This window comes from Cydia amplana, chromosome 6, assembly GCF_948474715.1.
Source record: "Cydia amplana chromosome 6, ilCydAmpl1.1, whole genome shotgun sequence".
In the NCBI taxonomy this organism is placed as follows: domain Eukaryota; kingdom Metazoa; phylum Arthropoda; class Insecta; order Lepidoptera; family Tortricidae; genus Cydia; species Cydia amplana.
The window spans coordinates 6,984,226-7,272,583 of NC_086074.1; the positions used below are offsets into that span (position 1 = coordinate 6,984,226).

At 37.1% G+C, this 288,358-nt stretch overlaps 7 protein-coding genes, 1 long non-coding RNA gene and 1 other non-coding gene across 11 annotated transcripts; 2 read left to right on the forward strand and 7 right to left on the reverse strand.

The window, feature by feature from the left end:
- Positions 1-12,333: 12,333 nt before the first annotated feature.
- On the reverse strand, positions 12,334-13,247 carry LOC134648777 (uncharacterized). Its single transcript, XR_010096925.1, has 2 exons — positions 13,191-13,247; positions 12,334-13,159 (listed from the first exon to the last, which is right to left on the reverse strand). It is a non-coding gene; the product is annotated as an uncharacterized LOC134648777 (long non-coding RNA).
- Positions 13,248-24,882: 11,635 nt separating this feature from the next.
- Positions 24,883-60,739, reverse strand: LOC134648735 (uncharacterized). The gene is made up of 3 exons (XM_063503243.1): positions 60,605-60,739; positions 56,392-56,574; positions 24,883-25,304 (listed from the first exon to the last, which is right to left on the reverse strand). The coding sequence occupies exons 1-3, from the start codon at positions 60,698-60,700 to the stop codon at positions 24,912-24,914; spliced, it is 672 nt and encodes a 223-aa protein (XP_063359313.1). The 5' UTR covers positions 60,701-60,739; the 3' UTR covers positions 24,883-24,911.
- A 16,986-nt stretch (positions 60,740-77,725) lies between these two features.
- On the reverse strand, positions 77,726-93,158 carry LOC134648737 (multiple inositol polyphosphate phosphatase 1-like). The gene is made up of 9 exons (XM_063503246.1): positions 92,902-93,158; positions 92,671-92,805; positions 92,302-92,477; positions 80,493-80,615; positions 79,667-79,817; positions 79,448-79,548; positions 78,742-78,851; positions 78,427-78,612; positions 77,726-77,971 (listed from the first exon to the last, which is right to left on the reverse strand). The coding sequence occupies exons 1-9, from the start codon at positions 93,056-93,058 to the stop codon at positions 77,797-77,799; spliced, it is 1,314 nt and encodes a 437-aa protein (XP_063359316.1). The 5' UTR covers positions 93,059-93,158; the 3' UTR covers positions 77,726-77,796.
- A 20,437-nt stretch (positions 93,159-113,595) lies between these two features.
- On the reverse strand, positions 113,596-115,204 carry LOC134648736 (heat shock 70 kDa protein 14). Its single transcript, XM_063503245.1, has one exon. It carries the CDS (start codon positions 115,034-115,036, stop codon positions 113,615-113,617), a length of 1,422 nt encoding a protein of 473 aa, XP_063359315.1. The 5' UTR covers positions 115,037-115,204; the 3' UTR covers positions 113,596-113,614.
- A 444-nt stretch (positions 115,205-115,648) lies between these two features.
- On the forward strand, positions 115,649-123,007 carry LOC134649222 (lamin-A-like). The gene is made up of 6 exons (XM_063503941.1): positions 115,649-115,810; positions 115,946-116,185; positions 117,625-117,727; positions 117,951-118,057; positions 121,368-121,493; positions 122,608-123,007. Exons 1-6 carry the CDS (start codon positions 115,730-115,732, stop codon positions 122,929-122,931), a joined length of 981 nt encoding a protein of 326 aa, XP_063360011.1. The 5' UTR covers positions 115,649-115,729; the 3' UTR covers positions 122,932-123,007.
- A 2,103-nt stretch (positions 123,008-125,110) lies between these two features.
- On the reverse strand, positions 125,111-132,703 carry LOC134649132 (uncharacterized). Its single transcript, XM_063503847.1, has 3 exons — positions 132,107-132,703; positions 131,517-131,715; positions 125,111-125,330 (listed from the first exon to the last, which is right to left on the reverse strand). The coding sequence occupies exons 1-3, from the start codon at positions 132,468-132,470 to the stop codon at positions 125,111-125,113; spliced, it is 783 nt and encodes a 260-aa protein (XP_063359917.1). The 5' UTR covers positions 132,471-132,703.
- A 4,196-nt stretch (positions 132,704-136,899) lies between these two features.
- Positions 136,900-149,267, forward strand: LOC134648738 (telomere-associated protein RIF1). 2 transcript variants are annotated; one of them, XM_063503247.1, is made up of 13 exons: positions 136,900-137,045; positions 137,302-137,533; positions 137,889-138,116; positions 138,706-138,968; positions 139,310-140,081; positions 140,234-140,406; positions 140,914-141,160; positions 141,823-142,012; positions 143,171-143,224; positions 143,548-143,765; positions 143,852-146,905; positions 147,419-148,576; positions 148,940-149,267. In XM_063503247.1, exons 2-13 carry the CDS (start codon positions 137,309-137,311, stop codon positions 149,252-149,254), a joined length of 6,897 nt encoding a protein of 2,298 aa, XP_063359317.1. In that variant the 5' UTR covers positions 136,900-137,045; positions 137,302-137,308; the 3' UTR covers positions 149,255-149,267. The 2 variants fall into 2 exon arrangements, with proteins under 2 accessions (XP_063359317.1, XP_063359318.1); XM_063503248.1 differs by lacking the exon at positions 143,171-143,224.
- A 1,618-nt stretch (positions 149,268-150,885) lies between these two features.
- Positions 150,886-221,844, reverse strand: LOC134648757 (patched domain-containing protein 3). 2 transcript variants are annotated; one of them, XM_063503285.1, is made up of 11 exons: positions 221,552-221,844; positions 169,973-170,249; positions 168,348-168,565; positions 158,141-158,319; positions 156,752-157,095; positions 155,821-156,021; positions 155,506-155,643; positions 154,862-155,175; positions 154,392-154,604; positions 153,889-154,098; positions 150,886-152,945 (listed from the first exon to the last, which is right to left on the reverse strand). In XM_063503285.1, exons 2-11 carry the CDS (start codon positions 170,247-170,249, stop codon positions 151,860-151,862), a joined length of 3,180 nt encoding a protein of 1,059 aa, XP_063359355.1. In that variant the 5' UTR covers positions 221,552-221,844; the 3' UTR covers positions 150,886-151,859. The 2 variants fall into 2 exon arrangements, with proteins under 2 accessions (XP_063359355.1, XP_063359354.1); XM_063503284.1 differs by lacking the exons at positions 168,348-168,565; positions 169,973-170,249; positions 221,552-221,844 and adding an exon at positions 167,890-168,097.
- Positions 221,845-270,056: 48,212 nt separating this feature from the next.
- Trnar-ccu (transfer RNA arginine (anticodon CCU)) lies at positions 270,057-270,129 on the reverse strand. The gene has a single exon. It is a non-coding gene; the product is annotated as a tRNA-Arg (tRNA).
- Positions 270,130-288,358: the final 18,229 nt, after the last annotated feature.

Here is a 288,358-nt window from a genome sequence, read left to right on the forward strand (position 1 = left end):
ACCTAATGGCGCTGCAAAAGAGAACTATACTCTGATAGTTCTCTTTTGCAGCGCAATTCGGGCAACCAATGTTACTTTTACGTTAGATAGAGATAGATATCTAATAGATGTGAATTAGATCTCTAAGCCATATCTTGTGGAAATCGTTCAAGAGTATCTCCAGAATCACGCAAATGTCAAATTTGACAGGTTAGATCTTAAACATATCGTTATCGTATCTTGGTGATGATAAAAGATAAAGATAAAAGATAGTTTATTCAAGTAGGCATAATTACAATGCGCTTATGAACGTCAAATAAAGCTAGGTAGACCGGCTCCAACCCTACACCTCTGCCCCGAGGAGATTTAAATCCCCCCTCAATTAGAGGAGGGTATCCCATTATGGGACCGGCAACAAACTCGGCGGGACACATCTTTTCAAAAATAATTACATCTTATAATTAACATGCATTACGAGAAAATAAGGAAAAAGAAAATACAATTTAAATCACTATAGAATTCATGCAATTATACACATAAGGTGTAATAGAAATTTGATTTAGAAAATATACATATGTACATGGAATCATTACGAATTCGTAGCTCTTTCAGAAAACATCAAATTCTTACAAAAGGAAAAGAAAAGAAAGTTATTAAAAGAAATGGGAAAACATATTATATAAATCTGATTGATTATTATGAAATACCAACATATAATATTTGATGTGTTTTCCTGCTTACCTGAGCTGTGTCACCTATAACTCTATACATAATACAATGCTACTACTTTTTATTAGTTTCTGGTTTGGAGCATGCATGTTTGATGACTAAAAGATATCTTATACATGTCTATTTCAAAATCCGAATCGGGCCCTTGACATGCGAGTTTTCATTGTGTAATACCCACACACTAAACATATCTACACAATCTACCCTCTTATTAATTTGCATTTGAAGTTAAGTTTAATGTCACGCGTGCGTTCTGTGGCGGAGGCATATACCTACTGTCATCCACATTCTTACTGAAAATGAACTGCAGTAGATTTGCGGCGCGATTCGGGAAATGAATTAGTGATTCACTAGATATGAAACAGTAAAGATATGTGACGTTCCACGGCAAAAGGTACCATTGCCCCGGCTGAATATTAGAGCGGCGTTAATAACAGCGTAAACCCCAGCCGCCATAAGGTACCTTTTGCCGTGGAACGTCAAATATCTTTACTGTTTCATATCTAGTGAATCACTAATTCATTTCCCGAATCGCGGCGTTGTTTTAAAATTTATAAGTCATGTGTGAATTGCGCAATAAGCTTGATCATAAAACTCCTGCAGCATAGTAAAAATAGACTGAAATCATAAATATTTGTGTAGGTACAGTCGCCATCATATATAGGTATCGAAGTAGCCAAGGTGCTCACAAATAACTAAACACGCTTACGGTCAAGGCGTAAGAAAGCCTGTTCAGATAGCTTTGTTATATCTGATAGTGACTACAAAGTTTATAAGTAAAAAGAAAATTAAAAACAAGTAGCATGACATAAATAATGGAATCCTTGTAAAGAAACCAGCTGTTGTCATTCCGCTTTGTCCCATTATTTATAAGCGTCCACAAATCTGACCTAGAACTTTCAATTAATGGTAATCCTTAATCCGATTAAAGGATTGAATGCGCGGTCCAATGTTATGTTTGCCAGTGTACTTTTAGTTTATAATATATATATTGAGCTATTTTATTATTAATCACTACACCTTTTAAAACAAAGTCCTCCCAGCATACATAGGTACAGGTACCTACTCGTACATACAGACAGACGAGGCGGGGGACTTTGTTTAATAAGGTTTATTGATCAGTGCAGGTGGAATATAAAATTAAAACTTACCTTACTTACCTCAGTCGATTCAACGCGATACGATACGATGGAACAAACTCAAACCCTTCCTTTTATCTTCCACGTAGACTGGTAATAAAATAATACTTACCCCTTTCATGTGATCACTTGATCAGTAATCTACGCAAGTCCGCACCGTCAGAGCATCGTTATAGAAATCCGTAATAGCATAAACACTACGGTAAGTTCTCTTGGTTACGATCACGTTTCCACAAGGAACGTTCTTCTAATAAAATTTATAATTTATTGGGTGCACGTATCATGCTTTTTCAGTTTTAGAGCTGCACTAAACCGTCATAATATACGCGACAGTATATGACAGCGCGCTTTCCAGCCAGACTGCACTGTATAATTTTACGTAGCCTTATGAAGGTTTAATAATACTGAAAATAAATATATCTAATAGAGTTAACCGAGAAAAGTCTGCAGCAATTTTGATAGCACACGCAGTGGTGTTATTTGAAATGTCAAACTTCTATGAAATTATGACGTATAAATAACACTTGCACTGTGTATGTATGCTATAAAACTTGTTGCAGCCTTTTCTTGGTCTAACTCTATGTCCATTTTAAGAAGGAGTCGGTTCGGAAAGAGAAGAGTCGTGGAATGTATTGGACCCCACACATTCCACGACTCTTCTCTTTCCGCACAGACTCTATCTAGTTGGTTAGGTATTCCAAAAAATGTCACAAAGGTGGCAAATGACCATATATATTATAGTAAACGGCTAGGTACAAATAATATGGGGATTAACTGCGAAAATATAAAAAAGGTTGCAGTAAAAGCCAGGTCAAATTTTTAATAATAATAGAAGCGTGAAAGGACTTGGCATCCAACCTAATTCTGTATTGTATTCATATTTCCAACACAAGTTTAGTACAGGCTTATTCTGCATTCATGTATTTGCTAAATATCCTGTCTTGGCAAGCTGCACAAAGGATTGTACATTCAAATTAAATCCAAGTAGGTAGATATGTAACTTATTAGGCACCAAATGGATACAGTTTTATTAATAAATATACATATACCTAAAATTCACTAGCAGGTTTCACAAAATGATACAAACTTAATTTTTAAGTCGTTATGTATATTAATTTCTTACTTTTTTGCAAGTAAAGAAATTTCTATATTATTAATTGTTATACGTAACTATACCTAATCAGTTTACTGGTTGCGCTTCCAATTAGGTAAACTTAGCTCTTAGAAACCTCCACAAGAAACCAATATCCGATACAATAGAATGAGTAATGTGTACCCATGTGTGTGTGTATGTGTTATAAATTAATGATTGATGATGTGAGTTCGGAGAGCTCTTGGGTACCTGAATTAACTGCTGCTGCAAGAAAAACAAAATAATAATATGTATATCTGTGAGTAGGTACAGTCGGAAGCAAAATTGGCTAAGGTTAAGAGGTTCCAATGATTTGAGCACAATTGTTAAGATAATGAGAGTGTAAATATATCATTTTAGATACCTGCCCTTCTGCTCACTGTTTTAAAGCTTTTTTATAACCCAAAATTAACTAAAAAGTTAGATAACTAACAATTCTATGTACTCGTTATCTGAAATCCAGAAATGTGGAATTACCTACTTAGTTTCCTCACTATGAAAATGGATCATATCACGTATAATGAATGTATCATGTATACCTCCCGACGTTTCGAACCATTTACAGCGTTCATGGTCAACGGGTGACTGACCGAAGACAAATCCGTACCTGAGAGGCATAACACTGTAAGTCCATTTTTTGTGATTTTCGGATTTTTACAGTATCGTACATTTTTAATTAGTTTACTGAGGACAAAAAAATAGAACATAAATTCTAATACATACAGTTCTTTGTCCATTCCCACGCCCCTTTTAATGTAATCTAAACACACCGAAGGTTGAAAGGGAATTCGCCTAAAGCCGACCTCACATGTTAAAATCAAGTCTAATATCTGAGTTCAAAATATCAATCCCTGGTCCCGGGCGGGATAAAGTATTCAATAGTGAAAGGATTTGCTTCCAGTTGAGTGCTTCCCAGCGCTGCCCGGAATCGAAACTACTAACGTGGAGAAAATGAATATATTTTTCAATAATATTAAGTTTTTATTGTCATAAATCGCAACATTTCGTAAAAATTCAATGGGTCATTCCATAAAAGCGAAGCGAGTCACGATTTAATTTCATTTTTATTTCATAATAATTAAAAATGTTCAAATTTAAGGTTCGATATATCTTGAGATATATAATAAGTTAATAACATATATCCAGATATTATTAAATTAACACACAATGACTTATACAAAGGCAGTAACTCTATACGGCATTGCGATCTTATTCAATCTATATTTAGCATTGTCCTAGTTCAAGCAACAACGTGACAATACTATAGCAACAATATCAAAGATAACTATCACTTATTAGTTCATACCAAGAAACGTAATCGTAAATAGATATCCAAGTAGGATAGGTCCGTCACTTGACAAAAATGTATGTCGGTACAGAGCTTCTGTTACGAAGGACAAAGCCCAAGAAATAAGCATTGCTATCAGTTAATTAACATTAATTAAAATATTCAGGAAGTGATAACATTAAATAAATAACAATAAGGAGATCGATTCGTGCATACTTTAAAACGACCTTTTTGGTAATATATTCAGTCCTCACATAAAGCGTATGAAACAAAGTCGTTTTATTTCATTGTCACGCATGGGAGGAGTTTCATTAGGACCCATCACTGCCGCACTAAGCAAGCGTCGTAACTACATTTGAAAAGTCATTCAATTGTTTACCTTTTATACTTGTAATAGAGTACACAATTGAATGGATTTTCTGATGCAGTTACGAGTACCTATGCTCAGTGAGGAATATTGCGGGCTGCGACCGAAACAATAAGCTTTGTGTCGACGTCCCTGCGAGCCCGCGCAGCCAACGACGCGTTCAGAACTTCAGATAAGCAAAAGAGTGATACGCCAAAAATTTACATTTATCGATCTTTTTGTTGGTAATACTTTCTGTTTTCAGTATTATTTAATTTGTTTCATTACGAGTATCTGACCTATCCTTATAGATATTGCTACCAAATTATGGTAGCAAAATGTTGGGTGTGACTGCACATGCCTATTATATACAATTGTGTCAGCAAAAACAGCAACATCCACAGTAAAGAAATGGATATTGCTGACTTTGCTTTTACTTAGGTATATGACTGAATTATAAATTGATAATAAAATATTTGTATGAATCTACGTACCTAAATTGCCCCTAATAGAATATAATCCAGCTAACTATATATACCTACTTACCTACTTATCCAAACCAAAAAATTTTTTATAAGCACGTTATTTTATCAGTGATCGTATAATGTGTATCGTATGTCCTTGTTTATAAAGCACTCTCGTTTTATCAAAAATGCAGTCAATAACGGCTCTTACTTCGATAACTTTTATTTGCAATCCAGTGGACATAAAGTTAATAAACTGCCTATAATAAATAAAGTGCCACTTTCCGCGCTTATAGAGATCCTTTTTTCGAATAAATACTTGAAGAATCATTGAAAATTTCTCAGATATCTCTTAGATAATGTATTTATAACAGTATTGTAGTACGGACAGGTTTCCACAATACGACAACTTATAGCGCTTATTTTGTGTGATATTTATCAGTTATTTATTTTTATTACTAGCAAAAATGGATGTCTGATACATAAAAATCTTGGAAAAACTATAGATTTTTGGCCACACATAGAGCGGTCAAGTTTGTTGCATTTTAGCTCCTCAATCACCTCCTACCAGGAATACTTCTAGTACGAGTAGGTACTCGTGTACGGTACGGTAGGTACGTTATACAGGTGTATAACGTGTACATTACTAGTCGTATGTTAAGAAAGTCTTTGCTAGTTTTATGAACGGACGAGAGGTTTCATACACAACCAAAAAATGTTTCATCGTAACAGGATACGTATAAGAGAAAATAGTTTTTGGACGCAACCAGTTTCGTACAAGACCGAAAAAGTTTTCCATCGCAACTGGTTACGAAGCTCCAGCTGCGTAGGCAGCCGAAGGGGAGAGAACCCGCTCTCGGCAGTCATCGAGCTTGACAACCTTCATTAGGTTGCTCTGAGATCTGGCTGAGTTGAGAAATAATGAATACAAATCTATTTTACGTCTCTTATTTTGTTTGTGGATATAGAGTCAGACCAAGAAAAGTCTGCAGCGGATTTGATAGCCCACGCAGTGCAAGTGTTATTTTAAACGTAAAACTTCTATGAAATTATGACGTATAAATAACACTTGCACTGCGTGGGCTATCAAATCCGCTGCAGACTTTTATTGGTCCGACTCTAATTACATTTTTATTAAAAATAAACTAAGTACTAAAACAAATAATAAAAAGCCTTAAAATAAAAATTACAAACTAAAATTAAAAACTAGAATTAAAAACTAAGCTTAAAAATAAACTATAGATAAAAAATTTGGCCCAAATCGCCGTCCATTGGCAGCGTGCCCAGAAGGCTGGCAGCATTGCCACGTTGTATGGCAATGCTGATCCGCTGTGCTAGATATGACCCAGCCCTCTGGTCACGCGTCAATCCCACCAACCTGTGGCTACATTCTTTAAAGACCCAGTGAGCGCTTTCCCCCCAAGGCCTCATGGTCTCAACCCCAAACGGCTCAAATATGCAACCACTGTTTATGGTTGCATATTTGCGCCGCTTGAGGACCTCGGCCGAATTGGCAGCCGTCTCTTATTGAATCCGCCCGCTGTAGCAAATTACAGGGCGCGTCGCCTGATTGTATTTGAAGTGAAAACCGCATTTTCATTGCTAACTATAACAATATCGGATCAGATGAAACAAATTTATTGGGAAAGCAACCCTTCAGATTTGAGAATAAGGTTCAGATTTCCAATTTTTTGTTATGCGAAGGATGAGATCGGGAAGGCTGCTGCTGCAGCGGATCCTGGTAATGATGCGTCACTTACGAAGGTAAATTAATTCGCTTTATATTAACCAAACATATATCCAATTTTGCAATTAGATATACAGGTACGGTACAGATTTTGGAATAATCTGGGTAAATGTGTTAAATAAGGGTCGGCTGATTATTCAAGTTAGAATCTCTAATTATTTAGTTTGATAATTTACTCTTATTTTTAGGTTTTATGTAAATATAGTTTCATTTGTACTTTCATGTATTGTGCAATAAATATTTACTCTGATACGAATAACTTCCATTCCACAATAACCTAACGGATTGTAGTGCATTATTGATGTACTACAAATTAACAAAATCAGCGAATCTGTATAGATTTTACAAAGCATCTATAAAAGTTGTGCAATTTAGATGAATCACATGGATATCAGTTATTTTACCTACTTAAACATACCTACTTATATTTGATATCAGTGTTCACAATTTTGTAGTGTTTTAGGTACCTATGTATGACGGATAACATTTAAGTAAAAAACGTAGGTATTTATAAACTGCATGACTTAGGTAATTAGAGTGACACAATATAGTCATAAATATTTATATTTATAATCAACCAGTAAGTATATTATATAATCTTAAAAATGTAAGATTAGTACTAAGTAATTGTAATGTTATTCTATAGAAAAATAAACAGTTTATTTTTTTTTTATTTATCCTGTAGCATCCCAGTCCTAGTTCTAGTAGGTACTAATGATTTAGATCATTTTAAATTGGAACAGAACTGCATTTCTGATTCATTCGATTTTGAAACTAATTAAAATCAACTGTCGTGTAATATTTTTGATTGAAATCAGAATGACGAATTAATTAATTTTTCTTAAATGGAGGGCCGCAGGAGGTTAAACTTCATAGTGAAAGAGGCCGACCAACCTACAGTTAGTAAATACCCATAGACTAGGAATCCTCTAGACGGAGTTTAGAGCAATTATTTCATGAAACCGATGCTGCCAAAAATACTGGGGTGCGGGGGACGAGGTGAGTGAGTCCCGTGTCGTGATTGGTCCGTTCAAAGACACGGACGTCACACAAAGACACTTTGACTCGAAAATGGAGTACCGTACCGTATATTTGTGGCAGAGGGGGTAGCGCTACTATGCCTTTCCAAAGTTTCGGATACAGGTACTAAGCCACATTCCTTTGTATGATTCAGAATAGAAAAACACATATAGAGCTCATAACTCAACATTAAACCTATTATTGGTTTTCAGAAGCAAACTACACACTAACAAAGCATTTGAATCTTAATTAAAAACTTAACATTTCACAAGCTTGTTTTTCCAATAAAAAAGTTGTGTTTTTTAATTTCTGTTTCACAAAATGATAGATGGCATTTTTATAGTGCAGGTGGGTTCTCAAAAAGCGTTTTCAATTAGTTATTCTGTTAGTTCAGCTCAAAGCAACTAAAGAACTATCTAGGTACTACCTATAGGTACTTAGCGCGTCTCTTGACAAACGCCGAGGGGCGATTGAAAATAGAAAACAGGCACCTACAAAGTGCTTTAACCATTGACGTATACGAATATCTAAGGACGGGCTAATGAGGCACTAAACATCGTACTAGTTCCAGCCAAGCCAAGCCAGCTAATCGTGCAGTCTAACGCGACTAGTTGCGACCAATAGCGCGCGTAATGCGAACTCGTCAACCAATCGCGCGCGTGATGCGAACTCATCAACCAATCGCGTTGTAGCGATTTCACACCGCTGTACTGGCCCCTGTCATGCCTCATTATTATTGCCCGTAAAGCCAGTCCCTAGATATATCAACCATCAAATTCAATATTGCAACATTATGGTGAACACTTCTGTTCCATGGGCTTAACATTACCTAACTTTACCTGTAACATTACCTAATTGTCAGACACCTCGGCCCGGACCCGGACCGTTCTAGCGTAAGTCATAAGAAGCTCACGATGATACAGCGTTGCCGATGAGGGAGATACCAGTAGGTAAGAAAGTAGGAAATAAATTATCTTTTAAAGAATACCTGAATTAAAATACAATAGATAATAAGGATTTTATTATATCATGACTTTGGAAGCATTTTTATTTAATTCCATTGTAATTTGAAGAAGCTTTATTACGAATTCGCAGAAAAGATCATCATCTTAAGATGATCGTTTAAACGTTAGAGCTGCCGCCACGAGGCCGCCACCGCATTCTAAATTTATCGAATAAATTAAAACAAAATTTCAAACGACAGAGAAGTGGTTAACCACTTTTTTAAGTCGAAAGAAAAACAAAGTGGGAGAGTCAAATTTGGTTGTTTCACCTTATCACCGAGGCACAGCGTCGAAGTCGAAGTATAAAAAACATAAGTTATATTTTATCGCTGACTATTGGCGCACCTGTCAAAGCAATACTGGGTAAATGTTAAAAATATACCTAATGAATGCAAAATATTTTTTCTACTCGTCGACTGCAATGCTTGAATTAAGACTTCGTATACCAAAGTGAAATCGCATAATTTTTTCACTATGGGACCCCAACTCAACTATATTATTTATTTCGATACAGTTTAGTCAACTATAATATTCATTTCGATACCGTTTAGTCAACTATAATATTCATTTCGATACAGTTTAGTCAACTAAAATGAAATTGACCAATCGAAAGCGCAGAGCAAGTAAGTACCAGGGCCTCATGAGTTACGAGATGGTGTCGTTGATCAACCGGCCGGGGGCGCGGAGCGCGGGGCCGGGTCGCGTACGAGTATGAAGGTATCGCGGCTGCTCGCGCATCTTAGCTGTATACTTTTGATTTTTTTACTTTTTCTAATTTTAAGTATTTTTTTTTGTTGACTCTTAGAAAAAGTATTGTATACAATAGTGATATAATCAATCTTTGCAATCTCGTACCTTTACTTAGGCAATTCAGCAAGCTTCGTTGCCTAAACACGGTACTTGACTGAAAAGCTCTCCATTATATCACGATTGTATAAAATACTAGTTATTCTAAGCACAATCTGCTTTCGCAGCGGTTGTTGCCAATATCAAGGGCTGAGACGTGTATGGGACAAAGTGCCGTTGGAATTCAAATAAGAAACAAGGCGTTGACGTTTGGGTGTTTTGCGTCTCGGATTGTTGAAGGACATTCCTAAAGACGTATATTTTTTACATAAAGTCGATTTGATACTAAACATTGTGCGTCCCTTTCCCACCACCATTTGATTGAAGGAAAGGGCAAAAAAAACAATATCAAAACTGTATAATATTATTAGCCAATTCAAAAATAAAAGGGTTATAAATAAAAATTTATCAGAGGGTTCCTATACAAATTATTACTTTTTTGTGAAAAATATATTATATTTAACTTACTCGTACTTGGTCCGATTGAATTGGTCCCATTTTTGCGAAAAAAAAGTCTTGATACTCGTATTCTCAATAAGTGGGAAAATGAAACCGATCAATAAGTGATCACGGAGATCACAAAATGATCAATGGAACTCTGCAAGGAAACGATATTATTTATAATCCTAGCCGGCCTAGCCAAGGTGACAATCACTGTCGCTACGACAACGAAACGTTTTGTGTCTCTCTATCACACTAGTTTCCATATTAGTGCGACAGTGACAGTTGCGTTTCGATCGCTACGGGCGTAAGCGATTGGCATGTTGGCTACGCGGCCAGGCCAGTTGATTATTGTTTGAAGAAACATCACTTTTGACACTGACATATCCGATTCATATCGTATCTTTAGCAAATCTTAAAGTTCGAATCAGGCCGAAAGTCGCAGTAGTTGCTAGTGTAGGTATATCAACGGATGAAAGCATGAGAAAATGGTATTAAACAAACATTGTATATGATAAAGGTATATTACGAGACAACGCTTATTATATATACGATCCTGAATAATTTTCTACTCTAATATCACATCTTACCCAACATATGTCGCCTAACTTTGTAGCTAGTATAAGTTCTTGAGTCCCAGTGAGGATCCTTTGTAACGCTCCGTCTACACTGAAATAACATAAATTCAGTAAATTATAATCATTTATTTACAAACAAGATATATACAGTGTATGACTAAAAGAAATTAAAAACTAGCTTAAATCTAAAATAGGCCCTTGAGGCATTGTACCAAGGATGCTGGCGACATTTCCTCGCTGTATCGCAATGCTGATACGTTGTGCGAGGTAGCCGCCAGCTCTTCGGTCACCAGTTACGTCAACCAGACGCTTCGCGATTTCTGCGAATAACTTATGCGCGCAGGGACCCCATGGACCTAAATTCAGTTGAACTGCAATGTTTACAATTATTGCCATTTTTGTTTCTATATATGTAGCTACCTACCTATTCTACTTACGCATTACGTAATCACCGGTCACCTGTCATAGAAAATGAAGTATCGGTTGCCTCGGCCCGGACCCGGGCGGTTCTAGTGTAAGTCATCCTCTAGGCTGTAAAATAGAAAGTATACCTTACACAGGTATTACCTGATTTAAATACAACATTCAACATATATTTCATCGATTAAGCGTAATTAACTCGACGGAAAAATAACAATCTCATTTGATAATTATAATAATTTGATACACATGGATATATGTATATGTCCCAGGCATTTTGTAAGAATCCGCCGTTTACAAATGGCGTCGTCATTTTACAAACGTTTCGCTGTTTGCAAATTGCCTTCAGCATTTTATAAAATGTCGGCAATATGTATAATACCTTATGGCATTAACGGCGCCGTTTGTAAATTGCCGCAGCATTTTGGTCGAATTAGTCCTTAAATTTACCAAGCGTGGCGCTGCTCATCAAAACTATGAAAAACGCTATGGTGTTTATCAAATCTAGAGTTCTTGGATGATCGCACCGCACTGTTTCTTTTCAAAAAACATTTCCTTCACAACTTAACCTATTTCTGGGCGCTTTGCTCTTCGGGCACCTGAACCTACCTAACGAACCTAACCTACCTACCCATTGATTTAGTGTGACGACCGTGAAAACATTACAATTTGAGGAAAAAAGCGTAGGTAGGGAGGTTAGGTTCGTTAGGTAGCTTCAGATGCCCTAAGGGCAAACACTTCGCGGGGCTCCTATTTCTGGGTGGACGAACCAATAAATTAGGTTCAAGGTACAATTTATCTACTTATTTCCATTCCCGATGCTTTCATCGTTAATTACTCGTACGATACGGCTGACATGAACGCCACGGAATACACAGAATATATTATGCTGGGCGGCATACTATTTGGTGTAAGTTTCTTTTCTCAAACATGCAATGAAATATTGATGTTATGTTCTTATAATAGGCTGCGAAGTATGACGTTTCAGGTGCGACTAGGACAAGAGGTCGTTAATGGAATTTCATACAAATCTTGCAGGCCTAGGCCGGCAAAGTCCTCTTTTTTAATTTCCATTTCACAGGTATCTGTGACACAGCATCGTTGCATTCATCCATTTAAAAAAACTAGAGGCAGTATTTGCTCTATGGTTCGTAATGACACTGCCACTACGCCTATAAAAAAAAAACACAAAAAACAATGTTTGCTATAATTTGCAGTTTTATTTGTATAAAATCAACATGAACATAATAAATAAACCAAATTCTATAATTTTAAATTACAAATTTAACTACACAAATAAAAACATTTAAAATATTTCATCTAAACGTTAGCGGTAAAAAGGTCTACTCAAACACGCGTAGTTATTTTTTTTAATTGTTATGGAGGCAAAGTTGGAAAATTTTCATTCTGTATTTCTGTTTTATTGGATTTATGGTGCGGTCTTGACTTTTTTACTTTAATATGAATTCCGACAAAATAATGAAATTAATATGTAATCGTAGAAGTTGGAATTGGCAGCGTAAGCAGAATTGATTTTAAATAACTTGCTGCCTCTGCCGCCAAGTCAAAGACGAAGTATGTATATGGTTGCTTATGGCAATTTTATTATTTGAGAAACTAAGAAATATTTGTGGCATATTTTAAAGAAATGAAAGTAACTACAAAATCGTCAATACTGTGGAAATTATACTTATTTACTCCATGCATAAAGCAACGATGTATGTGAAACATGATATCAACATGAAAGACTATATAAACTTATGTGACGAAAACGACAGTCAGACGGATACAAGGCGAAAAAAATCAAAGATACATGAAAATATACGGGTAGTAAAAATACACGACTCGTGTAAAACATACGCGTGATAAAGATATAAGTACGTGTTAGTTATATTTTGGGTGTAGTTTACTTTTAGTTTTTCTATAAATAAAACTTGGGTTTCGTGGATTTTTTATTTTATTTATTTCATTGCATGTTTGAGAAGAGCACTATACATACCTCGGCGGGAAATATGGGGTTGCCCGCCTCAGACCTATCCGTCTTCGCCGTCTATAACTCTATATGTCTTCGGCCGGCAACCCCTTTTGTCCCGGCCTCTGTAGTAATGTACTATTTCGTTACTGGCCGCTAAGGTTTATTCATTGACATTAAAAAAAAGTATAATTCGAACCGAGATGGTCTTTTGTTTTTCTGCAATTGCTGAACAAACATGAACATCATGTGCGAATTGACAATGTTAACTAAATTAGAACATCGATGCGTGATAAAATTCTTGACAAAACAGGGTAAAAATCAAAAAACCATAAAAGAGGAAATGGATTGTGTTTACCGTGAGTCTGCTCCTTCTTTATCTACCATTCAAAAGTGGTCAAGCGAGTTTAAACGCGGAAGGGAGAGTATTGAAGATGACCCTAGACCTGGCCGGCCTGTAGTAGCTACTTCACAAGAAAATATTGATAAAGTGGAAAAACTTATATTGGAAGATGGTCGAGTGAAGGTAAAATCTATAGCACAAGTAACCAATCTCTCTATTGGTACCGTACATGATATTATACATGACCATCTTAATATGTCAAAAGTAAGTGCAAGATGGGTTCCGCGAATGCTGACTCGGCTTCAAAAAGACATGCGTGTAGCTTGTTGTTCCGATTTTATTGACCTGTGCGGTGAAAATCCTGATGAGGTGCTGCAAAGAATAGTTACTGGAGATGAAACCTGGGTTCATCATTATGACCCAGAGAGTAAACAAGAGTCCATGCAGTGGCACATTAAGGGTTCAGCTCATCCCAAGAAGTTCAAGGTCATCCCTTCAGCTGGCAAGGTCATGGCCACGATATTTTGGGATTGTGAAGGAGTATTACTAATCGATTATAAAGAAAAAGGTGTAAATATCACAGGACAGTACTACGCTAACATTCTACGTCAATTAAAGGATGTAATTAAAGAAAAGAGGCGAGGAAAGTTAAACAAAGGTATTCTGCTTCTGCATGACAACGCCCCCGTCCATACTGCTCTTATTGCCAAGGCAGCTATTGTTGAATGTGGGTTTAAAACTGTTACTCACCCACCGTATAGTCCGGACTTAGCCCTCAGCGACTTCTTTTTGCTCCCCAATCTTAAAAAGGATCTGCGTGGAAATAAATTTTCTGACGATGAAGCATTGAAGGCGGCAGTGGAGGAGCATTTTTACACGAAAGATAAAAAATATTTTTACGAGGGATTAAAAAAAATAATTGATCGATCTTTTAAGTGTATGAACATAGGGGGGGAGTATATTGAAAAATAAAAATATCAAACTTTTCGTACTTGTTTGTTTTCATTCTCATACCGAGAATATTTTGAACACCCCTCGTAAGTGATCTCGTCTTCCAAATATACACCTACGTAATAGGAGAGCGCTGCATTTATTTAAACCGAGTTAAGTAGACCTCGTCGAGTGTACAAGTGTTCATAGAATCTCCTCGATTATACGAATACTTCAAGCTTTAAGAAACGTCACGCTTTATAAATATTAACCAAAGCTGTGATAATGTGTACGATACGGGTTATTTCACGTAATCTTATACCTTTAAACGACCAATTCTTGTATATTTATTTATTTATTTATATGTATATATATATATATTGAGGATCTCGGAAACGGCTCTAACGATTTGGACGAAATTTGCTATATGGGGGTTTTCGGGGGCGAAAAATCGATCTAGCTATCTTATATCTGGGAAAACGCGCATTTTTGAGTTTTCATATGTTTTCCGAGCAAAGCTCAGTCTGCCAGATTCATACGTAATACGAAACTTTAATTTCTCAAGCTTTTGAAGTGTTTTCTAGCCATGCCGCCTGGGAACAGCTAAGATTGATTACTTGACGGAGGGCCTTTGTGAAAATAAAGCAGTCGTTATTTCAAATGCTTGACAGGAATTAACAAAAATAAAAAAGCGGCCAAGTGCGACTCGGACTCGCCCATGAAGGGTTCCGTATTTAGGCGATTTATGACGAATTAAAAAAAAACTACTTACTAGATCTCGTTCAAACCAATTTTCGGTGGAAGTTTACACGGTAATGTACATCATATATTTTTTTAGTTTTATCATTCTGTTATTTTAGAAGTTACAGGGGGGGGGGGGACACACATTTTACCACTTTGGAAGTGTCTCTCGCGCAAACTATTCAGTTTAGAAAAAAATGATATTAGAAACCTCAATATCATTTTTGAAGACCTATCCATAGATACCCCACACGTATAGGTTTGATGAAAAAAAAATTGAGTTTCAGTACTAAGTAGGGAACCCCAAAAATTTATTGTTTTTTTTTCTATTCTTGTGTGAAAATCTTAATGCGGTTCACAGAATACATCTACTTACCAAGTTTCAACAGTATAGTTCTTATAGTTTCGGAGAAAAGTGACTGTGACATACACGGACAGACGGACAGACAGACAGACAGACAGACAGACAGACAGACATGACGAATCTATAAGGGTTCCGTTTTTTGCCATTTGGCTACGGAACCCTAAAAAGTCTTATATCTAAGAAGACGGTGACAGGCGACTAAGGTCCTTATAAAATCTTGTGAACTTATGTCGTAGATCTGATACATCATCATATATGGGTGGCCTATTTCTACATTATATGGATAATTATATTATAATAAACAAATAAATAAATTATTTACATGGGCTATTTGGTAGGAAAAGAGTACCTATTTAGTTAGTGGGTGGTATGAAATCAAACAATTAGGACCCCTCCACACACATGTACCTACATTTTAAAACGTGAATACAGTACGAAATATGCGTTGCGTACCTTCGAGTACATACTTATTTCCTCAATGCTATTTGCTCAGATAATTTACTTTTACCCATAGTGATCCCAAGGATTAAGGTAGGTACCTTATTTACCCGGTTTATATAATCTCAAATCGTCGGTATAGTAAAATTTGGGTTTTGATGTGTTTATATAATTAATGGTTTTTTCATTCATATTCAAATACATATTACTGAAATAAAATCATGAAACGGAACGTTAAATGTAATAAAATCGAAAGAATGTACGCGATAACAGATTTCACATCAAATTGCAAGAATTTTTCGACGAAAATGTATTATTTCGTTTGTTGATTTCTAGAAACTAATTTAAAAAATAACATTGTTTATTCATCTTGAATATTTTATTAAGTAAGTACTACTTTAAATATTGTACATATTAGCCATACAGGTCACTATCCAATAGGTATAACGCCAATAGCCACTTTTTTTTAAAAGGTTTAAGTAATTTCGGAGATGGCCATTATTGCTTATTTTCTTAAATGACTAAAAAAATCTAAAAAAAGACATGCTGATATAGATTTAGGTTTAAAATATAATATTTTTTTACACGTTCGTCTTTGGTTCATCGGTCCAGTCGGTACTTTAGGAGCAAATCAGTTGTGACCGACTGTTCTGTTTTTTTTTTCTTTTTCAGGTACGGAACCCTAAAAATTAACTAAACGCTAATTTGGGTTGTATATATGTCGCAGTCAAAAGTGTGAACTGGTCAAAAGAACTTTTAACCGACAAAAACAGGCAAAACTGCTTTTGACTGAGCATGTTGGTCAAAAGTAGTTTTACCTGAAAATCATTGGTTAATAGTAATTGTGACTGTTACTATCACTTGTAAAAGTACTCGCACTTGACAACTTTTACATAGAAATTTGTTTTTATGTAATTTCGGGCTAGTTTTTAGGATTTGTATGGTAATATTTGGTACATTGGGGTAAAATTCTCTGCTCCCAGAAATAGGTAGGTTAGGGTTATTTTTTTTTGCTACGCCCTAAAAACGAAACTGTTCCCAGAGATAAGTAGGTTAGGGTTATTATTTTTTTTGCTACGCCCTAAAAACGAAACTGCTGCCAGAAATAGGTATGATTTTCAGGCAAAACTACTTTCGACCAATATGCTCAGTCAAAAGCAGTTTTGCCTGTTTTTGTCGGTTAAAAGTTCTTTTGACCAGTTTACATTTTTGACTGCAACATATACACAGACAAAGGTAATAAGTACGCATCATAAAACTGAACATAACCAATGATTATGTAAACAGGTAAAGGATGAGAAGAAAGATCCATATCTTTCTTCTTATCCTTTACTTTACATCAATGCGCGTGTCATATCCTGATGTCACGAACAATAATATTTTGGGACCAGAGCTGTCAAAAGCTCGCGAAATAACCTACTGTGTGTAGTAAAATTAAATAAAAGATGCTCGCTTTAAAGGAAAATTCAGTGTGTCGAAAATGAATATACATTTTCACCAGTGGCATGAGCTTTATCGAGCGGGTGGGCAGAAACAGTAAGTGCAGGCTTTTGAACTGACTGTAGTGTAGGTATTCTCATTAATTTTGCGAGCACGTTCAACTCAACTTCTGGAGCAAACCAGTTTCAAGTGACCTAAGGCTTTCAAATTTTTCTAAAGTTCCCTAATGATGTCATTGAACCTGTCCCTTTATACGGATAAGGGGTAGTAGGTATAGTACGGCTCTTCTCAGGTGAACTTTTCGCTTCGAACCTTAATCTTTCAAACAAAGGCCATTGTCTCTATTATCGCAAAGCCGCTAGCTCCCGACTTAGCACGTGCCAGTACAACATTCATATTGAAAAACAACCGGTATCGTCATAGTATTAAGGTTCAAATTTAATGTCACTGATATTCTAGATATTACGTTTTGGTAGTGTAGGACGATAGACCGCCCCTAAGCGATACGGCACTCATATTATTTTGATACTTAGTGTGGTGTTAAAAATAAAACGTGGTTATTTATTATATTGTTTTATTTAAATTATTAGCTCGCGGTGGTAAATGTAATAATTTACAGAGATGCAGCTGCAAGCATTGTTATTTTTTCTTATCTTTAAAATACTGTGAAATTAGCACCTCTGATGTGATGCCGACGCATAGTGACAATAAAAACACTGATAAGGATTTGCGACCTGACCACTATTGTTTTACATACCTAAATACAATAGGTTTATGAGAAGAGCGGTGTGCAAGATCCGTGTGCATGAGAAGTGGGGCACATTATTTTATCATTTAGCGACCCTAAATCAGGCTTTAGTCGGTTTTTAATATCGTAACGATGTGCTTCGTGTTATTTATATAAGTACTCTGCCCGATATTGTTAAAAACTTGACGACCTGCTTACGTGACCCTGGATTTAGATTGCATACTGTTTGGATTTTTGTGCGACAGAGAGAGTTGAATAACGACTAATTTAGCTGTCTTTTTCTTGCTATCCCAACTTTATTTGCAACAAAAATCATTTTCACTTGTAATATATTATTTTTGATTGTTGAAGGTTTATAATTATAAGAAAGAAATTGATTATATCTGATTTTTTATGACACGATTTTATCTAGTAGTACGTATAACTGTTTATATACCTACACGGAAAAATGTTGATTATACCTATGTTAAACTTATTAATCTTAAATTTACATTGTTACCTTCGATTTTGTTATATAACAAATATACAACGCTTTATCATAAATAACCGTGTTTCAACACCGTTTTTAACACCACACTAAATATCAAAATAATATGAGTGCCGTATCGCTTCGGGGCGGTCTATCGTCCTACACTACCAAAACGTAATATCTAGAATATCAGTGACATTAAATTTGAACCTTAATACTATGACGATACCGGTTGTTTTTCAATATGAATGTTGTACTGGCACGTGCTAAGTCGGGAGCTAGCGGCTTTGCGATAATAGAGACAATGGCAATTTGTTTGAAAGATTAAGGTTTGAAGCGAAAAGTTCACCTGAGAAAAGCCGTACTATACTCCTTCTGTATTTAACCTTCTTCTTCATTCATTGCATTTCAATGTCGTAGTATGGTAATATATATTTTTTATAAATGAAAAAAAAACAAGACCATAAACTACTTTGATAGAGACCTCGCTAAATCGGTAGGTACCTAGGTAAACTTTTGGAATAAGTAACCTGAACAAGCACGTGTAATACATTATCCTACTCTACAATATGGGCGATATTGCTGAAATACTCAAAGCAGAAATCTCTTACCTACTTTATGTATAGGTACTTGTAGTTTTTAGTTATACTTTTGTATGTAATTTTAGTTTTAAATTTATCACGAATAATATTATATTTGCTTCTGATTCAGAAATTACAAATGATGCAGTTGGAGCATTATTTTGAGATATTTTGACGAATAATTAAAAAAAAACAAGTAGGCGATTATATTTAATGTAGCTATAGAAAAATTTAAACAGATCGAATGATATTATGTTTGTTTGATGTTTCCAATATCGATATTTCATCACCATAACACTATCCGATTGACGCTGACGCTGGGTGTGTTGAACGTGTACCTAAGCATCATCACTACATACTTAGTATAAAACAAAGTCGCTTCCCGCTGTCTGTCTGTCCCTATATATGCTTAGATCATAGGTTCCCAAACTTTTTTGGGCCACCGCCCACTTAGGTGTCAAAAAAAATTTCAGCGCCCACCATCACGGAATAAAGGCGGAATTAGCGTATTTTTAATCCACGGAATAACCATAATTATGAATGTCTACCGATACTTATTTATTACGGTTTGATGCCAGGGGCACGTTCGAATTGGCCTGAAAGACTTACAACGAAGACATAATTTAATAACTTTTTCAACTTGTAAAGACTGATATTTAGGCCAATTAAATTAGAATTTTAGATAATACGAATAGATGTATTCCTAAGCATTCGGTTTATTTGTGTTTGGTACCAAAAAAGCATTTCGAGGAATTAATTCCCAGCAAGCTGGATCCCATTTTAAAACATTAATTTGGTCCTAAATGCATGTAATCCATGTTTGCTCAATCCCAGGAGGTGTGCATACAATTCTAGCTCATTTTCAGTTTTTTCCTTGTAGCTCGAAAAGAGTGGTGCTACTATTTTCCGTAAATCGTTTTTTCTTAGTTGCGATTTCTGCCATTCGCAAATTTTATCACTTTTTAATTTCTCAATAGGTTCCTTTCCCGATAGCATTTCTAACCAATTCGCATATTTTCCTATAAATTTATTTTTCAATAGATTATTTCCCTAACAGGATTTCTAACCATTCGCATAATTTCCCGCTATATTTCTTGTTTTTTAAATCACTAAAGAGTGTCATTTGACAGAGCCTAGTTAGGTACGACGATGAGCGAAGCGAGGAGGAGTGTGTTAGGTGAACTGCGACTAAAACAGAACCAACATATTTTATTGAACAATATTGATTTACATTACAGATAATAAGAAAAGTTATCCAAACTATTCGAATGGTTTGAAAACGTATCAGGAAAATAAGCTATTGAAATATCTAGCTATAGACGAAGCTAGTCTTAAGTTGTTATTGTTTTTAGGGTTCCGTAGCCAAATGGCAAAAAACGGAACCCTTATAGATTCGTCATGTCTGTCTGTCTGTCTGTCTGTCCGTCTGTCCGTCTGTCCGTCTGTCCGTCTGTCTGTCCGTCCGTATGTCACAGCCACTTTTCTCCGAAACTATAAGAACTATACTGTTGAAACTTGGTAAGTAGATGTACATATTCTGTGAACCGCATTAAGATTTTCACACAAAAATAGAAAAAAAACAATAAATTTTTGGGGTTCCCCATACTTCGAACTGAAACTCAAAATTTTTTTTTTCATCAAACCCATACGTGTGGGGTATCTATGGATAGGTCTTCAAAAATGATATTGAGGTTTCTAATATCATTTTTTTCTAAACTGAATAGTTTGCGCGAGAGACACTTCCAAAGTGGTAAAATGTGTGTCCCCCCCCCCCCTGTAACTTCTAAAATAAGAGAATGATAAAACTAAAAAAAATATATGATGTACATTACCATGTAAACTTCCACCAAAAATTGGTTTGAACGAGATCTAGTAAGTAGTTTTTTTTTATACGTCATAAATCGCCTAAATACGGAACCCTTCATGGGCGAGTCCGACTCGCACTTGGCCGCTTTTTTGTATTTGTATTTTGACTTTTATTGAATAAACATATTGACCATAGAAAAATATGCGAATTGGTTAAAAATGCTTCGGGGAAAGGAAGCTAGAAAGAATAAAATGGTAAATTTTGCGAATGGAAATATTGCTTCCAGTAAACTTCGATTTACGGGAAATAATCGCTACTCTCCCTTAAATATGAAATCGTAGTCAGTTTGTAAAATAGGCTGCCACTTTGAATTTTTTTTTTGTAGGATTGTGTTAAAATCCGAAATTCTTTTTCGCCAGTATCTGATCCACAAAATATTGCTGGTAGTGATATTGTAATTGATGATTCCTTCTGCATCGAGCGGTTTGGAAATCCAAGGAAAAATTTAACTTCCAAGGCTCACAAAATTTATGCACACCTCCTGGAATTGAGCAAACTCTGATTACCTACATGCATTTATTTTAGGACCAAATGAAGGTACATATTACCTAAAACGATTTCCAGCTTGCTGAGAATTAATTCCTCAAAATGCTGTTTTAGGTAGGAAACACAAATAAACCGTATACTCAGGTATAAATCTATTTGTATTATCTAATATCTTAGTTTTTTTTTCACTTGCGGAAGCGCCCCTCTGGGCAGCATGAACGCCCCCCAATCGCTTCCGCGGTCCTCACCGCCCCCCTGAAACTCTTCAGCGCCCACTGGGGGGCGGTATTGACCACTTTTAGTTGAAGGTTCAAAACCTATTACAACTAATGGGCGTTTGAAACTTCAAGGAGCCGTATACGTCATAGCATTACAAGTTCCTAATGTTCAAAGGGTTCATGTGATTATTCTCTATCGACCACATTAACCTAGTTAAGATTCCCTTCAAATTCGGACACAAACATCATTGATTCCTTTTAAGTGAAGTGTAAACGAATACGGGAAATGTAGTTACAAATTAAGTGTGGTTAGGTTTGAATGATAGGAAATATACATTTTTAAACCTTAATTTGGCAAAAATCACAGAAGGTCGTGAATTCAAACCTCGGCGCTCAAAAGTATTAATGATACTGGTAAAGAAAAAAATACAAAAAGAGGGTATAAGATTGTGTTCAGTATTTTGGACACTGCCAAATTAAGGGACTTCGACGGTGACAAACTGGCGAACGGCTCGCTTATATTACCGTGTTAAGCTTACAGCGATGCCTATGGATGCTCGTAACTCCAATTCTAGCAATCTTTTCAATACCAACCAACTTACCAGAAATATAACACTATATATCCTCAAAATAAGTAACTAGCTAGAAGAGTTATTAATGCTACCGAAAATTCTATGACTATATTAGCAGGTACACTATTACCCCCTTTTCAGTTTGTTAGTTATATAGCGAGTACACAAGTAATTAAGCGTCAGTGTAAAATGCAAATTTCTGGCAACAACAAGCCGCCGCAGTCGTCTTTGTACAGGAATACACAGAGGAATTAACTTACAGAGAAACTGTTGCATACAAGCTGGAGCAGGTACTTACTCCTACACCTGTTAAGCTCTAATGTGCAGTGCAAGTAAAGTTGTAAAAGACAGCATCAGATGCTGTCTCTTACAACTACTTTCTTACAACTTTCTTCTTTCGCACAGTCATAGTACAGTAGAGTTCATATACATATATGTATCCTTAAAAGACAAGGTTCCAAAAATAATATTTACCTACTCGACCTGTCAGTGTCTTAGAGCATGTAGGTACAGCCTCAGATATATCGGAACGGCCAAGGTGTTCACAATATCTCAACACGCACTCTAACGCCCTGACAATAGAGGCGTGTTCAGATATTTGTGTGAGCCTTAGGCGCTCCGATATAATATATCTGATGGCGACAGTACACATATTTTTGAAAATATGTTTGTGAACTCAACGTGTACCAAGGAGGTTTTAAATCACGACCTTCCCTTCTTTGTGTCAATTTAAGTGTATGGTAATGTGTAAAATAAATATGAGTGTCACGAGAGCATTCTACTCATTATTGTACAGAAGCTTTTTACTCTTATCATCAAACTCCTTCCAGTTGGTGTAAATCGTAAATTGTTTAGATACGCACGGCGTCTGTATGGCGTGCCTCTGCGCCGTGCTTTGCATTATAAAATGTAATAGTGGAATTCCAGAGCACAGTTACTTTAAGCTAAATCTCTGTGAGTTATTTCTCTGTGACACTGATGAAATATGGAACTACTAAAACTACACAAGATGGATGTCTCGAGACAAATAACGTATGTGATGTATCGTATATGGTAGCACCTGTGTTATTTCTTAAAAAGAACTTCGGATATTACTACCAATGATCTTTGTATATTCTATTTATTTGGGCTAAAATTATTCATATATAGTTACTTATACGAACTACATTAAGGCAATATCTGGTAAATAATATCTGGTAAATAAGGCTTAGACGTACCTACCTATAGGAGGGTAAATTGTGACTAGTTTTATATCGTTGGTTTCGTATCAATTGAGCAATTATTAGCTAATTTAAGTATGAACAGAGACGACCCATTTGTTTTGAAATATCGGAAATAAACGTACCTATGTGGCCACCAACACATACCGTAGCATCCTTTTTTTGGATTGGCCGCAGTTTCGAAAAAAGTCCTATACTTAGTGCACTATTTTACTGAACACAAGACCTCTCCGTCCAGTGTCCACCCATTGTAATTTAGTAGAGCAGACGTCCTCTCAACTCATTTCGCGCCGACTACAGTTGCCAGTTAGCAACAATCAAACAGTGCGCAAACGAGCACTTTGTGGCCGCGTCACGTGGATTTTCTGATGTTTTTGCACCAAGATTACATTATAATATATCGAGTTTTACAACAAAAAAATAGTCAAATTTAGGCAAATATGTATTACTTACAATAACTTTGACCATATCAGTCATACAAAAAACTGCCAGTGCTAAAAACCGACCACTTATGTTGTGCAGTAAGTTCTATTCGTATTCATTACAGTATGCATCACTATTATTATTAATGAATAGATTCACTTTCAGAGACCGGAAAAGGTAATAATAATTGTAATTTGATAGTGTACCCCTTATATTTAATGAAAGTGTCAAAATGGCTCTACGTGTTGGCTTCAGCTCCGCGCACGCCTCCCAAAGGTCCGGAACACCATTGTTTCGCGATGGGAAAGACATTGTAATTTTATGTCGTTTGTAATTTTATTTATTTTTTATACATAAGTCTGTCACATAAGTGGGTGGCACTGGTAGGATAGTATTTTTAGAATCTTATGCTTAAGTTTTGACTGCACTATATTAAACTTACGGACAAACAAGCTAATATTAGAAATTGTCCGCAAATACCTAAATTGTAAATTCAAAGTAAATTTTGCCCTTCGATTTTATTCAATTATATCCACTTTGCCCTTTTATCCTTGAAGTCATAATCTAATCCCTATCAGACTTTAAAATGCTAACTTATTATTTTACTTTGGCAAATTGGTAACTCCATCAATTCAATTCGTAATTGATAAAATCTTGCCTTTAAAATTTGTGATTTTTCGTTTATTATAGACTAGCGTCTGCCCTCTACTTCGTCCGTATAGTAGTTGTTAAAAACATGCAACTCAATACCCAACCTTTAAAAACTGTCATCTGACCTTCCAACCCGGAGGGGAAACTAGGCCTTATTGGGATTGGTCCGGTAACTTAACTTCCAGTTAACTTTCGGAGTATAAAAATTGTACCGAAAAGCGTCAATCGTAATCAAAGAATTTATCATACAATGTCACTAATTTAATCAAATAATATATCAATATCAGACAACGTCACTAATTTAATTGGCACATGTCACGCTATCGAGTAAGATCTTTTAAACGTAATACGCTTACTTCTACAGAACTTTCGCTTAAATTTCTTTCTACACGTAATCGATTTATACTTTTCACTTTGTGAAATCACGTCCACAAGTTGCGTCCACTTATCATCAGAATCATCCGGGGGTCTGTCATTGACTAAGATGATAGGTTTGATGAAACGATGACTTTCATCCGCTACGTTGCTCTTTTGGCTCACTTTGGAAGGTACCCTGGATAAATCCTTATGCACTGAGCCGTTAGGGGACTGTGGTCGAGGAGTGCTCTTCCCACTAGAGTGTTCCTCCCTCGTAGCCTGTTCAGCAGCTAAAGCTTCTTGTTTTTCTCTCAAATGGTTTGCGGTGATTGCTGCTTCCAAATCAAGGCGCTGGAACAGAAAAAATCGTAAATTATGTTGATGTCTAACATTTTTCTAAGATAGTCCTAAAAAGTCAAAAAAGGTCTAAAGCATATCTAAACCTGAATGTGAATCAATCAGGCCATGTTCTAAAGTACTTGGTCACTCTACAGCGGAGCTTAGAAAAGGAATATCCAAACAAAGTTACCAGAGTACTAGTTTATATAATGGCTACTAAGATTCTGTCTTATTAATTTTAGAGTACCTAGCTCTAAATCTATAAGTATTACTCTTTTCAGATTTATAATAAAGTTTACCTATAGGTAATTGGATAATTCTACGAGTAGAACCTCAGATTTCACGATTCTGCAGAATCGTTATAGCGTAGGTAAGCAGGTACGTAGAGTTTGCTGATCATTAATAGAAATGACGGTTCGTTAACAGAATGGCAATAGAATTAACATTTTTGATTACCATAATATAATTTGGTGAAAATATATTGGTACCTATGATTCCTATGAATAATGAAATTAAGTATTAAATTTGTAAGGCAACTTGGGAGCATTTGTAGCTTTATAGATAACAAGATCAATTCAGTAAGATTTATCAAGATATTTTTGCTTGAATCTCGTAAAAACAAATAAACTATCTTAAAAATTTACTGGCTACTAAATAAGCCTACTTAGTTTTCACTTGTTTAACTAATTTCTATTACGCCTATTTAGAACTCTTTAATCACATTAATAATAATTTTACCCCCAATGATCGTCTAGATAACCTAGTCCATACATGTTAAGCAGGTATTTGTATGCTAAATTTCATTCCATATATCCCTTTTTTTTCACGATAACTTAAATAAAAAAACTTCAAGTTCAAACTACCTAACCACAAACTTTGAAGTTTATTAGATTAACTTCAAATCTCACACAACATCAAGGCAAGGTAATTTCATTTTACGGATTTCCAGAGAGCCAAACGTTAATTTCGGATAAGTAATTCAATTACGTTTAGAATGTAGGTACTTAGTGCCCGACCCAACTTTCGGTTTCAGTTTTGGCCAAGCTTCAGTGTATATTTAAGTTTTTATGTTAGTTGGTAATTATAATAATTTCTGGTGCATTTATATTAAACTATAAACACTATTAACTATAATAAAGTATACCATTATTGATAGTGCAAATAGTATAAATAAAACCTCGACAATAATTTACAAATGTTTTTCAAAGGAAAAAAGAAATTTCTATTTTGGTTTCAGCCAAAATTAGGTATCTATTTAGGTTTAATAACTATTTTCAGTCGGTCTTTGTACTACATTATTACTCATAAACTATTCACAACGTATTTATAAAAGAAGATATTTCTTAGAAAAACTCATGTACGTAGTAAGTACCTACGACATAACATATTCTAAGAAAGCATTGCGATACAATGCCTCAAGGGTCTATTTTAGATTTAAGCTAGTTTTTAATTTCTTTTAGTAATACACTCTATATATCTGGTTTGTAAATAATAAATCATATCTTAGAAAGGTTTATTTTCTTTACAATTATTTAGTTTTAGTATACGTAGGACCTCCTACGTATACTAAAACTAAATAAATGTAAAGAAAATAAACCTTTCTAAGATATGATTTGAAGAAACCTTCTTCTTCTTTCTTCTTTTGATTTTGAAGGAACCTTCCTTTCACACACTAGTATCATCTACTGAGACAACAGGAATAGACGATAGTTAATACAAAATACTAGCAAGAATTTATGTGCAATCAACGTCTTTCGACGACAATAGTACCGTGAACAACAAAAACAAACAACCATGGAGTTAATACGCTTTAAAACCTGTTTCCGAAGGCAGTTAAATTGGAATCGTTGAACAAAGCCACTATTGATGGCCCGATTGGCGCCGCTACTGCTTTGAGGCCACAGAATAGCCCAGTTGACGAAGATTATGTACGGAAAATTTTCATTGTTTGGGTCACTTTGGGTGGAAACTGTTGTCTAATCAAAGCTTTTTTATTGATTGCAGAGGTCATAAAACAGTGCGCCGGAGTTTCTTTCTCTCTACATAGTTATATTTATCTCATTTATCTGCTAATATATGTATGTACGTACTTTGTAATTCAATTGCCCGAAAGCAAGATCTGGCCCCGTCTAGGGCCCCGTAGCTAGGGCATGCAGTACCGGTTCCGGTACCGAGAATTTCATTTCCCGGTTCTGGGCACGGCCGGTACCGGGATTCCCGGTTCTTCCCGGTTCTTAGGATATTTATATAATAATTTTTAAGAACTTCGTTTTTTAAGTCTATTACAATCCTTCTGAATGAATAAATTCTATATAAATAATTACAATTTCATAAGTATTATTGAATGCCATAAATGAAATCACTATAATACGAATTTAACCCATGACTACATTTTGAGACTGACCATTCCTACCCATATTTATGAACATCATCCGCCGCGACTCTAGAAATTACCCACATTCAATACAAATATTGACCAAATTTTAAGAGACACTTCAACAAAATCCAGAACGTTACATTCACATCCTCCAGTTGGACCCAAGCTACCGTCCCGATTAATTATGCCGGTCTTAGTATCCATGTGATTGGTGCGGTCTAGCTCTCCCAACTTTTTTGTCGGCTACTAAGCAAGCTTACTCTCATTGGCGGTATAACACCTACGGTTCGGACACGACATTCAGCGACGGGCGACGGCGGCAGCAGCGACAACCATAGGTGGGAACGAAAGGTCCAATCGCCGTATCTCACCCCAACCTATGGTTATCGCTGCCGCCGTCGCAAGTTGCTCAATATTGTGGCCGAGCCGCTATTACTTCAGCAACCGCTTATGTCGCTGCTAAAGTAAACGCCAAAATTTAAAGAATTTGACGTTTAAAATAACACTTGCACAGTCTGTGCTATCAAAATCGCTACCAACTTAGCTTGGTCTGACTATACGAAATATTATTCGGACTTCGCCGACACAGCTATTTTTTACAATTGACCGTCATCCGCGTCGGGTTATTTGTGTCCTCCGTTTCAAACCAACATATTTAAATGCTACTTAATGCACCTAGCTAAAATACTATCGGCGTTATTCATAAACGTCTGCTAAGTTAATCAGCTGATGATCGTCGTTTGTCCCTCTCTATGGCATAACGACGATCATCAACTGATTAAGTTAGTAGCCGTTTATGAATAACGCCATATATATTATGACTACTTACTACAAAATAGCAATATAAAGGTAATTTAAACACGGGTCCGGGAGAACCAGGAAGTACCGGTTCCGGGTCTTCAGTACCGGTTCTTTTGACACTACAAAATTCCCGGGAATTCCCGGGAAATTAAGAACCGGGAATACCCGGGATCATGCCCTACCCGTAGCCAACATGCCAATCGCTAACGCTCCGTAGCGAACAAAACGCAACTGTCACTGTCACACTAATATGGAAGAGTGATAGAGAGACACAAAGCGATGGCGAAGCGATAGCGATCATCACCTTGGCTAGGCCGCCTTGATCTTGCTTAGACCTCGGGTAGTTAATAAATTTCACCGTCACATTGAATTTAATTTAACCATTTATCCCTAACGTACAGGGGGCGTCAAAATGTTTCGCTACATACTCGTCAAGTTCAATAACGCGCTCTACTTAATTAGTTGACTTAGATGAGCGAGCGCAAATATTACTAGCGTCACTTTACCGAGTGTCGACTTAATGTAAATTTACGGTCTCTAATTATGCTCACTGTACCTATATGAAGGTCCGACCTCACCGGAATTTGCCGCTGTGTACACTAAAGCCGACCACTGACTAACAAGCCAAGATATCGGCCTGTCAGTTAGAACAAAAATTTGACAGTTCCGAATAACTGACCGGCCCATATTGTCCGGCGGACTGTTATTAGTCAGTGGTCGGCTTAAGAATTAGTGGTCTCCTCCGCCTCTCATTATACTATGCTTTTTTTAGGTACACGCTCTTAGTTAGCTTCACTCTTTTGAGGGTTTTTTTAATCAAAGTCTTGGAAGTTAACTTTTTAACATTTCCCGGCGATGTAGCCATGATGCAGTCGGTAAATATTTTACTATTTCAACTTTCATTTACATTATATTAAACTGTCAATAAGATACCATTTTTATAGCACTGGGCAAAACTGGGCACTTTTTCTTAGTTTTATAGCATTTCAGTTCATATAATTTAACATCGTTCTAACCCAAAGTGTTTCGTTTGATTTGTTTTATGTTTAATGGCGGTAGGCTCATAACTGTCTTCTTTTAATTACTGTTTTATCTATTTTATTTATTGTTTTCCACTATGTGTTAATTTTTGTCTTTATTCCTTAATCTTAAGTTAATTATAAGTTAGGTCACCACTGAAAATCAGCGCTGCGGCTTACCGTAGCATAATGGTAACATTCCATTTCTGACCGCAGCTGCACTACTGGTACTGAACGCGTCGCTGTTACTGTCAATTTCCATAGTAAAATGATCAGTAAGTAGTGCAGCTGCGGTTGGAAATGGACTGTCACCTTTACGCTGAGTGGGTGTCCTTTTTAACGTCTTTCTCTCCTATGTATTTTATGTAATTAACTGGTTTGGTTTGACGTGAATAAATGTATTTTCTTTCTTTCTTTCTTTTTATTTGCCGAAATATCAGGAATACTAAGAGACAATTATATAAAATTAAAAATAAAATAGCTGCATCTGCAGGTATCTAATAGAAATAGACATATTAAAAAGCGGCCAAGTGCGAGTCGGACTCGCCCATGAAGGGTTCCGTATTTAGGCGATTTATGACGCATAAAAAAAAACTACTTACTAGATCTCGTTCAAACCAATTTTTGGTGGAAGTTTACATGGTAATGTACATCATATATTTTTTTTAATTTTATCATTCTCTTATTTTAGAAGTTACAGGGGGGGGGACACACATTTTACCACTTTGGAAGTGTCTCTCGCGCAAACTATTCAGTTTAGAAAAAAATTATATTAGAAACCTCAATATCATTTTTGAAGACCTATCCATAGATACCCCACACGTATGGGTTTGATGAAAAAAAAATTTTTGAGTTTCAGTTCGAAGTATGGGGAACCCCAAAAATTTATTGTTTTTTTTTTCTATTTTTGTGTGAAAATCTTAATGCGGTTCACAGAATACATCTACTTACCAAGTTTCAACAGTATAGTTCTTATAGTTTCGGAGAAAAGTGGCTGTGACATACGGACGGACAGACAGACGGACAGACGGACAGACGGACAGACAGACAGACAGACATGACGAATCTATAAGGGTTCCGTTTTTTGCCATTTGGCTACGGAACCCTAAAAAGTACCTACCTACACCCTACCGCGTGTAGTAATATTTATAAAAAAAACTATGCTTTCTAGAGATTACGGCACCAAGTTCTTTAACTTATCAATAAATTTAGAAGCTGATTAAAAAGATAGAGAAGCTGTTAAACCAACAGTATTATATTTCTTTATTAGGTGTGTTCTGTTTTACGATTTTGAAACTGGGATCCCTTGGATTGTAGTTATTATATTATTGCATAATTTACAGCTTTTACATAATTTACAGGGTTTAGCTTACATACTTACCCCCTCTTCTGTCGGGTTTAGTGCTAGAGAATTCATAACTTAACATGAAGTAGCGTTAAGAGTCTTTCGAAGTTTTTTGCATTTTTGGTATCGTGTGCCCTTTATGGTCCAATACGCACTTATCCTGGGTTTAATTCAAGATATAAGAAAAGCAATGAACTGGATAATAAATTCCGCTCTTTACCTGTCTTCACCCAGATTTCGCAGTAAATGTTAATGAAATTTACCGTCTGAGCAATGTTATCGTTTTGGCGTTCCTTCGTAGGAAGCCTTTATTACGGCGCTCCATGCTGGGTGCCTAATGAATTAGCTTTAATGGAGGCTTTTTCATGAAATTGTCTGACTTACTCCATTCAAAGAGGCTTAATAACGTTGTCGTGTCGTTTGCTGCACAGATAAAATAATACGAATAAAAGTAGTGCAAAATATTAAAGCTCTAGTTTGACAGAGAATTAATTAGGTGATTATAGATTAGGTAATCAACCTTCATATGTACCACCAAATGTCTGTCGCTCTTCAGTTCTTTCTACTTCAGCTTTCGACGCTTTAATTGCAACTTCTTTATATGTCTTGATATTCCTTTGTCTATGGTTAATTTAACGCTTACTAACTAAGATGCATAATGTATAAGTGTGTATTTCTATGTAAATCATCCGTTACAATTTTATATTGAAACATACTTTAGATAAAAATGTAAAGACGCCACTACAAATTTTGACCCATTTTTCTGTTTCCGATTCTTGTTCTAAGAATTCTATTTGCAAATAAATATAATACAAGTCATCGTGATTGTCAAAAATAAAGATACTCAGCATGTACTATATAATTTGCTGATTTACTGACGCATCGGAAGATATACCCACACAATAGCTTTAAAAGGAAAATATATAATATATCTCCGTCTGTGTTCAGCTCGCTAAGTGCATCAATAATTTTTTTTATGTACTATCAGTGTTGCGAGTTCTCTCATTAAAATATTTTAGATCAATGCACAATTGCACATGCATGTAACGAAGCGAAGATGCTCAATCGACAAGCGAAGTAACAATGAAATAAAATAAACATGTTAACTCATTCAGTGTGGACATTACAAAAAAAGTGTGTATTACTATATTGTACTACCTATACCTATAGTAATTATAACGAAGATCCATTGTTGTATTACATTTGTATTGGCGTAATTCATACACGCACTAGCTATTAATCGTTTGTCTTAACCTGCCATTTTGACTTGTGTATTTGTAAGAATTTAGATGCTGAGCCATTACCCAAGCCAGTACCTATAAAGTTCGAAATGATTTGAAATACCCATCGCCGCGCGGCGCGGCTTTCCATCTGGCGTCACTTTTCAAAAGTGAGACGATATTTTCCCAAACTCGGAGCCGTATTTTAACCAACGCCTTTTAGGATTTCACGCTCGATACAAGTTATGACAGATGGTATCACTCAACCGACAGGCGAGTTAGACTTCAAATACTTATTTAAGGCGAGGTATGCCCGGGGAAAATTTTCAGATTCTGTCAAATTACCCCATTTCACACACAAGCACACTTCACGCACACTACCTCACTTTACTGGGACAGGTCAGTGACCCAAGCTGTTTTTTTTAAGATGCAGATGAGAGCATTTTGAGTTTAGTGTTAACCATTGGCCTTTTTAGAGGAACAGGAACTGTAAAAGCGTTCCATTGAAAGAAGAAAGAGAAACAATACATTTTATCTTGCTTTCCTTGTCTGTTAATGTCAAACGTGACGTACTTAAATGTAAATAATCTAATTCATTTGATTGTTGTTGAGATGCGCATTGCGCATACTAAATACTAAACCGAATAAATACAGAAGTCTTCAGATGTAGGTAATACGTTATTTAGGTACCAACTGTATTCTGTCCGGCTTTCGATAAGGCGCAAAATCAATTCAATGACAATTTCAATGAACTCATATGTGTATTCCGATGATGTTATTAGTATATAACTTACCTTAGCATCAAATTGTATATAATTATTATTTAGTTATTAATACAGTCACCTGCAATAATATGTTACACAACGAAAGGCCTCAATAATATCTGACACGACCTTATTTGTAGAGCCATAAGAGCGTGTCACATATTCTTGCGGCCTTCAAAGAGATAGATATCTATATATATATACTTTTGGGTTCAATTGGCGCAAAGGACAGTTTGACGAAAATAAGTTATGTATACATTTTTTTTTCAGAATTCTAAGCGTTCTGCATAGTTAAAATTTCGATACCTCGAGAAAAGTTGCTTTTACGACCCAATTTGTACACTATGAGCTTGCAAAAACAGCTTAGCTCAAGGGGCGTAAATTACCAGTTAGTTATAAATTATAAGTTCAAAGATAGTATCGTAAAGGTTATTCAAGTCGGCTAGTCGGCCAAATTCATAATCGTTACTTCCCGATAAAGATTATATATGTATGGCAACTGTAGTAGATTTATTTATTCAAGTTCGGATGCATTATAAAAACATTTTTTTTTGTCCTTGCGTCGTCGCGCTTTCAATATCAACTGAAAGATGTTCTGTGCTACTGCGACGATACACCTACATAATTACCTATACATGAATTTAATATGAACACAAGCTCATTTTGTAACCTAAATACGTATTTGAGTAAAATGGGCATGTAACATTTGATTCATATTGGCTTTTTATTTTATTTATGTCGTGCTTTCTATAATTAATAATAGACCGACTAATCGGCCTTTTTCGCCGACTAGTCGCCGACTAATCGCCGACTACAAATGTGGCCGGATAGTCGGCTTTCCCGACTAGTCGGTACATCCCTAGTTATTACCACTAAATAATAATACTGTTGTAAAGGACTTACAAGTCTTTTGTCGTCCTTTAAGCCCGTCATTTGTCATGATAATAAAATTCTCCATGTCGTATCGTCAAGATGGTCGTAAAGGACATATTTTCCTATTGATATTATTTTACTTGCCCTTTACGACCCGCCCTAAAAATGATTTAACCATAAGTATACGAGGTGAACCAGGTTGTAAAGGAATTTTCTAATATTTCTGTCGTTTACTACCACAAATCAGTTTCTTAACTCTATATTTAAAACAAATAACATGGGCGTAGCGGTGTATAATACCAAATAAGTCGTTTTCTGTGACCTTTATTACTATAATGTAATCTTTGCCCTTAAATTTGAAAGCATTTACGCTAAGAGTTTTTTCCGCAGTTATCTTTGATTATAATGATTATGGACGTAAAGGTCTATAATGCCAAATTAATAAATAGTTTTATGAGTCTTTTGTTACCAAAATATAATGTTTGCCATTCAAAAGTTTTTCCCCCAACTATTATTGTTTTACTCGCTAATAAATAGTTTTATGAGTCTTTTGTTACCAAAATATAATGTTTGCCATTCAAAAGTTTTTCCCCCAACTATTATTGTTTTACTCGCAGTGTAATCTCTTATAGTCTTGCGACAGCATACTAGCCTGTGCATAATACACTCTGAACCTTTCCGGCTCGCATTTCTTGTTGGTTAGGAGAACGAAACATGTGTATCACCGACTGCCCATTGCGTCGCTTTCCTGATTCTCATCGGATACGCAGCTTGTCTGGCGTAGGGTTATGTTATGACTGTTTATTATCCGTCTCTGAGCGGTGGAAGTTGTTGTTGTTTGTGCGTAATTTAATTATTTGTGTCATTGGTTGAGCTTGGCTACAATAACTAGTTGAAATAAAGAACAATGCTTCGTTTCAAACACACTCACAAAGTTTGGAACGTATCAGGATGAACTGGTAATTAATACTTAATGACTAAAGACCGAATCGGTTTTAATTAATTCGTTTACTTAATTGTTTCACAATGAGTCCTGTTACATTTAAGGACCATAATACTGTACGAAGACATTGCTGTAGGACTGATGGGCGAGATAGAAAATTGTGAATACTTATTTCACGTTTTCTCCATAGAGTCTGGCTACTGAAATATTACCTAAGGTACCTAAGAATATAAGTTAAATATACGTTGACGTGCACTCAAAGTCAGGTCACATAATTTCTACACATATGTTAACACTTTCTCACCATATACCATTGTAACAAGTCGAAAAATTAAATGTAGTGTAAATAAGACCTAGCTCGATGATACCGTATTATTATTCCATCACCAAAAAATACATAAGTACTATGCCAAATTTGCTTAAATGCTAAGTATCAAAATATTTATAGAGCACCAACCTCCTAATTTGTTTACATTTGCTTACGACTTGTAAACATTGCAGTTTTTCATCATACAACGCTACACGTCGACTTCGCACATTGTCGTAATTATTTACGAGCTTAAATAATAGTTTGCGGACCTCACTCAGTATATACATTATTAATATTATTTAAAATAAACCCATTATAAACCCCAAACAATTTGAATGAATGACATAAATTGACAACTGACTTTTAGTTTTTTTTTCTATCATAGGCAATTGGTGATACAACAATGAAATATCTCTCAACAAAGCTATCTCTCTTTTGACTAGCCAGACTCTAGTAAATGTATGGAAAAAGTGTTTATTAATAATAATGTTCAGCGGTGCGGTGGTTGTAGCTGGTTCGTAGAGGTAGAAGAACAGAAACTCCGTCTTGTAGCCACAAATATATTTTATATAAAAGTAGAAAATTAACACGTACTATTCGTATAGGTGTAAAAATGTGAAGGAAATGTTACTATGGTTTCTATGGTAACGAAAGTAAAAAGTTTTGTTGGACTTGCCAACATGCTGGGGCGGGGCCGAAACCTTCGCCTTAAAAGATTATAAATGTTACATCTTATTAAACATTTTTGTTATTCAAATCCTACAGAAAAAACAAGAGAAGATCAATACTATTGAGATCATCTTAAGGAATATCTTAAGGAATATTATTAAATAACAAGAAATACAACGCATATGTTGATGAACACAATGGAGTAAACTAAGTAATCACTCTTTAGCTTCTGAGTGGTATTAACAATATAGTAGTTAAACTAACAAACTTACAGTTATAATCAAATAGGTAAATAATAATAGCCTTTTCATCAACCATAAACTTAACATTTTTTAGGAATATTTATGGTCCAAACATATAGTTGTAATAAACACAATGCATAACAGATTTCTATACACAAGCAAATTATAATAATAATAAATTCATTTATTTCAGATAAGTGATCCATAATTACACAATAATCAAATTAATTAACAAAATTAGAATAAAAACAATATAAGTAGGTACATTAAAATTAAAATCAATAACAATAAGTAAAAAATATAATATTAAAATTAAACTAATAATACATAAAAACAGTCAGATATACGCCCTGTGCAGCTTATCCCAGTGAAGCTGGAAAGGGCCATCTAGGCGCTCTGCCACCGTCTGAAGGAGGCTATTCGGGCTGCCGCGCAGGCGCCTCACCAAGGACGCAACGCGCTTGCGCATTATGGCATGGAAGCCATCCGTACGTCTCTCGCAAAACATTCCCGATGCACTGCAATGGCGCGGCAGCCCCAGCAGCATCCTAAAGCTATTATTATATTGGACGCGTAGGGCGCTGAGAGCCCGTTTAGTGTAGTTGATCCATAGGCTGCAGTTAATTTGTGGCTTAGTAGTTTTTAGTACATTACCGTAACTTGACCCCCTAGGAAACTATTGATACTGGATAGGAATGGAATCGATTGGCATCCAAAAATAGCATGTGAAAAATAAAAGTTTTCATTGTCATACAAATTGTCTGGTAAAAGTTTTCCTCGCTTTTTGGGATTTTTCTAGCCGGATTTTTTCTCTGATTGCATACAAGCTTTTGATTCTCAATAGGAATGGGATCGATTGGCATAAAAAAAAGGTTTGTCAAAAATTTCCTTTTTCTCGCACCCTGTATGTTTTTTCCAAAATCTGTAAAGCCAATCTTCATTCATTTGAAATCGAAGTCTTCTAAGACCGTTTTCTCGTAGCAGCACGGGATCTGGTAGCTGCCCTCACTGACCTAAAAAGAAAATCCACCCTGTATAAGGCGGCTAGCATTAAGCACTGGGATATTTAGTTTACCGTCTTCATTAACATGACTACCGTGACTGGTAACTAATACACCCCGAATTTAGAATAAAATAGTCTGAGAATGTCACTTACGACCCCCTACTAAACAAGATACACTAAATTACCAAAAAATGTATGGGTGTAAAAGACATTCATAGTGTTTTTGACCAATTGTAAAGGACATTGAGTAACTTCTTTCGTATTTAATTCATACAATGACTGCTAATTCAGGGTAAAGTTACTAAAATTTTGAGTACTTTTCTAATACACATCAAAAATGTAGCTTCATAAACAACAAAAATATTATATAAATATCAACATAAAAAAAAATGCTGTTTTTCGCGTCTTATGAAAACTAAAATTTTGCCCTTTACGCCAACTGAACCCAAAGCTATCGATACTATTCCAGGTGACTGTACCTAGCTAATAAGAAAAAATTGCATGCTTCTACAAGTGAACTGTACGCATCCAGAATTACTGTCCACCTATCCATCACTACATTTTTGCAAATAAACATTTCTTTATCTTTATCAATAAGTAAAGTCCTGGCAGGGTGAAAATTGGTGGGTGGAAAATAGGTACTATTATCAAAATTTTAATGTAGGTAAATTGTATTTTATACATGTAGAAATGTAACCTACCTACTTACTTACTGTATATATTAGGATTGCACATAAATTTGATATACATAGAATGTTGCACTATGCGGGGACTGATTTAGCTACGGTGTAAGCAGTACGGTACCGCTTTTTACACGACTGCCGAAACAAAAAGAGTGTATTGTTTTCAGCGTTCATGTTTGTATGTATTTATTACTAAAGTAAAAAGTAAACTAATCTGAAAAAAAATCTTAAAATTACGCAAACATTGTATATGCATTTACATATATAGATTATCTTATACCTTTTAATTATATTTGGGTGCTTTAGGATAATTATTCCATTTTGTTTTCAAATACTTAAGGTATATGGACAGGGGGTATGTCCTTGAACTACGTCCAAAAGAGAGGTATGGGTACTGTGAATATCATCATCTGCGTGGTAGGGCACAGCACAGCGGATGTCATTCCAGATCTAGAGCAGAGCTCAACCTTACAGTAAACCGCAGCTCAATAACACTAGACCCTACCCCACTCATAGTGTTATGTTCCTGCCGGTGAGTAAGGTGGCCAGTTATCAACGAGGGTACGGAGTGATAGGCTCGGCAACGCGCATGTAACAACTCTGGGAGTTGCAGGCGTCCATAGGCTGCGGAGACTGCTTACTATCAGACGTATGCTTGTTTGTCATCGACGTGGTATAAAAATTAAATATGCTCAGGATGTCATTGAACTTGAACTTTGTTTATTTGGTACCTAGTAAATTTGTATAATACTGTTTATATGTATCCAAACAACCACAAACACAAACCAGCCTGTAAGCCTCGTAGGTAAGTATATCTCTGTCTCAAAAGCCGCAAAAACTCGCTAGGACTGAGGCTAGACCATAGCCGCTTATTTTTTCTTGATTTCATGAAGGTTTGCAGAACAGCATGTAACTGCAACAAAATAGGCCGCAAAAATGTCGTCATATAAAGCTGTAGTACCACGTTCCCGACTATCGGGTCGTCCGGCCTGGGAACGAAATCATAAAATACCCGATAGTCGGGTTATCGGCACTGAATGTTAATAGGTAATATTTGAAGAACAAAAGTTCTCTAACATAAATACAAAATCACAAAATTGTCATCTGTCATCACAGTTCATTGACGTACAGAAGTCACGTAGGAACGTTTTTAAAATGACGCTATATGAATACCAGCATAATGAAAATTAATTCCAATCAGTAAAAATGAGTCTTCAAACTTTTTTCATTTTAAGCGGGATTTCAAGGAGCAAATTACTTAAATGATATTGTAATCGTATTGTTTTAAGATAGTTTACTGCGTTTTTCAACCATTATGCCCCGTAAATAACAGCAAATCAAATTTAAAATGAAACTCGAGCTCTACGTGATGATAATTATTTACCCTATTTCTTTTAATACAAACTGTCTACTGGTATACTTTTTCGTATACGTACATGATTTATTTGTCAAGAGTAAGCTGTCATGGAGCTCCAAAGCGCGATGCGTCCGCCTTCGTCCGAGGCCAGCGGCCATCTGAATCAAAGAAGTTGCGTGCACGGGACCGCTGATATCATGTCTTTGAATATATTTATTTAATGTTCAATTTAAAAAAAAAGGAATCACTGAGTTCCATCAAGAATAAGATTGCGCGTTATTAGAAGCAAATTTCATATCTTTATCTTTTGTGCCAAAATTGTTACGAATATTTCAAGTCCGTTTTAGACCTATGTTCGTGATTGTTTTCTATCGAGCGAAAGTCAAAAACTTAGGATTCGAATCGTTGAGTTCCGTAGAAAAAGGCCTCAAGATTGCTTATACCATTCATGGCAGCCGTACGGTGATCCAAAAAAGCGCTACGAATATTTTAAAACTCCGTTTTCTGAACTCACTTCACCTTAAGAAGAATAAGTAGGTACCTTTTTTTATGGAATTTGTTTTTGCTCCTAAATCTCATAATAAGCAAATAGTCAATAACGTTCCGAAGAGGCATAACCATTGCCATGGTTATTAACCATGGCAATTAATTGTGATATTTTCCATATTGTCAATATTTAAGGAGGAAAATGGAGACCACATTTGTTTGAAAAAGCGGTGCTCTACTATTATCTTAATGGTATAAATTTATTTTCAATGAAGTAGGTACCTATCTCAGCATCGCCACTTCAGCCGTTTGTCTTCAAACATAAAACCATTCCACGTCAAATTCATTGTCCATAGCAGCTTTAACGATTTCTCGGTCGTAATTATTTCTATGAACTCGGTAATATACTGATATATGCAGCAGTGCTCGTAACTGGTATCCTAAGGCGGTCCTCACACTGGATACTGATCCGCACGCAGTTCAGGTGTGCGAGTGGGACATCACTATACGTGCATAGCGCTGTCTCGCTCACACACCGGAGCGGGGTGATCTGCATGTGTGATAACCGCGTAAATTGAAACTGGGCGGTGATTGGTCGCGGTCACTGCGGCCGCGGCCGCTCGTTAGACACACGCTGGCTATTAAGAGGACATACGCTCACAGAGAATAGATAATAAAAGAAGGATGTCCATTTCTCTATTGGGTTTTTTTTTTACTTGGGGCATCAATAGCAATACAAAAAGTACATGATACATAGCACTATGAACAAAAAACAAAGCCAATAACAGATGTCCACAAAAATATAGCTAACATGCAATAACTGAATGGAAACAATATAAAAACCTATGAATATAGGTACCTACGCAATAAAAGTGTATATTATACACGACAGTGGAATCTATATAGTGGAATCTATATAATATATCACTTCCTGCTAATCTAATATTCCCAGCCTGCTATAACTTGGATCTTTTCAAATCGAGAGTGAACTAAGACATCTCTTAGGTAAGCAGGCTCCACTAGACCACATCGGCACACCATCAGGTGAGATTGTGGTTAAATGCTTTCCATTATTCAATATACATTTCCAATACAGTTATAACGAAGGTAGTGTCTCTTGTTCCACTCTATACATATAATGAGTTATGGCATAGGATTAAGACAAAGACAGTTTAAAAACAAAAATAATTTAAAACCTCAAATTTAACGTCTAAAACTGCGAACTGCCAGTAAAAACATCAGAGACATATTAAATTAACTTTTAAAAGAGAAAATGGGCCACGTAATGCCTTTCTTTACTTTTTTCTGTGGATTAAAATCAATTAATGTTCTAAAATCCAGTGTCCTCTTAAGTATTCAGGCTGCCAGCGCCATCGCCAGCGCCTCGCGCCTGGAGCTACGCCAACTATTAGCCAGTATTTAGCGAGGATCACCAAGTTGCAATAGCTGTATAAGAACCTAGTTCGTAATATTGTACGTATTTTAGATTTCATCAACTTTCTAATAGGTATTTGGCCGCTTATTATATACAAGCTTTGTTATTTAACTTGCATTGTATGTAGTGCATGTACCTATGTATCTATGTACCTATGTAGTAACTATGTTTGTTTTTACGGGTAATATCTTGCAAGTTAAATTCGACCTACCTCCCGGTTTCCGATGAAGCTAAAAATTTGGTAAGTAATATTATGGTACCATAGAGCTGATCTGATCATGGAGACAGGAGGCGGGCATAGGAATTCTTATAAAACAACGCAACGGAATTGTGTTTGGAGTTTTAAGAATTGTCTGTGGAAAGAAAAGTACAGTCAGCGATAAAAGCTTGTACCAAAAATAAAATTTATGCCAAAAGTTATTTTTTCTACAATTCAAAAGTGGACCATGGAAGGTATCATTGCGAATCCTCGGAGTTACATAATATATATGACGGAAAATATTGTATCCATCTAGCCAATGGCCAGGTTAATCACCGCAAGATTATGTGATATGAATACAAAATAGATCGAATTCAGTTTCATCCAAAACGTGATTGAAACACAAATTACAAAACAAAACGCAATTAGAAGTATGTTACTCGTGTTTATATTTATTACCTACCTGGTATAAAAAAAACCGGCCAAGTGCGAATCGGACTCGCGCACGGAGGGTTCCGCACCATCAACAAAAAATAGAGCAAAACAAGCAAAAAAACGGTCACCCATCCAAGTACTGACCCCGCCCGACGTTGCTTAACTTTGGTCAAAAATCACGTTTGTTGTATGGGAGCCCCACTTAAATCTTTATTTTATTCTGTTTTTAGTATTTGTTGTTATAGCGGCAACAGAAATATCATCATCATCTGTGAAAATTTCAACTGTCTAGCTATTACGGTTCGTGAGATACAGCCTGGTGACAGACGGACGGACGGACGGACGGACGGACAGCGGAGTCTTAGTAATAGGGTCTCGTTTTTACCCTCTGGGTACGGAACCCTAAAAATAACAGTTTATGTTCCTATTTCAGATTTAAGCATTTATAAAGTTATTATAACTATAACCCTTTTATTTAAGACAGCCCGACACTGAAAATTCGCGGTTAAATTGGCTTAAATGCATAATTGTTTTAGGTTGACGTTAATAAATTTGCAATCTTATTACTGGTTTCCATCAACATTTACTTTCAAAATAACCAACTAGAGATAAGTTCTGTTTTAATAATGTAGATAACTTTATAATGAAAATCTATAATTCTATAAGTATTATAGGTTACATCCTTTACCTGTCTTGTTTGTTTTTAGTCTATTTTGGTATTTTGTCAATTGACAGAAAGCTTTTATATTTCAAAGTTCATTTAAATTTCAGAATATCAGTAGGTATTCAATATATTTTTTGTGTTAAGCCCGTTTGGTGACACAAAAGGTTTATTAAGGACCTCTTATTTTTTGGCGGTGAAAGATCTCAAAATGTTTTCGCGCCACTTACCACCTTACTACACCCCCCTTAAGATTCATGCACCACAGAGCAAAAGATAAATGTTTTCATTATTTGTATCATGAGAGAAATACAATTTTTTAGTTGCTAGTTTTAGTGGAAAATTAATTTAATATAAAACTAAATTAATAACTAAATATGTATTTTTTTAATTATCTTTATATATTTGCTGACAATCAATTTAGTAGGTAAAATTATCATGTTTTACCTACGTTTCTACCAATACTACTTACTTCCGCTACAACCTAAAAAAAACTTTAGCCGTAAAACCTTTTCCAACTAAAGGCATTTCTCTAGGTTTTCCACGTGTTTGTCTTAAGCAGGAAAAAGATAAGGTTTGACATCATTATTCTTTATTTTTCTTTTTTTCAATTAGAAAAGAAAAAGAAAATTGTTTAGCGTTAAACGTGTTTTGTAGACAAGTGAACTCAGCCTGCATTTATTTCAGTATTCAATAACAATAACTAAGAAAAAGTTATCATTTAAGCACGTCAAATATATGTATACATATTTCACCTTATAACAATGGAATAAGGTTTAAACTTGTATATATTTTTGAACATATAATAGTGTACAGTGTATACCTACTGGGACCACTCCTTTGATCGCTCCATTATACAGGATGATTCCATCTGGTGTTTGAGCTATTTCAGTTATTACCTCTGAATATTAATTACTTATACCGCCTGTAGGTAGGTAGTGCAACTTAATTGAATTCCGTTTCAATTTACTGTTCAAACACAATGGGTCGGACAATTAACCACAATCGTAACCAATATATGAACATTATAATAACTACTATTAACTTAAAAATTATACGTATTAATGGCGTAGGTATATAGGTTTATCAAGTGCGGGCAATAGACTTTCTAACATAAATCGTATCGTGAGCTAAATATGTAATTTTCGTGTTTTAGTAAGGGTCCTACAGATGAGTAACATTATAAGTTTTATATTATTTTAAAATTTGGTTAATAATTTAGATGTGCACCCTTTGCACTTTGAATGTGCACCCGTGTAGCGTTAAAAATAGAAATCTGATTTTTGCTTGTTAATAATGCATGACGTTTGTACCTAAAACTTAGTATTTAAGAGATTTTGCAATGCCCTGACAGGGTATCATGTACCATCTACTTTACAAATAACACCTGTGTATTGTAATGTACCTGGTTATGCAAATATATGAAATATGAAAATATATTTTTGACTTTAACCTTTTTAGGGTTCCGTAGCCAAATGGCAAAAAACGGAACCCTTATAGATTCGTCATGTCTGTCTGTCTGTCCGTCTGTCCGTCTGTCCGTCCGTATGTCACAGCCACTTTTCTCCGAAACTATAAGAACTATACTGTTGAAACTTGGTAAGTAGATGTATTCTGTGAACCGCATTAAGATTTTCACACAAAAATAGAAAAAAAAAAAAAATTTTTGGGGTTCCCCATACTTCGAACTGAAACACAAAAATTTTTTTTTCATCAAACCCATACGTGTGGGGTATCTATGGATAGGTCTTCAAAAATGATATTGAGGTTTCTAATATAATTTTTTTCTAAACTGAATAGTTTGCGCGAGAGACACTTCCAAAGTGGTAAAATGTGTGTCCCCCCCCCTGTAACTTCTAAAATAAGAGAATGATAAAACTAAAAAAAATATATGATGTACATTACCATGCAAACTTCCACCGAAAATTGGTTTGAACGAGATCTAGTAAGTAGTTTTTTTTTATACGTCATAAATCGCCTAAATACGGAACCCTTCATGGGCGAGTCCGACTCGCACTTGGCCGCTTTTTTGTGTTCGAGAAGCCATAGTTTTGCATGGCACGTTAATATATGTTACGTAGCATATTTATGTCCATACAAACTTCCTTTCTGAGGAAATAATTCTGCGACCCTAGTGAAAAAGAGTATAAGTCTCGCGCAGCTTAGGTATGAAAGGGCATAAGTGTTACGTGGAACTTACGCCCTTTTACAACTGCGCTGCCCGAGACTTGTACCCTTATTCACTAGGGACACAGAATAATTACTACGGCTACATATAAAAGGCGTGAAAAGAGAGTGGTAGCAATTAGACGCTAACACAAACACATTTTCCAAAAATAATCGTATGAGGACATTTATATGGATCGGCATTTCACCGCGTTTTTGGTGATATTATTACATAGTACCTAAATAAGGTCTTAGTCATGTAAAATGAATATTTTGAATATTTAAGCACACACAGAGCTGCAAAAGTGCATGGCCATTTCATGAATTAATGCCATGCATAATGTGTCCGTGAAATTTTTCAGCTCGCTGTACATTAGATCAAAGAAAATCGTTTTCATATTTAAAATTTAGGAACTGAATGTTGGAGATTATGGGCAGGTGCCATGCCTAACATGGGGTAGATACTTTGGACGCTTCGTCTGTTACCTTGTTTTTGATGTGGATGGTACGTAATTGCATTGTAATCTTATTACTTGTTACGTATAAAGTCCTTATGTTTTGATAATAGTATTGAATAATAAGAAAATTAAATACATATAGGCACATAAAGCCTGAGACAGTAATCGGGGTGTTTGCCTCAAGCTACTATCATACCAATACCACCCGCGGCTGTAAAGTAATGGGAACATTTGCCTACTATATTAACTTGTCATATTTAAATTACTAGCTAAACTAGCTTCTATAGGTTACGTGAACTTGTAACTAAAATTAAAATTATTTAACTTAAATATGAGAAAAACAATTAGCAAGTAGTTATATTATAATTAGTATTAACTTATCCGTGGCAAATTATAGCATTTTATCGATCATTATATAAAAAAACACCGTTCTTCCGACAGCTACGATTTAGGCCGTAGCAAGTGGCAAAATGCCGTAGCAATGACCAATCATAGAGAAACTTTGGCGTAGCGCTTTAACACGATATACAGGCCAATTTGAGTTTTAGTTATTAGATCAGTATCATGTTGGAAACAGATCTGATAACTAAAACTCGAATTGGCCTGATAAGCGTCTCGCATAAGAAGAGTCAGAAGAGTGACATTGATCGATTACCAATAAACCATACTTAATTACGTATTTCCGCTATTGAACATAGATCGAGTCTTGCATAAATGTTTAAAACAGTTGGATCCTAAGGATAAAAGCGGATAGTGCCGAACAATTCGAGCCAGATAGTTTGATACAACTGGCACTTGATAGTAAATAGCCAGTAGCAAATTGCTGTGTTGTTTTCATATTGACTATGATATATGTATTACAAAAAAAATATTAATTTCCTCACGCGTCCTCATACCACAGTAAAAAAATATTAATTTCCTCACGCCACGCAATAAGCTAGCTTAGACAACCCATCTAATAAACAGAAGGTGTCTAATCAACTCATATCACATATTTACGTTACGCTATTCAAATTCGCTCGCAGATTTTCAATCCAGAAATAAAAATATGTAAACACTATTGATCACCGCCTCACCTGTCATAAATTTATAAACCAGCCTGAAAAACTAAAACAAACGGTACTTTTAATGGCGCACTTGACTTTGTATATATAACCTTGGCGCAAAGTATGAACAGCGAAGAGTCTATAGTTACTTCCTCAAACATGAACCGTGAACTTCAAAGACTGGGTTTCAATAACAGACAGAGGGACAATAACGGACAGAAGGGGTTACAGACAAATAATTATAACGTAAGACGTGTCCTTAAAACTCGTTTAAACGTTAGCTGATTTAGATCTTTTTTATTGACTGCAAAAGTACGTGTTGTTGGAATGGAATTTTAATCCAGTCTGTCACATCAATATCTAAAATAGGTCCTTTATGCTTAGAAATTACTGGCGAAAAGTGTATGATCCGTATGATTAACTTATAACCTAAAACCTTAACTTGTAAGCGAATTTAACTAATTAAATATCATTAAATACCACCTATTTACATGTTTATGACGATTCGTTGTGTAGACATAAGATCTGTACGGATATGATGGTCGTTCTTGTCTACGTGACAGCGTGATAAAACGGTGTCCGTCACTTTCTTTCCCACGGTGTTAAACAGTGACAGTTTTTTTATCACGTGGATAAAGATGGATAAAGCTATCCATAATAGGCTGGCTGGGCTTCTTAAGTTATGAACACTGCGAACCTCCAGTATCTTTAGGGACCAAAAAGACAGTAATACAACATTACATTTCTGTGAAAGACGTGAGAATTATGATAATAACATGAACTAGGGTATGTTGAACCTAATTCGTATGCGGTTGTGGTTGTATATCTACGCATTAGTGGCCATACGGCTAGGATTATACTCAGCGACACGTGCAAACTGTGGCAAGCTTATTTGGGTCTAGGCTAGCATTTACCTACAACTAATCAATTAGAATTAAACGAACAACGTTCTCTATTCGAGAGACTTTGACATTGTATTGATTCTTAATTTCTTACACAGTTGATTAAAATAGCCTTGGCGTTAGTGCTTTTAAGATTATAAACTCACTTGTTAAAAAATACTCTAAACCTGCGTTTTAAGATCCTAAAGATTTTTTTAAGACACAATTGCGTAAGTTTGAAGGGTTAGACAAAAAAGACAGTAGACAACCAAAATGTACAAAAATGTACAGAGTTTTATTACTGAAATTAATTAAATGACAAATATCAGCATACATTGTGTTAAATTTGTGTAGTAAGGCAGGCAGTGCGTTTAATTACCTAGAAGGTCAAGATTTCGCCGGATGCTCGGGTTGTTTATTGTTTATATTGACTTTATACAGTAAACTAAATAAATACGGAGCTCACCTAACATTTATCAAGCTATATTGCGAACTGGCGAGAGACCGGCAGGATGTTATGAAGGATGCTATCTATGCTATTATTGGAATAAGTTTAAGTTAGAAACTTTGCTGCACTATGCTACTGCTGCGGTCACTTATATTATAAACGTACGTGTATTCGATACACGTGTCCAATATCTATTTATGATAACACTAATCACATATTCCTGATTATAAGTATATTACGGATTTGAAAATTTGTTATAAGTATACCATCATTCACGTATCAAAGTGACGTTTCTGGTTGAATATCTGGCTGATAATTTTGAAAAATAAGCATTAATACTCCGTGAAGTTCGTGTTTTTCCCTATTACTTAATATTAAAACTTTTTTATACCACAATTAGGCTACTCAATGTTTCGGTGGATTATTCGTGCCCTCCACGTATTGTGAACAATATACCTACTAAGAACTTATACGAAGTATTAACGTATACCTGAAGCTTTATAAAATGCGACCAACGAGAAAATCGTAGACGTACATATGATTCGCAATCTAACGCAACAATTAAACATTTAAATACTTATATTTGTTGATTCTGGTAGATATTCGATAGATAAATAATTTTAGATAATATATATCCTTTCGTATAACCATGGGCATAAAATTCAAACTCTATTTTACACCTAAAAGCGTTGAGCTAATTGAATAATTTTAGGTGAATATAAGTATAGGTAAGCCTATCTCAATTTGGTACGCGTACGCCCTAAATTTTTATGAAGGCTCGGAAAATGTTGCTAGGTCATTACCGTTCTCTCGAATAATATTTACAAACAGATCCCCTGGCTGCTTTATCATTGGGAACTTAATTAGCAGCGACGCAATAAAGGAAAGGAACCAATGAGCGTTTAAAAGCTTTAACCTTCGTAACCAAATAAACGGGATGCCAATAAAAGTTAAAATAACGAGGCAAACATGCAATTAGCGACGCCTCAGGTGACCTGGATACTGGAACCGTTTTGTGTCGACATGATTCAGGAATATGTGCGTCACAATAACTCTGACATTGGGCACAGGGCTGTTGCTTCCGATGCCACTGTGGAAACGACGCCATACTAGTGGTTGGACGTGGGAATTTTCTGTTTTTTGACGATTTTTTTTTTATTGTCCTAACAAAAATGTATCTTCTTTCTCTCGGTCTTGGGAATCTTTTCAAGACTATCCCTCCCAAATTTTACGATTCTTTGTCAACATTCTAATCCATTAAAACCTTCCAACCAAGGACTGGCAGAATACGTTAATTTAGGTATTAAAAAAAAATAACTTACAAAAATTTGTACACGTAATTATACTTCCAGTCAATAAGTCACAACTATTTGAGAATGGATCCTTTTGGCTAAACTAAGTACCTACCTATCGTTTAACAATACAACACTATTTAATTTAGATTAGAACTAACTGGTCTCGCTTGCAAAGTAGAGTTTGAATTGTTGTATGAGGAACTCGGAATTGCAATTAGTCAGTAATTTTCTAGATCCTCGGCTGGTTTAATAAGTTTTAAAATGGCTATTATCTTGAGATGCAGCTCGAGGTAGTACCTATTTCTCGTTCTAGTTATTTATTAGTTCTAGTTCTAGTTAATCTTATTATATTTTAATGGGTAAATCTTTGACTGAGTTAAATTTTTAATGACATACTTAGGTATGTTACAGCAAAAATATTTAACCCTCTTTTGTATATTCTGTGGAATGTGGTTTGTTCAAAGTTTGACTCCTCCCACGGATGTAGGGCACAATCTTACAACTATTGGGATAATCCCACGAGAACGGTATCTGACAGTATTATTTACAACTCGAGTGTCCTGAAGAACTTGTGAAAGGAAAAACTTGTGTCAATAAATCTCTCGACGACCCCATTTTCACTATATGCTCAACAATGAGCTTATCCACAGACTTAAATATACCATAGACGACGCAAATGCATCTACTTTGCGTGTCCGAACCCCGACCAAGCGTCGAGGTTGGCCGTCGCTATTGACATTCCACGCGCGCCAGTTGTTGCAGCCGGTAGTCCGTAAAAAATTAAAAAATGCCTCGTTGCGTGATAATTAAGTGCAACAGCCCAAAAATTGCAAGCACCCAAGGGCAAGGACATATTTCCTATCACAGGTAAGTAATTTTAAAATGATATTATGAGTAAATTCATTTTAAAACAATTTTTTAAGTATTCCAAATTTGATTCCAATAATATATCTAAGTAACTACAGATTAACGTTACAAAACTATATTTACATTACATTGCGCGTTTGCTTTGAGCGTTTGATCTGACGTTGTGAGTTAAGAGACGATGAATATCGGAACTAGCGATACTGTCGCGCATCGCTTCGACTTCGTGGTACAGGCCGTTTATCATTCGTCTGTCAAATTTAGCGACTAGTGTTGTTCGTACTACCGATCGCTTCTAATAATCGATTTTAATCGATATCGGACAAATGAATGATATTAACTATTTAAAAAAAACTATTAGTAGTTATTGATTTCAAAAAATCATGTCCTAATTTTACACGACACCTTTAAAAAGAAGGGTAATTTAACCACATACGATTATATGTCTGCCTATACGTTTAGTAGGGTTATAAATTTCTATTGTGTTAAAAAAACTTTCATTATTTTTGTTTTCCACATGATCCAGTCATAGATTTTGAAAATAGCAGTTTCATTGAAATTTCTATTGTGTTATTTAAAAAAACTTTCATTATTTTTGTTTTCCACATGATCCAGTCATAGATTTTGAAAATACCAGTTTCATTGAAGGGAAAAGTTGGGAAGAAGATCATTCGTCTGTTTTTATCATTCGTCTGTCAGAAAATCGATGTCATTCATGACAATCGATTTGTGATTTTTGGCGTGGTTCGCGGGGGAACGGGGAGTGAGCGAGCGAGACCGCAGATATATAATCTATGAGCAAGACAGTTGAATCGTAGCGGGGCAGAGGGGCATCGGTGTCTTTGAATCGGTTAGGATTTCCCGTCACTAAATTGCGGCTGTGACGTCACAGTAGGTGGTAAAAAGTCGGCACGCTTGGTTTCAATACAAATCGTGATATTTGCTTCATCTATGGTATATTTAAGTCTGTGAGCTTATCTGTACTGTCAATATAGTAAAAATACGTGACGCCCTGTCCAATAACTAACCATCTGTGTTTCTGGCTATTTGCCTATTATTTACGCTAATTATGATTTGGTTTTCACATTCTTGGTTTTCAATTAAAGTTTAAACAAACAAGATGGGTAAACAGTTATTAGGTTTAAGGTCTTTTAATACCGAAAGTTTTCTTTCTATGTTTTCTGTTGAATAAAAAAAAATATCATTTATTTCAGGCTAAAAAAATATAAATTAGCATGATATCTGGCTACTTACTCGAAATAATAATCCTATAGCACCACAACCGTCTAAACAATTTGGCCAACAACAACAAGAACAAGTGTGAGATAAATTCAAGCACAGGGGGTTCTGTTTACGTAACACAATTTTTCTTTATATATATTTTTTTCTCGAGATCTACTAATGTTTGAATTTTTTTAATATTATTTGGTCGGATTCTAATGTCGTGAGTAATGATCTAGCGGCGGATTCCTATTGGACAATTTTCTAACTTATCCTACAACTTTTATTTTAATCTCAGATAGGACCCAGAATTTTCAAAGTATACTCGTAGTTGGATACTTTGAAAATTCCGTGAAGTGGCGCAGAATATATTACTGAGCCAGTGAAGTAAGTAAGTATCCTGCAACTTCGGTTACAAATGAATATCCAATCCGTAATAACGCCAACTGTCTAAATCCATCATCGCTAATAAAGCTAGTCTGATGGCAATTTCCGCGTACGAGAACTGTTCTCCACAGCGCTCGCACATTATAATCCAGTTTCATAAACAAACTGTCAAACGATCAGTCGATCGCGCGCCAACGCGGCATGTTTACGTTTCGGCAGACGGTGTGTGAATCAGCCGGAATGTTTGTGGATCGCCTAACCGCCAACGTACTACCACCGCTACATCATTACCATAACTTACTGGGCGCGTGGGGCGTGTTCAGATCTATAAAATATAATACTAATTTGATTTCAATCTTATAGCATGTTGGTACACATACTCGTACCTACAGGAGAGCGAAAATCGATACCTGTTCTATTCATTCTGTTGCAAATTCATTCTAAAATTTAATGTGACATCAGAAAACGTAATAGATAACTGTTCATAACGAAAATTGCGCTAATATTTCGGTTTTTAAAATAAGTAGCAAGTACACTGTACATTGTTTTTAACATAAGTAATAAGTAGCAAGTTATGTAGAGCAGTCTAACAGCTGATCATAAGTTTCCACCTTTCAATAGACTGCTTTCAGGGGGTTAACGTGGCTCAGAGCTCAAACTTTCATGGTACCTATGTCATAATTAGGTGCTACTGCCGTAAGTAAACACAGACGGTCATGGTCAGTGTGACCAATCCGTAGCTATTATTATTATCATGCATAGTATTCAGAAACAGCGGTTCACAAGAGGCGACCGGCGACTACTCGCCAGCGCTCGGCAAGTCATCGGAATAACATTCCACCTACTTTGATGTTGCGTCGGTTTAATTAATAATTTGATTGGGCTAAACAATGCCGCGGGTTTACAATATTACTATAGAATTTACATAGTTCGATTACGGATGCTGGATAGCGTATGTCATAATCGCAAACAACGGGAATCCGATCAAATTACGGTTGGGCAAATACAATTTGCTTAAAGTAAGAGTAAATCACTAAACCGAAAGAATATGGATATTATTCCAGAACATGTCCAGAATATTAAAATAAAACACGAAATTATTACAATAGAAAAATAAGTTTATCTTAGATATATGGACAGATACCGGGACAGCTGAAATAAATAGAAGGTAACCTTGTAAAATCTACGTAAACTATTGATCTAAGAGTTGACCTGACTTATGCTGAAAGAAATTGACGAAAGGCAGAATTGCTTAGACCTTTTTGTTATTTACTTTTTATTATTTAGAGTACTGGGTATGAGAATGTTGAAAAACGAAATTATAATAGAGACAAACCAAAGAAAGTCTGCAGCGTAATAATTTGACATCGAATTAAAAAACTACATATGGCAATGTTTTTTAAGCAGTCAGTAAACGTCATGCACTATGGTATGTGTTTGTCAAAATCGTTTAAATATTCATTGTGTTTTGTGATGAACGGAATAAACATGGTGAAACCTTACAAAACCGGCGTGCGGGATTTACTTTTCCGCATGACGAATAATTTTACACTTGTAAAAAGTCAGCACGAGGCGATTCAAGCTGAAAAACGACAATGTTTACAAAATTTGGAGTTGATGACGGGTAAGTGGAATGAAACATCTTAATACTTCACCATATGTACCTACTTAGATAATATAATATTGGTTTAGACTAAGGTTTCACAGCAAATTGAACACACCTAATAGGTATAGGCATACTTATGAACTTCCTCTAACATTTCGAGAAACTCATTGGTACTAGCCGGGTTTTGAGCTCGAACCCACAACCTCCATGCTTATGCTCACGGCATGGGTACCTACTAGTTAAAGCTAAAATTAATTTTTAATATATGTTTATTGTTTTAATGGTTTATTTCGTTTTTCCGAAAACTTTAGTTTGCAAATTGCGGGCAATTTCTCTGTCAATCTAATTACGCCTTAATGGGAGTAAAAGAGAAAGATGCTCGCATATTGAGAACTTCGGTGTTCGCGGTAGGCCCTCTGTACCTATTTACCGCCGTCGCGGATATTACAAAAGCTTATTAATTTTGATGAAGCCAAATGTCACATTCTCCCAATATTATTTATCAATATTAGTATATGTCTACATATTAAGAGTGACATCTATTGTTGGAATGAAATTTATTTTACCATAAAAATTAAGCTGTGCATACAGCTTAATTTTTTCATAGACGGTAAATATGGTAGAAATTTCACAAGTATCAAGACTATTTAATCCATTTCTGTGGTGTTGTCGCATACTGATTTTTAAAAACTACTTTTAATCTAGCGCTGCAGACTTTCTTTGGTTTGTCTCTAAAATAATTTTAACGTAATCCATAATTTATACCTCGCGGATGACGGTGATAAATACAATGTACGAATTGCAAATATGATAGTCAATAATTAACTATTAATATTTCTCACACAGTCTATTGTGTATCGTCTATGATATCAAATATCATTATATTTTACTGAAACTGAATACCCATATGATATACAATCTATTCTTCGCGTATCAGTAGGCGGATCACGTGACAAAAGCTACGACTAAAGGTTGATCTGGGTACGGTCTGCAACAGAAGGTATTATTCTCATTTATTGTTGCCCAGAAAAGCCTAAGGTACTATGCTGCCTGCCTATGGAATAATACATTAATGAGAGTAACTTGTGAATTTTCCTAATACAACACCGGGATTTGGGGAAAGGGCCTCTAAATATTATGATATTAAGGCAAGGGTAGTTATTTTTGGTACAATATATGTTTTGTTGTACCAAAAAGAACTACCCTTGCCTTTTAATTATATAAATATGGATTTAATTAGTGTTAAGCAGATATGTTTACTAGTGGGTTTTTTTATTAAAATAAAGATGGGTACTTAAAGTAAATTAAAGTCAACGAGCAATATTCAACCGTACGACATATCAGAACCCAGCCTTATGTGTTTTGTTGCTAGGTAACTATTTGTCAATCGAAAATCGAATGCATAGAGTAAGACCAAAGAAAGTCTGCAGCGCAATAATTTGACAGCGAATTAAAAAACTATATATGGCAATGTTTTTAGCAGTCAGTAAACGTCATTCACTATGGTATGTGTTTGTCAAAATGGTTTAAATATTTGTTGTGTTTTGTGATGAACGGAAAAAACATGGTGAAACCTTACAAAACCGGCGTGCGGGAGTTACTTTTCCGCATGACGAATAATTTCACACTAGTAAAAAATCAGCACGAGGCGATTCAAGCTCAAAAACGACAATGTTTACAAAATTTGGAGTTGATGACGGGTTAGTGGAATGAAACATTTTAATACTTGCACCATATGTAATATGTAGATAATATAATATAGGTTTAGATTAGACTAAGGTTTCACAGCAAACAAAACCAGTGAAATCGTGCTAAGTGAACCAATCGTGAGCGTGATAATTTAGACGTACCAGCATCAGCTGCCTGTCTAAAACGGAATTATAATAATAATAAATTGAACACACCTAATAGGCATACTTACCTTATGAACTTCCACTAACATTTCGAGAACCTCATTGGTACTAGCTGGGTTTCGAGTTCGAACCCACAACCTCTATGCTTATGCTTACGGTTCGCAAATTGCGGGCAATTTCTCTGTCAATCTAATTACGCCTTAACGGGAGTAAAAGAGAAAGATGCCCGCAATTTGCGAAATTCGGTGTTCGCGGTAGGCCCTCTTACATATATATTACAAAAGCTCAATCATTTTGATGAAGCAAATGTCACATTGTCCCAATATTATTTATCAATATTAGTAAATGTATACGTATTAGGTAATAGTGACATTTATTGTTGGAATTAAATTTATTTAACCATAATGCAGAGCTGATTTTTTTTATAGACGGTAAATATAGTAGAAATTTCACAAGTATCAAGAGTATTGAATCCATTTTCTGTGGTGTTGTCACATACTGATTTTTAAAAACTACTTTTAATTTAGCGCTGCAGACTTTCTCTGGTCTTACTCTATTAGCTTTGGCAAGCGCAACGATGCATTACATATTATTGTTCCTATAATTCTTTTAACATAGGTAAAAATATACTGGCATTAACAAAATTTATAGTACATATAGAACTTTTAGTTTCGTTTTTTATCATAATATCTCTATACTTTATGACTAATACGTATATGTAAGACATCTCCAAAACTAAGCTAAAAAACAATTTCTTCGAATACTCGTATAATAAACGAAAGCTCGTAAGCTAAACGAAAACCTACATGATTATATGCAAATTACCTTATCTTTTTTTCTGAAAACCCACGAAGGAAAACGAGGACAGGGCGCGATACCGGCCTACATGATATGATTACGAGTACCTCCGTCGGTTGTATCAGAGGGCCTACCGCGATCCACGTTCAACGTGTTGCCTCTCTGTCGCACTTGTAAATTCTTACGTAAGTGTGACAGGGAGGCAACATGTAAGTGTGACAGGGAGAAACTGTTTACCTCGAAACATTATATGATTTAATTTTTGTCTTTAGCACAATGTTTTAAATATAGCACTACTGTAGTGCTATACACTTATGCTAGATTTTTACAAATAAATTCGTAAATATATGGCATAAACTACAAGAAAGAACTATTAAATCAAAGATTCTAAAAGTTGAAAGTCTAACGGCAACACTTGTGACCCAGCGGACAAAGGGCGGGCTTCAAACTTTAGAATAAGGTACATATTTATTTGATATTGATTTGACATTAGGTAGTCTCAGTGCAGATCGTGTGTGTCAATATATAAGTAAGAACATGCGATTTTAAACCTAGCCAAGGCGACAATCGCTATCGTTTTGACAACGAAATATTTTGTGTCTCTCTATCACTCTTCCTTATAAGTACGAGAGTGACAGTTGCGTTTCGATCGCTACGGAGCGTTAGCGATTGGCAGGTTGGCTACGCGGCCAGTTCAGATAATGTTCCTCCGCAAATATGACGCGCTAAGGCTGAAAGTATTTTGCCACAAAAAAAACTATAGACAGTGTCTATAATTAATATACTGGTGTGGTGTAATAGAACTGTGTTTTAGGATTATTCAGTCAATTAACACTAACCTTTCTACAACATGAAGTTAAGCTTCACTGTAATACTAATGGTAACTGTAGAGACTGTTTTCAGTCACAGTGAAAAATTAATGGCAAAAAAAACACCATCCTTTCTGATGCAGCGCGGTGCATCAGTGGAATGCTTTTAGCATCCGGCCGCTCGCAAAAGATAATGGCTTCACAGATTAGAACTTCACCTTGCTAATCATGCCTACAATACCACAGAGATACTGAAAAATAATCTTAACTTACTTATGCTTTTCCCTTTTGGCAGAATAGGATGCCCATCCCACCTATTAATTTAAACTTCCGCTTAAATTTAACCCTTAATCCTGCAAATGCGAACATTCCTTACCTCGACAATAATGTTTTATTTAATCGGAGCTGCTTAACACTTAAAACATTACAGAAAAAAGCAACTTACCCTATGCTTCTCCCTGTTGGCAGAATACAGAACCCATCCCACGTAAATGAACATAATGAGCGCGGGCACGACTAGGCTGGCAACAACTGGGATCTTCCGCACCCACGCGTGGTATATCGCCAGGAGAAATAAGCTTATGCCCACTAGGATCGCAATGTACCGTCCAGTACGCTGCCGCTCTTCCTGCAAAAAATGAATAATTAAATAACCGGTTACTGTTTCGCCAGTATAATTTAGTAAAACGCTTAAGAATAGAACGAAGCAGCCGCCAAAAAAATGCAACTTGATTGAAACTTGGCATGAACATTAAAGTAGCATATATGTATTATATTTATAATACCCCCGATCCTTATTTAGTAAGAATGTATTAATAAAACCTATATTCGCCTTGAAATTCAGAGAGAACAGTATATACAGCTGCCAAGTTTATTGCACTTTTAACACCACCCAGAATTCTAGTTTTAAATTTTAATTTTATAACGCAGTGACATGTAAAGATATGCCATACGATAAATAAATAATAAAACATATAGTGCTCTTGTTGATAATACAGCCTGGAAATCGGAGAAAAATATAATTTAATCTCGAAGATACTTATAGAATTTCCGCTCATTTCAACAGTTGAGTGCAGTTGAGTGCAAGCGCTAACAAGAATACGCTGTACTCGTACGCTTAAAATAGGTATTATAATAGTTATATTCATTAGTGCTTTTTGTAACTGTAATTGCTTTCAAGAGCAATCACTACCGAATGAAATGTGTAACGTTGTTGTTGCAGCGTTGCTGTTAAACGGCATATGTTGTACCTGATAGCAGTAAATGGACGATATGTTAGTATTCTTTATAAAATGAGTGCTGGATTAAACGTTCTAATCGCGACAGCAAAGCAACAACGACATAGCAAATTATTAATTTGTGACATAATCACATAACCCGCGTCAGCACTGCAACAGTAACGCTGTCGCTGCGACAGTCATTCTCAATGAAACTTTAAAACTGGAATGATATTCTTCAATTACAAAACCATAACAATCACTATGATCTTCACCGACAGCTTTCGCGAACTCAATTTATACCACTTACCAGCCACAAACCACTTATTATTTTAGCTAAGCCCAATCAACTTCTACTTTATTATCTCTATGAATTTGATTAGTTATTCGATTAGTGTCCCCCGGGCTGGTAGGACCTCGGCAGTCAATCAGCGGCGCGATTGAATCACGACTGCAAATACGGGGAATATTCAGTCGTGGCCAGTTCGCTTGTTTTGCCTAATAGTTGCCGATGAGATGCGCATGGGGATTGATCGTTATTTGGTAGAGTCCGTCTAAGTGTAAGGCCCGAGTGGACGATCGAAGCGGAGCGTTCGGCGGGGCGTGCAGCGTGGCGTCGGGCTAACAAGTGATTTAAGCAGCGTGCACTAAGGCCGCTACTATACGCTTGCATTTGTTTAACATGCACGCCGCACGCCCCGCCACGCTGCACGCCCAACTCGAGCGTCATTCAGGCCTTACACTAACCTAACCTAACTTTGCAACGACTTGAACAGAACAAAGTGAGGAGTGTCATTATAAACGTCACATTTTCATAGAAATTTTACATTAATGATGAGATTGTTACACTTTGTCACTGCAAATGACATGCAGATTTCGCTTGGTCCGCCTGTAGCCGTTTCGTTTGTTTTGTATTAAATATTTTGAGAAAACTGACACATTCTGACTTGAATAAATTTATCGTTTCAAAAAGTGCGACCGTAAGTGTCTGAGCAAATACTACGCATTTTATCCAAACTCGAGTAATAGTAAACTCGTTACCCTCTTACATTTTTTACGCTTCCGATTGAAATAAAACTCGTAATTTGCTTATGCCATAATATTATACCGATTGTTCCTTTTTTAAGGTGATTACTTATTTAGCAAAAATAACTAAGTATTATATAACAATTACATATATAACTATTGTACAATTGGTAGCTGTTGGTTCTCTGAATAATAAATAAATTATATTCACCAAGAAGATTTTATTGTATTTTAATACAATTAAGTAAGTACCTATTGCAAAGTAGCCGAAAACATCTATCCTGTTTAAATCTTTTGGTGAGCGAATTTTCAATAATCCTTTGTGAGTGCTCGGGAAAGGAACTCCTCTTTCAGGTAATATGAATCAATACTATTAAGATGAAGTTAATTTTAAAGAGATCTGATAATTGAAGCTACTTGTACTCAACAAATTAGGTCAGATGGGGTAAGACAAACTCCGGGACAAGAGTAACACTTGTAGGGAATCCTCATCATGTTATCTTGTCCCGAGTAAAATAAACTACATATGTTTGTCTTACCCCAGTATTTTTTAAGGCCCACTGGGCACTGGCCTCAAGAACATCTTTCAAAATGTATTTAGGCAAGTACCACCTAGATGGACGTCACCATGCATTTTTTAGTTAAGTAGCGCTCGTAGTTATAAACACAGCTAGAGAATTTTATATGAGGCATACTCATGTCCACGCATTTCAATACGAGCGTGACCATTCATAAATTTGCAATTCCGACAGTCATTAAATGCACAGAATGTTTTAGTACCCAGGTACCTACATTGCTAACTAGCATTTGCTAGCTGGGACTTATTTGCTCTAACTAATGGTTTATCGACCAGTTGCAGTGAAAACTCGAGCCATGATACATTATTATTTTATTTTTAAAAATAGACCTTTTTACGCGCTAATTTTAGAAATACATACTTATTTTATTCTTTTCACTTCTATACATTTCGTATTACAATACAAAGCAAAGTTCAAAGAAAGAAACAACAACATAAAAGAACTACTTAAAAACTAAAGGAATGGTAAACATACACTATAAACAAATTTATAGCTATTAAAAAACGCAGGTATGTCATTTAGTGGGATGGGTGCATGAGATCAACCTCTTGTCTATTTTGAGAGTTTGCTCTTATGAATATCTTAGTAGAGAGGGGCCCAGTCCATCTAACATTAAAACCGAGAGTCCAAGAAATGTGACATAAAAACAATTCCTAATAATTGTAACACTCAAAGAATTTTTTTTTTGTGTGTATGCAACCTTTACATAATCGTTGGTGACGTTGGTGACCCTATATGATTAAATAAGAGGACGTAGGTACCCTTAACATCTTGGAGGATACAACTAAGCTTAACATAGGTTTCTCTATTGTAATATTTTTAGTTCGTATACGATAGTTTTTTCAGTTGTGGCAATTTTATAGAGAAAGGTTTATGTGTTTATTTATATTGCCATTTAAATAAGTGAAGGGAGTATTTATAAGGGATGTTAGTAAACTCGTTACGAGTTATTTTACTCATAATTGTTTAGACACGAGTAGGTAGTTGCACTGGGTTATGCGGGAAAGTCGTTTAAAACTAAAGTCATAATTTAAACGATAAGGTTTTGGGATTATCCTTTTTGCTTAATTATGCATGTTCACCATAAGTATAAGTGGTTATTATATCTATGCACAGTCAATAAGTCTAGCTTTTATATAAAAGTCAAATGCTCACTTTGGTAATATACAAAAAGAGAGGTTACTTTACAAGGCTACCTACGTACGATATGTAGCAGATATATCTAGTAGAGTCTGCTAAGAAATAATGCTCTTTAAGGTTGCTTTTTTAAGTGCAAAAAATAATCAAGAGCAATTGCTGAAAATGCACTTGTAAGACAACTGTTCTGGTAAATGTCTTACAACGATTCTTTATAAACCTCTATAGGAGTACGTACTAAGTGGAAGTGTTCTACAAAATATCTTAAATCATGCTTTTATAAGATTTACTGTCATAGTCAAGACCCATGTAAGTCTGCTGTAACACCTTAGTTCTTAAATCAGCATATCCGTAAGAGAAAATTGCTAGTTGGGTATGCTCACAAAATTTTTAACCGCACATTGGTTACAAAAGAAAGTATGTAATTACCTAAATACTAGCGGAATGTGTCTAGTTTCAAATGTTTGGCTAACACTCAGTTTTACACGATTTTAGATCAGCGCTCACTTATGATTTTGCATATGATATGATCATGAGTAAATTAACTTCGCAAAGTTATGTATAGTTTACACTTACAGGGTATATTACATTTAGAAAGTTTATATTAACTACAAACAATTAACATTATTTCTCATTAACAGACACACTTTCAACGTATACCAGTTTACAAAATAAACTTTGTAAACTGGACTTTACCCACCTTAATAGTTGCTGGATTTTTTTTAACCTTCACCCTCGTTTCCGGTCGAACCTCATTGTTCAACTTTAAGTTCATCTTACTGTCTTTATAATTCATATTAACATTATCAATTTTGTATTAGCCGACTCATTCATAATTATATTAATTTTACGAAAGTTCATAGCACTAGGTAGAAAAAAAATATTAAAAAAAAATTGAGTTACCGCAACAAAATTTCTAATACGTAATTTCTCCGCACATTTTTCAAGCGGTCCATGCGTGTGCGCGTTTTTCGCAACAGGCGCTAACTGCAGAAGGCAGACACTGCATAATCCCGCGCTCGGCCGAACTCGCGATAAAATCGCGTAATGGCGCAGTTAATCTCTCAGAACTAAAGACGAGCACAATACATAATTAATCACGATCAAGTAAATATCGGCACTGGGCTGAAATTTGCCAGAGTACGGTTTTACGGCTGACACGATCGGTCGAGCGTTCTTTAAAGTTTCTTCCTGGAATAGTTTCAATGTGTTGTCGTGCCCGACTTTAAGGCGTTACGAGTCTAGGTTTCGCTTTCAACTTCTATAGCGTATTGGGATCAGTCTTTTGGAATACTTTTTATAGTTTTCTGCTTTTTTTCATACTCGTTAATGTACGTTCATGTTTTAAACGTTCTGTAGAGTTTTATTTCTCATACGCTGAGAAGGAAAGCAGTTTATGAAAAATCTACAACGATAACAACATTACAAGTATGACTCCACTTAAATTGTAAAGCACTATTTTCTATTTCAGCCTGTTTAGTTACTAAAAGGGAGAATATAATATCCAGAAAATATCCAACTTAGGAAAGGACTCCATGCAATGTCATGAATTACTAAGTATTACTCTAGAGACCACCAAATTTGTAAAATACCACAAGTTATACAGTATCCAAGGGTACAATCGTACTATTACGTTTCACCATGCTCTAATGAAATTCCCCAGCCGTCATTAAAGTCAATGACTTGAAATAGAAACGCCCGTTAAACAGCAAAGCTCTTCAGAAAGTTTTCCATTACTTATCTATTGTCCCCTGCGAGTTCGCCTGTTTCAGGGAACCCTGTTTCATTTACTGCTAAATATTATAAATGCGAAATATTTCTATATGTTACCTTATGACTCTTTAACCGTATTTAGAAAATATTCGCAATGATTTCATCCTAGACAAATCGATAGAATAGAATACGTTTAAGCGTTTCGTTGGCACCGAGGTAGTAGGTAACTGGAAATGAACTGAAAAATAATACTTTCAACCAGGGGCCTATTTCACCACGCTGACAAGTGTCACGTGACATTGACATTTTCCTGTCGAATTTACTTGTTAGACCAGGCCCCAATTTCACCACGGTGACAGGTGCGACAATTGTCGACATCACTGTTACTGACGTCACAGGCCTCCATAGACTACGGTAACCGCTTACCATCGGACGGGCGGTGTGCTTGTTTACCACCAACATATTAATTTAAAAAAACTCCATTATATCGCCATTAAATAAGTATACTTATTTTGCGAAGCTGATGACAATTGTCACGAAATTCCGACACAGAACTCATTTCCTGTCAAGAATTACCGAAAGTTCTATTAAATCGTGCGTATGACAATTGTCATTATCATCAACATAAACTTCGAAAGAGAAATACCTGTTTTTTGCCGATATAATAAAGTTTCTTTAAATAATACAATGATGGTGGCAAACAGGAATACGGCCCGCCCGATGGTTAGCGGTAACCGTAGCCCATGGATGCCTGTGACGTCAGCAACAGTGACATTTGTCGAATTGACGCACCTGTCGCCGTGGTGAAATAGGGGCCTGTAATGTACAGGATGTAGTGCATAATTGTTTTCAATCGTATTTTCTCGGAAACTTTCGTGTTTGTCATGCTACTTCAGTCAACCTCAGTACTTTTTGTACCGATACTGACTGAAATAGCAAGGCACGTTTGTCCGTTTTCGTGAAAATACTTTTAAAAAACAATTATGCACTACATCTGTACGGTGAAATGTCAGGTCACTTCACTCACTTTTATGAAACAGGAGCCAGGAAGCGTCATCAGCCCGACAGCGGTTCGCAACGGGTACATTACACATGCCAGGCCTGTGGTCGTGTTTGCCGCTCCCGTATTGGCTTACATAGCCACGAAAAACGTTGTCGCCCTACCTGACACTGTTTCAATAGTCTGTAATAGACTTTAAAGCCAATGATGATGATGATGATGATAGGAGTGTATTTATTAAGTTCTATGCGAACAAAAACCTACGCATACTTCAAACTGTTTTCGTAAATGAATCCGCTCTGTAATTCTTATCTTTCCGACGTTGTCAGACAGTGAAGCGTTTTTGCGAAAAAACACCTTGGCACGCTTCCCACTTTTTCTTCACACTAAACTTTAAGTATTCGCAACAAGAAATGGATGCTAAATTGCTTTCTCACTCCAGTGAGTATCAGATGGCAAGCATACAATACTCTGGAGTACCGGTACGCTCTCGCTGCATTACCTATATTTTTAGGGTTCCGTACCCAAAGGGTAAAAAACGGGACCCTATTACTAAGACTTCGCTGTCCGTCCGTCCGTCCGTCCGTCTGTCACCAGGCTGTATCTCACGAACCGTGATAGCTAGACAATTGAAATTTTCACAGATGATGTATTTCTGTTGCCGCTATAACAACAACTTTATACTAAAAACAGAATAAAATAAAGATTTAAGTGGGGCTCTCATACAACAAACGTGATTTTTGACCGAAGTTAAGCAACGTCGGGCGGGGTCAGTACTTGGATGGGTGACCGTTTTTTAGCTTGTTCTGCTCTATTTTTTGTTAATGGTGCGGAACCCTCCGTGCGCGAGTCCGACTCGCACTTGGCCGGTTTTTTGTTGTTATCAATGTCTCGATAAAGAGGTTTATTTATTGATATTACGCCCTAGAGAGCTTTATTGGGACAATTTTTCCTAGCTCTCGAAAGTTTTTTATATAAGTGTTCTAGGTCGTGCCTTTTTTTCGAATACCGTTTATTATTGAATAACGGCAGGTAGTAAGGAGGCTAAGTTATATATTTGTCTGTGAATTTTTTTGTTTACCTTGCTTCAGAAAATTGTATTACGATTGATTGAACAGGTACCTGGTCGTGATATATTTTTTATGAATTCTGATTTCTTGGTACATTTACTTGGTTCGGGTTTCGATTTTAAAAAGTTTCTTTGGCTTCATGTGGTTCAATAATTGATGTGGTTTGATGGCACGTAGGTAACCTAAATCTGTACAAAATAAGAACTAAATAAATAAAGTTTACTGGGAACATTTGAGGATAGATTTGTAGGAGCTGAAGTTTTAATCTCCGAATGCGAGCCATATATCAGCGGGGATGTAGGACCCGCCTGCTGAATGTACGCAATGCCGTGGCACGGTGCCCGGGATAAAGAGTGGGTCACTAGCCTGCGTACTCGGCACATACCTACATGCACGTATACATAGTTTTACCCGACATCGCGATGTAGAGGAAGATAATGTCGTATTTATCAGTCTATAGCGTGGGCTAATTTTGATGACTATTTTTGTCTTTTTTGTTTTTGTCCGAATGTCACTTTACCCTTACTACCCAAACAATATGGAGAATCAGGCTTTTTTGTTAAAAATAAATATGTTCACTAAAAAAACTATTACGTTAACACCCCTGCGTATAAAAATGTACGCAGGGATGCTAAGCTAATAGTATTGCTGACTGTACATAAGTAATTGTTGTTTTATAAAGTAACAATCTCAATCATTCAATATTGCGAATCTATTCATTCAGGTAAGTATTGTAGACGGTAGGTACATTTTCAAGCAGAAAGAACCATTTACTATTAACTCGCAACATGCATGTAAAATTCTATTGATTCGCAACAACATCGTTGCATAAAACAACAATGTTATGTTGTGAATTCTCGCGTTAATATTTCAGGAACATTGTAGTATGAAACACACGATTCAGCTACATCTTACACGGAACGAAACCTCGAGACAACCCATATAAACTTGTTGATTATGCATACCTTGCGACACAAATAAAGTTCACGCTTCTGTCAAAATCCTTCCCGCACTTAGGCTCTTGTGAGTTGTGGTTCGTAACTTTTCGAGTTCAACACCTCGAGGGCTTAATGCGAAAAGTCGATCTAAGCCGGTACTACGTACAGTAGGTACCTACATTTTATTGGAATTTGAATTTATTGTAAATTTCATGCTTACTCGTTACAATTGTAGGTATTTGATTTGGACCGATTTCTCATTTCATCCCTTTAGGAATTTCAGCAAATATCAGTGCCATTAAAGCACTATATTACTTTATGTTTGAAGCTAGCGCTACTAGGTAGTATACCTATCCAAACTGTTTCACATAAAAATTTAGATGATATCAGCTTATGAATTAATCTTGAAACGCATATTTATAAAGTCCAGCTATCACTTGACTAAAAGCAACTAGGTACCGAGGAACGTCTCGCTTTACGAGCACATTTTTGACATTAGCGATATCATCATTTTGACGAAAGCCATATTTAAAAAAAAAAGAAGATCTAAAACAGATTCTAATTTAATGTAATCCTACTTAGAGACAAACCAAAGAAAGTCTGCAGCGCAATAATTTGACATCGAATTAAAAAACTACATATGGCAATGTTTTTTAAGCAGTCAGTAAACGTCATGCACTATGGTTTGTGTTTGTCAAAATCGTTTAAATATTCATTGTGTTTTGTGATGAACGGAATAAACATGGTGAAACCTTACAAAACCGGCGTGCGGGAGTTACTTTTCCGCATGACGAATAATTTTACACTTGTAAAAAGTCAGCACGAGGCGATTCAAGCTGAAAAACGACAATGTTTACAAAATTTGGAGTTGATGACGGGTAAGTGGAATGAAACATCTTAATACTTCACCATATGTACCTACTTAGATAATATAATTTTGGTTTAAACAAAGGTTTCACAGCAAATTGAACACACCTAATAGGTATAGGCATACTTATGAACTTCCTCTAACATTTCGAGAAACTCATTGGTACTAGCCGGGTTTTGAGCTCGAACCCACAACCTCCATGCTTATGCTCACGGCATGGGTACCTACCAGTTAAAGCTAAAATTAATTTTTAATATATGTTTATTGTTTTAATGGTTTATTTCGTTTTTCCGAAAACTTTAGTTCGCAAATTGCGGGCAATTTCTCTGTCAATCTAATTACGCCTTAATGGGAGTAAAAGAGAAAGATGCTCGCATATTGAGAACTTCGGTGTTCGCGGTAGGCCCTCTGTACCTATTTACCGCCGTCGCGGATATTACAAAAGCTTATTAATTTTGATGAAGCCAAATGTCACATTCTCCCAATATTATTTATCAATATTAGTATATGTCTACATATTAATAGTGACATCTATTGTTGGAATGAAATTTATTTTACCATAAAAATTAAGCTGTGCATACAGCTTAATTTTTTCATAGACGGTAAATATGGTAGAAATTTCACAAGTATCAAGACTACTTAATCCATTTTCTGTGGGGTTGTCGCATACTGATTTTTAAAAACTACTTTTAATCTAGCGCTGCAGACTTTCTTTGATTTGTCTCTATCTACTTTTATTCTTCTTAATCTTACTTATTTACTTTTATTTTAATTTTAAATTTAATTTTTGAGTTTTGTTTTTATACTATTTTAAATTTTGATCTCAATATTATTTAGACATGTAAATCGGCTTTTTTTTTTAATATTAATTGTAATTTTAATATTGATCTTAATTTTAAATTTTCAATATTTATTCTAGATCTCAATTTTAATTTTAAACTATTTCTAATTTTAAAAACGACTAATCATTTATTTACAAACAAGATATATACAGTGTATTACTAAAAGAAATTAAAAACTAGCTTAAATCTAAAATAGGCCCTTGAGGCATTGTACCAAGGATGCTGGCGACATTTCCTCGCTGTATCGCAATGCTGATACGTTGTGCGAGGTAGCCGCCAGCTCTTCGGTCACCAGTTACGTCAACCAGACGCTTCGCGATTTCTGCGAACAACTTATGCGCGCTGGGACCCCATGGACCTAGAGTTTCAACTCCAAATGGTACAAAATGGTACTCTCTACCGAGGCTCTTATATTTGTTACGTTTAATTCGACATGTGAATAAGTTTTGTTTTAATGTCACATAATCCATGATGGACCACATGGATGATGGTTTGGTTTTAATTTTCGATTACAATTGTATATATAATTTTAAGTTTTATTTTAATTTTCGGTCTCAATTTTAACTGTATAATTCTAATTTTATTTTATTTGGCTTTATGAATAAATGAGTATGATGAGTATCATTTACCATTAGACACTGGTTGGGCTTGGCGCCGACGGGACGCACCCTAACAGTCCGTTTGATACATAGCGCATTGCGTTGCGTCGCTGCAACAGAACTTTATCACCTACTTACTTCTTCCCAGAAATTGCACAGCCAACGACATGAATGTGTTCTGTTGTATATCGTAGTAGGTAGAAAATGTTCAAATATAGGTACCGGTATTATTATTATTATGTCGTGTGGCATAATTACACTTAATTTACAATTTATACTTATGTATAGGTACGACGGGCGTTCAAAATATTCTCGGTATTGATATCTTACGACCTCTTCTAAAATTTCTTTCGTTACTGGCCGCTAAGGTTTATTCATTGACATTAAAAAAAAGTATAATTCGAACCGAGATGGTCTTTTGTTTTTCTGCAATTGCTGAACAAACATGAACATCATGTGCGAATTGACAATGTTAACTAAATTAGAACATCGATGCGTGATAAAATTCTTGACAAAACAGGGTAAAAATCAAAAAACCATAAAAGAGGAAATGGATTGTGTTTACCGTGAGTCTGCTCCTTCTTTATCTACCATTCAAAAGTGGTCAAGCGAGTTTAAACGCGGAAGGGAGAGTATTGAAGATGACCCTAGACCTGGCCGGCCTGTAGTAGCTACTTCACAAGAAAATATTGATAAAGTGGAAAAACTTATATTGGAAGATGGTCGAGTGAAGGTAAAATCTATAGCACAAGTAACCAATCTCTCTATTGGTACCGTACATGATATTATACATGACCATCTTAATATGTCAAAAGTAAGTGCAAGATGGGTTCCGCGAATGCTGACTCGGCTTCAAAAAGACATGCGTGTAGCTTGTTGTTCCGATTTTATTGACCTGTGCGGTGAAAATCCTGATGAGGTGCTGCAAAGAATAGTTACTGGAGATGAAACCTGGGTTCATCATTATGACCCAGAGAGTAAACAAGAGTCCATGCAGTGGCACATTAAGGGTTCAGCTCATCCCAAGAAGTTCAAGGTCATCCCTTCAGCTCGCAAGGTCATGGCCACGATATTTTGGGATTGTGAAGGAGTATTACTAATCGATTATAAAGAAAAAGGTGTAAATATCACAGGACAGTACTACGCTAACATTCTACGTCAATTAAAGGATGTAATTAAAGAAAAGAGGCGAGGAAAGTTAACCAAAGGTATTCTGCTTCTGCATGACAACGCCCCCGTCCATACTGCTCATATTGCCAAGGCAGCTATTGTTGAATGTGGGTTTAAAACTGTTACTCACCCACCGTATAGTCCGGACTTAGCCCTCAGCGACTTCTTTTTGCTCCCCAATCTTAAAAAGGATCTGCGTGGAAATAAATTTTCTGACGATGAAGCATTGAAGGCGGCAGTGGAGGAGCATTTTTACACGAAAGATAAAAAATATTTTTACGAGGGATTAAAAAAAATAATTGATCGATCTTTTAAGTGTATGAACATAGGGGGGGAGTATATTGAAAAATAAAAATATCAAACTTTTCGTACTTGTTTGTTTTCATTCTCATACCGAGAATATTTTGAATACCCCTCGTATGTCCCGAATTTAGTAGAATTTCGTCACAGGATTTATATTGCAGATAGTCGGCGCAGATTGGACCAGCACAAAAATGTTGCATTTTAACAGATTATTTACATCTTCCTCGCGTTGTCTCATGGGAGCCTGGGGTCCGCTTGGCAACTAATCCCAGTAATTGGCGTGGGCACTAGTTTTTACGAAAGCGACTGCCATCTGACCTTCCAACCCAGAGGGTAAACTAATAGGCCCGTATTGGGATTAGTCCGGTTTCCTCACGATGTTTTCCTTCACCGAAAAGCGACTGGTAAATATCAAATGATATTTCGTACATAAGTTCCGAAAAACTCATTGGTACGAGCCGGGGTTCGAACCCGCGACCTCCGGAGTGCAAGTCGCACGCTCTTACCGCTAGGCCACCAGCGCTTCTTAACAGATTATTTACAGTTTGCATGAAAAATGTTGGTCCTTCGAGCCGGATATTGCTCGCCCGCCTCGGGTATTATGCATGCATCTGATGCATCTGGCCGCAACGCTAATGTGAAAAGCTCCAAATCTGGGGAATGTATTCTAAGAAATGCGCGGTAAAAGGAAGACAGGAACTTTAAAAAGAGCTGTTTTGTACGTACCTACGTATTTTGAAGAAAGGCAATTTTGATGCATAGCTACATTTGTCAATATTGAGTTTATTGTCTTAAGCATTGGCTAAAAAATACAATATATTTTTAGGCAGATAAGTAATGTTTTGTTTAATAGATAAGCACCAAACTAAAGTGTGTATTTTTAGCGAAAACAAGTTTTGTGATATTTTAGTCTCATAATATTTTGATATATTTTTAACCTCCTACCTTATTACACTTTTAATACCTAATACCTATCTACGCGGCAAAAGTTTTAGTACAACTTTATTACTTAGGTAAGTGATGTTCTATTTAGGTTAGAATATTAAAAACTTCCTATTTTTGAAATAAACGTGTTATCCTAAAATTACGACAGGGAAATGGCTCAATTTTGTGCCTAGTAGGTACCTAGTTAAATTGATGAGTCATAAAGAGGTGTAATGTTCAGAAATACTTTATGATGAGAATTTACAAAAGATTTGGAATTTCCTGACCCGAATAACCTAAATTGTGATGCTGATGTTATATGTGTAATAAATTACATTTGTGCCGAATTTATAACCAGAGCAGGGGCTTTTACCGACCTGGGGACATAAAATAGGATTATTTTCATAAGTCTTATAATAAATCTAAATATATTTATATATGTAGGGCTAGGGCACATTGCTACCTACCGGATGAAAATAAATACATATATCAAGTAAGTGTGTAAGTATGAGTGACGGATATAGCGACAGCAACGCAACGCATTGACACCGCCCGCGTCAAAGCTGCAGCAATAACGCTGTACTCTGCTACGGGCACAATCTGACGGTCACCTAAGGCCTGTGCACACCGGCTTCGTGTGCGTGACGTGCACGTGCGCGTGCGGCGTTGTAGTATACAGATTAGAATGGTTCATTTTTCGGAATTTTCAATTTTCATCTGACTTTGCTCGAATTCTGGTTCTTCCTGATTAAAAAATATTATATACCAAAAAAAAAATTAAAATCAGTGAATATTTAGAGGTTGCACAACATCAACAAAGTTTTCTCAAATAACCAACGACCTACATCGGAGGGTAGAAAATGGTTTAAGCGGCTACCATCAAAGCAGTGAGTAGTGTGATACTGAACCTTCTACATATAAATCAATTTTAAAATTAGTAGTTAACATGGATTTTGGTTACTCGATAAATGTTCTAATTAAGATTTTTCAGTTTTTCCACCTGTTTCCAAAGGAAAAGTGGTTTTATCGTGTTTTAGACGCAAAATTCAGTTTTTTCATTAGATTTTAGTATCAGTTCATTATATACTGTTATTAAAAAAAATAGTTAATTTTCACGCAATGTATGGGGTTCTCCCTCCACATTTTCAATTTGTGCAACCTTTAAACGTAAATCGATTATTATGAAAATTGAAATAGATAGTTTTTAGAGTGGGGAGACCCGATTGGTGAGCAAAGTCAGGAAAATTATCACAACATTTTTCTCCATACAAGAGTGAAACACCCTAATACAGATCCTTATGAGAGAGGGCACACCGCTTGCGTGACGTGTGCGTGTGCGGCTCCAACATCCAACAGTGCACGTCACGCACACGCAGCCGGTGTGAACAGGCCTTAAATTTTAAATTCATATTGTGACCGTATACATATATATGTTATAGCTGTGCCGCATTTCTACCAGCTGCATTGCCGATGACTGTACAAGCATCGTATATGAAATGGATTATGTATTATGTGGTTGTGTATATTTATTTAAACACGTATTTATCTTTGTTTCTTATTTATTAATAACGAATACATGTTTTATGCAAAATCTAAAATAGAAAAGTCACATTCTAATACAGATCCTTATGAGAGAGGGCACACCGCTTGCGTGACGTGTGCGTGTGCGGCTCCAACATCCAACAGTGCACGTCACGCACACGCAGCCGGTGTGAACAGGCCTTAAATTTTAAATTCATATTGTGACCGTATACATATATATGTTATAGCTGTGCCGCATTTCTACCAGCTGCATTGCCGATGACTGTACAAGCATCGTATATGAAATGGATTATGTATTATGTGGTTGTGTATATTTATTTAAACACGTATTTATCTTTGTTTCTTATTTATTAATAACGAATACATGTTTTATGCAAAATCTAAAATAGAAAAGTCACATTCTTTTTAATGTCTAAACGGAGAAGGTTTTAATACCGAACAGTATAAACCAAGGTCGATCCAAACTCGTCATTGAGGAATGTGGCATTTTATAGGATAATTTTACACAGATCGATCTAGTCTAGTCCTGTGGGACTAGGTAGGTCAATAAGGCTTGTGTTGTGGGTACTAGGCGAAAATATACATATATAATATATATAAATATTTTTTACATACCTCTATAAATAGAAAACGTCCGTAACTCAGGAACAAATATTTGTGATAAACACAAATAAATACGCTTACCCGCGACCCTTGATTTAATCAAGACCTATAGGTACCAAAATATATCCTCTCTGTCTCTGGCAAAACCTAATGGCTACGTCTCCAAACTGCTCATTTAAATATCCCTAATTAAATTAGCTGCCAGCAAAATATTAACGCACCAACCCCAAAAAAGGTAATTTATATAAAACCGCAAATTTTCGCGATTACGTAAGTTATATTATGTAATAAAGTGAATTATTTATAGCACTATTAAACTCTGACAAGATTGCGGCATACAAAGTATCCGTATAGGGGATCGTGGGTTATGGGGCTCGGAACGTAGCTTAAATAGCTATCTGTACAGAGAGTTCAATAAAGAGAATAACGGCTTAAGTAGGTTACCTACCTATCACGCGAAAAGTTACGTAATAAAAGTTTTTTTTCCTTCATCCCACTAAACCCGTCTTGTTCTTCCATACTGTCGTGTCATCCGTTTGTTGTGATAAATTATTGTTAAATTGCTTGGAGACTAAACCAATTAAGTAATTACACACACAGGTGAGTAAATAAAGTATGGAGAAGAAAATTATAAATTTATAATTACACCAGTCTTATGCCTATTAAGTTGGTATTTCACCTATCCAATTTCTTGGTCCAATGTGCCTTACGTCTCACTCTCTCAGTAAGCAAAATGTAATATGCAAATACACATTAGACACAGATATTGGGCAGATGGGATACCACCCTTAGGTATACGACATGTGTTCGTATGCGTGGCCGCAAAATAGTAATACCACAGTCCGCTCGGACGCTGCAAACATTTTTAGCTGATTCGAGAGCGAGAACCCCTAAATTTGTTTATTTATTGTTTATTAACCCTTTAACCGCCAGAGTCTGATATATAAGACATTACATAACCAGCTCATTTCGCCACAGTCTGATAAATAAGACAAAGATCTGATTTGGTTACCCCTAACTCTGCCAACCTTACTCTGCGTGGTAGGTACAATTACTGTCGGTGGCGACACGAGCACGCTCAATCAAAAATTGCTGGCGGTTAAAAGGTTAAGAAACAAACGGTTGTATACATTTAGGTACATTTAACAGAAATATTATGATAATATAGTTAAACCTACAGTTACCTTAATTAAAGATGCGATAGCTAATTACATTTAAATACTTCAACCAAAAAGATCTGAGCTGTAGCTATTAAATTTATTCATCCGGGTACAATTACGAATTATTTTGTACGAAATTTCGTCAAATTATCTGAACCCTCATTTTCACACGCAAACCACTACTTATACACTTACTCGTACCTGTTTCTAAGCAGATAATCGCCGCTAAACAGAACTTTTTGTTCTATCTCGATCCACATACTTACCCGTGTATGGTCGTTAACACAAACGACTATTCAAGACAGCGGTAACAAATCCTAGTTTACGGCGTGGCGCCCTTTTTCTGTTTGTCCGTAAAACTCCCGTAGAAACTTCTGGAAGCTTCGCTAGTTTCTACCAGTATCCGATAGTTCTTTGCTGCAAATTAAAACTTGAGTTCAAATAATGAAGAAGAATAATTAATTGCTTCCTTCGTTCTTATTTTTGTTTAACTAGCACTTCTTGACGATGACGACTAAAAGTTATGAGAAATGAGTGCAAAAAACAAACTTCTTTAAAGGTTTTTTTAAACTACGTCGGTGGAAAACAAGCATACGGCCTGCCTGATGGTAAGCAGTCTCTGAAGTCTGTGACGCCTACAACTCCAGAGGTGTTACATGCGCGTTGCCAACCCTAACACTCCGCACCCTCGCTGAGTTCTGGCAACCTTACTCCCCGGCAAGAACACAGCACTATGAGTAGGGTGATGGATAAAAACTAGGTACCCTATGTCTTATGCCAGGCCTCAAACAATCTCCGTAACAAATTAGAGACCCCACACTAGCGTCTTCCGAGCGTCGGCGTTTAGTCATCTCTATGGCTGCTGCTCGACGCAACGTTGGCGCAACTGCGCATCGACGCCGTTTTCCATAGCGCTGACTAGACGCTCCGCTCAAAAGACGCTAGTGTGTGGTGGCCCTGAGCGTTACTTTCGCATTTATAACAATGATATTATATAATCATAGATAGGTTCTTCTTCTTCTTCTTGTTAGGGGCTATATAAGGCTCCAAAGCCTATGTATCACTGCGACCATCGCTGATATCATAGATAGGTTATACTCATACTTGAGGAGCACAAAAAATACTTCCATATTTATTTCGGTGCCTACGAATAAATCTGTTACTTTTGATTAATTTTCTCATTCCATCCATCTTTGTCACACTCGTTGATAAACATAAGGTCGTCTCTTTCTCTTTCGGTGTGCGGGAGCGCGTTAGCACGTGTACATTTCTCGCTTGTCCAGCCGCGTCTAAAGGCAACTTGTCCAATTTGTCACAAGGTAAGCGCTTCAATTTTGGAACGCCTATAACCTATCTTGAGTTATAAATCATTGATTTATAATACATATTAGTACCTAGAGATTCTCATCTTTATCCCGGTTATATCCGGGCATCCTTACCAAAGCAGCTAACAGTTCATTTGGATCTGTCCATTCTACTCAAGGGACAAACTTACTTAGACCTTGTTAGGATTCAGTCCTCAAGTTTTTCTTACTTAGCCAAAAAGCAAAAGCAAATAGGTATCATGCTACTTCAATCAACCCCAGTACTTTTTGTACCGAGACTGACGGAGATAGCAAGACACGTTCGTACGTTTCCGTAAAAATACGAAGGAAAATAATTATTAAGTATGCACACACCTGTGCCTAGTAAGATTTTCCCTACTTAAGACGAAACAGGAGCTGAGATTTAAATATTTTAGGTAAATATACCCGTCTCGCTAACGGAAGCGGCTCCTAAAAGTAGTGCGATAAGGACAAGGCGAAAAATCCTGCGTAAAAATCTCAAAAATCGAGGTTTCGTACTCGACTGTTTCCTCCTCCAAAACTTAACCAATCGTAACCAAATTTGGAAATCTAAATGATTATGAAATTATTAAAAAAAAAAAAATTATTGCCGTTTTGCTTTTTTGGCTAATTGATATCAGTTTTGAATACCACGCCTCTCATTGCGGCATAGTCAATTAGGCCATTTTGGCCATTTTTGAAGGGCTCTAGCGCCTTAAAAAACAAAATTATCAAAAAAAGCAAAACGGTCCGACACAGATATTGACAATATTAATCTGTGTTGAAAAAATCATTGCTTTAGCTTCAAAACACACGGAGGAAACAGTCGAGTACGTTTGTATGGAGAATTGACCACTCCTGTTGCCTCTTAACTCAAGATCCGAGGCACCTACCTACTATTTCCTGAGTGCGACAGGATTATATCTCAAAATCTATGTAATAATACATACCTATTTACAACTTCATAGAGTAACTAGGTACCTACCTATGCAAGATAAGATAACCTTACCTATTATTTATTGGAAACAGTAGGTAGAGACAAACCAAAGAAAGTCTGCAGCGCAATAATTTGACATCGAATTAAAAAACTACATATGGCAATGTTTTTTAAGCAGTCAGTAAACGTCATGCACTATGGTATGTGTTTGTCAAAATCGTTTAAATATTCATTGTGTTTTGTGATGAACGGAATAAACATGGTGAAACCTTACAAAACCGGCGTGCGGGAGTTACTTTTCCGCATGACGAATAATTTTACACTTGTAAAAAGTCAGCACGAGGCGATTCAAGCTGAAAAACGACAATGTTTACAAAATTTGGAGTTGATGACGGGTAAGTGGAATGAAACATCTTAATACTTCACCATATGTACCTACTTAGATAATATAATATTGGTTTAGACTAAGGTTTCACAGCAAATTGAACACACCTAATAGGTATAGGCATACTTATGAACTTCCTCTAACATTTCGAGAAACTCATTGGTACTAGCCGGGTTTTGAGCTCGAACCCACAACCTCCATGCTTATGCTCACGGCATGGGTACCTACTAGTTAAAGCTAAAATTAATTTTTAATATATGTTTATTGTTTTAATGGTTTATTTCGTTTTTCCGAAAACTTTAGTTCGCAAATTGCGGGCAATTTCTCTGTCAATCTAATTACGCCTTAATGGGAGTAAAAGAGAAAGATGCTCGCATATTGAGAACTTCGGTGTTCGCGGTAGGCCCTCTGTACCTATTTACCGCCGTCGCGGATATTACAAAAGCTTATTAATTTTGATGAAGCCAAATGTCACATTCTCCCAATATTATTTATCAATATTAGTATATGTCTACATATTAATAGGGACATCTATTGTTGGAATGAAATTTATTTTACCATGACGGTAAATATGGTAGAAATTTCACAAGTATCAAGACTATTTAATCCATTTTCTGTGGTGTTGTCGCATACTGATTTTTAAAAACTACTTTTAATCTAGCGCTGCAGACTTTCTTTGGTTTGTCTCTATAAATATTCGCACTCCAAATTCGAACATGAATTATTCAAGTTTTATTGACCTCTTCAAAAGCTTGTAAGTAAAAAGAAAACTTTAGCAATTAAAAGTATGACCCCCTTCCCCCTCTGTGGTTTAACATTAATTCTCCAAGTTTTGAAGGTACTAATTCATTCCCGTAAGTAAAGACTAGAATCGGTTTGATACCGATTGGTATGAATATTTAAAAGTACCTAGAGCTTGATGGACATTGAAACTAAATTCTACCAACGATTTCGTAATGTTATGAATGCGCCACTAGGTATTTCTGAAATCAGTTGGTTGGAAATGCATCTAGTATGACTGACAGACAAACACGGTATCGTTTCCAGAAAACGTTCTCGTTGTTAAGTATTTATCTGGTGGTCAGTATTCAGTAATTCGGTAAGTATTCAGATTTTAAAATCTAGTAAGGATATTTCTGTAAGTAAATATATTACGATTGCTTGCGCCATTTCAACAATACAGACTGCCAATCTATGACCTGAATTTGCAGGTTTATCATAGTTAAATATGGCGACATTTAGAGGTGTCAATCCTTTTACAATTTTTAAGAGAAAATCTCACTTCCTGGCCAAGGCAAGACGTAAAACTTTAGACAAACCACGGGCGGTAATTCGTAAAGCCACAGAATATATAATAGTACTACGTAGCAAAGCCCCATTCGTAAAGTCCTTCGGTTCGGGCCACAAATTGCGATCTGGAGAATTCACGAATTCACCTCCCTAGGTATGTAATGTACTAAATAACATTCAGTTGCAAACCATCCAGAAGGGTTATATTAGTTTGTACCTAATACATTAATAATAGACCAAGTAAAATGGGTTAGGTACTGCAACATTCGTCGAGATTATAAATCTCTGTAACTGCGGGTCCAGCCCCTCCTACATTATTCAGGTACGTTTTGCTTCATAATTAGGCACTTAAATGTATCTTCTTTAACATAAACCAAGCATTAACGACGTTTTATAAGCCATTAAGCTAATTTCCACAGTTATCTTTTTTCCTGAAACAGGTCGATCGCTAAAAGGACTGTAGGTTATACTTTATCCACATTTTTTTATACAAATTGGGAACGATAACTTAGTCCGGCAATCCGGTTTCGTCAGTATAAAAAGACGACAAAGTTAAAGTGCTTTTTCGTCAGAGAAATTGTTTTCCAAACAATATTTTATTTTAGTTACTAAACGTGTCTCTGACCACCAAACATTTTGTCGAGAAGACTAGTCAGTGATTTAGTAGGTATAGTGGGTTTATTTTATTCTATTTTTTCTGGCGAGTAAGCCCCACACACAAACTCCCTCACAAATATCCTTACCAGGATTTGAACGTCCCGTCTCCTGCTTTGTAGGCAGGGGCACTACCGAGAGTACCGACTAGGCTAGGAGCCTAGGCCACATTAATAATGACATTCCCACACTTTGTCATTGCAAATGCCATGGAGAATTACCTTGTTCCGACTCTATCTGCCTCTGGCTCGATTATTCAAAAGAGGCTGGCGTCGCCAATGAATAGAACCCTATTTTTTTACTACCTACCTACAATCTGCATGTAACAAATACTTACATTCTTATACCTACTTTAGTTACACCACCAACAAGGAAAATGTATATAGGGGCGCGCTGTGGAGGGATAAAATCCTTTTTAAATTTGCTAAATAAAATAAACTACATACCTGGTAAAGATATTCATTTTTTAATAAAAAAATTAATAAATATACTATCAGCGAAAATGCACTGCTATCTTTCCGTGACGTATGTACCTAAGTACCTCATTTGTCATCGCCTTTATAATTTGTTCATAACTCGTCGTTACTACTATTGTATTTGCAAATGGCCGCATGGTCGCAGTTATGTATGGTATCGTGGAAGACCTGCTTCAAACGATCGAGGGGGCACAGCTCCTTTTCGCAAGCCGGGAGTCTGACCACTCGCTCTTGGTGAAGTGTCAAGATATGATGGCCGTCTTTGCATCTAGTGGAATAAATATGAAGCAACACTTAGTATGTTATAAATAACTGTTAATGCTACATACATTAGAAATGCTGGAAACAGTCAACTTTTTAGTTGGCCTACTTTTGGCCTAGTTGGTCACACAATCATGACCCTTGTTTTCGAGTTCGCACTTTGCACATCTATTGGGATGCGATTGGACCTATTATTGCGCAAAATGTTGATATAAGATTTGAGTTTTCGATTTAAACCACAAGGCGGAAGACCATCCAATGCGCAAAGGAGCGCGCTTGGACTGTAGTGGGCAGCACTTACTTATAGATTTAGATTTAGCCACTAATAGGGGGTAGACCCTCCTACCCTATTAAATCAGTTAACTGTGGTACAGCAACGGCAAGGGGACTTATAAAATGTTATAATTTCTCTGTTGTCAGATGGAAATGACCGTGTTTTATGCCAACTAAACATATACTTACTCAAGCAAAACAAATGCTAAGTTAGAAGCGAAGCAATCAATTTCCGACAGTCTCCAAACACTGTCCTCCGGGATATAGTCTCCAGTCAATGGCGACTCCGGCTTGTATAAACCCATATGCGTCAGGATCTTTAGCAAAGTCCCGGAATGGGCGAACAGGAATGAAGCGTTAGGTCCGGTTTTCGATCTGAAAACAAATTACACTGTTTACAATGTCGTCGTTGTGGGCAGGGAGCAAAGACATACATACCTAAATACATTTTGAAATTCTTAGCAGTTATCCAATACTCATCCATAAAATTAAAAAGAGACTTACGTTAAATGTTCAAACATATTCTTGACAGACTCGCAGGCTGTCTGACTGGTAAGTTCGTTTCCGTAACCATCCATTAGATAATGCTTCAGATCATAGTAATACTCCAGTACCTGCAAAACACAGTAATATTAAGCATTTTCAATTTGACGAGACTGATGAATGCAATATATTTATAAAAAAAAATTACATGCACGCCAATTTTCGCAAACACGGGTAGGTAAATATAGAACTTATGTAAGTAGGTACATGAAATAATACGTCGGATACGTCATTACCAAACTTATTAGAGCTGGGCGGGACATGTTGCCAGGCAGAGTGATGGCAGGTGGGCCAAAATGTTAACGGAGTGGTGGCCGCTTACAGACGAAAGGAGTGCCTAGCGTCCGTTGGCTCGTTGGGTGAACGATATTCGGAAGATTGTGGGTCACTTCTGGATGAGATTGGCTCAGGACCGGGATAACTGGCGTACTCGAAGAGAGGCCTATGCTCAGCAGTGGGCGATAAAAGGCTGATATGATGATGATGATGATGAAATAATAAAGATTACTGGTAAGACAAGTTGTTCTTGTGGCCTCTAGTCTAGGCAAGGCACAAAACTTGCGACCAAATCTAATTAAGTATGTTAAGGTATTACCTACTTATAACACTAGCTAGTTAAGTTAGCAATAGCAACAATCCTTTCGTCTTTAATATACGGGGAACTCACCTTTATAGTGTTCTTATCAAAGGCAAAGCACCAAGGCGCGACATAGCCTTTCCACCACGCAGTCTCGAACGCACAGGCCTTGTACATCAAACCTGCTGCAGCTAAACAGACAGTTACACGATAACTATAATATAACATGAGTATATTCAAATATAAACCCAAATGCTAAAGGAATAAGGTCCAACATGTTGCAAATAGCATAGCAAGCGAACTACAAACCTAAATCAATAGTGTTATCGAGACCCAATTTTTGTGTAATTTGTTCCAAAGTTTGGTTCATTAGCAGGCTATTCCCCAATTTCTTTTGCTCTGCGTATGTATTTGGGTTTTTCTTAACTTGCTTTTGCCAGTTGTCACAGTGTTTGTAAAACTGGAAAATTGCAACTAAGTATAGGAAAGCCGTTTCGCTATCCCACTTAAATAAAATAGTAATCCCCTGTTTTTAATGAAATTATTTGAGACGGAACAAATTCATTAAAAAAAGTAATAAAAAGTTTCATTAATTACGAATGTGTAAGCAAGTAACGAGGTACAAATGAATTGTAATCACAAAAAGATGATCGTCTTAAATAATTTAATTATTTTACTTAAGAGGGATAGTGATTAGTTGGGGTACAAACATATCACTCATGCAACCCGTGCACCCTTGCATGCAGGTTGTTTAAATAACCCAAAATGTTGAAACAGATAAAATTAGGTGTTTCAATAATAGGTGTCGTTCCTAGTCTGTTATCTATCATTTTCTGGTTAAATTTTTATGGCACCATAATTGAGTTAAAGACATTAGAATTAAGCTGGATTACCATTAAGTTAGAAAAGTTAGCATCAAAAGTGTATATAGTGTATATAGGTCTAGATAATTTAGTCATTTTCGGTACTAAGGATACAGTAACTAGAACTAGTGACACCTTCAAATGTTGGCATTAACTCTAAAGATTTTTCATCACTTTAGAACTTTGTATACATCATCAATTATGGAATAATCATGCTTGGATTTGGAGAAAAGGGCACACAAGACATTTCCAACAGAGTGACAGCATCATACTCGTAACACGGGGTCTCCTTTGCCTGTCTTTGTTATAATGACTTTTGGCGCACTCTTGTCAAACAGTCCAATTGCAAAACTCTTGGCACTTTCCACCGCTCTTTCTGTAGGAGTGGAACGAAACTGAAAAACACGTCAAAGGAATTAAATTAGGGATAACTACCACCACCAAGAAATTACTTTCACGAAAAAATTAAACAAAATGAAGCTATAAAGGTAAACTCTCTTTGAATTTTCAATTTTATATCTCAACTCAATGCCAACCAAATTTATATCTTTGAGCCACCGCTCACTATCGTTTCCGAAGAGTCGGCGTCTAGTCAACAACGTTGGCGCAACTGCGCAACAACGTCATTTTCCATAGCGCTGACTAGACGCCGGAGCTCAAAAGACGCTAGTGTGGAGTCTTGCAAGTTTGAAATAACCAGTGGGCATATACTGCAGTTTAATCATTGTTATATCTCTAGGACAGGGGTCACCAATTTTCATTTCATTTTTTTTTATTCAGTCACAATTTACATTGTATATGAATATAAATTATAATTAAAATTAAAAATTTAAATTAAAAATAAATAAAAAATAAAAATAAAACTTAAATAATATCATGCAACTATAACAATTATTTACAAACTTAATAATATTTACAAATTTGGTATGTAGGTTGTAGGTTTAGTCAATAAAGATTATTATCATTAATAAAGTCCTGGACAGAATAATAGGACTTCCTTAAAAGAAACGCTTTAAGCCTTGCATTAAAAATACAATGATCTACTATGGATTTCAACTCGATCGGTAATTTATTAAATAATTGAATAGCCTGGACACAAGCAGCATGCTTCGGTATATTGAACTTGGCTATAATCTTATTGGGGATGTCTTTTCTTCTAGACAAGAGCCTGCTCTCTCTTTCGCTCTGGTTTTCAACCTGATGTAAATGTTTTATTAGATCAGAGAGCAGGACAAGAATATACAGGGACGGCACTGGCAAGATTTTAAGTTCGGTGAAGTGATCCACGCAAGAATCTCTTTGCGAGATTCTAACTATGGTACGAATAGCCCTTTTTTGCATCTTGAATGCAGAGTCTGCATTGTATTTATAACCATTGCCCCATAGTTTAATGCTGTACCGAAGCTTTGACTCTACTAACGAATGATATACCATCTTCAAGTGTTTTATTGTAAGTTCGTCTCTCAAACTACGGAGCGCATAGCAAGCAGAACTCATCGACATGTTTACATGATGCACTTCGTGTTTCCAGTTTAATTGTGAGTCTATATGTATGCCCAAAAATTTAACCACATCTACTTGATTTATACTGACTCCATTTAACTTAACATCTAAAATATCTGACTGTCTCGTTGTCGCTGAAAAAAGTATTGCGCTTGTCTTCTTGGTATTTAATGTCAAATTGTTTATTCCGAACCACGTATTGAAACCCATAAGAACCGCGTTTACTGCTTCATTGAGTTGTTTTATACTACTTGCCGAAATTACTGCATTTGTGTCATCGGCGAAAACAACAACCTTTGTCGCGGAGAACCGCGAGTATCATACAGTTGGTAAGTTGCACAACAAATACTATATAGATTCGATGTATCTTTAACCCTGCTGGCAACACTGACATGGAAGAAAAAATGTCAGTGTAAGGTAGACAACAAAAGAGAACAGGTGGATGGGTGAAGTGAGGAACAAAATGGCGAGAAGTGGTTGATGAGATGTGGTAAGTTTCATATACAATTGCTATTCTCTATTGAACTGTAGAATAAATCTTATACCAAGTATTCAAGTCCGCACTGACGGTTGTGGAACAGCAATATGTAGTACAAGTAGAGTGTGATACTCAAAGCATACAAGTGAGGCAATGTCAGGGCAGGTTGTAAGGGGTTGGAGGAGACCTGTAGGGACCATTGGTCCCAACCAAATATGACTCGAGTAAGGGTATGTTATACAAGCGATCAATGTAGTGATTGCACACCTTGCCGTGTGGCAATACAATATTAGTCCCCCGAGATGTCAATAGCTCGTCAAGGCGAGGCTAGACCGTAGCCGTGCAGAAGCCACGGGTCGCTCGAGTCAGATTACAAATGTTAATAAACGTTCACAAAGGTTCAAGTAAATATATTGCAGTTCCAAAACCTTGTGCGGATACTCTATTCAATATAAACTGTTAGGACTGTTAGTCTTGTCGTCTATTACATCCTCATTAATAAACGCGGCGACAAGATTAATTGGTGGAGATGCTGGGATATTTCACGTTTGTTGTGGAGGAACAGAAAAGCGGGAGCTGAATCCTTGTGTTCAGTTACCTTACTAGTAGTAATTGTGTTAAAGACTCCGAGTAACAATTAAAGCCTGGAGGCCTGTATAGGCTCCATCAAAGTCTAGTAGAGCCATGTTGGTCCACCAAGGACTGTAAAACAACGTGGCTCCAAACGGCATAAGGGCCAGAAGTGGCTCTGTCAAGGTCTAGTAAGAGCCATGTTGGTCTAACAAGGACCGTAAAACAACGTAGCTCCGAACACCAACAAGGAGGCCAGTATTGGCTCCACTAGGGAGGCCCGTAGTGGCTCCATAAGGGAGGCTCGCAGTAGCTCCACAAGGTTCAGTAGGATGTCATGTTAGCTCACCAAGAGCCGTAAAACAACGTGGCTCCGAAACCATCAACAATCAACACAAGTCTATACGGACACTGTTAGAGATGAATAGTGGATAGTCAATTAATCAAGTAGATCAAAAGTCAAGTTCCCACACAGCGACGTGAAATTGCCCAGATTTAACTATTTTATGTTTTAATTATAATTGCGGCATCGGCAATTTCCCATATTTGTGGGTGAATAGGTATAATTCCATAGGTATTCATCATTGATGCACATTATTTCTGGCATTCAGTGGTGCATATTTGATTGTTGCATAGTTCTTGTGTGTCAGGTGAACCCTGAATAGAGTAAAGCAAATACAAACTAAGTGTTATGAAATTATAATAATATTAGTTGAATGTTGTGCAAGGTTTCTAAGTTAATAGGTTTATCATTTAAATAACAACAATAATTATGCAACAATTTTATGATAATGATAATAAAAAGGAGATAATAAATATATACACAATGAAAATTTGTTTTATTATTATCGTATTATGATATTATTTATTGAATTGCTTTGCGTTTCGATCCGCGTGTAAGCGTGTTGGAATGATACATGCCTCTCATTCGGACTGATATTTAGTACGAGGTCGATGCGTCTATGAAAGGTTTAATATCTTCGTTATCTTGAACGCATCCATTTCATTCCATTGATCAATCGATTTTTTACGTTTGGAGTGGCGCATCACTAGTGCCGCTTTTTCTGGTTGTCAAAATGAAAATTTTCACTTTGACATTGACGGGATGGAATCTAACAAGTGTTTTATGTTATCGAAGTTTGATTTTTAGTACAGAAAAGTGATATTTACTAGAAAACTGTGTTTTTGGATCACATAAGGAAGCGTGAATTGTGGTAAGTAATGTATTCGCAAAAAAAAAAGGAAAACTCTGTGTGAAATGAACGGAAATAAGTGCCATGGTCATCATCGTTAACGGTGCCTTTTCATCAATGTATGAAGATATTTAGTAATAATCTAATGAAGAGATGTTAAAATATTATGTACGTAGGACTTCAAGCAAAGGAGTTCTTATTTAACATCATCTTAAGTTTTTATCCGTTATTCTATCCCGAACCATAAGAATGAGACATTAAGAGAAATAATAATATTTTGTTAGTAAGAAATATACCATAGGGCGTGTTGTTATTTGCAGGTAATTAAACTTATCGCAGCTTTCATCAAAACAGAAAAAATCTTCACTCAAGATTAAATCAGTAATACAGAGATCAACTGCAAAATGGACGAGGCATTACATGCACGAGTAAAAATCAGACATCGTAAAATGAAGGAATTATCAGCACATGCTGCAACAATACTGGAAGGGGGAGAAATACAATTGGTGGACTTGATGCAAGTTCGTATACAATTGAAACGGTCGATTGATGCATTAGAAAAGGAAACTCTCAATTGTATGCAGCATTGTACTAGTAGTACTGGCAGCATGTCAGACGAGTATTTGGAGGACCAATTAATAGCTGAAGATATCCTATCCCGTCTAGACACATACACAGAGTTAAACATCAATAGTGACAGCGAACATAAGGGAATAAACAGTCAAGTATCAAGGCTACCGAAACTGGAACTCCAAAAATTCAATGGAGATTATCTAAAGTTTACCGAGTTTTGGGACCACTTTGAGGCTAGTGTCGGAACAAGAAATCTTAAAGATGTAGACAAGCTTTCATACTTAATGACTTCCCTACAAGGAGCTGCATTAGAAACAATTGAAGGAATTTCTATAACAAACGAAAACTATGTAGTAGCAGTCAGTATGTTGAAGGAAAGGTATGGGACAAAGGAGAAAGTTATTGATGCCCATTATAAGGCCTTAATGAATATTAAAAAAAGTAGCGATGATGCCACTAGCTGTAGGCATACCATAAATGCCCTAGAGAGGCACTTACGCGTGTTAAACAATTTAGGAGAGGATATTAACAGCAGTCATCTTCGTGTTCTGATGACTGATAAATTCCCGGAGAAGGTAATTTACCAAGTTCACTTATTATCTCCTCAAGATCAAAGTATTGAGAAATTGCGAATGGGACTCGAACAAGTGATAACGGCCATGGAGCGTTCCGGTCAGGATAACCAATTTGCAAGTGGTGTTACATCAAGCTCAACACCAGCGCTTCCATCAAGCTCAACACCAGCGCTTCCATCAACAGCTTCATTGTTAGGATTGGCGAAAACGGGATCAAAAAGGAAGTACATCTCATATCGACAGAAGAAAGGCGGTAATGAGCTTTCTAAAAAAATCCGAAAGAATTGCATCTTTTGTGAAGGAACCCACTACAGTAATGAATGCCGGAAGGTAACAAACTTAAGAGGAAGGAAAGAGAAATTGAAGGATAGATGCTTCAAATGTTTTAAGCGAGGACACAACGTTTCAAGTTGCAGATTCAAGAAGAATTGCTATTTCTGTAAAGGTGATCACAATAGTGCCTTATGCCCGAAGCAATTTAAGAAGACTACACCTGATCTAAAAAATACTGAAAAGGGTGAGCCAACACATATTAATAGCGCTGTCATAGCAAAAACTGACACCTTAAATTCTACTACTAAAGAAAAATCATCATTTTTACAGATGGCAGTGGCGACAATCCACAACAAGAATAAACATCTACCTTGCAGACTGATTTTGGATGGTGGATCACAACGTAGTTACATTACTTCAGCAATAGCAAACACATTAAACATTATTCCAGATGGAGAAGATTTTCTCACAATGTATACTTTCTCATCAACTTCACCGAAAACTATATATAGCCCATCAGCTGAAATTAAAATTAAAACAAAAAGAGACGTCATTAAGGATTTAAGAATCAACATAGTTCCTCATATAACAAGAAGGATTCCTATTGTGAAGATTGATATAGAAAAGCCGATTGATTTTCTAGCAGATGATGACACCAGGGGCGAGAATGTTGATTTACTTATAGGTAATGATTATTATTTTTCGCTTATTCGAAACGAGCGCATTGAAAAGGAGAACATGATTCTTATAAATACGGATTTTGGTTGGATTGTATCCGGGAATGGCGAACAAGACAGAGAACATAGTACCTTATCAGTCATTACATACTATTGTCAGTGCCATGATACAGATTGTACATACTTTAATGAACCTGATCTACCGCTAAGAAGTATTGACATGAAATTCCTTTGGAGTTTAGAAAGCATCGGTATAACAGATTCTCCCAAAACAACCAGAGAAGAAGAAGCAGTTAAATATTTCAATGAAACGGTACAGTATAACAATGGCAGATATGAGGTCAAGTGGCCATGGATCCAATACCCGCCTGATTTACCAACAAATTATGGTTTAGCCTATGGTAGGTTAAAAGGCTTGTTACGGAGATCTGATGAGAGCACGCTCAACGAGTATAACCGAATTTTAAAAGAACAATTAGATAAAAAAATCATCGAAGAAATTGAACCTAAAACGGTACCTATCTATCAAGTAAATCCTCCTGTGCACTATCTGCCACATCACATAGTAAAACAAGAAGGTAAAAGCGGGCGGATCGTCTATGATGGTTCAGCGAAGATAAAGGAAGGCAATAGTTTAAATGAATGTATGTACCGAGGTCCTTCATTGCTAGAAGATCTCACTGCGCTATTGATTAAATTTAGAACCGGCAAAGTAGGAATTACTGCAGATGTTGAGAAGGCGTTCTTACAAATTGGTCTTCAAAATGAAGACAGAGACGTAACAAGATTTCTCTGGGTTAAGGACCCTAGTAAAGAACTGACAGATGATAACATACGACATTTCCGATTTTGTAGAATCCCGTTCGGCATAATTTCTAGTCCATTCTTACTAACAGCATCAATTCGATACCATATAACCAAAACAAATGAAGCTCTACTCACAAAAATAGCAGACAAGTGCTACGTTGATAATTTAGTGACATCTGTTGAATCGCTAGATGAAGCTTTACGCTTGTATAATGAAACCAGGACAGTATTTAACGAGCTTTCAATGAATATAAGAGACTGGGTGTCAAATGACAGTCAATTTATGGAGAAGATCCCAAAGAGCCAGTCAGGAAATCAATCAGTAAAATTGAAAATACTGGGTCTCATTTGGAACCTACAAGATGACACTTTACAACTTAAAGTTGAAGATAAGGCGCTTGAAGCTCAAGCCAAAGATGAACTGAACAAAAAGGATATCCTTAGAGCTCTTGCCCGTGTCTATGATCCATGTGGGTTTGCGTCGCCTCTTATTCTGCCAGCTAAATTACTGTTTCAAGACTTGTGCATCCAGAAATTTAGATGGGACGCACCTTTACCAATGAATATAGTTCAAAAATGGAAATCCATTGTGGAGAAATTAAAGACAGCAAAAGATATAAAGATCCCTAGATATGTGGCCGAAGACATGCCGGAAGGCGCAATGCAATATGAACTTCATGTCTTTACCGATGCTTCTAAGTTCGCCTACTCAGCTGTTGCGTATTTACGCACCCAATGTGGAGGGACGACTAAAACTGCGTTCCTAATGTCAAAATCCCGCGTAACGCCTGTAGAAGACAAAGAAAATTTGAAGATTCCCCGTCTAGAACTACTGGGCTATTTGATAGGAAGTAGGTTGCTCAAGTACTTGAAGAATAACCTGAACCTGACAATTCATAAGCAGTACTTATGGACGGATAGCCAAGTTGTGCTTTACTGGCTTAGAACTAACCACTTACTGCCACCCTTCGTAAAGAGACGCATAGATGAAATAAATCAACTAAAGGACGTCGAGTTCTGTTACATAAACACTAACGAAAATCCAGCTGATTTAGGGACACGTCCGGAACTATGGGATGAAAAGCAAGCCTTATGGTTTACAGGCCCACCTTTCCTTGTCAAAGACTCAAAATTCTGGTCAAGTAACAGGTACTTAGAACAAAATACTCTTCTTTTGGCCGGGGAGGTCCTGGACATAATAGATGGTCCAGAAATGGTACTGAAAGGGTATGAAGTAGACCCACCTGCCTACCTTACGGGAGAAATTCAGGAAGTAGATGCCAGAAGTGAAACAGAAGTTACTAACAACAAAGAGCCTGAAATCGGTACCGCAGATTTACCTGATTCCCTCACAGGAGTGGATCAGGGGGTAATTACTAATGATACTAAGACTGAAACCGGTATTACAGAAATCTTGGAAGTACAAAAGAAACATTTCCCTGATGAGATAAACGGAAAAAAGACTGCGTTAATGAGAAGCCTTGATCTGTTCCTAGATGTGGATGGAATCTTGCGGTGTGGTGGACGTATGAAACATACGAACTGGTCTTATGATAAAAAGCATCCGATACTTATTCCAAAGAACTCAGAGTTTACCAACAGAGTTATACAAGAAGTACACGAAAAAAACTACCATGTAGGTCCACCTCATACTTTGAATATTATTCGAGAGCAATATTGGATCCCGCAAGGTAAAGCTCAAGTAATGAAGGTCATTAAAAAGTGTAAGAAATGTCTGAAGCAAGGTGGAGGGCCCTACAAATTACCTCAAACTGCAGCATTGCCTCCCGAGCGAGTAAACTATAGCCCTCCCTTTACGTTTACTGGGGTTGATTACTTTGGGCCAATGTATGTTACCACCACAAATGGAAATCGAGAAAAAAGATGGGTCTGTTTGTTCACCTGTCTGGCAGTCCGTGCGATACATTTAGAATTAGTGAAAGACTTGACAGCGGAGGAGTGTCTCCTTGCAGTAAGACGATTGGTGGCAGCTAGAGGTATACCAAATACAATTATATCAGACAACGCTTTGCAATTTAAGCTAACATCCGAAATATTAATTAACTGCTACTGCACCGAAAATAAAATAAAATGGAAGTTCATTCCGCAGTTAGCCCCGTGGCATGGCGGATTTTATGAGCGGCTAGTTGGAATTGTAAAGCACTGTCTTAAAAGGACTTTGGATAAGCATTTATTGAATGACAGTCAATTAGTCACCATTATCAAAGAAGTCGAATCAGTGGTCAACACAAGACCTTTGACTAATGTAGGTGCTGATTTGGAGTATGTCCTGAAACCTGCAGATTTTTTGACTCTAGGGAAATGTTTGGAATTGACTCCCTCAAGTAACGTTATAGGCGTTGATGGGACTACTACAAAAACGGATCTTGTCCAAGGATGGAAACGAGGCCAGTCTATCTTAGCGGAATTTAAGAAGATGTTTCAAGAACAATATCTGACTAGTCTTCGTGAGAAACATCGGGGATCAATAAGACAACCTCGAGTAACTTCAGACCGGACACCTCAACTTGGAGACATAGTACAAATAAAAGAGGAATTGAAGAATAGGAATACATGGAAAGTTGGGAAGATAACTTCGTTAATAAAAGGTCAGGATGGTCAGTGCCGTGTAGCGAAAGTGAAAGTGGGTAATACAGAATTCACCAGGTCAATCGGTCATCTTTACCCACTAGAAGTTGACAACGCCAGTGAAGACACCCAAACTTCTGACATCTTAAATCCGGTTATTCCAACTCCATTGGATCCACCTACAAACAATGACCAAGTTGAAATCAACAGCGTGCCAACACCAATACCAATCAACATAAACCCACAAGTCCCGCAACAAAGCTGCGAGTACCCTAAACAAAATCAGGGAGATGTGGCAGATCTGTCCCACAAGGAAGTGACTGTTCCGGCAGAGGAAGATGTAGCCAATTCAACCAATGAAGATGTAACTTATCCAGTTGACGAATGTATGTCAGAGCCCGATGACATATTTGTGACTGAACCAACCGCACCAGTTACACCCAATATGCGGGACGATGCTGTCCAAAGATCAACGCCAGCTAGACAAGCAGCCATTCGAGCGAAGGAAAAAATCGCCGAATGGACGCGCAACCTAATAATCCTGTTGCAGTAGACTCTCTGTTGCCGGGGAGTGTCGCGGAGAACCGCGAGTATCATACAGTTGGTAAGTTGCACAACAAATACTATATAGATTCGATGTATCTTTAACCCTGCTGGCAACACTGACATGGAAGAAAAAATGTCAGTGTAAGGTAGACAACAAAAGAGAACAGGTGGATGGGTGAAGTGAGGAACAAAATGGCGAGAAGTGGTTGATGAGATGTGGTAAGTTTCATATACAATTGCTATTCTCTATTGAACTGTAGAATAAATCTTATACCAAGTATTCAAGTCCGCACTGACGGTTGTGGAACAGCAATATGTAGTACAAGTAGAGTGTGATACTCAAAGCATACAAGTGAGGCAATGTCAGGGCAGGTTGTAAGGGGTTGGAGGAGACCTGTAGGGACCATTGGTCCCAACCAAATATGACTCGAGTAAGGGTATGTTATACAAGCGATCAATGTAGTGATTGCACACCTTGCCGTGTGGCAATACAATATTAGTCCCCCGAGATGTCAATAGCTCGTCAAGGCGAGGCTAGACCGTAGCCGTGCAGAAGCCACGGGTCGCTCGAGTCAGATTACAAATGTTAATAAACGTTCACAAAGGTTCAAGTAAATATATTGCAGTTCCAAAACCTTGTGCGGATACTCTATTCAATATAAACTGTTAGGACTGTTAGTCTTGTCGTCTATTACATCCTCATTAATAAACGCGGCGACAACCTTTACATGCGGCATTTGCTTATTTATATAAGATATTAAATCGTTTATAAATGCAACGAAGAATAATGGACCCAAAATCGAACCTTGCGGTACTCCACGTCTTATGTTGATCATATCGGACTTGTACGCTTTCTCGGTGCCGCATTCAATAGCCTTAAGTTCGACATACTGTTTCCTGTTAGTGAGATAGGATTCATACAGTTTTAAAACCTGTCCCCGAACTCCATAGTGCTCCAATTTTTTTAATAGTATTTTATGATCGACCGTGTCGAAAGCGGAGCTTAGGTCAAGGAACAGTCCAGCTACTTTATCTTTATTATTTATTGCGTGTACCACATCTTCGATTAAGGCGTCCGTAGCTTCACGAGTGCCAACGCCTCTACGATACCCAAATTGTCTGTCTTGTAACGCATCACAGCGGTTGAGGTGATTTTGCAGGCGCGATTTCATAATTTTTTCTAATATTTTAGACAGAGTTGGTAAAAGTGATATGGGTCTGTAATTCTTTGGATCACTTTTTATTCCCTTTTTGTAGATTGGCAGCACTTTTGCTATCTTTAATTGCTCGGGAAATCTACCTAGCTCAAAACATTTATTAAATATCTCCGCAAGTGGCTCGGCCAGTAAGTCCACGTTGTCTTTTATAACTGTTATGGGAATTTCGTCATATCCAACAGAAGATTTGGGAGCCATTTCCTTTACCAGTTTCCAAACTTCATAGGGAGTAACTATGTCAAATTCCATGTTGTGTTCGATTCTTTTAGTGCAGTCTTTAAGCAAATCTACTGCCTGTAGAGAATCGTTGGCAATATAGCCATTACTGTGGTCAAAATAATTCGAGAATATATCAACTTGTTCCTGTGGATCTACTATAACTTTGTCTGTGCGAAGTATTAAAGTTTCTCGTGTTTTTGTTCTTGTTTTATTTCTGTGTCTGTTCACAACGTTCCATATTGATTTACTGATTTACTAATTAGTTTCTTCTGAGTTCCGGTTCTTAAAATTAATAACCATCCATTGCGATCCGTTTCTACTTGACTATTAAATACTTAAGTAAAAAAATTATATAGGTTGGCGGTCCGGATCCGGACCACGGTCCACCAATTGGTAACCCCTCCTCTAGGGCAAAGTTTAGACAGGAGTCCTTACGCCTCACTTCACCAAACAACAAAGAGAATTAATGACAGACAGAAAAAGAAAGTTTAATAATCATTTTGTAACTTTGGTGTCATATACAAAACTGGAAACATGGTTAAAGTATAACTCAAAATATGGCCTCGACCGGTCTGCCCTAGTGGGTAGTGACCCTGCCTGTGAAGCCGATGGTCCTGGATTCGAATCCCGGTAAGGGCATTTATTTTGTGTGATGAGCACAGATATTTGTTCCCGAGTCATGGGTGTTTTCTATGTATATAAGTATGTATTTATCTATATCAGCATGTATATCGTCGCCTAGCACCCATAGTACAAGCTTTGCTTAGTTTGGGGCTAGGTTGATCTGTGTAAGATGTCCCCTAATATTTATTTATTTTATTTATTTATTTATGATAAAATAATTTAAGAAGTTGATCTTACCTCATAAGTATCACTGTTGTATTTACTCTTAATAATACTGGGAAATCTTTTATGCATCCTCTTAGCTAACTGGGTCATTTCATCCCTGCCTTCATCTACTAGGTCCTTTTCCTTGGTTATATCTATACTGCTTGACCAATTTGCAAATCGTGATAATTGCTCCTTGGTTAATTGACCTGTATAATATCAAATCACACATTAGGCTACAGGGTTCGAAAGGATAATTATCAATGATAGTACAAGTGGAAGTCCCTTTCTAACAAAAGCTGCCAAAAAGTGACATCCACATGTATTACAAGTTACTAGCTTTTGAAAAACGGGCCCCTGGACAGTTGAAACTAAAAAAAAGCTTGTAAATTTCATACTAACCTTTTCCAACCTTGTGTCCTGATAAAATCTGTTGAGAGAACTCTTTTAAAGTTGTGTTCATATCTGCTATATCTTCGTCACTTGGCAACCTGGATCCATGGCGTATAACCATCCACATTTTAGTACTTTCACACCCTAAAAAGAACGGCATAATGACGAATATTTAAGTAGGAAATTTCTCATTGAAGGAAACAGCAGTCGGAATATTATTCTTAGTAAGTAACTACTCACCGGGAAACTTGATCTTGGAGTCATCTTTAAGGTATTTAAACCTGTAGGGGGTTTTAGAGCCCAAATGATTACGTATATCATCTGAAATGGATTCAGATTCGGCATCGTGAAAAATAATCAACACAGCTACAGTGATAATGTATAACTTAACACCCATATTAATAATTACGCTAGACTTTGTTCTTTGAATAATTCTGTGGAATACAATTATGCTGATGTTATAATACTGTAATTTCGTATACCAGTGTTTGTGTATTTTTTTTATTTATAAACTGACACTTTGGATTTAAATTATGGGAGCCACTAATACACAACCAAATAATGCTCAACCCAAGAATGTACAGCCCAATAATTGGCGTCCATGATGGACGCGGATTATTGGGCTGTACATTCCTGGGTTGAGCATTCTCGGTCCGCGCAAGTTTGGTCCGGGGCGATAATACGAAGCCACTATTTTCACAGGGCAATAATGTACGACCCCATAATTCGCGTCCACTAATTTGAGTCCCTTGGCTTTCAATTATTGGGCTGAACATTATTGGTACAGGTCGAGAAAGCCCGACCCAATAATGTACGACCCAATAATTGGAAGCCAAAAACCAGAGATATTCTTTTTTTTAAGGGAGCTGTCAAAATTAGTAGTGACGTTCTGACATGAGATCTTGACAGCTCAAAAATAATCGGTTTTTCCAGTGACATCTATCAGTGACATTGACAGTATTGACACTTGTTGCTTAGGTTGCTTTACAATTTCTGTATCAATTTTTATTTTTCATGTATTTTTGCGAGGAATACAGAAGTACGGACGTGACTCGAACGAAGACGGCTAAGTGTAGACGTGGCCCATTTACTTGCTGAGCGAAACCAGAATAACCAATGGCGTCTGGAAGAATCACATAACCCACGGCGAGCTTCAATCATATCAGTACAGATGCAAGAACCCTGTTCTGAGTCTCTGATCCATAAGTGTGGCCTGCTTAGGCCTTAGGCCACGTGTCGGCATCCTCGATAACATCAATCAATCCCACAGTGACTTGTTACCTGATACGACTGTTACCTGATACGACTTGCAGGTAGTTTTTGGCATTTGAAAAGATGGTAACTTTGGGAATTTTGTGGGACTGATATGTTCAGCCTATACTTGGGACAAACCATGTAAAAAATATGTGTCAATGAAATTCAAATATTGTGAAGAACATTACAAGTTGCTCAAGTTGTCGTGTCGGCAGTACCACTTCTACGACCGAGCAGTCTTGATACGCCGTGTCTACGAAGAAAGACTCAGAAAACTTCAAGACGCATCAATCACATGCAAGTTAGAAGAGCCACAATTAGAGCCCAAGTACATCGCAGACCTGCAGGATTTGAAGGCACAAATAGAAGAACGCTTACACTACATGCAGATCACCCAACCAGCACCAGCAGATGACGTCGCAGAATTGGCCAGGGTGGAGTTAGCAATGAGAAAACATTACACACAGAGATTCTGCATTACTAAAGACAACAATCATGACATGTGGGAAGACCACTTGAAAAACATTATAACAAAAAGTGAAGTGAAAAACAAAGACAATAATGATCGCGAGTTATTAGAACAGTATGCTAAAGAACAGTGGTTATTAGAATTAAGAGCCATAGTCTATGATTATTCACCAGACTTGACATCACCGACTACTCACTTAACAACTAATCAATTAGGATTAGAAGTAAATTTAGAAAAAATTAAGGATACACCGATAGTTAATAAGCTAAACTTAATGTCGTGTTTTCCAATTGGCGATAAGTATAATACATTTTTAGAAACGTATGTAGATTTTAGTAAGACTAGCATTAATGAAATGTATTATAATTATCACTATGGCTACCCCATATTCAACTATGTGCCGTCCCAGGAAACATGGGCATAGATCGAATATTATAGCCAATAGAATTTATTCATATGATGTTGTAGAATATAGCCAATAGAATTGTATCTCGATATTGTAGAATATACTTGTTATTATGATTTACTTGTTATTAGCCTATGTACTTATTAATTTACTTGTTTTTAGGCTATGTACTTATCAATTTATTTGTTTTTAGGCTATGCACTTATTAATTTACTTGTTCCATATTAGGTTATGCACTTATTAATTTACTTGTTATTCACTTATAAACGGTGGTGGCCGAGTGGATATGACGCCCGACTTTCAATCCGGAGGTCGCGGGTTCAAATCCTGGCTCGTACCAATGAGTTTTTCGGAACTTATGTATGAAATATCAATTTACCACTAGCTTTTCGGTGAAGGAAAACATCGTGAGGAAACCTGCAATACATCTGCGAAGAAATTCAAAGGTGTATGTGAAGTCCCCAATCCGCTTTGGGCTAGCGTGGGGACTATAGCCCGAGCCCTCTCGCGCATGAGAGGAGGCCTGTGCCCAACAGTGGGACGTATAAAGGCTGATTTATTATTTATTATTATTATTAACACTTATAAATAAAAATTATGCTATGAATACATGTTTTTTTTTCATGATGTTATTACCCGACTACGGCAAAGCAAAAGGAGGGTTATGATTTTGACCTTTATGTATGTGGGTATGTATGTATGTATGTTCATCTGTTCCCTCATAACTTCAAAAGTACGCATTATAACTTGACAAATCATGTGTCATTCGAATTGTCTTGATTGTCCGCTGGTTATAGGCTTATAACGTCACATTAAATTGATCATGGCGCCCTCTAGAGGTCATAAAGTCAGGAACAAAAAAATTAAATGAAGTACAATACAATACTCTTTATTGCACACCTCACATGCACGTAGTTTACAATAAATGTACAATAACATAAACAAAGACAATAGAGGTAACAACAGGCGGTCTTATCGCTTAAGAGCGATCTCTTCCAGACAACCTTTGGATATCGGAGACAAAATAATTAGAATATACGGTAGGTGGCGCAAATAAAAAATATGAAAAGTCGAATTGAATATAACCAAACAACACAAAACATTAATAAAGATAAACATACTTAAATACATACAACCATAAACATACATCTAGACATACATACATACATAAAAACTACAATATATACCTATTAAATAAAGAAACAACAGTGTCAATTATTATAAAAATAAAAACTAAGGTAGGGAAAGATAGTATTCCTTAAGGTTATGATGCCGTGTCATATATCATTTGAAAGAGCGTAATTAGCACATTTCAAATATGTACATACATACAATATCTACAGCTTTTGCCCCCGGTTTTGCTTGCATGTACCCAGTGCCGGCCCGAGCCCTTGATCAGGGTAGAGCGAAATCGGGTTTTGGCGCCCTTCGTTGAAGTTTTCAAGCTTATTTTCCACCCCCCTCGCCACGCTCGCGTCTTTTAAAACTTTTTTCTCATTTGCCATTTTTGCGCCCCCCTTGCCATCCGGCGCCTAGAATTTCGGATCCGCTAGCGCTCAGGATTCTATAAATGCTGCGGGCGTAGCTCGACGTACGTGGCGCACTACAATGCCTACCATCTAAATATGTCGGGCGTAGCCCGATGTACGTGGCGCACTACAATACCGGGCACCGAAGGTGACCTCATACTAAATGTGTCGGGCGTCGCCCCACGTTCGTGGCGCACTACAATGCCGGGCACCGAAGGTGCTCTCATACTAAATGCGTCGGGCGCAGCCCGACGTCCGTGGCGCACTACAATGCCGGGCACCGAAGGTGCCCTTCATACTAATGCGTCGGGCGTAGTTCGACGTGGTGGCGAACGACAATACCAGGCACCTCATACTAAATGCGTCGGGCATAGCCCGACGTACGTGTCGCACTGCAATGCCGGGCACCGAAGGTGCCCTCATACTAAAATAAATAAGTTTTTGGCAAAAATTTCATTTTTGGTACAAGTATTTATCGCTGACTGTACTTTTCTTACGACAGACAACTAATACTCATCGAGACAATTCTAAAAACCCCTAACACAATTAGGTTGCGTTGTTTCATCACAGAGTTCCTATGGCCACCTCCTGTCTCCATCATCAGATCAGCTCGATGGTACCATAATATTGCATTGTCACCCGACTTACAATGTCAAATAACATTGAGTTTTTCTTTATTGATTTAAAAGGCATTTAAATTATGAGTGGCCACCATAAATTACGGGGCTTACGGTCACGTGATCGCCTTACGCCCCTTACGGTCACGTAATCGCCTTACGCTGTCTCGAGTTTATCATTTTTTCCCCACCTCAAAAAGTGCCCAGCGCCGCTAAAGAAGTTTTCACTTCAAAAATAAGTTCAAAAACTAAAACCCGACTACTGAAAAATTGCGCTCTTAAAAGTATGAAACAAGAAAAAAAATCATCTCGAAATCGCATTTAGAAAATATTTTATATTTATTATCTTTAAATTATAGATATTCAGAGGATAGCCGTGGTCGTATGCCACTATTCTTTAAACTTTAAAGCTTATGTTAGCTTAGTTATTTAATGTATTGTGTTGTTAAATGGGTAAGTGGCAAGTTTGATGCCACGAATATTCGGCAACTATTCGGCATTCGGCCTATTCGGCCACTTTGCCGAATATTCGGTATTCGACCGAATGTTGCCTACTATTCGGCCGAATACCGAATATCTGTTGCACCTACTTAAAAAGAAAAATTGCACAATAAAAATAATCAAAAACTATGTAGGTAAGGTATATTTAGAATGTGTTCTTGGAAAGTTGTTAAATACGAAGACCCTTTTTTGAGCATTTGTTGATTAAAAAATATTTGTGTCATGCCGAATATTCGGTATTCGGCCAAAACCACTATTCGGGGCATCTCTAGTATTAATATTAATATGTCTTTCCTATCACGAAACAATGATGTTCCGGACCTGTGGGAGGCGTTTGCCGAGCCGAAGACAATATATTGCCTTTTGACATTTTAATGCCTGTAGGGGCTACACCGAGTGGATGCTGCCCTTGCCCATCATGGGACGCACGTGGAAGCAGCACCCGCCAAGGTGTATAAAGACTGAGACGCCACGAATATTCGGCAACTATTCGGTATTCGGCCTTTTTGCCGAATATTCGGTATTCGGCCAAATGTTGTCTACTATTCGGCCGAATACCGAATATCTCTTGCCTCTAACTAAAAAGAAAAATTACACAAAAAAATACCAAATTTAGGTATAAGTATTTAATATTTAAAAAGTATTATTGGAAAGTTGTTAAATAGGAAGACCCTTTATTTAAGCATTTGTTGATTATGAAATATTTTATTTTTATCATGGGTCTGATTTCATTGATTCTAACCCTACATTCATTAGTCCTGTTTTACAAAAAATATATCTTAGAACGAAACGTTGTGCTTTGTTGGCGAACAGTTTTCATAATATTGTGACTCACAATGTTCGCATCTCATGCCGAATATTCGGTCGCCGAATATTCGGTATTCGGCCGAGAGAGTGGCCGAATATTCGGTATTCGGCCAAAACCATTATTCGGGGCATCTCTAATAAAGACTAATTGAGAGTTGATGGAATCTAAAATGGACTAGGCTAGGCTATTGAGTCAAAGCCATGGACTTACTGGGCCTACTGGGCTACCGCTATGCTATGGCATTGTAAACCAGACGCCTGCCTAATAAAATGGTATAGGTAATACAATTTTATTTCGGGCAGATGGTGACTCGCCCCCACGTACAAGGTGAGCCCCCACATTAAGCTACATCTAAGTTGACTCAAGCGCAACACCGGTGCGAGGACTGAGGGTAGAGAACTAGAGAGGTGTCACTGGACTTTAAACATACCTGTAGCTAACTTGCCACTTATGTTTTCACATCTACCCTCGAGAACGTAGATTTCACGACTCCACTCTGGACAGCCGGCTAAGGCAAGCCGGAGGCAGACAATCCTAATCTGTTATGTTGTGCTATTATAATTTAAACCTTTTTTTAAATACTGTAAAAATTGGGGGTGTCATTCTGAATCCCTAACAACGTTTGTCCTAAAGTCACTTGCCCTAACTGGTTTGTCCTAATGGGCACATGCCATAACGATTAACGATCAATTGTCATAACGATTATTTTCTATAATGTAAGGTTCTGAAAAATGGTTAGGTTTTAGAACTTGCTGCCACAAAAGTGGGTTAGGTTAGGGTTCAACTGCGACCCTCGCAATAAAGAAAATATGCATAATAACATTCAGATAAGTAATCAATATTAGGATAACCAAAATTAGGGTTTTTAGTGTTAGGACAACTGATCATTATGACAAACAATATTAGGGAATGCATCGATAGGAGAAAAGACTTTAGGGATTTAGATATAGATCCAAGATTGGTTTCCAGCGATAAAAAGTTTCTACTATGACTATTGCATACTGTTTAACAGTTGGAAAAGGTGAAAAAATATTTTATATTAACAAAAAATAATTTTCTCTAAATTAAATGTTATCTGGGGGCACGGCAGTGCCCCCGCCAAGTCGAGCAAAACAAAGAGGCACGGCCGTACCATCCTTTTCTCGAAGCGATTCAGGATTTCAGGCCATTTTCGACGTCCTGTAATTTTGTGCTGGCTGAATGGCTGAAGCTAGAACCCTGAATTTTCAGTAATCTATAGGGCTTAACATGCTTAAGATATATTCTCAAAAACATTCAATTTGAATTTGTAGTTTAAGAATTATTGTATGTGTTCCTTAATTTCGACACTGATTCACTCACTCACGATCATCATAATTCTAAGGTACTTCTAGCATACCCACAAGCTTCACATTTTAAACATAAGTAGTTTTCAGCTTATCAAGCCATAGAAAACCTAAAAATATGGCCATATCAGTCACGTTTTAAAGATCTAAGAACTGCATAAGTAAGTTTGTAATCCCATATAAATATATGCTATTACAAAATTACTGTTGCAGTTCCTACAAATAGTAGGTAAAGTAAAGGTACACTACGATGTACGATGTGAGTATGAATGAAGATGTGTTTAGTTATGATATGTGTATACATAGTATGGGTATATATGAGTACCCGAAAAGAAGGACTGCCTACAAAAAGAGATGAGATCTCATAAAAACATTACATGTAAAAAGGTGCAAGTCTCGCAACGCTTCTATACTACAAAAAAGTTTAAGATGTAAAATGTGAAACCAAGTCGGTTATTTTAATCAGTGCCAGGGGGTGTTAAAACCGTATCAATAAGATATCTTTAATTTGTAATACATAGAATGACTTGGCAATCGCACATAATGCTTTACTCGTACCGTATACTCACCGTACCGTACACTAAATATGTGTAATGCTCAAACTGCAATTAGAATTATTTTTAATAGGTGACGATGATCCTTATGTCATTATGCAGCCGTGCGATGGCCAAGTCATTATACGTATTACAAATTAAAGATATCTTATTGATACGGTTTTTACACCCCCTGGCACTGATAACCGACTTGGTTTCACATTACATCTTAAACTTTTTTGTAGCAGAAGCGTTGCGAGACTTGCACCTTTTTACATGTAATGTTTTTGATGATTTGTTTGTTTGTAGGTAATTGTATTGTATTCGTTCACAAAATAATATATCATCAAAATGGAGGCCTGAAAGTTAAATTGATTACCTCAATATTGACTTAGTCCATAGTTTCCCAAAGTGGTCAATACCGCCCCCCAGTGGACGCTGAAGAGTTTCAGGGGGGCGGTAAGGGCCGCGGAAGCGATTGGGGGGCGTTCATGCTGCCCAGGGGGGCGCTTCCGCAAGTGAAAAAAAAACTAAAATATTAGGTACTTAATACAAATAGATTTATACCTGAGTAGGTATACGGTTTATTTGTGTTCCTACCTAAAACAGCATTTTGAGGAATTAATTCTCAACAAGCTGGAAATCGTTTTAATACCTTCATTTGGTCCTAAAATAAATGCGTGTAATCAGAGTTTGCTCAATTCCAGGAGGTGTGCATAAATTTTGTGAACCTTGGAAGTTCAATTTTTCCTTGGATTTCCAAACCACTCGATGTAGAAGGAATCATCAATTGGGATCAGATACTTACTGGCGAAAAATAATTTCGGATTTTAATCCTCCCGTTTGTCAGGATTCGCATTCTACTTTTTTCGTATTTAACTATTCTCGTCCATGCTAACCTGTCTCGTGATTGTGAGAAGCAAAACTCGATTGTCTGGTAGCGCCGGCCGTGAGCGGTTGGCTGCCCGCTTTGTTATAGGTCTTATGCTTTGATACAGAGGGCCTACCGCGAACCACGTGCGACGTGTTGCCTCCCTGTCACACTTGTAAATTCGTACGTAAGTGTGACAGGGAGGCAACACGTCGAACGTGATTCGCGGTAGGCCCTCTGTTTATTTCTATTCACGGTTTAGCACAGTGATCTGAAATCTGAAATTTTGCATGTCAGTATCAATCATGCCGACAAACTGATATAAAAAAAGCGGCCAAGTGCGAGTCGGACTCGCCCATGAAGGGTTCCGTATTTAGGCGATTTATGACGTATTAAAAAAAAACGACTTGCTAGATCTCGTTCAAACCAATTTTCGGTGGAAGTTTACATATCATTCTCTTATTTTAGAAGTTAGGGGGGGGGGACACACATTTTACCACTTTGGAAGTGTCTCTCGCGCAAACTATTCAGTTTAGAAAAAAATGATATTAGGAACCTCAATAACATAATAATAGACCTATCCATAGATACCCCACACGTATGGGTTTGATGAAAAAAAAAATTGAGTTTCAGTTCGAAGTATGGGGAACCCCAAAAATTAATTGTTTTTTTTTTCTATTTTTGTGTGAAAATCTTAATGCGGTTCACAGAATACATCTACTTACCAAGTTTCAACAGTATACGTTCTTATAGTTTCGGAGAAAAGTGGCTGTGACATACGGACGGACAGACAGACGGACAGACAGACAGACATGACGAATCTATAAGGGTTCCGTTTTTTGCCATTTGGCTACGGAACCCTAAAAATCGCGGTGTCCATTGTAAAAATACATAAAAAACCGGCCAAGTGCGAGTCGGACTCGCGCACGGAGGGTTCCGCACCATCAACAAAAAATAGAGCAAAACAAGCAAAAAAACGGTCACCCATCCAAGTACTGACCCCGCCCGACGTTGCTTAACTTCGGTCAAAAATCACGTTTATTGTATGGGAGCCCCACTTAAATCTTTATTTTATTCTGTTTTTAGTATTTGTTGTTATAGCGGCAACAGAAATACATCATCTGTGAAAATTTCAACTGTCTAGCTATCACGGTTTGTGAGATACAGCCTGGTGACAGACGGACGGACGGAGGGACGGACGGACGGACGGAGGGACGGACGGACGGACGGACAGCGGAGTCTTAATAATAGGGTCCCGTTTTTACCCTTTGGATACGGAACCCTAAAAACACACTTTCAGAAATAATCGCTCCGAAAGACCGAAATTATGCCCCCATCCCCCTCCCCATAATACGAAAAAAACTAGGTATTTTGAACATACATATTTGACCCATTTTTGAGTTATTGAAAAAAGTTATCCCCTCTCAGGTAAAATGACGGACGCGGGCAACTATGGAAATCTACGAGTATAGTTTGTAGCTTTCTAATAGACCCCGACGGCTAATCCTATTGTCTATTGTTAGTAAAACCGCTCGTGCCACGTGCCACAACCACCTGCATAAAAAATCGCTCGTTCACTTTACCCAGGTAATTGAATTACAACTCCTATGGAAATTGCAATAAAAAAAAAAAAAAAAAAAAAAATAGTTTTATTTGCCAAAAAGTTTACAGGTTTTACTTAACCTATGACTGCCACACTAGGCTACGCCTGTATTGTGTATAGGGCTTGCAATTCGAATATTCGAATTTGTCGAATATTCGACCTGTTTTGATATTCGAATATTCGGCCACTCAGGTTTCGAATATTCGAATATTTTTTATTACTATTAAAAAATCTATGTTATCCGCTGTAGTTACAGTTTCTGTGTGTTTTACGCGTATTTACAGTGAATGAGGAACGGTAGGTACCCAAACACGAAGGAAATAATATTTTTACTGTATTCCTCTCGATAGACTTCGTGAATACAGTGAAACCTAACTCAATTTAAAAGAAAACGAAATCAAAAAGTATGTTATTTTTACGGTGCGTAAGTTTTAAGTTAAAGGGTCATTCTGTTTATTCAGTACAAGCGTACGTTAAGCGAATTTTTGAAGTCTAAACCTTGCCACTTATCGCAATTCTCAAATTTAATCATACGAAACCTGCCCAACTTGGTAATCTAACCATGCACCTTTAGCTGACGAATAATCCACCCAGTACTCAACTAACTTTTTCCCTTAAATATTCCAATATTATATAATTAGCCGACCATTAGGAATAATAATTTGCCAAAACAAATAAAGTCAATAAAGATTCAAAATACAATGAAATTAAAGGCCTTTTTACAGGTCTCCGAGTGATTACAAGTTAATTTAAATCGGAAAATAATTACTTACTAAAAAAATATCTTACATAGGTACCTAGGTGTTTGGATGGTTAAAGTTATATTATTTCACGCAACGACGCATTTATAATAAGTATTATCTAGAAATATTAAATACGTTTAATTTTGGCGTTTTACTTGTTTTTATAAATGTGGGCATCTTATAAATAGTAGGATGATAAAATCTAGTCAATTAAGTGGATTTCTGCCAAATATCCTTGGTTTTAGCAATATGTGAAAAAAGCCTTTGAATAAAACGATAATAAACCGATTTCTCGTTCCTTTTCTTATTTTTTATAATATTCGAATAATTATTCGAATATTCGAATACGTCGTCAGAAAAAGTCGAATATTCGAATATCTGAAAGTTTCGAATATTTGCAAGCCCTATTGTGTAGTCAGATTGAAAACATTACTACATTGAGTTACCTACATCCTACGCTGAAGTTTTATTTTCTAATAAGCATCTAGTACTAACTAATATGTTTAATTATGTTTAATTATGTTATGTTATGTTATAATAAGATTCAAAATGAACTAATGGATAAATATTTTGTACCGATGTGTGTGGTCAGTACTTCGGTTACTGAGTGCCGGCGAGTCGAACGTTACAGAACCAGTCTAAAATGTGTCATTGAGATGCGTAACAAAGGCGCGTTATCGGAGAGCGCACCTACACTGGTTTTTTGAGCGTTGGACTAGCCTGCGCTCAGGTGCAAATTAGAATAAAAAAGACCCTTTTTTGCAGGTAAGTAGCAAGTGCGGTTTTACTGAACAATAGACAATAGGATAAGCCTTCGGGCTCTACTAGAAAGCTACAAACTATACCTACACTGAGCATACAAGAAAGTAAAACGATTCAAACTTCCGGCACAAGTATGATAAGTAGTTAATCAATTTTGGAACGTTTAAAATAATTAGTTTACCTATAAATGATGAAGAAATTCGGCAGAGATCTCAATTTAAATGTCAACGTTACCTACCGTAAAACGGGGTCACCAGAAATCGCGGGGTGAATAGAGAAAAACTCGGTACTTTCCTTTACATTGTTATATTTTAAAAAGTAGACTACCATCCCCAATTCTTTTGAGATACAATTATAGTAGAATATTCAATATTTAATCTGGTAACACGAATCAAGCATGAAGATGATCACAAGTAATAAATATTTTAGTTTGAAGTGAGGCCTTGTGAAAGTAAGATATATTGCCTATCTGATCTTTGACGTAGCAGTGAAATACAGGTTAGTTATTGTGTTATTTATAATGTATTAAGTAAACCAGTTCTTCTAGTGTTTAAATAATAAAAGATAATGCCGATTTTCCTTATTAATTAAAGATAAATGTCCAAAAAACAAATCATAACCGTTTTTACATCCCAACGGGGTGAATAGACACGACAACAGGGTGAGGAGACACGCCATATGGGGTCAACAGACACGTCATATGGGGTGAAAAGACACGACTGAGGGGTGAAGAATAACGAATAGGGGTGAATGGAAATATTTATGCTAGGGTTGTCAAAACGTATTTTCTCAAATTTTTAAATTATACAATACTATAAAGTATAAAATTTAGCAATGTTTCATATATTTTGGTATTAAATATGAGTTTTGAGTTTGAACACTTTTTTATCATAGTTATTCATTGTGATTTTATGTATTGTGATATGAATATTTATGACTGCTCCTTAAATAATAGGTAGGTACTTAAAGAATATGCTTCTAGTGTAAGCTAAGTTGATTTTTTATATACAATTCTCATACGTTTTATGAGTATGTGACTAGTTTAATTATAGTTGATTTATAAAAAAGTGATTTAGTGAAAGTCAGTTTATTTATTTACTTTTATCCTAATAAAAACCTATTTGAAGTTTGTGACAGCCGTGACTGTTTTTTCTAATCACCCCATATGACGTGTCTATCGACCCCGTTTTACGATACGTCGAAATCGGGTAGTTTTTCTTCATTTTCTCTAAAATCAGGGGGTTGAAATTAAAAATAAGTATACAGAATTGAAGAACGAAGAACTAAGCAAGACTCAAATCATGATGTCAAAATTATTACTTTTATCATTTGGATTCTTGGTGAAAATCGTCCTTGAAGTTGAAAATCGTGTCTATTCACCCCGTTTTACGGTACCTATAATTAACTCTTTAAAATTGGGCACAAATTACATTATACCATGATGTTCCATATAACTTGATATGCATGGACACATTTACCCGCTTGTAAACAGTAATTTTATATAGCTATAACATCGCCTTTTTCAGATTAAATTGTTTACAAACGAACCATGCGGGTTATAAGAGCGCTTTAGTTTAAAGTTCACATCACGTTTGTCGTTAATGGTTAGACAGAGAAGAAAGACCGAGTACCTACGTGTCCAGTGATTCTTATGGCTAAGTATATAAACACATTAAAATGGATACCTACAGCATTAGAGGGAGAAACAAACCAGGGATGTTGCGAACATCCGCATCCGCATCCGCAACCGCGGAACTTCCGCATTATTTTCAACATCCGCATCCGCATCCGCATGTGGAACAGGTCGGTACAGAAACGTCTTAGCATCGGCGTAAGTGCTAGACTGCTAGGTAATTTAGTCGGTAACCAAAAAACATATTAGAAGCATGGACCTAGAATATTACGGACGGACTGCCACCTAAGACAAACTGTGACACTGCAATGGCGGACGGTTTGAATGTGTGCGTGTAGACAAGTGTTACCATGTAACACAAATTCTCCCCTAATGGTAAAACAATTATTCAAACAAACGTTAACTATCATACATGCATGTAAGCGTCTAATCTCCTTAGTATCGGGAAATTACCATACCGACCTAGTTTGAAATGCACTATCAATAATTTAACTATTTACCTAAACGATCTCTTAATACATAATGATTTAATAAGAAGGGTATCAATTACCCTACTTTCGGGAAATTACCCTATTCATGTTACTGGTCACACTCCTGTTTTGCAGTTTGATAATTTAAAAACAACAAATTATCGTGATTTTACGTACTAATTGATAAACTTAAGTATGAAAAGTTATTCCGTGACTTTTTTTCTTTCGATCGGTACAATTCTAGCAGGATTTAACTACGCATGCCGGCATATTTTATATTTTTCTTCGACATGTTTACTTCAATAACGTTTCGATTCATCTGACGGCAAACTGGTGGATGTGGGCTGTCAATGTGTGTGTGTCACGCGTAAATACTATGAAACAGGTGGATGTTGGAATCACAGTTGTGTTGTAAGCGAAACTCTGACCGTAATATTATAGGACCATGATTAGAAATGAGCAGTCAAGCGTGAGTGGGACTTAATGTACGGAACCCTTGGAACGCGAGTCCGACTCGCACTTGGCAGGTTTTTTGAAATAAAAATTACTAAAATGTAATATTTGACGTTTTTTATGGTGCTATCTTGACATCCGCATCCGCATCCGCATCCGCGGATGTGAGCCTTAAAAAATCCGCATCCGCATCCGCATCCGCGGATGTCAAAAAATCGGCATCCGCAACATCCCTGAAACAAACAAAGCGCATTCCACGCTACATTAACTTAACATTTGCTTAAACAATTGTGAATAGCTTTGTAACTAAAAAGGGTTGTGATTTTCAATAACAGAAGGCGTCACTCAGTGCACTTTTAACACAATTAATGCCAAAAAAAAAACCAACAACGGGTTGCACTCCGGGAGTGCCGACAGAAGTGAAAACTCAATGACTAGTCCAAAATGTCTGCAGCACTATGTATAATTGACCCATCCTGCATCCTCCTTTCTATTGAAAAACTTTAGTTCCGAAATTGCTGGTCAGTGAGCTTGTTTAAAATTCGAAATACAAATTTGTAGCGTTAATTGTTTAAAATTCGAATAGAAATTGTAAAGTTACCTTGCAGACCTCGCATCTAAATATATTTGGTCATGATATTTTGAGTTTTATTCACCAGTACTAGAGTTCATTTTATTAGCGATATCATCGAGATGTACCTAGCTTTATTGATGTCGGGAACCCAGTGCACAAACCACGGGTCAAGCCTGATAACGTCACCTAATCTCAAGTGCTGCGCCGGACAGTTCCTATCGACCCTTGACACGTGTAGACGCATTGATCTCCGATTATTAATTGTGATTACCTAATTAGTGATTCTGATTAGAGATTTGGCAATACAAGGATGTTGTATGTTGTTTATTGACTTTCGTGCAATTATAGTGTGTCTCAGTTGAATCTAGACTGTTTTACTATCTCGAGGAACCCTAGGACTAATTAGTCATTAGGATGCCCACAAATAGACAATAATCTGATGATCCAGGCCATTCTGCGACATATTTGAGTGATATAAAGTTAGAATGTAACTGTCAGATACTCGTATTTCAGCCCGTACAAGATTAGAACCTTTTCCATGTAATGTCATTGAGTTTTTCTTTATTGATTTAAATGCCATCTAAATGTGGCCATCTAAATCTTACGGTCACGTGATCGCCTTACGCTGTCTCGAGTTTATCATTTTTTCCCCACCTCAAAAAGTGTCCAGCGCCGCTAAAGAAGTTTTCACTTCAAAAATCGTGACACACTTTTATTTCTGACTGTACTTATTCTTATTTGCATGTCTATCTAGCGAGTACTTCTTGCTTGAGACCTTTCTAATGAGCCTAACTCGTTGTGTTTGTGTTTTTCCATCGAGGAGTTCCTTTGGCTGCCTACGGACCAGGCATGTTGCGGATGTAGATGTTTTGACATCCGCGGATGCGGATGCGGATACGGGAAGAAAAGGCCGGCCCAGGAAGCGATGGCTTGATGTCGTTAAGGAGGACATGCGTGCCAACGGACTCACCACCAGGGACGCCGAAGATCGGGTAAAGTGGACACGAAGGAGTCGGAAGGCGGACCCCGGGTCCTCGCGCCCCGCGCGGGGGCACAGCTGGGATTGACGCCAGGATGATGATGATGATGATGATGGATGCGGATGCGGATATTTAAAGGCTCACATCCGCGGATGCGGATGCGGATGCGGATGTCAAGATTAGGTACTTAGAAAACGTCAAATATTAAATTTTTAGTATTTTTTTATTTAAAGAAAAACGAAACGTTTAGTATTTGAGCAAGAATATAGGTGCGTTATATTTAATAAACAGTAACTTGGCCGACTTTTCTGGATCTAGACGATTTCGTTATAGGTACCTAATGACGAAATTACCCAGCACTTACGCCGCCGCTAAGACGTTCCTGTACCAACTTGTTCGACATCCGCATCCGCATAAGCTCCGCATCGATTTTATGCGGATGCGGATGCAGATGCGGATGTCGAAAATAATGCGGAAGTTCCGCGGTTGCGGATGCGGATGCGGATGTTCGCAACATCCCTGCTACGGACTGCATCATCAGATCACCACCCTGCTAGCATATTATTGCATTGGCACCGGAATTACAATAGTAGGTACTCCAAATTTCAACTGAATCAGATACTGGGAAGTTGTTCAAATTATAGTTACAAGATCTAAAATTACAAATAAAAATAAAAATTATAAATTAAAAAAAAAGACAAAACGCTTCAAGTCCTTCCTGGTGCAAAGGTGCCCATGATGCTCGCAGCATTACCACGCTGGATGGATCACCACGGACTAGGGTTACCAGATCGAAAGGCGCTATTATCGGGAAAAAATAAAAAAAAATCGGGATTTTGAGACTTAAGTCGGGAAAAAGAAAACATTCAAATTAAAGTACCTAATTGTATTAAAAACAACGATATTTTACATTATTGGCTGGCACTACGTAAACTGCTCTGCCCATAGACGTTTTTATAACGCTGATGCGCTCGACACGGGTCGCTCGCTCGCTCGACGACAGTTCGGAATTTGAAATTATTGTTTTATAACGTGCAGCTATTTATCGGGACATTAATTTCCACTTTGTCGGGAATCGGGAACACATGCTAAAAATCGGGAGAATCCCGCCAAATCCCGACCATCTGGCAACCCTACCACGGACCTTTGCACGAGGAACGAGAACGACTCGGGGCCTTCCCCTTTCTGTCTGAGTCGATGTCCGAAGTCGCGTGTGAAGCGCTCCGCATCGGCTCCCCCAGCTACCCGCCGTTTCAACTGCGAAAGGGACGATTATGTAGGCAGGGGAGAGAGGATCATATTTTCGACGCTTCACATCCGCTTGTGTTTCCGCTGCCGCTCCGGCCACGCGTGAGGTACGGCTGACATGGGAGGCGGCGAAGGTACTGACGCACGTAGCGTCCCATACCAAACACCGCCCCCTTTCCCATGGTACCAAAGTCAGGCCATCAGGCCGTTTACCGTCGGTACGAGTGTATTTGATTAATAAAAATGTGACGTCCCACGGGTAAAGGTACCTTATGGCCGTTGGCGCTTACGCTATTATTAACGCCGCTCCGCCGCCGCGCGCTATTATTATTGCGGCGCTATGCGACGTAAGCGCCAGGTGCCATAAGGTACCTTTTGCCGTGGAACGTCACAAATAATAAATTACGGTAATATCGTAAGAACTAGTGCCTGTGCCATACGCTAAATTGGACGCCTATGCCTGCCTACTTAGTTGTTATTAATGTTGAATTTTTAATAGCATATAAGACATCAGCGGGCGGTGTATATTAAAATAATAATAATAATAATATCAGCCTATAAACGTCCCACTGCTGGGCACAGGCCTCCTCTCATACGCGAGAGGGCTTGGGCTGTAGGCCCCACGCTAGCCCCATGCGGATTGGGGACTTCACATACACCTTTGAATTTTTTCGCAGATGTATGCAGGTTTCTTCACACTAGGGTTGCCCGATGGTCGGGATTTGGCGGGATTCTCCCGATTTTTAGAATGTGTTCCCGATTCCCGACAAAGTGGAAATTAATGTCCCGAAAAATAGCTGCACGTTATAAAACAATAATTTCAAGTTCCGAACTGTCGTCGAGCGAGCGAGCGACCCGTGTCGAGCGCGTCAGCGTTATAAAAACGTCTATGGGCAGAGCAGTTTACGTAGTGCCAATAATGTAAAATATCGTTGTTTTTAATACAATTAGGTACTTTAATTTGAATGTTTTCTTTTTCCCGGCTTAAGTCTCAAATCCCGAAAAATTTATATTTTTTCCCGATAATAGCGCCTTTCGATCTGGCAACCTAGCTGGGACCAATAATGTAATGTACCTGAATGTACCTAATCATGGACCGCCTCTAAAGCCCCCTCGACACTCGCGTTCGTGGCTTCGCATCGCGATTCACGCACATAGTCTGGATGGGGCTTAAAACAACCAAAATGGGAACCACATTCATGCATACGCCGACGATATCCTCCTAAATTGCACCACCACATCCAGGAGCTCCGAAACAAGACCATATCCTTCATAGACATGTATCCATTTGTGTCATTAAAACGCTTTTTTAACGCGCGTTGTAAAAGCGCTCGTGAGTATGGGGCCTTAGCCCCCATTCGCACGGCAGCTTTTTCAACGCGCGTTAAAAAAGCGCTTGAATCTGTCCGCACTCTAAATTCGATTTAACAACCAAGGCATAAAGTTTAAAATCCAATAACGCTTGATAAAAAGCGCCACCGCTGTCGTGTCAATAAATACACATGTATCCATTTATGTCATTCAAACGCTTTTTTAACGCGCGTTGAAAAAGCTGCCGTGCGAATGGGGGCTTACTTCTTTTGCTAAGCCACCTCCATACTCTGGAGTCTGGAGGGGGCTATAGCTTGGCCGCACACCCACGGAATTTACATGTGCAAGCGAGACAGCGCTATGCATTTGTAGAGGGACGTCCCGTTCCCACCTGATATTCCGTACGGAAACCGAATGAAAATTCCGTGCTTGTGTGGCCAGGCTATCATATCCTTGAAATCTTTGCCGGAAAACATAATAGCCATAACATACTACCGCACCGCACCAAGGCCACGTTGCGCCGCCGCCGCAACAATATGTGAGAGCGAGAAAGAGATATATGTTTCTCGGTCTCACTTATGGGCGCGCAAAAATCGGTGCGGTGCGGTAGTGTGTTACGACTTGGGCTCAGTGCTGGGACCAATAATGTAAAGGCCCCAGTCATGAATCTAGTATTAAACAAGATTGGGCAAGAGTGGTAGGGATAACTGACAGAACGGGATAGTCTTATGTAACTTTCAGTAGGAGTAGCAGCGAAAGCGCTATTACTGTTTGTCCTTGTCACAGTCTCACATTTTTTTTTATTCCCCACCATAATTTAGTTTGGATTATGGTAAGCAACGAATAAATTCGACCAATCATAGCGTCGCATTGCGTATGTTTTGTCCCTCACGGAGGCACGCGTAGACCACTTCTATAGGATGCTACCTGCTATGGCCCCAGTACACAATGGGCCATCGCCGGCCACTCCAAGGGACGCATTTATGCGTTAGAGGGAGCAAGTGATATTGCTATCTCATTCTACCGCATGGCTGCGTCCCTTGGAGTGGCCGGCGATGGCCCATTGTGTACTGGGGCCTTAAAATCTGGACCGCCTCTAAAGCCCCATCCACACTCCCGTTCGCGTTTTCCCGCCGCGATTCACGCACATTGTCTGGAGGGGGCTTAAAACAACCAAAATGGCAACCACAATCATGCAATACGCCGACGACATCCTCCTAAATTGCACCACCACATCCAGGAGCTCCGTAACAAGACCATAATATCCTTCCACCAACTTCCACCTTAGGCCCCCTCCTCACTCTGCGAAATCGACTCCGCACTCGCGTTCGCGGCTTCGCGCCTCGATTCGCGCATGAGTGTGGAGGGGGCTTATGACAAAGAAATATATAGTTGGTCAAACCAAATTGTAAGTATATAAAAGTGATAACACACTATCGCACCGCACCGCAACGCGACCTTGGTGCATCGCACCCATAAATAAGAGCGAGAGACAGATATCTCTTTCTCGCTCTCACTTATGGGTGCCACGCACCAAGGTCGCGGGCGGTGCGATAGTGTGTTACCACAAAAAAATACTCATCCTATAAACTATACTCATCCTTTTCTTTTGGGTGCTAGTACTAGTGTAAGACAAAGACAGTATGATTCTCTCTGTCTATGTTTGAAATGAGACAGTCCTTTGACAAATTATAATTTATGTACTTGGTCAACCAGATCTTGACAGTAGAAAAAGGCGGCAAATTTGAAAAATGTAGGCGCGAAGGAATAACGTCCCATAGAAAATTTGAATTTCGCGCCTTTTTTTACTGACAAGATTTGGTTGACCAGCTATAATACATCATAATACCAGTACAGTATTTGCTTTATTTTTTGCGCATGACAACATTATTGAATCGTAAACTTAAAAATCGTCGTCCCATCCCTAGAATATCACTCTATGTGTCAAATATTTATAGTCTGTGGTATGCAGCGAAAAGTGGACGCCAATTATTGGGCTGTACATTCCTGGGTTGAGCAATCCCAGGTCGAGCATTATCGGTACGGGCCAATAATATGCGACCAATATTCGGCGTTCACTAAATGGATTCGTATTATTGGGTCGTGTATTATTGGGTTGAGCGTTATCAGGGTGTACAAGCTTGGTCCGTGCCAATAATATGAAGCCACTGTTTGGACAGGGCAATAATGTACAACCCAATAACTCGCGTCCAAAAAAGTGGACGCCAATTATTGGGCTGTACATTCCTGGGTTGAGCATTAACCGGACTCTAAATTATTATGACAAAAGCGTGTCTGTCACTGTCACAGATTTAATTTTGTATTTGTTGAGACGAAGTTTTTTTAAACGTCCCGAATAGCGTAGCGTAAAGGAAGCATCACATTATCGATCGTTGTATGAATTTTAAAGCCATTACAGACGGGCGTACCGGACCACGACTTTGGTGCAGTCAAAATATATCTTTTTCGCTCTCACTTAATAGCTGCGCCCTTTTCGCACGTATAGCGGACCACCTTACACACGATTGACCGCCTGTAAAATATTAATTGGATCGTCTCGCTCCGAAGACGGATAATCAACAGTTCAACACGATTGTCTTGAGGTCCAGTCTCATATATATATTATACTACTCTTTGTCTGAGGGTCAACCACGAAAAAAGAAAAAAATCGACATTTCTTTATCTGCCTCTCTATCGCTCGCCGAAGGCGCATATACGAATTCTGGATGCTTTCATGATAATATTAATAGTAAAAGAACTTTGTACCACACATTTGAAATTAAATTAATAAAAAAGCATTTTTTTTTTTAAATAAATGTTTATTGTTTACAAAAAAAAGTTAAACACTCAAGCCATTTCCAACTCATTCAACTTGTAAAACAATTTTTGAGTGTTGTAATGTAGCTTTTAAGGTAAATGGTTTACATAGCTTCTCAACATCAAAGGTTTCTGTAGCAAATTGTTCCTCATCAGGATTTTCATGCAGAGTGAAGTCAATTGTCTTCACATCTTTACCCACATCAACATTGCAAACATTTTGGGCAAATGGCGGAGAACCTTCCTTAAAAATCTTTACAGTTTGATCCAGGTATTTTAGGTAGACATCCTTGCCTAGAAACTCAACCTCGGTGTTAGGTTCATTGAGTGTAATCTCTGGTAGGTCCAGTAAAAGCCCTGCTTGTCGGGCACAGCCAACGGCAATCACCTCATCCGGATTGATACCGGACAGTAGCTCGGCTTCAGGCAACAAGTTAGCAATAGCAGATTGCAACTTGGGTGTTTTCATACCTCCGCCACAAAGAACAATTTTACTAATTTTTCCATCAAATTCTTCAATTACTTTCTGTGCTGGCTCCATGTATGAAGGGATTTTAGATGAAATGGCATTCTCAAACCTGGCTCTGGAGACATTCTGGTTCCAATCCACACCATCTAATAAAGACTCAATGTGAACATGAGCAGAGTTGAGAGTTGACAAAATGTTCTTACAGTTGTCCGCATGGTTGAGTAATTTTGCCATTGCTCGCCTGCTTTCTTGTGGATCTAGCTTCCACTTCTGTTTAAATTCCTGTGCAATATAGTTGGCCAAATCTTTGGTCAAACATTGGCCACCCAAATCAGATCGGAATATGTTTTTCTCAACACTGATGAAGCCTCCACTTATTTTGACAATTGAAGCGTCACAAGATGATCCACCCAGCCTGTACACAAGTACATTGGTATCTTCAACAGTATCTTCTAGGTTATAAGCCATGATTGCGGCTGCTGGTTCGCAGATTACTTGAAGCACGTCAAATCCAGCCAACTCTGCACATTTTACAATGCGCTGTCTGCTATCATTTGACCAATGCAATGGTGCAGCAAGCACCAACTTCAGATCACCGTCATCTCGCATAGAATGGCTGGCAATAGTGAATAGTTTGTCATAAATCTTAGTAGCAATGTTGTCAGGGTTTGAATACAACTTTGTCTCACTTGTTTCAAACTCATACACTAGCTTTTCGTCATTCTGAATGCGGCATGAAGAGGAAGACTCCACGTAGGTCAAATCTTCTTCACTAAAGTCACAGTTCATTAATCTTTTATTATGTTTAATGATAGCTTTAGACGCAGCCTGTCCGGACTTGGCGGGCAAGCCGATCTCCCATTCTGAACCATTGAGGGCGATTATAGCAGGAGTCACACGATCACCGGCATCGTTAGCGATTACTGAAGGTGCACCATTTGTGTAGGACGCTAAACACGCTGAACTGTTGCCCAAATGTATTCCGTACGCTGCAGCCATTGTGAAAATGCGTTAACAGTTCATGAACTTGTTGGCAGAGACAATTTTCGGTTTAAAGACTCTGCCTATAACACGCGAAAATGCAAATGATTACTAGCACATGAATAAATCAAAATGCAAGGTAATAAAACCGCGAGGATTCTAACCTAATCTCACAGAAGAATTTCATCGAAACGAATGACAACTGTCAGCTGTCAGCTTTTTTTGCTATTCATACGTCATAAGCTTAAATTCCATTTCAAATTCAATTCATTTAATTATAATTAATTACATTGTAATTATGTCCAATTCTCGACATCAATTAAAAATAGTTATTTATTTTTAACAGCAATGTGGTTGTAAAGTACAGGGTCGCTTTTGATGGCGCTAAAGTCAAGCTGTGGCTACAAGTCCAAAATATATTAGAATAACCATGTATCGGAACGTTGTAAAAGCGTGAGAATATTTAGCCGGCTAAAGGGCTGCACAGATCTTGCAACAATTTCCGCGTGATAAATTGTGTCTCGAATAGTAAACCGCCTCAAATCAAAAAGGCGGGAACGGTAAAAAAAAGGTATATTTTGAAACTTTATGTTCAAAAAATGTGTATGGATTGTGACATTGTGATTTGAACTTGTGTTGGAATGAAAAATTGGTATTATTATTTATGTTGTGAAATAAAACTGATTTCTATATACCTTCAATGCATGATAAATGATGGATCTTAAACAAGAGACTACTTCATCTGATGATCGGCTACAAAACATTTTGCAGAGTTTATCGAAATGTAAAATTGTGCGTCCCCTCTAGTACTTTAGAGTAGAATCAAATTAGTAAAAATACTATTCAGTGTGATAAAATAAACCTATAAGTTAATATAACATTTTATTGAATGTTTTTTCTAAGAAAAAATTGTTTATTACGTTCAAGGAATTCAAAAACGAAAAAGAAGAAATTAAAACGCTTCGAGAAAATAACGTGAAACTGGAATTAGAACTGAAAGAGTCTCGTGAAACCGAAAAATCGCATCGTTGCCATTTAGCAACTTCACGAGAAATGATAGGAAATCTTCAGGAAACTGTGTCGCAACTTGTATATCTCAAAAGAGACATTAAGAAGTTGAATGAAGATATTGTATCTAAAGATGCTATCATATTGGGACTGGAAAAAGTAAGTCAAACCAAGCTACACCTTTTTTGAAACTGCGCGCCTTCCCACCGCACCTAACTCTCACATTAATGGCCTCTACGAACGTCACCGATAATCGCATGCGATTTGCAATACATTGCGGCATTTGAACGATCGATTGAATTCGTTGCTCCTTCCTTAGCCAGTAATGCAGCAATTATCTAAAGTCGCATGCCGTTTGTTGCAATAGGTCTGTAGAAGTCAGACGCATTAGAATTAGATAGATATTAGCGTAGGGCTTCATGGCCTGAGGGTCTACTGCGAATACCGAAGTTCGCAAATTGCGGGGATCTTTCTCTTTTACTCCAATGAAGGCGTAATTAGACTGACAGAGAAATATGCCCGCAATTAAACTTCGATTTTCGCGGTTATAGCTCTGGCCACGACATTGTGCGACTGGCTTCGGCTAAGGCGACAACCATAGATTGGAGCGAGACACAGCGATCGGACCTTTCGTTCCTCACCTATGGTTGTCGCCTTAGCCGAAGCCAGTCGCGCAATGTCGTGACCAGGCCGTCACTCTGACCCCGCAACCGGCGCGGCGGTGCATGCATCTATGTGGTGAATATGGCTGAGCATTGTCTCGCTCGCACACCGTCGCCGTATCCGGGTGCGGATGGGATGAGAGGGACACGCAGTTTAAAATGTTTTTTCTCAAACATGCAATGAAATGTCGTCGGTCCGGGCGTTATATCAGGCTTCGAAGTATCACGTTTAGGGCGGAGCAACTCCAGAGAACTGTAAAGGAATTTCATACGAAATTTAAGGCCTAGGCCGGGAAGTAATTTTTTTTTAAATTCTAATGTAAACATGGGGTCTGTGTCCATGAACAGACTAAACAGCCGAATTATATTTTTTTTTTTGGTGAATGAATGGTTATCGGACCAAAATATCCGTGTTAACGCCTGTTATACACGAACGTACTGATATTAAGAATACGAATCTGTATGATTCAATGTGTTGATGAATAAATTTAAAATTTTGTCTATACGTAAGTCACCAGAGACCATAGACAATATTTAAAATCCTCTGCATTTATTTTATTTATAGAAATAGAAATTGAGATTCTTATTATCAGATTGTGTATAATGGCCCTAATAAGGTCTATTCGAACACTACACACGCGAAATATGGATGACTTCCGTAAAAAAAAAAACAATTATGGCGGGATTGGAAGGAAAATTAAAAAACTTTTGTTGTGAAGTTGGATTTTTATTATAAAGATTATAAATTTGTTATTTTGAGTGGTGTATTTTTTTATTTCATTGCATGTTTGAGAAAAGCACTATACATGCCTAGCCGTGAAAAGGTCTTGCCGGCTTCGTATCACTATCCGGCCTCCCTACGGTCGGCCGGCTATACCTACTCACCCGGCAAGCCCTTCTTTCCCGGCGTCTGCAGTAATGTACTATTATTTCTAGGACAAGGAAAGTATTATACAGAAGCACAATGCCAGCATTCAGGAGTTACGTAGCGCGCATGAGAAGCACATCGAGGGCGTGACAATAGCTAATGAAAGAAAAAGTTCGTATCACTATACTGCCTTATCTTGGTCGATAATCTGAATGCTCACCAGTACAAATTACGTTTTATTTTATTTAAAGTGTCTCGGAGGATTTGGATGCAAATTCTGTTTTTAGTAACTACTTAAAATCTTTCTAAATTCTCCTAGATTTGCATATCATAATTATTTGTACCCTAGATTCAGCAGAATTTATACCAGAAAGTTTATATATAAATGCTTTAGTTCAGCAGATCCAGCAAGACTTCGATACATCGGCCGCACAAATGTCTTGCGCCCTTGAGGAGTTACGAGCCAAGAACAAGGACCAAGAAGCATCTTATAAGGACAAGGTGATGTGTTGTACCTATATAATATCTTCTTCTTCACGTGCCCTCTCCGTCCAGGAGGTCGGCGACCATTTGTCTATATGTCTCTCTATGTTCAGTCATGCGAATTAGTCTATCTATGCTCTTAACTTTTAACCAGTCTCTTATATTTTTACTTTTTTTACATGATGTGCGCCTTCTACCACGGCCACGCTTCCCTTCAATTTTTCCTTCAATTATTAATTTCAGTAGGTTGTATTTATTGTTTCTATATATATGTCCAAAATATGCTGCTTTCCTTTTCTTAATTGTTGATACTACTTCTAAGCCTTTATTCATGATTTCCAATACTCTGACATTTAGTTATTCTATCTGTCCATTTAATTTTGAGCATCCTTCGATAAATCCACATTTCAAAAGCCCTTAGTTTGTTGACCAATTTCTTTTTCAGAGTCCAGCTTTCGGAACCATACATAAGAATTGGGATGATGTAACATTTAACCATTCGCCACCTCAGTTTTAGGTTTATTTTTCTGTTAGTTAAAAGTTTCCTCATTTTCTGAAAGGTGTTTCTGGCTACCTATTTCAATTCTCGTTCGTATTTCCTTCTCTGATCCCCAGTCTTCATTTAACCAACAACCCAAATACTTATAACTTTTTAACCTATCTATTATTTGGTTATTTAAGGATAGTGGCCTTAGCGTTTCTGAAATTGGTGTTTTACTAACAATCATGTGTTTTGTTTTATTTATGTTTATCCTGAGTCCATATTCCAAAAGTGTGTTATTCAGTCTTTGCAGCATTATTTGAAGGTCTTCAGGGTTCGTAGCTACCTAATAAGACGGTATCATCAGCGTAGCGAATGTTCTGTATCAGTTTGCCATTCACACGGATCCCAAGATCAAGTTCGTCAAAAGCATTTCTAAAAATCACCTCCGAGTACAAGTTGAATAAGCAGGGTGATAGGATACAGCCCTGCCTTACGCCTTTCTCTATTTGGACTTCTTCAGTCAGAACGTTATTAATTTTAATTTTAGCTTTTTGTTTCCAGTATAAGTTCTCTATAAATTTAATGTCGTTGCCATCTATTCCAATTGATTTTAATATATTTATTAATTTAGCATGATTAACATAATATATTATACAGGGTGGATTTTCTTTTTGGGTCAGTGAGGGCAGCTACCAGATCCCGTGCTGCTACAAGAAAACGGTCTAAGAAGACCTTCCCTCGATTTCAAATTAATGAAGATTGGCTTTTACAGATTTTGGAAAAAACATACAGGGTGCGAGAAAAAGGTCATTTTTGACAAACTTTTTTTTTGATGCCAATCGATCCCATTCCTATTAAGGATCAAAAGCTTGTATGGTACCAAAAAAAAGTTTCCGGCTAGAAAAGCCACAAATCGAGGAAAACTTTTCCCATACAATTTGTATGAAAATGAAAACTTTTATTTTTCACATGCTATTTTTGTATGCCAATCGATTCCATTCCTATCCAGTATCAATAGTTTCTTTGGGGTCAACTTACGGTAATGTACTAAAAAGCCACAAATTAAAGAAAACATTATTAAATTATACAACGGGACTTAATCGCGTATCTAAGTTTTAAGATTTACCTCCGACGCTTCGAGGACGGCGTTGTCCCCGTGGTCTCGGAGAAGACTGGCTTAAGTTGACATCAGCATCGTCTAACCGCGCGAGTTTTTCGAACTACCCGCACTTGGTCTTGTTTATCCGCTTGAACGTTTTGCGCACTAGGGATGTCACTCTATCGACACACAACACTAACGATATTCGATTTATCGACTGTCGATAAATCGAATATCGTTAGTGTGAATATCGACTGTCGATAAATCGAATATCGTTAGTGTTGTGTGTCGACAGAGTGACATCCCTAGTGCGCAAAACGTTCAAGCGGATAAACAAGACCAAGTGCGGGTAGTTCGAAAAACTCGCGCGGTTAGACGATGCTGATGTCAACTTAAGCCAGTCTTCTCCGAGACCACGGGGACAACGCCGTCCTCGAAACGTCGGAGGTAAATCTTAAAACTTAGATACGCGATTAAGTCCCGTTGTATAATTTAATAATGTGTAAAAATCGTGTAAAGAAAACCTTTTCCATACATTTACTATGGAGAAAACGTGAAATTTAATTCACATTTTTCTATCTGGCCAATCAGTCCTGTTACATTTAAGGACCATAATACTGTATGAAGACATTGCTGTAGGACTGATGGGCGAGATAGAAAATTGAGAATAACATTTCACATTTTCCCCATAGTAAATGTATGCAAAAAGTTTTTATTAATTTGTGGCTTTTTAGTACATTACCGTAAGTTGATCCCAAAGAAACTATTGATACTGGATAGGAATGGAATCGATTGGCATACAAAAACAGCATGTGAACAATAAAAGTTTTAATTTTCATACAAATTGTATGGGAAAAGTTTTCCTCGATTTGTGGCTTTTCTAGCCGGAAATTTTTTTTTGGTTCCATACAAGCTTTTGATCCTTAATAGGAATGGGATCGATTGGCATAAAAAAAAAGTTTGTCAAAAATGACCTTTTTCTCTCACCCTGTGTGTTTTTTCCAAAATCTGTAAAAGCCAATCTTCATTAATTTGAAATCGAGGGAAGGTCTTCTTAGACCGTTTTCTCGTAGCAACACGGGATCTGGTAGCTGCCCTCACTGACCCAAAAAGAAAATCCACCCTGTATAGATTTAACAAAATAACTTCAGCCTGCGTTTCCACCAGAAATAAGTATGCAAGGATGCAAGGTGATAGAAACACAATTCATTATTTATCTATCCTCCTTCAGCGCAGCTCTAGTGGACATTATTCTATTGGTTCTTAACCTTTTCCACGCCGTGTCAAACACAAAAGCTGTCACTCAGACGCCACATCATTGAAGTGTCAAAACTGAAGTTGAACTTTATGTATATGCACGTAGGTCGATGTTGCTCTGTGGTCTGTGACCGATTAATCGGTCTTTGGCGTTGAACCTACGGTGAGGATATATCGGTCATTAGCGTCCAAAAGGTTAACAAATACATAGTTCGCTACATATCCTCCTCGCACATCTCTGGTGCTGGTGGAAACGCAGTCTTGATCTTGTTTATTTGACTTGGAGACGAATCCGGGTCATCGACATAATTACATCATGTACATCAACGAAAACCGTGCTATGCTGTACAAAGCTCTCCGCCCTTAAGTCTCTATTGTAGCTAAAAACGATATTAAAAATAATTACCTACATAAGCATGCCGAAATTCAAGATTTCGAAAATTCTGCATACCCCATATTCCTGATCCACTCATACAATTTTATTATAGATGAACGAAGTGGTATTGGAATATGAAGAGAAAATTCAGCGCAGCGCAGCACTAGTGGCGCAGTTGCAGGAGCAGTTGTCGCGACAAGCAGCTAGCACTGATGCCAACATCGACGCGTATCGAAGGGTAAGTAAATTATATTACTTACTTTGTAGGAAAGACAAGGCAAAATGTGTAGGTACCGTAAAATGGGGTGAGTAGGGGCAAAACTGACATTCAAACCTCGATAACATTTTATTTTTACATATGCAAACTGAATGGTGTATTTATTAAGTGTTCCGGACGTTTGTATTTTAGTTTTTATTTTATTTTGGGTAGTTCCATTTCATAACTTTGACGATAAACAGGAAATCCCACCTCACCCCGTAGTCCCTCGTAATTGGGGTGAGATGTGATTTCATTCAAAGGTGATTTTGGAAGATTGTTGGATCGTTTTTTTTTATTATGAGTATTACTATAGCTCCATATTAAATTGAATACCTACATTATTTTTGTAGCAGTAGCCTTAAAATTCCATCTCACCCCCCTTTCATCCCTTCTCTCCCCATTCATAACCCAACTCTCCTTGCGAACCCTACTCACCCCATTTTACGGTAGGTATATTATAGGGGAGGAGGATATAATACGTAGAAAAGGTTCTCAGCGCCATATTCCTTTTCATGTTCCGTTCCATTTCCAGCGGACTTCCACTTGTATTACAAGTTAGAATCTTTTGAGAAACGGGCTCCAGACTGGTAGGTAGTTGTGGTGCGTTGTTTCATCCGCTACTATAGATGCTCCACTAGCAGTACCTAGTGCCTAGTTAGGTATTAATGAAGTAATCGTGAAATTAAAAGCAATAATTGGTTGCAATTTAAATGTTATCGTACCCTTACCATCTACTTTAACGCACGCATTGGCTTTAAATATATGAATCTAGGACATAGACTGCGTGCACATCTAAGAATTTCTCTAAAATTCCGATGGAAATCTAAAAACCAGCTACAATTATGTTGCTTCTTCAAGTACCTAGTCATAATTAAAACCAGTAGTGTAACATCATGTCAAAGTCAGTATAATTCTGCCATTTCTGACTCGCACCAATTCGCCAAAAGCATGTCAATTAAAATCTTCTTAATCTAGTTCAGTTACGTCCACAGTAACTCAAACTTAAGTAGCCTACTAACGCTGTTGCCCATAAAAACGAGATCTAACATGAGATTGTTAGACACTTTCACTAAATAATTGCCACTGTTTACAGAGGCTTGAGGAATTAGAGGAGAAACTAAAACAGAGTCAGTTTAAGAACTACTTAGCTCAGAGCTTCCTTCCTTCGGAATCCCAAGTTGAAAGGCCCTATTCGATGGACAGAGATCCATATGAACAATGCTCAGTGGATTTAAGCCCAGTACTCGATGCACCGAAGAAAGTGATTTCGGCGACGCAGAAAACTAAACCCAATACTTTACAAGTTACGTACTATGGGAATAAAACGCCAAGTGCACAGCGAAATGAGAAGAAAGGGCAATTTAATATTACGAAAAAAAGGAAGCTTTACAATGATAAAGAGTTTTTGGATTTCTAATTTTTCCCTATTAAGGCAGAACTGCGCCTTTTTTTAAGACACTTCCCCCGTCAGATAGGGAAAGTACGCCCCAAAAAACGGAAGAACTTCGACTGACACCCTGTTCCTGTCTTCCATGGGCGCACTAACCCCGTTATTGTTTCTAATTCTTCTCGGACCGTTTCATATATGATATTTATGTTGTAATGTAAGCAGTGAACTAGTTCGATAAAATGTTTTTCCTAATAAAATAGTTCTTTGCTGCAGTTCAAGCTTTTTCTTACCTTTTTATAGAACTTGATTAAATTATACATAAATGAAGATACAACGTTTGTTTAGGATACGAATGCCAAGTTTCTTTATCATACAACCGGTAAATATTTGCCTTTATAATTAAGTTCCCTACAGCTGCATTCATCATATTTACAATACTATGTTGTTTCATCATAATTTATAAAAACTGGATAAAAAATAATTACCTAAGTATGCCAAGTTTAACGATCACCTCAAATGAGCATTTACTATTCGTATAGCAGAAGTATTTCCTATTTAGAAATGTAGAACGGTCAAAACTATAGCAATTAAAATCAAATGTGACGCAACAAACCAACACTTATAGTCAAAAATAATTACTTATTTCAACTATTCCTTAGGAGCATGCGTAATGTTTGTTATCTTGTATTATATCGCACTGCTGTATGAATAAGAATGCGATTATGAAAATTACTTGGCTATTCATGTTAGTTACGTCATGTGGCCTACATTTGACCAGTTCAGTGTGTCTTGCATATTTGGGCGCATAGTTCCTCTGGAGCGTGAACTGCCTTATTTATTGGTGGGACGACCTCTTCATCGCAGAGGCCACTGGACACAGCACACATAAAACCAGCAATTGTGTTCCGCACTAAATATGAATGACTTAACACGAATAATTATTAATTAAAATTACCTAACTGCACCTATACTACCTATACTATCCATTTATTCATTCAAATCAATTTGCCGTCGGACACGATTGAAGTTTTTAAATGTTTTGAACTTTGCTAGATCGTGCTCAAAATTTTCGTAGGTCCTAAATATAATTTCCAGTAGAGAAGTCACAACACTCTAGATAGTCACTTGTTTGTGGTGTAAGTGCCAACCTACTTAATACAAATAATACAATACAAACTGGCTTATTTATGTACATCGTGTAAAGTTTCTTCACGGATATTAACTAGAGAAACAAATGCACAACGTCAATTTCCCAGACAAATGGTGAAAGCTAAGTCGTTCAGCCGATGATTATCTCAGCTCAATCTAATGAAGTATCGAAAGCTAACCACATCGACATAATAAATGGCAATTCTGGTCAATAAAGTCTGAAGGAAAGTAAAGTGCAGCGTAATCGAGACGAGATAACTATAATGTTTATAGTTCTAATAAAAGAAAATCAATTTTAGAAACAGATGTAAGTAGGCACATTCTATGAGCTTTCTTTTCGTAAATCGTGTCTCAACGTCACTCATGTTTGGTCATGTAGGTTTGAAAAAAAAAGACAAATATAATTAGTATAATGTTTATTATCTTTGGCCGTATCGGTTTTTCTTAACAATATTACTTTTATACAATATATACCAACTAGTTAGGTATTTTTAATACACTTTCCTAGGTTTTTGGAAACTTAAAATAAACGATTGATTAAAAAAAAACTAGGAAACATTAAAATGTACTTTTCATAGTTACCTAATTTAAAAAGGGGTTGTTGTTGAAATACCTACTTAACAATTAATTTATTTTATTCCTTAATCATTACCAGTACCATCATCAATTGAATAAAAGTCACTTTGTAAACAATGAAAACTCAATATGTAGGTACCTACATAGGTTAGGTATATACACTGTAGAACAGGGGCCGATAAACCGTATTAGCTCACGCAGCTCTTAGAGTAGGTACCGACTTACACAAAAACAATTGAGTACCTACCTATAATACATATTAGACTCTAGAATTTCTGAAATTTAGCCTACAATTAACTCTTTTTCTTAAAAGTTGGCCGTCCCCCGCGCTAAACTATTAGAGTACCTACTCGAATTCTGGAGAAAGTGTTACCAAAGGTCCAAGTATTTCCAGTATAAGTAGTTCCAGTCAACAAATTATATAGTCGTCCAGATGACAGGTGCCGTGTGTCAGGGAGGTGCGCCTGTCCTAGTATTTAACCTATTTAGGGTCAACCGTTCGTTGACAGGCCTTGCTTATTATTGACTGGTTCCTGATGAGCCTGTCGAGCGAGTTCCAGCTGCAAGAGTAGTCGATCTGCAGATGTCCGTAACGGGAGAGGTGGAAGTTGTCAGGCGCGGTTTTTGGGAAGGGGCGTGCCCAGTCTTCGTATTCTGGAGACAGCCGCTCGTTGGCGAAGTGCTCGTAGGCATCCGTTAACCTTAAAAAACAATAGTAATGTTATTATGTATTACATAGATAATGTTTTTAGCATAACGAAAATACGATACGATTCCGGTAACTAACAGCGCTAAATCGTTCATGTGGCAGTAAAAACTTTAGTACCGAAAGTGAGTTGTAGAAACGGTGGGTAACGTACGTATTAGGTAGGTAAAATAAAAATTAAAGCAAGCAGTATATATCCACAGCTACAGCTACATTTGTCAGAGGTTTTCTGACTTTTTTTTGGTATTTGTGAATATCAGAGAGGCCTCACACTATAATAGCGTCTCACGAGCGTCGGCTTCTATTCAACTCTATGACTGCTGCCTGCTGACTAGACGCCCGCCGACGCTCAAAAGACCCTAGTGTGGGGTCTCTCTTAGGAAGTATTTAATATTGCGGCAATAGAACACTCACATCTATTACAAATAGTCCAATATCGAGCAACTAGGCCGTTCAATTAACACGTAACCGTACCGTCTTCGGCAACGATTACGATCTATCATCCGTGTCAATAGATCATGACGGTTAGATAACCGACGAACTTCCTATTGTACGTGTGAGTATTCGCACCAATTTGTAAACGATATTACTGCAGAAGTGCAAAGTCATAGGCTGTGAGATTGTTCAAGTACCTATGTATGTCCTCATCGTATGCAATGATTTAGGTATAACTCAAGATAGGTTATAGGCGTTCCAAAATTGAAGCGCTAACCTTAAGTTACTTTAGTTATAAGTTACTTTGTATACCTGTATATGGATGTCATTTAAATTAATTCCGTAGCGTGATTTCAAGTAAACATGCGCCCATCTCACGCGCAGAGTCCGAGACAATTCTGAGCATGGTCGGCAATGTCGGTATGAGTGGCTTTCTCGCTATCCGAATTTACCTCAACAATGCTGTTTCACGTAATCCGTGACTAGAAAGTGGGTGTGCCAAGTAATTGCTCTTATGCTACATTATTTCCGGTGGACTTCTGGTAAAAGGACAATTATATCTTAAACGGGTTACCTACGTCATAAGTCACATATTATAGTCACAAAGGGACCATCTAAGATCAGAATTAAGTTGATTACCTACCTACATTTATACTGGACCAAATAAGTATGCACTAAATATGATTTATTTTAACAACAAACTAGGTACAGTTTTATAATCAAAACGACAAACAAGGCTGGGTAATAGGGCTGCCCCATCGTCAAAGCCCAGGAATTTTATATTCATCTAAATCTGTGCCTTGTCCCATGCACGGATGCACAATGCACATTGGTCACATTGCACATGCAACGTCCGATTTTAGCGAGCCCATTGCATTGCGACACTGGAAACCCAAGGAACTGTTCCAACGGTCGGCGATATCTTTACCAACTGATATGTTTCATGAAGGCTAACATTTGACGAGCGAAGACTCTAGGTACTTAAAACCAGTGTTTTCATTAATTAACGCTCTTGTTTATTTACACAAGAAATAAACAAGACGGTAGCACATTAGTCTTAAGTTTTATGGTATATAGTAACTTTTAATTTGTTAACATGTCTAGACAGTAATCAAAAAATATAATTAATCACCCTGAACGTCTCCCAAGACAGGCTACCACTTCGCTCATTAGGTACATTTAATATCATAACTTATTCATTAGTCTAACCATGTAAGTAGCTAAGAATTAATTAGCAACCATCGGTGAAAGTGTCTTCCATTCACATTCCATGATTACCTACTACTCAATGGAGATCACAAGAAAACGAACACATTGTCATGCATGCAAGTTTTTCTGAAACTGCATTGATGCTTCTTAGTAATCGGAGTCAAGTGGCTTGTAATATATAACTGAAGTTAAACCAAGTTAGCCGCATACTTGGAAATGAGAACAATAACATAAAAATAATCGACTACATAATATCACAATTTTAATGTTTCCTAATACTACACTTTCGTTGCGCTTTCAGATTATGTATTGGCCATTCCTGCCATTCCACATTTCTGTACGTTTGGTATTAGAAGAATTGAGATTATCTAACACAATGAGTATACCTACCTAAAAATTATTTATTAGCCAGTACGATTAACGGCATATTTCAGAATAAAAAAGAAACTGTTTTTTTATTACATAAGGTAGGTACTAGATAAACAATGATTAGGAGTAGGCCTATTTATTCTGATTGTTTCGTAAGCGTTTCTGGTTGAAGAAATGTAACTTTTTATACTGACCGATCATATCCTTGTGGACCTATTCATAACAAATCCAGATCAAATCCGTAACCTGTTACTGCAATCAAAATGCGCCTCAAGGATTTGGGACCAATATACATACTTAATGCAAAATCTTTTTGAAGTTGCTTCAAACTTTTATCTTTTTTACTTTTTCCTAGAAGCTCTACCCGTCCCTACCCGATGGACCGGATTCTTCACACCTTCAATGATCAATGAGATTATCCAATTCCAAACACAAGCAAACATCGCAAATTACGATGTCATAAGTATGACGCAACGCAGTGGTCACCGGGAGGTCAATGTCGTCAGTTTCTCTCTAAACAAGAAACGAGCTAGATTCACACAGGTGCAACTTTCATTTGTACCCGTAGGAAGCAAAAAAACGCGCATTCACACGAGCCCGAGGTTCACAGTGAGGCGTCGGTATAATGATAATAGAGCGTAGGGCTGTAATTTGTAGGAGCAACATGGGGGGAATTAAATCATTATTGCAATTACTGTTTTGGAATCTGTAGATTACCGAAAGGCATTGTTTTTTCCAGTGTATCCCACGAATGAGAGTTTTTATTGAATGTAAAAGGTAAAAGTCGCATACTTATTGAGTAAAAAGATAACACTGATAATGATAATTTAAAACTTGGGAAAACAATTAAGTGCTTATTTATAGAAAGAAAGCACATCAAATATTTTATGTTGGTACTTAATTCATAATACGTTTTATGCCGTCAGATGTACGAGCAGTTGCTGAGAGGCGCGGCGGGGGTAGAGCTGGCTCGGTTAAAAGCGGTGGTTGCACCTGAGTCTGGGGCCTGGCTACACGCCTTGCCGTCTTCGCACTTGGGGACGTTGTTAGATAATGATTCCCTTAGGATTGGTGCTGCTTTAAGGCTCGGGTGTACTGTGTGCGAGCCTCATGTGTGTGTCTGTGGGGTGATGGTGGAGGCAAACGGGCACCATGGATTGAGTTGTGCGCGGTGTGCTGGTAGGTTTCCTCGACATCATGCGATTAATGATATTGTGCGCAGAGCGATGGTGTTGGCTAACCTGCCGTGCGTGTTAGAACCCCAGGGTCTTAGTCGGACGGACGGGAAGAGGCCAGACGGTCTCACTCTTGTTCCTTGGGCTAAAGGTCGGAGTCTGTTGTGGGATGCTACATGTGTGAGCACCTTTGCCGCATCGCATCTTGCACAGACAATACGTGCGGCTGGGGGGGCTGCGGAGAACGCCGCGAGACAGAAACATGCCAAGTACTCAAACTTGAAGCCGGTTTACGATTTTGTCCCTCTCGCTGTTGAGTCGGCTGGTCCTTGGTGTTCCGAGGCGAAGGTTTTTGTGAGGGACCTGGGAAAACGCTTGCGGGATAGGGGTTGCGATCCTAGGTCTGGTTCGTACCTGGTCCAGCGTATATCGTTGGCTATTCAGCGCGGGAACGCCGCTGGTATTTTGGAGACATTTGTGCCGGGTACTTACCGGATTAGGATATAGGTTTATGGCTTATTATTATGTATTTTGTAATGACCAATTTCCTTCATAATTTGACGATGCGTGTTGCGGATGACATATGTGACAAAATGCATTTTAATTTGACGAAGCCTGAGGTGGATGAGCTTTCTGTATGATTTGCTTTGTTATGAATTTCATTTCGCTTCGCAATAAATTCATAAGAATCAATCAGATTTATATATGTTTTCCCATTTATTTTAATAACTATATTTTCATTTCCTTTTGTAAGAATTTGATATGTTTTCTGAAAGAGCTACGTATTTGTATGATTCCATGTACATATGTATATATTTTTAAATCTAATTTCTATTACACCTTATGTGTATAAGTGCATGAATTCTATAGTAATTTAAATTGTATTTCTTTTTCCTTATTTTCTCGTAATGCATGTTAATTATAAGATGTAATTTTTTTTTGAAAAGATGTGTCCCGCCGAGTTTGTTGCCGGTCCCATATTGGGATACCCTCCTCCAATTGAGGGGGGATTTAAATCTTCTCGGGGCAGAGGTGTAGGGTTGGAGCCGGTCTACCTAGCTTTATTTGACGTTTATAAGCGCATTGTAATTATGCCTACTTGAATAGTTTATTCATCTTTTATCTTATCTTAAAACGGCTCATCAGTCTCATAGTCAGTTAACTCTTTTTGTAAAATGTACCTAAGTGTAGGTATTAACCTTTTTGAGATATTTGAAGGAGCCACCCGGATTCCATACCTAACCATTATTAGCTTAATGGTTGTAGTTAGTGTCCGGCGCTTCGTTTTCTATGGAAAGCACCACGTGATCACCGATCAGCTGTCATAGAAAATGACATGTCGGCCGCCTCGGCCCGGGCACGGCTCGGTCTTGCGTGAGTCATCCTTTAGTTGACAACCCTGTTAGGAACATACGAGTAGGTAGGTACGTACTTATATACATGGTGCACCGAGCAACGCGCGTTTTTGTCGTTAATGCTTTCCGTGGAAGTCGTCACGCGCTTTGGCGATGCGAATGGGAACTCACAGTAAATGTCTATTTAAGTAGTTAAATTCATTTTAAGCAAGCATAAATGCGCTACCCAGTTTTAGACACAAGATGCTAGAAAGAAAGGTAAGGTGATTAGCAGAAATTGGTTCACTTTATACATTAGGTGATTTAAATATATGAAAAAAAATGCTGGCATCTATTTAAAGATGCTGCATCGGTTTTCAACCATAAAACCTTTAAGATAACTATGTCCAAATCAATCAATTTTCACCTTCATTTTCCGTCTTAAACTTTCGTAAGGCATGCAACTTTAAGGGCAGATACCTATTGAAGAAGATGACTTAGATGACTATAAAGTTGCATCGGTGTGGCCTAACCTTTACTTGATAAACAAACTTGGTAACGGCTTACACCTTTAATAATCAGGAACTATCGACCTCTTATGCGAACGTACGCAATATACGCACTCAAAACCTACGCAACGATACTTGCATCAACTTTCGCTGCAACGCAAAAACAACAGCCCATCATAATGACCGGTAGCGTTAGCTGTCGAGTGTTAGAAATCCGTAGATGATTCCCGTGAGCGTTTCTATTAATCGTCTCATTAGCGTGAAACGTCTGCGTTTTGTGGTGCTCCGAGTTTTTAGTACAACTTCGAGAACGGTTGAACATCATGGTCGAGAAAACCAGTATAAGTATTGTTTGATTATGCTTATTTATTAAAGAACTTGAGGTCACCTTAATCTGGTTCACCGAAGAATTCATTTCGCTTGTGCTTGCGCATTAAAGAATGCACGATCTGGCGCAGACATTTGTGATCAGCGCGCGGAACGCCGCTGTGCTTATATGCGGTTAACGCTATGAAATGGTGTTTGAGCATGGTTACTGACTTATTTTGGTGGTTTTTACAGTTTTAGGTGCTCCAACCGGCGATATTACATCGCATTTCTATACGGGGAAACGCTCAAATGTATAAGGTATCTGACCCCAAGTACGAAAGGAGCCATGCAAAAGAAGAAGTATTATCATCAAGAGGAATAATACGATTCGAGTTATACAGGTCCCTATCATCATAGTTGGGTTATTAGAAATGGAAATCTCCCGGGTCCAGGAAGAACTTTCCTGATTTAACGTACATACATACGCTTGGACATAGTTATGTTGTACTTACTTACTCAATACTTCAATAGCCTTTTTACGCGACTTTGATAAGCTTCAAGAAAAATGTGCCTATATATAGATATTAATTGCACAGAATTACAATGGTAGTCTCTGTTTAGGATATCATCATCAGTACCACCCGATTGATCGGTATCAAATTGTGATCAATTTGTGTAGCCAATGCCCTTAATGTCCTTGGTTAACTTTAAGGAATAGAAAAGACATTAAAGGAATAGAAAAGCCTAATAACATAAAAAAAAATCTGTATAATGTTTCTGTAGCTGTTGGTACTCCTTATAAATAAGAATAAAATAAAATAAAATAAAAATAAAGAGTAACCTGGAATGTCTCCTATGTTTCCCGTATCCGAGGTTCGCCATCATGTACTCGGGGTGGTGCGGCAGCGACATCCTGGAGCGGGGCGGCGGGGGCAGGTAGCCGGGGGGCGGGGGCAGCACGTGGCCGTAAAGGGGCTCGTAGATCATCGGGTGAGGCGCGTATACTGGCTCTTCGATGTACATGGATCTTCTGCGGTCTCCTGGTTTGAGAATGTGCTTTGATCAAATTTGGCGCCTATTTTCCAAACAAATTGGGTTTTTCTGACTTTGTCACTATTGTCACTTAAAAGCTCATTAAGTATTAGCTACATTACATTAGATTGTGTCACAAGGGAGCAAAATGGCATATTTACTGCGAGGTCGTATGTAGTATGTACATTTGGAATCCAGAAGGAAGCGAAGCAAAGGGTTTACATTATAATATATCGCGCTCCACTAGTTTAACTAAAACACCTGTCGATAATTACCCAGATGTAATCAACTATAGTAATAATTTCCTCGAATGAGGCTTAAATAGAAACAAAAGAAATATTCTCCTTTGTTTGATTGACTAGAGTAGAGTCTAGTACCTAAATATTTGTGCGTACTTACGCATTGGTCTCTCATTGTATATCATTTCTGGTATTACTCTCGACATCTTCCTCCCGTACACAGCATATTCGCATGGAATAATCTCTGGTGGTGTCACGTTCCTCCTTGGTGGCGGGGGCGCCGGCGCCTCTTCCTCAGAGTCATAGTTTTTAGTCGGAACGTAGTAAAAACTAGCACTGACTGGCTCGCCAGCAAACGAATGCATATTCTCCCCCTGACTTGCGTCCGTATCCTGAATGATCCCGTAAGCTTCGTTATCCCAAGGGTCCAAGTACACACGGTGGTTCGGAGACTCCTGTTGCTCCTCACCCTCGCTATCAAAGTCCACAGCGGCCCAATACGGGCTCCCGGCGTGTCCCGGCATCGTCACAGAACTGTCACTAGAACTCACTGAATCCAAGTTTGGGGACAAACATTACCGCACAGCACGTCCCATCCGAATATGGTATGTTTTATTATGTGCGAGTGATTGTTATGCTTGACACGGAATAGTCATTCGACAAGCGAACGATGCAACAGGCGGGGAACTTATGGCCGTGTGCGCGCGCCGGCACCTGTCTTCGGACTTCAAATGCGAGACGTGAGGACCGCGCGGGTTCCACTACATTACTAGATGATGCTAATATTTGTAAACTGTGGATTAATTCACACGCGAACTTTGAAAGCAGTTTTTGTAAACTGTGCAAGTAAGTAGCACCTATATACTTATCGGAATAATTATACAATATTATACACAATTATAATTGTTGCTTGTTGGCGTTGAATAGGCGCACGACTTATGTTAACTAATAATTAAGGAACAACTTATGTTTCAATCACTTAGCTATCAAGAGTTTTTATTAGTAAACTAGTAAAAGTTACGTGTTTAATTAGTAACTTTCATTGTAGTGCAAGTAGTTGTAGTGCGTTAGGTATTCGATTTCTGCTCTACTGCCATAATTACCTATTTTTTAATTAGGTTGGAAGTACAGAAAAACGTTGAAGCGTGGTGAGTGCTTCTCATAGTACTGATGTATGTAGGTAAACATTTTAATTAACTACCTATAGGTAAGTACAGTAATAGGTAGGTACATATGTAAGGTATTAAGTGAACAAAGTAAATATCTTATGTTATTAGGTAAGTACATCTATCTACTCATCATTGGCGATGCAAAGGGTCTACCGCTAACATCAAAAATCTAAATATCGATTGCGGTAGGGTTAGGTCCTCTGGCAAACAAACCTCAGCAGAAAATGACGCTGTACCTATTCAAAATTACTGAACATTCATCCAAACAAATTGGTTTTTCAGACTTTGTCACTAAACTCATTAAGTGGAGTCCAGACGAGACAATATTTCGCCAATCTGATGAAATTGTCCCATCGAATCAGGCCGTGCAAACGCCAATTTGATTCCCCGATCAAATCAGCAGGTGCGGACACAAAAATGCCAATTTTCGTAGTTAGATTAGAAGCCGGTGTTTTAAAATAGGTGATAAAAAAAAAAAACGTTTATTCAGAGATCTTTCTTATAACTAATTACATATATTCTTCTGCCAAACCACAGAGTGGTTTGTTGGCAGACGAGGCTCCTTTATGTATTTGCAAGCTAGGTAGTTGATAGGTAACTTAAACTTAGGTATCTACTTAACCCTTTACCTCATGCGCAAAATTGTGTACGTGTGGACGCTAGATGAGATTGGTGCCAATAATTTTCCTGATCAAATCGGTCGATTTGCCCAGCTCGTCTGGATACGGCTTAAGTATTAGCTAAGGTGAGTTCGACTAAGATCGGACACCGGGTAAGATCGTATGATTCAAATTTCTGCCTGTTGCGGGGCTTTTTTTTAATGCTGGCAAGGTGATGCAATGCGCTGTTTTGTCCCGCACCCCCCTTCAGGACGCACTTGTCGCTCCGACCAAAGCCCTTGCTACACGGTCGCCGACAAGCCCCTCAGACCGCGTGGCCTTGGTCTGGACGGACCGTGTAGACAGTTGTTTCCAACAAAATTTGACCAAAACTGACCAAGGTCAGACCAAGGACAGACGGTTAGAAGGCTTGTCTACGACCGTGTAGCAAGGGCTTAACAAGTCGCAAGATATATACGGTTAAGTGCAAACGTCCAAAAAATGAGATTTTTTTTGTGTCCGGAATTAGCCTTCGCCAGTTTTTCTTGAATAACTGGCAAGTTGAAGCGTTATTTGTTTCTATTACAGATTGCATGTTATTTTTATTAAATTTGTGACAAATCTGTATATTCGGAATTTTGATACGATGCCTGTAGGCCGAGATCCGGTCTTACTCGAAGTGGTAAAAGATCGGATGCTAATAATCCGATCTTATTTTCTCAGGGATGCTCAAAATTTATTCGTGTCACCATTATATCTGATTAAATTAGGTATTAGGTAAATATGATTAATAGAAGATACTAAATCACAATAAAGCTCCCAAATCATCTTGTATTGATCGCTACACTTAACTAAGTAACGCCACATACTTAATTGATCTCTTATTCTTAAACAAATATGTTTCCATCGTTATAAATAATAAAAACGCAGACTGATTAAAAATGGTCGTATTCATTCCTCCACTTTCATATTATTTTATCCTTAAATCCTCTTTCATCACCTTTTTTCAACCTAACGCGCTTATGGTGTCGATGAACCCACGTGGTTCATTGACCCTACACGGGTTCATTGACTCCACATCTAAAGTTTGGTAGCCATAATTTCTTGAAAATTTAGCGCATGGTGTAAGATCGGACAGAAAAAATGCAAAAAAATAAAAATCGGGTCGGATATGATAGCCCGAATGACTCCTAGGCTAATTCTTCTATATATTAATCAGTGGGTAATACCGGTTATTTTGCAATAGTAAACTCTATGATACCGGCAATAGGACCGAACTTATAGGCCCGTCCGTTCTTACACCACCAGGTAAAAAAAGAATGCATGTCAATTTATTTTGTTTCCTATATTTCAACACTCATTACACGCTCATTATGACGTCTAGAAAGATAATAAAATTCTATTATATAGAGCATTTCATTATTATCAATTCTGTAATTGAATCATGTCCATACCCTATCCACAAGCTGAGAAAAAAAATAAAATCCAACATCATCTCAACCCACCTAAAAACGTCCAAAACTTACCCGAACTCACCTTACATTACATTACATTGTGTCACAAGAGTGCAAAATTACATATAGGATTCGACCTCGCATGGCATATTTACGACCTCGCCGTAAATATAGCTGGTCAACCAAATCTTGACAGTAGAAAAAGGCGGCAAATTTGAAAAATGTAGGCGCGAAGGGATATCGTCCCATAGAAAATTTGAATTTCGCGCCTTTTTTTACTGACAAGATTTGGTTGACCAGCTATATTTACGGCGAGGTCGTAAATATGCCATGCGAGGTCGAATCCTGAAGGAAGCGAAGGATTCTATAATTGTATCCTGAGCATAGCGAGGGAGTCTAAAATGGAATCCTGAGCGTAGTGAGGGATTCAAGTGTTAACGCCCATGGTGGAAATAATTTTGCTACCATGTGACACATACCTACTCTTTTTCACATCACCTGTATGTTCCAAATATTAATTAACCTAAAAAATTATGCATTAATTATTGTAAACTACGTGTATGTGAGGTGTGCAATAAAGAGTTTTGTATTGTATTGTATTGTATGCAAAAAGAAAAAAAATCGTGTTCGTGAACAGAAAAGTGCCATATATTATATTCCTCGACCTGGCAGGGATGAAAGGTGACACTTTGATCCCTCATAGCGGTGAAGAAAAGGCCATTTTTCGAAAAGTAGGCGATGTAAAAATAATTGCAGGTTCGCTGTTCGTTTCATTATTTGTCGGATCGCAGACAGATTTGCGAAATCGACTCCACACTCGCGTTCGCGGCTTGGCGCCGCGATTCGCGCACGAGTGTGGAGGGGGCTTATAATATATACCTACTAGTAAAGGCCCCAGTTCACAATGGGCCATCGCCGGCCACTCCAAGAGACGCAGCCATGCGGTAGAATGAGATAGCAATATCACTTGCTCCCTCTAACGCATAAATACGTCCCTTGGAGTGGCCCATTGTGTACTGGGGCCTTAAGAGACAGTTATACTCTGGCAAACCCACTTGGTTAGTAGAAAATGGCGCGAAATTCAAATTTTCTACCGGAGAACAACCCTTCGTGACTACATTTTTTAAAGTTGCCGCCTTACTATCGCTTAACTTTTAAAAGCTGTTTGCCTCTCTTTTAAACAATACGTAATATTTATTATTATAGAGAGGGAAACAGTCTTCTAAAGGATTCTATAGATATTCCAACAAAACGTGTGCGATATTCGATCATGAATCTAGAGGGCTCTCCACACTCGTGCGCGAAGCTGCGAACGCGTGTGTGGAGCGTCGAGTTCGCAGATCTACGAAATCGACGCCACACTCGCGTTCGCGGCTTCGCGCTGCGATTCGCGCACGAGTGTGGAGGGGGCATAGTATAAGGACGACGAAGTGAGAGCGAGAAAGAGATATTTTGACCGGACCGAAGTCGTGGTCTGGTACGCCCGTCTGTTGAGGCTTTTATACTGGCAATTTTGAAACGGAAAACCATGATGTAGCTTGACACAAAATATAATAGAAAGAATAATAGAACTATTCAAGCTTAAATCTGTTTTCATCATATTTTTTCGAGTATTTTTTAAAACTAAATTAAATCAGAGTTATTACAAATACAAACTGCGTTCATTAAAAGAGGTAATTATTTTTCTATTTTTAATCGAATCGAATAGAAGACTATTCGATAGTTAGAACTATTTCGCGCCAGAAACGCACATCTGTCAAACAAATTATTAATTTCATTTCATTTGCCCACGATCAAATATTTTTTGCAATTTTGCATTACTGATAACATGCGATTCAGTAAAAATCACATTCTTAAGTGGTCTAATACCTATTGAGGTAATGAAATGCCACTAGTATAACGGATAACATTTGTGTTTTGTTTGTTTTTCTTGTGGTAACCGTACAATACGCCGACAGTCCGTCATATCGTGTCAATTTATGGTTATATAGTTTTGTAGTTACTTGAAGATGGCCAAATCGTGTTAAGAAACGAGTTTAAAACTATTTGTAGACATGTATTGGATAAAAAGTTCAGCTATAATGTTTTGTGTTGTACACCTATATCTATAACCCTTCGTTGTTAATATTACAGTAACAAAATGTTGGACAAGGATCTCGAAATTTTAGAGGACACCACATTTACTCATAGTGGATCACGAAATAAACATTTCGAGGCAATTCTACATGTCTTAGACAAAGGAAACACTCCAGGTGTTTCAAAACTTGAGAGAATATTGACAATATGTGTACATGACCTGAAAGAAGACGCGCGGCATGCAGCTTTTTGCTTGAATATAATCACTAAGATTGTGAATAAACATCAGGTATTGGTACATTCTTGTTACTTTCTAATATGCTGTTTCCAATTATCTGTTTACTTTATAGTAAGTAACTGAAGTAACTTATTGTTGTGATGTTTCTGTAACGTTTAATATTGTTTTCTCTCATAATTAACTTGGAAACTCTGTATTTTTGTATTGTTATTTTGCTACAAACTAATTATTAATGTATCAGCAATTCTCTATGACAGGGGTCACCAATTAGTTTCTTCAGGGGTCCGGTTTTTAAAATAATATGACCATTGCGGTCCGTTTCTTATTGAGTTTAAAATAAGTGTACAAGTTTTGCATTCAATATAGACTTTGGACACAGATATTATATTATATTTTTATTTAACAGACTGAACTTCCTGCATCTAAATTGTCATCATCAGCGGAGGCTGTTCTAAACTTCCTTTTAACTGCGGCAGCACTAAACAAAGCAGAGTCGCTGCAAACTATTAGCTTCAATACCCTCCTAGCATACCCTGACAATGTGTTGGCGGAGTTGGCATCTGACTGCAATGATATTTACGAGCTGTTCAACTTATACTGCCATCTCAAGATGCCTGTGGAAATCAGGTTCAAGGTAGTCATCACATATATTTCTACTCGGTTACATTGTAATCTAGTATACAACATGTTTATCGGGCCTATTCCAAAATGCTTCTTACATCATTCTTATGTGGGGTATGAGTGTGACAGTGCTATGTCCATATATAGTGATGTCCCACTTGCACATGCAAATCCACATTCAATGTGCAGACCTTGTTAGGAGTTGTCAATCTCAGTTGAGGTAGTATTAAGTAAGATAGACTGATAAATTTAGTTTGCTACCTTATAAAAATTCCACTAAAAGTATTGTTTGTGAAATGCTGTAGATTGAACCTCACAAAATCTACATTTACTATTAATTCAAAACCAATGATCAAGTGTTGAAATAAGTAAACTTGAGAGGAAGGAATCATTAACACATTCAGTGCCATAAACCCGACCATTGGGATAATATGATTTCGTTCCCAGGCAGGACACCCGATGGTCGAGATTGCAGTACTAGAGCTTTATATGACTACATTTTACTGGCCTGGCACTGATGTCTTGTTTGGCTGGGTGGAAATGATTGTATGAAACAATACGAATATTAATCTTAACTTATTGATTATCCTTGCCATTTTCAGCCTGTTAACCTAGCTCACCGAGTAATGATCAACCTAAATCTGGAAAAGAAATCAATGTTTGTGAAAAAAGGCCTAGCAGTATGGTTTTCAAGAGTGATTCCAACTGCGATGAACTATTTCCAAATACAGACCATAGGCACCACACCCATGGTCCTGTCTATAATGGAACTATTGGAAATGTTGAGTGAAGAGCTCGCATCAATTGACTACAGTACTAATCCTCAGTGGCAGACAGTTTTGGAAAATATTTACAGCCCAAATTCGTAAGTATGAAAACCAAGAATATACTTTTTAAAGATTTTGTTCAAGAAGGGTGGAAGCCCCTATTACCCTATAGATCAAGTTTCTCTTCCTTTACCCTAAAAATACAGTGAGATACTTACTTTCCAGTCTAATGGGAAAAGTGTCCAATGGGGCAGCACACCTGTTTCCTTATAATGGCTTAACCGCACAACTGCCCCAGTAATTAGACTATAACCCTATAATGGAGCATTGCTACAAAATACCACTTACCGAATAAAAAATCTTCCTAAGACTTTAAAGCATTTAAAAAATGATTTTATATAAGCAACTCTTATGGAATAATCCTCTATAATGTTTCCAGATATCCAGCTCAAATGAAAAACCTTTTAACAAGTGGCAGTGTTCTGTGGCATAGGATTTGGATAATTTTTATCAAACTGCTCAAAGCTCAAATAACTATGAACAAACCTGGAGTTGGTAGCCCTATCAACTCAATGTTGCCAGTAGTTGAAATGGCATTCAAAATGGACGTCAAAAGCAGATGCAGAGCATTCGAATGTTGGAATGTGTTAATTGATAATTTCTCGGCTGAGACTAATGAACTATTTGTTAACAAGAGGATAAAACTACTTATTATACCTTTGAGATCGAACAATGCTAAAGTTGAAGAAACGGCACTTGCCAAACTTGACACCTGGTGGCATCTCATAAAGCAATATCAGGCCAGAGTAGATGAGAGAATGCTGTATCCATTTTTACACTTTTGCTTTGGAAGACATATTCCTGAAAAGACTGTTTTGATACCTGGGATGATTTCACCGACGGTTAAAAAAAATTGTGTTGAAACATTTGTTGAAATGGTTGGCCATGTTAACTGTGAAGGCTGCGTTTCAAAACCTAGATTGAAGAGCAAAATTATCAGTCCTAAAATCTTGGTAGACCACTGGAGTGACTGGATCCATTCACTAAAGATGGCAATAAAAGTATCGGCAGAAGAAGAGGTTGGGATCGGGAAACAGCCAATCACATGTGTTTGGAAATCGTTTATGATGACCATTGCTGAAATGCCGGAAAATAATATCAGAAAAGATCTTTTTAATGATCTTTTAACCGTAACGAAACTACTTGCACAGGTAAATTAATCCAACATATTTATAATTACGAATTTTGTGCTTTATCTGATGGAATTACATTATGTATCACATTGGAAATATTAACAGGGATTTTCCGACCATTTCTGTGTCCATGTATGTTTAAAAAACTAAAGCTAATTTATATTTTACAGGAGAGCACAAGTAACAACAAGCTTGCAGACATAGTGAACAATATCCTAATATCTTCACTTTTCGAGGAAACCTCACTAAAGCAGCTCCTTAAGACCAAAGAGTTTCAAAGCGGACCAATACAAATAATACTCTCCGTTCTAATGGACCCAACATTTGTTGAGACCTGTAAAAAGTAAGTCTATAATTAGCTCATGTCAGAACTTTTTCTACAAGCCCGGAGCCGAAAAATTCGTCTGATATTAGCTCTAGTAGAGAGAAAATACTAGTAGTATAGTAGAATTGCTCTACTATACTAGTATTTTCTCCGCGGCGTCTCGGAGCAAGCAAGTCGAGCAGCGCCTGCACGCCACGGCATCCCCCGGTATGCGCCCGAGCCTCACTCGCGCGCGTTTGTGTTTCGAAACATTTTGTTCAAGATGTATTTTAGAAAAAAGTCTTAATAATTGTTTGTTAACATATATATTTGAGCCACCCCGTAAAATGTTACGTGGCCTGTATAATATAATACTGTATCCTGTATCCACGCTAACTATCATAGCATTGGTTGCTACGTTTCAATACTGTATAAACGATTATGATTTGTTTTAACCGGACATAGCATTTCTTACTATTATTTAATTTGTGGAATAAATATAACAGACAATACTGCACTGTAACTAATATAATTCTATTTTTTCAGGCATACACACCAGAATTTACTTGCAAACCTAAAGCTGATGACCGAATTTCTCGTACTGGAGTGTGGACATTTGGAAGACAAGGCGATAAAATGGCTGATCAAAGACGTGGCGCCTCATGACAGCTCGCTGCAGTTGTGGACTGCTCTGGCCAAAGCAATGCAGGAATCTAAATCGAGGCAGGAGGGTTTGCAGCAAATGTGCAACTTGTTGCTCTGGCCACTGCTGAACATAGATCATTTCAGTAATGTAGGTATCTAGTTTCATACTTGTCAGCTGTTATGCAAAAAAAATCCTGTCAGAAAACATCGAAGTATAGAAAGAACAGGCTCCTTACTCCCCTTAGGCCCACTATCCCGGGGTTAAGCGATTAAACCGTTAACCCAGTGTCAAATTGTACTGGTAACCATGGTAACTCCAGGTTTATCCGGTTAACTCAGGTTAGTGGAATGATGCAAGTGGGCCTTAGGTAACTTAAAAAAAACCGGCCAAGTGCGCGTCGGACTCGCGTTCCAAGGGTTCCGTACATTACACAATTTTTAACAATGTGTTATTTATGTGAAACGTGAGTGAAATATCTATTAAAAACTAAGTAATTAAGTCCGACTCACGCTTGACTGCACATTTCTAATAGATTTTCCTGTCATCTATAGGTAAAGAACTATTTCGTGTATTTTTTTCAAAAATTTTGACCCAGTAGTTTCGGAGATAAAGGGGGGGGGGGTGGTCATTTTATGCCTCTTTTCTTGAATAACTGCTAAACTATTTATCTTAAAATTCTTAAAAATATATATTTGAAATTCTTACAATGAGCTCTTTCATATTTTGATATGATTGCCCTGGCTGACTTTATATGAGTAAAAAAGTTTTAAGGAAGTATTTCATACCGAAATGCAATAATATTATTCCAGGTTGAGGCAGCTGCATTGACATGGAATAACACATACTGCGTATTGCACCTAACGACGGTGCAAACCGTCTGGTTCCACATGGAAATCGACAGAATCCTCGAGGAAAACAAGAATAAAGGAGACACGGCCACTTTCTTCGTGCTATGCGTGTTGCTTGCTGTCATTAAGACTAAAATCATCACAAGGACATGTAAGTTTAAGCTTATCTGGGGCCTTACCATGATGTCCTAGGTTTAGGACCTAAACTGAATCGCAATAAGGACATGGTAAGGCCCCTGTACTGTCTAAACCTGACGCTCTGGCAGGTGTGTCTCACTCCGCGATTTCGTCGCTTTGCTACAGGTAGCTAAAAGTACATCCGTTCCGGCCCCAATTTTGGGGAAAGCCATAAGCCGCGCGTGGCGCTGTCGCCACCTAGCGGCCATATCTGTGCTGATCGTAACAGACGCGTTTTGTTAGAGAGTGAGTCTTCTGTACTTAGTACTATTATTTATTCTGTGGCGCTGGCCACGACATTGCGCGACTGGCTTCGGTTAATGCGACAACCATAGGTGGGAACGAAAGGTCCGATCGCTGTCTCGCTCATGGTTGTCGCCTTAGCCGAAGCCAGTCGCGCAATGTGGCCAGCGCGTGAGGTGAAACAATACGTGTGATTGATACATAAAATGGAAGTAGGTAGCATGATATGGGCGGTACAAATGCAAACCCTACCCATAGTGTTGTGTCCCTCATCTTCCTGGCGTTATCCCATTTTGCCACGGCTCATGGGAGCCTGGGGTCCGCTTGGCAACTAGAGCCGTATGCTTGTTTGCCACCGAAGTATTAAAAAAAACCGATCAAGACACTACTTCTTCAATGGTCAAATGTTTTTGGTGGAGATCAAGGTGACATAATAACGCGCTACTTGAGTCGAGGGTAACAAACTAGCCAACTCTAATCCGCTTTTCGTTTCCGTCGTATCACCAAAATCAACTAGGTTTTGGTGTTATTTGTATTAATGTTGATATATTTATGTATGTGTTAGTCTGTTGGGTGTAGATACATTTTCCATATGGGTCTTGATGTCTGATTTATAAATAAAACAAAATAAATAAATAGGATAATCAGTACCAATCATGAAATCAAGATACTGTCTCATGAGACTTGCGACTTGACAGGAAAATTCTATTGGAGCTTGCTAATTATAATACGAAATATATAATTTGTGTAACAATAACAAAATAAGTTCATGTTTATATCGAAAAATTCTGTGTTTGACTTGTGGATTATGCGAATCTGTTTGTAGGTTAGGTTGTGTGTCAATTCTTCTCATTATAATGGAAAATAATATTAAATTTAACTACTGTAGGTAGTGTTTTCGGGGGCATGAACAAAACAAAGAAGTTTCAGAAGATATGGAAAGGTTTGATTTTATTTTAACTTACATATTGTGTAGTAACAAGTTGTAGTGGTTGGTAAAAAGCACCCTGTGTGCTAGAAACTAAATAGGTTTTTTTTTCTTACATACAAGACACCTGTTGCCATTTCAATTATTTGGTCCTTGTTGAATGTCACGCGATTCATATTTGTAAAAAAATAGTAACTTATGGATTTCGAAGCGTGGTCTGTTTATTTAAATTACGACGGAATAGGTTTGACAAACATAAATATCAACTTAAAATGGGTTATAAATGGAATGAAAAAAGTTACTTTAATTATAATTCATTCAATCGTTTTTTTTTTCAGATGAGGGAATAAACAAAGAAGTTAAGATGTTACAGGATGTGATGTGTCACTATAATGATTATGATGAAATCAAACAAGTATTTCCTATACTAATGGATACAGTGGACCTCCTATCGACAGCAGCCACAAATGAGCGTTTGGTCGGCGAATATGTCCAAGAAATATTTGTAATTGGAAGGAAAGCATTAAATATCATGCTCAAACATTTTAAGCATGGCGTAAGTACAATATTCTTGTATTGTTCTTAGAACATACTTTGGACGCGCTTATAAAAATCTAAGCATAATTTATATCACATTTCCAGGATCTTACTGGGGAGGTGCTTTTGGTAAAAGTTATTGATGCTTTTGAACATCTTTTCAAAACTGAAAGTGGAAGCGAATTCAAAATAATTTTATTGGATGAGTTACTTGTGTGTCAAACTCTATTTACAACAATACCTTCCAATTTGGATGCCATGTTAAAATTAATTATGGCGGATGAGGGCATTGATCAATCATTAAGAGCAAAAATTAAGGCGTCTTTTGAAACTATTGAAATAAAAAGTAAAAATGAAGCAAAAGACTCTAAAAAGAAAGTAACTAAAACTGAAGGTCAGGATGAAAACAAGTTTACGACGCCTGTGCCAAAAAGCGCTAAAAAGGACCCCAAAAAGAAAGAAGCCAGTATCATAAATACAGTTGTAGAAAATGGCGAAGAATATGCAGTAATCAAATCAAATTGGAAATTCAATCCACGAAAACTAACAGAAAATCAAAAGGAAAAATTAAAGAGGAAACGAGAAGATATTCCGGCTTTGTATCAGGACCTATCACAGTCACAAGATGAATTTAAACTTCAATCTTGGAAAACAGACTCTCAAGATGCCTCAACGACAAACAGTAGATCAGCCAGTACACCATCTAATGACAATATTTCAACAATTAAAAACATGCCCGGTAATGATATTGTGCCTAAAATAATTGATAATTTCTTTTCTGATACATCTAAGGCTTCAGAGAAGAACGAAAATAAACAAACTGACAGCCCGAAACAGAGCAAAGTTGACCAAACGAAATCTTCTCCGGCAGTTAAAACTCCGCGCATGGCTTTGAAAGACAGAGTATTCCGTAATGTTAGAAATTTGATTGAAAAATCTACTCTACCGAAAGAAGGATCAGAAAGCACTGATCTGTTAAATCAAACAGTTAATGCAAATACATGTAGTACGCCAGTTTCGAAATGTAAAAAAACTAAAAATATCGTTAACTCGGCGCCGTCAAAAATAAATGCTGACCGGCCTGCTCGTGTTAAGAGAAAACCTAAAAAGTTTGACGACTCGGAAATTTACTTAGAAAAGAAAAGGCGCAACTCTACTACTCAAAATGAGTCGCAATCATTTGACAAAAATGATGCAGAAGATTCAACAAATTTAGTAGAAAAAAATAATGAAGATGTAAATAGTACTTTTAAAGTTGCCACTGTTTCAGTAAACAACATGGAAATGGATACAAGTGAAGTTTGTAAATCAGATGCTCCTACTAATGACCAGGAAACTGTGACTACTGTAGAAAAAGTAGTCACAGAAAAAGACAAATTACTTACAGAAGTTTCGTCTTCGCCCATCGATAAAGCAGTTCATAAAAATCCGGAAAGTGATAATGGTTCTAACGTAAATCTTGAGGACACTGGCAAATGTTCACAAAGCGACACATCTATCGACAAATCAATAGAAGAAACACAGCAGCCTGAACAAAAAAAAGATACCTCAGTTGGCAATACATCAACGCCTAAAAATATTACTAAGAAAAGGGATTCTGACGAGACGAAGTCGACTTCCAAAAAGAAGTCGAGGATTGAAAAAGAACTGGCTATAGATATGGTTGAAGGTCATCCATTTTTAAAACTACAATCTGATAAGCGAGTGACCAGAAAAGGCTTAACAGACTCGCCAATCAACGGTCGTAAAAGCCGTTTAGCTGATAAACTAAATAAGTGTAAAACAGAACCAAAGAGTGCTTCGAAAATGAAAAAAGGGACAAGCGATACAGAAGTTCCAAAAGAAAAGTCCAGAAAAAATGCCAGTGAGATAGAAAAATCGCCTGTTACAGTTTGCGAAACACAGAATATAAGCCCTGATGCTACACAAGATCTTTCTGAAGATGTTATAGAGAGCTCTCAAGATACGACTACAACAATATCAGTTAAATCATTCAGAAGGTGTGCTGATAAACCATCTAGTAGTTGCGAAAGCATAGATAAGACTGTTTTAGAGACACAAGATTTAGTTGACAAATCTTCTCAAGAAATAAATACAACTGACGTGATAATGTCTCAAGAAATTAAAGATGACACCGAATTACCTGCCAACAAGACAGATGTCCAAGCTAATGTTATAATGGATTTAACAGAGGAAATGGATACGGAGCCTGTAAGCTCTGGAGATGTAATAATTATCAATGACGACGATCCTGTAATTGATTTAAATACCGAATGTGAGCCTGGGCCAGGACCTGATACACTTGAACTTGCAAATGCTGATACACAACCTACAGATCCCTCCCAATTTGTAAATGACACAAATGCATCGATTGAAACTAATCAGAATGTTCTTCCAGACATCACAGACAATAATGAAAAAACTGATTCAAAAGTTGATGAGAATCAGCTTACTACCACAGCCGATGACAGAACCATAACCTTTGTCGACATAACTCAAAATGAAGAAACTGGCGCTTCGTCTCCCACTATCGGCGCTGATCAAAGAAAAAAAGATTTCTTAAACAACACCTCCGAAATTTCACCTATAAAATCTTTAAGCCCAATTGAACCCAAGTCGCCTGTATCTGAAAATAGCAGCGATTTCTTAGTAATTAAACTATCTGGCCCGGTACAAATTAACGGTGAACCTTTGGAAATGTCTAATTCACCTGAAATATTTACTGAAGAAAAAGCTTCACCTGACAAAAGGGATCAATCTCCTCCTCGACCAGAGGTTACTGTTACTAACAGTAGTCCTAGTTCTTCACTGTCTCTGAAGAAAAATCGGCCACAAGTACGTAGTGGTGGTCGTGCGGCGCAAATGTTAGGCCTATGCGTACCGGACAGATTACAGACAATAAAGCATGTTGAAAGACCCGAGCCTGACGAACCTAAGAAAAGCAGTCCCGTGAACACTCCAGCTCGTAGAAACCTTAGAATGTTGTATCAAACAGCTCAATCGACAGACAGTGGAAGTTCTGACGAAAAAGAAGAAACAGAGAATTTCCTGAAATTTAAGAAAGCTTTGCCCAGTGCCGACTGTAGTCCTGCCGGTCCAATTCTAAAAAGAAAGCTTGCTGATATTGCTGACGAAGCCACAGCGTCACCAGCCAACAAGGTTAGTTCGTTTTTATATGCGTGTCCCTATCCATATAAGAGCATTTCTCAAATAATTTGTACATTTCGATCACAAGAAAGTTTGTATGAAACTTCCTTTTTTGTTACCAGATTTCCTTACACATTTGGTAACAAAAAAAGGAATGTTTCATACAAACTTTCTTGGACATTTTGGGAAATATGGTGGAAATTGTTCAGCTTCATGTACTTTACCAGCATACCAATTTTTATAGAAATCTAAGATGTGATCGAAATGTACAAATTATTTGAGAAATGCTCATAAATGCGATAGTAACTCCGTTTGTCTGTTGCCTCTTCACACTTAAAGTGAGAAGTATAGGTCAGTTTTGATCAATCATCATCATCATTCCACTTAGACAAAGTCGCTGGTACTATTATAATCATGTACTTAAGCTAACACGTTACTTTTTAAACAGATATTCATAATGTATGTAAATAATGTTTAATATAATTCATTAAGTATTGAGTGTAATAATATATTTTAACGTTACAGAGAAAACGAGTAAGTTTTCATGACCCCGTGTCGACGTCAGTTGTTGTTCAAAAGTATATAGAGACAAGTGGAGTACGATCACCTCAGAGTTCAGCATTTAAACGACTAGAACGGCAGTTACGCCAACAGTCTCCAAAATCTCAAAAGAAAGATGATAGTATGATTAATCATCTCGATACCGTACTAACTTCAACGGCTGCAAGTTTCGATATTGAACATTCTAGTAATGATACAGAATTGGGCACTCTAGATGAGACCCCTGTCGCAGAAATAGTTAAAACTAGTGAATTAAATGATTCAGATCCTATATTCCCAGATCTCATAAATTGTAAGGATTCTATTGATAACATTGCTTCAGAACTATCTTCACCTGGTATGAAGGAATTATTTGTAAAAGAACTTGGAGGAAATATTAAAACTGTTGGTGATCTAGCCAAGTTAACTGAACTTGAAGTAAATAGAATTGGTATCAAAGCTCCTAAGGTACAAGTGGCCAAAAAAGTATTGGAGAACTATGCATCTAGAAAAGATAAAATAATGAAAGCGAATAAACTAGTAGAAACAAACAAAGAACTTACAGTGACTACAAGTGACGGAAGACTTAGAAAAGATGAAGTAATGGAGGTAGATAAAATAGTCGAAACTACTGTAAATCCAAATCTTACAGTAACGACGAGTGTTGGAAAATTTGGAAAAGATGATTTAATGACAGGGGTTATAGCTAGTGATCTAGAAAAAGTGACGGAACCTGAAGTAATTGAAATTGTTGACAAAACTATAACACAAGTGACTAAAAAATCATCTAAAAAGGACAAAAAAATGGAAGCGGATCCAGTGGTTGTTCTAACAAAGGTCACTGAATATGAAGTTGACAGTATCGATATCAAAGTTCCTAAAACGCGTGTTTCTAGGAAAGATAAGATAATGGAAGTGGATGAAACAGTGAAGCCAACTGTAGATGTAGATCTTAGAGTGGCAACAAGTGTTGGAATACAAACTAATATTTTAATGAGCGAAACTGAAACACAAACCTCCTTGATACTGCAAAGGCTCTCATCCACACAGACCGACGAAGTAACGACGAAGCAAACAAGTTCTCAGACAAATGAGTCGGGCAGCAAATCAACTGAAGATATTATATCATCATGTATTAAAGATGTAAGTAGTCCTAATTCTTATATCATTGCATGCATAATTAAACATTCAATTATTGTTTTTTAAGTTTATAACTTACAGAAATATTCATGTTACAACTTCGCGATTTGTGGTTGGTAGTCACACTACTATACTTGGTCAACCAGATCTTGACAGTAGAAAAAGGCGGCAAATTTGAAAAATGTAGGCGCGAAGGGATATTGTCCCATAGAAAATTTGAATTTCGCGCCTTTTTTTACTGACAAGATTTGGTTGACCAGCTATATATTATAAATGGTGCTAATGAAGGGCTTCGTAACCTTTTCTTTAGCATATGGCATCTATTTCAGTTTATTGACATGTTACTAAGTTTAATTATTATTCCAGAGGGCAGACTTCGTTCCTAAATTAGGAGAACAGTTAGAAAACGTATCAAAACTGGAACTGGCGGAATCTCTACCTGTAAAAGACTGCACGGACTTGCTTGTGAAGAAAATGACGTGTTCAGATGCCAAGAGTGTTTTGAACAGCGTCATCCAGCGAGGTTGCGAACTGCATGCAAACGGCCAGAACGGAAACAAGGAATTATCGTATCTGCAAAATTACTTGTGTGATAAATTTGATGTTAAAGACTTGATTTTGTTTTGCAGCCAGATGATGCAAAAAGTGTATGACAAGAGTATTGCTGATAAAAATGTGTGAAGTGTAATCAATTTCTAAAGAAGTTGACCAACTACACCAAAATCTAAACTAAGATTACCATTTTGTTTGTCTCAAAGTAGATAATGATGATGAAGTTAATGATAACTTCTTTGTGGCAGATTTCTTGAATGGTTACTGTATGTACTTATACGTTTTTAAATCGACTTAATTGATTAACAAAACATTTAATCATTGTTATTGTACCACGTAATATTATTTCGCATAGTGGAAAAGTATTCATGTACATATTTTAGGATTGGACTGAATTAGAAACTAGTTTTGTTTTAAGTAACAGTGCCTTTTTGCGCTTTAGTGATATATACTATTTTATGTGCCCGTTTGATATAACAAGTTTTGACATAATGTATTGTTTCACTTGCCGTGTTCACTCGTGACATTTGAGATAATGAGATTGTTTAGTAGGTATCTATATAGCTACTATATCGTCAGATGACAACCAACACTTATTAATTACCTACTATCAGTTCAGAGCCATACCGTACTAGTACAAAGCAAGGATGATTTTTGTTTAGGTATATATTTTTGCAATTTGTGAGTTTTGGTTGTCACCTGACAATATCTACAATTAGGCTAAATACGACTTGTGTTAAAAAAATAAACTAATTACAAGGCTAACTAAAGTGTAATGTTACGCTGCTTTATTTGGGCAGTGTAAAAATCGCGTTATATCAAACATACTTGTATTTGTATGTACTGAAGACATCAATAATATAAAAATGTTATATCAAATTTAAAGGTGCTGCTATAGCTGCTTGGCAAACCTGATGAGATAGATGTCTGTGACTGACTGTTATAAGTACAGTTAGGCATACTGTGGGGTAGTACTGCGATATACGTTCGGTATAAACCATCTAAATGTATCAATTACATTGGATTTTTAGATGACACTAACGAGATAACATAAGTTATTTAAATTACGTTAGACTTTTTAGTGATTATTTTTATAATGAAAAGAAAAATAAAAGATCAACAGATTATCAAAACTAGTTTTATTCAATATAAAACATGTCAATAATATTTACAATATATTCAGTCATGTTGACCGCGCGCGATCACAATAGGGTTACGACAAGACTACGAGTAGGGGTCGGCGAGGTACTAACACTATACCTACTAATGAAATAACTTAATCGTAAATAGTATTGAAGTGCGAATTTTCCAGTGCCTGTACTTGCATTAATGAAAATTCATAGTATTCAAAACATGTCATTATTTTGTTAAGTATCGGTATTGTTTACACAAGGTCAGGAACGGAAACGTTATTACTTATTAGGACCACTACATCATAATATATCATGTGATAAATCGTAGAATTGAAAATGTGTACAACTTAATACACATTTTATATAAGAAGAGCACCATTAAAATCAAATCTTAATTTAAAACTCAAAAACAACAATTACCTATCAAATCACTCACTGATTTAATTTCGATAACCACATTCTCATTATAGGACAATTTTACGATTTATTTTAATACTACGTATTAAATATAAAATACATAACGTACGGCACATGACGCTAAATTATTAGTTGCATTGGAAGATTGTGGCAGCAAAGTTAAAGTGGACCAAAGCCGATATGTCTAATACTCAATTAGCCACATAGCCTTTCTTAAACCGAATCGAAGATATACCAGCCCCAGCTTAAATTAACACGCCCAAAGGAAACGGAAATGGCCACAAGATACCTATAAGTAGCTCAACTAATATTTACAGCATCTGTCAAGAATCTTAAAGCTTTCACAAAAGGGGAATTACACTATTTTAAATACACAAATATATACACAGTTTTCACCCACCCAGTATTATCACACTAACATAACACTCCCTTAATCACAACTTTACTAGAGATTAACTAAAACTTATTATATTACCGACATATTAAGGTCTGCACCTTTTAGGATGTACCTATAAAGTTTACGGAATCCGGATGCCAAATAAATGTAACACTGGATATCTACACACTAATCTGCTTGATAACTAATATCTTATGTATTTTCAGGGAAAATATAGGAACAGCAAACTGCAAAAATATCTGCGCTTGGGAGTTAATAAAAGCTTTCCATACATTTTGTACGGATCGGCACAATAGTAAGTTTTACATTTTTAATATTTTTTCAAATTGAAAAATCTGTTTGTTTTTTGCGTGTGTCAGACGTTTAGCTACTCGTAGATATCTTTGTAGCTGACTGTACTTATGATTATAATATTTATACATAGTGTAAGATTCTGAATGTTCATGATGAATAATGAATAATACTATTTTAAAGCGAATTCAATTTCTACACGCATACACATTTTATAGGCAACGCACACACATTTTTGGCCTAATTTTTTTGCTAAATAGGTACCTAATACATAAAATAGTCTTACTTTCTGCAATCCACAAAAAAAACATTATTTTATGTAACCTTATAAAATACAGTTTTTTGTTGATCTAATAATCAAAATCTCTACGGAAACGTAACTAGTGAGTTTTGTAGCTCACTGTTCGATCCAGTTTTGACCATCAACAATATCGTGGAACTTTGGTCCATAAATTGAGCACTTGATTTATGTTATCTAAATTGTGGGAAGGTTCTGTCAAGGAAAACGCATTTCGGCCACATAGTCTAAATGCTCTAGGTTGTGGTGCGAGTTGGACCGCCTCGGAGCGCGTGGTCGGTGTAGGTTGTGGTGGGAATGGGCGCGCATCACTCTGTAGGTTCCCTCGCGCCGAGGGCCTGCGTCGCTCGTCTTGCGCGTAGGCCTCACCCAATCATCGTCTCTAGAAGTCGCACGGCTTCTTCTATAATTGTCAGCCCCGCGTCTGTCTTCGTAAGGTTGTCTTACCCAAGCCCGCTCTGCCTCGAGTACATATGGATCTAACTCCCCTGATGGCTGGAATTGGCTAGAATTCTGTCCGTAACTCGACCTTTTCCATCCGAGCTCATATTTCCTGTCATTGTCGCCTATTTGACGGCGCTGTGATTGGTTCGAGCTGCTTTCGCTCGTGTCCTCTCCAGACGTACCAATACCCAAATCTTTGTCATCTCCGTAGATTTTGTACACTCCATTTGGGCCTACATTCTTTCCGTTGAATATTTGATCGTTTAAAACAAGTTGCGGGTGTGGTATGCAGTATGGGTGCGGAAAACTCTTATCAACTTTTGACATTTTGATATCTTCATGTTTCTTGGAACAGGAGCCGGGTCCGAATAGAGACAGGAGTACTGGCAGCAAGAAAAGCCCGTGCATTGCTCCGAAGAAAATCACCATAAATACCATCTTGAAGAATACTGAGAAGATGTAGCTGTCCGCTAGAAGGAGTGCGACTACCCCCAAAATTGTACTGAAGGATCCTTGAACTATAGGCAAGCCCAGAGAGTATAAGCATTCGCTAACTCTATCATTTGGAGATTTCGCCTTTGATGCCATGTAAGCGTAGCAGATGTGTGCTGTGAAGTCAACGGAGAAGCCGATGCACATGATCAAATTTATCATGGAGATTGAATCAAGGTTGATATCCCACAGGGCCATATATCCCACGACCCCGATTTCTATAGATATGATACTGAAGGCGACCCAGAGCGAGCACAGAATGTTCGGTATAAATATGAAGGAGGTGATCATCATCATCAGGGCTCCGTAGCACAAGTTCTGAATGGATGTTGGCTTCACTAGCTCGAACTGGAAAATAAAAAATGTTTTTCTCAAAAATGGACGGCAAAGTCGACGTTGCCGGTTAAAAAATAGGTCGCGAAGTGCGTAGTTTATGGTCATTCAAAAATTAAAAAGTTAAAAACATTGCAGTCTCGATTTCGGGACTGCAATGTCGCATACAAATTCCATTATTTAACGAGTTCCAAACTTTTTAAAACTTTAAATGGCCATATCAAATGAAGGCATAGGTCCCTTAAACAGCCAAACAGATGATCAGCACTTATTATTATAAAGCCTATAACAGACTATCGCACCGCACCGCGACCTTGGAGCGTCGCACCCATAAGTGAGAGCGAGAAAGAGATATCTGTTTCACCCATAAGTGAGAGCGAGAAAGAGATATCTGTTTCACCCATAAGTGAGAGGGAGAAAGATATCTGTTTCTCGCTCTCACTTATGGGTGCGACGCTCCAAGGTCGCGGTGCGGTGCGATCGTCTGTTACAGGCTAAATGTTGGTACCGCGACTATTTAGGTGTCTCAAATAGGTTGGCGTATTTTCAGCAGAAAAATACACTTCTTTTTTTTTTTAAAGGCGGCAAGCAAATTTTTTTAATGGTTGTATTTTTCTGTGAAAATTAGAACATTGCTTCTGTAAGTTCTGTAAAATATTTCTATTTCTTGCACCATTTTTGAGAAAAGCACTATATATGACTAGGCTGGAAGGCTACTTGCTGGCTTCGGATTCAATTAAACGGACTCCCAAGGTCGTCCGTTTAAAACGAATCCTCAGCCAGCAAGTAGCTACTTCCGAACCTCGACAATAATGTACTATTATTGGTCACAGAGATTTCACGAGTATTTGCTATCGAGACATTACGGTACTATTACTTAACAACTTATTCTGTCATAAGGATCGTATGCACATTCTTGGGATAAATACCCTTAGAAACCAAACTTATTGATACATACCTGATCGAAAAAGACAAAGTACGGATGGAAAACAGACGCATTGAGCGAAGATTGAGCCACAACATCTCTTAGGACTTTGACCATCTCCTTCTCATGGTTGGTGCCGCTGATATTAATCGCCTGGATCAAAAACCTCGATGCTACTATTTGGTCTCCGGCTTCGTTGAATTTCACGTCCAGGGAAAATGGATTAGCGGGAAATAGCCATAACTGAAACAATATTATTTAAATTGTTATTTGTCGGCAATATCATATCAGCTCGCTGATTGAAATTGCTCTTCGAATTACGAGGTTAAGCATCAATCCATTCACTTCAAATTAATGATGTCTATGCCCTCCTGAAAGTTTTCTCTATTTATTAGTATTAAAATAGGTAGCCGAGTGGATTACGTTTGGGTAGGGGTCAGTGGAATATAAGGGACATAGTGCAGGAGAACGCTTTGAATCTATATTTAATGTTCTCGGGTGGAAACGTCATGGTAAATTTATTTATTTACGCTTACCTCGCGTAAATTTTGAATGAAATCCGCTTCATTATCGATTGTCACGTTCAAGTAGTCATTATTTCTCGACACGTAGTTGACAAATGTTCGTAGCCACGATTCCGTGTACAGTGAGTTCGAGATGTAGGAAGTGTTTTCTAAACTTTGCGTTAGTTGTTCTACTTCGTCTTGGATTTTCGGATCTGAGTAGTTGTATTCGCCACTGATCACAACCTGTAACAAAATCAATGGGGTTAATAACGCCAAAAATTTACGAAAGATGATGCTTGTAGGACCTATACCAAAAGTCTGTAGGGGTTTATATTTTCCATTATATCTGTTCTATTAAATTGCAATGTAAACAATGCCAGCGCCAACTACGTTGAACTTTGCCCGTTTATTCTCATTATTTAGTGAAACTGCGGTCTTAGTCATTTCACCTCATCCATCAACCAAACTCAATAAGTAACAAATTTTTGAACTTTGCCTACCTGAATTCTGTAAGGAAACTCCCTGTAGTATAAATCTTCACGGTCAAAAAATTCGACAGAATACGAATCGACTTTGGACAGTTTTCTTCTTTCGAGACCCTCTTTCAAATTTGTGACTCCGTAACCTGCTCCAGCAAGATAAGCCAGGAAAATGACGATGACGAAAACCTTCACCGCGTTGTTGTTGAGGATATTGGCCATTGTGTCGCGGAAGAAAGCCATGATGCAGTGTTCTCTGTTGTCGATGGGGTTGTCAGGGTCGGCTATGTCGATACCTCCGCTGCAAAATGCTCGGTACAGCCACGATTTTTCTTCTGTAACAGAACGAATAAGCATTCAAAAGTTAACTTTATGGTCAAGGTAAACTGAAGGAGACCGAATAAGTCACATGACTACCCAATTTTCAAAAAGCTTGTGTCATGAGAAGATAGGTACATTAGGAAACGCGTAATATAGATCGGATGTTTAAGCGAAATCCAGAACCGACAGCTGCTCAATAGTCCGGAAAGATGAAGAAAATGTATGGTTAGGTATACAGAGGGAATTCACGTGACGCTTAATCGCGTAATTTGGAGGGACATTATCCATCCTGATATAATGAAACTACGAAGAAGTAAGATAAAAGATAGCGTATAAACACGCACCTTTTCTTGCTCTGGATTCTGGCAGCACCTTCAAAAATGTGATCGTATGTCTGTTCTGTTTCTCACGGTATCCTGATACGGCTACACATCCAGAGAAGAATGTCAGATGCCATACAAATGTAAAGCAGACTGCTAGACCTGAAAATGAAAAACAGTTTTAGTTGAGGCCTATAATAATGGTTAAAAGAAAAATATTGAGTTCCAAATTTATTTCGTTCGGTGGTCCATTTGCTTGAATATGCAAGAGTGACTGAGGCAGATAACGAAATTTCGATTTTCGCGATAGGCTCTCATAGCTTGATATTTACCGCTTACCTGAATACATGCAGAAGATTTGGACAGAAGGGAATGGAGAGAATATGCCGATGAAGAAAGATAACATGTCAGTGACGGAAGTAATCGTGATGGAGACCGCTGCCTCAGACAACATGATGGCCATACGTTCGGGCACTGGCAGTTTTGGGGAGGTCCTGCGCCACGCCGCTAACATGACGAATGTATCGTCTATGCCAATACCTGTGAAACAGGAAAAAAATATATAAACGAAAATATTTCATAAGTGCACTGTTTGATCGATAATGTCAAGAAGAGGTCAAATATTTACATCAATGTTCAGATTAGAGATGCAACGGATAGTTGTTTGGCCGGATACCGAATACCGGATATCCGGCCTGGACACTGGCCGAATATCCGGTATCCGGCCGCCGGATATTCGGCCGGCGGAACTATACCTATATTTTGAGTTTTGCAGGTGCGCGTCGTGCAGGTTTCGACCTGTTTCGTAGTGAACGTTCGCGCGGACACATTTCTAGGATCGTAACGAGTTTTATCATGTCATTACGTAGTAAGATACTTTATTTATAGTTACAAGTGCGCGCGCGTATTTTTATGTAAATAAATAAGTGTATTGTGTGACATTGGTTACGTATTCATTTCTATCTACAGTGTCGTTAGCATTATGACCGTGACTGTTTTTTAGATTCCATTTTTTACCCCAAAATGTGTTTATTTTACTATCCTAGTAGGCCACTATCCGGTATCCGGCCGGATACTAAAATAACGGCCGGATAGGCCGGATACCGGATAGTAACCGGATATCCGGTGCATCTCTAGTTCAGATGCTCATTGAGATCAAATGTTCCTACAGACTAAAGTAGTAGCTGTTTCAGATTAAAAGTAGGTTGCCGTTACAGATTTTATTAGCTATTAGTATGAGAATATTTATGAAAACATAAGAGATACGTACCAATCATCAAAAACGGAGCAGCCAAATTGATGCCAATAAAAGATATCCCCAGATAAATAGCACAACCAAAAGCCGCAGCAGTGGCCATAACAGCAGAGATATTTCCAAGCAAACCCAGCCAGGGCTTAGACCGGACCCAATCAGCCATCATACAGGTCACAATCGAGAATATTCCCATTAGGATGAACGTGGAACTGAAGAACGGAACGACAGTTCTGGTGTTCTTTTCGAGCTCATGGTCCAGAGTTCTTGATGCGAATCTAGCGATGGAGATGTGTTTGAAGCGCCCCGTGTCTTCTGCTACGCCTACTGCATCCAAGAATGCGTCCTCCCATGCTGCGCCTCTGAAAAAGAGAATGAACATAATAATAATCAAAAGACATTTATTGTTCGGTTGGTTGTTAAACCTGTTGAAGAAAGTGACATTTAAATGACTCTCAAATTTAAATTTTAATACGTGTTATAAAAGAAAATGTGGTTGAATAACTAAGTAGGTACTTAAATATTCGTTGCAAAACTCGCGAATTATGAATAACAAAAGAGCACCTGATCTTAATTTTAAATTACCGCATAGGTATACAACTTTCATGTGACATCTGAACCTCATAAGGCTCAGTAATAACTATAATAATGTTGTCAACATCAAGTTGACCCACAATTCGTTTTAGCAAGTGAAACCTTTCTATTGGTATTCTGGCATCATTACGCAGCGCTTAGTATTCGAAACGATTTCCTAAACCGTGTCAAGATCGGTACCCATTATCTAAGAAACTGAGTCATTCAACTTAAATGTAAAACCATTTAGAACCAGACAAAAATCTTGTAAACACCATTTAGAGCAATTAACTAAACTGAAAGAACCTTCGTTGGGCACTTGTTTCCTTTTCAAAGATATACGTCTATAATCATTGTATCCGTAAATTGCGTGTGATAAGTAGATGTATGGTCATTACACTATGGTTATCTGCGTAATTTTATTTGTTTAGGAAGGATATCTTTTATTAAATTTAAATATGTACTTTACCTACCTAAACGACCTGCCATTGTTATGGATAAAAGCGGTCAAATGATGTTTTGAATAACGAAGAGTTACAACATCTTACTGCCCTTGGTTTACTAAGCTGATAACTAAGTAAACACCATAACTAGATCAACGGACGTTCTTGGCTAACTTTTTACCCGATTGCCGAAGTGTCTCGGTCTGTAGTGATCCGGTCAGCACTTACCTAACGTTGACGACTAGACAGTCTAGGCACGACGGTGTCATTGACAATAATGGCAACTGCGATGTCACCAAAGTGAACATGACAAGACATGGAGAACGCGTTAGCTTCCCACATCATTAGGCTGAACATTTTAGACGTTGGGTTCAAGTGACAACTTGTTTACCTTTGTATTTGCAACGGGGTGTCGGCCTTCACGAACCAGACGAGCTGAACAGCCGGCACGGACACGATGATGTCGTCGAGCACGGTCGAGCCTCCGAAGTAGACGGGGAACGCGTGGGCCTCCCACGTCACCGGGTTGAACATTATAGGGAACGTCAGGTTTAGATCGCCGCGTTCCACCTGGAATGAAAATATAAGTACTTAGTTCAATAAAATGTACCTACCTATTTACATACATACTGTAAATAGGTAGGTACACTGGCTCAGTGACCCAAAGAGGATCTTGGCCTCTGACACAAGAGAGCGCCACTCTGCCCTATTCTGCGCCACTTTGCGCCAGTTGGGTATTCCGAGGGCGCGGACAGGTCTTTTTTTTTGGGTTTCGTCACTCCAGCGGTACCTGGGACGCCCAGACGGACGTTTTCCGCCCGGGTGCCCCACATACGCTCTTCTCACAGCACGATCCTCCCCCATCCTCTCCAGGTGACCAAGCCAGCGGAGTCGTGTGGCTTTGACCTACCTATTTAATTAATTTATTAAGAATCACGAAGTCGTTTGCTGCGTTAACTTTTCAACATGTCTGTGGTAGCTACTCGTACCTAAGTATGAGTAGGTTACAATACTATACTTACCTACTATATTCTAATGTTATACTTAGCCTACCTACATACGTTCATTTATTTATTTACCAAAGCGAAATACATGTGATTGGGGTTATAGCAATAATTAGGCTGTCAATAGCTCTCTCCGTGCCGATAAAGCTAAAAACTCATTTATTCGTACTAAAACTACGCATCCACACATCACGTGGCAACATGTTGTAACGCTTGACATACCAATCGCGATGTTAAATGAAGATACTCGAAACGATGACAAATGACCGATGCAGCTCATTACGATAAGTGGATGTTCGGAATATAAATCAACGGTGACACACATGATGGTTAACCGACATGATGTATCGGCACGGGTACTAGGTACCTACGAATGTTACGAGAATGTTGTTTTGTGTGTGACCACAACACACTTGGCAATCTGTTTTGCATTTAACAAGTATGATAGAGGAATATCTCGTTTGTTATTAGCATATAATGTATAGGTATTTGCTGTGTGCTTTGTGGCCTCTTACTAGGTATATGCCACATACATTTGAGATAAATATGAGAGAGAGAGACTTTTTCAAATCTATAAAAAACATCGTACATCGGAGGAGAATAATATGGATTCAACTAAGTATTACGACACTTGTGGTTCAAATATGGCTGCGTCATAACTTCATAAGATCTTCCAAAAATAATATAGTGGTATTTCTGCTTAACATTGTACGGGTGACAACTCTGCCTCTACCTACTCGTATGTGTAGAAGTCGAGTACGAGACTACGAGTAAATGTCTTATGTGGTTATCGTATGTTTCAAAGAGTTTTTGATTAAGTTCACGATAGGTAGTTGTAGTTCTTATCTTGATTTTGTGTCTTAACCTGTAGACATTTATAATAGATTTTTTTTTTAATCATCAGACAGTTAGATAGTGTTTTATTTTGTTATATAGAAGTGGTATTCAAAACTATCTATTGTTCGAACTCCGCTTAATGCGTTTTATGGCTGTGACTCATTCTAGTACTCGTAAGTAGCGACCTTTGAACAGACGTCCAGGAAATTAGTCGGCAGTTTTAATCGATCGCCAAAATTATAATTGTAAGTACCTACATTAATGGTCACGAGAACACATAGTATGTGAAAAAATGGACCCATTATTTCCAGGATCACACGAAGTGGAGAAAATGGTAAACAGGCAAGAAAGCAGGAATAAGGCGTGCTGTTTATATTTAACGAATATATGACTATCATTAATATGGTGCACATTTAGTATATGTAATATTAAATAATAGGGAAGGAGACTAAATTGGTAAATAAGTAATGCATTACTAAAGCTAGAGAGAGGAGCGTGTCGCCAAGTTTACCCTCATCTACATAGAAATCCGGAAATTATTGCAAGAATTGCGCGTGAAGCCCAAATCAGGCTAAGTGTATGTAACGAATTGGTTCTCATACGTCCACTTAATCTTTCTGTGACTAGACGCCAACTGACTAAATATTTATAACCAATGGCAAAAAAATACATACTGAATTAGTCAATGTCACGACTTACAAGTCTTATTCTAAACATTCGTAACATCCAACCTAATCCTAATATGCTCATCTATTTTAACCCGCACATCAACCTCTCGTTAATACTTAGGTTAAGACAAGTCAAAATAGAATACAAGTACTTACTTATGTATTTATGAACAACAACTAAATACAACTGAAAAGCTAAATATAAAAATAAATAATACTATACTTAAAATAAACCTACTTAATTAAAAATTAAACAATAATAGAAAAAATACCCACCTATGAAAAGTCCCCCAAGTCCTGCCCTTACTTATTATGAAACAAAGTGAGATGAAAATGAATAGTAGGTAGGTACATTGTTGTTTAAACGTAAATAATAATATTTTATCATGGTTTAAAGACGCTACATCTCTGCCAGCGAAACCGCAACCAATTGGTGTCAATCTCGCTACTTAACAATTTATTTTTAATAACAATACTTAAAGTATTTGTTAAAGGCACCTTTGTTCGTGCCGTGGGAGAAAGCCAGTGGAAATCGAAAGTGTATTGACCCAAAGTTTGTTAATGTTTTTAAATACTGTTTCTGTTCATACCTATTTGGTTCATACCTAGCCATGTTTGCCTGATGTGATGCGTGTTGAAAATAAATATGAACATTATGAACAAAAAAACTAATTTTAAATACAATTTCGAGACAGCCTGCAAGATCGAGTTAAAAATAAAATCCGCAGATGCAGCAATGGGGATTTATTTTCTCCAATAGAGGAAAAAAGAGTCTATAGAGCAAGATAAGTCTGCATTGATTTTGATAGCACACAGTGTAGGGTGTTATTTTAAACGTCAAACTTCTATGAAATTATGACGTAAAAATATAACACTTGCACTGCGTGTGCTATCAAAATCGTTGCAGACCTATCTGTGGTCCAACTCTATATTGATATTTATTACCGACCCGACTTTACGAAGCACCCACTCTAAATCAACCATTACTAATACCCATGACTAAGTAAAACAGTATGGAAGTCTGTTCGCCAACACTGTGGTTCGACGCCGTTTCTGTATTTCCGTATTATTATTATTTTATACTATGGCAAGTTAAAAATATGGCGATTAGTTACGCTAAGGTTGCTGTTTTCGTATAATTAAAAAGCAATTTCAGTTTCAAAAGAACGAGACAATATTTTCGTCTTGTGGCTGGAATATTTGATGAGTATTAACGTTGTTGTCAGGTGTTACCTTACCTATATGTAGATTGTTAAACTTCTACATTCCTAATACGTATAGGAAAGTGTACCAGATGTACATATTTACATCAAAGTTTGCAAGTCTAGTATCTTTCCGCGACTGACTACGTGACTCTATTAGACCAGGATCTCTAGAAATGTGTCGTATGCATAATTAGTAATCATTAGATCTAAGTTTGACTTCTGATTCTTATAGTGGTGTTCCTAGGCTCCAAAAAAGACAAGAAACCCGATACCGACCCCTTATACGAAACCCGACCCGAGGTCAGTTCATATGGCCGATGGCCAAGGGGAGGCGGAAGGTTACTATACAAATATACTTGATCAACCAGATCTTGACAGTAGAAAAAGGCGGCAAATTTGAAAAATGTAGGCGCGAAGGGATATCGTCCCATAGATAATTTGAATTTCGTGCCTTTTTTTACTGACAAGATTTGGTTGACCAGCTATAGTTAGAATTTTTGTTCTCTGCCCCCCTTGGCGAAGCCCATGAGTTTAAGCTATTTTAAACATTAACTTTTGCGCATTTATGAGTTATAATTAGTGTCCGACCGAAGGTTCGGTTTCGGTTTCGGTTTCGGCCAGTTTCGGCCAAAAAATCATGTTTCGGCCGTAGTTTCGGTTTCGGCCAAAAAACGGCCGAACCTTTCGGCCGGGCCGAAACATACGCAATGGTACTTCGTTCTATGAAACTAAACTATGTGACAAAGACCAAAAGTTGTGAAACAAGTAGGACAACAATACTAATACATATACTGATTTATGTATACAGGACATTAATCGGTTTATTATTAAACACAATTCCACTAATGATGGGGCCACTGAACGGTCGACGCAGTCTTAAGAGGCTGTCAATACCTAAAACGCGCACACTGTCTAATTGTATCGTAGTAAATGAGATAGTACTGTCGCATGTTACTGGGCCTGGGCAAGGGAATAATAAGAAAACTCATCATCTTCCTCGCGTTATCCCAGCATTTTGGCCACGGCTCATGGGAGCATGGGGTCCACTTGGCGTCGGCACTAGTTTTTACGAAAGCGACTGCCATCAGACTGTGATCCAGAGGGTAAACTAGGCTTTATCGGGCTAGTCCGGCTTCCTCAGTGGTAAATATCAAATGATATTTCGTACATAAGTTCCGAAAAACTCATTGGTACGAGCCGGGGTTTATAGTGTTTGTACCTGCGACCTTTGGATTGAAAGTCGCACGCTCTTACTCACCGCTAGAGGCCACCAGCGCTCAAAGGATTATTTGTGTAATATTACTCGTTAGCGGTTTAGGTATAAGTAAATGTTTTGACAAATTGATTTTAATTTCAGACACATAAGTCAAGAAATAAAGACATTAGAACCGTTTAATGGTGATTTTAAGACCAATCTTTGCAATTAATTTCTATCGAGCCGATGTCGTTCAATCATGTATCGAGTGCGGCCACGGTCTTAAAATATAATAAATATTAACATAGTATAAAATATATTTTTTGCTTTACTAAATCAAATAGTTTTTCTTAAAAGGGGCTACCTGCGGTTTTCATCTATTTTTGACAAGTTTTGAATCGTATCTCCTACTTTTGCACTACAGATAGATTTTTATAAGACAAACGGCTATCGGTTCTTCAATCTTTATCTCCATTTTTGTCTACCGGATTTTGAAAGAAATTGATACTATTTTATGATTTTATTTAAACGTTGTCTAAAAGAACACTTTTTTCCTATCTAGATTGCTGTGAAGGATATTACTTATACGAAATCTACATATTTGGGTTCGTCTTTGACGTGTCGTGAAACGTGTCTAAGGTTTTTATTTTAAACTAATTAACACAAAAGTTATGGTCAGAAAACCAGTTTTTTGGCCTTCAATTGTTCAACTTTGATGCCAAATATCTCGAAGAATGAACTTTGAAGTAAATATGGAATACTATATCGCTTAAAGCCGTTGCTGTTAATATGATAAGCTACAAAACACAAGAAAACTAAGGGATTCAGATAGAAGGTCATTGGCGTGACGGAGCCCCTTAAGTAACATCAATTTCAAGGACATTGGGTGTTGACAGCCCCTTAATATGAGTTTAAAAGCGGTTTTATGACATTTTTTCAACGATTTTAACAAGTCTTCAAAAGTTTCGGTTTCGGTTTCGGTTTCGGCCGAAACTAGAGCCAAAGCCGAACATTCGGTTTCGGTTTCGGTTTCGGCAAAAAAACTAGTGTCCGACCGAAACATGTTTTTTTGCCGAAACCGAAACCGAAACCGAATGTTCGGCTTTGGCTCTAGTTTCGGCCGAAACCGAAACCGAAACCGAAACTTTTGAAGACTTGTTAAAATCGTTGAAAAAATGTCATAAAACCGCTTTTAAACTCATATTAAGGGGCTGTCAACACCCAATGTCCTTGAAATTGATGTTACTTAAGGGGCTCCGTCACGCCAATGACCTTCTATCTGAATCCCTTAGTTTTCTTGTGTTTTGTAGCTTATCATATTAACAGCAACGGCTTTAAGCGATATAGTATTCCATATTTACTTCAAAGTTCATTCTTCGAGATATTTGGCATCAAAGTTGAACAATTGAAGGCCAAAAAACTGGTTTTCTGACCATAACTTTTGTGTTAATTAGTTTAAAATAAAAACCTTAGACACGTTTCACGACACGTCAAAGACGAACCCAAATATGTAGATTTCGTATAAGTAATATCCTTCACAGCAATCTAGATAGGAAAAAAGTGTTCTTTTAGACAACGTTTAAATAAAATCATAAAATAGTATCAATTTCTTTCAAAATCCGGTAGACAAAAATGGAGATAAAGATTGAAGAACCGATAGCCGTTTGTCTTATAAAAATCTATCTGTAGTGCAAAAGTAGGAGATACGATTCAAAACTTGTCAAAAATAGATGAAAACCGCAGGTAGCCCCTTTTAAGAAAAACTATTTGATTTAGTAAAGCAAAAAATATATTTTATACTATGTTAATATTTATTATATTTTAAGACCGTGGCCGCACTCGATACATGATTGAACGACATCGGCTCGATAGAAATTAATTGCAAAGATTGGTCTTAAAATCACCATTAAACGGTTCTAATGTCTTTATTTCTTGACTTATGTGTCTGAAATTAAAATCAATTTGTCAAAACATTTACTTATACCTAAACCGCTAACGAGTAATATTACACAAATAATCCTTTGAGCGCTGGTGGCCTCTAGCGGTGAGTAAGAGCGTGCGACTTTCAATCCAAAGGTCGCAGGTACAAACACTATAAACCCCGGCTCGTACCAATGAGTTTTTCGGAACTTATGTACGAAATATCATTTGATATTTACCACTGAGGAAGCCGGACTAGCCCGATAAAGCCTAGTTTACCCTCTGGATCACAGTCTGATGGCAGTCGCTTTCGTAAAAACTAGTGCCGACGCCAAGTGGACCCCATGCTCCCATGAGCCGTGGCCAAAATGCTGGGATAACGCGAGGAAGATGATGAGTTTTCTTATTATTCCCTTGCCCAGGCCCAGTAACATGCGACAGTACTATCTCATTTACTACGATACAATTAGACAGTGTGCGCGTTTTAGGTATTGACAGCCTCTTAAGACTGCGTCGACCGTTCAGTGGCCCCATCATTAGTGGAATTGTGTTTAATAATAAACCGATTAATGTCCTGTATACATAAATCAGTATATGTATTAGTATTGTTGTCCTACTTGTTTCACAACTTTTGGTCTTTGTCACATAGTTTAGTTTCATAGAACGAAGTACCATTGCGTATGTTTCGGCCCGGCCGAAAGGTTCGGCCGTTTTTTGGCCGAAACCGAAACTACGGCCGAAACATGATTTTTTGGCCGAAACTGGCCGAAACCGAAACCGAAACCGAACCTTCGGTCGGACACTAAAAAAAACATGTTTCGGTCGGACACTAGTTATAATGCTTTCTCTACCTGTTTATTTTTTGTCAAAAACATCTCGCAATTTTTTTACTTATTTATTATTTAGCAACATGGCTAAATGTCAAGTAGCCTGGCCAGGAGTCGTGGCATTGCCCTGTACTCACTTAGGTCAGATTATGCAACGACCGATTGTTGGCTAGGTTTGAGGCTCGTAAAATCTACGAGTCATTAGTAGGTTTAGCGACATTGAGTCGCTTCACCGCAATCTTAACGCGTACAGCGAATATACAGGGTGTTATTTAAGTCCAAGGGTGGAGCCTTTGGGTGGGGCGATGAGCGCACAACATAAACTTGACAATGACGTTACTCTACATAGCCGTTCGGCGGAAAGTTTGCCCTACCTTACCAATCAAATAATTAGGATATTGATTTCCAACGCCAGTATCAAAATAAAAAAAAATACTGTTTATTTTGTCTATTAATTTCTTCACTGCTCCATTTAGATTTACCACCTGTATAGGCTGTATATCTATGAATAAAGCTTGCAGAATGTTTACTGCGTCTAACTTAAAGTGTTTATGGCTGAACCGTAACATATTGCGGTTGTATTGTTAGTATATACTGATACAGAATACGCGGCTTTGTATTCGAGTGTAATGGTAATGGCAGCTATTAAAATTGTATCTCTATAATTATGTTCGACGCCTATATATAATAGTATTGACCGTGGGTTTTGTTTACAACCTTGCTTAACTGAGAAGTGTAGGTACCTATATGTTTCCTCTTCAGCCTTTTTAACTTGTCTATCAATAGGGTGTAGCTTTCAAGTGTAGGTCTAAACTGGGATCTACCTTCTGTGGTAGTTTAATAGCTACAGTTAAGAAATGATTGTTATATCAAGATTCAAGAAATAGGAGTGGACAAACTTCTTGTGAACCATAACGTCGAAAGAATATTATGGGAAATTAGATCCACATGTCATAGGGTCATAGCTTTTTTAATAGAGCCTTAATAAGGGACTTTGTGGGGACTTTGAGTCCCAGTTGGCCTGCGAGCTATAAATAGGTATCTAATAGAGTCAGAGTCGTGCTTCTTTGCTGACGATGGCAAGTTCTTTGCCAACCCTCATGTTTCTTCGGGCCAGCTGCAAGCTGATTTGAATCGGTTAACGGAGTGGACTTCGAAGTGGATATTGAAATTGAATGTTAACAAATGCGCAGTTCTGCACCTCGGTAAAAGAAACCCTATGGTCCAATACATGATAGGGAACTCTCCAATTGCAGCGGTGACGTCCCAAAAGGATCTCGGTGTGACAGTTACAAATAACCTGAAGTGGGGTGAGCACATAAATAACATAGTCAAAAAGGCAAATTCGTTCTTGTATGTTATAAAACGCTCATTTCAATGCATATCTGTTGAAGCTTTTATCAAAATTTATAAAACATATGTCCGGCCCTTGCTAGAATATGCTTTTCAAGTATGGAATCCTTATTTCGTCAAAGACATTGACCTTCTAGAAAGTGCGCAGCGAAGAGCCACCAAGATTCCTTTTAAGCTGAAACGCTTGCCTTATGAAGAAAGGCTAAAGGTACTGAAGCTGCCCACACTCAAAGCTAGGAGAGTGAGAGGAGACCTCAACGAGTGTTTTAAGATTGTCACCCACTGTTACAATCTCCCTGACATCCACAAAATAATCAATAAGAGAACTGTCAGCCGCGAGACCCGAGGTCACAGCCTACGAATTGTTCGCACTCCCACTATTACTAAAGCTGCATATCATTCCTTGTCCAACCGTGTCGTGGCGCCTTGGAACCGTTTACCGGATAGTGTTGTGACTGCCCCCTCGGTCAATGTGTTTAAAAACAGATTGGACAATTGGCTTTTAAACAATAAGTTAGACTGATGATTACTAGTGAAGTGATATGACTATACAAACTTTGAACTATATAACACTGGACACTGTGTGACATAGGCTCATCAGCTCAATAGCTGCTCGCCTATAATTATATAATAATAATGGCCTTGTGTAAACCTTGTTATGGCAGGTGTCCGTACGTCTTTGCAATAGCCCAGTCTCATAGTCCACCCAAACTTTAATCCATAGACCGGTATTCTGTTCACTTTTTTTTTCTACAATAGTCCCAATGCCTGCTGAGACCGGTTCATGGGTGTCTATTGTTGCACCTGTAAACGGGTCCCAGCAGGCGTTCTACATGACATTAAAGCTCTCCAAAGGGCCTCTACGTGTTGGATCTATATCCCCACGCAAGCCTATAAAAAGACCGGGATTTATAGGCCCGTGATCCCAAAAAAAGGAGATACAAATAATAATAATATTTTGCCCCAGGGGTGTCGATATATTGATTAATTTTACCTCCTCGATAATTTTGTCCAGGTCCAGAATGTCGTTGGTAACACTGGCCCTGTTCTCTCCACACTTCGGCTCGCAGCATGTTCGTGTTGTTGTCTTTCGGGACGATTATGGTTCGGCCAAATATTTATCAGTCTTACCTCCTCGATAATTTTGTCCAGGTTCAGAATGTCGTTGGTAAAGCACTGGCCCTCCCACTTGGCGCACTCCTCCTTGTACGTGAAGGTCTCCCCGTTGGGCAGGGTCACGGTGATGTTCTGCACGAGCTCGTCCAGCTGACGCAGTTCTCTCCACACTTCGGCTCGCAGCATGTTCGTGTTGTTGTCTTTCGGGACGATTATGGTTCCGCCAAATATTGATCAATCTTACCTCCTCGATAATTTTGTCCAGGTTCAGAATGTCGTTGGTAAAGCACTGGCCCTCCCACTTGGCGCACTCCTCCTTGTACGTGAAGGTCTCCCCGTTGGGCAGGGTCACGGTGATGTTCTGCACGAGCTCGTCCAGCTGACGCAGTTCTCTCCACACTTCGGCTCGCAGCATGTTCGTGTTGTTGTCTTTCGGGACGATTATGGTTCGGCCAAATATTGATCAGTCTTACCTCCTCGATAATTTTGTCCAGGTTCAGAATGTCGTTGGTAAAGCACTGGCCCTCCCACTTGGCGCACTCCTCCTTGTACGTGAAGGTCTCCCCGTTGGGCAGGGTCACGGTGATGTTCTGCACGAGCTCGTCCAGCTGACGCAGTTCTCTCCACACTTCGGCTCGCAGCATGTTCGTGTTGTTGTCTTTCGGGACGATTATGGTTCGGCCAAATCTGCCTGTAACATAAAAAAGGACTTGTAAATTATTTTATCAATCAAACAAGTATGTAAATTATTAATCACTAGCTGCCGCTGTGGGATCGCTGTTATTTATATTTCCCCTCTCGGAGGTGGATACTGGATATCCAAAATTAAGTTTAACAGCAAAAGTTATAGATAAACGGACAGACCAGGAAAATGGGCAAAGTGGCAAACTAAAATTAAAATACCTATTTTCAAGTGGAAATCGAGTTCTAAGAACAGTATGAACTCTTTGCCACTTAAGTATAGATAAATAAATATCTGGGAGACCGAGCTTTGCTCGGAAAACATATAAAAACTCAAAAAAGCGCGTTTTCCCAGAGATAAGACCTAGCTAGGTCGATTTTTCGCCCCCGAAAACCCCCATATAGTAAATTTCATCGTAATCGTTAGAGCCGTTTCCGAGATCCCCGAAATATATATATAAATAAATAAACAAGAATTGATCGTTTAAAGGTACAAATATTAGATTAGATAGATACAAGTATATATATGTTCATAAATAAACATTAATCAATCAAAAATATTAGTGTCTATTAATTAGTGATGCAAAGGTTTTTTCTTTAAATTACAACTAGGTATTATTATTAAATTGTCTTCTCCGAGACCACGGGGACAACGCCGTCCTCGAAACGTCGGAGGTAAATCTTAAAACTTAGATACGCGATTAAGTCCCGTTGTACAATTTAATAATCTGTAAAAATCGTGAGAGTTTAAATCAGTGTTAGGTATTATTAGACTTTATTATAAGGTGTTAATTAATGATTGAAAAACTGATATTATGTTGTATCTACTCTACAGAACAGTATGCACAGTCGATAACCTGTTGTCATTGCACTCAGATCGAAGGACAAAGCAATTGGTTGAAATCGGATGATTGGTTAAGATTAACGGATCCGTATTCAATTGATAGTATTTACAGACACAGACGAAGCGACGGTGAAGATTTGAAATACAATAAGGAAAACGAGTTACAAAAAGTAGTCAAAAATAAACTTCTTGCACAACAAGTGAAATAATGTCTGTTACAGTTTCGAAAATGTTACGGTTTTCAATTTAGGTACTTGTAATATTACCGCTACCCACTATGTATAAAACTCTACCTTCAAGTATTTCTAATATGGCAAGCTAAACATTTTAAAGCATTTTTAAAGAAAAACTGTATAGGTATTAATAGGGCAACATTTTGGAAGTCCTTCTACGTAACCATTTTTAAGTCAAGTAATTTTGTATGCATTCGTTTTATTTTTAGTATTATCAGTTAATTTAGTTTTGAATAGGTATGTTTAAGTATCTTCAGCTTTTCATTCTCTTACTTGTCAACAAACATTATCATAAAAAAAAAATCGTTTTTAACAGTTTATAAATGTCATATTTACACACCTGCTCTCGTAATCCGTCCCACATTAAACCTGTGCGAATAATTGACTTTAAAGTGTTCCTCAACAATCCGCCTCTCATATTTGCCTTGCCCGCTGACCGGCGAGAACAGGTACTCTGGGTCCATCTCGTAGTTGATCCGCTGGTAGCCGGTGACCATGAGCAGGGTCAGGAGCACTGGGATGATGATGAAGTAGCCAGGATTGCGGCCGACCAGCAGGCCGAGCTTGTAGAACGACCGGTTCAGGATGTCATCGACGAATGTCAGTTTGCAACCCATCTGGAACAATGTACGTTTTTTATTAGAAATATTTGAACAAAGTCTGGGAAGAAGGATAGTGTAACTATAAAAAAAACCCTAGAACTGGGGTCAATTCGACTCGTTAACGTTTTAATGGGCAAGGCTTGGCATTGCTTGTCATATGGTTTTAGTATAAACTTATCTGAAAATTTATCACATGGTTAGGTTAGGTTAGGGTCTATTTTTTTATTCGGTAGACTAAAATGACATTTCATAGTATGAACATAAAATGTCATTTCATACTGAAATGAAATGAAATGTATTTATTTGTCAGAATATGGTACATTGATGTGATCTTAAATTAGAATTAATGCAAGTTCCATCATATTCTACCGCGAAGACGGTGTACAAATATTTTTACTTATATCTATTTCTTACATCTATATCTTTGGTTTATTTACACAATATATTAAAATAACTAAGTACAATCAAACAGCTAAACTATGAAGCTAATCAATTTGATCCAAAAACTCTTTTACACTATAAAAACAATGCTTAAGTAGGTAAGAATGTAAATAATGTTTGAACAATGTAATTGGTTTGTTTTTTAGATCATCAGGTAACTTGTTATATAGTTTGATTGCCATAAAGTAAACATTAACATTAACTATGAAATGTCATTTTAGTCTACCGAATTAAAAAATAGACTTTAGATACGTCGTTTCTGTAGGCTTAGCATGAGAGCGCCGCGACGTATCGTGCGTGAGGTGCGTGCTAAGCCTACTCTCATAGTACTCGAATAGGCACTTGAGTTATTCTTTACCTACGCTCGTATTTAGCTAGTAATCCGTCACTTAAAATACTGAAGTGTCCATATATCAAAAGTTTACACAGGATATTAGTTCAAATATTTATTTAAGGCTTAACATACTTGAAAACTGTTTGACAACATACTTGAAACATGGAATTCTTTACTCATAAAAATGATAGTAAGGTAAACGTACTGGTGCTCGACGCGGTCCTAGTACATGTCATCATGAAACTTAAGTCATTGTCAATATGTAGAGGTGACAGCAGGGTGTCATCTATTGGGCATTAGCATGTCGAGCACTAGTACGTTTACCTTAAAAACTGGATATTCGACGTCATTTGTTACGGTAACTAGCATGGCTATATGATGCAATGTAAATTATTTAATTTATTTTGGATATCGGTTGCAAGCAAAGATGAATGAAGCAGAGCTTTTTGTATTTTTGTCAAATTCCGGAGACATACGGCTGTATTCGAACTTTAAGATACGTCAAATACTAGAGATTGAAACGATATGGAATAGATATGTCAGTGTCAAACAAGTGTCAAAAGTGACGTTTCTTCAAACAAACGCGTCACTTTTGACACTTGTTTGACACTGACATATCCATTCCATATCGTTTCAATCTCTAGTCTTCTTCTTCTACCTAGCGTTATCCCGGCCTTTGCCAGGGTCCGCTTTCCTACTTCGCGTTTCAATCTCTAGTATTTGACGTATTTTAAAGTTCGAATACAGCCGATAGTTATAGTTATACGCAAATTTTATGATCTCGGAAAAATCTGAACATTACTTATCCAGGAAACATAAATAGTTATTTGTACAACAAGAGATCAAAGTTTGATATTTCTTCGAGTGCTTATTTTGAGTCCCGTGCAAGCGAAAGATTCTATCTAATTTAGAATCTTGAGCGTAGTAAGGGACTCAAAAGCGCACGAGATGTAAATAACTTTGATCTCGTGTAGTACACAACATTTTTCACCTGAGCAGTGAGAACATACCTATTAGACTACTTGAAAAATGTAATCCTTCTTCATCACTTAATACCTGCACTGTTTTCTTAAGATATACAAACAATTAAGTTTAATTACCGCAATGGAACACAAAAACAAAACGTAATAATAAACGTAAACGTTTTTTAAAACGTATCTAGATAAGATAAAGGCACTGCAGATTAGATTCATGAAACGAATGGTTGACAAAAAAACTAAAATAAAATGTAAAAGTACTACCTATGAACAGCTCTTCTTAGAATGCAATATTTTAACAGTCCATGAAAAAGTCAAGTTAGTATTAGCTCTAGAACAAATGTGTAATGATGAGTTTAAAATACCTATTGTCAATCAAAGGTTAATAAGAAACAGAGATAGTAATAAATTGCTGGTACCTAGTTTTACGAATTATTATGGCCAGAGAAGTAGAAAATATTTAGTCCCTAAGATCTATAATGAGTTACCGTCGGATTTAAAGACCACAAGGATGACAAAACAAACATTTAAAAAGAAACTAAGCAATTTTTTATTAAACAAAATACAAAGTCAATAATACGTTACATTTTTATTTTATTTTGATTTTCTTTTACTGTACGCTAAGAATATAGAGTTAACCCCTTACATCATGTCATAAATAAAAAGTATTTGTTTAAAAATGAACTTTAATAGTTGCTATATAGGGCTACGCATGAGGTAAAGGGTTAAGTAGATACCTAAGTTTAAGTTACCTATCAACTACCACAGATTAATAAATAGTTACTACGTAACAGATGCATCATTCCCATACAAAAGTGAAAATACCTACGCTATAATAGCCTACAAAACCTTAATAATAATACCTGCTGCTCAAGACGAGAAGAAATGTACCATATGTACGCGCACAAAGAGTCGAGACTGTGTTGCCCGCCGTGCGAGTCTCGTGCCAACGCGTCATCGTAAGAATGCGCTAGGGTTGTACGTACCTATTGTACCTAATACGATGATTATTGTAATAAAACGAATGTTGCGAATCAACCATATTTTTTATTAGTCAGTCAAATATGTTTGAGTTTTATATAATGATTTATAATATTTTTCCCTTCTCGGGATTCTCTGTTATTAAATTTTATAGTTGAAAATATCCTAAATCGCGTAAATAAATTTAATAAATACTCATACGGAAAACAAGAGCAACGCTACGGAAAATCAACGGTTTTTAAAAGTTGTAATACGGTGCTACCAGGCCGATTCATTATGACGTTGTCAAAATTATTTAAAAATTACGTGGTTTGGTGGTGGTGGTTTACAATAATTACGTGTTTTCGGCATTTCGAAGCGTAAGCGCGGGAAACGTGCGGTGCGAGCGCTCAGGCGGGCGTTCGCCGGCCCTCTGTCGGTTGTATCGTCGACGATACGCCGAGCGGTAGGCATATAGCGCGTGGCCGTGAGCGAGTGACGGAGGCCTGCAACTACCTAGCTTGCAAATACATAAAGGAGCCTCGTCTGCCAACAAACCACTCTGTGGTTTGGCAGAAGAATATATGTAATTAGTTATAAGAAAGATCTCTGAATAAACGTTTTATTTATTTTTTATTTTTTTAATTTCAGTAAAATAATATGGAAATAACAAACATCAACTGACACTTCAATCGACAACTTTTTTTTGTAAAAAAAATCTTTGTAAGATACGGTCCGAATTGCGGATACGTACTATTTGCCAACTATGGTAGAAATTCTTAAAAGTAACATAATTGATTTTGCGTGATGATCTGTGTATTTTTTGAGTTCAATATTTTAATTGTACAATAAAATACCTAAAATATAGTATTTTATCAGTTTTTATCAAATATTAAACTTTATTTTTATTAATTAATTATTAAGAATTCATACTCGTACGTGGTTTGGAACGATGCGGTCTGAAGTTTTTTGGGGGTATATTATAAACCGTGAATATACCGTTGAATGTTGTTTTAACTTTTTTTTGTCTGTTTCTTTTTGCTAACAGTGTGAAAGGGACAGAGATAATAGAACCCAAGTATTTCGAACTTGTATTAGACCCCGCATGTTGAAATGACATTTGACTATAAAAGTCACTTGAATGTCATTTTGTCTCACTCAGTGAGCAAAATCGCATTTTGCTCACTGTTTTTAAGAATCAAAGTACCCTTGTTCGAGCTGCTGAGGTGTAAATTATATTTATTATTAGAGAAATGTACCTACTCAAGTTTACTGGTAATATTAATTGCCAAGGCGAGACCCTAATTTAGGATTCTTAATAGGGTAGGAAAATTGCTCTACAAGCAAAAATAATTAGATAAGGATCGAATTGAAAAGTTGCCGGTTTCCACATTACCAACTTGGTACAAGGACGATTAGGTTTAGTTATCAGATCCGATAGTCGTTTATACTTAGTTCTAAATTAACCTGCAGGTAGCGTAGATTATTATTGATGTTTCAAAGAGTTATATATTATATACTAAGGTATTATATATAAACGTGCGACAATAAAATAGTTCTAGCATGGTTTCATAAAGAAAAAACATAAACGAAACATGGTTAAAAATAAATAAAAATTGTTTTTAGGTAAAGCCCGCCGAGTTCTTTTTGACTGAAAGATTTTATTCAGTAAATTAGATATATTTAAGTTTTATTTTTATGATTACAGGTATATACCATTAATTTTTATTCAATAAATTCTTATTATTAAAAAAGGCTATAAGAAAAACCATACGTATTTAATTATAAGTAGATAAATAATTATCGTCAGCTAGGTTAAAAGCGATTATGTACTATGTAGGTAATTCTTGCATTGGGGTTAGGCTGAGTTGCTAAACAGCCATGTGCGCGACCAATTATGAGCAAAACCACTCAAACGAACGTTCCAATCGCTCGTCGAGTGCGGGCGAAAGCGCTCGAGAGAATCGGTATTTGGTTATGTCTAAAACTAAAAGCGATTAACAGCATACTTACCTCGAAGTTTTTATACCACAGTAAGACGAAGGTTTAAGGTCCCTTTTTATAGATTTTCGTAAATAACTCTTAAACGGTGGCCCGTACCAAAAGACGTTCTATTACACAAGTAATCTACATAAAATTATCTACAAAAAAGATTCAGTACACTTTTTCGCTAGGATCAATATTTTATAATATATTAAGGTGGGAAATTTCCGTATAATTTGTTCTAAAATGTTTTTTTTTTTAGTTTTTCGTAAATAATTTGTAAACACCCACAGCAAAAAAATATCTTTTACATAAATAATCTAGGTAGGTAAGGTACTTAAAGTTTCTTATAAAATAAGTGCTCTTTTATTTCGCTAGGATCAATATTTAAAAAATAAATTAAAGGGAGAAAATAAATTCTAAGGTCCCCTTTTTTAGTATTTCGTAAATAACTCGTAAACGATGGCCAATATCAAAAAATGTTTTATTACTTACATGAATAATTATTACCATATTTTTTTCCGCTGTAATTCCTTCGTTTGGTGGCCTAGTGGCAAATATCTATAATTGACGTTCGGCTGTGTGCTGAAAAAGTCATTTTAAATACGAGTATTTGACATATTTCCCCGTAGTACCCGGCGGGCCCCACTGTCGCACATACAGTCGATTAGGATTCTCAACGATTACGGACCCCGAGGTCACGTCACACTGGTTTATCATAAACTCAAGTCGCACGAGAATGAGAATAGGTGCCAGTGCGATTCGGTCTAGGCGTTTCTTGACACATCTAGCCTGTCCTCGTTTCTACACGAGATCAGCTCTACGTTGCGTTGTAGCGCTGGCGGTACACCGGGAAATTCAGTAAAATGCTGCAAATGATGTTAAAGGTATAAAAATCGGTAGGATTGATCTTTAGGACATTTGAAACAATTTGACCCGAAGCACCAACAAATAAAAAAAAACGAGAGGAGTTATGACGTCATCTTTTTTTGTATGGAATTAAAAAAATGTTTAGAAACCTATCGTGTGTGGTATTAAACGAAAGGGCTTTCTGAGCCAATTCCAAAAATATATCACATCATTATATTTCAGTAATTTTTTTTTAATTATATTAAAAATAATTTTCAAAACATACCAAGTTTGGGCTTCGGACTTGTTTCAAATGTCCTAAAGATCAATCGTACCGATTTTCATACCTTTAACATCATTTGCAGCGTTTTTTGGCGAACCGCTATAGCTATTGAACGATATCTATAATTTCATCTGCAATTCCATGCGGTTATCCGCGCAAATCATGAGCCAATAAGATATGAGTCGGTAAATGGACTCGAAACAGAATTGATTGACAGTAGTAGCAGAGCCGTGTCGCTCCCTCTAGTAATGGCCAGTTGAATTCCTTCCAAAATTATATAAAAAAAACACAACGGGTTGCACTCAGGGAGTGCTGGCAGAAGTGAAAACTCAATGACTAATGCAAAATGCACTATGTATAATTGAGGTTAACGCCATCTAGCGTTAGCGTTAATTACTTGAAACCCACATCACTGTTAGTACTCGAGTTATATTAATACCAGTTAGAGCGAACTCACTAGATGGCATTTAAATCAATAAAGAAAAACTCAATGACATTACATGTAACAGTTTTTCATGTAATGTCATTGAGTTTTTCTGTACTGATTTAAATGCCATCTAAATGAGTGGCCATCTAAATCTTACGGTCACGTGATCGTCTTACGCTGTCTCGAGTTTAACATTTTTTCCCCACCTCAAAAAGTGCACAGCGCCGCTAAAGAAGTTACCACTTCAATAATTAAATTCTTACATTCAAAAATATTTTCACACAAAAGGTAATTAGATTAGTGAAGGTTTCAAATAGTGTTGTCTTTTTATTAAATGATTATTTTTGTACAAATAAGAAAATGCTCTCAATAGACGAGAACTCGTGCATCGGGGCTCGAACACTTGATTTTGTTCATAAATTTACGAATTGTAATGGTTTTTATATTTATTGACCGTTATAGCCATGTGTTTAACGACGCGCGTATTGTCACACGTGTCGTACATTTCACGAGAATGAGGTAGAGCTTCATTTCACTCGCTCTCGTTAATGGCAAAAACTAACATTTGCATTATGAGAAACAAAAGCCGGGTGAATAATACTTCGTGTTCTTTTTTAAGTAAGTATTGGTTTTTAAAATTCATAACGAGCTTAAAGAACGAAGCTGAAGCTTTGTAGAGTCAATCGCGTGATAATTTTGATAAAGTGTGAAATAAAAACACTAGTAAGTACTTAAATAGTATGTACCTATACGTAGTATGATAATGTTTTGGAATGGTTATGTTTAGCTATATCAGAAAACGATTAGAGTGTATGAAAGAATAGAAAGAACGACTACCTCATTAGCTAAGCGCTCATAAGCTTTTGCCAAATTTTCAGTAAGTTCTAAAGCTTCCAAATTTAAGCCCTTCTCAGATTTGGAAACTATTTACATAGGTACTACGTTACGAATCTTCCTAAAATTAGCATTTCGGAGTAAAGCGGACTTTCGTCATTAAACAATGACCCACATGATCTGCATTTATCCGGAACAAACATGTCAAAAGATCGTCATTTCTACGAAAAAGTCAGTTTGCACGTCCAATTCACTAATTCACGTTCGTTCACCTCAAACGGTACATGTTTGTGGCTCATTTCAGCCGGTATAATTTATTTACTCGACTATTGGACACACCGTTTTTTCCTCGTGAGTTATGCGGTGTCTCGTGCGGTGAAATCGTTGCGATATTCGCTTGTAGCAATACCTATTGGCACCGAAAATTCAATGCTAGACCCAATCAGGCGCACATATTTATCTAATCTAAGTATTGTAACTATTTAGCTATATTCCAGTAAAGATCTACATTAGATTAATAAAAAAAAAATATTTCCACATTACTTGCATAAAATAGAGACATAGGTACTTTGTAATACTTTGTATTCTATCTATTTAATGTAATGTGGAAATAAAAAGCTATTTTACTTCAGTTTTAATATAGTATTTAATATTAATTTATTTTTTACGTAGGTAGTTGTATTTATTGCTAATTTAGTTTTCATTCATAGTTTGAGGCTTTTAATCCAGCTAGGGCGTATAGTCAAATAGAATTTGGAAAAAAACGTGGCTCTCTCTTACCTAATCGATAATTTTTTTTGTTGTTTAATTGACACCTACCGCTAAGCACCGTAAACTTAAATAAAAACAAATGAAATCGGAGTAACTGTGAAACAGTTATCCAAGGAAAATCTGTTATTTAGTACAATCGTGATATTTCCAAGGTACTTACCAATTGCTGGTTGTTTTGGAAGGCCATGAAATAGGTTTATAAGTTGAAATGTTTTTTCAATTGACGTAATTTTTTATATACTGTGTTCCTTGTTGGAAACTGTTGACTCCACAGAACATATTAAAGATGTTAGAATGGCTATCGCGCGCAGTTAGTATCGGAACCGGTGTCGCCGCTCGTTCCTCTCCACATTTACTAACACTCGCGCAACGGTAGTAAAAACTTGTGTGCCTGGTGAATGAATACGCCTCCTTTAGACAGATTTGATGTCTGGCTTCTTAATCTGAAGGTTATTGTGGCGCAAAAAGGCATGTTTACTTCGTTTTTCGCTCAGCGCGGGCGAGTAGCATGCGAGCGCTTGCTCAAAACCGGCGGAGACATGTACCCTGCTCGCATCGCGCATCGCCATTCAACTTGTTCTGTGGTTGACTCCGTCATGTAGCGTAGACCCTGTTGACTAGGTCAGCAAGCTCTTACCTCTACAAGTTTAAACTGAAGCTATTAAATTAATCTCGTAATTTTTTACGAACTATGTTTGTAGGTTTTATTAGGAATCTGCTAACTTTTAAGCAGTTTACTTAAAATATCCAAGTTCTCCTTGACCGACCCTTTCACTGATTGAACGTCTAATAAATAACATTGGCATATGACATTATCTTAATTATAATATATTATTTATGCTCATGCTGTAATTTGCGTATAGGGATTAGGAATACCATTTTCATTCACATTTATATTCATATTTAAGTTTATAGCTTTTTCAATAGTATGTGTATTGTACCATATGATGTGATATTAGAGAATATAACATGGCATATTATGGCATAGTAAAATTGTGAAAATTGTAAATTAAAGCATTACACAAGGTGTCTCGCAAATACCTACACAATTGCAATTGTTAAGTCGTCTTCCATAAATATTTTATCTTTAAATTCTAAATAACATAAAGTGTGTTTATCACAGATTAATCATAATTTTAATTATACAATGTAGCGTTAGTTTATTCACGTAAGTGGGTTCTCGTGACTGTAGGCAACTGAGCAGGTGTATTTAGCTGAGTTAGTAGCACCCGTCGGCCTCGGCACCAGTTACGGTGAAAAATGCAGCTTTTCTAATATACGCGTAACTAGATTTCCTCAGAGTTTTCCTCTTGATATACTCGTAGTTGACAGGTATTACATAGGAAAATAATTGAAAAAACTGGTGATAGCTATATTAATAGCAGTAGGTTAACATATTTATGCCATATGCATAGACTAGGAATCCTCTAGATGGAGTTTAGAACAATTATTTCATGAATCCGATGCTGCCAAAACTACTGGGATGCGGGGGACGAGGTGAGCGAGTCCCCGTGCCGTGATTGGTCCGTTCAAAGACACGGACGTCACACAAAGACACTTTGACTCGAAGGTGGAGTAAAATTACCGTATATTTGTGGCAGAGGGGGTAGCGCTACTATGCTCAGTCTAGAGGATGTCTTGTCTGTGGCCATATGTAATTAAAACGTAGTAGGTACCTACAAATAAATAATTATTCTTTACCAGGTTTATTAAGTGATTGGTGACTTATGTTTTTGTCATTTTGATCGTGTCTTTCATCTTATTATCTGTGAAATAATTATGTTAGTATGTATTTCCAATCATCATCTTTTTACTTCCTGCACAACAGCTGGTTATTATGATACCCTTATCAGAATCGTTTATAGCGGTGTATTGTAAATCTACTTACATATATTTTTCTTAATAAAATGTACTATTTCACATATAAAAAAAAAACAAATTAAAATGAAACTATGAAATGATACGATAAATTTCGAATGTATGAAATGAATTTTTTTAATTAAGAAATTATTATACTGTGCATTATGTTTGTTTATTAAGGAATAAAGAGGCTGTATTATTATTGCAAATCTGTGATCCGTTCACGTTTCAAATTTATAGTTTATTAGGATAGCCATACCCATTGATCCATATGTACAATTAAATAACCTAACCTAAATCTACTTCGAGGTGCATTCGTGTCAAATACAATGGACCTTGGCCTCTACTACTGCGGCCTAGATAAAAACATTTCAACTATTTATAATTGCTATGTCTTCTGAACGCGTTAAAGAACACCAAAGTAGCCTCGACCATGTTTAGAAAAGTTAAAGTTATTCATTTCGTAACTTATCGTTAATTTATCGATTATGCACGCTATCTTGCAAAGTGCCAGAAAATAAAACTGTAATTAAAATGTCTTCGTGACTATGAGTAAAATACATTTATATTTTACTCGTATTTAGGTACTTCTAGTTTACATAAGTAAACAAGAATATTATAAAATAAAGTATTTTTTTATCTCTGAATACCTTATCTTATCCATCCAAAAATTAAAACAACTTACAGTTACCTATTAGGTAATGATATATGAATTGTAGAAATATATCATTTATCTCAGATTTTACCCATACCTCTCTACATACATGTCACCGTAAAATTGTAAACACTTGTCAGTTTACAATCTCGCTAGTTAAATTATAAACTGCTGCCGTCAGTTAAGTTTAGTGCCGAGATTAAAATGTAACCTAACCTAACCTACGTTAGATTGTAAACTAACGGGTTCACAATCTTACGGTGTCATACATAATTACAATTTGAGAGCAGTTAAATACTTTGTAAATAAAATCTACGTCATCAATATCTTAAATTTTTGGAACAGAAATACAGTCAGAACCTGAATAACGATCAATCTCAACATTTTCTGGATATGTGTCTATTTTATTTGTATATTATGTGATATTATGATATCCGTTGTGTTCGTGTAACTTTTAATGACCACATTTTGTAACAGCTGACCATTTGTAGGCCTTATTTCAATGTTACGATTAGGCAAACCTAATTATACATTATTTTTTACATAATTTCTATATCAGTACCTATAATTATAATGGTATAGAAAGTGCTAGTCTTGAATGTCAATATCAACTTGTTGGTTGCGGGCAAAGCAGTGGTTAAATGTAAGTTTTATTATTACGTAGAATTTCAAACTTCAAGACCGAGTGAGGAATGTCGAGATCCGACGCCGCACGAAGGTGCAAGACGTCGGATACGACATTACCAAACTTAAATGGAACTGGGCGGGACATGTTGCCAGGCAGAGTGATGGCAGGTGGCCCAAAATGTTAACGGAGTGGTGGCCGCTTACAGACGAAAGGAGTGCCTGGCGTCCGCCGGCCGATATTCGGAAGATTGCGGGTCACTTCTGGATGAGATTGGATCAGGACCGGGATAAGTGGCGTACTCGAAGAGAGGCCTATGCTCAGCAGTGGGCGATAAAAGGCTGATATTATGATGATGAGATTTTTTTCGTAAGGTTTATAAAGAACGTTGTCTATGATTTTTAATTCATTAAGATCGTTTATATAAATAATTACAGCATGCACGTATCATCATTGCTAGTATCATCAGTACTAGTCTTGCAAGTAGTTAATGAATTTGTAGCCAAATTATGACATCACTGTTTAATCAAACTATGCATATTTTACGATTTGATAAGTTATTGAAACTTGATTAACAGGTTACTCACTTAAAATGTATGCGTAATATTTAAATACATAAAATAACGGTTTTTTTACATAAAATGATTTGGATACTAATTGAACGAAATCTATATTAACGACTGTAACAGTAAGTACATTAGGTATTTACTGTTTGAGTCGTTACAGCACCCCTAGCACATGATTGGCGCGACAGTATCTCGCGGCGAGACAGACAACCCGTCTTTTTCTAAATATGTTAACAAAAGAGGGACGGGTAGTCTATCTCGCCGCGAGATACTGTCGCGCCAAGCATGTGCTAGCCCGAGTAGCCCGGCTGGTACATACGCGATGCCGATCTTATGAAAATTTCAGATTTTGTGATTAGGACAATTAGCCCGATTCTGATTATTATTTCTAGTTCTGAAATTGTTATGGATTTGATCTGTCGAGTGTCGGCTGCTAACTGACACTGACATTTCCAGCAATGTCACTGTGGGCTGCTAATATACCTCAAATCCATAACAGTTTCAGAATACGAAATTAAAACCAGATATGCAGAGGGGCTACCGCGAAAACCGAAATTCGCAAAATGCTGGGATCTTTCTCTTTTACTTCAATGAAGGGGTAAATAGAGTGAAAGAGAAAAATGCCCGCAATTTGAGAACTTCGATTTTCGCGGTTATAGCCCAGGCCTTTCGACTTCAACGCGCGGCGCATCATCGATATAGTAAGGGTAACATTCCATTTCTGACCGCAGCTGCACTACTGGTACTAAACGCGTCGCTGTTACTGTCAATTTCCATAGTAAAATGAACAGTAGTGCAGCTGCGGTTGGAAATGGACTGTCACCTTTAGCTTAGCGATCCTAAAAATATTGAGAATATTTATTACCACAAGAAATAATACATGCACGGCGCGATTCGGGAAATTAATTAGTGATTCACTAGATATGAAATACGTTCCACGGCAAAAGGTACCTTATGGCGGCTGGGTATTACGCTATTATTAACGCCGCTCCAATATTCAACCGGGGCAATGGTACCTTTTGCCGTGGAGCGTCACATATCTTTACTATTTCATATCTAGTAATCTCATTCATTTTCCGAATCGCGCCGGTAGTCTTTTTATATTAAGATTAGCGTTAGAAGGGTAAAACGTACCTTCAAGTCAGGTGTAACAAAAATTGAAGAGGACAAAACTCAAGATTAATATCGTGGCGTCGCAAACATTATGATATCACGGTCATGAAAAACAGTGCAAGTTACGCTCCAACTGCAATGGTTGATTACTGAGTAGTGACTAATAATCTCATAGTAACGGTACAGGAATGTTGGCAATATTAGTTTGAATTTACATATCGTTAAGCAACTTCACACAAGTTTCGGCCACGTGTTTCGGCGGAAAATTAGAAACCGCTCAAGTGCGAACAAGGTTACCCTTTAAACGTGACTTTGGAAACTCAATATGATCTTTGGATACTTGTCAAAGATGGTTAATCAAATGTTCATATAGATAAATAATATAACATTGATAAATTACCATCAATACTTGTCGAAAAAAATACCCATCACCACGTACAACAGTCGTAACAAAAAACGCATTCAATTATTTTTCTACTCCCGTACTTTTATTTGTCATTTAAAGGGTCGTGCACACACCTTTAAACCCCTATCCTTATAGTTGTCAAGACAAGTCTTTAGTCTATTCCCCAAAAAAGTATTTGTGCATACACGCAGTATCTTTTTGGCACTTTTACGATACTTCGTGTAATCACCACTTAAAAAATATTGTATGAAATACCTTGTTGCCAACCTAATTTTAATTGTCATCTCTGACAGATGAGTGAACCATAGACATGTTTTTTTTTATTTGATTCATTCTTTTCCCGCCCGTACCTCCATTCTTTGCTACTTCTTGAATGAACAATATTTGTTAAATTTACAATTTTATTTCAAAGTATGTGCTTGGTCGTAGAAAAAGTATTGTATGCAACGTTGTTTAACCGAGTCAAAAAATACTCGTGGCGTCTTTATTAACAATTTTCGGCTTCGCCTCAAATTGTTATTCACGCCACTCGCCTTTTTTGACCTCTCTTAAACAACGGTTGCATAAAGTACTATAAAGTGGCCCACTGATTACCAGTCCTCCGGACGATATCGGCCTGTCAGTTGTTCGGAGCTGTCAACTTTTTGTTCTAACTGACAGGCCGATATCGTCCGGCGGACTGGTAATCAGTGGGCCCCTTTACTGCTCAGCGTATTTTTACATCACATAATTATATTTCTAGCTAAATAATATCCTAGCGTAACTGAATGAGCTAACCATAATCATTGCCTAACCGCCTTTAAAATTAATTGTAAGGGCCGTTACCTCGTCTTTAATGGCTGTCTTTTTAGTTCTCAATATGTTCATCTAATTACCTACACGCAATGTTAGAAAACGTGCCAGGCGTAAGAGCCGCGCGGTTGGGTTAAGAGCCCATCAACGTGCACACTAGCGTCAATGCTAAATAATCTTGATTATTTAAATTTAACGAAAGATATTTAAAAAAAGGGGCCCGCTACGTACTGTATCTTGTACTAAAGTACCTTTTGAATACATCAAACTAGTTTATAAAAAAAAAATATCTTTATTTCGAAGAACAGACTTCATATGTTGCTAGGTTCGTCAATCTATGCGTCCAAAGTTAAAACGGCCGTTTTTGTTTTGAGTTCATAGATTGCCGAATCCAGCATCATAGAAACTAGTTTGATGTATTATGTATTCAAAAGGTACTTTAATCCAAGATACAGTACGTAGCGGCCCCCTTTTTTAAATATCTTTCGTCAAATTTAAATAATCACGATTATTTTAAGTCCGCCTGTTGTTACCTATATTTTTGTACCTGTTCATACTTTTGTACCATTTTTTGTAGTGTGCAATAAAGCATTTTATTATTATTCCTTTATTTATTTTTCCTCTTACGTTAAAAGGTTATTTATAATATGAATATAAAAGTAAAATATAAAAACACTTACAAAACAATAAAAAAATACATATAAACACATTATAAAAAACCTAACCTAGGATGCCGCCGGCAGCGGGGCAGGGCCCAAGCTACCGGTGGTCAGGACCGCAGAGAGAGGAACCGGCGGACTATCCGCGCCGTGTCCAAGATCACCGCCTTCTGCATCTGGCCCTTGATCCAACCACCTAGCGAGAGTCTCTCAAGATGTTGGTCGAGACTCTTCGCTATTAGACCGTTCGCTGAAACGACTATCGGGACAATGATCGTCGAATCAACATCCCACATGGCGGTTATCTCGTGAGCCAAGTCTAGGTACTTACTGGACTATTATTATTTTTATTATTTAGCAGTGACGCTAGTGTGCACGTTGTTGGGCTCTTAATCGTTGTACAATCCGACTCAGATTACGCACAGTTTTTTAATCATCATCATTATCATTACCATTATACCTATAATATCCCACTATTGGGCACAGGCCTTCTATTATTGTAGTTAAAACAGCTAGGGTTTAGACTCCAATAGAATTCGTATTGAAACTTTATTTTTCATTGCAAATTTAAACGATATCATAAGCGTAACAATCGAAACACTTGCAGTAAGTCTTCAATAGACTATTTAGGTACTGGGTTTTAGGGCTGGTCGCCAGGGGGGTCTCTAAATTCGATGATATTATATCTCCTCTTCTATCAGTATTGGATAGACTAAGATGGAGTTACTTATATTATCAACTTCGATCTTCGCCTCAGCCATCTAGATCTGTAGACTGTCTTTAAAACGCTTTGTTTTTGCACGTTTTCTGAATAATCTCATTCTGACTGTACTTATGTAAAGGCACGCGCGTTAAACATGGAATATAAATAAATATACATGTTAGCTTCGCGTGCGCGCCATGCCGTTCCATCGAATGTTACATAATAGTAGCTGAAACAGCCTATTCAGAAATAAAGTCATTAATCTGGCTTTGCTAGCTGGAGCGGAATTCATATTATACAAAATTGAAGCTACGTGCTCGATTTGAATATTTTGAATTTACTCGCTCTGCATCTCGCTCGTACTTGAGCTGAGCTTTTACTACCAGCGGAACGGGCTCCTTAATGACTCCGCATAAAGATATAATAGATAATATACTATATACAGGGTGCCATTTGAGTCGTGATCAGTAATATGTTTTTCTAACTCTATAAACAACGAGCAATTTAATGCCCCTACTCTTACTAAAATCAGACAAGATTTTTTAATTTTTTGTTTATTTTTTGTAATTTATTTTACTTTTATAAGTGAATTTAGGATATTACAACGGCTTATTAAGATATTTAAATTATTAAATTGAATCGCCTCTTTGAATCGGAACTGTAATTGACATCAATTTTGTCATTTGTCCCAGTTAGAAATAAAATTTACTTAATTTTTCATTTCAAATATCTTACAAAGCTGTTTAAATACCACATTGCCACTTGTAAAAGTAAAATAAATGACAAAAAATAAACAAAAAAATAAAAAAAATCTTGTCTGATTTTAGTAAGAGTAGGGGCATTAAATTGCTAGTTGTTTATGGAGTTAGAAAAACATATTACTGATCACGACTCAAATGGCACCCTGTATAATATCGACAACATGCACTTTACTGTTTGATATCGATTCGGAAGCCCAGTTAGGGTGTGACTGTAATATAAGTTAAGTAATTACTTACTGGTGCTAACTAGTATCTTAGGGACCGTGCGCGTTGCAGGGTCTGCCATCTTGTGGCCTGAATCGGAAACATATGTGCACATGTACATTGCCAAAGCAAGTGCTACCATCTACCGTTCTCGTCGGTATGTTTCCTTGTGCATAGTAGGTTCTGCCATCTTGTGGGCTACATCGGAAGCATAAACGATACATTTACGCCTCGCGCCAAAAATCTGACAGCTCCTAATATGCTGCCCCCTATAGTTCCTGCACGGGGCCTATTGGTCGTTAGACTTATATCGACCGGGATATGAACCGTGATTAACTTTTGTATTGTTTTCGAGTTAGAGTTTTTAAGTCTAGTGAAACTAACCGTGAATCATTCAAAGTATTGGTTGATCCGCGCGTCTTATTTCGTAAAATCGAAGCTCGTAAAAAATGTGATAACGTGAGCTCTTGGACTCTAGGTATAGGTACCTACCTACTTTTATATTCTGCCAGCAGATTCTTCTACGTTTATCTGTACATAAACTACATACACATTTTACTAAATATTTACGAATAGCTTAAGCGTACATACGTCAAATAAATTGCATTAACATCGCACGGGTGATATACGACTTTGCAAACCTACTCAATAGGAACGCGTACTGAATTTTAATTTAAACATTTTAGTGTGAATTCCAAATATTCCAATGTAGTTATGTTGCATGACATTTGGAACTAGCTTTGCTAACTTATAACGTTGTTTGATACGTATTTAAATAAAATTAGCATTCGCTCGCGTCTTCGTCCGCGTAATTATTAAAAATATTCAACCCCATTTTATCACTCTGTTTGAATTTTAATGATGATGACACATGTTGAATTTTATAACAAAATCTAGTAAAATAGATAGCAAATGCAATTTATCACAATATTGTGGATATTAAAAAAATATATGGAAATAATACAAAAATACCGCACCTGAAAGTTTCAAAATTTAAGTTTTTTTTTAACTTCCAAAAACGAAATAAGTAAGGATAGGTACCATTCGATTCCTCACATTTTATCCAAAAAAAGATTGTATGGCAACTATATACATAAACGCAATATTTTATCGACAAAATCGTAATTTTCTTGTTTTGTCCATACTTTAAGATGGACTCTCTGTGACGTTGACGTCAAGGTCACATATCGTTTTGTCGGGCGTTTCGCGAGTGAAGTACGACTGTCGGACTTTGACTATCATTTCTGACTATTGTATTGCTTTAATGTAATGGGTCCCATTTGATCCTAAAAACAAATCTGATTGATTGATACCATAAATGAAAATTAGTTATCTAGCCTATTAATTACTCGCGCGCTCGGCACTGCATCTTATTTTTCATTTGATATATGTTTCCTGTTCATCATAGCAATGCTGGCAGATAGGTAGCTTAATATTTTCCAAACACTGCATGTACCAAACGTAGGCTACAAAAAAACAAACACACAAAAAATTCAATCTATTATAATTACAGTCATGAATCCATTGAGTGATATTGCGAATTGCCTCTTATATTTTCAAGCTCACTATGAAATTGGTAGGTTGTATAATTAACAAAAGGTGGTCGAGTAAAAGGAATACATACGTATATGCGTCGTTTTGTAAATGTAAGGAAACATTTGTAGTGATCGTAAAGAAACAATGGATTGCCGGGGGCTATCATCTGTAGAAGCTCACGTACTGATATTGTTTTCTATTATTTCTATACCCCAGACATATACGTAAAGTAGATCACTTTGCATCTTAAACAATATACGCTACAGAGCATACATCGAAAAGAGAGGTCGTAAGAGTGTTTTAAAACCTAACCGAAATGGCTTTACTTTAAATACTCGTATAATACGTACATTAACTCTATATTGCATACTTCAAATAACAGTTGTATACCTATATAGATGAACTAGGTTATTAAAGATACAAAAACAGAGGATTTGCTTGTGTGTTTTACCATTTGTATAAATTTAATTGAAAATAAAACGAAATTAACGAAATATATAATTACCTAAATAAGTATAAAAATCTAACACGCCTAATACGTAGCCCATCACTAAAATACCACAATAATAAAAGTATTACCAGTACATACGAGGGGTGTTCAAAATATTCTCGGTATGAGAATGAAAACAAACAAGTACGAAAAGTTTGATATTTTTATTTTTCAATATACTCCCCCCCTATGTTCATACACTTAAAAGATCGATCAATTATTTTTTTTAATCCTGCATAAAAATATTTTTTATCTTTGGTGTAAAAATGCTCCTCCACTGCCGCCTTCAATGCTTCATCATCGGAAAATTTATTTCCACGCAGATCCTTTTTAAGATTGGGGAACAAAAAGAAGTCGCTGGGGGCTAAGTCCGGACTATACGGTGGGTGAGTAACAGTTTCAAACCCACATTCAACAATAGCTGCCTTGGCAATATGAGCAGTATGGACGGGGGCGTTGTCATGCAGAAGCATAACACCTTTGGTTAACTTTCCTCGCCTCTTTTCTTTGATTGCATCCTTTAATTGACGTAGAATGTTAGCGTAGTACTGTCCTGTGATATTTACACCTTTTTCTTTATAATCGATCAGTAATACTCCTTCACAATCCCAAAATATCGTGGCCATGACCTTGCCAGCTGAAGGGATGACCTTGAACTTCTTGGGATGAGCTGAACCCTTAATGTGCCACTGCATGGACTCTTGTTTACTCTCTGGGTCATAATGATGAACCCAGGTTTCATCTCCAGTAACTATTCTTTGCAGCACCTCATCAGGATTTTCACCGCACAGGTCAATAAAATCGGAACAACAAGCTACACGCATGTCTTTTTGAAGCCGAGTCAGCATTCGCGGAACCCATCTTGCACTTACTTTTGACATATTAAGATGGTCATGGATAATATCATGTACGGTACCAATAGAGAGATTGGTTACTTGTGCTATAGATTTTACCTTCACTCGACCATCTTCCAATATAAGTTTTTCCACTTTATCAATATTTTCTTGTGAAGTAGCTACTACAGGCCGGCCAGCCAGCCTATTATGGATAGCTTTATCCATCTTTATCCACGTGATAAAATAACTGTCACTGTTTAACACCGTGGGAAAGAAAGTGACGGACACCGTTTTATCACGCTGTCACGTAGACAAGAACGACCATCATATCCGTGCAGGTCTAGGGTCGTCTTCAACACTCTCCCTTCCACGTTTAAACTCGCTTGACCACTTTTGAATGGTAGATAAAGAAGGAGCAGACTCACGGTAAACACAATCCATTTCCTCTTTTATGGTTTTTTGATTTTTACCCTGTTTTGTCAAGAATTTTATCACGCATCGATGTTCTAATTTAGTTAACATTGTCAATTCCCACATGATGTTCATGTTTGTTCAGCAATTGCAGAAAAACAAAAGAACATCTCGCTTCGAATTATACTTTTTTTTAATGTCAATGAATAAACCTTAGCGGCCAGTAACGAAAGAAATTTTAGAAGAGGTTGTAAGATATCAATACCGAGAATATTTTGAACGCCCCTCGTACAGTGCTCCAAAATTACCGAGCTTTGCTCTGAATAGTGCACTAGAGAGGCCTATTTACGCACATGTCCGTGTTTTACATTACATTGTCCACAAGCGGTTATGCTCTTTGAGCCGTTACATTTTGCAAAACAATGGGAGCAACCTCCAATAGTCTTCTTGTATTGTTTCGTGCCATGAACGATCTGATCTACAGACTTTATGTCTTAAGTGCGTCAAGAAATAAAATTGCTAGGAGCTAATGTGCATTAAAAGTTATTAGAACCTCTGTGCTAACGTATTTAATTGCAAACGAATGAATGGAAATGCATAAAAACAAGCTAATGCAGCTCATTTGCACAACAGAACGTGAATTCATTTATTTACCCACTCGGTATGAAAAAAATGAAAATGAAAAAATGAAAAATGTTTATTTGTTAACAAAGAGGGTACAGTTGTAAAGGTTGGAGTCTTCTAGTAAGTATAAAATACTTGTAACAGAAGACACCGCTCTTCCATATTATCTAAGGCTTAGAACTTAATTAACAAATTTAATATAAGTAACAACAATATTGTTGTCTAAGAAGAAATTAAGAAGAAAAAAAGGTATTCCTTCGTTAATTACAGTTTGGACACGTCAAAGCAGACAGATCTGGGTTACTTCTGCCTATGAAGTAGTTATTAAGATATTTCTCATGTCAACAGTACTTAGCTATGTTTAATACTTCACCAGATTGTATCTTAGTTTGCGCTGTATAAATATTTACCGGTGCATTAAGGTTAACGGTAGGCAATTATTCAGACGGAAAACGCAGCAAGCAAAGATCCCTGGACGGCGCTTAGGTTATAGTAAATATAAACATACAACCAAACTGCTGATATTCATCTAGCTGTAGATAAACATAAAATATACTTGAAAACTCATGAATAGTCATGAACACGTTTCACACATTATATACACCTTTAGGATAATTTATTGTAAATTTAATACAGTCTAGATAACAGGTGATGAGAAAAAGTAAGTTATTTACAATAAACACTAGTAGGTATACTGTCTACAGACTTTTTAGGTATTTATTTTTCTCATAGATATTATTATGTATGTATAAGGTTTGTACCTATATTATTACTTTTCTATTTGAAACATGTATTTTAAAATATTTAAAATCACTTTTATACTTATTCACGGTTTTGACTCATTTGCGTAATTTCTAACAGCTCAGTATTTAAAAAGTCTAATATCAAATGCGCGCGGATAATTCACAAGTTCAAGTCGAGTCATAGGTTAAGCACAAGGCTCGAGCAAGGATGATCGGGCTGCATATAGAGCACGTCCGCACGAGGCTGAGCCGAGGTTGGCCCGGGCTTTCCTCAACTACGCGGACCGGAACGGAGTTACCATGGGCGGAATAACAATTTAGATTATATGTGCATTTGTATGTTTTACGTGTGCGGTATCATTGGTTGGGTAATTCAACCAACATTAGGGCGTCGTTTAGATAGTTGTACACGGAACTGATATGGAAATTATGTGAAATACAAATACCTACATCAACTTCTCTATAGAAATTTATGTTACTTACTTACTTCTAAATGTACGGAAGGCATCCATTACTTTATACATGGTAAATTAACATTAATTAAATAACCATTAATATTAATCTATGTTAATTACTAGAGATGCCACGAATATTCGGCAACTATTCGGTATTCGGCCTATTCGGCCACTTTGCCGAATATTCGGTATTCGGCCGAATGTTGCCTACTATTCGGCCGAATACCGAATATCTGTTGCCCCTACTTAAAAAGAAAAATTGTACAATAAAAATAACCAAAAACTATGTAGGTATATTTAGAACGTGTTCTTGGAAAGTTGTACTTGTTAAATACGAAGACCCTTTTTTGAGCATTTGTTGATTAAAAAACATTTTATTTTTATCATGAGTCTGTTTTGTGTGACTATTCATTAACCTCTAGCCGCCCATACGTCAAACCTTGCCAAGCAAATTGAAATTTTATTTTGTCAACAGAAAGTTCAAATTAGAATGGAACAGGGGACCTTTTTATAGGTCTCTGGGCTGCTAGAGGTTAATGCTGTTCAACAAAAATATACTTAGCTTAGCTAAAGTCATCTAACGTTGAGCTTTGTTAGCAATCAGTTTTCATAATAATTGTGACTCAAAATGTTCGCATGTCATGCCGAATATTCGGTCGCCGAATATTCGGTATTCGGCCGAGGGAGGAGCCGAATATTCGGTATTCGGCCAAGACCACTATTCGGGGCATCTCTATTAATTACTATTAAATGTGGAGGGCTTCTAATATGGCGCAAATAAAATCTTTAAGTACTTTTCCTGACGTTACAATTTTACGACATTATGCGATGTATTTAATTATTAATTACCTATTTAAAGGTACGAAGAAATAAGGTATAGGTACGAAGATAAATATGTAATTCATCGTTACTTGCAGTTGTGTATTTCAAAGGAATAAAAATAGCTTCCCGTAAAAGGAAACGGGACTTGTATTACTTTTTCTTTGAATTCCTCCAAGCTCATCTCTACGGGTTTTTTGATGCCGTCACGGATCGGATCGTTATACAAGTATAATAAAATGTTGATTATGTTGTAGACGGTTGCCTGATGTTTTTATTACCTTCGTGACTATCCAGTATGAAAGCACGTTTTTCTAGTGTACTTTCCCGTGTTAATGAACAAATTTTACTATGGAGCCAAATTCGAAAACGCAAAAACAAATGCTTGTTCATACATCTCAGTGAACCATATTTATTTCGGTTTTTCTGTGGAACAGGAATTGTATACACCCACTGCAAAATTGTTTGGCCACTTGTTTTTATAAATGAATTCATTCATACTATGTCGATGCAATTTTGTAGCTCTCGTATAAGCTTTAAAAACCCACTAGAAAACCTCCCTCTCTATAGGCACTCGGGTAGTAACAGTAGCATACAGTAACCGCTACCTATAATTTAAATGTTAATTAGCGACGTCAATGATGGCCGGCGTAGGCGCAGGGAAAGCGAGGCGCATGCGCCAGCAACACTGGCACACGATCGGCGCACGCGCTGAGAGAACGGCATTATGATGATGATTGACGCAGAACCTTATGGCTACACGGTAAGTGTTATTATCAAACAAACTCAACATTCTGAAAAAACCGTATCATATGATATGTTGAATTTTTTAAACTTCGACTGATTTGTTCTAGCAGGTGAACATTTTATGTTTCAATCGTGGATTACCTACTCGTACCTGTTTGACGATGAAATAGTATTACGTGATGGTAGATTATGTTCAAAGATTAAAAAGTGTACGTCATGTAAGTGTCTATAAAATCTTGGATAACACTTAGTGCTTGCGTGAATTATTGCGTTTTTATCATCTTATTGCTTATTTTACAAATCGATAGTAATAATAATGGCGAGACTGTTTTGTAAATGAATATGAATGAAGATGTACGGAGCAATAAACTTATTTCCGTAATTACATTGCGATGTCGTCAATGATCTTGGCGTTTTATGACAGTAGCTATATCAACTTTAAAATAAAGGCCACACAAAACTTCCTGGTTAATTTTAATTTACAGCCCTACCGGAAACCTTAACAAAAGCTTGACGTAATTTTATATTAACAACCTTTTAAGAACTTTCATACAATAGCTTTCAGTGCTTTGCAGCTACAATTACAAATTACAGTCAACTAGCAAATTTTTCTTATGGGCTAACAGAAACGGACTGTATCTCAACTGCAACGTTTATGTGTGATTTTTCGTAAAGAAACGTGTATTATGGACTGCAGGCTGATTCCATACAATTTGTTCGCAGCAGTCTATCCGGGTCGGTTGTAAAGCAAAAAAATGAAAGCTCAAACTGAAGCCTACTAAAGGCTGACTCACGTTAGACCGGGCCGTGTCCGGGCCGGAGCTTCCGGAGCCTGTCATCTATCATAGAAAAGTAAGCGCCGGCAGCTCCGGCCCGGTCACGGCCCGGTCTAACGTGAGTCATCTTTTGCACAGTCTACCATCAATGTCTCAGTATCTTATTTGTTTAGGTACTGTCATATTTTAGAAGGCACCAATGGTGGTAAACCTTGATTTGACTGTACAAAATCTAAATACGATATCTCTCATTTTCAATATCATAGTGATGACAAAAAGACATCAGATTTATAAGTTCCAATTCTATTCCTATTTTATATCACGGAAAGCATTTGCGTGCAAGTATTTAAGCGTGCACGCTCGAACGGTTCAGAAACAAAAACGGGTCCGACCACTCCGACTAGGCCCGACGCGCGACGACGCTTACGACACCCTACCGCAAACTGTTGCTGGTCGTAGGTCAGGACGCTTTCACTGACGATCAGGCGCACCTGTGCCGTAAACCGACTTCCACTGGGATGCTACGTTTATTGTAACGCAAAGCTTTGGATGTTTGTTGCTCATCATCAACGGCTGAAAGGATTTGGATGAACATTGGCACACACGTGATTTAGTTATAATTTAAAAGGTACTTTTAATGATTTGTTAGCTGGACGTCCAATACGCAGTTCGTCCAAATCGCATTTTGTCCATTCGTCTACTACGCAGTTTGTCCATAAGTGATGCGTCCATTTCGTGATTCGTCAATACGCAGTTCGTCCATTTCGCGATTTGTCACTCTGCATTTCGTCCATTTCGCGATTCATCACTACGGAGTTCGTCCATTTCGTGATTCGTCTATTAAGAGGATATGGGAAATGAGAAAATGTCAATAATATCCGCTACGCCGATGATATGGTGCTACTGGGACCCGCTGGTGTTACTGTTGTTAGGGCCCGGCCACATGTCCACGGTGCGGCGCCGGCCACCGTGTAACGGCACGGCGTCGTGCCGCGGCACGGTGCCGTGTACGGTGCCGCGCACGGTGCGACGGCACGGTGCCGCTACACCGGCGGACGGCGCACCGCTCGGTAGTTATTGTTTTGCTGTTGCATAGTTCTCACGTGCTAATTAATGCACAAAAATGGCTGACAATTTAGATGTCGACTTTTTAATTTCACTAGTGGAAGCTCGTCCCGTTCTCTGGGACAAGACTAAGGAAGACTAGGATAAGAAATGTGAAATTCCTCATTGACGTTCGTTACTTAATGTTGATTAACAAATATGCGACAGTTCCATCCTGAGGGTCTACCGCGAACACCGAAATTCGCAAATTGCGGGCATTTTTCTCTGTCACTTTAATTACGTCCAATTGGAGTTAAACAGAAAAATGCCCGCAATTTGCGGACTTCAGTGTTCGCGGTAGACTCTTTGGTTTGCGAGCGAGCTGACAACTTTGCGCAGGGAATGCTTGGAAATGTCGCGTTCATGTAAAGTTGTGTGAACGAGGCATATATCTGTGACAGTGACAGGGAGAAGGTACCATTTGAGTAAAATTACCGTTTACCTAATTTCATTTGAATTAGAACAAATATACTATATTTAGTTATAGCGTAACAAACTATCCGCGGTATGTGTGGCGCCGACGCCGACCGCCGCTGCTGGCGGAGGCGCGCGCGCGCGCACCGGCCTGCTGCGCGAGGCGCCGTGGACGAGGGCCCTGCGCACGCTCAATCGTGTTGCTACCCGGATTGATGTGTTCCATTGTTCGGAGAATGACTTCAGTAAAATCGAATTTTCATAAATGACCCGTGGCTGCAGTAATGAGAGACGCATAATTATATTTTTCTTGACAAGACTTCTACATATACGAGTTGGACGGAATGCCTACTGGACAAAATGTGTGTTGGACTAAATCCATGTTGGACGGCATGCGGTTGGACGAAATACGTGTTGACGTAATACGCGTTGGACGAAACGCTGTTGGACGAAATGCATGTTGGACCAAATACGTGTTGGACGAAATGCGAATTGAAATATCATTTGGACGAACTGCGTATTGGACGTACAGCTAACAAACCCCTTTTAATGATTTACTGGAATTAATTCCGGGAGTAACGACAACTACTTACTAAGCACTAAGCGGTGGAAGGCGGTGGTGTAGCTGGCAACGACTACTATGCGGATGAAGTTGCAGAAAGAGGCTAGTAGTGGAATAAGATAAGATAAAAAGATAAGATAAAAGATAGTTTATTCAAGTAGGCATAATTACAATGCGCTTATGAACGTCAAATAAAGCTAGGTAGACCGGCTCCAACCCTACACCTCTGCCCCGAGAAGAGTAAGTTAAGAGTAATTTTGTAGCAACCATAGGTTTGAGTTAAGACCATAGCCGGGTTAATCAAAGCTACGAAGTTTCATGTGGATGTGTATTTTTTATGTTTTATCTAGAAGATTTTCCTGTGTTTCGATTTTTTTTATTTCATCGTGGCATTTTAAGCGTAAAATGAGTACAGTCTGCTTAACCTTTAGCCTAGCATCCCTGCATACATACATGTATTCAGGATTAAATAATTTAGTGCAAAAGTGCCTACGTGCTTTGTAAGTTTGTAATTGAATACAGCTTACAAATCACTACGCCACTAACCAAACAAGCTTGAATTAATCTCTGTCCTTGTGCAAAACTACGTGGTTTGTAAAAGGCATCCATTTATCATTGAAACGCATACGCAAGTTCCGCGGAAACGGTTTGTACCATGAAAGGCATGTTTACACGGGGCGAGTGTCGCCGGAGTTCCCGCCGTGTGGCAACGCTTTACTCAAATTCCAAAGGTAACATGAATGTATGAAGCCAGTTACAACAAGGTTTGAAAACCTCCTATCTGATTTAACCACGCCATGCGAAATTGATTTCTATACGCAAAGAAATAAAAACTAAATTTCGCCAATTTTCAAAGGGGCGGTCAGCTATTCCACCGTCATCGTGGGTATCTTCTTGCGACCTTCTTAAATTGAGCAATATTGTCGCGGTAACTGCAAGTTACACCACGGTTCCAATGCCTACGTTTCCGCTTTTTGTAGTCGCACTGTAATTTAGTTTCTGTCACTTTTTTCCGGACAATCTATACTAATATGTGTGATGTGTACGTTGTGTAAATACTGTTGTAAATTGGGGAGTTCCGATGCGTGCGTTATTTCAATTATTTGCAAGTAAAGTAGGTATAAAGTAAAATACCTAATAAAGAAAACAATTACCTAGTTACTTACTTTAGAGAAAACGGGAATTGGAATTAGTTATTCGTGAAACGGGATTACCACGAAGATATTAATAGGTTAGGTGTAGTCTAGATAATAAGATCTCAAAGGAGCAGCATTTTTCTATTCTTACTTTTAACCGGAATAATTATTAAAAAAGAGTTTTGTTGTTCATATTTAATACGTTTGACCTACTTATTAACTAAGTTTATATCTAAGCAAAGGTAAACAGTCTAAAAAACAAACAAAAAAGTATGGCGGTTATCGCTGGCGCCGTATCCGGAAACTGCATACTTAAGTCATATCTGCTTTACTTAAGCTCCAGATACCGATTTAATGACCAGAGTGGATGTAGATACAGCTTATAATATTATAATTACCCATAACTGCTTCATTAACAGCTTTCTTTCGAGAAATTGTCGCTCATAGTACATTCATACCTACACGTTTTCACCAGTATTAAATGACAAAGGTAAAATTAAAATTTAGCTAATAATTTAACTTTTAAGTAGCCCAAAAAATAAGCAAATTGATACGGTAAATTAAGTCCACAACTTGATTTATACCGGTTTAAGGCGCCGATATACCTACGAGTATAAGCTACAAACAGCAAGCCGCCGCTTTCTTTACGTTTCCGGAATACGTATGCTGCACTTTTGTTTTTAATTGTCCGTGTGTTTGATCCAAACATTTTATTGTGACTGTACAAATATCTTACTAACCGTTCCCGACGAGCCACATTTATTTAATCTGATCAAGTATCGAGTTAGGTTTAACTAATTAACCATGTACTCGTATCGATATCAGAGATACAGCAAGACCAGTTAGTTAAATATTGCCATCGTTACGAGTACCTACCTATATTTATAAAAAGATCTCGGAATAATAACTGTTGGTGGGATTTCCCACATTTATGTAGGTACCTACCAGTCGTGTACAAATTTTAAATTGAATTTATCTAATAATATTTGAAAACCTTTTGTACAGCTGTTAGATACAATGTAAAGTGGTCGGTTGTATTGTAGGTAGGTACTAAAAAGGCAGATGACTGTACACAGGAAATTATGTTTATTTTTTACAAACCCATATCGTGTAGTGCGGAAGGCTGTATGTTATCTGTATCAGATCTGTCATTGAGCGGGTCGTCGCGTGGAGATCCGAAACACGCAGATCTAAGCGACCGTGAAATTAGGCTGCGCGAATTATATTGGACCTTTTGTACTCGTATACATTGTATGTATACTCTGTATTTATTCATGTAAACAATACAGGATGATTTCTGGGTCGTATACAAAACCACTTTTTCTTACTCTGTAAATGATCTATCTACATTAGCATAGGGTAGTATTTGATTAAAATATAATAAGTTTAATTTTTCTAATATTTCAAGTTAAATTAATCTTGTACTATGTAATCATGGTCACCCTATAACTATTGACATTTGCTGTGTACGGAAAGCGACAAGACGTCACATTAAGTAGGGTGGCCAAATTGTAAGCAAAAAGGTTTTTTTTTACTTGCCATCTGAAAAATAATCATCATTATTGGTAATAAAAAATAATTAACAACATCTTTAGTCTCATCTTTGAATTATGTAATCATGGTCACCCTATGACTATTGACATTTGCTGTGTACGGAAAGCGACAAGACGTCACATTAAGTAGGGTGGCCAAATTGTATGCAAAAATGTGTTTTTCTACTTGCCATCTGAAAAATAATCATCATTATTGGTAATAAACAATAATTAACAACATCTTTAGGCTCATCTTTGAATTACGTATCATGTCTAATCTTGTTCTCTTGCTACACGACCCGAAATCATCCTGTATAATTATTAAATTGTACAACGGGACTTAATCGCGTATCTAAGTTTTAAGATTTACCTCCGACGTTTCGAGGACGGCGTTGTCCCCGTGGTCTCGGATTAAGTCCCGTTGTACAATTTAATAATGTGTAAAAATCGTGAAAGTTTAAATCAGTGTTATCCTGTATAATATTTATTCCGAAAACGGTGTTTGCTGAATATGGAATGGTTTCACCGGAAATCATGCCGTCGATTGAATTTATATATTTTGTACAATATTTGGTACGGTTCAAAATTATTCATCCTTTTCTAGTAGGTTTTCTTCTTTCGGAGTAATCAATGAATAGTTCTTATTTTTAAAAGATAGGTATAGGTACTACTAATTTTAGCTTGATTTACATAACACCTACATTTCCAACTATTATATTCATAACATATACCTAGTCAATCTTCTTTTAAAATATAATACTACCCTGTCCAAAAAACCGGCCAAGTGCGAGTCGGACTCGCGCACGGAGGGTTTCGCACCATCAACAAAAAATAGAGCAAAACAAGCAAAAAAAACGGTCACCCATCCAAGTACTGACCCCGCCCGACGTTGTTTAACTTCGGTCAAGAATCACGTTTGTTGTATGGGAACCCCACTTAAATTTTTATTTTATTCTGTTTTTAGTATTTGTTGTTATAGCGGCAACAGAAATACATCATCTGTGAAAATTTCAACTGTTTAGCTATCACGGTTCGTGAGATACAGCCTGGTGACAGACGGACGGACGGACGGACGGACGGACAGCGGAGTCTTAGTAATAGCGTCCCGTTTTTACTCTTTGGGTACGGAACCCTAAAAATTAAGCCTCTGGACTGGAATATTACATTCTTATTATAAACTTAATACTTATCAACTTATGAAACATTCATTACTTTCTTAATCCTGCCCCTATTTAAATACCAGCTTTATCCCAAGGGGACGGTATATGACGTTTTCGATTTAGAGCTCACTTTGTGCAATCAATTTGTTCAAGAAATGTTTAATAACTGCATTAAATTATACGTAAATTTGTTCACGAAGAAGCCGTGTACCGGCTCTTCACGGCATAATATTTTTTATTTGCTGTAATTCTCTACAAATCGACACTAAAAGTATCCAAAAATCAAAATATGGAGTTCCGTTTGAGCAACACGCATTACAGTTTTGCCTTTAACAGTAATTGAGTTGTTGTGTGATTTTGAAAGCTAGATAACTAAACTAGCAAATTATTATCTACTTATATTTTTACTCACAAATACAACACAGAAATTCAATCCCAAATGTAAACTTTCGTACAATTTCCATACATTGACGACATCACTCAAAACTCTTCTTCGAGTCAGATGGCCGCTGGCCTTGGATCGAAGCAGACGTGTACGTCGTCGTAGCTCGTTTTTGACATTATTTAGACATTTCATCATATACGCATACGAAAATGTATACCAGTAGATAAATTGTATTTCAAAAAACAGGGTAAATAAATTTATTTAAAATTTGATTTGTTGTTATTTACAGGTCGTAACGATCGAAAACAGCAGTAAACTATCCTAAAACAATACGATTACAATTGAATTTAAGTAACTTGTTCCTTCAAAACCCGCTTAAAATGAAAAAAGTTTAAAGACTCGTTTTACTGATTGGGATTGATTTTCATTATGCTGGTATCAATTTTGCGTCATTAAAAAAAAGTATATGACTTCTGTACGTCAATGACATTTGATGTCAATTGTAATCTTGTATTTACGTTAGAGAATATTATATATTCATTTAAATATTACTTACCTATTAATACGAAGCGTAATTCGTTTAATACCTGAGAGTCTTAGTGTCTACACCTACTTTGTTGCCGTTCGTTCCGTCTATATGTGTGCGATTACGTGCTGTTCTCAATAATCAAGAAACAAGCCATAATCTTCAAGAATAAAATAACAGCAAGACCAGCATTTAGTACTAACTAGTTTTTGCGGATTTGGAGACAAGAGATGAAGCTTACAGGCTAATACCGCTGCGGTCTGGTTATTGTTATGTGTATATATCGAGTATTATATAAATTTACTATAAAATAACAATGTTTTATTTCAATGACATTATGTGCGTAGGTATGTTTCGGTGATTATAAGAATTTTGTCCACACAATAATTGTGCAAAGCAGAGACTGCATCATGCTTTCTTTACGGTATAAGCGGTATGGTACCGTTATTATTTATCAATACCGGTTCGTTTTGAAGGTAAAACTATACCGGTTGAAATACAAAGTACGGTACCGGTATAAAATTACAGCAGGGACAACCATTTTTATAAGTGTACAGTCAGCTGCAGAGAAAAGGTACGACCAGATAGATAATTGTATGCAGGGGTGGTACCTTTTCTCTGCAGCTAGCTGTACCTAAACCATCATTGACCGAGCGTTGGCGAAGGTCTCCGTTTCAACTTGGGCAAAAATGCTTTCGTATGTCCGAATTCTTCTCCTTTGCATATCACATTTCTCAACTGATTCTCGTGAAAATTCGGTAGTCCGATATAATTATTCGGTTTCTTTTTTTTTTGAACAATTTAAAATAGGCAGAAATTGTCATAAAGGACTTAAGCGCCAGTAGGGTCTGTGACACTTAAGACCACTGCGATTATTAGGTACTTACTGGCCCCTATTTCACTACGACCACGGTGACAGGTGCGACAGTTGTCGACATCACTGTTGCTGACGTCACAGGCCTCCATAGGCTACGGTAACCGCTTACCATCGGACGGGCGATGTGCTTGTTTGCCACCAACATTTTAATAAATAAATAAACTCCATTATATTGCCACTAAAAAATTCTTATTTTGCGAAGCTAATGACAATTGTCACAAGAAACACGGCAACTGTATCGAAATTGCGACACAGAACTCATTTCCTGTCAAGACTTACCGAAAATTCTTTGAAAAATCTTTTTTTCGCGAGAGAAATGTCTGTTTTATCCGATATAATAAAGTTTTTTTTTAATAATAGGTACAATGACGGTGGCAAACACGAATACGGCCCGCCCGATGGTAAGCGGTAACTGTATTATTAAATTGTACAACGGGACTTAATCGCGTATCTAAGTTTTAAGATTTACCTCCGACGTTTCGAGGACGGCGTTGTCCCCGTGGTCTCGGAGAAGACTGGCTTAAGTTGATATCAGCATCTTCTAACCGCGCGAGTTTTTCGAACTACCCGCACTTGGTCTTGTTTATCCGCTTGAACGTTTTGCGGTTCCGTTGTACAATTTAATAATGTGTAAAAATCGTGAAAGTTTAAATCAGTGTTAGCGGTAACTGTAGTCCATGGATGCCTATGGCGTCAATAACAGTGATGTTTTTGTCGTACCTGTCACCGTGGTGAAATAGGGGCCAGATTACGCCGCGCCGCGTGGAACGTGAGGTGCATTGGGGTAAATGCATACCATTCACTCAAGGAAAATAATCTCCCTTATAAGATCACTCGTGTGTCTGCCATTTTGTTAAAGCCAATTTTCACCGTAACTAGTTCAATTGAAATTTAGTACACATATGTCAAGTAAGGAAGTAGTAAGTCGGTGATCCGAAGATGAGTAACGTAAATAAATGAACTTTTAACTTTGCGGCGATTTTTGGTATCAGGTTTGGTATCTCACATATCAGATATAATACATAACTATAAGTAGGTGAGCAAAAATGTACCATAACCTAACTCAGAATTGTATTACATAAATACATATACAAAAAATAGTTCAACGCCAAAAGATTAATGGAAGACCTATGTCCTATAATAGGTGAGTTGGTCTTAAACAAAAAATATGCAATAAAAATGTGTAACTGTGGAACCCATAGTGAATCCTACTCGTACATGATCGGTTTTTATATTATGTACCTATAAGATATTTTCTACTTTATACTTTATAAGTGTACCTACATAATATTTACTTATAAGCAGTTGTCACGTAAAATATTTGTAGATTTTTTTGGAAGTATGTGTCACATCATCATCATCTTCCTCGCGTTGTCCCGGCATTTTGACACGGCTCATGGGAGCCTGGGGTCCGCTTGGCAATTAATCCCATAAATTGGCGTGGGCACTAATTTTTATGAAAGCGACTGCCATCTGACCTTCCAACCCATAGGGGGTAAACTAGGCTCTTATTGGGATTAGTCCGGTTTTCTCACGATGTTTTCCTTCACCGAAAAGCAACTGGTAAATATCAAATGATATTTCGTACATAAGTTCCGAAAAACTCATTGGTACGAGCAGGAATTGCAATTCGCACGCTCTTACCGCTAGGCCTCCAGCGATTTTTTTGAAGTATGTATAGCACAAAAAAAATATTTAGAAATGTAACATTTAAGGTAGGTAATTAAAATACGGTATAAACATTATTGGAGAAGACTTGGAGGAAGTGTCATAGGGATCTACATTCGATGCGTGGAAAACAAGTTCTTTTGTCTAATTATAATCCATCGGCAATCACGCGAGCGCATAAAACGAAAATCATTTTTTTTTCACTCCCTAAAACTCCCTTAACCTAATAACAGTAAAACAAAAAATAAAATATAGAGGGTTACCAACCAGCCAAAGAATTATAAGTAGATATATGCACTTATCCCAACGCACCTCACGTTCTACTCTGCACGGGGTTCATTGCCGCTCCTACCGCCGTAAGTAACTATCAACACCTACATTATCAAGGCTACGATCGAAGATAATCGCTTCAGCACTGAAATAATACCGGTGGAATACCGGTATAATATTTTTTATTTTAATTGTATTAATTTAATAGTAAGTAGTGTAAGATATTAGGGGTACATTAGCCAACACTGTTTCCATATATTTTCAAATTTTATTTTGTCCGCCTTAATTAAATTTTGCACCCTGCCGGAACTTTATTTATTTAAATTCTCATTTAATTGATTTTGAGCCTTATGAAAAGTCGTATAGAGTAGTAAATAAAATTTTACATCTGACTTAATGACATCTGGTTTTATTCGGTTTAACTTTAGAAAACGCGTATCTCGACAAAGCCATAATGTAGAAAATTGTCAACAACCAAATGAATTATTAGAATTTAAATACGTCATGAACAGACAAGGAAAGCAAGATTAAATGTATTGTTTCTCTTTCTTCTTTCAATGGAACGCTTTTCCTAAAAGGAGGCCACTAAACTCAAAACGCTATCTTAAAAAAAAACTTGATGGGTCAGTGACCTGTCCCAGTAAAGTGAGGTAGTGTGCGTGAAGTGCGATTGTGTGTGAAATGGGGTAAATTGACAGAATCTGAAAATTTACCCACCTCTACCGTCACCTTAAGACTTTGTACGTATAATTTGGTATAACGGCACCTTCGATTTAATCCTCATGGCATTGTTCTCTAAGCATCTAAATATGCCCTGAGGTGCTCATTGTACATTGTGTTAGGGGCCTCGGGAGAGAACATCCTAAACAGGGTTGGCAAGCTGTACCAATGTATCAGTTCCGATTGAAAAAAAAAAACAATCGTGACTGGGAGAGTCAGAATGAATGAATGATTTATTTGCTTAAACATGTTTATTTATTAAGTTGGCATAATCAGTATAAGCAGGCAGTATCACATGTAAATAAGTATGTATAAGTGTGTATGTGTGTTAATAAGTGTAAATTTTCTTAGAATTGAGCTTTTTGATGCTCAAATTATCAACAAATTACAGCGGTAGGTATTGCCAATTATTTTACATTAAAATCTCATCAAAATCTACACAGTGAACAACGTGAAAAAAAAACCATCAGTTATTTCAGTATTAGTGTCAGGCGGCATTTTACAATTGGTCTCACAAATGACAAAATGTAAATTATTGTAAGTATTTAAATGATAAATTTAAATTTCTAGGTATGAAAAAAGTTCCTTCTGGTAACCCTAATCCTAGAAAATCCTTTGAATGGGAACGAACCAGAATCGAGATCTTTCGAGTCTTCCGACAGCGCTGCAGCCATGATTTATTTATTGACTCATTAAATATTAATGCGGTTGCATAATAATAAGATTATAAGCAGAATAAACAAAAACTTTAACGGCGACCTCAACCAAATCGGTGGGTCAAAGGACGGACTTGTTAGAATAGTTATTTTTATTTACGATACAAGTGCGAAAAAGAGGAAATTCGTAACGAGTGGCGATAAATTAAAACACGACCGAAAGGAGTGTTTTAAATCGACACGAGTTGCGAATTACTTATTCGCACGTGTACGGTACAGTACAACGTTTTACAGTACATATGGGCCCTTTACAATTTGACATTCACACGAAAAGTGCTATTTTACGCACTAGTGCGGGAAAATAGGGCCATATGTACTGTAAAATACATTTTAATTTTAAGTTAGAATGATCGTATGCATTGACACGTGTAACGCCGCCATGTTTTGATAATAATGCTCGAAACAATTACTTGTTTAGAGTTTTAACATTGACATATAGGTATTTATTATAAGAGTTCAATAGATTTTGCATTTTGCATCGCATATGCAGTGTGGAAAAAATGAATGGGCCCTGGAAGGAAAGTGCCTTAAAACCTTATAGTTAGCACATTTTACTTAAAGAATAAGTACGTTCTTTTATTTTTTTAAATAAAACAACACTGCATTCAAAGTTTTTTTTTTAATTCGGTTGTGTCGTCCGGGAATCGTACCGATAAAAAAACTCGCTATTTGTTTCCTATAATTCCCAGGTACCTGAATATCAGGTAACCACGACGCTGTGTATAGAAAACAAGAAAAGAGAACCTAGTGTAAATTCACATCACGTTACATTATCGAATGAAATTTACACTAGGGGTACAGAGTAAATGTGTGAATTAAATGTGCAGCAACATTTAATCCAACCATATTATTATAAAGGAATCCTTCGAAAGTCTCCACCGGCGGCTAACGTTGGGTCTATACATAGACTAGGAATCCTCTAGACGGAGTTTAGAGCAATTATTTCATGAAACCGATGCTGCCAAAAATACTGGGGTGCGGGGGACGAGGTGAGCGAGTCCCGTGCCGTGATGGGTCCGTTCAAAGATACGGACGTCACACAAAGACACTTTGACTCGAAAATGGAGTAAAACTACCGTATATTTGTGGCAGAGGCTGTCGAGAGGATGTCTTGTCTGTGGGTCTATACCAACCAATCCATCTCGTTCATAAGAAATTGCCTATACTATGTTGCCAAATATAGGCTAACGATAAAAATAATTACGTTGAACGTATAAACCTTGCTAACTACTGATGCCTTCAACTCGCCGACCTATGTATTATGCCCAAACAAGTAACACGTCAACGACCGAAACACTGTAACCATCCTTGATGAGTTCGAATACCTTATCCGACTCGATCGATGCGCAAATTACTAGCCTAGGCATACCGTCCTATAATTACTTCCGAGTAGTTCCGAGCTTCCGTCATGAAAATATCACTCGTAAATCCACCGGACATTATGGAGTTCCATCAATCGATTATAATCTCTGAGACATTGGAATAAAGCTCATGCAGATGCCGCAATCATGGTATACATAATAACCACCTTCGCCTTGAGCACATCGATTAAAGAAAGATGAATGTGGTATTTTCGGAACTGGGAAATAATTAAACTTTCATATTTAAAAAAACAAATTCGTCAACTGTTGGGAGGTTAATCGCCTCGTCAAAATAATTACATGTTTCGATGGAAATATATTTAATTTATTATTGGTGTAGAAATCGGATTTAATTTTTTATAAATATTTTATTTTGTTTCGTTCCTTTTTTCTGACCGTTCAATGTAATCTTATGTCTTCTCCATTCGTATGTATGTATTTTTCTTCCATTTTGGACTTATAAGTACCATTTTGCTAAGTGGATTTCTAAGATTAATGTTATAGTAATTTATTCCATAAATGTACACTGTCTGTATATTATGTGTTTAAAACTTGTTTTTTAAATGATTACTGCAAGGCAAACGTGGTTGAGGCCTTTCGTACCTATGAACTCGGCAGTATGTTAAGTTTAGTCGTAAATTATCACCGACTTAGTGATATACCACACGTACGGGTGTGGGATTAAATGGCTTTGACTGACCTACATAATATAGTGTAGTTTTTGGGCGGATCTCATAATTATTATCTTATTTCATTTCTTTGTTTATTTAACTACGCAACAACGCCCAGACATTATGTCATTTAAGTAGATTTCTTGAATATAAAATGTGTTAGATCTGAATTTTGATAAAACATCCATAAAAATGAAGATCTTTATAAGTATACAATACAGCAATAAAAATATGACCATATCTGATAGCTTAATGTTATTAAGGTTGGACAAGGTTAAGAAAATATTATTTAACTCATAAAGAGCCAGCCATCCTGTTCAATACTGACAATGAAGACGATTATAAGATAGAATGGCGTGATTATAAATACTTACAAGTAGGTATACTGTAGAGTTTCGCTAATTCGGTGATCCCTGTAATCCGGACGGTTTTGGCGCCCGGTTTTGCCCCCAGTGTCTTAAAATGGGTTGAAGAAAACGACTGATAGTCCAGAAATTATACTACTTCCACAACAAAGAGATCGTGTTTTCAAAATTAAGTGCGAAAATGTGACGCAGAAGAGTATTTTCTTACTTTCATTCAAGTATTATGTTAATAAATAAAATCCATCTTTAGTCTAAGTGATTTTATACCATAAAAAATCGCCAACAGCCGGTTATTGGCCCGTCCAGATTACCAAATTTCTACTGTATTTCGTATTTGATTTTGCTTTAAAACAAGTCCAAAGTAGTAAAGTATCGATTAAAGGGCTATAACGGAACAGCTCTCAATTAACCTTGGTCCAAGTCAATCCGTTTTCGAAACTAATCAGTTGGCAGCGCGCGTCTTAATAAGTTAACGTCACCTGTTATACAAGAAAACGTGACCTGCTCACAAATGAGTACACGTATATAAAAGGTTCCATAGGACTTCAATGGGGACATACAAGCATGGATTAATTGGCACTGTAGGTTACATTGGGTACGTTTAATGCCTCGAAATTTAGGTTCAAATTCATTTTTATAAAATTGTATGAAGTAAGAAGTTCACATGTTAACAAAAAAACTAGCATTCTAAAACTAACATTCTAAAACAGAAAAGCACAAAGAATATACAAAATTCATATGCAGTTTGTTTGCTTATTTAGACAATCGTATTTGACTAGTATTATTTTGTATTATGTACTTATACGTATTTCGCCTAAAGTAAACAAATAAAGCCACGTGATTCATTAAACAAATCAAAGTATGTTTGTTAGTTTTGTTAGTTATACATATATTCATTGAACGAGTCGAGTGCGTTCAATTGTATAGGTAGGTACATATTTATATACTTAGTTTAGTGGTTTAATACTTAGTAAGAAATTATATATGCCTGGAAATATTTAATAATTATACGCTCTTGCGAGTCTTGCGGCACGGCATCTTCTTGCCGGTTTGTTCGGTGATTTTCAAATTTCTAACAGGTAGGTACGATAACAACAATAGGTTATAAATAAGGATCAACACACGGCTGCCAGCTGTAAGAGGTACACAACCTTTTGCCGACTTTGACTTGTATTCTTCTTTTAAGGCAGGTAGAGGTTTTTATAAATGAGCAGGTATAGCAATCGTATCTAATAGAGTTGGCCGCTTTGTATGTGTACCTACCTATTTAATGGTTGTTTTTGAATGGAAATAAAACTAGTTTTGCTTATATAGTCGCATCTTTGTTGGCAAAAACCGGTTATAGATCACTGCACTAGGATAATAACCATGCCAATAATTACCTATATGATAAACACGGTTAAAATGCTACAAGATTTTAGTCCCGGTTCTAGTACGTAACTATTAAACTTTTATGCTTAAAAATAAATATCCTTACAAGCCATTTTAGTCCCTCATTTTGGTAGGTACGTAACTATCCTTGCTAACTTATATGCTTGAATTAAATATCCTTACAAAAACTTATCTTTCTTATTAAAGCGGCAAAAATAAAGTAAACTATAGGTACTTATAAATAATATCATTGTAGTTCCATAAAAGACAAAAATAAATTTAAATTCATTGTGGTGACTTGCGAAGACTGCAGAAGAGAATACAATTTTTGAATTTGTAATTAGAATTGAAGTCGGTATGTTCCAGATTGCCCGAATAGGCTCACGAATTGGAGGCATATTCTGATTGTAATAACAGGTTATGAATTTGATCTGGTCTTGTTATGGATATGATCTGTCAGTTGAATAACTTTATACACTGACATATACAACATAACAAACTGACATAACAAATATGAATACGCCATACTACGCGCGCGCATGTTATGGCTCCTCTACACGGTGGGCCAGCGCCGGCTACTCCAAGGGACGCAGCCATGCGGTAGAATGAGGTAGCAATATCACTTGCTCCCTCTAATTTTGTTTGCCACTGATACTGTATGAAATAAAAGGCTTGGGATAAGTATGACGTCATGTGAATCATTACAAGCTAGTTGAACCACTTCGCAATTTGCACTTTTGCGTATTATGCGTGGTTCGGTTTAACGCTGCTTGCGATACCACTTATGCAACAACCTGTAATCTTAATATGACGTTAAAATTATATAAAACAGAGCTTCGGCGAATTATTGTGCAGTTTAGTCGTGAATGGATTGCTCCCGTTATGGACTATTGAATTGAGTTTTATGCTGTGTCATCGACAGAAACATAATTGTCTGTTGAACTTGTGTGTAACTGTACCTCTTAAGTATTTACTATTTAGAGTTAGATACACCAGGCAATATTTTTCAATATATTTCAAAGAACAGTTTAACAATAACTACGCGAAATATTTTCATGTTACCTATATTATATCTAGCAGAGAATTTAATTCCGCCTTTTGTATCATTTCATAAAAATAAGCAGTTCCACCGCGAAAAAATATAATAAGTATGTTTAGATTAGCGCTTATATATATGTAGTAGGTAGTAGCTTTGTATGTACTAACTATTAATGCTATGTTAGTTGATGTTTGAGAATACTGTTACTTGATATTGAACTTAGTTATTAAACGTTTTATACCTGATGTATGGACTCTAGTCAAATATGCATTAAACATTCCTTTTATACATAGGGTAACGGCACCAGTGGCCAGCCAGGTACCAGTGGTCAGCCTTTTGAGTCGTTTATTGGTCATAAATATCTGGTATATTCGTTTAAACAAATCGCGAGTACTCAAATAGGAGCTTTGATTCCTTATTGGTTAATACGTCACACGACAGGTGCGGTGAGGGAACGGGGGGAAGAAATATACTCGTTCATACAGGTGCTTTTTGTCGACGAGTGCAATAGTGTCATGTCCGCCATATTTTTTACTGCACGTGGTGTTTTCTTAACAGGCAAGAAAAACTATGTTTTAATGTTAAAAGTTTGTTGTTTTTGTTAATGATTGGTTTATTTATTAGTTTATCTATTAAATTGCATTATATTTGAATGAAAATATCAATATTTCACTTATAAATTGAGGGGGCTGGCTACTGGATAACACTTTTTTCCAAAGAATCCAGTGCCCAGCCCCCCACGGCTGACCTTTGGGTTATTCGTTTATTTTATTATTTTCGAGCCAATGCGACCGCTAGGACCGTTAAATTTAGATTTTCAAATTTAGTTAGGCATGCCCTAGTCAATTTAAAGTAAAACCCAGTAGTCAGCCGCATTTGAAATAACGTTTTAATGCGGCTGAGCACTGGGTTTCGCGGATCCAGTACTCAGCCATTGACCTTGCTTGGTACGTCGCCGCCAAAAATATGTCCACATTTTTAAACCCTATCTCATTGAAATAAGGTTCAAAAGTGTATACATATTTTTGACGTTAACTATTCATAATTATCATTTTGCTTTTTCCTGTTCGGTATATGACTTTTTTTATTCATGATAATTAGATCTGCATAGACTCGATTAATTATTTTTTACCGAATACCTACTAGGAACATAATTATATATTACCTGATTTACCTCGTTAATTTTTGACGGATTAATTATTAGAAAATAAATATTGCGATTCTTAGTTTGCAAGAATAGTGTTAGTTAATTAAGTACCTATGGCCAACAAATTTCAAATTTTATTAAATAAGTAAACAAGTAGGTAAGTAATACATATATGCAAAAAAATTATAAATAAAATTAAAAACTACAACTAACTACAATAACAATAACTAAGATTATTAATAAAAAATAGATATTTGTATAACATCGTTGATTTTGATATATGCAAAAAATTATAAACTAAAATTAAAATCTACAACTAACTACAATAACTATAACAAAAATTATAAAGAAAAAATAAATATTATAATATCGTTGATTTTGATATAAATATTAGTGATTTTGATCTAATTATTATGAATAGTTTATAATAAACTATATATAACTTATATAGGCTGAGTACTGGGTACACAGAGGCTGCTTACTGGATTTTGGAGGCTGACTACTGGAGAAAAGTGCCACTTTTTGTTTAAACTTAATTAGAGATATTATAAAGAGGATTGTTATTTTTTTAAATGTTTTGTTTTAAAACTATGATAAACAATTGATCTAACCATGTCATTTGTTTAATTATCCGACTAATCCTGTAGAAATGCCGAACGTTCAAACTTAAAAAAGTCGTTATAAGGCTGACTACTGGTGCCTTTACCCTATTCATCATTCCTGCAGTGTAAAAAATGCAGGCATTCACGTAAAAAATGCAAGTTACGTAAATATTTAACTAGAAAAATAGTATTTATTTTTGCATGTATTAATTCTGTTGCTGCCAACCTTCAAAATACATAAATACTGAATTTGAAAATCCAATAGGAGCGAAGTCTTACGTCACTATTTTTAAATAAATAAAATTAAAAAAGTCGTCAACGACTTTCAATGTTCTTGAACCCAATGCGGAAACAGTCAATAATAGTAGGTATTTATGAATTTATGACGGATGCAATCTAATATCTGGGTCACACGAACATTTAAAAAAAAGTCTCTGCGTGTCCAAAAAGTTAATACCTGTAAGAATAATGAATGGGTCCTTCGGGATTAATATTCTGGTGGTCGGAGAGTGTTTTTAATCAATAATTACTATAAAATTTAAGTAGGTATCTCTTAATATGATCGGCTAGTTATTTATTTGCTCGAGTTGCCTTTAACTTAGTCGGTATATTAGCAAAGACATATGTAACTCCGTATAAGATGAAGTCTAAGGAAAAAACTGCCTCGGTAATCAAGAAAAAGTCATTCTTGGATAGATGGCGCACACACCTTTGGCCTATGCTGGGCTAGATGGCGTTGACGACACCGTTTCATATTTAACAATTTTAATACAGTATCAGTGAAAGAACATGGTTCGACATGATATAAAAATAATAAAATAATTTATCCATATGTAAAAAGGTAAACGACATCATTCACATTTTTAGTTATGGTATAGATATTCTTCTGTGACTTGTCTGTCATGTCAGTGTTATTAAAATGTGAAAATGTATATTGCAATGCCGTATTAAAATAATTAGTTATTGGAAAAGAAGTGACTGAAGAAGGAATAAACTTTAAATCTCCTTTCTTTGTTTACAGGTCGGTATTATTATTAATACAATGTAGGTTAAAATAAAAACATGTAATATTAAAAATAAATCTGTGTTTACAGAGCAACACATGAAGTTATTCTTTATTCTTATTTATAACAACAAAAGTTGAATCATCTTATACATATATATTTCTTTTTTGATAGTTTATACATTTTCATTTTGAGTTTTGATCGTGTGTCGATAGATGGCAGTGAATTTACTGTGACTACAAAATTTACTATGACAGGACCTCTCCATACTATCTATTATCTTTGGTAAGTATTAGTAAGTTTTGTTTACTTATGCTAAATTAAATATACGATGTTTAGTCAATGAACTGCTTTCACACATCTGTAATAAAGTCGAATAATACAAAATTACAAAGTTATGCATTACAAAAGTGAAATGTTGCCTCGTTATTCAATCACAATCGCTTGAATCAGTATACCAAATTGATCTGATGTTAATTTTGTTAGTAGAAAACTGATCGCATAGATAAAAAGCAACAATCCTATTAAGTATAGAGGTTGAGCAAAAAGTTGACTGCTGTTGGATATGGACGAAAGTAGTCAAGATTGTTTTGTTACTTAATCTATTTTTGCATAACACGCTAGTTGATACCAGTCTACTGCCAGGTACTTTATTATTCACAAGTAACCTAAATCATAACGACAATTTTTGAGCATAAATGTGTATGCTGTAGTAACAAAATTCTTAGAGATAGAAGATAAAGAGAGATTCTTTTGGGTATACGCTAAGATGAGAGTGCCTGCTAGTTTGTATCTCACCTCTAATAATACTATTCGAATCCAAAATTTTAGTTACTTATAATCATAACTCAAGATTAAGTTAATGTCTATAGTTACGTAAATTAGTATGTTAATAGGCTAATTAAATTAGTAGTTTATTTACGTTTATCAACATTTTATAACAAAGAAACCTAGTTCCATGATTCGTGTTTCTATTTCAATATTTATACTAATTAGTCACTTAATTATATTAGAACACGATTATATTGTTTTTAATAAGTACGCTATAATTTGCAAAATACGTAACATCGTTTAGTAAAATACTTACATACTTAAGTATTTAAAAATCTTCGCGTGATGACTTCTTGACTAATAAAAAGAAAACGAATTCAATATGTGCGAGCAGTAAGTATTATTCATCTCACAGAGATTATTTATAGAGGTAACCTACACATATAGATTATTGAACTGTAACATGTTTAAAATGTTAAAGTAACAAACGACTAAGGTCAATGTGGTGAAGACCGTCATAGGGCAAGAACTCTCGTATTTGTATTTTTGTGTGTACCTACTTCGTTCAGACACAGTCAGAAAAGAAGAGACTCTCTGTAAGTGGATTATGTGTATACAAACGCAAGGTTAGAAGCGATGAAATGGCTTGTAGACGATCTTACCTGCTATACGATCTTCTCCACATTCACCTTAGTTAAACTTACAACGCGGTTAACACGAGCTGAATTGTTAGAACATGTATAAATCATTAGCAAAATCTGTATAAAGTCAGCAGTATGAAATTGTTTTTAGATAGGTATTGAAATACCAAATATCCTTACTTATCCTACCAACTAAATCCACGAGATAAGTCCCGGTTTCTAATACATCATTTTTATGTTCATCTTGAGTTAGGACGAGCATTAATTAGTATCAAAATACAATTTAATGTTAATACCAATGAGGAATTATCGACAATTAACAGCATCGAATAGATAATGTTCGCCATTTGATTGGCCATTATTAGCTAAGAATGAGGATCTCAATAGTTTATGAAGTAATTAAAAATCTGGCGCCCTATCAACCGTGAAGTGGCATAATTCTGTCAAATTGCCCTTTGTTTTTTTTACTAAGTAGTTAATCAATTGCTTGCTCTCGTCTCTCGTCTGCTCGTTTGCTAACTAGCAGTACTTATTACATAAAAAACTGTAGTAACATAAGTAAAAGGGTCCCTATAATTATTTATATTTTGGCTGTTTAAGGTCTCTACCCACTACACCGTATCATACCATGACCGTGCTATGAACGTGACAGACAAAAAAAGTATGAGACTATGCCCACTAGCCCGTTCCGTCACCGACCATACCCGTAGCGTGCCATGCACGGACCGTCAAAAATTGTCGGCGAGGATATTTTGCCGGTGCCGAAACGCTCCGTGCATGGCACGCAACGTTGCCAGAACGGTGCGTGCAGACGGCGAAACGGTGAGCCTACGGGTTATAACCGCGTATGGTGACCGTTCTAAGCCAACATATTAGGCAACGCGTTGCCTAATATGTTGCTCGCTCTTGCCAGTATAATAACCATTCGCTCGCTCTTTCTGACGAGTCTGGCTCTCGCGAATAAAACGCGGGTACTAAGGGGATGAAACGCGGATGCTACGGGGATTATAGGCGGATGCTATGGGGATGATACGCAGTTACTACGGGCACTAAACCCGTTATGTACGGATATGAAACAATGTGGACACGGTGTAGTGGGCATAGTAGTCCGTATCGCGTTACATTCCGTGCCTGATACGTTCATAGCACGGTCATGGTATGATCTGGTGTAGTGGGCAGAGACCTTTATGAATATTATTTGGCCACCAGCTTAACAACAAAGGAAAACATCAGGAAGAAGCAACATTTTTGTCCATACCAACAAATTTGTGCTCGTACCTTAGAGTTAGACCGAGAAAAGTCTGCAGCGATTTTGAACGCAAAATGCCACAGAGGTAGAATTATGATCAATGAAAGTAGAGTAGATCATTTCTGTGTTTGTGCCCAGCAGTGGGATATGTATAAGGTACTGATATTTATGACATCCATGGTCATGGACGCAAAACATAGATATTAGGTAAGAACTGTGTATATAAACTGAAGACAAATGATAAACTTATGAAAAAAGAAAATACATTTGTCTTACTATAAGATAATGTAATGCTACAAGCTCATAAGTCTCATAACAATCGATAAGATTAGTGCATCAAACGCGTCATTACACTGTTTCTTATAATTACGTAAAAGGCGCGCTAATGGGTTAGCATAATGGCTGCCGTTTCAATCTCACCAGCTTTCTATACGAGATTAATTCATGCGCTCTATGTTACAGATTAGTTATTTTGTAAATTAGGTATCTCAATAGGGAATATTACGCGTAACTCTGCGTAGGTGGCGCTACACCCAGAATAAGTCACAATCTAAGGGTCTACCGCAAACTAGAGAGTCGAAATTTTGTTATCTAACCTCTCTATCAGAGCTCTTGCATATTCGAGCGATAAAGAGGCAGATAGCCGAGTTTCGAATTCGCGTTTCCCGGTAGACCCTTTGTAAACAAACCGCCTTGATGTATCAATGTCATATTTGATTGTCTGTGAAAACTTGTCAAAAAACAGTTTAAGGTACACTATGTATAAGTTACTCTATGGTATTACATACGTCGCTAGTACTGCACTCTGGTGGCAAAACATTGCAGTAATACTCCCTGTTGGCTTTAGATTGTTTGTTTGTTTAGGTAGTTAGCTACTATTTGTAGGTATTGTCAGTTCAAATGTATGGGCACCTATAGAGTCAAATATTGACATAGTCACATTAATAGTAATACTATCGTAACTTCTAGATGACCTATTATCAGGTGTCGAAGCTATACTAAAGTTCGCAGTACATACATTATTTATTATTAGGCAGGAATGGTTATGGTTTAAGAATTTATTTCTCCAAAAGAATATTACATTCACTTACATAGAGAAATACAAACAAACATTATATACATTATTTACAGAGTGCACGAATAGCATAAAATATATTCTAGGACTAAGCAAAGCAAATAATTTTTTATTAAGAATGTGGGTATTATAATTGTGAAGTATCAATCGGCAACTGGTAAGTACAGTAGGTACAGGGAAATTGTCATCGCGCGAGCGCGGGCGGACCAGGCTGTCGCGCAGTCCAGCGTAACGTGACCTAGACGTTAATAAAGAGAGCGCGCCAAAGATACGCGTGTATAATGGTTGGTCCACGCGGTCAGCATGTCCTCCGAGCTCGCCCAGCAGTAAGCGATAACAGTCCTACAGCATGCATGGGGCTATATTACGTGTTAACTTTCAATCGCTATGGCGTACTACGCGCTGATAGCAATTACTAGATAAATGCAAAATGTAAAATATATTATGTAATTGTTTTTGTTTTTTTTTTGTAATTTTTATTTTTTTATTTTTTATTCTACTTTGCCAGTAACCTCGAGAGCATGCCGAGGGGGCAATATTATTAATCGTTTGTATATAAATTATATATATATAATTGAGTGGCAATAGAGCCCAAGGCGCTAGTAATGATGCCAGACCGTATATTGTGATTGTCCATGTAGTGTGAAGGAGCCGATAGTTCAACAAACCATTATAATTTCGCTATCTAATAACATATAGTGGTTTAGAAAATTAAAAATACATTATGTAAATATATAAAACAGCCGCATTATATAGATTTTGTCACAGACTAAACTATTCGAAGTAGGACCTTGAAACTTTTCTAAGCTCAATTCAGAAATTCTCTTTTGAAATTTATTTGGGACTAGAATTAAAGGGGTGAAATATGTACCAACTGAAAAAGGGGTTGAAAGTTTTGAAAAACTCCTACGCGGGTGGAAGCTAGTTATTTAAACAGAAATTGAAATATGTGACAATATTTTCGCGCGCATACCTACCTACTACGAAATAAACAATTATCTCGTGGATACAATTTTTTTGGCAAAGAGAACATACATAAAACATTAATGCTAAGATATAAAAGAAAACATATTTAGTGCGAAATCCTCATGGTATGCAACCTATAGGAGATAATTATTAAATTTTACAACGGGACTTAATCGCATAGTAAGGATAATGTGTAAAAATCGCGAAAGTTTAAATCAGTGCTATAGGAGATAAAATTAAATTTTAGCTACCCGCCCTACGCAGAGTCTTCTCGGGGTATTTCTTTACGAACCGGTGGCAGTTTATTGACATTCCTAAGCATTGTATTAATTCTCTGGAGTTAGATTTATAATTTCTCCATATCTGTTACTGTATAATGCCAAACGATTGCCTTACTAGAGTTGAACCATGCTAAGTTTTCAAACCAAGGGCTACGTCAAGTATGGAGCCTATTAGGGACATGTATGCATTCTTACTGTCAAGTTTGTGCAAAGTTAGAGTGGTCAGAGCCTAAGCTCGGTAGACTATTGAAACAACACAAGTGCGCAAGCGCGTACGCTGCGCAAGAGCGTTGCGAATGTTCGTGAGTGGCATCCACAATCCTGGCTGCAACGAATTAGGCATAATACCACCCGATATTGTAAAAAAAATAAATTATTGCAATAATCTAGGTTTACAAGTGGATTGTAAGAGCATATTATTTACATTTAGAAAACTTTTACAATCTTTAGGAAGCCTGGTTAATAATACAAATACAAATAATTTATTGAGAAAAGTATAGTACAGTGGTTGCTCTTAAAGACTAAGAATTTATAAAGATAAGTGATTTACAAATGCCTGAACTAGGATTCCCTGTGTGCTGTGTGGAGTAATGGTGCGTATTTGTGCAATCATCGAGCTTCATATAGCGTATCGGCGCAGGAAAATATTGTGCGGATTTATAAATTTACAAAGAACCTTAAGTTTAAAATAACGATAGATACCTATTTAACTGGATTTGATCCAATTTGGCTGACAGAACTAATAGAAAACTTAATACGAGTACTATAAATTAAGAATAAGAATAAATTTATTGATAATTACTAAGAATAGAGTAGCATGCACAAAAGGTTTCCGCTAAGCCCCAAACTAGGCAGAGAGCCTGTATCTTGGGACTTGGGAGAACTATTATATAATCTGTGACTTGGGACTGACAAAAAGGAGTAAGTTGATGACAGACATTTTTGTACTTTTCCATTTTTAGAGTTCCGTACCCAAAGGGCAAAAACGGGACCCTATTACTAAGACTCCGCTGTCCGTCCGTCCGTCCGTCTGTCACCAGGCTGTATCTCACGAACCGTGATAGCTAGACAGTTGAAATTTTCACAGATGATGTATTTCTGTTGCCGCTATAAGATAAGATAAGATAAAAGATAGTTTATTCAAGTAGGCATAATTACAATGCGCTTATGAACGTCAAATAAAGCTAGGTAGACCGGCTCCAACCCTACACCTCTGCCCCGAGAAGATTTAAATCCCCCCTCAATTGGAGGAGGGTATCCCAATATGGGACCGGCAACAAACTCGGCGGGACACATCTTTTCAAAAAAAAAATTATATCTTATAATTAACATGCATTACGAGAAAATAAGGAAAAAGAAATACAATTTAAATTACTATAGAATTCATGCAATTATACACATAAGGTGTAATAGAAATTAGATTTAAAAATATATACATATGTACATGGAATCATACAAATACGTAGCTATAACAACAAATACTAAAAACAGAATAAAATAAAGATTTAAGTGGGGCTCCCATACAACAAACGTGATTTTTGACCGAAATTAAGCAACGTCGGGCGGGGTCAGTACTTGGATGGGTGACCGTTTTTTTTCTTGTTTGCTCTATTTTTTGTTGATGGTGCGGAACCCTCCGTGCGCGAGTCCGACTCGCACTTGGCCGGTTTTTTATATGTAGCTAAACGAAAATTCTACTAATACTGCTGAAAATGCTTGGAAGTCCAAATATGGTACTTCACAGTAATGCTTTCGTCACGCCAGTACGATAAATGCAAACAGAAAGAAACGTACTTACCCAGAATAGAACAATAGAGGAAGTAGGATTTCCTCTTTAAACGTATTTAAACATTATATTCGGCTTATCCTTGCTTTGTCAACTGGACAAATTAAATCTTTGAGGCAGTTAGATCTTAAGCAACCTATTGGATCTTCCTAATTGCTACCTCTATTATGAATAATACAAATAAAAATATACATATGTAAGGATTAAGAGAAATTTCCAATTTCCATACGTTGACTACCGGAGTCCTTACAACATGCAGTCAAGAGTAGGTACAACGTACATAATGTAGGTAGAGTCCGTCTGAGCTAATTTTGCACAGATTAGAATAGGAACAAAGTGGGGGAGTGTCATTATCAACGTCATATCTTCATAGAAGACAAGTCAGACGACGCAACGGAGCCACGCTGTTATGTTGTCGCCCAAATCTAATGTTTAATTTGTCATTGGTCTTTATTTATAGTTTTTCTGTTTCCTTGTATTTTCTCTTTTTTTGAATTTCACAGTACCTTGGTTTTTACTGCAATGCTGTGTCAATTATTTGAGCAATAAATAAATAAAAATTTGATATGAATGATGACGTATAGGTATTTGCAATCACACCTCGTCATTGCAAATGCCATGCAGAATTATCTTGGTCCGACTCTTGGTACTTAATATAATAAATAGAGAATCTTCTAGAGTATTACTGTGTTAAGGCAGGAAACGTGTCGTAGAACAAGGGCTCTTGACAGCTGCTATGTCTTCATTGAGCCACGCAAATTATGTATATTAGATAATTTTAGGACCCGTCGGTCGTTAAACTCGTTAGTTAGTACCTCACTAGTAGCTTCTACCAAAGGTTAAGCCACCAGACTATGTGCGGGATCCCGGCGTAAAGCTGCGAACGCTGTCTGCGAAAATCGACTTCGCACTCGCGTTCGCGGCTTCGCGCCGCGATTCGCGCACGAGTGTGGAGGGGGCCTTATAGTTCGTTTTTTTTAGCATTAGAAAGAACTTGAAAGAAGGTAAGCGATTTTGACATGTCTTTTAATTGAAAAACACTTTTTAAAAATCAATAACTATTACTTATGAAAGCAGAAGACTATAAAAGATCGTATTAGATTCATAATTGTTACATATTTACCGTAATTTATTTTTAAAATGTGTTTTTCAATTAAAAGACACATCAAGATTGTTTACCTTATTTCTAATGCTAAAAAAAATGAACTATAGTATGTATATAATTTGTCGAAAGTTGTATAAATTTCATTTCCTTTATTTATATTTGGTCTTTGTTAGGTATTATTATGGTAAACCAAAACCCATGTCAATAAAATGCGAGGTATCTCGGTAATTCTAATTAGGTACTTGCCGGTGAACTGTGAAGTTATTGAACCAAGATTTTTTGTATTTTTATAAGTCGACGGTACAGTTTCATTTACATAAAACATGAGAGGAATGCAGTTATTATGCGCCTTATTTCATTATTGCATTATTGAAAGTCGTACTACAAGTACTTACCTAAATAGTGCTTTCAATTTGAGTAAGTATATAACTTACCTTATATTTCAACGTTTGTTTTTATTGATCAAACAAAAAGTAAGTGATTAGACATAATATTATTTAGATATAAGACTATCCATTATTGTTTGAGAAACCGATTTCAGTTAAAATGACAAAATCTGTAGTTATTCACAAGTCTCGAATGTTTTTGGTAACGTATTAACGACGGCGGACGAGCTAAAGTGCCAGATAATTTCCGGTGTCCCTTTTTTACTGTCCACTTTTTTATTCTGAAGCAATTTGGCTTTACTTGCCGGAAAATAACCATAACATCATCTACTTATTTTATACAGTAGCCTGAAATGTAAATTTCAAGGTGCTAAGTTAAGACACGAATTTAAAAGGAAACATATAACATCTTATGCACCTATTATTATATTTAGGTTGCGTTCTCCTTGCCCGCAAGGTCTCGTGTTAAGTGAAAACACCGATTTTCCATTACGGCCAACATAAGCAGCCAATTTGAAGTATAGATATCGTTCTAGATACCCTTTTCTATGCAACGTCGTGAAAGTGTCGGCCACTGGACGTGTGTTGTAATTACCCTCAAACCAAATTGCAATGTGCAGCGGGTTGACGGCGCGGTTGCAACCTGTCCGTTCACATTTAAGTTTTCCGGCATTTGCTCAATTATTAAAATAATTTTATGTATTTTCTTCGTCTACAGATGAATATGTCAAAAGGATTGAAATGACTTCGATATTACCTACGTATTAGTATAAAACAAAAGTTTTACCTTAAATTTTCAAAGGGTTGCTCCACTCGAAAACAAATCCTTCACAAAATATGCGTTCCAATGCACAATCGCAAGCACCGATGTTATTCACAGATTCACCTCAGCACTGTAAACGAAAACATTTTAAAAGTTTGAAAATGGAATCGGACTCGTTCGAATTTCGAATGCGCGGGCGCGGCGTACGGCGACGGTGGCGGTGCGCAGTGTTGTGGCGCTGCGCCGCCCCACTCCGTCCTCTCTACTCAAAAAGTTAACTTAAGATAAGGACCCGACTTCCCGCTGCGAGGGCCCTAAAGGATTTAGTAAGGAGTCTATGAACTTTGTTTTTTTCTCTCATTGTCTGGAGAAATTCTCCGTATTTTATTTGGTGTGTATACTACGACGTACCTGCGATCGTCACGTTGTTTACGGTGCTCCTAAGCTGAGATTGTTCGGTCTGTGATTTTGAAATTTACTACTAAAGCAATTTGTAATACCTACGATAAAATTGAACTGTTTTTTTATGATAGGTACTCAATAAAAAATCATTCGCTTTCGCTACCTATATATTTTTCTTCTGCAACATGTGAGGTTATAAATAATACCTCTACCTGTCTTATATTTTGTGTTCAAGTAATTTAAAAATAAACAGGAAATACTGGAATGATTAACTTTTTGACAACATAAAACTTGTATCGCACCACGCTACCCCTTTAAAATGTAATTCAACACCATTAGATAACAATGTACCTATGTACATTTTAGGGAGAAACAAAGGCGCTGCCACCACAACGCTGGTACGTGACCAACGACCCGCAAGATGCAATCTGATAGTTTATGCTTCCTCTAGTGCCATGACTGCCATGTGGGTGGTTTTGGTTTACTATAGATCGTAAGAGTTTAATTAAAAAAAAACCTAAATTTCTATAGGTATACTTTGTTCACAGCCTAAAACAGCATACACGGTTATCATTAATTAATGCTGAAAATAATTTACAAATACGGACGATTCCCGGAATCTAAACGTTAGTTTATGTTTACGGGATAGCGGTTTTGAGTATAGCTTTTATCATTCTGTTTGATATTGTAATGATGACTTGTACCCGCCTATAAAACAAAGCTAGTCGGTTAAATGTTAAATGCCAACACTCTTAGAAAAGAAACACAGCTTTTATCCATTGGGTGAAATTAATTTGTACAAACGTATCTATTTTTATTCCAGACAGAATAGACAGATACTTGGTAATTAAGCCTACAACCGATTTTTTACCGATTGTTTTGTTAAGATGGTCTATTGCTTTTTTGCGCTACAATAGTCATTTTGCTTCGTTAAGGTGTCGTTGCAATTACTTGATGACCACGAGTCAACCACTACAAAACCAGTATAACTGCTGTCAGATTACGCATTATATTTAATTAGCCCAAGCTTCTGATCCCAGAAGTTGGGATCTACCCTGAGGATCCACACAGCAGTAGCACATTACATGAAGCACGGCAGTCCTCGGCTTACATCAACATCAACATTATCTTGCCTAATTAACAGACATAGGAATCCGTGAGGCAAATTTTCTTGACAGGTAGGGACTTCCTATATCGATAAACTCAATTATCGATGCTCGTTCTCTATACTAGTGATCGCCCCCAACATTGTGTGTTTTTTGTAACTATTGCATTGAAGACAAGTATGAAATTCACACATAGCATATTTTAAGTAATCGCTAGGTTATATAAAGGTAGGGCGTAATACTTATTGCACTATAAAATAGTTAATATTATCTCAACCTCTTTATTGATTGATTATCAATCAAAGCGAATTGAGTTATTATTTTATTTGATTTTTACACTTAAAAAAAAAACATATTTTTACAAGCAAACCTTTGAGTGATCACTAGTATGTATATAGAACGAGCATCGATAATTGAGTTTATCGATATAGGAAGTCCTTACCTGTCAAGAAAATTTGCCCCACGGATTCCTATGTCTGCTAATTATAATTAATTACTAGGCAAGTATGCTTGTGAAAAGCTCATACCACATCAGTTGTGGTAGGTATAGGTATATCGACCTGATACAGCTGCAACAGTCGAAACGCAGTAAGCAATCACTCGTGCTTATTGCTAGTACCGCAAAAAGGATATAGTTCTTTCTAGGGTTCACATTGCACTAGTCCTTCAGATAACTTGCGTTTGCGCAACCAATATGAACACACGGACGTTTGATGTTGTATAATATAACTGACGGATTGCGCCGGCCACAGTCATCAACCGAGTCAGTGGACGCACAATCGTTACAAGACGATTGCTTCTAGAAGTTAATGGTAGTGGTTAGTGTTATGGAATATGAATGACTATTATTATATGTATTTATACAGAGGTAGACATGTAGGGTAGCGCTTTATTCTGGTAAGCCCCGAAACACGATATAGAGATAGAAATCAGTAATCATCAAAAGCATTTTTGCCATCCAAGAGAATATAAGTAAAACATAACTTAAAAATGACTCATGTTAGACCGGGCCTTGTGTCGTGGCGCTTCGTTTTCTATGGAAAGCATCACGTGATTACATAGAAAAGTAAGCGCCGGAAGATCCGGCCCGGACACGGCCCGGTATCTAACGTGAGTCATCCTTTACTATGACTCGTAATTTATTGTAATGGCTGTGCACAGTGGGGATACCGACTACATAATACTTAGTAATGGGTACAGAATTATTACTTTATTACATTTAGGCCTTATCCCAAATTGTTGATGGTTTTTTTATAAGTGCGTAGAAAAAATTAGAATCAACTTTTTTTAGGAATATTACCTCGGTAGGTCAAAATCGGTATTTTGACTTGATAAACTGTGGCTATACGACAACAAACTTCATATTTTCAGTGAAATTTGATGTTTCTGGCAAAATCTTTGCAGGGTTAACTTGATCTGCTCTACCGGCTCTACTCTTTTACCAGGCCCAGGCAGAGCCGGCATACTCAGACATTGTATTTTATACCCACGTAACTTGTCGGTTCTTGTAAGACATATCGTAACGTATTGAAATCGAAAAATACATAGCTTTACAGTTTTGAACTACGAGTAGATATTTGAAAACAAACAAATAGAACAAATGAGTAACAAGCATGTACAAATGGCTACTAATCACGGAAACTTAATACATAAATACCTACTAGTTATTTATAGATTACATTTTTTGTACGATTATCATTTAACCCGGTTGATCTTTATTGTTTTTGTGAAACATTCATTTATAATCACTTTTTTTGCCAACTGGTTTTTACATCACATTATAATGTGATGGTGTTCAACCATTGTCATGTCAACAGTGAAGTGTCAATCAGGTATTATCGTTCTTATAAGCTGCAATTAAGTAATCGGATAATTATGGGTCCACATGAATAATTACCATCGTAATCAGGAATACCGGTTCCTGATTTACAAAGTACCTAAAGTGTCATTCTATAGAACTTTGCTAACTAAGTACGTAAACAAACCGCCATATTGAAACTGTAAAAAAATATGAATTTACTAAAGATTTTTCTTTACATAGTTAGCAAGTTCCATAGAATGACACTTTAGATGCTGTAGCCACATTGTAGAAATGGTCACTTTATGATCTGTCCGGTACCTAAATACATGAATGGGAACAATCACAATAAAGCTAGAAAAATGCACTTAATTCTGTGGAAAGATAATATTGTTGTAAACATAAATACTTACGTAGGTACTTATTATTGTAACTATGAAGAACTAAAAAAAAGTACGAAATTTGATTAACTAAAAAAAACTTGACAATGTCATTTCTCTTAACTCTTTGCTGTAGCCACCTTGTAGAAATGGTCACTTTATGATCTGTCCGGTAATCTCATGAACGGGAACAATCACAATAAAGCCAGAAAAGGCACCTCAATGGAAAGATAATATTGTAAACATAAATACTTATAGGTACCTAGTTACTTGTAACTTTGAAGAACTAAAAATGAAAATACAAAATTTGATCAACTTAAAAACTTGATAATGACATTTCTCTCAACTCCCCCAAGATTTTTCACTTTTGAAGTTAGGTGCATAGAGCACCTAACTTACACTCGGTCTGAGTAACTTTTTCAGTTTCCCTTATAAAAGTGATTGCTACTAACTAGCTACTCGTATTAATATCTGAAGCATCATAGTATAAAACAAAGTCGCTTCCCGCTGTCTGTCCATCCCTATGTAATGCTTAGATTTTTAAAACTACGCAACGGATTTGATGCGGTTTTTTTAAATAGATAGAGTGATTCAAGATAATGGTTTATGTATAATTGTTAACCCGTGCGAAGCCGGGGCGGGTCGTTAATATACTATATAAAAGCCAGCCTTAAATCAGCCAGCATAGATACAATGAACGCAATAGAAGTAAAGAAACCACTGCGGAAACAGTAATGACAAAGAAGGTTAATTCAGTAAAAGCGCGATAGCCGCGTCCTGAGTCAGGACGCGGTTATCGCGCTTCCTGACATGATTGAAATTGCAGTTTAACTCAAATTTCAATAAAACTTGGCCTTCCTACTTACTGAAATTGCTTGGCGACTCCTTGGCTTTGAGATTTCTACTAAATGGGGAAATTACATCAAACATTTGGCATGCGTGGTCGGTACTCCCACTGCCTAGACACAGCCGGAATGCTTAGGAATAGACCCACTTGTAACCAAAGATAAAATGGTAATTGCTATAAGGCGTGACTTTTTTTCATGCTTCGTAAATAGTACCGTTTTTTAAAGTAATCTAAAATAATTTAAAGTGAAACGGGACTTAAGCGCGTGCGCTTACTTTTATTATTTGGCCTGACGATTCGAACGTGACATTACTTTTTAATTGGGCCTCTTATTATTGCATGCTTTTGGAAAATGATGCATAATGTCTTGTATCGTGTCATGTCACGCGACGGTCACCATAAAATGTCTGCAAAATGTTTTGTAACGTTAAATTAAATGTTCTATTTCTTTTATTATAAGATAGGTGTAAGAACAAAATTTGATTTTCATAACACATAGTTATGACATAAAAGCTAAGACGTTTGCAATGGGGTGTAGCTTTCTGCATCAATAAATAATTATGAGAATTTAAATGTCATAAACGTCGAATAATTTTACCGTTTAGACTCACTTGTTTTTAAATTAGTCAATCGCGCGACATTGCCGTAAAATTATCAATGTCAATATGTCTCACAACAGTTTAAATTCTGTCATTAAACTTCAATCTCTATGATAATTTATTTCTAACTTATCGACAGCTTTACAATTTGCCCTTTCATAAAATATTCATAAAATAACCGCTACGTGAAAAATGTAAACACACCCTTACGTCCGCTACATTGGGCATCGTGGCTATTATTTTAATCTAATCGAGCCGAGTGTTGGTGCGGCCATAAACATGCGTCTGGCATAGACTCAGGAACGTCCATACACTCCTTTGATACCGCAAAATGTGCCACTTTGCTCTCCACATGAAACCTATATAGATTTTCCCTCATTTAAGTGTTACAACAATTACCTAGTGATCGTTTACTTTAAAACGGTATATAAATCAACATACCTATCTTTGGCAGAATGCCGCGGGGGCCTTTTTTTAGATGTTTTTTTTTTAATTTAGATTAGTTTAGTTTTTAATTTTATTATAAGTACTTAGTTTATTATTAACTTTAGTTTTTAATTTTAGATTGTAATTTTATCTGTTGTTGCATGTATAAAATCCTATCTGAATATAATAATTTCAAATTAAATTTAGAATTTTGGAGCAATTTTCGGAAAAAAGTAGGCACATTTTACGGTACTCTTTTAACTGACACTAATAACTAGAACGGTTATGATTTTAATAGTCATGCACTATATAATTTACGTAATTGTATATAGTGGGGTATGTAATGCTGGTTTGTCTTTATGGCAATGGTTATATATGTATATAACATTATTTCCGGCTTCTAAAGAGAAGATACTTTGCGAAAAAAAAAATATTTTGTTCAAATGTTTTTTTCCGCTAGTCAAGTTAAATTCACAAACGATCATGTTGTTTATAGCCATGTATGTTTAAGCATAGTCGATTCATTCTAGAAAGAAACTAGACCGTGACTATATCCCGTTTGTATTAAATTTCATAGGAACGCATCTCGGATAGCTACATATATTATTACCAATGGAGCAAAAAGTAGGCAAGCGAGTCCATCCGTTATTGGGTAAAATTACTCAGCTCACAGTTACAATACAAGTAGATTATGAATATGTATATAAACGTAGAATGTATATAAAGTAAATTGATATTTGTGATTTTTAAAATACTCTTTGACATACCTACTCGTAGAGATTTCGATAAAATTGTACGATAGTTTATTAAATAAACACAGCCATAAAGGCATAAAATGTCGGCTATAAGACCGATGACCGAAGATCAAATATGCTTTTTTGTCTCATAAGTATATGTCACACGCAAAATTATAAAATTCTCGTCCTTGTATAAGATTGTCCCATTTTTTTTACTACTTGCACACGTGTTCTATATATACGCTACATTGTTGTGTCCGACGTTACCCTAAATATCCCTAAATATACATGTATAATTAAACCGAAATAATTAAATACACGATTTAACAATAAACTAATCACCTTTAGGAACCTAAGTTAATAATTGATATTTCCAAGTGAACGTTTGTCGAGGTCAGTTTAAAAATTAAGTTTACATTTTTTTCCCTTCACTACCACTAAGCCTTGATGCAATATTTTAATGAGCATAGCTGAAATATACGTTTTTTTTTTCATAACCAAACAGTGTAAAACTAGAGCACTCAATTCGCCATATGACTTCACGGTTACCTACATTCTTACATTTTGCACACTTTTGTGCTTCCGATTGAGTGAGATAGCATTGAGCTTATTATGAATGAACTCTGTACCGTAAAATGGGGTAAGTAGGTGCAAAACTGACATTCAAACCTCGATAATATTTTATTTTTACATATGCAAACTGAATGGTGTATATAATAAGTGTTCCGGACGTTTCATTTCATTTCATTTCATTTCATTTCATTTCATTTCATTTCATTTATTGAATGCCAACCATGGTATTACAAGGTGCTTACATATTATAATAATAACATTATAAAGTACAGCATGGACCCTGCTAGGGCGTGACAAATCTTAAAATATAACTTAACATAGGGAAAAAAAAATGTTAAATTTACACTTAAAACTAATACATATTTTCCGATCCGTCGTTCATATATTCTTCGAGAGTGTAAAAAGCTTTAGATATTAAATATTTTTTTAGTTTTGTAACAAAAGTATTGTATTTCTCTTCAGCTACTATATGACTAGGTAAGTTGTTGTAGACTTTCATTGACATGGAATGTGGTCCGTTCGAGATCATTTTGAGTTTGGCTATTCCAATTGGCACCAGTTTGTTCCTTGGCCTCAAGTTATGGTTTCCTTTACAAAGGTCTTTAGCTTGGGTATAGAGATAAAAATATTTCCGCACGAATTTACATGACTCGAGAATGTACAAGGATGTCAGTGTTAGTATTTTGAGTTTAATAAAATGGGGTCTACATGATTCTTCCACATATATATTGCTCAAAATTCTAATGCATCTTTTTTGAATTAAGAATAAGTCAGGGGCATTAGTACTATCGCCCCATAAAATAATGCCGTACTGTAACCACGCTTGGGCAAATGCATGATAAGCAGAAATTGCTGTAGTTAGGTCAGAGGTTTTTTAATTTCTTTCAGGGCGTAAGTAAATTGGGATAACTTTGAAGAAATCTTATCTATATGGTTTTTCCAATTTAAATGCTGATCAATTTCAATACCGAGCAGAGAGCATGTTTTAACAACCTCCAGTTTGGTGTTGTTATAGGATATTTCTGTTTCTAACGCTGTTCTTTGGTGAGGCCTGAACTCGATTAAGTTTGTTTTTGATAAGTTTATGCATAGGTTATGTTCACTCAGCCAAGTTGACATGACATTCAAGGTAGATTCCAACTTATCAGTTAGCTCAGTAGTGGTTAGGCAAGGCAGTACAAGAGATATGTCGTCCGCATAGAGGAAACACTCTGCGTCTGAGATTTGAGTATTTATTACCTCAGGAAGGTCATTTACGTAGAGTAAAAACAAGATGCATCCTAGTACGCTTCCTTGGGGTATAGAACACGTTGTTACGATTTTGTTCGATCGTACTTTAGTTACAGTATTGCTTATAGTATTGAAGTGATCCACTTCAACAATCTGTTCACGATTTTGTAGATATGATTCGAACCAATCTCGAGCCACTCCGCGTATACCAATGCCGACGAGTTTCTCTAGCAGAATGTTATGTTGGACCCTGTCGTAGGCTTTACTCATATCGACCAGTAGGCCGAATGCATGTTGTTTAGTATCGATTATTTTTAAAGCTTCCTGGGCGTTTGTATTTTAGTTTTTTTTTAATTCTATTTTGGGTAGTTCCATTTCATAACTTTGACGATAAACAGGAAAACCCACCTCACCCCGTAGTCCCTCGTGTTTGGGGTGAGTTGGGTTTTCATGTAAAGGTGATTATAGAAGTAAGTAAGTAAGTAAGTATTTATTTGCAAAGAATAAGTAGGTACAATAGTGTCTTAGGTGGTAAGTGACAATTGGTTGCTTATTCTGCTATTTGTACTATACAGGTTGTACTAGCATGCAAAAATCTTAAAACGACTACAAAGCTGGCTGTATAATATCTTCAAAGAGCAAATCGTTTACACTGTAATAGCTTTTATCAGTCAATAGCTTCATCAATTTATTTCTAAATCTATGTACAGGTCTCTTATAGATTTTGGCAGTTTGTTAAAAAGTTTCATGCACATAACAAAACAGTGATTGGAATACAGTGCTGTCCTGGGAACACAATTATGAACCAGCCTTCCAGGATCCCGTTGATTTCTAGTAGAGGCGCTTTCAGCTGTTGTAAATAAATACATATGCCTCTTTACAAACATGCAGATTTCCAAAATGTATAAACATGGCAGCGGTAAGATCCCAAGTTTTTTGAAAGATGGTTTGCATGTCTTGCGGGGGGCTATATTACAAATAGCACGTATACATTTTTTCTGTGCTACGAATGGAATATTAAAATTCGTACAATTTCCCCACAAAATAAGCTCATATCTTAACACTGAACTAATATATCCATGATACGCAGCTAACGCTGTATGTAAACCTGATGAGCGTCTAACTTACGCAGTACATATACAAATCTATTTAGTTTACTACGGATCTTTTCTATTTGTGCCTGCCAATCCAAATATTTATCTAAAACTATCCCTAAAAAACTTACACTTTCCATTTCTTGAATTGTTTCATTTCCGTAATGTATATTAATCTTAACATTTTCGCCAAGTTTGGAGTTAAATTGTATGTAATTGGTTTTACTAATATTAATCTGCAAATTATATCTTTCCAGCCATTTTATAACATTTCTTAAGGTCTCATTAACTTTACATCCATGTTCTTCAATATTTTCATTCTTTTTTGATGTAACAATAAAGGATACGTCATCAGCAAACATAACAGATTTATATGGAATTATATCTGGTAATTCATTTATATAAGCAATAAATAATAAAGGTCCTAGCACACTACCTTGCGGTACACCAAAGTTGTTACATTTTAGCTCCGATCTGAAGCCGGTTTCTACATTAAAGTCGTTGAGTTTAACAATTTCTACACATTGTTTCCGATTTTTTTAAGTAGGTTCTTAACCATTTGAGTGCAAGACCTCTTATACCATAATTTTCTAGTTTGTCTAAAAGTAACGAATGGTCTACAAAGTCAAAAGCTTTTGACATATCTAGAAAGATAGCTGTAGCATGTTGTTTTTCGTCTATGCATTTAACGATGTGGTGGATTGTGGTGGAAGATTGTTGGATCGATTTTTTTTATTATGAGTATTACTATAGCTCCATTTTAAATTGGAATACATTATTTTTGTAGCAGTAGCCTTAAAAACCCATCTCACCCCCCTTTCATCCCTTCTCTCCCCATTCATAACCTAACTCTCCCCGCGAACCCTACTCACCCCATTTTATGGTACTAATATAGTAGCTATTTGTACCTATTACTGGATTAAAAAATCTTTCTTGAACGTCTTGATTAAAGCTGATGGCATCCGCCGCTGATGCCTTTATATATCTAGAATCTCAAATGTATAAATTACATACAGGTAAGTACATATGTAGTTTGATACTAAAAATGAAAATCTTTAATATTTAACTAGAATAAACAGCAAGAGCTTTTTTATTTCTATTAGGGCAGTGTAATTGCTAGTTTTAAGGAATATTTAAGGTTTAGGCCCCTATTCATAGGGTCGTACAAATTCGTATGTCTATGAGGCCAGGACTCGTAACGTCATCGACGTCTCAATTATTTAGTTCTCGCTCATCGGCTGCTTCCTCCTCGTCGCGATTGTTACATCACCAGAGCCCGTACCATGAGTCACTGACAGTGTCAAAACTGACATAAACGCCATCGAGAACGTAATTTACTTTCTATACATCTCGTTCGCACTAATATGCGAGTACGAGCGAGATGTAGGTATAGAAAGTAAATTACGTTCTCGATGGCGTTTATGTCAGTGTCAAACTGGTGGTAGTGGTACAGGAGCGATTCAAGCTTTTAAGATCATAAGTCGATTTGATATTTTAATTAAACTAGGTATCTAAACGGATTATAACGCGTATTAGATTAGGTATACCCCGTTTACATTGTTTTATTTCATGAGTTACTATCGCGGTAACTGAAGGCAATATTTGATTTGATATTGATTTATTCACATTAATCGCGGTACATTCTGCTCGTGCTAATACGTAAGCTATGGCAAGATGTACTGAACGCAATATTAGTTAAATATCCAATTAAGTTCAGATTTTAAAAGTTTGATTCTGCTCCAGATCCAACGCTATACCACGACACCGTAAAAAATATAGAACAACTTGTGAACAATTGGCACCTAATAACATTAAGTGATTTGATTATAATTATGAACTCAAGTACTTTATAAGAAAGAGTTTAATGGTTCATTCTCTGAACTATTTAATATATAATATGTATGAGGTAAATAGTCAAGTTACATAAATCGCCCAGACCAGGTAGGTTCTGACAATCCACTGCCATTTCTATAGAACAGATGTTTCTTACCTGGCTACCTGCAAAAAAATATCATTTGACGAATTTAAAAACGCAGGTTGTAAAATCTCTATCAATGACTTTACGACAGAAACTATTAGAGTATCTTACAACCAAAGCGACGATCGAGGTCATAAACACTATAACAATAGTTGTAAGGTGGTTGTAAGCCGTAAAGTAACAGAATTGAGCAAATGCAGCACTGTTATTTATTGTCTGTATAAATTTCAAAGAAGATCACACAATCACCTGGCATTATTTGCGTGGGAACAGTATGGGCGCGTGTGTACCGGAGTAAGAGAAATTTAAACAAAAACTGGCACGTAAGTATTGGGATCGCTATGATGTAATGGCGTTTACGCTATGATTATGCCGTACTGTAATGGGGTCATAAATATATAAATAATATAAGTAGACCAGGTAGAGGTTCAAATATTATATCAAAATCCTGAAATACAAAATATTGGTAAAACAATAACTTGTTAAAAACAATAAATAAAAACAACTTAAATTTACAATTAATATAAATACAAACTACATACTTATGTATTCTAAAATAAAAATAGGTACACTAAACTAAATCTAAAGAACGAACGCAACAAGGTCCCGAAGATGTTGGCTGCGTTACCTACAATAAAATTGCCTCTACAATCTTACTGCAGATTATCTACAGATTAAAACTATGAGTTTGTACTATGTACAGTCGACGTCAAAGAGAAATTTACAGCCAAAGTAACAAAAAAATGTTTACACGACCTAAATGCTATGACAATAAAGTCGTGTAAATAATTTTTTGTAACGTTAGTCGTAAAGATCTCTTTGACGTTGACTGTACCTACATTGCGTGCGGTTTTTCTGATATTATTTACTTTAAGTATACTTAAACATAAAGATAAGTAATTATTGATTAAGCCCTTGTCCTAAATAATTCGACTGTTTTAGTATGTATATTTTTCTAATTCTAAGTAATACCTTATTTTATAAATATTTTAAAACTGACATCCGACACTAACTATTAAGTCGTTTAAAATGAATTTTAATGTTCATAAACGAGTTTATACCTAAGGAAAACTCGTTGCCTTGCGCAAGTCTATAATAACCAGCGTACTGTGTTTTGACCTACTAAATAATTATTAAGAACTAGAGTTGTCAGCTTTGAATCGTTCCTACTGATTGTATGAAACGTTATTGTTTTTTTTTTAAGAAAAGTGTTCCGATGAATAATTAAACAGCGTTTTTGATTGATTTTATTTTACATGTCAAGAACATTATTTTTTTGATGGGTTTTATCTCAGGCAGCAATGCAATTTGTTGATTAAGTTACTACGTTTTTTAGGGTTCCGTACCCAAAGGGTAAAAACGGGACCCTATTACTAAGACTCCGCTGTCCGTCCGTCCGTCCGTCCGTCCGTCTGTCACCAGGCTGTATCTCACGAACAGTGATAGCTAGACAGTTGAAATTTTCACAGATGATGTATTTCTGTTGCCGCTATAACAACAAATACTAAAAACAGAATAAAATAAAGCTTTAAGTGGGGCTCCCATACAACAAACGTGATTATTGACCGAAGTTAAGCAACGTCGGGCGGGGTCAGTACTTGGATGGGAGACCGTTTTTTTGCTTGTTTTGCTCTATTTTTTGTTGATGGTGCGGAACCCTCCGTGCGCGAGTGCGACTCGCACTTGGCCGGTTTTTTTTTCCATTATAACCCCTGCATACAAATGTAGGGCAAAATTAACAAATACATTTTTTTTATAAGGTCAATGTGGCTAATTCCGTCATAGACATTATTCCGTCCATTTAATATCATAGTTATACGTGTACAAGAGATAAAAAGCCCAAATAAATAATAACCATAAGTGCCATGCCTCTTAAGTAGTTGTAGGACTTGTAGGCAGGTCTAGATGAGGAACAAAGATATGTATACAAATTGCAAGTGCATAAAACATTTGATGTGATAAGTTAGCGCTCGGATCAAAACGCTTGCTCAACGATATCTTGGGTAATCATGCAATCCTACCATTCGAAATCAAAACATCATATGTCACTATGAAGTATGATGGACATACGACTTTTATTTTTTCGAAGTGGGCAGCAATCGCGCGCATTCAGTGAAAGTGGCGAGGAAAATCCTGGTGTCCGAGCGCCCATTCTGTGGAACTGGTGTTGCACTTTTGCATATTTAATATTATTATTGCGATATGGCGAAATTTCGCAATTTTTTTTGTGCTTATAACTATAATACCTATGTGTTATGTATATGTGTCGATTTGAGCTTAATAACTACGCCCTAACATCATAGTAAATTTGGGCTTGATTATTAACCTTTTAACTGCCGTAGACTGATATATAAGACATACATACATGTACATCGGGCTCATTTCGCCGCTGCCTGATAAATAAGACAAAACATCGTGTAATTTCGTACCCCCCGGCGACACGAGACGCTCGATGACGTATTCTATGGCGGTTAAAAGGTTAATATGACATTTTAGATACCAGTAGGTATATCACATTATGTCGTTTTATTTATTATAAGTACCTTTTGAGTGAGTTTTTTTTATGCATTTTAGGTGCTAAAAGATTTCGCCAGTAGGCAAAGGCGGTTTTAAATTGCAAATTTTCATATCACTGACTGCATAGGTAGTAAATAATCTTGGTCTCAATACCTAATGAAAACCAATTCTGTTCATTGCCTAAACTAAAGAAATTTCTGGAAAAGGAAAAACAAACCGTACATGAAATTGTTTCGGTGCGTGATCGTGCACGCTCGGTTGCGCACGCGTCGTTTTTCGAATGCAGCACATGTATATACTCAGGTACAGCGCATATAGGTACTCAAGTGCAGTGATTTTGGATAATTAAATATTAGATATTTTTCATCTTTAGTATCAATTTTCTTCAAATTAAGTGCATGTCTCTCGCAGGATTGGGAGTTTTAGTGTAGTTTTAGGTAAAAGGTAAATGTTCTTTTACATAACTAATCTACATACCTATTTTTTTCTACAAAAGATTATATAGGTATACACTTTTTCTTCAGGATCAGTATTTAATGAGGTACAGAGGGAAAATTAACTGCCGTATTCGAACTTCAAGATATTCACAAGAGACGACACGTACTAGATCCATTCTAGATACGTTATAGTTTAGATTTCAACTAGTTCTCTTTTGCAGCGCAATTCGGGCAACCAATGTCACTTTTACGTTAGATAGAGTTAGATATCTAAGTCATATCTTGTGGAAATCGTTCAAGAGTATCTCCAGAATCGCGCAAATGTCAAATTTGACAGGTTAGATTGGTGATGTCTAAAAGATATCTATTTCAAAATCAGAATCGGGCCCAAAGACACTGGAACAGGCAATTTCTGCTTTCCGGTAGCCGCATCGCACCCCGCATTCTAAAGTTTTTTTAGGTCGTCCGTCTACTGCCCTCCATATCTCATTTAATATTGATCCTAGCGAAGAAACGTAGAATACATTTTTTTTATTAAATATTATGTAGATTATTTATGTAACAAAAAAAAATTATGGCCTAGCATTTACGAGATATTTACGAAAAACTAAATAATTCAGCTTCCAACTTGCAACACCCCCATTCAGCTTCACCCCCATCAGTAATTTAATTAAGTATGTCGTTTAAAACACAATTCCCTACAAACTATGCCAAAATCCGCTTATACGCAAGAATTATTTTCCCTATTTGGCAGTTTTGTATGGTTTTCATTTAGTGAGCTAATTATTGCGAGAGGGAGGCAATTAAAATATGTATATACCTATTTATCAAAATAATATTTTAAAAATATGCATGTAACTATGTACACTTCCTAGTTTTAACGCAACTTCTATTTTCCTTATCGTTTTTATAACTTCTACTCGTTTCTGTGTTTTCTTATCCACAATTTAAAATATACAGGATATCTATTTATAGTTTATTATGAATGAGTAATAAGCGTAAGAGTGGTATCTCTTCCGTTTTGTATGAGTAGGTACAAATCTGAAAAGAGTTTAGTGTCTGGTATTTTACGATTCACTGTGACGAGAAAGAGACAATCTGAGGGCCTACCGCGAACCACGTTCGACGTGTTGCCTCTCTGTCGCACTTGTAAATTCGTACGTAAGTGTGACAGGGAGGCAACACGTCGAACGTGGTTCGCGGTAGGCCCTCTGCATTCCACGCGCAAACGTTAAACGAGAGAGCCGGTTGCATTTTTATTTGTACTTAATATAAGAAAGTAGAAAGTCGACGTATTTAAATAATTATGATATTCAATTAAATAAAAAAATAATGACTGCTTATAAAAATGTGCATTTTTGATTAAATCAAATATGTATAATTAACGGCCCATGTATTCCGAAATCCGTCAACCTACGTAAGTATATCCGCACGACTAATAATATTAATTAATTCATTGGCAAGCGTATTTAATGTGCGCGTTGCTGAAACTAGGTGTTCAACCTTTAGGTATATAAAAAATACATATCAAGTAGGTACGAATCGTATGTATTGTACATGTATGAAACTTACATTAATCAATGTTTTATACTCAGTTATTTTCAGCAATTCTTGACTACTTTGCTCCAAAAGCGGTGGTGCGTAAACCGTTGCATCAGTTTCAATCTAATTTTAGTTAATTGCACCCAATTGGCCTGCCCTGACAACAGATTTCTACAATGTATGAATGTATGAAGCGCAAAATCATCAGGACATGAAAATCTTAGGTTAGAGTCGTAGATTCTGAAACTGTAATATGATTCAACAAAATTTCTAAAAAACTAAGCGATTTTAGGATTTACTGCACTGTTACTGCATTCGTCTGCGATATTTTTAAACTGCTCAGTTTGGGTAGTTTATTACATTCTAGAAACAATTTATGTAATAAAGCACATTTCAAGCTGGGGCTGGACATATTTCACCTTAATGATATAATGATTTAATACTCTCCGAGTGTAATCATTCGGTCTACTGCCTTTTATTTGACGTGACACCAAAAAAGTCTGATAGCGATTCAACTCCGTACCTCTCCGTGTAATTATCCCGTGAGAGAGAATCATTCCCAGAAAAGCACATATGGCGTGGGTTGATTTTGGGATGGAATGGGGAAAGTCCAAAGCTCAAATTCCGCTTGGGTCGAAAAAACTTTGATAGGTATGTTACATGTTAAAATTAATCTTTCGAGATTTATGTTTTTAAATTTTAGAATCACAACTTGCTGTAAACAGCAAGCGTTTGACTTTTTTTTCTTCATTATAGTGTAAGTATTGTGTTTGTAATTCGGTCGTGAATTTCTTTGGTGTAATTAACACATACTTACTATTAATAGCACTTCTTGTGAGCCTACATACATATATGTCCATGTTGTGGTTGTGCAAATGTGCATGTGCAGATACAAAGTACAATAGTAGATACCTACAAGAAAACTAGAACAATACGTCTTTACTATTTCGCTAAATACTTACTCGTAATCCCTGAAGTGTCAGACATTTATCAAGACAAGGGTAACAACTATCAATCGAAAACTGAAAAAATGTAAGCACATGTGTGATGTGTGACTTGTCGTCTGTCATTTTGATATATTTTTTAGGTTCAGGCGGAGTATGTCACTTTCTTAGGACGTCACATTCTGAGTTCGTCACTTTCTGACTTTGTCACTTTCTGAGATCCGTCACATTCTGATTCTGATTCTATTTTCAACTAGCACGAGTAATTTCGAGTAAACATTATAAAAAACGTTAGTGATTGCTTTTAGTGTAATCTGATTTCACGTAAATTATCTTTAGTTACCTGTTATAACGTGAAAGTAACAAATAACTTTGGTCACGCGCGCGTGAAATGTGTAATCGATCTGAAAATTGTCTGATGAACATAAAATGTATTTGGTTACAGGTTTTATCGGGTAACAGTTACTTTGTAGTTTGCTGAGCGTAGCGTAACGTATTGCCGAGCCATGGAAGATTAGCCTTAGTTTTCATAACTTTTCCTTCACCAGCAGTAGGATAACGGATGACTCACGCTATACCAGGCCGGGGCCGGGCCGGAGCTTAGTATTCTATGGAAAGCAACACGTGATCACCGATCAGCCGTCATAGAAAATGAAATGTAGGACGCGTCGGGCCGGGCACGGCCCGGTCTAGCCTGAGTCATCGGACAAGTGTCAAGTCGATGAAAATCAAGTTCTATGTTCATCCCTGTTCAGACTAGGTCTATGAGAGCATTCCAGTACCTACACTTGATTATTGTATGTGACATGTTGTCGAGATCCGCAAGATAGACAACGCACAACGCAAGCATTACATCGATAGGTAGACCCTTAGGTAGGTAGTTGATTACATCGATAGGCAGACCCTTAGGTAGGTAGTTGATTGTAGTTGGTCTGTCATAAAACAATTATTTATATAGCAATTTGACACGTTGCCTAACGTAAGTTCGTTCACTACGCTCAGGTTCGATTTGATTAGGGAGCGGACATTTCCAATTTGTGTGTCCCCCATGTCTAGGGACACGTGGGTCACATGGTCATTCACAAAACCTGATATATATAGGAGTTTGTCTCTAGTCTAACTTGATCCCACAAGAACCATGGTAACTATGTTTGATCAGCTGTGCCACTTATACGCCAAAGTCAATGTGCTTGGTAGTAGTTTAGCGTTGTGAATAATAGCAGAGATACCTTACTACAGGCGATCCAGTATAAGTCTGGCTCCGATGGGTAATCTCCAGCTTTATGCTTGCGTCTGAACTCCAACAAACCATACTAAAGCGATCATATCATAGGTAACCACCACCGATCACCAAATTTAAGAAATACCTCTTTAAGCTAGGTTGGTAGTGCCCATTGCACTTTACGCTTATAGTTATGGTGTGTTAAAATTCAAATATTTCAAATAAATAAATAATAAGGCAAACAAGTAGAAAGAGGGTAAATTACGGTAACGGCATATTATTAGCGTAATATTCTAGACGCAATAAACAAATTGAAAAAAAAAATTAACTGTAGGTAATGAAAAAACATTAGGTATTATAATTAACCCAAATATAATTGAATATATTACAGAGGTAATTTTTTTTGTTACTTTTATATTGAAATAAGCTTTAAATGCTAATCATTGTTATTTGTTAGTTAATACAGAACAAAACAAATCCGAAGTCAACACTTTAAAAATTTACATTAAAAATACATTAAAATTAACTATATACTAAATTAGAACTAAACTCAGCAAGGCCACAACTCAGTCAAATAACTCGTCCCGCGCCCTTCCAGACGCAAAGGTGCCCAGCATCACGCTCGCCGCATTGCCACGCTGAACCGCGATGGACAGCCTCTGCATCAGGAAAGACCCGGAACGAGGGTCATGACCTCTCTCCCTTAACCGCTGCCCCAATTCACCCAAGAAAATTTTGGCCTCAGCACACCAACACCCGGACGTCTCCACTGCCAACGGGACAAAAATATACTTGGTCAGCAGCGCCGAGTACTTATCGCGCTTCCGAAGTGCCGCAAATTCAGCCGCCGCTCCTGCCGTCCGGGCCGTTCGGCCAATGTGCGAGTCGGCAAAAGTGCTAACACACGTGGCATCCCAAATTAGACACTTACCCTTCTCCCACGGAATAAGCGTCAACCCGTCAGGTCTTTTGCCGTCGGACCGACTTAGGCCTGGAGGTTCCAACATGCAAGGCACATTTGCTGATAAAAGTGCCCTCCGCACAATATCATTCAGGGCATGGTGGCGTGGAAACCTCCCCACACACCGACAACAACTCAACGCATGATGACCATTACTCTCAACCATAGTGCCGCAGATGCATATGTGAGGTTCGCAAACATCGCAGCCCAGGCGAAGAGCGACAGCCACCCGCATGGAGCCGTTGTCGAGAAGGGTACCCATGTGTGGAGAGGGAAGTGCACGCAACCATGCCCCAGCCTCAGGCCTAGACACCGCAATCAGCCTAGCCTTGTCTGCACCAACAGCGCGTTCCAGCAGGCCATCAAAAACCCGCTCCACACCTATGTCATCCCACATCCTTTGACGGTCTGGTTTATCTGGCATCGGCACATTCTTGTTGAGAGCCCTCCAGGCCGCCACAGCTTCAGACGCAAAAGGAATTGTTGGCCTGCCACCATCCACAGATAAAATTTCAGTGACCAGGCCCACAACTCCCTCTGACGATGCCAAGAAGGCCGGCAGACTGACGTCCCGTGCACGCCGTATGCCCAAACCACCGTTCCGTATGGGCAAAGACGCCAGAGCCCACTGATCTGGATCGAGGGAGACATTCAGCAAACGCTCCACTGACTCCTTCAACACACAGTCGAAGGAGTCTATATGAACAGGGTGCAACCAAGCTGGAACGGTGCGCAGAAAGTAAATTATTTTAGGGACGGCAAAACATACTCGCAAAAGAACCAGAGCTACATGCGCCGGAAGATGCCTCAATCTTTCCGCAGCCGTCAAGAGAAGCTGCCTTCTCTTTTCAAAAGCCTCAGGAATCGCCTCCGAACGAATTGGAGAACCCAAGAGAGCGAAAGACTGAGCTGACACCTCCTTGAGTCCGGGAAGCAAATTACTAAAAGTAGAGAAAGAATCACGGGACTCGGCACTGCAGGGGAAAAACTCGCATTTTTCAGGGTTAACCTCTAGACCTAGCACCTGAAAATGTGGTAAAAGAGTAAGCAGATCCTGCTGCACATCCTCTGGCTTACCGCCGAGGGTACCATCATCCAGATACCAAATGTTCAACGGCGACGTAAGCTCAGAAATTGCCTTCTGTATAGCAAGGCTGAAGACCAAAGGGCCTAGAGGATCACCCTGCTGCGCGCCTACCTGGGAAAGGACAAGGGAGCCATTGTAAAAAAGATTTGATGGGGAGGAATTAACTTGAAATAGGAAGGGATAGAGAGAAGGCACCTTCTCCCTGACCTCCGACAACAAAACATCACGCTCAACCGAGTTGAAAGCGTTCTTGATATCGAGCTTAACTATAACACAATCCTTGTTCCTCGAATCCTCCGTAAATGCTCGAGTCGCGTGTATGGCAGCCTCGCAACCCAATCTAGTGCCAAATCCTAACTGACAAGGTCGCAAATACGCCGCTATCTCCTCTCGCACCGCCCGACACCCAAGCTTAGCCACCAATCGGCGAAATGTGCTGCTAATTGCGATTGGTCTTACCCCCCCGTCCTTCTTCGATAGCGCGCACAACGAAGCTCCATAAATATAGGAGCAAACTTCGGGGTTCAATTGTCCACTTAGCAAAAAATTACATAACTTTGCCAGCCCTTCCAGTAACCGGCAACCACTATCACCCGCGGAGGCAGACACAAGCTCTTTCAAATGCACCGGACGGATTCCGTCTACGCCGGCAGCCGAACTGTTGTTAAACGCTGCAAGTGCCTGCGCCACGTCCTCTGGGCTGACCGACAAGGCAGTAAACGATCTGTCTGGTTCCTGAGGGAAGACCAAAGGCCGAGACGGGGCCGGATGCTTCGACTGCAAGACGGAAAGAGTCTCGGCGCTCGACGGGGCCACCCCATCGTCTGACATAAGAACCCGCACCGCACCTGTGAGGTCACCTTCGAACACTTTACACTCGACCGTCTTAAGAACCGTGGGCATTCTCGAAGCCCCTGTCTCCGCAAATTCCCCAATAACACAACTAGCACACGCAGACTCGACATTCCGCTTAACTTTGGTAGTTAAATTGCCCGTTCCTGTTGTTTCCGGTAACTTAAAAGCAGAATAGGCAAACGATAACAACTGAAACCACTCAGCTCTGCCATTGGAAGTAATACAGGTACAGAGGTAATTGAATTTAACATTTCCTCTTAATTACAAGAATAGGAAGTTGTGAAACCTGTTTCTACCTTTGCATATTTCGTAGAAATTATGTCCATTTAATACATAATTTCTAGGAATGTTATCATAATAATGATTAGTCTCATTACGAGTAAAAAAGATTTTAGTTCGGTCGTAATGTAATGATGGGAACGATTAAGCTGTAGGGTTAAAGTCCGTAGTCAAGTGACGGGGCGTTTTTGACATGACTCTTGTGGAAGAGTCATGGTAGTGATACCGATAGTGGTATCGGTGAGCTAACCCAAATGATATTTTAATTACAGATTATCCACAGGTGTAGTGAGCAAGGATGCCGCTCTTCTATGATTATTTATTTTTAATTTTGGTTAGAAAAATAACGAACTTTTTAACGTAGGTACCGCATGAAAAGAGTCGAATAAAAATCTATTACTTACTAAAACATTTTGACACAAAATTTAATTAATATCATACACGACGAAGCGTATGAAAATATTGAGCGTAACATCTGGTAAACACAGCATATTTTGGATGAGAAAGTAATGAATCTAAGTAATAATCGAATTTAACCTGCGACTAGACATACTAACATTAAATAGTTATTTGTACAACAAGAGATCAAAGTTTGATATTTCTTCGAGTGCTTATTTTGAGTCCCGTGCAAGCGAAAGATTCTATAATAGATTCACGAGCGTAGCGAGTGAATCTAATTTAGAATCTTGAGCGTAGTAAGGGACTCAAAAGCGCACGAGATGTAAATAACTTTGATCTCGTGTAGTACACAACATTTTTCACCTCAGTAGTGAGAACATATTAGATAACCCGAAAAATGTATTCCTTCTTCATCACTTACCTCTATTCACTCATGTTTTCTTAAGATATACCAACAATTAAATTTTCACCTCAGCAGCTCGAACAAGGGTACTTTGCTACTTAAAAACAGTGAGCAAAATCGCATTTTGCTCACTGAGTGAGCAAAATCGCATTTTGCTCATTTTGTCCCACTCGCATTTTGCTCACTGTTTTTAAGTAGCAAAGTACCTTTGTTCGAGCTGCCGAGGTGAAAATAATTTTTACGGTTTAGAGTTTTGACTCGCGTATTTTTAGTTACTCGCACTCCGGTCGCGCGGTGAGTCTAAACCGTTAAAGTATTTGAATAAAAGTAATCTTTTTTAATAGTCATAATGTAGCTTCAAATCCCTACTAAAGGCTTTGAAGCTGCATCAAGACTACACGTTGAGGTAACTTAAACACTGAGCAACACGGTAACCTTATTACGTAGTAACTTGCCTAATGTTACCGAGTTGTACAATATTGTTCCACAAAAGTTAACTGCGGCTTGGACGCTCCTTTAAATTAGCGGTTTAGAATTAAGCTCCATTTATACAGACAGTGCAATGCCATTGATAAGTCGCGAGTTTACCCAATCAATCGATCAAATATAACGTAACGCCTCATTTACACATACTTACCTACAGTGTAAGTGAGGCTTTAGGCTCATATCTGGCGACATTTTTGCTGCCGTAGAGGAAAGGAAACGCTCAATCAGATATGAATTAGCCCTTAGATTAGTAAAAAAAACTTTTACAGTAAGTACACATGGGGCTACATTTCCGCACTAGTGCGTAAAATAGATAATTCCAAACTCGTGTCGATTTAAAACACTCCCTCCGGTCGTGTTTTAATTTATCGCCACTCGTTTCGAATTTCCTCTTTTTCGCACTTGTATGGAAAATAACTATTAAAACAATTTGGTACACTAGCCAAGTATCACATCTTTTTTATCTACTTACAGCATACTATTTTCAAGAGTTGTATAATTTTAAGGGCCAGGGTGACATCCGGCCATCAACAATTACCGTCACGGCGGCCATTATCCTAATAAGAAACACACCATAATACCACACACACTAAAAATAATACGTTAATCATTGTAAATGTCATAATTACATTGTGGATGAAAATAACCTGTAATTATTATAAATAGGACAAATTTGTTATTTGTGTGTTGCGTGAGTTTATGTACCTAACATTAAGATGTTTTGGTATATTTTTTTGGTTTACACAGGATTTATAAATATGTATCTGGTTGATGCCAGTAGTTGTAGCCGTTGTAGGTACATATATGTAACTAATTATGGGATATCTGTAACTGTATACCACGACTAGAAAGTATAGACATACCTAGGCATATAATTGTATTATACTTACATCATTAAAGGGTTATTTATAGATGCGGAACTATTTTGACTGGCGTCATTAAATAGTGTCTATTTTCTTATTCACTGACAACTAATTTTCTGTTGCAAAAAATAAAGGGAAACAAAAAGTGACAATGTCGTTATGGAGTTATTTCGAAAGAACTTAATCTTGACCTCTATATAAAACATTCGTTTGATAGCGGTGAAGGTTGTATGAAAATCTATAATGTGAGGTATATTTCAATATGCTGCAATATGCAAATGGAAAACTGTGCTACTTGTATAACTTAACACAACTTTGCTAATTGTAACGGACCGACTGAGGAAGGACTTTGGTAGTGGTGACTCCGTTCCCCTAGGTGAAGGGTTAAATCAATAAAAAAAAAACAGAAAAGGTATTTTTGATTTAACTCTAAAGGAATAATAAAAACCGGCCAAGTGCGAGTCGGACTCGTGCACGGAGGGTCCCACACCATCAACAAAAAAGAGAGCAAAACAAGCAAAAAAAACGAAAAAAACGGTCACCCATCCAAGTACTGATCCCGCCCGACGTTGCTTAACTTCGGTCAAAAATCACGTTTGTTGTATGGGAGCCCCACTTAAATCTTTATTTTATTCTGTTTTTAGTATTTGTTTGTTGTTATAGCGGCAACAGAAATACATCATCTGTGAAAATTTCAACAGTCTAGCTATCACGGTTCGTGAGATACAGCCTGGTGACAGACGGACGGACGGACGGACGGACGGACGGACGGACGGACGGACAGCGGAGTCTTAGTAATAGGGTCCCGTTTTTACCCTTTGGGTACGGAACCCTAAAAATGGGGTTGAAAGTTTTCGACATTTACATAGACAAAGTCTCGGGGTGATGCTAATCTCTACTAATATTATAAATTTATGCGAGAGGTGTGCGAGAGTAATTCAGTCTATCTGTCTGTTACCTCTTCACGCATAAAACGCTGAAATAGATCACATCCCACGCAAACGAAGTTGAGGGCAGAATATACATGCTAGTAGGTTTATAAATAAACTACATATATTTTATTAACTTGTATTTGCCCTTGCATAGGGTTGTGCGCTCTGTTGCCCAACATCGAAAGTATCTCTATAAATCATTACGTTACTTTACTTTTGTAGGTAAGGCCACGGCAAGGTAACTGAATCGAAGCCATCTTACTACTGTTGTTGGCTTTTTTGTGAAAAATATTAACGTTCTAGAATTCTGTGCGAGTTCATAGGTACATTTGCTACTTGCATTTACTAACAAACGTATGTATGTAATTGGTATCGGGCCCAAAAACCTTATAACTAATAAAGATACAAGCATATTCCCGGCTTATATAATAATAGAACATCTACTCTACTTACATACTCGTTACGCAGTTAATCCTGGTTCAAAGGTCGCAGATAACTCAAATAACTCAATAGTATAATGACACTGATTGTGCATGACTTGTACTATCGGTAGAGGGCCCTACGCATGAGTGGGCCAGAAGCCAGGATAGATTTATATTACAGAGTAAGAGTCCATATTTGAACAAATATTAACCTTTTAACCGCTTAGAATGTTTCATCGAGAATTTTGTTTATTTATCAGAATACGGCGAAATGGATATTGTATGTCTTATTCTTATATATTAGACTATGACGGTTCAACGGGGTTCCGAAAAAAATTGGAACAGTTATTGTTCAAAAGTTGTCAAGCTTCACTAAGTAAGGAGTTTAATGAAATTAAGCTCTCACGGAAGTAAAAATAGGGTTGAAATTATAAACGACTTCTACGTGTTCAAAGTCGCGGATTTCAATAAGGAGATCTCGCCTGTCAGTACTAGTCAGTAGCCCAATAACGAACGTGCAAGGAATATTAGCCTTCAAGCATTCGATGCACGTTCCATGAGGTTGTGCCATCAATTAATGACGTCATAGTATCACCAGGTTGCGCTCTAGCTGTTACCAAAATACAGAATGAATAAATATATAATTAGAAAGAGCTTTAATATAAAATTAATTCAATTTAGTAGTATACTTCTTAGCTATCTTCACTTATTCCATTAATCTAATTCTAGATTTTAATATAAGCAGACGAGGGCGTGTTTACACTGTGGTAAATAGACCGTCATTACAGGCCAGTGCGCAAGCGTTACAAAATGACGCGAATATTAGACAAAATTATCGATAACTTTCATAACCACTTATTTTTATCTCGACTTTGTATTGAAAAATAATCTTTAATTTGTGTGTATTAAAGTTTATTTAATAATAGCATGGTTGGATGTGTAACGAAAGGAAGAAAGATATCGGGTGAAATGACGGAGCAACTAACTACAGTAACTACGTTTATTTGTATGAGTGTTTGTGAGTACGTTCATAAAAATCATAAATTATGTAGGTACTTACGGCCGGTCTCAAAGTAAGTTATGCACATTTATACCGTTACCTTTTTATGTTACATCAACAGAATAATTAAATGATCAGTAATTGAAACTTTGTATAAATACCGTTTATCTTGCCTGAACAAGGCGAAGAACTCTTAATAATTACCTACGTATAAGTACTTAGATATCTTAAGTGTGCATGCATTCTGATAACGGTGAAGGAATTCTTATGTATCAGATTTTTCACTGATGTTTTTGAAGTTCGAAGTCTTTAAAAGCTTACCAAATCATACCATTTACTAAAATGGAAATTTTGTAGGATTGCAGTGGAGTTTTTCCCATATACCTAACATATTACAACCATATAAAGTCATATCAAAGCTGGGGCTCATAAAAACCACTCTACCGATAAGAAAATGTGTGCAAAACATGTTTCCTAACATCGCTCCGTGTTACACCACAAATAAAATTAATAAGGCCCCATACAATCGCACAATCATGACGCCATATTGTTATTCTTTTGTCACATTACAATATTTTACAATAGCCCGAATTTTACTTATTCTTGTCTACTTTAATTTCACACATGGGTTTGGGTGTGTTTGAATATTTTGCATATTTTAGGCGAGGAGACCTACTGTACAATGCAATAGTGCTGCCCTGTTTCGGTTACTAATTAGATAATTAACTACTAAATGGATTTTCATGCGGTTTTCACCTATCGATAGAGGATTCTTGATTCTTGAGGAAGGTTTGTGTATAATTTGTTAACCCGTGCTAAGCCGGGGGGGTCGCTACTAAATAATAAAATCAAACAACTCATGGGCTATCCGCGATCTTGCTGTTGTAAACAACATACCTACCCTACCTATACCTTTCTCTCAGCAGAAAGTGGCCAAAAAGGCTAGATATAATAACCAGTTTGATGAAGGATTTGGCAGATAGCCCAGAACCAGTGAAAGAAAACGTTTTGTTACGACCATAGATTACGACAATAGTTAATGGCAATGAACTTACCTAAAATCTACCATTATCTGAACAATGCATAGCAATTTTTATTATTTGGATATCATTACTATATTTATTAACGGCGCCGCCTCACAAAAGGCCCTAAGACAAACAGACAAAGGTCAAATATTATCTAATATCATTGTAAATAAACGCAAACTGGTCGTCTGCGTCGCACGCGCAACTCGTGACACACTTCCGAGCGAGATTTCCGACTAGCGGCCTACTGACCGCGTCCCTTGGTTATGTCACCATCAATACGGTTTCGTGGCAATCAGCCATCGTAATTATATGGTGGCTAATGTGTCAAAAAAAAAAAGGTTTAACTGTGTGCTAATGTAGATTAGAGAAAAAAAAATACCCTTTCTCTCTCTCTCCTTTGAATCGTTTATAGGTACCTAAACTGTTTATTTCATATAATTTTATGTCATGTCATCTCATATGCATACCCATCGTCGGTGCAGGTGCATGGGTCCGAGCGTGACTTTTAATGTATATTTGTAAGAAAAATACAATAGAAGATAAAAGCTTGGGTCACCTTTAAGTAGGTATTAAATAGTTATCTTACGTGCAAAACTCAACGCTGTTGTTTCTATTCGACAAAGATACATTGCTTCCTCTTACTTAATCTAGGTGTCACGAATTGTCTTATCCGGCTCAATCCAATCACATCTGAACAACAAATTGGCCACTTAGTAGGTGACGGTGACTATGAGATACGAATCTAAGGCACGGCTGCTCAAAATTAATAACAAAGTTTCACATAAGTTTGTTTTATGTAATATGACCCACATATTGTAGATGTTATTTTAGCGTCAGCAATAACTAAATTAATTAATTATTTAGTTAATTCAAAATATATCTTTATAAATAAGCCTATCTCTCAACTAATGCTTTGCTGAAACACCACAACATAAAATGTCATGTTAAACAAAAGTCACTAGTAAATTGACATTCAGAGACAATTTTAATATGGCAGTTTGTTTACATAGCAAGTTCCATAGAATGACACTTTAGATTTAAGCAATATTAGTGCACTTGATTGACCCATTGACCCTGAATTTGTGTGAACATTAGATATCAACACTATCTTCGGTATCTATAGGTAATATTTTTTAGAGACAGTTATTAAAACGTGATTGTTAATTTTCAGCGTAAATGATATTGTAAGCCAAATAATTTTGAGAAAGTCGCGCAAAAAAATCTTGACATACCATCTCACATACTACGGACATAAACAATAATTTAGCAAATTCATGCAACGGTCCCATAAAATCCATAAAGGTAACATAACGGTGGTAAGAGGTGATAAAACGTTCCGCTACACAACACTTCCACTGTACAAACAGTGGAAGTGTTGTGTAGCGGAACGTTTTAAACCCGTTTATACCTAAACTGTTTATTTAATATAATTTTAATGTCATCTCATATGCATACCCATCGCATGCATATGCATATCATATGCATTTGGGTACGGAACCCTAAAAACAATTTTAGGGTTCCGTACCCAAAGGGTAAAAACGGGACCCTATTACTAAGACTCCGCTGTCCGTCCGTCCGTCCGTCCGTCCGTCTGTCACCAGGCTGTATCTCACGAACCGTGATAGCTAGACAGTTGAAATTTTCACAGATGATGTATTTCTGTTGCCGCTATAACAACAAACACTAAAAACAGAATAAAATAAAGATTTAAGTGGGGCTCCCATACAACAAACGTGATTTTTGACCGAAGTTAAGCAACGTCGGGCGGGGTTAAGCAACTTGGATGGGTGACCGTTTTTTTGCTTGTTTTTTTTTTTGCTTGTTTTGCTCTATTTTTTGTTGATGGTGCGAAACCCTCCGCGCGCGAGTCCGACTCGCACTTGGCCGATTTTTTACTGGTCCAGTCTAGCCTGCCCATTCATAAACATTTTGTGTCCACTTTGCTCTAGTTTCACTTGAGCTGGACGTTAGTTATAACTGCAAGTAAGCGGAGGTCATATTTATAATAGTTCTTCCGAGACGATAAACTCGATTAAAAACATCATAATTTTAGCAGTTGACGGCAACTGTCGATGTGGGTCATTAGATCAGAAAGACCGAGTAAATTTAGACACGACAAAGAAATTGTTACGTTGGTGTTTACTTAGAGGCAGTTTAACTGTGGGTAGGCATTGTTAACTTGCATAAACATAGTTGACTTGCTCCTTTTTGATATCATTGCTGATTTGGAACTTTCTATTGTACTTCTGCACATAGCGTTCTGTTCTAAATAAAGCGCTGTGAGGCCTGAGAGCTGTTCTAAATATGATACCGTGATATGAAGGTGCATCCCAAGTAGCATTTCAAGCTGTATAAAAGCTGTATATAAGTTTATTTGTATACTATAAGCTGTACACAGGCTATACAAAGTCTGTATAAGCGCTTATACAGCCCTTATAAGTTAAAAAAGGGCCCAAATTATACAGCTTTTCGCGTTATTGGAGCTGTAGAGTAGCTGTATATAAGCTGTATAAATTGTATAATAGCTGTATTATAGCTGTAATTTGGTGTAAAGGAAACCTTAACACTACAGATACTATCTTATAAGTATGATTTAAGAATATAAGTTGTAAATAAGTTTTTAAAAAGAAATACAAGAGAATAAAAATAATTTAAGAAACTAAAATGTCTTCTTGTTCATTCGTAATATTTGTAATGGCGACAAATGTTATAAGTGGATAAGTAAGGGGCTTTAAATATTAATAAAGGACCTTGGGAGCGGATATTATATGGGTACCTAAGTGCCGATTAATATTTATTGTGAACCTGTGTATATTTACCGGCAAAATATTCACGCGCTTGCAAAATAATCAAGAGAAACACAAGAAAAATAAAAATAAATTGCTAAGTTAGTGTTTGTTTTTAAGGATAGAATGTATTTTTTTTTATTAAATATAATTTCTTTTGCTATAGTCATTATAGTCAGTTTATTTTAAGCTGGTAATCTTAAAACGGCTTTAGTTTTTGCTAAATATTTGCAAGTATTTATTTAATTACATTTTTAAATACGTTTTAATTCATTGTAAAATGGCGACAATTTTTAAACAGCCTACAAGATAGTTGGAGAGCATTATAATCTTAGTAGCTTTACTATGTAATTAGTGGAGTAACTTTTATAGCTTTTGGATTCAAATCAGCTTTAAAATAGAATATTTTTAATCGTTTGGCTGTATTTTGGTTCTCCTTACATAAGGTATAATCCTTCAGTTTTATAATACACTCGGTGAGAACTCGTAAAACTATACTATACTTATACGAGTGTCAAATTATGCCACAAAATTGCTTTAATCGGCTCTGTTAGTAATACAGAAAAAAGCTGTACTATAGCTATCATTTATTCTTTTAGTTTTATAATACCCTTATAGGCAGAAGTTATACAACTACTATACTTGTAGCCCTTATAGGAGAGTAAAATTACACCATAAGAAATAGTTTTAAAACGGAGTTGACGGATACTTTTGTACAGCTACAAGTGCCAAGTGATACTACAATACAGCCAATATACAGCTTTTACGCTAAAATTAGCTTGTAGTGTCTCACAACTCTTAAAGTTTTAAAACGGAGTTGACAGATACTTTTGTACAGCTACAAGTCCCAAGTGATACTACAATACAGCCTGTATACAGCTTTAAGGATAGAATTAGCTTGTAGTGTCACACAACACCTAAAGTTTTATAGTAGAATTTTTATATTCTGATAAAGCACCTCAAGCTTGAGCTGTATAATAACTGTAAAATACCTTTTATACAGCTTAAATCTTTTCTGACACCCTTGTACGTCCCTTAAATTACTCTAAGTTCTAAATTGGCTGGTATATTGACTTTGCCGACATTTACATGCTACTTGGGATGATCCTAAAGTCCTTTACAAGACGACGACGACGACGATTTCTCAAATCCCTGAAATACCATTGTGTTTGGACATGAAAATAGAACCTCAAATTAACACAGTTATTACCTATATCAGGCGTGTTTCACTCCGCGATTTCGTCGCTTTGCTACAGGTAGCTAAAAGTACATCCGTTCGGCCCCAATTTTGGGGAAAGCCATAAGCCGCGCGTGGCGCTGTCGCCACCTAGCGGCCATTATCTGTGCTGATCGTAACAGACGCGTTTTGTTAGAGAGTGAGTCTTCTGTACTTAGTACTATTATTTATTCTGTGCCTATATAGCAGGGATGTTGCGGATGCAGATTTTTTGACATCCGCGGATGCGGATGCGGATGCGGATTTTTAAGGGCTCACATCCGCGGATGCGGATGCGGATGCGGATGTCAAGATTAGGTACTTAGAAAACGTCAAATATTACATTTTTAGTATTTTTTTATTAAAAAAACCAAACGTTTAGTATTTGAGCAAGAATATAGGTGCGTTATATTTAATAAACAGTAACTTCGCCGACTTTTCTGGATCTAGACGATTTCGTTATAGGTAATGACGAAATTACCTAGCACTTACGCCGCCGCTAAGACGTTCCTGTACCGACTTGTTCGACATCCGCATCCGCATAAGCTCCGCATCGATTTTATGCGGATGCGGATGCGGATGCGGATGTTGAAAATAACGCGGATGTTCCGCGGTTGCGGATGCGGATGCGGATGTTCGCAACATCCCTGCTATATAGGTAGATATCACCGAGATGTCAACCGGAAAATCTCCCGTCAAAAATGTAAAACCGGTTCACTCACATAATTCTAGGTCGATTATCGCTAATCCCTTTCGAGTATCGGCGAATAGCAAAATAATGGATATTTAGCACGGGTATGATGGTCGTTCTTGTCTACGTGACAGCGTGATAAAACGGTATCCGTCACTTTCTATCCCGCGGTGTTAATAAGTGACAGTTATTTTATCACGTGGACAAAGCCATCTACAATACGCCTGCTAAGCCTAAGCCTAAGCCTAAGCGTGCCTAAGCGAAGAACATCAATAGTAAAGAAAAACGATCCCAAGAAAAAACAACCCCTGCACTTCATACTCCGTTGCGAATGGACGATATAACAAGGAATAAATTAGAACAACACACGATGAAGTAAATGTTGAATAACGTTGCGTTCCATTTCACGTAACATTCCGGTTATGAGGATTGTGACACTTGATTAGTTATGGTGAACGTCTTGTAGAACGGAACGTCCGTTCGTGATAAAGCTCGACGATTAGGGCTCATTTAGACGGCGCGCGAACTCGTATACGATTTTAGTTACATTGCGGACCATTGAGGTGACATCAATTCAGCCGACCGATCAAATTACGCAATGTAATGAAACTTGCACGCGAGTTCTGGCACCGTCTATTTAATTGAGCCCTTTTAGTCGGCTGCATTAAATAAAAAAAATTACCTTCGACGAAACATTGTTTTTGACTTGTTACATTCATTGTATCGGGATGTATTATCTATATATGTAGTATTCCCAAATTCCCAAATACACTAGAGCAAAGAATATATATATACATATAAGACTGCACCAGAGTTCTCAGTTCGATGCACGGAGAGAAAATTTTTGTAGAATCAAGTAAAAAATATTAATCATTAGTAAAATTTTAGTGAATCCCATGACAAGTAGGTAGATTATACTAACGGTTATGAACCAGTTTTACTAATTGTATTTACTAACACCAAAAAAATTGTCCTTTTTGGAACAACAATACTGTTTACTAAAAACAAGTAAACTTTACTAGAAATTACAAAAAAAAGTCATGGAATTTATAAAGCTGAGAAGTTTTATCTAGTGTTTTGTTTCTTGGTTTTACTAATCCCGTGACTAAAATTCACAATAGTTTGCTTGGAAACAATAAAGCAGCACTCTTATTTTCAGTAATATTTTTACTAAAAATTACAAATCTATAGAATAATTCATGGGATTCAGTAAGCTGCGATTTGATTTCAAGTAACCATAATTGCAATGTACAGATGCGTCCGCACCTGAGCCTGATCCAAGCGATCCAAACGCTATCGAAACGTACCAGACATATTTTAAACCCGTAAGGAACGATCACTTCTTACGTGATCTAAATTTGCGTGGCACGCTCCAATCGCGCTTGAATGGATTGGATCAGGATCAGGTACGAGTGCATCTGTAAATTGCAATTATGGTTACTTACAAGTCGCTGGCCCAATTTTACAGATTTCTTTGTTATATGTTCAACGTAGTTAAAACTAGACTTAGTCATAGTTCCATTCAACGACACACCACATGCACCAAACATAATTTCTCCGATGAGCTCCTTTCGCCGATGAGGTTACAAGCAAAATGGACGAGTCAAAGATGGATACGGAGTACGCGTGCGGGGGGAGGGGCGGCCAGTGCGTTTAGGAATCTTGTTATTAGTACACTTTACTAATATCTATAAAGCTATTTACTATTTACGGAAATAAAAATAAAACTCATAAGAATAAGAAAGGGACTTGTTATTACAAGATTACCAAGTATAGAAATCAGAATTGACTTATAATTATTAATAGTCATTTGTAGCTAGGGTTTGCACGACGGATCCGAAATGGATGGGAAGATCCGCGGATCCGGATCCAGATCCGGATAATTTCATACATTCCGGATCCGGATTGCAAACCCTATTTGTAGCCACCGATTTTAATAAATCCCATTTGTATTATCTAGTAATCTTTACGTACTGTAACTAGTGCACCATTTATAAACTCAAGGAAAGTTTTATAGAATTTATACAAATCTGTTATTCCGAGTAAAGAATATTAACCTATACGATGAAATTAATAAAACTTACTTGAAATTATATTATTTTCTATCGCCTAGAAAAAAAATGTAAAAATTAATAAAGTTTGATAGAAATCTCCGTCCGTCTTTTAGAAATCAGGTTTTTAATTCGAACAATATTTTTTCTCTCCGTGTGGTATGTTTATTTTTGTCATCTTTGTCATTTCACAATCGATTTGGAAAATATTTTTCCCGACTGATAGTAAGCACATAGATCTAATGATGGAATCTATCAGGAATCGTTTGCTTGGTGATTTTAGTATTTTACAAAGCAAGCATTTTTATAAAAGTGATATTTTATGAAGTGGAACTTCTGATGAAGGCCAGAACGGAACACGCTCAACGACATGTGTTTAGTTAAGTTTATTCAGAAATGTATTAACACATTTTTGTCATGGTTCTACGTCACTACGAGGAATTGAAATAACTCCTTAACCCCTCATATTATAATTATGCTGCCTAATGCCTGTAAAATTTGATAATTGAAAGTGCCTTTGACATACATAAAACAATAGATATTCTTTATCAACTAAAAACCAAGCATAATTTGCATTTAAACTACTTATGCAGTACAGCAGTTTGCGGTAAAGTTTATAAAACCGTTTTATTTCTATTTTGACATATTTCAATGTGTATTTTCCACATTGCTTAAGACCTAAGTGGGATGGCCAGCAGTGTGTAATCTCGACAAGACTGGGTTAATACTCGCCTACTGGCTCCGATAGTGTAACGTGCTCAGATTCCATGACTTGAGTGTTGACGTAACGCCTGCTGTGCTGGTATGCCTCCTGTCTGCTCGTAATACCTAACACTAAATAAAGGGTTGGTTTTAAAAGTAGGTACTTACAAAAATCTAATGTTTTTTATAGAGGAGGGTCAAAAACAATATTGTGTCCACGTTTTCCTGTTGACATACACAAGAGTTAAAGGCTATAAAGGTTAATTTTCTTATTTAATCCTTATCCACGTGAAAAGGTCCTCCTTTTATTTACAGAACTATGATAAAATCATTACTTACATGCCCACAAGCTGTTAACTATTGCCCACAGGAGAGAAAAATGTACAGTTCGCGCGAACACACTCGTTTTCTCTCCTGTGGGCAATAGTTAACAGCTTCGTCTCAGTCTCAGTCTTTGCCCTTCGTGAGGGCACACCGGGATCGATAACATGCCACCACGGCGCCCTCCGGGCCCTTGGATACCTTCAACACCAGAAGGGAGTACGCTCTTTTCGTAAAGGTTGTATCGGTCCGGATACCAATACAAACTCGATTCGTTACCGTATAAAACTTTAAGAACTCAACATTACCGTGTAATATAATAGTTTTCTATATATTGATTCAAATGTCCACTGGCAAAAAACTGAAATAATGGTACTGTTGTCCTATTTATTTATTTTTATGTCATATGCAAAAGGATTACATATCAGAATACCGAAAACCGATTTACCTAATGTTGAATCACCTATGCTTGATTCACCTATTTTTAATTTACCTAACGTTCATTTAACCTAAACATTTACTGACCTAAGTTTATAATACCTAAGCTCAAATAACCTAATGGACGAAACACCTAATGAACGATATACCTAATGCCCGTTTTAACTAATGCACGTTTCACCTAAAGCTGACATACCGAATGCACATTTCACCGAAAGCTATTATACCTAATGCACGAACCACCTATAGCTGATATACCTAATGGACGATATACCTAAAGCTGATATACCTAATGAACGATGTACCTAAAGTTGATATACCTAATGGACGAAATACCTAAAACTGTTGACCTAACGAACGAAATACCTAAAGTTGATATACCTACTGAACGAATTACCTAAAGTCGATATACCTCATGTACGGAATACCTAAAGTCGATATACCTAGCACATACTACCTATCATTTTGCCGAATGATCAAGTGGAAACTCAACCTAATAAGACACACAGTCATTAACATTATGACGATGAAATTAAAGGTGGTTTTGGTACTTTTTGGTCACAGTTTACCTAACACGCTCCTCCTCGCTTTGCTCGTCGTCGCACCTATCTCGATTCTATATTATATTAAATTATTGTATTTATGTATTTAAAAAAATATGTAGCCAATTGAATTATTTGGTTTATGAAATGTAAGTTATTTCGTTCATTAGGTGCATCGACTTCAGGCATTTCGTTCATTAGGTGTATCAAATTTAGGTATTCCGTCCATTAGGTATATTAAGTTTAGGTAATTCGATCATTAGGTACACCGACTTTAGGTAATTCGTGCATTAGGTATATCAACTTTAGGTATTTCGTTCGTTAGGTCAACAGTTTTAGGTATTTCGTCCATTAGGTATATCAACTTTAGGTACATCGTTCATTAGGTATATCAGCTTTAGGTATATCGTCCATTAGGTATATCAGCTATAGGTGGTTCGTGCATTAGGTATAATAGCTTTCGGTGAAATGTGCATTCGGTATGTCAGCTTTAGGTGAAACGTGCATTAGTTAAAACGGGCATTAGGTATATCGTTCATTAGGTGTTTCGTCCATTAGGTTATTTGAGCTTAGGTATTATAAACTTAGGTCAGTAAATGTTTAGGTTAAATGAACGTTAGGTAAATTAAAAATAGGTGAATCAAGCATAGGTGATTCAACATTAGGTAAATCGGTTTTCGGTATTCTGATATGTAATCCTTTTGCATATGACATAAAAATAAATAAATAGGACAACAGTACCATTATTTCAGTTTTTTGCCAGTGGACATTTGAATCAATATATAGAAAACTATTATATTACACGGTAATGTTGAGTTCTTAAAGTTTTATACGGTAACGAATCGAGTTTGTATTGGTATCCGGACCGATACAACCTTTACGAAAAGAGCGTACTCCCTTCTGGTGTTGAAGGTATCCAAGGGCCCGGAGGGCGCCGTGGTGGCATGTTATCGATCCCGGTGTGCCCTCACGAAGGGCAAAGACTGAGACTGAGACGAAGCTGTTAACTATTGCCCACAGGAGAGAAAACGAGTGTGTTCGCGCGAACTGTACATTTTTCTCTCCTGTGGGCAATAGTTAACAGCTTGTGGGCATGTAAGTAATGATTTTATCATAGTTCTGTAAATAAAAGGAGGACCTTTTCACGTGGATAAGGATTAAATAAGAAAATTAACCTTTATAGCCTTTAACTCTTGTGTATGTCAACAGGAAAACGTGGACACAATATTGTTTTTGACCCTCCTCTATAAAAAACATTAGATTTTTGTAAGTACCTACTTTTAAAACCAACCCTTTATTTAGTGTTAGGTATTACGAGCAGACAGGAGGCATACCAGCACAGCAGGCGTTACGTCAACACTCAAGTCATGGAATCTGAGCACGTTACACTATCGGAGCCAGTAGGCGAGTATTAACCCAGTCTTGTCGAGATTACACACTGCTGGCCATCCCACTTAGGTCTTAAGCAATGTGGAAAATACACATTGAAATATGTCAAAATAGAAATAAAACGGTTTTATAAACTTTACCGCAAACTGCTGTACTGCATAAGTAGTTTAAATGCAAATTATGCTTGGTTTTTAGTTGATAAAGAATATCTATTGTTTTATGTATGTCAAAGGCACTTTCAATTATCAAATTTTACAGGCATTAGGCAGCATAATTATAATATGAGGGGTTAAGGAGTTATTTCAATTCCTCGTAGTGACGTAGAACCATGACAAAAATGTGTTAATACATTTCTGAATAAACTTAACTAAACACATGTCGTTGAGCGTGTTCCGTTCTGGCCTTCATCAGAAGTTCCACTTCATAAAATATCACTTTTATAAAAATGCTTGCTTTGTAAAATACTAAAATCACCAAGCAAACGATTCCTGATAGATTCCATCATTAGATCTATGTGCTTACTATCAGTCGGGAAAAATATTTTCCAAATCGATTGTGAAATGACAAAGATGACAAAAATAAACATACCACACGGAGAGAAAAAATATTGTTCGAATTAAAAACCTGATTTCTAAAAGACGGACGGAGATTTCTATCAAACTTTATTAATTTTTACATTTTTTTTCTAGGCGATAGAAAATAATATAATTTCAAGTAAGTTTTATTAATTTCATCGTATAGGTTAATATTCTTTACTCGGAATAACAGATTTGTATAAATTCTATAAAACTTTCCTTGAGTTTATAAATGGTGCACTAGTTACAGTACGTAAAGATTACTAGATAATACAAATGGGATTTATTAAAATCGGTGGCTACAAATAGGGTTTGCAATCCGGATCCGGAATGTATGAAATTATCCGGATCTGGATCCGGATCCGCGGATCTTCCCATCCATTTCGGATCCGTCGTGCAAACCCTAGCTACAAATGACTATTAATAATTATAAGTCAATTCTGATTTCTATACTTGGTAATCTTGTAATAACAAGTCCCTTTCTTATTCTTATGAGTTTTATTTTTATTTCCGTAAATAGTAAATAGCTTTATAGATATTAGTAAAGTGTACTAATAACAAGATTCCTAAACGCACTGGCCGCCCCTCCCCCCGCACGCGTACTCCGTATCCATCTTTGACTCGTCCATTTTGCTTGTAACCTCATCGGCGAAAGGAGCTCATCGGAGAAATTATGTTTGGTGCATGTGGTGTGTCGTTGAATGGAACTATGACTAAGTCTAGTTTTAACTACGTTGAACATATAACAAAGAAATCTGTAAAATTGGGCCAGCGACTTGTAAGTAACCATAATTGCAATTTACAGATGCACTCGTACCTGATCCTGATCCAATCCATTCAAGCGCGATTGGAGCGTGCCACGCAAATTTAGATCACCTAATGAACGATATACCTAATGCCCGTTTTAACTAATGCACGTTTCACCTAAAGCTGACATACCGAATGCACATTTCACCGAAAGCTATTATACCTAATGCACGAACCACCTATAGCTGATATACCTAATGGACGATATACCTAAAGCTGATATACCTAATGAACGATGTACCTAAAGTTGATATACCTAATGGACGAAATACCTAAAACTGTTGACCTAACGAACGAAATACCTAAAGTTGATATACCTACTGAACGAATTACCTAAAGTCGATATACCTCATGTACGGAATACCTAAAGTCGATATACCTAGCACATACTACCTATCATTTTGCCGAATGATCAAGTGGAAACTCAACCTAATAAGACACACAGTCATTAACATTATGACGATGAAATTAAAGGTGGTTTTGGTACTTTTTGGTCACAGTTTACCTAACACGCTCCTCCTCGCTTTGCTCGTCGTCGCACCTATCTCGATTCTATATTATATTAAATTATTGTATTTATGTATTTAAAAAAATATGTAGCCAATTGAATTATTTGGTTTATGAAATGTAAGTTATTTCGTTCATTAGGTGCATCGACTTCAGGCATTTCGTTCATTAGGTGTATCAAATTTAGGTATTCCGTCCATTAGGTATATTAAGTTTAGGTAATTCGATCATTAGGTACACCGACTTTAGGTAATTCGTGCATTAGGTATATCAACCTTAGATGTTTCGAGTAATAGGTGTATCAGCTTTAGGTAATTCGTGCATTTAGGTATATCAACATTAGGTGTTTCGTGTATATTAGATTTAGGTATTTCGTATATTAGGTACATCGGTTTTAGGTGATTCGAGCATTAGGTGTATCAACTTTAGGTAAATCGACCATAGGTGCTCTGAGCATAGGTAAAACAAATGTAGGTGAAACGTGTATTAGGTAATGCGTTCATTAGGTGTTATGAGCTTAGGTTAATTGATCATTAGGTATTTTAAAAAATAGGTGAAACGAGCATAGGTGATTCAACATTAGGTAAATCGATTTTCGGTATTCTGATATGTAACCCTTTTAAAGTGTAATCGGACCTTCAGGTGTTCAAAAATAGTTATTTTCGATACAAGTGCGAAAAAGAGGAAATTCGAAACGAGTGGCAATAAATTAAAACACAACCGAAGGGAGTGTTTTAAATCGACACGAGTTGCGAATTACCTATTCGCACGTGTATTGAACAACGTTTTACAGTACATATGGCACTTTAAAGTTTCGACATCGCTCGAAAAGTGTTATTTTACGCACTAGTGCGGAAAAGTAGCCGGTCCATATGTACTGTAGTATATATGTATTATATCATATAGAATGTATTATATGTATTATATATTTCAAATATATATAGCTGTTTACATATTTGTTATATTTCATATCCCATACTTTGTATATACTTATAGTAGGATATAGGTTTGACCTTGTAGGATATTAAATCTTTTATCTTTATGCCGATTAGTACAGCTTTTATGTCTACCGTTCTCCAATTCTCCCTCAATTGCTCAAGGGTTAACTGGAAGAGATCCCTGAAAGGGATATATTCGCCTTTGTACTAATGATGTGTGTTCTTTCATGTTTTATGTTTCTTTTTGTACAATAAAGTATTTTACTACTACTACTACTACTGTAAAAATATTTATCGATTCAGTGATAAAAGCTCTTATTACTTAACTGTGCCTCAGGCAAGAATAGCATAAGTATGATAAAAACATACATAAGGAGGGTTTATTTGATTTATTTATTTCTCGTTAAAGAAATGTCACTGTTGACAGTCGACAGATCATATCCATAACCTTTTGATAACAAGAAATTACTATCTGAATAGACCTCAAGTTTATAACATACATATAGGTATGTATACCATGCTATGCACCACTTTAGGATTAAATATTATGTATTTCGCTTCAATGGTCCTCCTTAAAGCTATTTATTATCTCTGATCAGATCACTCCAAATTGAGCTCATTATAAAATTAAGAATAAGTAAAATGACTGTCAAAGAAACTAAATTACCTGCGTAAATATATACAGTTCCAAAAATGGAACCTATCAATTCTATCAACAATCGCAGTTTCACGGGACATTACCGGTCTCTATTAAAGAAATAAACAACTGACGAATCCAATCCTCAAAAAAAGTCAACTTTAGTTAGGCGCCAATTGTTCGCTAATTGAATCCAATGGCCCGATGATATCGATATTATACGAATCGGTATCGCTTGTAACGTAAACTCCTCTCCAATCGATACCTCCGTCTCTATTCACGTAAGTAAGCAGAAAAGGATAGCATGTGTGATCGGTGAGGTGGGTATCGGGTGCGTTGCGCGGAAAGAAAGCGTTATGTAAGCAGCCGCGGTTTGCGAAACGCAGGCGCCGGTCCGCGTTACTTACGTCACGAGCACATACGGAGCATGCAGTACGGACGCACACGTTGCGAGTTTTTGAAGTGAAAACTTCTTTAGCGGCGCTGTGCACTTTTTGAAGTGGAGAAAAAATGTTAAACTCGCGACAGATCACGTGACCTGATCGAACAATGTCATTGAGTTTTTCTTTATTGATTTAAATATGTCATCTAGTGAGTTTTGCTCTAATCTAACTGGTATTAATATAAGTCGAGTAGGTACTAACAGTGATGTGCTTAGGGGTTTCAAGTAATGCGGCGAAATAACGCTAGATGGCGTTAACCTCAATTATACAGACATTTTTGCACTAGTCATTGAGTTTTCACTTCTACCGGCACTCCCGGAGTGCAACCCGTTGTGTTTTTTTTTGGGCTCTCGGGCTGTGTGGGGGCGTGGGGGGAAGGAAGCCTGGGGATAATCAAAGTCCTTTACTCCTACACATACTGAGTTATTACGCTCCAGCGAGATCAGATGCCGCTCGCGTTTCTGCAAGAACATTCTCCCGTGTGTGCCGTGAGTGACGGCCATGCCCGCCTAACCCGTATTTCTTCCCTGCTGCTCCTAAAACACCACTTTTTATCAATTACTGTTTCTAATACGTGGTAACGCTTTAACAGATTATGTTGCAACTGTAAATTAAGTACTTAGTAATTGAAAGTCGTGCAATTTTGTCACTTATTAGTACTCCGTACAAAAGTTTGTTACTAAACACTTACGGGATCAATTCGGTCTTGTTTTAACTGAAGGCATACTTAATACACTACTCATACTCATTACTTTAGGGTTTAACAGGAATGATAAAATACTCCTGTATGTATTGACTTCATGTGAAATTCATGGGTATACACATCATACACTTATGTCTATTATCTTAACTGTTATTTAGAGAAAACCGATGACATTGGCGATGGAGTCTTTATTCGAAGGCTAGAGTCCTTTTAAGTTGCGCTTAGACTCAATAAAGAACTCGACTCGGGGCTTAAAGAATTCGGAAGTTTTTTAAGCGCTGAGTTTCTTAAAAGCGAGAAGAGATAAAAGTCTCATAAGACTCGAGCTCCTACCAACACTTTTTAAACACTCGTAACGTTAAAATGAAACTAACTTCACAAAACCAAAAGGCTTAATATTAAATGTATCTACATTTACCTACATCTAGATTCTAGACTAAATGACTTGAATGGCACCTTTCGTTATCTTACTCAATAGATTTGCTTAATACCGGACAATGTCACCCGGTTTACAGTTTCATACTTAAATAAACATCGAGTTGTTTGACTCATTTAGGTTGGTACTTACTCACTATTTCTGCGAACACTATCGAAATTTGTTTATCCTTTTTATTAAGTATTTTATCGTTAGACCTATGTGCACTTCCTTTAACCTTGTAAACTGACCCGAAGGTGCAACCAAAACTGTGACAAATTAATATCCTTACTCGGAGATTAGGTAAAAGGTAAGTACCTAAAACTTAAACTTGAAGAATTCTTGCAAAAAAATCCTAATAGTACTTCCTACAAGAACTAAAATAAAAATAAGTTTCCAGGTAGCCTACTGGACGTAAGTACCTATACATACACAGGATTATGCTCGTGGATCCCATTCGATACCTTCCGTTCTGGAAGGTATGAGCGGCTATAGGTACCCGCTTGTCGGCTGCGATAGCTACCAGTACCAGGTATTAGGCTTCAGTTTTAAACACTAATGGGGTTGGCAACTGTCAAAGGTTTGGATAGATGGAGCCATCATAGCTTGCCCCTTTTTCTATGAGATTTGGCTTAAAGGGCTGGCATCCAGGGCATTAAAAAAACAAAAACAAAGCTATGATGGCGCCATCTGCTAAATACTTCGACCGCCCAACTCCATTCAAGCCTTTTTTCTTCTTTACTTTTATAAGTATTTTTTCTTTTTCAGTTCAAGCCTCATTAATAATGCCTATTAGGATAAAAAGGAATAGGTACATGTAAGAGAAGACATCGGCATGGCATGAACATACTTAAATATTATAAAGTAACAACAAATTGGCTTTTAAAAGAAAAGTTAGAAGTTAAATCTTACAAAGCTTAAACATAATTGATACCAGCGCCATCTAGTATACACGCGTTGAACTTCTATCACAGCGAGCTTAACAAAATGTTCCAAATCTTGCTTGCTTTATGGCGAACATATAGTAGTTAGTAATGCTATTCAGAGATGGCGCTAAATTCAAATAATTACTGATTTCCATTAAACGAACATAGATGGCGCCATTGCCAATTGCCATTTCGATAATGATTGTTTTCTTATGAACTTATCCTTTATTTTATTTTGTACGTACTAATCAAATTGTATAAGTATTGGGTATATTGTTTTACAGTACGTACGGGACTTGACAGAGGTATGTAGGTACCTAAAGAAACTAGCTATTAAGTTCGTGTTAGTATTAGTACCTATAAGTATTAAGTAATTATTATTTTTTGGGTCCCTTGTCTGAAAAAAACTCAGCAAACCAAATTCCATTAATATGAGTGCACTTGCTAATTTCCGTTAAAAATGGCTGTGCTGTGGCCTGGCTGTGGCCTAGGACCGATAAACGGACCTGAGCTAAGGAAGCCTAAAATCCCAGCCATTACACTGTTGATCCCTTAGAATCAATCCTTTATTCACCTACGCAAAAATTTTACGAACGCAAAAGCAATTAATGTCTGTCAAATGGAGCATGTCATGTCAATTTACTGGCGCGGAAAAAACAACTCGAGAGTAACATCAAACAAAATGACTGAACTAACAGTGTTTTAATGAAGTCGGTAAAAAATAATGTAAACGTTCTGAAGCTCAAGCTTGCACTTGACAACGAGCATCTTTCAACGCGGACGCGATTCGACCTGATTGAATGATATTCGTGATATCGCGGTAGTAAATAAAGTTAATGGTCACCAAACATACTCGTAGTCACGGTTATTTAAAAAAATCAAAAATTGAACGACTAGGACCTATTCTTAACTACAATATATAAAACGGGCCTATTTTTGCCTTTTTGTTGATAATTTTTAATTAGTGACATCGCAATCCTTCTTTACGACTTCACCTTCTGTATGACCAAGCTCTTCTGCTCTTTGTTACTCAGGAAATTTAACTTTTCTATATATACTAAACTTTTAGATATCAATATTATCTACACGATATGTTTTTTCAGTTTTTTGCCGATTCAGAGTTACAAAATTGTCATGGCTCCTCTACACGATGGGCCAGCGCCGGCCACTCCAAGGGGCGCATTTATGCGTTAGAGGGAGCAAGTGATATTGCTATCTCATTCTACCGCATGGCTGCGTCCCTTGGAGTGGCCGGCGCTGGCCCATCGTGTAGAGGAGCCATCAGTTCGCGGGTTATTGCAACTGGGTGTTTTTGGCTAAATTGGTCGGCATATCACGAAATGCATTCAAAGCGAGTCAAATATACCATGACGTAAACAACAATTATTTATCAAAAACTACAAATTCTGTAACCCAGCAAGACGTTCAAATTAATCAACACGTCTCGATTGTAGTAAAAGACGGGAATAATTCTGTTGCAAAGTTCAGGCGCTCAGCTTCGCAAAGTCTAATCTGCGTCCATTTTCTATGGTCCATACGGCTTTTTAAACCTGAATACCGGTTTATGTACATGCCAGCTCAGTGCCAAAAAGTCCTAAGTGTAGAAATTTTACGGTATGTCTATATTGTCTATACGCTCTTTTTAGTTTAAGGTGGGGTTTAGGTGCAAGCGACCTCTAGGCGCGGGGAACGAACGCGCGACATTGAAATGCGACCTAGCGGGTAGGCCGGCCCATTCCACCGGCCTAACTGAGGGAGGCGTGAGGTAATTGTTGATGTGCGTAGTAGACGGAGATGGAGCGTGAGGCGTTTTTAGGGTTCCGTACCCAAATGGCAAAAAACGGAACCCTTATAGATTCGTCATGTCTGTCTGTCTGTCTGTCTGTCCGTCTGTCCGCCGTATGTCACAGTCACTTTTCTCCGAAACTATAAGAACTATACTGTTGAAACTTGGTAAGTAGATGTATTCTGTGAACCGCATTAAGATTTTCACACAAAAATAGAAAAAATACAATAATTTTTTGGGGTTCCCCATACTTAGAACTGAAACTCAAAAATTTTTTTTTCATCAGACCCATACGTGTGGGGTATCTATGGATAGGTCTTTAAAAATGATATTGAGGTTTCTAATATCATTTTTTTCTAAACTGAATAGTTTGCGCGAGAGACACTTCCAAAGTGGTAAAATGTGTGTCCCCCCCTGTAACTTCTAAAATAACAGAATGATAAAACTAGAAAAAATATATGATGTACATTACCATGTAAACTTCCACCGAAAATTGGTTTGAACGAGATCTAGTAAGTAGTTTTTTTTTAATACGTCATAAATCGCCTAAATACGGAACCCTTCATGGGCGAGTCCGACTCGCACTTGGCCGCTTTTTGTAAATTGAATTAGTTAGTGCCGGAACAGCCTTGAAAAATTACACTCAAGGGCAATAAAATTGGGTAAGTAACTATAGAAAGTCTCTATGCTGAATTTCTTGCTTAACGCACATGTAAGTAGATCTTAATACTCTCGGTATTTCTTGTAACTCTTGCAAATGCTGTTTTAAGACAGCATAGTAACTATAGTCTCTCTTAAAAATAGCTACACTTACTGAGCCATGTAGTAGGCCTGTATTCAACGAAAGATTTTTTTTCTAATGAAATCTGACTTTCCGTTCTCCGTGCTCTTACATGCGTAGGTATGTAGGTATGGTAGGTATGACAGGTGGTATGTAGGATCCGTTACCAGACATGAATATGTGCAACATTATTCATTTGGACCTCAAAAGCCCTATCTAGTATACATTAATTAGGTATTTGTCACTTTATGGGCACCCTTTAGAGGGTGTCCTACATCAGCTCTGTTACGCTACAAGCATACCTAATACACTCGGTTTTAAAGCTACAAGGCTCGGTTTATGACCCGTTTAACAACCGAAACCATTTACGACGATGGAAGTCATGTTTTAACCATTGCCACCGCCACCAATGACACCATAATCGTCAAACACGTCCTTCAAGATTACAATTCGCTGCTGTTCGGCTAGCGGTGGGGGGACCCACTTGCCCAGCAGTTCTCTCTTGGCTTATTAGGTATACATGTGTACATATTATCTGTATCTCTAGAAAACTTACTATAAGCATCGACAAAAGTAAAGTTTCGGTCCTCTTATTTGTGCCCACTGTTTAGTCCATTTGTATTAACCACCTACTTTAGGACATGTCTGGATGCGGTCTCCTATTACTCAATTCCATTAATTTATCTTTAATTTATTCTTCGGTTATAAATATAGATATAATAACCTTTTTAATAACAACTATTAAAAACGATCTTATTATAATAATTATAGAGTGAACGTGAGAACTAGGACTGTAAAAGCAAGCCGCCGAGTGTTACGAGTAAGTATGCTAATCTAGAACGGGCTGCAATTGCAGTTTATTTTACAGGATATAAGTAATATTTTCTACGCGAATATATGAGCAATTTACTTTTACTAATATTATAGTTAATAAGTGAGTTAGAGCGTTTTCACATTGTCCGATCCGATATCGAATGTAGGATAGGTATTACATCCGGCGCCCCGTTCAAGTTTAGCGACACACTACCGCAAACATTAGGTCTGCACATATACATACATATACGCATCAGTACGCACACAAACAAAAATAATCGGTCCGACAGCTACCGGACCGTTCCGTTTTATGTCTGAAATTATCGGAAGTGCCAATCCAATATCGGATGCCGGGTGGTCCCTATAAGAAAGTTGATATTAGAGAGTGCCCTTATGTGGCATGAAGTCCGCCTTTTTTGGTATCTTTCTTCTCTTAAGACCCATGCATACGACATACCATACACAGAATCCACACTTCAAGACGGTTCACTACAAAATAAGGAAAATGTAAGGCTGATCGAGTCACAATTCCACATTTAGGTTTTTATAACAATGGCGCGGTCGATGTCGAATTAAAAGGGAACCGCTGATGTACGAAAAAATTAAGTTTTTTACGACTACTAAACTGCAAATATACGTAAATTTTTCTTTGCATAATTTTCAGTTCTCAAATGGGGTGTGTCATACACATCCAAAATGCATTCACAAATTGTAGTATTGCGTGTTCCGTAGTATTAGAGCGTGCTGCGTGGACTCGCTTCAGTCGCGGCAGTCACGCCCTTAAATGCAATATAAATATCCTGTGCTGATGCTAGTATCAACGTTAGTAAATAACCAGGTAAAATAAGTCACGAATATCATAAAATAGAACTATCCTTCACTGCATTTAACTTAAAGTAAGATTCAATAATATTGCTTTTAGGTCAAGCGTCAGCAAGAGCTCTTCCATAAGTTTCAAGGTAATCAGCAAAAGTAATGATAGCAGTTTGAAAATATACTCTGGAATTAAGACTTCATAAAAATACGACTGCATAGAAAATAAAATAACATAAAAATACTAAATCTAAGAACTAAATACTTAACAATTTCCGCTCAGTTTTGGTCGCTACTCGCTACTCTCGCTAAATAGGTAGCTAAACTGCTGCAGAAAGCTGCAGACCGCATTGCCGGGCTAGGTAGCAATACTGATGGACTACGTAATTACAGTAATCTACACATTACCCAACGAAATCCGAGGGCCCAGTCCGTACTCCAAGACACAATATCATTCTGTTCAGTCCTCTTCCCTTCATTGGTCGTTTACAAATATATTAAGTAAGCAACATTGGAGATTTAAGATACAAAATATACAAATCATCCGTGTATATTTGACTATCCTATTCAATATCTTGGTCGCTCCTTGCTAAATACACAGTGCGGTCTCACAGTATCATCCTAATTTGACCATTCTTTATTTGATTTTGTTTGCACACCAAGTATAAATTGGCATAACTTCCATATCCGCAGTGAACTTTTCTATGAATTCGTTAAGGCCCTTGTTAGCTAGAAGATCCACAAAACCTTTTTTCACACGAAATAAGTTTCTTAGCGAGGCTTAGGCGGTATATTCCCAGAATCTGGTACTACGTGTTTATTTATTTGAACTAGATAACAAAATAGAACACTAGTTATGACTCTTACTAGTCCTTATAGTTTATATATTAGACAATATAGTAAACATTCAAATGAGAAAGATCAAAAGGATAATGGAGAAGTAACAATATAAATTGTTCTCAATGATAATAATAATTTAAAATCAACTAAAAAATGTCATTAACCTATCGCGATCGTCACTCAATGTAATTTAAACGACCGAAAAATCACCGTTGATGCATTGTTCATGAAATTTGACTATCGATTCGGCCCACCCCTCCGGCCGCATCGGCGTATTTCAGCAAGTTTCAGGAGACGACCCGGCAAGGTCGCAGACGCCGCACACCGACGCAGCACGCACGCACACGCACACACACAGCCTGCAGGCCGTTAAACCTTAGGTACTTATTTATACCTTAAGGGCGTTTTGGGGGTCGTTATTGCATGCTGTACTTTCGCTTGCGGTTGAAATATTTTTAAACTTATACCTTTGCGTGTTCGTTTTAAGGGTTTGACTTTTATAAATTGCTCTATTTCAAGTGGAACATTTTAGGGTTTATAAAGTTTTATAATTTTATCTTTACAAACAATTCAAAAACTGAAAGGCTCATAGTAAAAAGGCAATGTTAAACAAATTACGTACAAAATATGGTACACTATAAAAAATTAAAAATTGTATGTAGATAAACAACCTCTATATTGGGAGTCGATTGAAAAGTTAACATAAAATAATAATATTATTTAAAACCTTCGCGTTTTGAACACATATTAACTCACATTTATAAACGTCGGTAAATAAAGGTAATGGAATAAATTTCGCGTTAGACCCGTCTATAAATGTGAGTTAATATAAAATAATAATGTAAGTACATAAAAATAGATGTACCCCTGGTGGGACTCGAACCCACAGTCCCCGGCTTAGGAGGCCGATGCCTTATCCATTAGGCCACAGGGGCGCGCAGGACGAAGGACGAAATATGTCTACGCAATCGCCTCCCCTTACTGCCGACTAGGCCGTCTTTACTAAGGTTTCATTCATTACATTACGTTACGCTCCTACTCCTACGTTAGCTTTAGTAATTGAATTTAGGTGGCAATTCCTATGCAAATGTTTAAATAAATGTAGTACTTGAACTTGGTTTAAGTATATGCAATCTAGGAGACCGAACTTTGCTCGGAAAACATATAAAAACTCGAAAATGCGCATATTAAGATCTAGCTAGATCGATTTTTCGCCTCCGAAAACCTATATACCTATAGCAAATTTCATCAAAATCGTTAGAGCCGTTTTCGATATCCATGAAATATATAAATAAATAATTATATACTTAATACCAGAATTGCTCGTTTAAAGATAAAGGTAGGTATATGGTACATATAAGATAAACAACGCAATAACATTTTATGCAAATATCATATGCAATAAGGACCTTTCTATCAAAATTTCTGTAAGAATTTCAGATAAAAAAGAACCTTACTGCAAATGAAGCATAAGGACCCTGCTGTGATGGCAAGCCACATTTACATAACAGTGTTTTTACTAAGAAATAATAGTATTTAGTAGTTGTAGTCACTTTATTGTACTGAACACAGGCTGTTAAGGTGAGTTCGGGTAAGTTTCGGACGTTTTTAGGTGGGTTGAGATGATGTTGGTTTTGATTTTTTTTCTCAGCTTGTGGATAGGGTATGGACGTGATTCAATTACAGAATTGATAATAAAGAAATGCTCTATATAATAGAATTTTATTATCTTTCTAGACATCATAATGAGCGTGTAATGAGTGTTTACAGTGGCGTAGCTAGAGGATATGGCGCCCGGGGCAGGCACCAAATTTGCGCCCCCCCCCCCCATAGGAAATGAACTAACGAAAGGGTTACTTTTTACTCATTAAAGTTTACTTTTGATTTAGACAAATAAGTGTTTTTTTAGTCCATCGGTGGCTAACAAGCTTACGACTCACCTGATGGTAAGCGGTCACCGCATCCTATGGACGTCTACACTCCACGGGCGTTAATTGCGCGTTGCCGACCATTTTAAAAATTATACACTTCTTTTTTGGAGATCTCCTTAGACTTGAAGATTCAATATCGCTTGTATGTTTGGGATCGTAGACTATTCATAGCGCGTCTTTGGACTGATTTGAAGGGACCAAGGTGGCATCTAGGTGCTCCTGCCCAAAGGTGACAGCAGTACTGGGATCTGTCCATGGTCGTACGCAGCATTTTTTAAGGGGTGGGGCAGAAGTAGGGGAGGCTGGGGACGTTGTAACAGGGTACAGTTGAAACAGAGATTCTTAGCTTATGGTCAGAGACCAGGGTGGGACAACTGCCCCACCTTGCCCCACCGTGGGTACGCCTATGGATCTGTCTGCCCCAGAGTAAAGTATCGCCTCCCTTTATTGAGCACACCGACTTTTTTGGATACGAGCGCAGCCTACCCAGCAAGGTGGCTACGAAATTATTGGACGTCACTGATGAGATGTCAACACCGAGGCTCCCAATACTCCCTGACATGGGAAGGGTTGTGCCTTGAAAAATGAGGTTTTCTTAGCATTAATCGCGCAAAATTGAGCCTTGGTGGGATTGAATTGGACTAAATTCTCCCGATCCCACACCGAAACTCTGGATAGAATGCTCTCAATACCTGACACAGGTTTTTCACGGCATTCTAGTATCACAGAACGAGCGATGTTGGCACGGCATGTGTTATACAGGTTGGTCCAAACCTTGCCGTCCAAAAATTTTTTTTAGATTCCTCACGCTGTGGGCTATCAGAATATGTATGTTAGCCGACTTTTCGTAGTTTTCGAATTATGATTTTTATTTTTATTACTTTTAACTTTTGTTGAGAAATTCCGGGGTGAAGCAATTATTTATTAAAAAAAACTATTGAACTTTTTTGAATATTTCTATTTGTAATATAATCCTTCACAAACGGCGGAGTTGCAAAAAAAATCAGCATCCTCACTTGGCTGAGTTGGGAAAAAAAGACAAACTTTTACGTTCAAGCATGTCAAGCTTAGATGTTGCCCTTACTTAAATAAATAAAAAATACAAGCGATTTCAGGGACTTTTGGTTATTTTAGAAACTGCTAGACCCTACATTTTTTTAAAAGGTCAAAAAAGTGATACTTAATAGTCATAATTTGTCAGAGTCGCCGGTCAAAGGAACTGAGGTGCAAAGCTTCCAAATTAGTAATTCATTACAAAAATCCTCTTTTGTTATTTCTACTATTATTTTATGGGGTCACTTCCCCATCGCTATTTCATGTTGTCAGTGCAAATACCACGAACAATTATTAGAAGGCATAAAAGCAACGCAAAGCTTCACCCCGGAATTTCTTAACAAAAGTTAAAAGTTAAACTCGAAAACTACGAAAAATCGGCTAACATACATGGGGTATATTCTGATAACCAACGACGAGGATTCTAAAAAAAATTTTTGGACGTCAAGGTTTGGACCATCCTATATACAGGATGGCTAAAAAATAACTGCATTTCCGTTGCCAGGGAGGTTTTGGGATTATACTGAGCAATTTTTACTATGAGTACAACCCCTAAGTCGCGAAAAAAAAATTTGACTGTTTCCTACATTTTGGCTGGTCCATTTTCTATGGGAGGTCTTTTGCCCATTTTGGCGCCCCCCCCTTGGACGGCGCCCGGGGCACGTGCCCCCCCCAGCCCCCCCCTAGTTACGCCACTGAGTGTTTAAATATAGGAAACAAAATAAATTGACAGCATTCTTTTTTTACCTGGTGGTGTAAGAACGGACGGGCCTATAAGTTCGGTCCTATTGCCGGTATCATAGAGTTTACTATTGCAAAATAACCGGTATTACCCACTGATTGATATATAGAAGAATTGGCCCAGGAGTAATTCGGGCTATCATATCCGACCCGATTTTTATTTTTTTGCATTTTTTCTGTCCGATCTTACACCATGCGCTAAATTTTCAAGAAATTATGGTTGCCAAACTTTAGATGTGGAGTCACTGAACCCTTGTAGGGTCAATGAACCACGTGGGTTCATTGACACCATAATCGCGTTAGGTTGAAAAAAGGTGATGAAAGAGGATTTAAGGATAAAATAATATGAAAGTGGAGGAATGAATACGACCATTTTTAATCAGTCTGCGTTTTTATCATTTATAATGATGGAAACATATTTGTTTAAGAATAAGAGATCAATTAAGTATGTGGCGTTACTTAGTTAAGAGTAGCGATCAATACAAGATGATTTAGGAGCTTTATTGTGATTTAATATCTTCTATTAATCATATTTACCTAATACCTAATTTAATCAGATATAATGGTGACACGAATAAAGTTTGAGCATCCCTGAGAAAATAAGATCGGATGATTAGCATCCGATCTTTTACCACTTCGGGTAAGACCGGATCTCGGCCTACATAGGGTTACCAGATGACAGGAATTTTCCTGACATGTCAGGAATTTTGGCCTTTTGTCAGGAATGGGGACGGAACACGAAAATGTCAGGAATTTTTTGAATTGATAGACTTTATTATAAAGTACCTTTTTATTTACTTAAATTAATCAAAAACATCGTAACAAAATAATAAATGAGATCCACTCAACTTATCAATAACTTTATAATTATTAATTAACAAATCTTTAATCAAGCATACATATACATGACGCGCGCGGCTCGGCTCAATCGGATGGCCATCGCTAACGAGAGAACGCTAGAGACCCCCCCCCCCGGTCGTCGTGAAAAGCATGAATGTCAGGAAAAATATTCGGAAATCAGGAATTTTGTCAGGAAATTCTAAATTTGTATCTGGTAACCCTAGGCCTACAGGCAATACAGGCATCGTATCAAAATTCCAAATATACAGATTTGTCACAAATTTAATAAAAATAACATGCAATCTGTAAAAGATACAAATAACGCTTCAACTTGCCAGTTATTCAAGAAAAACTGGCGAAGGGTAATTCCGGACACAAAAAAAATCTATTTTTTTGGACGTTTGCACTTAACCGTATATATCTTGCGACTTGTTAGTCGGAGCGATAAGTGCGTCCTGAAGGGGGTGCGGGACAAAACAGCGCATTGCATCACCTTGCCAGCATTAAAAAAAGCCCCGCAACAGGCAGAAATTTGAGTCATACGATCTTATCCGGTGTCCGATCTTAGTCGAACTCACCTTATCTAGTTAAGCTACCATTTACAGAAAACACTTCATATAAGTAGGTCAAGAAAGTACTTACGTATGCTGAAATGTGCAATTTAATAACCTCATTCCACAAAGGATAAACACAAGCCCACACGTTATGTCCGTTTTCACAAGCTCAAAAGAATACAAAATAAATACCGACAAGGCAGTGAAATGCTTTCATTTCTTCGCCTCTCGAGTCTCGACTCGGATCAGATAAGCCTCGAACAAATTTGCCTTCCAAAGATTGCAATGTAAATATTTTCTAGCGAAATAGCTGAGGGTTTAATACGGCGGCGCGTGGAAACGTGTTAACTGCGGTCAAACAATGAGTGTAATGAGAGATTTTAATTGTTAAACTGCTAAACACGCCCTAATTAAACACTACAGTCTAAGAAAATATTTCCGCAGTTGCATCTGATTAACAAAAAAATATTGCCTTCGGTTACCGCGATAGTTACTCATGGAATAAAACTATTAAAACGGATTATATCTCGTACCTATATTGAATTTATGCTACATCCCGAAGTTTCGAACCCTTTACAGCGTTCGTGGTCAACGGGTGACTGAGGAAAAATTACACTGTGCCCACACTTAATGCCCTTTAGTCACTTAGTGCCCACAAAATAATGAACCATTATATACTTAATATACATTTTAAGGCTAGTTATACATGCAAAATTGGTTCATTAGGCTAGTTCTACATTACAACTATTTTCAAGTAAAGATACGCGATAAAGCTACGCCGGCTCGGCCGGATTTATTCTTATTTTGTAAAGTCAGTGATGTCAGCCAGGGGAATTGCAACTATAGGGAAAATGCGACTACATACATACCTACTCTAAAATACAAGGAGTCTAGAGCGAGAGCTACTTACCTATGCATACCTACCTATAAGTATGGGTGATTTTTTGTGATTGGTGAAAGTGTGCCATAAATTCAATTGGCTCTAGCTCTAGGCTCACTTTTTGTATTTTTAGAGTAGTTACATTTGCCCCACGGTTTCAATTGCCCTGACTGACCTTATGAGATATTTTCTGAGAACAGGTTTTTCCTATTTATTTGCCAAGTAGACCCTCTGGTGTACTTTTCACCCCCTCCCACTCTTTTCTCAACCTAATTTACTTACTGTATCAGTGCACAGATCGTTTTAGTATTCAGTATATTTATTGCATCTTCATGTTGTTTTTTACAAGGTGTTAAGGTATTTCATTTCTGGATCAAACATGAACCCTGTTAGGGCATAGCAATCTTATAACTATATCTTATATCTAATAATTTACATGATACTACTATTCTTGAATAAAATACAGTCAAAACCTTTTATAACGACATCGAAGGGACTACTCATATTTGGTCGTAAAAACCGATAGTCGTAACAGCCGATGACGTACCTAATACTTATTATTACATGTGTGATTAATATACTCATCTATAAAATAAAAGTACATTTTATTTATTTCATATTATTATGTAATTTGTTTTCTTTTACTTTGCGACATGTTAAAAGTTTCACGAATAACTCAACAATCATTGACGTATAATATCTAAGGACGGGCTAATGGGGCACTAAACATCGTACTAGTCCAGCGGTGCTACCCACGAATTCCAGCCAATCGTGCAGTCTAACGCGACTAGTTGCGACCAATACCGCGCGTAATACGAACTCGTCAACCAATCGCGCGCGTGATGCGAACTCATCAACCAATCGCGTTGTAGCGATTTCACACCGCTGTACTGGCCCCTGTCATGCCTCATTATTATTGCCCGTAAAGCCAGTCCCTATTATACGTCAATGGTTCGGATAAGTAACAAACTGACTGAAAAGAAATGAGAAAGCGGGCTTTGGGTTTCGATTATACTGCATACACGTGTACCTATTTTGTTTCTGAGAAATACAATAGACCCTAAACTCGAGTTGTTTTTGTTTACTTTTGCGATCTTGATGACTTTAGTGTGCCAGATGTGGGAAGGGGATACTGCCCTCACCTATTCAAATGTTTACAATACGGCTGGTCGTTCTAACAGATATAATTCTCCGAAAATATCAGTTAAATGTAGTCGCTTAAAGAGATATGTTGTAATAAGCGATGTCGTAAAAAGCGGTGTTTTTTATAAGGCGGTCTAATAGAAATCAGCCGGGACCTTTGATTTTGGTCAATATAACCGGTATGTTGTTCTAAACGATGTCGTCGTAAACGGTTTTGACTGTACAAGAATTGGCGCCCAACGTACGGTCACGTCTTAAAATATCGATACGGGCAAAGTGCCAATAATTTGTATACACGACCTTATTGTCCATATATTAAGTTAGGTAGACTGTAGAGATAAAATAAAATTCGCCAAAAATTCTTAACTGTATGCTTATATCTATTGCCTCGGTAATGGCATATGGCCTCCTTCGCTTTTTTACGTTTACTGCCTCTCAATAAGTTGTGGAGGGTGGGTTTTATGGGTACTAAAAAATCTAGATTTTTCGCAGATTCTGTTTGTTTTTTTATTTTATTACAATACAGAATCTAAGTAAGTCATATCATATGACTTTTAGACATCTTAACATTCCGAGTCCTCTATTTCTACCTTTCATTTATTTTATAACTTCAAATAAATTTAAATGTTCGTCTGATAGAACCAACAAGTTAAATTAGAAAAAACGTCAAAACAGACCTTTTTGTCACTCACAAACGCAAATTGATCAACGACATTCAATTTCATTGCCCGTATCGATTTCACGTGAAAAGCCCTTATATCCAAAGTTAGTTAATGTCTTTGTCCAAAGTTAAGTGTCGCAAAGTAAGAGATCATTTTCGCGTAGCAGGGGATCACCAAACTGTAAGGTTCTCACGTATTTATAACAAAACCATTTCAGCATCAAAAGCAAAAGTTTGGAGGAGTACTCATGAACAAATTTAGAGAAATAAAACTGGATTACATCACATAAAGCAATTTCAAAATTAGTAATAAAACCTTTTTTGCGTTCCTCTAAATTTGTCCATGAGTGTACTTGTATTGTATAATTCTCTAATGACTTAATAACAAGAGACGTACGTCTCAATAATATGTAGCTAAATTAGCAAACACTTTGTATACAGAGTGCTTCCTGTAACAGGAGCAATAAATTAAACTGTAGGCTGTACCTACTCCTCAAACTGACCAACATTTGTTCAGCAACTTTAGCAAATAACTCATGTTTAGATTTTTATTACACTTTAAAGTTTATTCTAAGACGCAATGTGTTGCAAATTTTGTTATGTTTAAAGCGTGACAAGCAACGTCAAACACACTGATGTCCGCGTACATTGAAGGCAATATTTATTTTGTATGAAAAAGTGGCAGTCTAAAGGATTCATAATTTTTAAAAGTTGCTGAACAAATGTTGGTCAGTTTGAGGAGTACAGCCTACAGTTTAATTTATTGCTCCTGTTACAGGAAGCACCCTGTATATTTATCTTTATTTGGAAAGGTATTTAGTGGGTCGCAGATACTTTTAGCGCCTTGTTTCATCCGATACTATTGATGCTGACTGTACCACCATCACTAGCCTTTCTTAAACCTTACTGCCCCGACATAAGGCCTACAAGTGTTCAGCTACTAGTTGTTCTTAATGTTCTTATGCACGAGCCGCCTCTTCCCCCGTTGACGTCACGCTGGAGAGGCTCAAGGGTGCTGCAGCTACAAAGCCGCTATTCAGGTCAATCGATTATGGAACTTTTTAATATTTCATGTAACTTGGAGATGGAGGGTGAAGTTTGAGGTTTTAGTCTATTTTATTAGGTACCTACTGACGCTGGCTGGAACCTTTGGGAATACATATAGGTATATTATATTTGGTACCTATTATGAGACCCATACTTTTGGAAGTCATGTATTCAATGACGCGTGACATAGTACATATTTAAGGAAATTGATATTTTATGACATTTTATACCTTTTTTTTAGTACCTAATGGAAGAAATATTATAAAAATAAGTAATGTTATAATTACCGAAAACTAATTTGCGAAAATATGCCCGCACATTTTATTATTTTTGCCCATTTCAAAATTGTATCAAGCTGAAAACTTGGACAACTAAGTAGGTACGTAACTACACCACAATTACATCCTACATGTATCATTTTATAAATAACCATTGACTTCCTCACCAGACTCCATATTATAAAGTGTTTACGAACATTTGCGGTCCCCTCACAAAACCAATACAACACTCAGTTATGTCCTACAGATGTCATTTTAAATTACAAAATCCCCTAAAACTTATAGGTAAAAACAATATAAGTAATTTATGTGAACGTAGACTACCTATACGAGTGATGCATTACGTTTGACTTTGGAACGACATTTTTCATTTGTAAAACTGTTACACGCCCGTGTCATACCCACGGGAACACCACGGGTACTTCAACTTCAACATTTATTCAGCAAATAGGCCATAATAAGGGCACTTTACACGTCAACATAGAATGAATATACGAGCAATTGGGACATGAGTGATTAAGCTTTTATTCTGAATGAGTTCGACAGTGCCAAATGTGTACTGACCACTTGCCAAATGTGTAGAATAGTCTTTTATAGTACGATATAGTAATCAAGTAGTAGGTAAGTAATCAATGGAAATGTCGAATTGAATTGAACAGTAACTCGGGCGTGCACACTTGCACAGCGGCAGTGCATAATGCGAAGTGACATCACCACGTTGACCCGGCCGCACGGTTCAGTACTGTTCTATTGTTTTGCCTATCTGTAGGAACTGAGCTAGGTACTTGATAGATGTGTGGTAGTGGGGCATATTTCGGGTTGAACGGATAGGTGCTAGGACAAAGGCACAGAATAATTATTTATTCTGTATTATCATACAGAACGGACACGCACCGGCCCGTCCCGACTCGGATTACCTCGCCCCGCGACTGGCCGCGACATGAATGTGTGCGTAAGTCGCTCTACTGAGAGCATGCCAGAAGTCCGTCAGATACACAATGACGCGTGTACAGACGTGCCGCGCACACATATAAACGCAAATCATTTTTGATGTATGGCGTGTCCGCCCTGTGACAAAGGTTCCAAAGTGGCGACCACTTCGTTAGACCAAGGACAATTTTTGTGCTCTTGAAAGTCTTGAATATGGAACTTTCTTTTATTTCTGCAAGCGCCACTTGCACCATTCTACTAATCCGGGGTTAACGCGTTAAACCGTTAACGCAGTGTCAAATTGTACTAGTAACCATGGTAACTCCAGGTTTAACCGCTTTACCCCGGGTTATAGGGATGGTGCAAGTGGACCTAAATTTAATATGTAAGTAGGTAAGTGTAACCCGTATTCTCATTTCATACGGTTGATATCGGCGTGAACAAATTGAGCAATATACGAGCTTTTAAAGGTTACAGGCGTATCAAGTAGTGCATTAAGAGCGGTATCTGGCTCTCGTCAACACATCGGTGCATGAATGACATAAGCCTGCAGCGTGTAATTAGGGTTGTCAATACTGGTGTGCCATCGGAAAGTTTACACATGGTAAAATTTCGGAAACTTTTCATATTTTGTTCTGAAATCGAAACGAATGGAATCGAAATTTTCAGTATACATATTTTCATTCACTTGTATGTTATACAGGGTGTGTGGTACATCGTTTGTCAAATTAAAATGGCAGATAGGTTGCGTCATTTGCTATCTTCTCATGCCTAGAAAAAAAATTGCGCACGTTTCTTTTCAGCTCTATGCCAGTTTATCGTAAATTTCAAATTGTTACTTGCGCAGTAGTAAAAAAATCCATAGCCATTTTTTTATAGACATGAGAAGATAGCAAATGACTCAACCTATCTGCCGTTTTAATTTGGAAAACGATGTACCAAACACCCTGTATACAACTGTTAAATTCTCAAGTACTAAAGTTCATATTCAAGAAATTGTTCGTCCATCCATTCCATTCATGTCACATACACAATAATTGGGGATGGAGTTAGACCTTGACAGAGCTGACCTTATTATGTCTTTCGCGGGCGTGTCATACAAAAGGATGTCAATTCATGTTTTTTTATGATGTAGGAGGTAAATACCGCAGAGGACAGTTCATTCCACACAGTTTAACTGTGCGAGGCAGGAAGTTTCAAAACAGTTCTGAAAACAGTGGCAGCCCTGCCTGTAATGCGATACAGTCGATTCCAAAGTCATAAATATCAATCAGCGGTCATTAGCTGCATCGTGAGACGCGCCCGCGCCGCGCATGAGCACACGGGACCGTTTGCGAAAATGGCGGCTACAATATCGCAATAGAGTGACTGACAAGTATAGATGTAGGTACAAGTTGCGGAGAGTTTCCAAAAATTTCGCAGGAAACAAATGAAACTTTTTAGGGTTCCGTAGCCAAATGGCAAAAAACGGAACCCTTATAGATTCGTCATGTCTGTCTGTCTGTCTGTCTGTCCGTCTGTCTGTCCGTCCGTATGTCACAGCCACTTTTCTCCGAAACTATAAGAACTATACTGTTGAAACTTGGTAAGTAGATGTATTCTGTGAACCGCATTAAGATTTTCACACAAAAATAGAAAAAAAACAATAAATTTTTGGGGTTCCCCATACTTCGAACTGAAACGGAAATTTTTTTTTTCATCAAACCCATACGTGTGGGGTATCTATGGATAGGTCTTCAAAAATGATATTGAGGTTTCTAATATCATTTTTTTCTAAACTGAATAGTTTGCGCGAGAGACACTTCCAAAGTGGTAAAATGTGTGTCCCCCCCCCCCCTAACTTCTAAAATAAGAGAATGATAAAACTAAAAAAAAATATATGATGTACATTACCATGTAAACTTCCACCGAAAATTGGTTTGAACGAGATCTAGCAAGTAGTTTTTTTTTAATACGTCATAAATCGCCTAAATACGGAACCCTTCATGGGCGAGTCCGACTCGCACTTGGCCGCTTTTTAAATACTGGAATAGTACAATACATACCTAGGTGAATTCGTGAATGCTCCAGATCGCAGGTGTTTGTGGCCCGAACCGAAGGTGAGGGCCATAAATATACGATCTGGGGCTTTACGAATTACCGCCCGTGGTTTGCCTAAAGTTTTACGTCTTGCCTTGGCCAGGAAGTGAGATTTTCTCCTCGCGTAGCGGGGAGAAAATCCCACTTACGGGTCTAGGTGACGTAAATTATAATTTCGTAAAAGTTAATTTTTTTTTTAATTAAACTATTATTAGTTCATAATACATACTTACATTTAAAAAAATAGGCAAGTTAATTGCAATTATGAAAATACGTCATAATAGAGTATTTGATAGGTACCTACTGGTTTGGTAGTTTAATTTAAACAATGGAACTTACTTATACATTACAAAACTGATTCTTATTTAAGTTGCTTTTTTGCATGGCTTACCTATTTCTAAAACGTTTTATTGATTTCACTTATAGGTATACTCTTTTAAATCTCGACGTAAACATAACTAAAAGCAGCATAAAACATTTTATCCCTTCAACCACAATCCGTCCATTAGTTGTCAAAACATCGCAAAATAAAAGGCTCGCCCAAATCTCGACCAGAAGGATTCCATTCGCAAGCAAAAAACCATATAACTGCGACTTAGAATAGTATTATTTGTCTCTGGTCCCGAGATCACGATACGCTGGTTTATCAGACTGACTAGATTGTTCGGTGGGTCATCGGAATACAGCCGGGCCAGACTGACAAATTATTCCAGATTCCTTTACCGCCGACAGGATTACAGAAACTAATAACTTTACATTTTTAAAATTCTCAATTAAAGCTCACTTTGTCTGGTTCGAACAGACCGGTTTGAGTAGATTTAACTTAAACTACTATAGAGCCCTTAGCCTTTAGCGGCATTCTACGTTAAATTTAAGTAGGTACTTACTTAGTTTTATTCTAGCATCTTATTTTATCCAAATCATCTTTGATTCGTCTTCTGGGAAATGTATGTAGCTAATCCCAACATTAAATACGGTTTCCAATATACCTACATATTTTTTGCATCTTCCTCATGCAAAAATTTATCATTTTAGTAGGTATCCACACTAATCGTAGGGGCACGATTGACGATTAATCAAGACGTCTTAAGCCTAAAAGAGCAAGATAAGACCTACCTGATTAAGAATCCTTCGGTCTGATTAATTTGCCACGGCGACTGCAACTTGCAACCTGTCCGGGGAGCCGATAATCTTGTTAAATCTGCACTTAGCAATCAGAAGAAATACTATTGAGCGACACATGGGTTGAATTCTCGAATGTGAATTTTAAAGTTTAAAAAATCGATTGTTTCAGTTTGATTCCCATGTGTGCGAGCGCGACACACTGATACTTTTATCAGACTTTAATTTATATTCTTTCAAATTGCGCTCCCAGATACCATTTGACGAAAGTATTCTTCACGTAGGTACGTAAGGTACGCAGGTATGTGTGTAAATGTAAATGTTTTGCTCTCGCTCCTTCTAAAGTGAACCTACACAATAATCATTGTAATTACTTTTAAATTGACATTTAAATTTAGTATTGTATTCCCGTTTCCGAAAACGGCTTTATACATTGACATAGATATCTAGGGACTGGCTTTACGGGCAATAATAATGAGGCATGACAGGTGCCAGTACAGCGGTGTGAAATCGCTACAACGCGATTCGTTGATGAGTTCGCATCACGCGCGCGATTGGTTGACGAGTTCGCATTACGCGCGCTATTGGTCGCAACTAGTCGCGGTAGACTGCACGATTGGCTAGAATTCGAGGGTAGCACCGCTGAACTGGTACGGTGTTTAGTGCCCCATTAGCCCGTCCTTAGATATTATACGTCAATGGCTGTATACCGCTTGTACTCGTACCATGTTAGGTGACAGCGAATATCTTGTAAATTCGCTTGAATATTTTAGTTATCGGCGTCTAAATTACATGCTGATGGGCTTCAATCTGTCATGCTGTTAAAGCAGTTTAGATGAGCTTTATGTGATCGTGATACGGTTTATATTGTTGATCAGAATAGCATTGTAAAAGTTGTATGTGTTATTACTCTCTGCCTCAATTAGCTGCATGAGAGGTCTTTGACACGATGAGGTGTTTACGTTCAATAAATTTGTATATAAATAATGTTACCTCCTTTTAAAATTTAAGTACAATTTATTGCATACCTAATAAAATAAGCACTACTTTGTAGTAGTCAATCATAGTAAACTATTTTTTGATAATTATACCTATCGTAGGTACAGGTACTAGAATGAAGTGAAGTAGAAAATAACAAAATTAAGATAGCGGGTTATTCGGTAGTTTCGGTAGGTATTTTGAAAGTAATGCTAGCAAACTACAGAAACAACGCTTTTTTTTTAAATTGGTCGGGAATTATATGGTCATTCATATAAAAACATGTAAATTATACTATTTTTGAAAAGGTCCCAAGTTCCATATTAGGGCATGATTATTATTAAATACAAATAATACAACTATCAAACATGATACAACTAATTAACCATCTTACTTTTAATTAACCATCTTACGGTTAAGAATATTGTTTTGAAAAATACGTGTCTGTTCACTTGAAAAACATAGGTAGGTATACATATAGCTTTCCATTGCAAAATATATCTAATTCTCAGTCGTTAACTTTTAACAGTTTTAATATCAAAACAAAATATTGACTACCTATCAGTACAACGAAACATAAATGCGAAAGTACTAGCATTAGTTATATCCCCACGCATTTGCAGACTAAAGGAAATTTATCCTAGATTATCCCCCAAGCCCCCAAAGCATAGCTCGCGTCCAGCGAGGTGGGTGCGGAGAAAGCGGGGGGCAAGGGCAGACGGGCGAGGGGGGAAAGGAGAGTGCGGCGAGTGCACTAGTGCAACATCCCAAGGTCACCCGGTACCACGGCATCGAGAGGAAAACCGAGTTTAACTTATATGCTGGATGTTATTAGCTGAATGAATAAGTACCTGGATTTTTCACACATTCAAACTTATACTTGAGTTAAGTATTTTGGCTGGCTGGTCCTTCACGATACGAGGAGGAGGATAGTGCGGCAAAATGTTTAAGAATCTTGCGATAGCCAAATTATAAAATATTTAAAAAATATATATAATAAGTTCAATGAATTCAGTTTAGTCTCTTACTGCCCGATTAGAACTTTAAGATACGTCTATTTAATAGATCTAGAAACGATGTGGGTATGATGTGTCAAGTGTGAAAAGTGACGTTTTTGTTTGAAGAAACGTCACATTTGACACTGACATATCTAATCCAAATCGCTTCTAGATCTATCTTAAAGTTCGAATCGGGCCTTATATGTCTCGCAATTATGAAACTTTTATTTAGATGCACGTACCGTGAATGCCTGGGTAGAGGGTTGGTTGGAACGGGCGAGCAGGGCACTAAACATGTCGCCCGGGCTGCTTACGTAGCTCGATCCGCACCCCGGGGATCATTCAGTTTACAGGTTTACACAATACTATACGAAACACAAATATTCTTTATTTTACAATAAATAACTTACTTCTGGCAGTATGATAAAACTTCTCCAAAATAATAAAGATGTTACAAAAATCTTTGTTAATGTCACAGTTGTGGGATTCTCCAAATAAAATAAAATTAAAAAAGTCACGTGACTATTTCAATTCTTAGGCCTTGGGGTAAATCCAAAAGCGGGGTAATTTTGAAAATGGCAAATATCTACGGACTTACCCCAATGCACCCTACATTATTTAAGTTTCAAAAAGATAGTTTATTCAAGTAGGCATAATTACAATGCGCTTAATGAACGTCAAATAAAGTTAACCGGCTCGAACCCTACACCTCAGCCCCGAGAAAATTTAAATCCCCCCTCAATTGGAGGAGGGTATCCCAATATGGGACCAGCAACAAACTCGGCGGGACAAATCTTAAAAAAAAAATTACATCTTATAATTAACATGCATTAAAAAAAATACAATTTAAATTACTATAGAATTCATGCAGTTATATACACATAAGGTGTAACAGAAATTTGATTTCAGAAGATATACATATGTACATGGAATCGTACAAATACGTAGCTCTTTCAGAAAACATATCAAATTCTTACAAAAGGAAAAGAAAACAAAGTTATTAAAAGAAATGGGAAAACACATTATATAAATCCGATTGATTGTTATGAATTAAGTATAGGTACCAACATACAATATTTGATGTGCTTCCTTACCTGAGCTGTGTCACCTATAACTTTATACATAATACAACCATCAACGATTGTCATCTTGGCTAGGCATACAGTATGGACGATTGGCCATGTGCGGTGATTTCATCTAGGTATATATAAAGTAAAAAAAACTTTATTTTTATTTTATCATTTCTTGTTTAACAGCACGCCTTGCAAATGTCTGTATATTGTCTATGCGTAGAACTTCCCAAAGTTTACGGCAGGCATTGTGATTCAAGTCACGTCTTTGGAATAGCACGTATCGGCTGATGAATATTCTAATGACGTATCACTTTGCGCGGACTCCTGAAATCTTTCCACGATGTATCACTCTTATGTCGAAAAGAAAGCGACAAATTTTTTAAGTCAATAATTACATAATTTGCAGTTCCTGTTTTGCCGATTTTTTTATGTTTATGTAATTCTAGTGTTTATGTAATTACAGTTCTAATATTTATGCATATCATTCTTCAGCGACCATCCTGAAATCTTTCTACAATACATTGATACATACTTAATACTTACTATGTTATAAAACTTATAAAATCTACGTACCTAATATACAGGGTGCTTCCTGTAACAGGAGCAATAAATTAAACTAAAGGCTGTACTCCTCATACTGACCAACATTTGTTCAGCAACTTTTAAAAATTATGAATCCTTTAGACTTCCTCTTTTTCATACAAAATAAATATTGCCTTCAATGTACGCTGACATCAGTGTGTTTGACGTTGCTTGTCACGCTTTAAACATGACAAATGATGGTCAGTTTGAGGAGTACAGCCTTTAGTTTAATTTATTGCTCCTGTTACAGGAAGCACTCTGTATAGGTACTTTAAAATAATATAAGGAGTGCAAGATTTCGGGCTAATAAAGTTAGTTGGTAGCAGGGATGTTGCGAACATCCGCATCCGCATCCGCAACCGCGGAACATCCGCGTTATTTTCAACATCCGCATCCGCATCCGCATCCGCATAAAATCGATGCGGAGCTTATGCGGATGCGGATGTCGAACAAGTCGGTACAGGAACGTCTTAGCGGCGGCGTAAGTGCTAGGTAATTTCGTCATTACCTATAACGAAATCGTCTAGATCCAGAAAAGTCGGCGAAGTTACTGTTTATTAAATATAACGCACCTATATTCTTGCTCAAATACTAAACGTTTGGTTTTTTTAATAAAAAAATACTAAAAATGTAATATTTGACGTTTTCTAAGTACCTAATCTTGACATCCGCATCCGCATCCGCATCCGCGGATGTGAGCCCTTAAAAATCCGCATCCGCATCCGCATCCGCGGATGTCAAAAAATCTGCATCCGCAACATCCCTGGTTGGTAGGTTTAGTTACTTACATTTTAAACGATTTTTTTCTGGTAAATATTCGTACCTTAAAATGCAGGGGAGTTCTTACTATAGGAAAACATAGTAAGTACCTATATACCTTCCGATGCTTGCTTATTTGCCCGTATTAGCTCGTTTATAGAATTTAAATAAGTACCTAATTAACATTTAGAGTTCCCAAAAAGAAACGTAAATAACTTATTCCTTTTTAGAGTAGTATAGAAAACGGTGTCTCTCCGATTTTACACCATATATCGACTGATGACGAATGATGATATTATGTGAGTTAGATTAGACATATTAAAATAATGTAGGTATGTATTGTAGTTTTATATATATCGAACATTAACCTATTTATATATGGACATGGACAAGTATTAACTATGTATATACCTACCTACCTGGCAGCCTGGCACCATTGCAAACCACGTCACATAATATTGCAACGTGAATACCCTTTCCATAAATCTCGTAGCGGTTCATGGCTACGCGTCGCTACGCCTTTCCCCTTATCAATTATGCTTGTTTGTTACCGCATTATTTTATCTAAGGCTATATTATCTAATATCCGATAGCGTGAGTTCAAGGTTGGTCGATTTCGTGTGACGCATCGCGCGTCGTCCGCGACTCGCCCCGTACTTCATTCGCATCCCTTCAATCACAGAGCCTTTCGATTCAGAGTAACCAGCGTAACTGCAACTTCGAAATCTGCATAGTTGTAAGGAGCCCTAAGTAAAAGTTATACTAGACGATAAGTCGTGCGCACGGCAGGGGACTGAAATTTTCCTGCGCTTTTATCAATACGGGCCGCCGGCAGCGCCGCCCAGCGGCCGCCGCCAGTACCGCCTCGGCTTCGAGTGCGCACACTCAATGTCGTACGTCGCTGCACTATCCACTCCTTCTCCTTCAAAACAATAAGAGAAACTGATTTAATTTTACGCGAACGCATCCTTGCGGTACGTCAAAAACGCGCGCGTTTGTAAGTAACTGCAAACTGAGTCGTCGCGTACTGCGTCTCAATAATAGAACACTTCTCCCCCGCCTATGGACTTTATTTGTTGTTGTTTTATTTCGTTACCTACATTGATTTTATCATAAAAGTGTTGTTTTAGCCCCCAAGGAGTCGTTCTGGCAATATCAAAACGGTAAGTTCGTAGCGTGGAGATCGATTCTCTGCTTGTTTATATTTACATCAGTTTGAATTTGTATTAGATGCCGTGTTACTTTCGCCCGTTAGCGAGCTCTGGAATGATGAGGTTACATCTTTAAATAAACTTAGATTTTTAACAAATCTATTCGAACGACGGAAATAAACAGACTTACTTGAATAGCAATGCTTGTAATGTAAATATATAACTCTAGAGTTTGACTTGCCTTAATTTGTAGCCAGAACCCAGAACCATTGATTCTTAGGTCATAATAATTTGCTTAAGATTGAGATCTTAATAAGATTGATTAGTAATTGCAGTAGTGTAACATAGACATATTGTGACTACC

Coding starts and splice junctions, on each gene's coding strand:
- LOC134648735 (XM_063503243.1), bottom strand. CDS start 60,700: ATGAATTATAAAGACAGTAAGATGAACTTAAAGTTGAACAATGAGGTT. Junction 56,575..60,604: donor AAAATCCAGCAACTATTAAG/GTGGGTAAAGTC, acceptor CATTTTTTGCAG/GAAGAGCGGCAGCGTACTGG. Junction 25,305..56,391: donor CCAACAGGGAGAAGCATAGG/GTAAGTTGCTTT, acceptor TTTCTGTTCCAG/CGCCTTGATTTGGAAGCAGC.
- LOC134648737 (XM_063503246.1), bottom strand. CDS start 93,058: ATGGGTGTTAAGTTATACATTATCACTGTAGCTGTGTTGATTATTTTT. Junction 78,852..79,447: donor TTGATAAGAACACTATAAAG/GTGAGTTCCCCG, acceptor TGTGTTTTGCAG/GTACTGGAGTATTACTATGA. Junction 77,972..78,426: donor TTAGCATTTGTTTTGCTTGA/GTAAGTATATGT, acceptor TTATTCCACTAG/ATGCAAAGACGGCCATCATA.
- LOC134648736 (XM_063503245.1), bottom strand. CDS start 115,036: ATGGCTGCAGCGTACGGAATACATTTGGGCAACAGTTCAGCGTGTTTA.
- LOC134649222 (XM_063503941.1), top strand. CDS start 115,730: ATGATGGATCTTAAACAAGAGACTACTTCATCTGATGATCGGCTACAA. Junction 117,728..117,950: donor AATAGCTAATGAAAGAAAAA/GTTCGTATCACT, acceptor TAAATGCTTTAG/TTCAGCAGATCCAGCAAGAC. Junction 121,494..122,607: donor ACATCGACGCGTATCGAAGG/GTAAGTAAATTA, acceptor CACTGTTTACAG/AGGCTTGAGGAATTAGAGGA.
- LOC134649132 (XM_063503847.1), bottom strand. CDS start 132,470: ATGCCGGGACACGCCGGGAGCCCGTATTGGGCCGCTGTGGACTTTGAT. Junction 131,716..132,106: donor ATACAATGAGAGACCAATGC/GTAAGTACGCAC, acceptor TTCTCAAACCAG/GAGACCGCAGAAGATCCATG. Junction 125,331..131,516: donor AAACATAGGAGACATTCCAG/GTTACTCTTTAT, acceptor TTGTTTTTTAAG/GTTAACGGATGCCTACGAGC.
- LOC134648738 (XM_063503247.1), top strand. CDS start 137,309: ATGTTGGACAAGGATCTCGAAATTTTAGAGGACACCACATTTACTCAT. Junction 141,161..141,822: donor ACATAGATCATTTCAGTAAT/GTAGGTATCTAG, acceptor ATATTATTCCAG/GTTGAGGCAGCTGCATTGAC. Junction 143,225..143,547: donor GTTTCAGAAGATATGGAAAG/GTTTGATTTTAT, acceptor TTTTTTTTTCAG/ATGAGGGAATAAACAAAGAA.
- LOC134648757 (XM_063503285.1), bottom strand. CDS start 170,249: ATGGGTTGCAAACTGACATTCGTCGATGACATCCTGAACCGGTCGTTC. Junction 168,566..169,972: donor GGGACGGATTACGAGAGCAG/GTGTGTAAATAT, acceptor TTTATGTTACAG/GCAGATTTGGCCGAACCATA. Junction 155,176..155,505: donor AGAATCCAGAGCAAGAAAAG/GTGCGTGTTTAT, acceptor GTTCTGTTACAG/AAGAAAAATCGTGGCTGTAC.